The sequence below is a fragment of the Coenobita brevimanus genome, chromosome 48 (assembly GCF_032717465.1).
Source record: "Coenobita brevimanus isolate Jiangsu-jjx chromosome 48, ASM3271746v2, whole genome shotgun sequence".
In the NCBI taxonomy this organism is placed as follows: Eukaryota; Metazoa; Arthropoda; class Malacostraca; order Decapoda; family Coenobitidae; genus Coenobita; species Coenobita brevimanus.
In genome coordinates, this window is record NC_137001.1 from 10,410,403 (window position 1) to 10,698,760 (window position 288,358).

A 288,358-nucleotide genomic window follows, 5' to 3' on the forward strand; every position below is an offset into this window, starting at 1 on the left:
TCTGTCTGAGACTTTCTCCATGAACCAGCACCAGGCCATGGTCTTCTTCGGCCTGGAGAAGGCAAACGACACTGCCTGGTGTCATGGCATTTTACATTCTCTCCCTGAGTTTGATCTTTGAGGGCGCATGCCTACTTTTATGCAGCAGTTTTTATCTAACCTTTTTTTGAGGGTCCGAGCAGGAGCAGTGCATTCTAATGATAGTGTGATTAGTGTACTTCCTGATGGTGTACGTGGCTCACTGTGAGTAGATGACTTTTTAATTTCCATCAGTGCATGTAGAATATCTCTGATAGAGAGAAAGCTGCAGCTGGCTTCCAGAAGTACAGTGTGGGTCGAGTCTCCTGGTTTCCGTTTTTCTTAACCCATCGCGTCCCTCATATATTTTCCACTGACCCTTCTCGCAGCTGAGCATTTCAGAGAAATTCTCCTTTATTTAAATCTTATTATCTCGGCTAATATTTAACAAAAACTAAAAAAACTAAGTGTCATAATAATCAACAAACCTTTGACTTCAGGATAATCGCCCCAGGTTGTTCATGAAGTGCGTGTAGTCATAGAGAGCGAAGGGGGAAAGGGGGCAACTTTTGCTGTTTTTTTTTTTTTTTTTGCCCATGTCTGTATATGTGGTTGAAGTGTGGCAGCACAACTAAGGCTCATACTAGCTTTCTACTACTACTACCACCACTGCTACTACCACTACTACTACTACTGGTCCTGCTACTACTAGTACTACTACTACTATCACTACTATTACCACAACTGCTATTACCCTACCACTACCACTGCTACTACAACTACAGCTACAACTACTCTACTACTGCTACTACTACAACTACTCTACTACTACTACTACTACTGAAATGATAGCAGCAGCATCACTTTCCCCCTCTGACTTCCTCATGGCTGAGATTAAATTTTCTTCAGCTGATGTAGCCTATTTTCTGCTATCACTGGCCTTAATACTAACAAGGCATATGGGCCCGATGGAGTCCCTCCTGTTGTCCTCAAGAACTGAGCTTCTGTGCTTACACCCTGCCTAGGTAAACATTTCCGCCTCTGCCTGTCAACTTGTACCTTCCCTTCTTGCTGGAAGTTTGCTCTCATTCAGCCAGTCCCAAAGAAGGGTGACCATTCCCAACCCTCTAACTATGGTCCAATTGCTTTAACATCCTGTGTCTCAAAAGATTTCGAGTCAGTTCTTAACAGAAAAAATTTAAAACATCTTTCCTATCACAACCCTCTTTCTGATCGTCAGTATGGGTTCCGTCAGGGACGCTCCACTGGCGATCTTCTCACCTACCTTTCAGACTCCTGGTCATCTTCCTTTTGGGACTTTGGCGAAAGCTTTGTCATCGCACTTGACATCTCAAAGGCTTTTGATCGAGTCTGGTATAAACCTTTAATTTCCAAACTGCCCTCTTACGGTTTCTATCCTTCTATCTGTACCTTCATCCCTAGCTTCCTTTCTGGTCGTTCTATAGCCACTGTTGTAGACAGCCATCGTTCTTCTCCTAGATCTATCCACAGTGGTGTTCCTCAGGGCTCTGTCCTATCACCGACTCTCTTCCTTTTATTCATCAATGACCTTCTAAGCTGTACATCTAACCCTATCCACTCGTACGCTGATGATTCCACCCTTCACCTTTCCATTCGGTTCCCGCAATGTCCATCTCAGCAGTTACTTCAACAAACTAGGGATGAGGCTATGGCAAACTTAATGTCTGACTTGGCTCGTATCTCTGACTGGGGTAAAAATAATCTTGTTTTTAATGTATCAAAAACTCAGTTTTTACACCTTTCAACCTAATATAATCTTCCACATGAATACCCACTAATGTTCAATAATTTCCAGCTCAAATCTGCATCATCCTTGAAGATGCTTGGGGTTTCATTCACTCGGGACTTATTGTGGAAAAATCATATTGCATCTATTGTAAAATCTGCTTCCAAGAGATTAGGTGTGCTAAGCCAACTCCGTACCTTCTTTACCCCTGCACAGTTGTTGACTTTATAGGGTTTTATTCACCCTGTGTAGAGTACAACTCTCATGTGTGGGGAGGCTCCCCACATACAGCTATTCTCAATAGGGTGGAGTCTAAGGCTTTTTGTCTCGTCAACTCTCCCTCTCTTATTGGCTCCCTTCAACCTCTGTCTCTTCGCTGCACTGTTTCATTTTTATCTCTTTTCTGTTGCTACTTCAATGGTTGCTGCTCCCTTGAACTGTCTGCTTGCATCCCTTCACCTCTACGACAGGTGTATAGCACCCATCTGGCAACAAACTCTCATCCCTTTTCTGTCCAGCTCTCTAATGCAAGAGTTAACCGTTACTCCCAGTCATTCATTTAAGCAACAGGCCAACTCTGGAACTATCTCACTCTGTCTGTATTTCCTACTTCCTATGATCTCCAGTCTTTGGAACGCAGTGTGTCCAGGCATCTTGAATTTGGCTCTCTTTTGTATTGTTTTTTTTTTTTTTTTCTCGGAAGGAATGGTTTTCGGGCCCCTGGCCTTTTGGTTCCTTCTTTCTTGCATAAAAAAAAGAAGACATGATAACAGTGAAAGACGACACAACACCCCTAGGAGGCGACAACAAAGGGATAGATGAATTGTATGGGGTGTCTGTACCATATGGGCACAAGTCCCGGGTAGCCACACGCCCCATCCCCGGAACCGACCCGACCTGTACACCTCAGCCCGGGCTCACTACATTCTCGCCAGCCCAGCCTGCATCAGGATCAGGGTACCGCTGAATCCTACTCTCCTTACAGCCCCACAGAGACGGCCTCAAGCCACTCCACTACTGAGACGGCCTCAAGCTGCTCCACACTCGAGATTGTCTCAATCTGCTCCACACATGAGATGGCCTCCAGCCCCTCCACATACGAGAAGGCCTCTAGCTGCTCCACATACGAGATGGCCTCAAGACGCTCCTGCACTAACGAGACAGCCTGAAGCCACTCCACAAGGACTCCCTGCAGAGTCGGTAGCAGTGCTGAGGACAAGGCACCAGCGACGGCCTCCTGCCGTGCCTGCAAATGAGAGACGGCCTCCAGCCGCTGTATGCCAGCACATCATCCTCCCGTGTCCACCTGCCATAGTACCGGTCTCCAGCCAGGGAGTCTACCACTGCCACCCTGGTGCCAGGGCCCTGTAGTGTCCCAGAGGACCGCAGCCCCTGGGTCCTCTGGGTGCCCTCGGCTCCCCGGGACGAGAACCTCCCCACTCCCAGCCAAGGTGACGTGAACCCTCCACCCAGCGGCTCAGAAGGCGTCTGGAGGACTTGTTTGGCCCATACCCCACAAGCCAGACCTCTGTCCGCAGCCCCCAGCACCCGGGGCCTTTCATTACGCCCACAGGGGACGACATCAACCTGCTTGGACTGTAAAGTGATCAGATGTGTAACTGTACGAGAATATACAGTGAAAGTACCAACAGTGAAATCATTAAGTGGCCATGATCAGACAGTGACTTAAAGTGCAGCATGATAGAAGTAAGGCTCCTGTACCCAAAGTAGTGATATTACGATTCAACAAATTTCCCCCCACTCCTTGCACTTGTGACATCCTAGATTCTCCCCTCTCCCCCTCCCTGTGTGCTCCTTGCAACAATGTTAAGGTATTGCCCCGGCCCCCAAGTGATCATCACAAGGTTGGACTTACGGACCCTTGCGTAACCCGGAGCCAGTGTACACAGAGACTGAATATAAGTAAATATCCTGAGCCACCTAGAATCACGCTGTGAACTGTACTGTGGATAATACTGTGGACTGCATCACTCTACACTGAACTGTACTGTGAATTGTACCACTCTGAATCATGAAATGTGTCTGCCATGTATCCTGCGAGATACACTCACCCTTATTCACCTGCCCCAGAATTGATGAGTCAATAATATTGTGAGAAATCTTATTGTCCTTTTAGACCTTTAATGAATACACGTGTAAGGTGTTCCCTTGAGCTTTTATGCCCTGTTCCTCCTGTATATGTAGTATCACCCCAGTCTTGAAAAGAACCCAGTACAAGGCCAAGCATTCTAAAGATGGGAAGCCGCTCTAAAAACACCTAGCATAACAACAATTACTATTACTATTACTACTACCACTACCGTACTACTACTTCTACTACTACTACTACATAAAACGTAAATAATAATATTGTGAACAAAACAGTTATCTACATACTAACTATAATCCACCATATTTTCCACTATAACAGATTTTTTTTTCCCCTGTGATTTGTACTTTTTCATCATAAATATGTACACACACAAACACTTTCAGTAAAAAAATAAGACACTGAGTTCATCATGAAACAAACTTTCTGCTTTCATTATTCACATAAATATACAACCCGCTACTGTGAGGCTTGCCCTACCACGCCTGCTCCTCCCTCCCTCCCTCCTCCACCTCCTCCCTTTCTCCACTCCCTACCTCCTCTTCCATCTCCTCATCCATCCTATCCCCCTCTCCAGGATTGTCAATACCCTCTGAACCATTCTCATCATCGTAAATAGCAGATGAACGTACAGGGGGAAACGATGGGCGCACAGTGGAGGACTCAAGCGATCCACCCTCCTCATGCAATGCATAAAGATCGACACTCATCATGGTGGTCGCTTTCCTCAGAGGAAGAGCCACTTTCTTTACTCACAGTTGGCGATAATGTCACCTCGAGTTCTCTCCTTTTCACACTGTCACTAAGGCCTTTTCTGGCCTTTGGACTTCATTGATGTCAAAATCAGCAGCTGCTGGTGCTCAGCCGAGGATCTGGATACGGGGAAAATTTTTTGTGTGGGTATATCCATTGCGGAGGTAAGCAGGTAACTGGCGTAAGTCAGATGCATGCAGGAGGATTACCAGTGGCTGTGTGTGGTGAAAATAACCATGGATTAGTCAAACAATGCTGTAAAACACTAGATCATGTGTACATGCCACCCAGACATCCCTGGGCCATCACGTATATGAGTCACCTGGACGCCATTGCCTAGACCCTCCATGGCTGACCACATGCAATTTGTCGTGCCTCACAGGCCGACTCCACAACCATTTTTCGAAGATTCGAAAATCGTTTTTTTTTTCCATATTGAAAAGGAAGTTCCAATGAACCTGGCAGTGCAAATTTCAATTTTCTAGACTCATCCTGTGGCGTACAATCGAATGCAGAAGTTGCATAAATTTAGGCAGCTGATACTAGTTACACATAGGTATTGCAGTCATGCAACATCGCACTTTTTTTTTTTTTTTTACCAAAAAACATTGTCATGGTGCTGAAAATTTGTGAAATAACTGGATATGTGTATTTTGAAGTTTTTCAGTACATAATAATAGTGAATGAAAAACATATCATGAATTTATTTTGCATTTTTCGCTGTTTATTGTGTTTATGGTAGTATCGACTTATTTTTGTAGTGTGGATGGTGGAGTTTGTTGGAAAATGGAGGCGAGAGTTTCTGTTTTCAGACCTGAATGAGATGAACGTCATCCCTTGAGTGTACAAGCTGGACTGTGAGGGTTGAAATGCGAGACTATCTGATATTCCCACCTCACATGAGCTGATTAGCAAGAAGGGAAGGGAGGCCTTTCCACCCATGAAAGTATCACGTGAACAAGGAAAACTTTCCTGTTATGCTTGTTAAAGGCAAACAATATATAAAATGATTCAAAACTGTACAAAAAACCTGAGCAAATAGGTAAAGTTACCAAGACAAAAATGTATTTTTCTCTTACCATGTCTTTTTTTGTTTATGCCTGTATCTAATCGTAAACAGGGTGGTTGTGTGTGTTTTGCAAGGGAGGGCAAAGATGATGGGTCGAGATAATGGGTGTAACTGTGTGGGTTTAGCATGGCAACGAGTGAAAAAAAAATCGCACATCCACTCGTCACGGCAGCAGGTGGTGAACTGACAAATGCGGTGTGACATGTGAGAGCACGAAGTGACGGTTAGTCTCTTGTCCCAGATGTTCGTTCACAACCTAAAAGTTTTCACAGTTTTCTACACGTTGCACTAGTACAACTAGTACAACAAACCTGTATTTGCTGTTTACGCCTGTATTTATTCACAATCGTAAACAGGGTGGTTGTGTGTATTTTGCAAGGGAAGACAAAGGTGATATTTTCTGTCTGGGTCGAGATAATGGGTGTAGTTTTGCTTCTTTTGACATGGCCACGACTGAAAAAATCGAAAATCCACTCATCACAGCAGCTGGCTCTGAACTGCTTGATAGGGTGTATGGGAGTGTAGGGTAGGTCAGTCTCAAAACGTTCAGGACGTTCGTTCACCTCCCATTTTTTTTTTTTTTTTTGCCGTTTTTTATAGGCTGCACTCAGATGATGTCTGTGGCCATTTATTGGCTAAACGTCGTCCCACGCCGGCGGCTACGGAGAGGTTACAGGCAGTGGCCATGCATTTTTGTCATCTCTTGGGGGTTCACTGAGACCCTGACTTGTATCTCTATGGTCATAGAATATCCTGCATGGAAGACTGTTGGTTTCTATGTCTTCTATGGGTATTTGACAGACGATTAACTTAGGTTCCTCCTACTCGTTTGACATTCGTTCTGTTAAGGCAGTTTTGAGTCTTCTGAGGGTTTTGGCTCATACTTCTTAAGGTTCTCACTGTCAGACACTCCTCTTCTCACTGTCAGACCCTCCTCCTTCTCTTCCCATTGTCAGAACCTCCTTCTCTTGCATGGGAACTTTATCCTTCCTAAACTTGAATATGGCTGTGAGATCTAGTTCTTTTAAATAGATACCCGTCACTGGTTGTTAGATTCAGTGGATCATGGTGGTGTACGTCCGACAATTAGGGCATTCAGGCCATCCCCGATTTCGAGTTTGTTGGTGCATGTTGATGCCTTCCCTTTGGATTTACATCACCCGTCACTGAAAATGAGATGTTGGTACCGTCTTCACTGCCCACTGGACTCTGTTCCTTGTGCCATGGTATCCAAGCATTCCCAATCTTCTGTTTATGGCACTTGTCCTAGTTTCCCGAAGTCCTTTGGTTACATGGTGCGGTTTGTTATGTTAGCCCTCTCTGTTCCAAGACTGGCAGTTTGTCCACATTGCATCTTAAGGGTGGATTTTTGGCTACTTCCTTATGTGACAGTTCGTAGGTCTATTCTTGGTAAAAAAAAAAAAAAAAAAAAAGGCTCATTTTCCCCTCACGTGTCTCTCTCTCTCTCTCTCTCTCTCTCTCTCTCTCTCTCTTTTGAGCATGCCTCAGCTCAGGATGGCTCCATCCCTTTCTATACTGACGGATCTAAGACTGATATCGGAGTAGGCTTTGGTGTCGTCTGCCCTTCCTTCACGCAGGGTGGTAGCCTTCCTAGTATTGCTTCAGTATAAACGGCAGAACTTACTGTGATTTTATATGCTTTCCAAATCATTTTTATCCTCCTACAATCTGTTGTTGTGATTTTGACTGACTCCCACCATGCTCTTTCTACAGTGGAGTCTTCTAATTCATCCCACCCACTGGTTTTATCAATTTTAGAGTGGCTTTTTCTCCTTGGCCATAGTGGCTGTCACGTAGATTTCTGTTGGGTTCAAACACACGTTGGAGTGGAGGACTGTGAGAGAGTGGATACATTAGCTAAAGCTACATCATCTCGATGGCCCCCTACAAATTACCCACTTCACGTTTCCTATATGACACCTTCCTTAACGTATGCAATTCATACTTGTTGGCAGACACAGTGGGATACGGTTGCTCATAATAAATTAACCCTCTCATGCACAATAAGTTTCAGTAAGTTTTCTGACGCACGATTATATCCGCCTGGCTGCCCATGTGTGGCAAATAACATGTATTCTCGTCTTATTTTCGCAACCCAAACATCAATATACTGCCATGAAACGTATCTCATCTTATTCGTCGATGTTTGTTCTACTTGATAAGCACCACAAAAAAACAAGAAAAACACAAAAACATTAGGCGGCCGTGAATAAACATTTTGCCATTTGATTGCTTTCCATCATACAGGAAAATGTTATTGGGAGTTTTGATAGACAATTTCATCAGCTTTCTAATGACACAAATCCGGTTGTAGTACGGTTTGTAGTTTTCGAGAAAATAGCCAAAAATGAAAGCCATTTTTGTAAAAAAAAATTCAGGGAGCTTTTCTGAAGAACTTTTCTTGCACACCTTATATTTTTATTGCACATTATGCAGAATTTCATAAGCTTTCTCATGAACACCGCTGGTTTCGATACGCCGCATAGTTTTCGAGTAAATCGCCAAAAACGACTGGGTACTCATGGCTGTGTGTCACTTTCGTGATGCGTGCATAGCATACGCTATATTCCCACCTATGTAACAACGAATTCTTGTCATAGATATTACATTGTTATGTCCTGTACATACGTAGAATTTACTGCTCTTTATCATGGTTCTAACAGGAAATCGTTACGTCCAATAGTTTTCAAGTAATTGGCCGACAAAATGAGATTATTCCTCCGAGGGCTTTCGACTTTTACCGCAAGCGGGGAAAAAAAAAAGTCTGTTCCCCCGCCATTTTTCTACAAAATATGCTCCCAAAGGCTTATATTCTGGCAATGAACATACATAGGATTTACTGCCCTTTATCAGGTTTCTTACAGGAAGTCGATACGTCCAATGGTTTTCAAGTAATAGGACGACAAAGCTAGATTACTCTTCCGATTGCTACCTACTTTTACCGCAAGCGAAAAAAAATAAAAACTGTCTTCCCCCCCCCCTTGCCTGAAGACTATGCTCCCAAAGCTTTTTTTTTTTTTTTTTTTATGTGCAGACTAATATCTTCCAGTTTTTTTTTTTTTTTTTTGTTATACCCTACTACACATGAACACTACTTTTTTCTAGTTACTGCTAATGAAGCTGTACTTTGTCATATGTGTAATACGTAGAGGAAAATGGTTATTTGTGTGAAAGTTATAGGGGTACTGATAATAGGTCAATATACATATCAACAAAATTCGGAGAACTCACTTTCTCCAGGAATGTTGATGGGCCTGAAGGATCTTCTTGGATTTGAAGTTGAGGAGTTATGTAGAGTGTGTGTGTGTGTGTGTGTGTGTGTGTGTGTGTGTGTGTACACTCCACTAGGGAATACTTCTCTTGAAATGAAACTGTTCGAAGCAATCACCAACGCAAAGTGCCACACCACAAACAGGACACCTCATCTTTGCAGGGAACACATGGCACACAGCAGCCTACTTCGGTTTGGGATCCTCTCCTCTCGATGGCCCAGTGTGTTACCCATTCGCACTCTGTCGTTGATGAATTGACGACACTTTGTTGGATGCCCTCCTGGTGTTCCCCGGTCCTCTTGTCCTGGAGGTGCAGCTGCAGGCCCGGGCATGGCAGTGGCAGCAGGTTCTCCCAATGGACCAGGAACTGGTGATAGTTCTTTCAGCACCTGTGCTGGTCCTGCAGGTGATGGTGGTGCTGACTCCTGTGCTGGCCCTCCTCCTGGAGATGGTGGTGACAGGAAAATGAGAGTAAAAGTAGATTATGTATATTCCAATTTCCACTTAATTAATGCTGGCGTGCCGCAGGGAACAGTTCTGGCGCCAACCCTGTTCCTAGTTCATATACACGATCTCTTATCTGTCACCCACAATCCCATCCACTCATATGCAGATGACTCAACACTACATGGTTCATTCACACTCAGACACCCATTTACAAAGTCTAATATCTCTACCTCTCAACTCAGTACATCCATCTCCATAAATCAAGACCTATCTGCGATCAATGAACAGGGACAAAACAACCTTGTCTCATTTAATGCTAGTAAAACAAATTATATACAATTTACTAATAGACAGATATTGCCAGATTCGTATATTACCTTCAGTACTACTAATAATTCCATCTCCAAAAGTATTGAAATTCTCGGCGTCTCACCAATGCCCTTAGCTGAACCTCTCATGTTGTGGGGGAAAAATTAGAAAAATTTAGAATATGCCCCCGGTAGTGTCGTAAATATTTAACAGGCTAATCACTTGCACTAAACAAGACAAAAATAGGCCTACAACACTACATAATTTGTCCGGATATATATGTCTTACTCCCAGGACTCACCTGGATCGTAATGACGTTTAGGTTGTGTTCCCTACTAAGCAACTAAACGATCTATTTAAGGATCCTCCAATAAAATCTGGAAACCCTGGTGAAATATTATTCGCCCAGTCTTTCGCCACTAATGGTCATTTAGTTACTTAGCTTAAGAGTAGCAATGGAGAGGCTTGTAGGTTGTTGCCAAATGGTCGGAGTTGTTGAAGATGTTGCTTGTTGCTAGTGCTTGGCGGATTACTGGAGGTTACGGCCTGGACCAAATACGTACTTTTTACGTAAGCATTACTATTTACACTATTTATAAATTAAAGTGAATTGATAATGTTCATTCCCATCTAGGAGGAAGCACTGTCGTAAATTAATTAATCAGTCCAGTCTGTCCCAACCGAATTCTCTATCAATACCACGAGAGTGGTTAGACTGCTTCCAAGCGTGACTAAGGCATGACTAGGACTGCCTCTGACTCGACTCGAGATCATCTGAGACTAAGACTCAATGAATTAGGACTGAGAGCGTGGGCGAGAGCCCGAGCAACTAAGGTCTCGAGACTCGTAATTGACCGAGGCCTAGCCGAGACTAAAACTTAGACCTCTGGAGAGAAGAACAGAGGCGATCCACCAATCAAATAACTAAAAATGCATATGAGCATATTCCATCCATGGCTGGGAAAAAGACTAAATTATGAACCATAGTATAAATATACGTAATCCTATATACCCATCACCCTGGGTTACGTATAATACATTATACTTCCAAAATACGACTGCCCATCACCAACTAAAATAGAAAATGGGAGGAATTATTCCTAAATTTCCGACATCCTGGGGGCCAAGAAATCTAAACATCACCCCGTTTAATTAACTCCCCCAGGTGAGCTCGGAACCGTTGTGTGGCTCCCCGCTGTGGTCTATCTGAGCTTCCCGCATCTGTATCCCTACGGCCATGAGTAACGTCCCCAAGTGCTGTATTAAGCGCCTCCGGACGGGAACTCACGGCTGTTTCTAATGGATATAATTTATTGATAGTCCTGAGTACAAGGCCTTGGTCCGTCTTTAACTTCACTGTACGAACTATCCCTTGCTTATCCGGATAGCATTCAATAACTTTCCCCAATGGCCAACTATTCCTTGACTTATCAGTGTGAATTAACACTACATCCCCGTCCTTAATATCAACATCCGTTTTATTAGCCTACTTTTGGCGTACATGTCTATCGAGAAGGGATGACAAATATTGAGTTATCCATGAATCCTGCCATTTGTTAATCAATTTATCAGCTTCAACGTAAGAGGGATCCAAATCATACGGTGCCATAGTTATTGCAGGCCAGGAGTCCAATCGATATCCACAAATAAGATGAGAAGGAGTGAGGGCTTCTGGCTCATTGAGGCTGTGAAGGACATACGTTAAGGGGCGGTTGTTAACACGTCATTCCACTTCCGTAATTATAGTGTGTAAATCATCCATGTTTACTGGTTTTCTGAATAATACCTTTTTAAGACACCCTTTTGCTATGCCTATTAGTCTCTCATAGAAACCACCGAACCATTGAGCTCTCGGCGGTATGAATTTCCACTCACATTCTCTGCTGGTGAATTCATCTTGGACTTCCGCACTCTGCAGGACCTGATGTAGAAGTTCGGATCCTAATTTAAAATTAGAAGCGTTGTCACTGATAATTAATTTCGGGCAAGATCTTCTCGACACAAATCTCCTAAAAGCATTCCAAAAAGTTTCGGCAGTTAAATCTGTGACCAACTCCAAGTGAACTACCCTGGTGACAGTGCAAGTAAACAGTACCACATACACCTTTTGCTCTTGTAGGGTGTCTGGTTTCAAGACTTCCATATAGCCTGTATAATCTAAACCGATTATTTCAAAGGGTCTAGCTTCTTTCACCCGCTCTTTAGGTAAGGGTGGTGGTGAAGGATAATGATACGGTCGTCCTTCTAACCTCTTACATGTATAGCAGGATTTAATTGTAGATTTCACAACTTGTCGGCCTTCAGGGATCCAGAAGTTTTCTCGCAATTTGCACAATGTATCAGAAACACCACCATGCAAAGTGGTTTCATGAGCATATAGGACCAATAATTTCGTCAAATGTTGCTGTCTATGCAACAACAGTGGAAATTTAGTGTGAAAGGGGAGACCAGCTTGGTCCAGCCTACCACTACATCTGATCAAATCATTGTGCTCAAATAAGTTTAAACTCATAACCAAATCTGGCATCCTTGTTACAAGTGGTTTCTGAAAATATTGGTCAACTTCGGGGAAGCTACTCTTCTGTAAGTATAGCAACCAATATTGTTGGGGTTTCATTAGGTTTAGAGTTTTGTTCCCCCTAATCTTTTGCAAAAATTGGAAAACCAAACTGGTGATCTTTATTAACTTCTTCCAACTACCAACTCTTTCCGGATCAAACATGGGTTCAAGTTCTTTTTCCTGAACTTCTAGGACAGTCAGCGCATTAGGCTCCATCTTCGTCTTAAATTTCTGTTCTGGCCAAAGATCTTTATTATTCAACCATTCCGGACCATGAAACCAGGAGTGACTATTTATAAATTTATCATAAGTTAGGCCTCTAGTTAACAAATCAGCTGGGTTATCTTTAGTTGTGAGATGGAGATAATAACAGTCAGGATCAGCATCTCTCATATCTTGTACTCGATTTTTGACATACAAGATGTTACTTTTATTGTTCACTACCCATTGAAGGGCTACTTCACTGTCTGACCATATATAGGTGGTATTAATCTTTATATTACTTAAGGTCTTCCTGATATACACCCCAAAATGGACTGCTACATACATGGCTGTTAGTTCTAACTGAGGTAAAGTTTTACCTTTTAGAGGAGCTACTCTTGCCTTAGAAGATAAAATTATAGGAACATCCTCATAATTACTGATGTAAGCAACTACTCCATAAGCCTTGGGTGAAGCATCACAAAACAGATGTAAATCATAGGAAGAACCTTCTTTTCCCACCATTCTCGGAAATTTAACACTTGCTAGGTTGTTGCATTCTTTTGAGAGGGTTTCCCAACTCTCCAGCAAGTCTGTAGGTAAAGGGTCATCCCAGCCTAATTTTCTGGTCCATGTTTGTTGAATTAGAATTTTTAAAGGAATAGTTAGGGGAGAAATTAGTCCTAGGGGATCCAAAATTTTACTAATGTTACTTAAAAGATCTTTTGATATCAACTGTATCCCACTCTACATTTTTTACATTAAGGACATCAATGTCTGGATCCCACCACAATCCTAATATTTTATTACAGACCTCAGAATCAGAATTTATTTCAGTGGAGTTAGATGTCCACTCCTGCAATGTCATGTTAGCCTCTTGCATAATCTTGTTGGCTATCAGATGAAATTTCTTTAGATCCTCCTCAGTATTTACAGTCCCCTGAAGATTGTCCATATATAGCGAATCTTTAATTTGGTTAGCCACTTCTATATTTTCTTTTTGCTGCTCTAAGTGATAATTTAACGTCATTTGCAACAAGAAGGGTGAGCTAGTGGCTCCAAAAAGGACTGATTTAAATCTGTAAGTTACCAGAGAACTGTTATCATCATGAGGATTACTTGGCCACAAAAATCTGGTGAAATCCCTGTCTTCTTCTTGAAGTCCTATCCGTAAAAAAGCTTTGCTGATGTCTGCTGTAAAGGCATATTCATTAGTTCTGAATTTTAGCAGCACATCTAATAGATTTTTGGTTAGAGTTGGACCAATGTACAAACAATCGTTCAAGCTGTTAGTGTGGGAGCCTAATTTGGCACTACAATCAAATACTATTCGCACAGGTGTAGTCTTACTGTCTCTCATTACTGCCAAATGAGGAATATAATGAGTATTTTGTCCAACCTGTGCCTGCTTAACTTCCTCGATAAACCCCTTTTCTAAATGACTCTTGATTAACTGATCATATTTATCTAGTAAATCTCCTTCACCTTTAAGTCTCTTTAAATTTGAATTTAGGCGATTAAGAGCTAATTTATAATTTGTGGGCAAACTAGGTCGATTGACTTTCCAAGGAAGTTTTACCCAATATTGGTCATCATAGTACTGAACAGTCTTTTTATAATTTTCAAGCAGAAAAGCTTCTTCGTGAGTTACCTGTTCAGGTTTAATGCCAATGCTATCCATTTTCCACAAATTGGAAATGTCAGGCTCTTCTGAATTTAGTGAGGGCTGCAAGCATATATTCGTTACCATAGCAACCTGAATTGCTTTCCTTGTACTTACAAACTTGTCAGGAATATTGCCATATACAACTAATCCTCCTTGTACTTTTAGGAAATTTATGCCCTTGAATTTAATGAGACCATAAACTAATTTAGGATAGAAATCAGCACCAATAAGGAGATCTATTTTATCTATGTGATCAGTCAAACCAGGATCAGATACTTTAATTTGTTGATCTTTCAAATAGGTCAAACACTTCTCTAGACCATCTGTTCTTATGTTGTTAGGTAAGGCGTCTCTAACCACAGCCTCTAGTCTAGTGTACTTCCTGCCAGCTTTAACAGTAATCTTAACTAACTGATATTCTCTTCTCTGATCTTCACTAATGAAGCCGGACAGCTGTAAATTAATCGTACCACTAGGCTTTAATTTAAGCTTGTTTACTAGGTCCTGAGAAATGAATGTCCTCTGTGATCCTTGGTCATAAAGAACTTTTGCTTTAATTTGAGATTTATTCTTAATAATATGAACAGCTCCAACCGGTAAAGCAGTTGAGATGGTATGTTGATTTGTTGGAGTGACTGAGCAAATTTGTGAATTAAGTGTATTCAGCTTATCACACAAGACATTGTGATGAAACCCCTTTTTACAAAGGTCACATCTTTTCAAACTGAAGTTACATTGATCAGTCTTGTGCCTACGAGTACATCTACCACACCGTCCTATCTGTTCGAGTCTTTCTACACGAGTAGAACGACCTGAATACGCCTCACATCTCTTAGACAGATGTGCTCCATCACACAAAATACACTTCAGCTGCTGAGCTGGCTGCTGACTAGCCGATGCAGAGGTTTGTGACTGAGCATTCTTGGGAGATGTGGGTGAAGATACTTGTTCTGAAGTGTGGTAAATCTTAGGAATTGATTTAGGAGATAATTTGACTTTATCAGGCTTCTCTTTAGTTAAAGCACCTTTAGTACTGGAATCTGATTTAGCTTCAGGCTCTTTGGACTCTAAATGATTAATAACTTTTAATAATGAGTCCCTAATTTCCTGTAGCTGGGGATAATCTTCATTTATTACATGCTGGATTCTCTCAATAGTTTTATTGGGTAACTTTTTCATTACTAGTGGAGAGATAAGCCAACTGGAACTACTTAAATCACACCCCATTTTTTCCAGTTTCCTAAAGGTGCATTTTAGATTAGCCCTAAATTCGGCCAAGGAATTACAAGTACGAATAGGAGTTTTAAGGTGTAGCAGTCGCATTGCAAGTTCGTGCTGATTTCTCTTAGGATTATCAAAAGTTGCCTTAAGTAGCTGCACTGCACTGCTATATCCATCACTTTCTAAACTGAAACCATCGATGAGTTTCTTCACGTCACCTTTTAACACTCCTCTTAAATAATTTAATTTGTCTACTGGACTAAGATCTTTTCTGGAATCAATACTGGCAACAAATTGATCCCAGAAGGAATTCCAATTAGCCGAAGTGCCATCAAACTCGGGTAGTTTAAGTGTGGGCAGCTTCGACTCAGCCCTTGGACAAGTTAAATGGGTAGACTCACTTTTCAGAGAGGAATTAATTTGAGCTATTAGTAGGCAAATTCTCTCTTCTTCGTTAGTCTCAGCTATAAAAATTTCATTAAATTCATCATCGTCCTTTGTGGCTTCCAATAAAGAATCATAAAGTGTTCCCATGACAGTCAGCTGGTTCTGTAATTGCTGGCTCCAGGCCTTAAGTTTAGTGTAGTCTTTGTCAGAGGATTGGAATTCATCATTTACTTTACCACTGAGAGTGGTGACATAGGCCTTATGGCCTGCAATCCTCCTTGACAAGGACATATTGAACCAAGTCTGAAAATCAAAATTAATAGAATCACTAAATGTAGCCTACAGCAATGAAACCACTAGAATTAAATTAACTAAATGTGCATAGAAGAATTCAGCATCAAACAGCAATACTAAGAATGATACATAAATCTGAACAAGTAAATTAATAGTACAATTAAATTTAGATTACAAATTAAAGCCTTCTAGGGGTTACTACAAAATTAATCCATATTTAGTTTGTGTTAGCAACCCACTGATCATAATGAAATTTAATAGCTCCTCGCACCTTGGCTCAAATTCTACGTCTTCCTTCCCAAGTAGGGTGAATTTGGTCCATGACTCGTACCTCCAGAGGATAGGTCTTACCACCAAGCAAAATAATTTTCCCTTTTAGTTCCTTGGTTAGTTTCTTATTAACCGCGTTCATGATCTTATTGTAAACAATGGGATCCACATATTGAGGATGATTATGTGGATATTCCCTCTTTTCTACAGTGCACATCACACATTTAGCCCCTGCATCTTCTATAGCCTCATTAATTTGTAGTAGTGTAGCCACTAAGTCCTGCACGTCAGTTGACTCATTAATATCGTTTCCCCCCAACATGACTATAACCAAATTATAGCCAGGTCTTCTGCAAATTCCTCGTACTCAAAAAACTTGTCTGCTCTGGCACCCCCTACTCTGATCATCTCCATGGTCACCAAGGGCCATGGTGAAGGCACAGACATCAAGGTGTCACAGGTGACCAGAGAGTGGCTTATATAAGCCACCCGATAATAATTTAATTCCAGAGCAGTCGCCATGTTGGAGTGTTAACAATCCGGTTCGAAGGACCACTTTGTGGGGGAAAATTTAGAAAAATTTAGATTATGCCCCTGGTAGTGTCGTAAATATTTAACTGGCTAATCACTTGCACTAAACAAGACAAAAATAGGCCTACAACACTACATAATTTGTCCGGATAACTATGTCTTACTCCCAGGACTCACCTGGATCGTAATGACGTGTAGGTTGTGTTCCCTACTAAGCAACTAAACGATCTATTTAAGGATCCTCAAATAAAAGCTGGAAACCCTGGTGAAATATTATTCGCCCAATCTTTCGCCACTAAGGTCATTTAGTTACTTAGCTTAAGAGTAGCAATGGAGAGGCTTGTAGGTTGTTGCCATATGGTCGGAGTTGTTGAAGATGCTTGTTGCTAGTGCTTGGCGGATTACTGGAGGTTACGGCCTGGACCAAATACGTACTTTTTACGTAAGCATTACTATTTACACTATTTATAAATTAAAGTGAATTGATAATGTTCATTCCCATCTAGGAGGAAGCACTGTCGTAAATTAATTAATCAGTCCAGTCTGTCCCAAACGAATTCTCTATCAATACCACGAGAGTGGTTAGACTGCTTCCAAGCGTGACTAAGGCATGACTAGGACTGCCTCTGTCTCGACTCGAGATCATCTGAGACTAAGACTCAATGAATTAGGACTGAGAGCGTGGGCGAGAGCCCGAGCAACTGAGGTCTCGAGACTCGTAATTGACCGAGGCCTAGCCGAGACTAAAACTTAGACCTCTGGAGAGAACAGAGGCGATCCACCAATCAAATAACTAAAAATGCATATGTGCATATTCCATCCATGGCTGGGAAAAAGACTAAATTATGAACCATAGTATAAGTATACGTAATCCTATATACCCATCACCCTGGGTTACGTATAATACATTATACTTCCAAAATACGACTGCCCATCACCAACTAAAATAGAAAATGGGAGGAATTATTCCTAAATTTCCGACACATGTTAGATGACTTGCTAAGACCATCTCAAAGAAACTTGGACTTCTGTACAGAGTCCATAACTTCTTCACTGACGAGCAGTTAGCTGTAATTTATAAGAGTCGTGCGCTTTCAGCTTGAATATTGCTTACCCTTGTGGAATGGATGTGGAAAGGTTGCATTAAAACAATTAGACAAAATTCAGAACAAGGCTATTAGAATTATTAAAACCCTGACATTTCAAATAAACTACCTTCCCTGCAAGTATGAGGGAATGTTGCCTCCCTTGCATTATTTTACAGTTATTTTTATGGCAAATGCTCAGACGAAGTTGCGTCCATGGAGCCACCTCTCCATGGCTTACCTCTTGCTACACGGGCATCTGGTAGTGCTCATGACTGGAATGTCACTCAGCCATATTGCAGAACTTCTGCCTATCAGAATTCCTTCATTCCCCATACTGCATCTCTTTGGAACTCACATCCTCAGAGTTGTTTCCCTCCAACCTTCAACCTACAGCTGTTCAAGTCTAACTGTTACAGATTTTTTAAGAACAGAGGACACCAGTAATCTGGTGTATGGATTATTGTTTTTTATAATTTTTATTTCTTTCCTCTGTTCTTTTATTTAAAAAAAAAGTCAGACCAAGGTACAGTACCTGTTCAGTGACGTCTGTTGTTCGTAGGCATCCCTATCTCCAGAGCACACCTGCTGCTAAAGTATCGCTAACCAACACTATGCACCCAAACAAATACTTGCGGCACAGGTCACGTACATTCTATATAAAGTATAAGTTATCACTAAATGTCAAACCAAGATACAGTACCTGTTCAATGATGTAAGAAAAGTTAAGGGCCCTCAGGAATGCATTTCAGGAATTAGTACAGTATATATATATATATATATATATATATATATATATATATATATATATATACAGATAGATATATATATATATAGATATAGATATATATATTTTTATATATATATATATACAGATATATATATATATATATATATATATATATATATATATATATATATATATATATATATATATATATACAGATAGATAGATCTAGATATTGATATAGAATAATACCTTTAATATCCAGACACTCAATAACCAGACTCCCCAGTCTCCGGATATTTTGGGCCCAGGCCTTTGGAACCCAAAAATGGCCAAATGTGTAAAAAAGAAAAAAAAATCTGACATTGTTTTCAACCATACATTGAATTTGGTGCGTGGCACTGAACAGTTGTGTTTACGCATGGCCTCTTGCTTCGTCCCCTCCCCAGTTACTGCCTAACTACCATCCTGACTAGATGCTCATCGCAATGGATTTGTTTTTGTGAATATACAGTGAATGAACTGCCATACCTTGCCACTAGACCACATGGGAATTTACAGTGTTGTGCGGTGTTAAGAAATTAAAATTAAGAGTGCAAAGGATTAAGTGCAGAGTGCAAATTGGCGGTTCCAACTGGCGTGGCGCAAGTAAGAACAGAATGTGTAGTGTTAAACAATTAAAATTCACAGTGCAAAGGTTTAAGCGCAGCACAACACTGGATTACTGAACATGCTTCAACAGCATTGTCACCACTTCCAAAGTCTTAGAGGACGTGGGTTAATCTTCGTAATGGCCATGGACGTGTTGTAAGTACCCTGTACAATGTTAAATATTTTCCATAATCACTTCCAATTCCTCATTCACTGGATCCTTTTCATCTGTTTAATGCTTTCAGTTCATTATTTGTGTTAATAGGATCTTAAATAGGTGCTATGCATGGCCGGTAGGGAGTTATGTAGGTTGTTTTCTGAGTTAGGCTAGTTTAGGGTCCATAAGTACCAATCCAGGAGGCATTTTCCCAGTATCCAGACAAACCCACTTTCCGGACATGCCTTTGGCTCCATTACATCAGATATTGGAGGGATTACTTGTATATATATATATATATATATATATATATATATATATATATATATATATATATATATATATATAAGCGATGTATCGATGTATTGGTATAGATGGTATCAGCCCATTTTAAGAGTATAGGTATCGGAATCGGTATCAGCTGATTTTCTGCTGATACTACCGATACTAAAAGAAATTTAGTGTGTAGCATATCACTCACTGGAAGTTATTTTGTTAAACTGAATTTGGATGTTTTATAGGGATAAAAAATAAATTATTGGTAATATCCAATTTTTTAGTATCATATTATTTTGAACACATGGTGCATAGTAATATAGTAAATTCTTTGGTAATGTGCCACATCTGCCACCATGGACATGTACAAGACAGGTTGGTAGCCTCGCATCAGTGGCTCAAGGCCCTGCCACAGCCCTCACATGGCAAACACCACCCTCCCTCACTGTTTCGTTATTGGTAGTAGTATCGGTATTGGTCCAATTTTGTGGTATCGGTAAAAATTTGGTATCGGTACATCTTTAATATATATATATATATATATATATATATATATATATATATATATATATATATATATATATATATTATGCTAAGTGTTTTTAGGGCAGCTTCCTGTCCTAGCAACACCTGGAGTATAGCTGGGTTCCTTTTCTAGACTGAGGCTAAGACTCAAGATGAGAGGGACAGGGCACAAAACACAGGGCAACAACCTTACACGTATATTGCCAAATTATTAACCCATGGAGAGCGACGTTCGTTAAGTAAGTACACACACATCATCGTCTTGGAAATGTTCGTTTGCATCCGGCAATATATATATATATATATATATATATATATATATATATATATATATATATATATATATATATATATATATATATATATATATATATATCTCACGTGGTGGTGAGATAAAATGGCCAAAAGATGAACAATGGGTGGCACGAGCAACCCACAGTCTGCAGTGAGTGAGGTAAGGAGCTGGACATTATCTGGGAAAAAGAGCCTATATTTACCTTGGCCTTGGGCAATAATTACTGATTACTGTATCATCAACCCTCTCTCTCTCTCTCTCTCTCTCTCTCTCAAACTACCATAAATTACCTTACGCACTGACAGAAGAGCATACATTATTATACAGTTTACCCTAACTCTCTCTCTCTCTATCTACATAGCTATCTATCTGTCTATCTCTGTCTCCGAGAGAGGATGGGAGTGGAGAATGAAAGACAAGAGGGACGTCATTCATTCGTTCCAAGGGACAAAGGGAAGCTGTGCCATTCCTCTATTATATTCTCTCTCTCTCTCTCTCTCTCTCTCTCTCAAACTACGATAAATTACCTTACACACTGACAACAAAGCATACATTATTTTACAATTTACCCATAACTCTCTCCCTCTCTCTTTTTCTGTCTGTCTGTCTGTCTCTCTGTCTCTCTCTCTCTCTCTCTCTCGTGTGTGTGTGTGTGTGTGTGTGTGTGTGTGTTCCTGCGCAGATCCCTTAGCGCCTGGTGTGGGGTTGCCGGTGTCACGTGAGGAAAATGAGGAAAATTTACGAGTGTACTCCATGGTGTGTGCGCACATATTCTGAGCGTATATGGGGTAGTGCATGGATGGTATCAAGAGTTGCCACCTGCCCCTATTTCCATACAAATTTCAGCAACCTACTCGTGGCGTGGTTTTGGTACGCCTGTCAAAATTGCTTTCATTTGAGGCCTATCGCTTTCGACTCATAAGTCCCAAATGAGGCCTATCTCTCTCAGCGGGTTAATACAGGGCAGCTAGATATCTCACAAGACTCTATACAAAGGCAGAGCTCAAGTTGGTATGGATATTATAGGTACTGTGCAGGATACCAGCCGTCTTGGAGTTAAGTGGACAGACACTGCACTTAAGTGAAACTGAAAGTACACTTAATTATTACGATGCATATCTCAATTATAATTAATACATGTCCCGTATGTCTTTGGTGGAGCGGGATAATAAGGTATTGTCACTGTCTGTACTTGCACTTAAAACTGTTCACTTTATTCACTTAGCTCCATCTGTCACTTTTACTCTCTCTTTACGGGCATGGAAGTCACAGTCACAATCAGGATACAGAGCAAGGAAGCGGCCTCTGGTGGCAGCTCACAGGCGTCAGCTTAGGTGGGTCGAGTCCTCTCAGGCTCGTTTAGGGGGCACGGAACTACCTGTGGGGGCAGAGGGCGTCGTTCAGTGGCTGGGGCTTTATTCGGGTATGGCAAAGGGCCCCACACTTGTGGGGCTAGGTACCTTTTTTTTTTTTTAATGTAAGGAACAAGGAACCAAAGGCCGCGAGCCTGCAAAACAGTTCCTTCTAAGAAAAAAAAAATACAAAAGAGAGACAAATTCAAGATCTGTTCATTATGAGATGCCTGAAAACACTGCCTTTGAAAGACTGGAGATCATAGGAAGTAGGAAAGACAGACAGGGAGACAGTTCCAGAGCTGACCTGTTGCAGAAACGAAGGACTAGGAGTAAGAGTTAACTCTTGCATTGGAGAGTTAGACAGAAAAGGGATGAGAGTTTATTGCTAGATGGATGCTAGCACCCATCGTAGAGGTGGAGGGATGCAAGCAGACAGTTTAGAGAAACAATTACCATGGAAGTAGTGAGAGAAAAGAGATAAAGGGGCAACCTGCAGCGAAAAGACAAAGGTTGAAGGGAGCCAGTAAGAGAAGCAGAGTTAATGAGACGAAATGCCTTAGACTCCACCCTATTAAGAAGAGCTGTATGTGGGGAGCCTCCCTACACATGGGAGTTGTACTCCATACCGGGGCGAATAAATCCCGTGTATAAAGTCAACAACTGTGCAGGGGTAACGAAGGTACGAAGTCGGCTTAGCACACCTAATCTCTTGCAAGCAGATTTTACCAGAGATATAATATGATCATTCCAAGGTAAATCCCGAGTGAATGAAACCCCAAGCATGTTCATGGATGATGCTGGATTGAGCTGGATATTATCAAATTTTAGTGGGTACTCCTGTGGAAGATTTTGTTGGGTTGGTAGGTGTCAAAACTGAGTCTTAGACACATTAAAAACAACAAGATCATTTTTACCCCAGTCAGAGATATGAGCCAGGTCAGACATTAGGAGTGCCATGGCCTCATCCCTTGTTTATTAAAAGTAACTCCTGGGATGGACATTGTGGGAACCGAATGGAAAGGTAAAGAGTGGAATCATCAGCATACGAGTGGTTAGGGTTAGATGTACAGTTTGACATTGATGAATAAAAGGAAGAGAGTTAGTGACAGGACAGAGCCCTAATGAACACCACTGTTAATAGAGCTAGGGGAAGAACGATGGCCATCTACAACACCGGCTATAGAACGACCAGAAAGGAAGCTGTAGATGAAGGCACAGATAGAAAGATAGAAACCGTAAGAGGGCAGTTTCGAAATTAAAGATTTGTGACAGACTCGATTGAAAGCCTTTGAGATGTCAAGTGCAATGCCAAAGCTTTCGCCAAAGTCCCGAAAGGAGGATGGCCAGGAGTCTGAAAGGTAGGTGAGAAGATAGCCAGTCGAGCGTCCCTGACGGAACCCATACTGACAATCAGAAAGAAGGTTGTGATAGGAAGGATGCTTTAAAATTTTTCTGTTAAGAATTAACTAAAAAACTTTAGAGACACAGGATGTCAGAGCAATTGGAGGACAGTTAGAAGGTTGGGGATGGTCATTCTTCTTTGGGACTTGCTGAATGAGAGCAAACTTCCAGCAAGAAGGAAAGGTACAAGTTGAAAGATTAAGGCAAAAGAGGTTACCTAGGCAGGGTGTAAGCACAGAAGCACAGTTCTTGTGGACAACAGGAGGGACTCCATCTGACACATATGCCTTGTTAGTACTGAGGCCAGTGATGGCAGAAAATACATCAGCTGAAGGAATTTTAAAAGAAATTTTTCAGGGAGTCATTTAGCCAAAGGTTCTCTCTTCTATGCCTCAGTGATTAGAGGTGGCTCTTGCCTGGCTTCACACGGGCACTTGCAGCTTATGTGTAGGTTCCTGATGTGTGGCGGGACTCAGCCGTATTGTGATGAATGCCTTTTCCTCCTTATTGTCCGTCACTTGCTGGTCGAGTGTCTAAGTCTGGGGGACCTACATCAGAGATTCCTCCATAGGCATAAGAGAGCGGACGGTCTCTGCTGTCTGTTCTTTTGCTTCGAGGAGACTATGGCGATTTTACGAATGTTTTTAGTTTTCTTCTGGATGAGGGCTTCCTCCCACTTTTATTGTTCATTGATATTTAACCCTCTCACTCACCATAATTATTCAGTAAGTTTCAGTGCTCCACACAGAACCAAACCCCAACTCAGGCTGCCTCCGCATGCGCAGAAAGGAAAAAAATTCTATGGCCAAATTTATCCTCAGAAAATGAATATATTGTTATATATCGCATCCCATCATCTTTGTTGATGTTTATACTATCAGATAAGCCAAAAAAACAAAAACAAAAGAGATAAGTAAATGTACAGAAATGAGGCGAGAATAAACCTTAGTCAGGTGAAAACTAACTTCCAACAACTTTCCAACATCACCGTGAAAATTTTTTCCCGGGATGCGTAGTAGCAGAGTACATGTCTATGTGCAGAATTTCACGAGCTTTCCAATGAGCCCCGTAACGCTTTGATTAGCCCAATAGTTTTCAAATAAATTAGAAAAACTAAAAAAATTGCCCCAAAAGGCTTGATTTATTATTTCGTATGTTATTAGTAACACTGTAACAAACATATATATATAAATTATTTCCAGTTTTGTATCCCAAAGGTTAAGGAAGCCCATGATATATTTCACAGTATTATTGAGAAAATGAATTTTGAAAAGTGACGATGGGTTGCATGCGGTGACAGCACATACGCTCCAGCCCATAGGCTAAGTATGCTTGTCTTTTGGAACTTTTCCCAAAATAATTATTTGGACAATTACGTTACTTTGCTTTACAAAAGTATGCATAAGAAATCATCAGCTTGATCATGCTTTCTTTGGATTATTTATGCGACCTATAGTTTAGGAGTAAAATGACTGAGAGAATAGCATTGAAATGCACCACATTTTCCCTATGAAAAATATATAGTAAACACACAATTTATACCTTACAATACAATAGTATAAAAACTTGACAAATGAACTGGTTACTCACGTCCTCTAGCAGTGTTGTAGTGTTTCTTGAGAGTAGATGGAGTTGCAGAGAGGAGGAAAGGTATGATCACAGCCTGTGTGTGTGTGTGTGTGTGTGTGTGTGTGTGTGTGTGTGTGTGTATGCTTACGATGTGATTTACTGCTGTCTGATGGTTGTGGTATAGATGGTTGTGGTGGAAATGGTTGTGGAGGAGATGGTTGCGGTGCTGCTGCTGCTGCTGCTGATGATGATGATGATGGCTGAACTTCAGCGGAAATGAAGTCTGAAGGGGACAGCGACTTTGATGATTTTGTAGAGGAAGATGATATAGAAATATCTTGGATGGGTGGTGAGATGTTGGCAGGTTGGAGTGTTGTGAGAGTGTAGGGTGACTGCGGGGGTAGCGAGGCCAGTGTTTACGGTGAGGGGATGGATGGGGGTGGCGAAAATACGGCTCAATCTCCGTGGTCATGATGGTTCCAGTGGTGGTAGGAGTGATACCAGTGGTGGTAGGAGTGGTGGCAATGATAACAGTGGTGGCAGTTGTCACAGAAGTGATGGCAGTGGTGACGGGAGTAGTGGCAGTGGTGACAGCAGTGGTAAGACCAGTGGTGAAAGAGGTGGTGATAGTGATGGTGCTACTGCCTGTAATGTTAATTGCCGCGGCCTTGACCGCAGCTTTCATTTATCTCTTCCACTGGGGGCAGTTTTTGCTCTCCTTTTCCTCTTCCTCACTCTCTCCTCCTCACCACTATCAGATTCACTCTCACTGCTTTCTTCACTTTCACTTGCTCTAAACAAGTATTTTATGTACTCTTTCTCTGATAAGCCCTTGCGTGACATTGTAGTTTTATTATAACAGGAGGGGAATGATAAAAATCGGTTACGATTTTTCAAATTTGGCTTTCTTTAAATATATATAAGAAACACTTATAAACCTTCGTTACAAGCACACTGCACTATATATATATATATATATATATATATAACACTATCACTATAATACATGTAAGGTATGGACGGTGTGGTAACAGAAAACGAGGAATAAGATGGCTGGCTGCATGCTCAAACACCCTCCAAGACTGACTGCCAAGAGGACACTGAGCTGAAAATAGGCCGCTTGTCCTTGCAACAAGCTGGCGGATGTTGCCATATTTTTCCCGTAGACCTGGTTACCCTCACCTTTGACTCACCAAAATTTGACGCAATTTCATCTGCAGGAAAAGTTTCTATTATCATTTATAGGGAAGTTGCATCATATTGTGTCATTGGTTGCTCTTCAGATTGCAAAGACTATGACTCGCATTGCATCATCATGTGTGAAAGGGTTAACTAACTATTGTTGTTATTTTTAATTTTCTTTGTATAAAAAAATATTCAATTTGTTTTGAGGATACAGAAAAAGAATTGTGGCACATTTTTTTTTTATTGTTGTCCTGTGGCCCATGACCTTGGAAGTTGTGCTGCCAGGTTTTTTTTACTATATTTAAATAAGCAGTCAATCAAGCTGCCAACATATTAACCCTTAAACCCGGGGTTGTTTTTGCTTGACTTGCGTGTCTCGTGGGCATATTTGCACTCCAACAGACTCTCTAAAAATATTTGCCAAAAATCAGCTATTAGTCCTAGATTATTAAAATTAAATATGCTTATGGCACATGCATTCAGCTTTCTCCTGGGATGTTTCTTGAGCCTTCGTCGAGTGCCGTAGGACTTGTGGAGACCTCTGAAGTTGGGTAACGAAGTCTCCATTTTACACTTCCCGACAACCAGCAATGTGATTACCACAGCCTGACATTATCACAAGAAACACTATTCTATGATTCTCAAATAGTTTGGAATCCATACTCCAAAAAAAAAACACTGTGAAAGCAATGATAATTATGAGCGCATATGACCTTCCCACTTGCGCTCATTCGCCGCTGGTGTTCTTCATTTATTATTCATAAAAACACTCGCAGTTTATATTTCTATTACTAAATAACACTTATATATATCTTCAGTCTTTATCCATAAGTTTCCTTCAGTAATAGTAGTTTATTGTCACTGCAGGCACTCAATTTCTTTTTCAGTAAAATACATAGCATTCACTTTCTCATCCTGTATACTAGCGTTGAGAGTGAATCTGCCACTTTCACTTCCTCTTTCATAACTCATAGTATTCATACATGCTAGAGTGAAACTTTCACTTTCATTACTGGTATATATACTCGTATTCTTATATTACTACCATACTCATTTACATTTCTATTTACATTCTCTATTTTATTTACACAATTTCCATTTCTGTTTTATTTACACTGTGTTATACACTGTTACTTGCAGTAGCTTATAAAACTATTTTCCACTGTTCACTTATATTTACATTCATTGCTTTCACTTGCCGTTTACACATTATTTACATTTCCACTTGCACTGTTTTACTCACCAGAAAGATCGTAGTCACACTCTATCATTTTCATTGACATATTAGGCAGTTAACGTTCCACAGCAGTCACTTAGCCCTTTACCCCTTTCCACACGAGGTTTAGTAGGGGGTAGAGGTCATAGGGCCCATTGCATGGGGCTAAAAAGTGGCGGAATTGGAGAGGCGCTAATCCGACGTGGTTTCACCTTGAATGATGACAATAAACTGAATATAGTGTGGTGGCCTAGGGAGAGTGCAATGCTGTCAATGTCAGCATGGTGACAGCTTCTATTATATATGCTATGAAATGATTGGCAGGAAATCTAGACAATACTTAATAAATTAGATAGTTCCAGGTGAATGTAAATATCACTTAAGGCTTCTCCCTTCCTTTCTTATATATATTTTTATTACGAGAATAGATTATACAGCATATTTCAAGGGGAAATAAACAGCGAAAATTAGCGAACGAGTGCACGTGAGGTGTTGTCAGGTGTTAATTAGTCAATCCCAGGTGTATGGCACTAACCTTATGTCTTTTTTGTATATATTATTTGGTATAAGAATAGGGCATAGGGCTTATTTGAATGGATGAAATCAGTGGAAAATTCAAGGGAAGATTTACTTGGTGTAGCACGGCCGGTCAGGCAAGAGGAGAGGGTAATGGAGGGGAGGTAGGGAGGGGAGTCAAGAATGGGGAGAAATGGCTAAATTGTCAACAATGGATGGGAGTACAGATGAGATTAGGAGTGCTGACCATTGTTGGACATTGGCAGCACTGATAGATGATACAAGCCACCACTTGAAAGCCTGGGCGAATTCAAAATAACAAAGAATCACAAAAGTGATGCCCCGCAGTATGATCCCTTGCTCCCAAGCGTCACGAAAGTGACGCCCCGCGGTTAAGGGGTTAAAAAAAACATCAGCACCAATACACCAGTCCTGAATGAGGCAGCCCTAGCGTATATTCAACATCAACGTTGGATTTTGCCGCTGAAATGGTGAATTGGATGTGCATGATTCGTGGGGAGCCATTAGTGCAGTGCCACAAATTTAATATTCATGTATGTGTTTAGAGGTACTGTAATTTTTAAGTTAGATAGGGTGTAACCTGAATACTAGTCTATAAATTCCTGTTCTAAATAGTAATTCATATGTTAATGATTAATGTAGGTTAACTTTATTTTTTATATGTCTGTATCTCTGTATCTATGCATTGAGTGATGTAGTTGTGGATGTTGAGCTATGGGAATTCCTCCATCTGGTCGAGTAATGAATAACAGATGCGCGCAGCTTTTCTTCTTGTTGTTGTTGGGCACTGAGTTTAAACCTTAAACAGAGTAATGATGAGTATACAATTCCTTCCATATCCTAGTTGTGAAATGCTTACTAATGAAGCTGCTAGAACCCAAATATGTAAGATTAACAGTCAAAAAGCCCTAAATAATGTCATTTGTGAGGATTTAATAGTCTCGCTTACCTTAGCCGTCACTAGATGGCATAAGCTGCCCCAAAATTCAAGGCGGGATAGTGGTAAAATCAGTATCTAAATTAAGTAAGGATTGAATCCCAAATTTTCCCCAATTTAATCAAAAGTCCTGGCATCATGGGTATACCGCTAAATAAATTGTGAAGAGAATTGAAACCCACCATATTTCAAAAACACCACCTCATTTGACCTAGCAGTGGCGTTGCGGACGTACCAAGGAAGCCCCACTTGAGGCCCAGACGTCGTGTATAATGGACGTTGGTTCAGGTGAGCTGTCCACATTTCTCCTTTCCCCCCCCTTTTTTCTTTGTTTAATCCTTACTTGGCATGGACCATATGAAGTAATATTGTTGAAAGCTTAACGTAGACTTGAGGCCCAGATGTCGTGTATAATGGACGTTGGTTCAGTCCCCAGACACCGGCGATGCCAGTGTGAGCACGAGGCCTCACCGTGGTATTGTCCATGGACGTGAACATACACACTTACACTACCCATGAATTATTTTATGAACCAAATGTAACTGAAATAGTATCATTGATCTATCATGTGAACTTTTTTTGTAAATAAGGAATAGAAATTTAAAAGTGATGTAATCTGGTAACGGAAAGGCGAAATTCAAAACCATTAACCGTTTTCTTTCTGAAAATAATGTTAGAAAATTAGGAACATGGAAGGGAACTTAGTGGTTGTGAGCAATAATGTAATTTTGAATTGTACCTCGAGGCTAAACAAGCCCGAGTGATTATGTATTCTTGGTGATTATACATTTTTGAATTGTACCTCGAGGCTAAACAAGCCCGAGTGATTACGTATTCTTGGTGATTATGCAATTTTTGAATTGTACCTCGAGGCTAAACAAGCCCGAGTGATTATGCATTTTTGGTGATTATGTAGTAATGATGATTATGAACTATTAATAATTATGAATGGAAAGTGTTTGTGGATTATCGAGAATTACATGATGAGAGTATACTATTCGGACGAGATAGAACACGAGTAATTATTTTTATTGGTTCGAGGCTAGGCCAGCCCTAAAAGACAATCCAAGCTCGTAAACAGGTCCCTGTCTTGAGGCTATTGTCGAGCCCAAGAGTAACTGACAGAAAGGAAGCAAGGTACAATGACCTTATAAATCGCTTGTATGTATCAAATTGTTTTCGCGTGGTGACAATATTGGAGGAATGATCATCCAAACCATGGTATTAATGTACAATCTTCTTTCATATTACAAAGGATTATGTAATTAAAATGTCTTTTGAAAACCAGCATAAAAATTATTAAAGTAGAGTAAAGTATATGTCATTTTCTTTTTTGGTGTACCTAATCAAGGAAATTATGTCCTCATGCCTAATTCACTCCCCTTCCAATTCAAGATTCCTTCGCTGAGGGAACGACGACCACCTGTGGTACTGACTAAATCTAGGTTCGGCCAAAAACTACAAATGCTGCCAAAATTCTCTTAAACAATTATCATCTACCATACCAAGTCAAAATACCATCCCCTCCCCCCTTTTGTTTTATTGAAGTGATTTTTTTTTTCCTATTAACCAAGGAGGGGAGACTAAGTCGAGTACCACCTGAATTATCAATGGGTATGTTGACCAGTACCAACAACCGGTAAGATTATAAATCCGTCATTACACTGGATGAACAATAAAGGTGGGATTGAAAAATCCTACCGTTACATTAGGCCTCAGGAAACGGGCTGTTGTGCCTACGCCATAACTCATACACATAGAATAAATACATATATACATACATACATACTTATTTACTTATTGATGGGATAGATTAGTTGAAAGAGTGGTACAGTATATGAGAGAAGGGTATGTGAGTGGAGGAGGACTGGATGACATGGAGACACTTAATTTCTTACCACTCCTTTCCGGTGTTTTGACACAGATGGACAGACTGATAGAATTCATGGTCAATAATTTATTCATTTTACAATCTCCACCTTTTGGGTGGTTTTCTCTTTTTCACCAACTTGTTTTTAACCTGTATGTGATTAATTTGTTGTTGAAGGTTTTCAGAAAGGTGTATCTTTTTTTCTTCTAATATAAAGCTAGCCTTATCTAACCAAACCAAATGGGAATATAAGGTATTCATATGACACTACTTCGCCTTGCACAACAACTTTAACCTTTTCCTCACCAAGAACACTTCATCCCTTTTACCTTCACCAGGGACTGACTAGGTTAGTTTAATGTTTAAAAATGCATTTTGGACAACCTGCTGCAACAAATTATCGCACGTATGATAAAAACAAGATGGTGAGAACGAGGAAACGCACTGAAAAAGAAGAGCCTGTAAAGTAAATACTGACTGAATAAATTTTCTCTGGCTTAAAACTGCCATCTCTCCATCTCCAGTGCCTAGTTGTAACAAAAAATTAAAGATGAAATCTCATGCTAGTCATGAACAAATGCTACGGAAAGAATGTACTAGATCTATTTCTCTCCGCAACTAAGCTATATGATATCAGTTGAAGAAAGAGGGAATATTTGAACCAAGTTAAAGTAAAAGAAGTATAGCAATGCCAATAACTATGGTTTAACAATTGACTGTAAATTATCATGGTGTGGTACTTACCTTAAAAAATTTCATTTGTAGGACCAAATCAGTGAGAAGTATTTTTATATTAGGATCGTCAATGACATCACTGAGGGTCTGGTAAGGATGACTAATGTGTCTGACAGCCAGGTGGGACATGAGGTTACCAACGTAGCTTTGTGTTAACACCATCATCATCAGCATCCACACCCCTTGCACCACACGTTCCCACCACCACCACCCAGACGGCTTAGACATGTCTGTTTAGAACAAAAGTGATTAATGTTTTAACATCTATTGCTGGCACATTTAAAAAATGGCAAGTTATAATTAGGACATTCACGTTACCTTCTTGGAGGAGGATGCGAATGCAGTTGAATATGTTGGTCTCTTGTCTGGGTGGGTGGTTAGTGTGTGGGGGAAGACAGGAAGGAAGAAGCAGCATGACAGTGATCACAGCCAGCAATGCCACCCCTACAGCCACCCACACTAATGGTGACAGAGGCAACAGGAAGCCCCATGGGTCCACCTCAGGGCGACCACGGGCACCGAAAATTTTATTCTGCATCATAAACACAACAGGACTGCAGTGCAAATACTTTTTCCTGTCATATGTGATGGCATATGGCCCACCACTGATATCAGCCTCCTGAAACAGATTAATGTTATTGAAGAAAAGTGCAGTTAGCTGAAATACGAGTAAAGGGCCGTCCATATACTGTATAACGCTCCACTTCCTCTTAGTGGGGTGATACCTCTGTGTGTTGTGTGGATGGCGTAGTGAGGGTTATTAGTATCTACCCTGCATCATTTACTAATTTCCTTCTCCTACTACCACAACCGCATGCACACTAGCTGACTGAGTCGTTCCCGCAAGACATAAGTACTGCCAAGTGAGTTTAGTGATGTGCAATTCATGGGTCACCTGGTATTTTATTTAAATATTCAGATTATTAATAAAATGTCTGGGTGTGAACAAACATAAAGTTCAAAATATGATTATTAGTAAATACATTCTCTGTCAGGAACTGAAACTAAAACATAGTTTTATTTTCTGTACAGTTACTGTGTAAGCCTTGATGTTTTTGCGTGTTGTACTGGCAGATATAGAAAACTCTTATTAATTCAGTAAGTGTACATTTGAATTAAAGAAAACTGAATATTTGGTTAACCCGCCGCGTCCCATCGATGTATGGGTACATTGTAACATTTTGCATTTGCCATTCCCGACGACGTACTGGTACATTGTGCAATTGCAAGGTCCCTAATTTGCACAATTTTCAATTTTCTCGCGTGATTTTTCGTACATATACACGGGACACCTTCCTCTATTCCTCTACAAGATGCCAAGCAGGGACAATGCCTTACACCACATAACCTCCCCCTCCCCCACTGTACGCCATTGTCTCAGCAATTCACCTGTTACCAGTGACCTGGCCAATAAAGACATTCAGGGCCAGAATGATTCCCCAATCGATGACAATGTGGAGGACAAAGTTTACATAGCATTAGAGGAAGACACAGTCAGAAATGATGATCAGGTAATGTGGCAAAAGAAGGTCAGGTATGGTGATGAGTTAGTGAGTAAAACAATGCTTGTAATGCCTATATTACTGTTTGAAAACCAATATACTCTCGTACTACATATAAATTCGTACCAAGTAAATAAATAAATACTGTTTATGAGTGGTGTGAAATAGTTACCCTCCCATAGAACTTGTTTTCTTTGGTGCCAGCCTGTTAGAAAACCCAGTAAGGTAAGAAGGTACTGCTACCTGGATTGAGTATTGTAAACCTCAGGTGAGCAATTTCTCTATGAAATTTCGATGTTTCTCACCAAAAGCGGAGGTTTTAGCCAATAAATTTTTTTTCGAAAATACCTCGGGATTGGGGGGTTTCGGAGGTGCGAAATACCTCGGGACGTAACGGGTTAAAGTCATAGTGAAAACAGTGTCCATTTCATATGTGTACACTCAGCAACAAAAGTCCTGTCACCTCTTCTGTTTCTTTCTCCATGGGCTTTAAAAATCATTCTGGAGCTTGTACTGCAACTGACACTGATTATTTGGCCATAGTTCAGTGTCATCTGTGTCATTTGCAGCAGATTCAAGAGACTAATTCTCAAAGACCATAAGTAGAAAAGCAGGAAAGATGATGGCTTTTGATTGCGATGGTACTCTATTGTAAGTGCATCAAGGAAACAGTTAGCTCATTGTGACCTGAGGAAACCCACTGTCCATGTGTAGCTATTGGGAGACTTTCATTGACTCCCATAGGTACATGTCTGTCTTTGAACAACGTGGCAGACACACCAATCAAACAAGAAAGAACACAAAGGGAATGCAATACCCACGACCACGAGCTGGTCTATGGGCTGATTATATCAATTTGCCCTTGATCATAACCTTCCAAAAATTACTCAAGGAAACAGTTAGCTCATTGTGACCTGAGGAAACCCACTGTCCATGTGTAGCTATTGGGAGACTTTCATTGACTCCCATAGGTACATGTCTGTCTTTGAACAACGTGGCAGACACACCAATCAAACAAGAAAGAACACAAAGGGAATGCAATACCCACGACCACGAGCTGGTCTATGAGCTGATTATATCAATTTGCCCTTGATCATAACCTTCCAAAAATTACTCCCAGAATCTATTAACTTCATTTTTGCCTAATCTTTATCACTTCCAATAACTTTGGTTCAAATCAGAGCAAGACTGGTTGAGCTGGCTTTGCCCAGTGACCTTCAGTTTGACCATTACCTTTGATTGTTTTCAAAACAGATATCTTGGTCTTTGTGTTATCACAGACTTTAGCATACATCATATTAAAACTGTAAGTTGACTACCATGTGCTCCTGACCATAGACCTATTGATCTAAAAGAAAAAAATAGGATTAGCCTCTTAGGTGATCCTCAACTCATCCATCAGGTTTATTCCAATCAGATCAAAATGTTTGGGTTATTTTGTTCACACACACACACACACACACACACACACACACACATACACACATGCTGGTGCAGTGGTAACGTTCCCGCTTGCCAACTGGTGGACGGGAGTTCGTGCCTCGCTCAGGTTGCGAAAAGTTTCACTGACGAAGTGGGTGGTTACTGTCCCCCTTGAGCAAGGGAACGGATGTGTGCGTGTGTGAAGGTCACAGCCTTGCCCTTAGATCAGACTAGATGAGCTCTCAGCTCCCTTCCGGGAGGGTAAAAGCTGAAAATCACGACCATCAAGTGATCCTGACCGACCCGGCGAATTACACACACAATGAAATTTCACACTGCCCTGTGGCATTGACCCTTGACCAATTATATTCATTACTGAATCCCTTCGTTAACCGTTAACCATTCTACCAAATTTGGTTCATATGAGATCAGTAACGTTTGACTTGACCTTGCCCTGTTACCTTGACCTTGAACTTTAATATTCTCAAAATTGAATACTCTAGTTTTATCCATATCATATATTGTGTCATTTATTATCTCCCCATTGTAGTGTTCTCACCTGCCATACGACGACGTATGACCATGGCAGTAACTCCTCCACTTATATTTTGGTCAGTCAAGCAATCAGTCAGGTAAATTTGGAGGTGGTTTTCATCCAAGATTCGATGGAGGAGTATAGATCAAAGTGCAGTAGTGTTATTTGTCTTAACAGCAATATTGTCCTGGTGGCATGAAGCCCCTCAAGATGCGTGACCACCAAGTTTAATCAGTCCCTGAACAATAAAAATACTGTAGGAGCAATAGTGAGAAAATCTCAGGGGATGAAAAGATGTATTGAAAAATAACATATTGTAATGAAGATGCATTGGCCTGTTCATAATCCATATATCTATAAACCTAGGCTGCTTCCCCAAAAGAAAGGGGGTTAGCCGAGACATGTCGACACACTTCCAATTTACTCATCCACATACACACACATTTATATGTATCTTAGTCCCAAAAGGAGAAAGAGACAGATCCTCACCACACCACACCGCACAAGGGTCGACTACGCAGTGTAATCCGCGACATCCGTAGCAGGGCTGGACAGCAGAGTTGTGCGGCCACATCATAATGGATCCATCCGCTTACCCGCACCTGACCTGATAGCTGATCAGACCAATTGCAGGAGAATATTTCCTGGAAGCCACGTCATTTATTCATTCACAATTTCTCTCCAGTCATCTCAATCACCCACATCCACTCTTCCATGCTCTACAGACATCCCTCTCGCATCTAGCGCTCGCTTCACACTTTTCATCCATCCAGTTCATGGTCTTCCTTTCAGCCATGCACCATTCACATCAGATCCAATTATCTTTTTCACCAATCAACTCTTCATCCATTTTCTCCATATGCCCACACCATCACAACACCCTCTGCTCAACTCAGTCAGCCATCTCCCGCATAACTCCAGTTTTCCTTCCCACTTCATCATTTCTTACTTGATCCATACACATCACTCCACACATGGTCCTCAGACACTTCATCTCCATCACATTCAAACTCATCCTCTCTACTACACCTATATTCCATGTTTCAGCCCCATATAATGCAGTCGGTACCACTACACCCTCATACAGCATTCTCTTTACATCCATTCTAAGTGAACATCTAAACACCTTTTTCATTCCTTCCAGCACCTCTCCTAGTTATTTCATTCTAAACTTCACCTCTACATCTATTCATCCATCCACAGTAACATGTGACCATAGATACTTAAAACACTCTACCTCCTCAAGCAAATCACCATTCAAAACTACAGTCATCCTCCTACCATCTACCAACCTCATACACTTCATTACTTTGCTCTTATTCTCATTTACTCTCAATTTCCTCCTTTCACACACCCTTCCAAACTCCTCTATCAACTGTCTCAAACTCTCCTCTGGATGAGCCGCCAGTGCAGTATCATCTGCAAACAGCAGCTGATTCAGATTCCACTCTCCGCCATCAGCATTCACCAGGCTCAAATCTCCACTTAACACTCTCACAGTCACCTCCCTTACAACACCATCTATATAAATAGTAAACAACCATGGCGACATCACACATCCCTGCTGCAGCCCCACTCTCACGGGAAACTAATCACTTATAGTATTTTCCATTCTTATACACGCTTTGCTATTTGCATAAAAACTTTTCACTCCTTTCGACAACCCACCATCAAGTCCATACAATCTCAGAACAGTTCATAAGGCCTCCGTATCAGTTCTATCATAAGCATTCTCTAAATCCATGAATGCCCAGAACACATCCTTACCTTTTGCCATATACTTTTCACACACCTGTCTCACAGCAAACTCTTGATCCACCCATCCCCTCCCTCTCCTAAAGCCACACTGCTCATCATCAATCACTCCCTCTGTACCCTCTTTAACTCTCTTAATCAACACTCTACCATACACCTTACCTACAACACTCAATAGACTTATACTCCTAAAACTAGTACTTTCATGCTTATCACCCTTACCTTTATACAGCGGAATGACACGTGCACTTCCCCGATCAGTCGGCACATTACCTCTCACTAAACACACATTCAGCAATCTTACTAACCACTCAACAACAGTCGCTCCACCACCTTTCTTATACCTCTAAAACTAGTACTTTGATAATTATCACCTTTACTTTTATACAACGGAATGACACACGCACTTGCCTGATCAATCGCCACCTTAGCGCTCACTAAACACACATTCAGCAATCTTAGTAACCACTCAACAATAGTCGCTCCACCACCTTTCAGACATTGCACAGCACACCCATCCACACCTGCAGCTTTCCCTGCTTTAATCACCTTTACTACCTCCATCGTGATAAAAAAATAATTGAATTCTCCCAACACATTTATTCTTTGCACCCTTCCATCTGTCACAATCTCAGCCTCCCTTTCCTCCTCTACATTTAACAATCTTTCAAAATACTCTGCTCAGTCTGAATTAACACCCTTCCATCGTCTGCTTTCATCCGTTCTTCCTTCCCAGACTTTTCCTTTCGCACTCTGTTCACTTCCTTTCAAATCATTTTCCAATACTGTTTCAAATTATCAGTTAACCGCCTACCCTATCTCTCATCTGCTGCCACTTTAGCATCATGCACAGCCCTTTTCGTCTTATTCCTCTTTTCTTTATACCTCTTATATGACACTTCGTCCTTCCTTGGCAGCCACACTTCATATGCACGTCTCTTCTCAGCTACAGCCATACTTCCTTCCTTGCACCACCAGTCACCTTCCTTTCTTACACCACCACTCACTCGTCTCACACCACACACCTCCTCTGCATACCCCACCACAGCACTCCTAAACAACTGCCATTCCTCCTGCACACTGTCATTTTCCTGATCTTTTACTGTGTTCCACTCATCTTTAAATTTCTCCTGATAATTTATCATTGTCTCTCTTTTATCCAACTCACTCACTTTCAAAACGCTCCTGCCACACATAACTCTCCAAGCTCTCATCCACCTCAAAGGTACTCTGAACTTTCCCTCCACTAGGTAGTGGTCAGACATGCCTCCACTTTCCCCTCTCAAAACTCACATCCAACAATCTTGCTCTCACATACCAAGATACAACCACGTAATCCATCAATGCTCTATCAGCAACTGCATATGTATACTTCTAAATATATTTCTTCACAAACAAGGTATTTCCAATCACTGTCTCTTGCTCAACACACATCCCTATCTTTCTTTCCCCATTATCATTTCTTCCAGGCACACCATGCATACCAACTACATCTTCAACTACTACATTTCCCACTCTAGCAATCAGCTCTCCTATCATTGCCACATTCACATTTGTTCCAAAACTCTGGAGACATTCATCGACATCAATCCAGAAAGACTCCCTCTCTTATGCCTCACTTTCACTACCAGGCCCTTATGCACTCACAAATACCCACAACTCAGGTCCAAATTTCGCTTTCATCCACAGCAGTCTTGATGACACTTCCTTGAATTCAATCATACACTTCTGCACTTCCGGGCCCATTAACAAGGCCATTCCTTCTCTCACTCTTTCTGTATCAACACTTGACATCCTTTCAGTCACAGTTCCAAACTTAGATTAACCTTTCCCTTTTATCTTTGTTTCATTCAAACCTAACACATCCAACTTTTTTCTCACATTCTCCCAATCTCCTCAGTTTTTAGTTTCAATCGTACTACATCCACGCACATTCATAGACATAATCTTGAAGGTATAGGGATAATTCAATCCCCCTTCCCTTTCAATGCCCTCTCTCACTGTAGGAACAAAAAAAACATAGTAGGTGGTCCCAAGTCCCCTCACCCTGTTCCTTTTAGTCGCCTTTTACGACACAGAGGGAGTACGATGGCAGAATTATTCCTAACACAACCTAGCCGCAGAGTGATAGTATCACTCTATAATGCGGCCAGATTGTGTCCCCCCGGCCACAGGGAGGGGGGGAGGGGAAGTAAGAAAGAAAAGAAAAGAAAAAGGAAAAAATATATGCCAGGTGACCCAGGTATAGAGACTTGTTGCTGGGGAAGGGAAAACAGGCCGCGACCATTACCTAACATAAGAGCTATACTGTTGGAAAAGTGTGAATATCCCATTGTAAAGTAAGTCTCGTGACTGGTGTTGGCAATGTATTTGGGTTAATAGGGGATGCAAGAGTTAGTCAGGATGGCTGCAAAAGTTACAGTAGTCAAGATATCACTTATCATAATTGTAAATAAGGAACTAATGGGTCAATGAATAACCTATGTATGGTATTGATAGGTCTAGAAAAATGACAAGGTAAATAGGCAATAACTCTAGAGTGTAACAGCTCTAACTGAATTGATGAAAACTAATAAATACGGGGAAGTTTTGATGGTAACTTCGATTGTCTATACGGGGTGTGGAACAGCAATAATCAGTTCCATACATCACGTACTTTGTGACATGAAGGGTCCTGAGGCACGGTCACTGTACTCAAGAATTATTATATGTGGGTTACTGACCTCCATCTCTCGTGACACTAGGTGTACTGCGCTTCATCTCATGGGGATTCATGTTGCATGTGAACAACAACATATTTTCACCCAAACATGCCCCTCACAACTACTGTGCTATTGCCTCCAAAAGCTCCACTTCTTCTCCAGCCTTGTTTTAACTGATAACATTGTACTAGTTAGGATAATTAAAATTAACGACTGCTTAAAACTAACTGTTTAACAAACTAGACAGACAGTGGTGACTTTATACAACTTCACCAACACTACTTAAGAGTTATGAGTTACTGAACACCAAGGGGAGGAATGGAACTCTAGTGGGGAAATTGTGCCAACAGATTTTTCCCCACATATATTGGGCTATAATTATATGTTGAAACACTCACCCCCCGATATACTTGGCCTAACGCTCCAGACCAGGAGCCATCCTTCAAGCGCATGCCCCACTCCCCGTCGTCTGGCCTCACATACGAGTACCTGAAGTTATTTAGATGGCAGATTGTCATGGCAGATCTTTCTCAACTGAATGGATATAATAAGTGTAGTGACGATGTTTTGTATGAACTGAGTTAGAGAAAATTAATACATGTCATTAAGTTTCTGTGAAAGATGCAAGTTTTAAAAGAGTACTTGTAAATGGGTGTTTATGTGACTGGTTCCATATCGGTATTGGAGTGAGACAACAATTTGTGATATCGCCATGGTTGTTCAGTATGAGATAATGAAGGTTATTAGTCTAAGGAGGTATGCCATCAAAGTGTTAAAAGCTAAACAAATTCAACCTTATTTTTTCGTTAGAAGATATCGATCACAGATGGTGGTGAGATTGATGTGGTCACGTGTTACATCGAGACCAGGGGACCACCAATTCACCAAGCCCCATGCAGGAGAGAGAGAGAGAGAGAGAGAGAGAGAGAGAGAGAGAGAGAGAGAGAGAGAGAGAGAGAGAGAGAATGGCAAGGTTCAGGAACTGCTTCACACTAGTTACCAGGAGCTTTAATGTTTTCCTTTGTCATCCATCTGCTGTTTGCTATTGCAAACAAGAAGGATGGTCGGCACTATCAAGGAAGCACTAAACTTGTACCTAATGACTTGGCTACTTAGAGACGGTGCCTGAGGTGCACTGGATTTTAATCCTTGACTTTCAGTCAGGAGGATGACAACTGTAAGTGAAAAACCCTTTCAGCTGAATGTATTTCTTTCGTGAAAAACTCCTGACCCTGTGGCCGTGTTGCATTTCATGACTTCTTTTCTCTCTGATCTCAAAGGGAAGGTGTGGCTGGCTCGTATATCTAGTTAAAGTGACACTCGTCATATTGTCAAAAAATTCGAGATACTCGAAGTGACACTAACAGCAGAAGTATTTTTTATGACAGACCTATCTTGCGGATGACCCATTAACTCGAATCCTCATATTGTTCCCTCTCCCAGCCGGGGTTGTATCTCACGTTTTATTTATTTCTTTTCCTATTTATTTTGTCAGCCTGCCACTACCCTACCATACTGTATGATCAAAAGGGGCCAAAAGGACATACTAAAGATAACTGTTCTAAAAATTCTGAGAAGTTCATTCATTTTATATATGTATCATTTCCAGATACAGCAGTGTTATATTTGTGGTGCATATGGTACAAACTACAAAAAATATTAAAATATGATTGGCACGATTTACGACAGAACTGTAAATGCTGTTTACAGTAATTGAAATGTAGTTGTATCTGTAAATTTATTTTTCTCACTTTCTTGAGAAAAAAGATGTGAAACACAGACGAATCCATTACTAAAGTCTTGAATTCCTTGAATCCGGGTGATGTCCTTATTTAGTTTCTTCCTGCTGCTTCCACATGATTTTAGGCAACTTAGGAAAGGCCTCTGATACGGACAACGTTTCCTAAGGCTACTTCTAACCAATCTTTTTTCAAAATGCCTGTCCTAAGATGAATAAAATAATCAGGAGAGGGCAAGGATACTTAATGATAAGGATAATTTTCAGACTCAGTGGGTTAAATTAGACTGGCGGTGTGACCTACGTGAAATTAATCCTTTTTGCCAGGAAGTCCACAACATTATGTGTGGGTCCCGTAAAGGTGAGCCGCTTACCCCCCGGCGCTGTGGGATCGTCAACCATCGCTGCTACTTGTGTGGGAAACTCTTCTTGTGATACCACCAGATGTGGCCGGTGAGGGAACCTAGGATGGAATGGTACCTTTAGCTTTCCCTGTTGGATTTCAGTGCTTCACATTACATGGAGTTATGAAACAGACAAAATATTCCTATGGGTCTTTTACACTGAATTGGCCCAAATTTTCAACCGATTTCAGCTTTCACGTAGTTTACTGGCAATCTAAGACCACACTATTGCTCAACTTCCTTTCCATAGCACTTCTTCGTGACTAACACCATACTTGGTTGCTAACCTATTGGTACAACTCGGCAGTCAAGACGGAGAGATGGCAATTTTGGGCCAAGTTGAGGGCAAAATGAGTTAAGTCATAGTATCTGTATTAATCCGATCTTGGCTGTGCCTTCAGAAATTGACGGGATCCCCACTGGCTGACTCCCAGATCATCTTTTCAGGTTTCAAATACTGTCTTTCTTCACCAACGTGAAAAGAATCGTCTGGCACACCTGGCTATGTAATTTTAGCTTCCTAAACCCATCATGTGATTCGTAATGAATTGCGAAAAAAAATCGCTAAATGACCGCGTACACTCTGTTGAAAACTATGCAAAGGCGTGACAAAACATCGCACTAAGAAATATCCATCTATTTACGAAAAAAAAAAGTGTTGTTGGAATGGTTTGACATAACTAGATACATGTAATATGAACAAACTCCATACATAATATGCGAGGATTTATAAAGAGAATTTTTTTTTTTTTTTTTTTACATTTTTTGATATTGTTCCGTATTTATGCAAGTATTGACTTAGTTTTGTTGTTTGAATGATGTTGTGTGTTTCTAAAGAGAGGTGAGAGATGCTTTTTTTTTTTTTTTTTTTTTTTTTGTCTCTAACCAGGTAAGGTGTGTATACGCTGAGCTGTAGTGGCCAAAATTCGATGCGACCCGTGATTAGCACCTCGCAAGAAGGGACTTGTGTGAACTGAAGGGAAAGTTTAACATCATTTATTCACCGCGAGATCCTCTCATATGTTGCCGAAAAAATGTGTAAAATTATCAAGTTCAGTAAATAATAATACGTGAACTTCTATCTATCTATCTATTGCCAGAAGCCTTAATCCCGTACGCGGGGGCCACAAACAAATCGCCTCCACGTCGCCCTGTCCCCCGCCATTTCACTGCCCTGCTCCCAGCTCACATCCCCCTCCCTCATATACATCTCCACTCATCCCTCCATCTCATCCTTGGCCTCCCCCTCCCTTTCTCCCTCTCCACATCACTCACATACACTCTCCTCGTCAACCTCTCACTCTCCATCCTCTCCACATGGCCAAACCACGTCAGTGTGTTTCTCCTAACGCTTTCTATTACATCCACATCCACACCACAACGCTCCTTCACATCCTTGTTTGTCAGTCTGTCTCTCCATGTGAATCCACATGCTCCTCTCAAATAACTCATTTCCACTGCTCTCACTCTTAACTTGTGAACTTATAAGTAAAATATAACTATGATTTTTTTTTCTCTTTTTGATGTTGATAATGTTTATTCCTGAATGGATTTTTTTTTTTTTTCATACTCTGGGTGGTATAGTGCATGTCGAAGGAGAAAAGAAGAATGATATTTTTAGTCTGTTTCGAGATAATGGGTGCAGCTGTGTGTGATTAGGGACAACCTTCTTGGTTAGAAGATGAAAAGGCCAGTAATTAGCAAAGTGGGCAGGGGAAGGAGGGGTAGGGAATGGTGAGGTTGTGAGTTATAGTTGTTATTAAAACAAACAAGGAATAAGACTATTTTTCCTGCAAATACAAGAAACACATAAGTGGGAAACAATAGAAGGAAAGAAATAATGACACAAAGATGTTTGAACGATATAGAAAAACAACTTACCTTTTATGCTTGTAAGGTTGTAGGCTGTGACTTGTAAAGTTGGCAGCGAGGGCGAGGGATGTTAATATCTCTTTCTTCTCGTCCCAGGACAAAAGTAAACTTGATAAGTAGTCACTGTCTGGAAAACACACCCCCTCTATTGTCTTGACTTACATTCTTATTCTTACACTAACACTTATTTCCCTCGTCAAACTTACGCTGTCGCACTTCCTTAGTTATACTTACATCACCAAAAACATATACTAGGTTCTACAATATAAATGCTTCCTTACACAGTATTTTGTCAATGTTTACAAGTTTTCCTTTTCATGCCTGGTATTTTACAGTGGTATGGTACCCAGGGAAGGATGGACGGCAGAGAGGTACCTGACGTCCTTAATACTGTGAGGTGGTGAGTTTTTGCATTCGTGGCTCAGGTGGTGAAACTGAGCAGGATGGTGAAAGGCCACTTGAGGTGATGGGAAGTGGTGGTGACATTGGAATACGGGAAGAACTCATACTATACTCCTGCTGCAATAGTTCATGTGACGTGCTCGCCTTCTCCTCAGCTTCTTTTGCAGCAAATAATTGCTTTTCCACCTTCTTGGCTGGTGGCACAGCAATCTTGCAGCCAGGAGGAGGTGGAGCATCATCTGTGTCGTCAGAGTCATCATCATCATCGTCTTCCTCAGTTGGCGCCTGGTTCCACTCATCAGCATCAGCATCTGTGGGGTCGTCAGTGCTGAATCTTTGCTCGGCTTCAAAACCCAGTGTGATCATTACTTTCCCCATCCTTTGGGAAGAGTTCAGCTTTGATTTCAGGGCTTGTAAGGCCCTGACACTAGCGCAGAGGGCAGCAGTGTGAGGGGGTGCTGGCCTTGATGGGAGTGAAAGATGGACGTCCACATATGACTGATTTTTGAACTGTACTGACACCCTGAGTGGCTTGGAGGTAGAGTAGGTTAGTGTCAACATCTCCCAGATCTTCTGTCCTTTCTCAAATTTGTCTGTAGTTTTTTCGAGATCGTGCTGCACAACGCCAACACCTACACTACAGTTAAGCATAATTCGAAATTCAGAGGTTACGAAAGAACGTGAATTACTACTTCGATGTGGACAGAGTCTGTGAGCTTGAGTATAGTCACCTTTAACAGTCTTGGGATGGGATTTTTGTCACGAATAAAAGAAAGTGAATCCCAGTCACTAAGTACACATAACTTGTCTACCATACAGTAATTTATTACAGATTCCATTGACCATGAAGGACAGGAGGAGGAAATGTCTAAATTACATAGATTGAAATTTAAGAGGAATGAGAGATGTTGTGACATTTTTCTAGACACAGTGAACATCGGATGTCTCCGAGCAATGTGCACATCTTACGCTGATAATTCCAAGTACAAATCTGCAAAACAGAAATTATCATGACTTGATAAGTGCTTAACTTTTACCTCAAACACACTGTATCTTAACAGATGTCATCATACAGGGTGCCCATAGAAATGTCTGTGAAACTTAAGGTTTTTGGGAGGGATAGTTGTGAGTTAAAAAAACTATATCAACATGGGTCCAATTCTAATCCATAATGGAGCTACACTTTTTTTTTTTTCCATGAAGGGGGAAGTCAATGGCTAGAAGCCCACAAAAAGTTGTTGGTTCGTTGTTACCGCTAGCCACCAACGTAAGTGAACGTAGTTTATTATAGTTTACCGTTGTTCACTGTTCGCCACCAATGTAAGTGAACGTAGTTTATCATTGTTTACCGTTGTTCACTGCTCGCCACCAATGTACAGTAAGTGGACGTAGTTGGTTCGTTGTTACCGCTAGCCACCAATGTAAGTGGACATAGTTGGTTCGTTGTTACCTCTGGCCACCAGTGTAAGTGGACATTACTGGTTCGTTGTTACCGCTAGCCACCAGTGTAAGTGGACGTAGTTGGTTCGTTGTTACCACTAGCCACCAGTGTAAGTGGACGTAGTTGGTTCGTTGTTACCACTAACCACCAGTGTAAGTAGACATAGTTGGTTCGTTGTTACCACTAGCCACCAGTGTAAGTGGACGTTACTGGTTCGTTGTTACCGCTAGCCACCAGTGTAAGTAGATGTAGTTGGTTCATTGTTACAGCTGGCCACCAATGTAAGTGGACGTACTTTGTCGTAGTTTACCGTTGTTCACCGATGTCACCAATGTAAGTAGACGTAGCCGAGGAGTGTAATTATACAGAGAAGGTTATCTGGTTGAATCGTCGATGGGAGAGGCACTAGGAGAGAGAATAATGGTGAGGTGTTGTGGGAGATGTCAGTGTAGGCCTTCTCTGTTCTGTTACCCTCTTCGTATTTTAAGTGGGAGGATGAAATAGGCAGGTTTAGGTCAATGGGGTTTATTGTGAGACAGTTATATGAATAAAAGTTAGGAACTTGGCGTAACCCGTGTAGCCTATGGTTAGTAGCAGTTTGTGCTAGCTGCAGTCCTCCTACTTAACTCTCGCTCTCCTACTCCCTATCTCTCTCTGGGAGTCTCTCCCGCTCTCTCCTTGTCTACCACTATCTCTCCTGTTCTACTCTGTCTGATTAACTTTCCTACATGTGATATCGGATTTATATACCCCTCTAGCTTCCGGCTAAAGTGTGTGGGCATACGTGTGCATACGTTTGTGCGTGTGTGTTTGTGTCGGTCATACTTCCGGCACATGATCAGGAGTGTTTGGCATTCTTGATTCGTCTAGGTAAGGGGGATGTGTGGTTGTCTCTTCCTGAAGAACTCAGACATAACTACCTGTTTTACATATTGTTACCTATGTCTATATAGCTGCATACTGCTGTTACATATAGTATTGTGTTATAACATATTATGCCTACATATTGCTCGGTCACGCTCACTGTCATACCAACAACAGTAAATATTGTCAATGCATATTAACACATACATATACACATTACCATTAATTTGCAAGCTAATTAAGTGAAACACATAAAGTTGTAAAAGTTACTTAATTGTATGAATATTGTGTAATTGCAGTTACATATGTTAACGCTATTGTAATTACATTGTGTAAATGCAACTGTTTCGCAAGTGTGACTAACGTAACACTGTGTTAATCCAACTGTTACATAATTGTGGTTCCCAAAAACTGTTGTTACATCTCGTCGATGCAACTGTTACATAATGTGGTTTTAACAAATTGTAGTTACATAAATGTGGCAATTGTTAAATAATTGCAGTAATCCTAGCGTTTATAGTTACATAATTGTAGCAACTATAACAATTGTAGAAATGCTATCGTTTGTAGTTACATAACTGTAGCAGCTGTAACATAATTGCAGCAATGTTATCATTTGTAGTTACATAATTGTAGCAACTGTAACATAATTGGAGTAACTCTATCGTTTGTAGTTATATAGTTGTAGCAACTGTAATATAATTGCAGCAATGCTATCGTTTGTAGTTACATAGTTGTAGCAACTGTAACATAATTGCAGTAATGCTATTATTTGTAGTTACATAATTGTAGCAACTGTAACATAACTGCAGTAATGCTATCGTTTGTAGTTACATAATTGTAGCATTTGTAATATAACTGCAGTAATGCTATCGTTTGTAGTTACATAATTGTAGCATTTGTAATATAACTGCAGTAATGCAAGTGTCTGTAGTTACATAATTGTAGCAACTATAACATAATTGCAGTAATGTAGGCATTTGTACTTATATAATTGTAGCAACTGTAACATAATTGCAGTAATGCAGGCGTTTGTAGTTACATAATTGTAACAACCGTAACATAATTGCAATAATGCTATCATTTGAAGTTAATAATTTTAGCAGCTGTAATATAATTGCAGTAATGCTAATGTTTGCAGTTACATAATTGTAGCAATTGTAACATAATTGCTTTAATGCTATCGTTTGTAGTTACTTAATTGTAGCAACTGTAACATACTTGCACTAATGCTTGTGTTTGTAGTTACATAATTGTTGCAGATGGAACATAAATGCAGCCATTTTAGTGTTTGTAGTTACATAATTGTAGCAGTTGTAACGTATTTGTAGTAATGCTATCGTTTGTAGGTACACGAGTGTAGCAATTGTAACATAACTGCTGTAATGCTATCTTTTGTTGTTACATAATTGAGGCAATTGTAACATAATTGTAGGAATGACAAGTGTGGTCATTGTAGCTATACAACTGATACATATGTTTATAACTAATACAATAACAGCAATGCAATCATATCATGAATCAGCCATATTTGATGTGCTTATTTGTTTGAGACACCATAGGTATATTGGCTTAGTTATGTTGAACAGTTTAAATTTAAATATCATATGTAACCCATATTATGTTATTTTGTGTAAAATTATGTATACAATAATCACAATATGTGCGGTATTCACTTAGTTTCACACATCATTTGACACTATAGTCCTCCAAAGGTTGTGAAATCAACTTGATATGTTTCATTTTTAGGTATTGATTGTAAGTATTTAAGTATGTGATTAAGTATAGCATATTGTTGCAAGCTCCATTTGTGTTATACATTTTCACTTGATTTTCCTTGTCACTGTAATATGAAGGATATGTGTGTACTTATATTTTAATTTTCTGGTCTTACTAGATCTTCATATGTATATATGTTGATGTAAGGATCTATATTGTCTATCACTTGTATATAAGTAAGGCTATGTATAAATGAAGTAGTACTATTAAACTGATAGAGTAAATGTTCAACTCACTGATTTTAATTGCAGTAGTGATGATAATGATGTTGGTTGAAGGGTGTTTGTAGGTTTTGGTTGAGGTATATCAGGGTCCTGGTATGACTGCATCAGCACTCGGTGTCATCACTGCGGGGTATGTAGACAGGCAGGCAGGTGTAGGATGGCAGGCTATTGTTGTCAGGTACTTGGACTGATTGACGTGTCATGATGCTCTTAGCAAACGATGACACTGCTGAGCCGTTGCCTCACTCTGGTCGTTGTGGTGGAGAAGATGGTGGTGGTGGTAGTGTTGGAGAAGGTGGAGATCATGGTGGAGGGTGGTGGAGGTTCAAGGAGGAGGGAGGAATGGAGGTCAGATGTGCTGATACATCACCATGCTGGGTCAACACTATTAGCACAGTACGGATGCACTTCCTCCTTTCTCACTTTTGCCTGTTATTGTTTTTCGTTTCTTACTTCTTAACTTGTAGTGCCTGTAAAGTTGTTGATAGACGTAATGTACCACTGCTGTTGTTTCTCGTAAATCGTGGAGTTGTGGTTGAGGTGGTTAGGCACGATTAGGGACGAAGTTAAGGTGCTTAGATACTCCGCCAACTCTTGCTCTTTGCTTCGCTTTTATTTATTTGTGTGTTTCTTGTTACCTGTAATTGCGTGAAGTTGCAAAATTCAGCTTAGTCTTAGATTATTTTGATTGCAGTTTGCTCATTGATTGTTGCTTGAAACACTTATCAGCTTTGTTTACTGCTCACCATTAATCTCAGTGTAAATAGTTTATCATAGTTTACCATTGTAGCGATTCAGGAGAGTAGTCTGCTGCGTATATTGATGAACGTATGAACTAATACTGATGAGCGCTGTAAAAACTTGTAAGGTGTAGTTTATCATAGTTTACCATTTTCACACCTGCGCTATCATTTGACGGATGTATCGCCCCCTCCACACACAATAGTAATCTCTCCAATATCCGATACAGTACAGCCAAAGGCATGTCCGGGAAGTGGGATCGTCCGGCTACTGGGATCCTGCCTCCTGGACTGGTACTTATGGACCCTTACCCAGCCTAACTCAGAAAACTGTCTACATAACTCCCTACTGGACATGCATAGCACCTATTTAAGACCCCATTCACACAAATAAGGGACAGAAAGCATGAAATGAATGAAGAGGAACCAGAGAATGAGGAATTAGAAGTGAGTATGGAAAATATTTAGCAGTGTACAGGGTACTTACAAGAAACCCTTAGCTGTTACGAAGATTAACCCGCCTCCTCTAAGGCTCTGGCAGTGGTGAAAATGCTATTGAAACACATACAGTAATCTAGTGTTGTGCTGCACTTAATCCTTTCCACTGTGACTTATAATTGTTTAACACTGAACATTCCATTCTTACTTGTGCCATGCCAGTTGCAAACAGCAGTTTCCACTGTGCACTTAATCCTTTGCACTCTGAATTCTAATTTCCTAACATTGCACAACACTGTAAATTCCCATGTGGTCCAGTGGCAAGGTATTGTAGTTTATTCACTGTTTACTCACAAAAACGAGCACGTTTGGCATCCATTGCGATGAGTGTCTAGTCAGGATAGTAGTTAGGGGGTAACTGGGGAGGGAAGGAAGCAAGAGACAGCTGTTTGGTGCTGTGCGCCAAGTTCAAAGTACAGTTGAAAAAATGTCATATTTTTTTAATTTACATTTTTTGGCCATTTTTGGGTTCTGAAGGCCCAGGCCCAAATTGTCCGCAACATTGGGGAGCCCGGTTATTGGGCGTCTGGATATTAAAGGGATTAATATATATATGTAACTAAGGTATGTAACTATACGAGTATAGCTATAGGTAACAATATGTAAAACAGATAGTTATGTCTGAGTTCTCCAGGAAGAGACAACTACACATCCCCTTTGCTAAGATTAATCAAGAATGCCAAACACCCCTGATCACGTGCCAGAAACATGACTGACACACACACATGCACATATGTATGCACACATACACCCACACACTTTAGCCGGAAGCCAGAGGGGGACATAAGTCCGATATCACATATAGGAAGGTTAGACAGAGTTAGACAAGGAGAGAGCGATAGGGAGTAGGAGGGTGATAGTAAAGTACGAGGACTGCAGCTAGCACAAACTGCTACTAACCATAGGCTGCACGGGTCACACCAAGTTCTTAACACTCATTTATATAACTGTCTCACAGAAAACTCCATCCACCCAAATCTGCCTATTTCATCATCTCACTTAAAATATGAAGAAGATAATGGAAAAGAGACGGCCTTCACTGACACCTCCTACAACGCCTCACCATTACCCTCTCCTACTGTCCCTCTCATTGACAATACAACCAGATAATCTTCTCAATATCATTACTCCCCTCAGCCACGTCTACTTACACTGGTGGCTAGCGGTAACAATGAACCAACTACATCCACTTACATTGGCAGCAACAGTGAACCATGGTAAACTACGACAAACTATGTTTGCTAAGATTAGTGGCGAGCGATAAAAACGAACCACCTATGAGCAAACTACATCTTAGGCGATTGTATAACGATAAAATACGCACATCGACAGTCAGTGTACAAATTACAATAAAAATAGTCCACAACTGCAATGAAGCTACGCCTTACGAGTTTATTTTCAGAAGACTACTCTACTGAACCGCTACAATGGTAAATAACACCGGTAAACGAACCTACTACTCCCAATTTGGTGACCACGTAATCACAAGTAACAAGAAACCAACCAACAAACAAACAAACAAAAGCGAAGCAGAGAGCACGAGCTGTCGTAGTATCTACGCACCTTAACTTCATCCCTAATCTCTCCTAACCACCTCAACCACAACTCCATGATTCACGATAAACAGTAGCAATGAAAAACTACGTCTATCAACAACTCTACAAGCCTAAAAGTTTATCTCAACAAGTAAGGAAAATCAAACACTACAAGTTAAGAAGGACAAGTGAAGAAGGAAAGTGAGAATGGGGAAAGTGTATCTGTACTGTGCCAGTAGTGTTGACCCAGCATAGGGGATGTAGCAACAGCACATTTCTGCCACCTTAAACCTCCACCACCCTTCACCGTAACCTCCACCACTTTTCCCAGCTACCATCATCTTCTCCACCACAACTACCAGAGTGAGGCAGCAGTTCAGCAGTGTCATCATTTGCTAAGAGCATCATAACACATCAATCAGCACAAGTGCCGGACAACACCATCCTACAATCATGCCTGCCTGCCTGCCAGCCTTTCTGCCTACCCCACAGTGACGACACCGAGTGCTGACGCTGTCATACCAGGACCCTAACCTACCAAAATTAAACCCTACTAACACCCTTCAACGAACATCACTAGCATCATCATCATAAGAAATAATATCAGAGAGTTGAACATTTACCCTCTTAGTATAATAGTACTACTTCATATATATACAACCTTACGTATATACACAGTGATAGACAATATATATCTATACACCAACATATAATACATACATATGAAGATCAAGTAAAACCAGAGAATGAAAATATACACACGTATCCTTCATATTACAGTTGCAAGGAAAATCAAGTGATAATGCCAAACACAATTGGAGCTAGCAACAGGATGCTAAACTCAACCACACACTTATATACTTACAACCAATACCTAATGATGAAACATATCAAGTTGACTTCACAACCTTTGGAGGACAATAGTGTCAAGTGATGTGTGCTACTAACGAAATTAAGTGAATACTGTGCATATTGTAAATATTATTCAATTTTATATATAATAGCAAAACATGGGGGTAAAATATGCTATCATTTAAAATATAAACTGTGCAACATAACTAAGCCAATACACCTATGGTGTCTCAAATAAGCACATCAAATATGACTGATTCATGATATGATTGAATTGCTATTACTGTATAAATTATACGTATATGAATCGGTTATATAGCTACAATGACCAAACTTGTGACTCCTGCAACTATGTTAGTTGCTACAATTATGTAACTATAAATGCTTGTATTACTGCAATTATATTAGAGCTGTGAAAATTATGTAACTAGAAATGCTTGCATTACTGTAATTATATTACATTTGCTACAAATATGTAACAACAAACGCTTCCATTACTGGAATTATATTACAGTTGCTACAATTATGTAACTACAAACACTTGCATTACTGCAATTATATCACAGTTGCAACAATTAGGTAACTACAAACACTTGCATTACTGCAATTATATTACAATTGCTACAATTATGTAACTACAAACGCTTGAATTACTGCAATTATATTACAGTTGCTACAATTATGTAACTACAAACACTTGCAGTACTGCAGTTATATTACAGTTGCTACAATTATGTAACTACAAACAATAGCATTGCTGCAGTTGTTACTGTTGCTACAAATATGTAACTACAAACGCCAGCATTACTGCAGTTATGTTACAACTGCCACATTCATGTAACTACAAATTGTTACAACCACATTTTGTAACAGTTGCATTAACGAGATGTAACAACATCTTTTTTTGCAACCACAATTTTGTAACAGTTGGATTAACACAGTGTTACGTTAGTCACACTTGCATAATAGTTTCATTTACACAGTGTAACTACAATGTAACTGCAAATATGATACAATATTCGCTCAGTTATGTAACTTTTACAATATTTTGTATTTCACTTAATCAGCTTACAAGTTAATTGTAATGTGTATATGTATGCATTAATATATTACGACAATATTCACTGTCGTTGGTACGACAGTGGGCGTGACAGAATATGTAAGCATAATATGTTATAACACAATACTATATGTAACTACGGTATGTAACTATATAGCTATAGGTAACAATATGTAAAACAGTTAGATATGTCTGAGTTCTCCAGGAAGAGACAACTACACATCCCCCTTGCCTAGACTAATCAAGAATGCCAAACACCCCTGATCATGTGCCGGGAACATGACCGACACAAACACACAGGCACATACATATGCACACATGTGCCCACACACTTTAGCCGGAAGCCAGAGGGGGATATAAGTCCGATATCACATATAAGAAGGTTGGACAGAGTTAGACAAGGAGAGATCGATAGGGAGTAGGAGAGTGAGAGTAAAGTAGGAGGACTGCAGCTAGCATAAACTGCTACTAGCCATAGCCTACACGGGCACGCCAAGTTCTTAACTTTTATTCGTGTAACTGCCTGAAAATAAACTGCATTGACCCAAACTGCCTATTTCATCATCCCACTTAAAATACGAAGAGGATAACGGAACCATTACCTTCTCCTAGTGCCTCTCCCATCGACGATACAATCAGCAAAGCTGGAAATAGCTCTGCTATTAGTAGCGGCGTTACATAGCGCCGCTACTATTTTAATAGTGATGGTGGTATCGCCATTACTTTTTTAGCCAGTAGAAGATCTGAGACCACCGCTACTTTTTGGCTGTACTCACGCGTTACCACGCTCCTCGCTACTCACACGATGAAGACAGGTCCAGAGTTGGTGAGTACATACAGATATGCCGACGGTTTGGTTGTATTTATTAATGACGAGAAAACAGGCACAAGATACACAGATTTTCATAGCGAGAAAACTGGAAGAAGTGTCTGAGCGTGAGGGAAGTATGGGTAGTGGACATGTTAGAAACGAAGCTGATGATTACGATGATAATGAGAATTTCTTTGGGTGTTTATAATTAAATGAGAATACTCAACAACCTCAACAGAGTTCAATTGAAGTGACCCTATTTCTCAGCAGTTCCCCTACTGGATCAAAAAATATTGATTGTGATAGCTTTCCATCAAAGAATTTTATATCAGTGATCAATGCACTTAACATTGCAATTCCTTCTACTGCCGCTGTAGAGAGAGTCTTTCCTGTAGGAAAAGATATACTGCGACCGAAACGAGCTAGCATGTCTAATTCAAATTTTGAAAAGATTGCTTTCCCCAAGATAAACCCTCTCATCGTCGATGACGTGCAGCGAGTCTTTTGGGCCTTTCCGCGACTATCCGCGAAGATGCGTTTTACGTCCTCAAATCACAAAAACTTACGCCAAAGTAAAAGTTTTCGGCCGTTCTGCGTCATTTTTGGAAGCGCCCTAGTTCCCGCACCTCTCGCCAAAAGTAATGACTAGGCAACCTCGGGGCACGAGACATGCGGCAGCACGGGCGAGATGATTAGTACATGTCAGCTGTCAGGCAGGAAGATAGCGCACGGGTGGGGATTTAAATTTTACTCTCTGTACTCCATCCCGGGACTCGCGTCATATTTCACTGTACCAATAGTGCTTGTGTGTCGTTTTTGGGTACTATTGTGATTAGATTTTGTGTTTGTAATAGGGAATTAGGTTTTGGTGAATCAATCGTGCCCGTTATTCTACCGTTGGCCCAATGAAGATACTGGTAAGGCTACCCTGTTTATTGGCGTTTCCCAGCAACTACGCTGCCACTTCTCTGCACCCAATGTGAGTATTCAACATTTGAATAACAGTGATAGTGATGCAGGTGAATGTAGTGTGCAACAGCGAGTGAGGAAAGACATGGTGAAATGTTTAGCTTAGCTGAGGGAGGCGGGAAACCGCTTGACGACACCGAGTTGTCAAGAATGGAATATTTTCCAAAGTGTGGATGAAGTCCTTGTTTTATGCTGATATATGGTGGATAGTGTTATTGTGCAATAGATAGGAATATAGTGCAATGAGTGTACGTGATGAAATAATGGCTAGGGCAGGAGTCAGTTTCGCATTACAGCCAGGGCAAGCCGTTGTGAGTAGAGGAAATACAGCAGGTTTTTATAGGAATATTTGCTTTTATCATATTGTTATATATATTCCGTATGCTTTCTGTGTGAAATAAAGCATGAGTGTTATTGGTAGGTTTATCGTATGCTTGTGTGGATGTAAACACTTCACCACATGATCGTCAAAAAATATCGTCTGCGAAACCTTAGGTATCACAGATGTGACATACAGAGCACGATCAGGAACTGTTGTGGTGAAAATATAATGTATGTTTCATAAAATGATGGATTTCATTATGTGTATTGTGAAAATATAAACACTGAAGCGTCTTCTCTGCTACACCTTATGGGACAGGTAAGTGTCACGTATATCTCTTTTGGTAAAATGTACTGTGTTTCCTATGTATTAATAAATTGGGCTATGTTTTATGTGAAAAGAAAGTGAAAAAGTGACGCACGTCCTCGTAAGGAACAATTGCATATATATATATATATATATATATATATATATATATATATATATATATATATATATATATATATATATGTGTGTGTGTTTTGGTGAAATGTACTGTTTCCTATGTATTGATAAACTGGGCTATGTTTTATGTGAAAAGAAAGTGAAAAAGTGACGCACGTCCTCGTAAGGTATAGCAGGTTTTGTTCACTTGAGTCAGCACAAAGGTAGCAAAATGCAGCGCGAGGTTAGGTACACATACACACACACATGCACACACACATACACATACACATACCCACACATGCACACACACATACACATACACATACCCACACACATGCACACACACATACACATACACATACCCACACACATGCACACACACATACACACACATGCACACATACACACACATGCACAAACAGGATGGAATAAAAAGGAGGAAGGTAGTAGAACCATGTCATGACAAGTATATAAACAAGATGATAAAGTTGATGTACTCAAATGTGGATGGAATGGTATCTAAATTAGTAGAGATGAATGATTATGTCAGAGATAAAAAACCACAAATAATATCCCTAACTGAAACAAAATTAATACCAAGGATATCCAATGACATACTAAACTTAGAGGAATACAATATATGGAGAAGAGACAGAAATTTAAAAAAAGGAGGAGGAATTATAATATTAACTAAGAAAAATCTAAAAGTCAATGAAATAAAACAAGATATACCATCACAAGTAGAACTGATTGCAGTAGAGATCAACACATCTGAAGGTAAAATAATTGTAGCCAATTTGTACATGACACCCAGATCACACACATGGGAAAGAGACGAATATGAGGACCTGGCAGAGAGTACAATTCAGAGTATAAGATCATTACTACATAAAATGGAAGAGAAATCGGAAAGAATTATACTAACTGGGGACTTCAATACAAATATAAATTGGAATACTCTAGATATAATTAGCCAAGAAAGCTGTTGGGACCAAAAGCTCCTGGATCTCGTACAAGAGTTTTTCCTAACGCAGCATGTGAGGGAAACCACCAGAAAAAGAGGACTTGATGTACCTTCAGTGCTAGATCTAATATTTACAAGGCAAGAAAATGATATTGACAGTTTAATATATCACCCTCCACTCGGCAAAAGCGATCATGCAGTACTAAATTATAACTTCAGGATACCATATGACATAGTAAACAGCAATGATAGTTACAAAAAGAGCCTAAACTATAAAAAGGGAAATTATCAAGACCTAAAGAAGTATTTCTTAGAAGTTGATTGGGAAAATGAGCTTAGAGGACAAGATTTAAATGCTGTATATAATAATTTTTGTGAATTTTATGAAATAGGAGTCCAGAAGTACATCCCACTGCACAAAGAAGCAGATAAGAAAATACAGAAATGGTTCAATACAGAATGTAAAAAATCAAAAGAAAGAAGAGATTTGTTGTGGAATAGATACAGAAGACATAATAGTGAAAGGGCGTATAATAATTACAAACAGGCAAGAAACGACTATACAAGAATAAGGAGGGAAGCCCAAAAACAGTTTGAGGAGGATATAATAAATCAAAGTAGTGATCAACCAAAGCTATTTTACAGCTATATCAGAAACAAAACCAAAGTAAAAGATATAATACAATCCATTACGGACGAGGGAATCACTTATACACAAGAGAAAGATATTTGTGAAGCACTGAATAAGAATTTCCGATTAGTTTTAACAGAAGAAAAAAATTTGAGAGGGACTATGTGGAACACGCATGTCCACACATACTACCAGATATACAAATAGCAGAAAAAGTAATACAGGAGGAGTTAAGTAGATTAGGAAGAGGAAAAGCAAGTGGTCCTGATGAAATTTCATGTTGGGTATTACGAGAATGTGCAAAGGAGTTATGTAAACCATTATTTTTAATTTTCAAGAAATCCTTGAGTCAAGGTAAACTACCTGATATTTGGAAAAAAGCAAATATTGTCCCCTTATTCAAGAAAGGAAATAGACAAAATCCACTCAGCTACCGACCAGTATCACTGACCAGTGTTGTAAGCAAGGTATTAGAAAAGCTTATAAGAAAAGCTTGGTTAAATCATCTAGAAGAACACAGTATGATAACAGAAAGACAGTTTGGTTTCAGAAAAGGAAAATCATGTGTTACTAATCTATTGAGCTACTATGACAGAGTAACAAACACAATACAGGAAAGGAAAGGATGGGTGGACAGTATCTATTTAGATTTCAAGAAAGCTTTTGGCACAGTACCACACCAAAGACTTTTATGGAAACTGTACCATCAAGGAGGAATTCGAGGCAAACTGTTTTGTTGGATGCAAGACTTTCTCATAAAAAGAGAAATGAGGACAGTACTAAGAGGAAACTACTCATCATGGAAAGAAGTGACTAGTGGAGTACCACAGGGTTCAGTGCTGGCACCAATCATGTTTTTAGTGTATATCAATGATATAAACAGTAATACTGGAAATGAGAGCTATCTGAATATGTTTGCAGATGATGCAAAAATACAAAGGAGAATTACTAACACAGACTCTTGTAAAGAGCTACAAGAAGAATTAAATAAACTTCATGAATGGAGTAGTACATGGCAAATGGAATTCAATGTGGACAAGTGTCATGTAATCAAGTTTGGTAAAAGTGGAAAAAGACCTGATTGGGATTATAAGTAAGGAAATAAAACCCTATACACATCAGAAAGAGAGAAAGACCTAGGTGTGATTATCAATAACAGACTATCTCCAGCTGACCACATCAGGGAGAAGGTACGGAACATGTATACACTGCTTGCAAATATGAGAATACCATTCACATACATAAATGAAGACATGCTAAGAAGGATAATAACATCATTCATTAGACCAACCCTGGAATATGCATCAGTAGTCTGGAGTCCTCACCTCAAAAAGCACATAGACAAGATTGAAAAAGTTCAAAGGGCTGCTACAAGATGGATACCAAGCTTAAGGGACCTAAGCTACGAAGAAAGACTAAATAAACTGAATCTACAACACTACAGGAGAGAAGGAAACGAGGTGACATGATAATGCTATATAAGTGCATATCAGGAAAGGAGAAAATAGACATAAATGATTACTTAACATATGGAGAAGCATCAGCAAGAGGACACTGCAAAAAAAAAACTGCATAAGACGAGAGGTGATAAAGACGTAAGGAAATTCAGTTTCCCAAACAGAGCAATTGATCAATGGAATGTCCTACCGAATGAAATAGTGTGTGCCAAAACAATTCACAGATTTAAGGATATGTACGATAAATGTGGTTTAAGACACGGGACAGTACAAGCTTGACTCATTCCTGTAAAGATACAATTAGTTAAGAACACATACACATACACACACACACATACACATGCACACACACACATGCACACACACATGCTCACACATATACACACACACATACACATGCACACACACACACACACACACACACACACACACACACACACACACACACACACACACATGCACATGCACATACACATACACACACATACACATGCACACACATACACAGACACACACACACATGCACACACGGCCAGTGGCATTACCTAAATAGTATCTTTGTATGAGTCAAGCTCAGTACCAGGTTAGACTAAATGATTGTTCATTAGTAAAAGAAAAAAAAAAAAGTTTAAACAAGACTTGTAAAAACAGGAAATAGAACCAAAACAAAAGAATACGCTGAGACATCGCTGAGGTTTGTTTAGACTACAACAACAAGGAGATTGTAAGTACATGCTTTTCACTTAAAGTATTGCAAAATGGATACATACTTCAGTAAAACAAATTTGGAAAAGAAAAGAGATAAAGGTAAAAAGCAAAATGATGATTTCTACCAAGAATTGGTTGAAGTAGAGACCCACAATAGACTGGTTGAACGTGTAAACAAACTAGAAATGGCTTTCAAAAATGAAATTGATGAAATAAAGAAGCAGATGCACTTGCAAAAGCAAGAAATAGAAAAACTAGGAAGGGAGGCCAATAAGAAAGACACAACCATCAGTGAACTAACAGTGGAATTGAGTACACTTAGGAAGAAAATGAGTGAAATGGCAAGTACAGTAGTCAATCACGAGAGTGTTATGGAAGAGTTTAAAAATGACACAGAGACAATTAGGCAAGTTAGCAGTCTTATTGACCAGAGCAGTGATATTGAGGAGAAGATAACACAAGTGAATGAAGCTGTGCAAAGCTACAAAAATGATGTAGAAACCACATATGCTGAAATGGTGTAAGTAAAGAAAGACTTAGAAACAAGGGTGGAGGAAAAAAGCATTAAAAAGGAGGTGAAAAGAATAATCCAAAACAATCCAAAGTTAGTGAGAGATTCAGTAGAGATAAACAAATCAATAGTAATCGCTGGTATAGAAGAGGAAGAAGTTAAAAACAAGATCACAAGAGACAAAAAGGAGATGGCAAATGTAATGAGCTTACTGAAAGAAGTATCAGAGGAAATCTGTAGTAAAGACATAGAGGAACACAAAAGGTTAGGGAAATACGAGAAAAGCAAGACAAGACCTCTAAAGATGACTTTCCAGAGTGTAAACACTGTGGAAGGGATACTAAAAAATACAAAGAATCTTATGGAAAAAGAGGAGTTCAAAAATGTATGGATAAAAAGATGCCTAACACAAGAGGAACTGGAATTACTGAAAGAGAAAAGGGAGCAAGCAAAAACAAAAAATGAGGGAAGATCAGAAGAGGAGAAGAAGAATTTTTTTTAACAAAGTAATAGGATTGCAGGTACGAAAGTGGTACACAAACAGGATGGAAGAAACAGGAGGAAGGTAGCAGAACCATGTCATGGCAAGTATATAAACAAGATGATAAAGTTGATGTACTCAAATGTGGATGGAATGGTATCTAAATTACTAGAGATGAATGATTATGTCAGAGAAAATTAACCACAAATAATATGCCTAACTGAAACAAAATTAATACCAAGGATATCAAATGACATACTAAACTTAGAGGAATACAATATATGGAGAAGAGACAGATATTTAAAAAAAGGAGGAGGAATTATAATATTAACTAAGAAAAACCTAAAAGTCAAGGAAATAAAACTAGATATACCATCACAAGTAGAACTGATTGTAGTAGAAATCGACACATCTGAAGGTAAAGTAACTGTAGCCAATTTGTACATGCCACCCAGATCAAACACATGGGAAAGAGACGAATATGAGGACCTGGCAGAGAGTACAATTCAGAGTGTAAGATCATTGCTACGTAAAATGGAAGAGAAATCGGAAAGAATTATACTAACTGGGGACTTCAATACAAAAATAAATTGGAATACTCTAGATATAAATACTCAGGAAAGCTGTTGGGACCAAAAGCTCCTGGATCTCGTACAAGAGTTTTCTTAACGCAACATGTGAGGGAAACCACCAGGAAAAGAGGACTTGATGTACCTTCAGTGCTAGATCTAATATTTACAAGGCAAGAAAATGATATTGACAGTTTAATATATCACCCTTCACTCGGCAAAAGCGATCATGCAGTACTAAATTATAACTTCAGGATACCATATGACATAGTAAACAGCAATGATAGTTACAAAAAGAGCCTAAACTATAAAAAGGGAAATTATCAAGACCTAAAGAAGTATTTCTTAGAAGTTGATTGGGAAAATGAGCTTAGAGGACAAGATTTAAATGCTGTATATAAAAAATTTTGTGAATTTTATGAAATAGGAGTCCAGAAGTACATCCCACAGCACAAAGAAGCAGATAAGAAAATACAGAAATGGTTCAATACAGAATGTAAAAAATCAAAAGAAAGAAGAGATTTGTTGTGGAATAGATACAGAAGACACAATAGTGAAAGGGCGTATAATAATTACAAACAGGCAAGAAACGACTATACAAGAATAAGGAGGGAAGCCCAAAAACAGTTTGAGGAGGATATAATAAATAAAAGTAGTGATCAACCAAAGCTGTTTTACAGCTATATCAGAAGCAAAACCAAAGTAAAAGATATAATACAATCCATTACGGACGAGGGAATCACTTATACACAAGAGAAAGATATTTGTGAAGCACTAAATAAGAATTTCCAATTAGTTTTTACAGAAGAAAAAAAATTTGAGAGGGACTATGTGGAACACGCATGTCCACACATACTACCAGATATACAAATAGCAGAAAAAGTAATACAGGAGGAGTTAAGTAGATTAGACAGAGGAAAAGCAAGTGGTCCTGATGAAATTTCATGTTGGGTATTACGAGAATGTGCAAAGGAGTTATGTAAACCATTATTTTTAATTTTCAAGAAATCCTTGAGTCAAGGTAAACTACTTGATATTTGGAAAAAAGCAAATATTGTCCTCTTATTCAAAAAAGGAAATAGACAAAATCCACTCAGCTACCGACCAGTATCACTGACCAGTGTTGTAAGCAAGGTATTAGAAAAGCTTATAAGAAAAGCTTGGTTAAATCATCTAGAAGAAAACAGTATGATTACAGAAAGACAGTTTGGTTTCAGAAAAGGAAAATCATGTGTTACTAATCTGTTGAGCTACTATGACAGAGTAACAAACACAATACAGGAAAGGGAAGGATGGGTGGACAATATCTATTTAGATTTCAAGAAAGCTTTTGACACAGTACCACACCAAAGACTTTTATGGAAACTGTACCATCAAGGAGGAATTCGAGGCAAACTGTTTTGTTGGATGCAAGACTTTCTCATAAAAAGAGAAATGAGGACAGTACTAAGAGGAAACTACTCATCATGGAAAAAAGTGACTAGTGGAGTACCAAAGGGTTCAGTGCTGGCACCAATCATGTTTTTAGTGTATATCAATGATATAAATAGTAACACTGGAAATGAGAGCTATCTGAATATGTTTGCAGATGATGCAAAAATACAAAGGAGAATTACTAAAACAGACTCTTGTAAAGAGCTACAAGAAGAATTAAATAAACTTCATGAATGGAGTAGTACATGGCAAATGGAATTCAATGTGGACAAGTGTCATGTAATCAAGTTTAGTAAAAGTGGAAAAAGACCTGATTGGGATTATAAGTTAGGAAATAAAACCCTACACACATCAGAAAGAGAGAAAGACCTAGGTGTGATTATCAATAACAGGCTATCTCCGGCTGGCCACATCAGGGAGAAGGTACGGAACATGTATACACTGCTTGCAAATATGAGAATAGGATTCACATACATAAATGAAGACATGCTAAGAAGGATAATAACATCATTCATTAGACCAACCCTGGAATATGCATCAGTAGTCTGGAGTTCTCATCTCAAAAAGCACATAGACAAGATTGAAAAAGTTCAAAGGGCCGCTACAAGATGGATACCAAGCTTAAAGGACCTAAGCTATGAAGAAAGACTAAATAAACTGAATCTACAACACTACAGGAGAGAAGGAAACGAGGTGACATGATAATGCTATATAAATGCATATCAGGAAAGGAGAAAATAGACATAAATGATTACTTAACATATGGAGAAGCATCAGCAAGAGGACACTGCAAAAAATTGCATAAGAAGAGAGGTGATAAAGACGTAAGGAAATTCAGTTTCCCAAACAGAGCAATTGATCAATGGAATGCACTACCGAATGAAATAGTGTGTGCTAAAACAATTCACAAATTTAAGTATATGTACGATAAATATGGTTTAAGACACGGGACAGTACGAGCTTGACTCATTCCTGTAAAGATACAATTAGGTAAGAACAATAAGGTAAGGTAGGTAAGAACACATGCACATACACATACACACATATGCACACACACACACACACACACACACACACACACAGATACATACACACACATCCACATACACACACACATACACACATACACATACACACACACACACACACACACACACACACACACACATTACAAAACTCCTCTCCCAACCGATGTGGTCCTGCAGGAAGATCATCGCCACTGGAGAAGTACGATATATATATATATATATATATATATATATATATATATATATATATATATATATATATATATATATATATCTTTTTACCTCTTTCTGTCAGTATATTTACATATATATGTTGTTATTTACCTCAGCACAAATGACAGGGAAATAAGTTCTGTTTCTGTTGCTAGCAACAGGTTTTGTGTTCATGTGTGGTTTCCGAGAGGACTAAAAACTAAAAAAAAGTAATTATATAAGATAGTTGTTGGTATAAAATCGAAGAAACCGTAGCTAGCAAGCATAAAACATGTTCGCGCGCTAAGGGAAAATACTGTAAGTCAGCACGGCTGCCGGCGGTTCAGCGCGTGGCAAAATACACCATAGTTTATTGCAATTTTCTCGAGAACTATAAGGTCTAGGATTACCGTACTTGTCTTAAATGAAAGCCAATGAAATTATCCATCGGATAATGAAATAAAAACCTATTGCTCTCACTGAAAATTCGCCACAAAATCTCTTCGAATATATAAGTTGATCTCTATTGAACCAGAGTTTTTACTTTATCGCTTATTAATCGAAGACCATACCTCTTATCAAACTGGGACACCCGGCATTCGAAAGCTAATAAAATTCTCTTTCGATTGATGGTATAACATGTAGAGACTGATTCGTAAACATTCGACTTATGATGTTGGGAAGTGAAATCGGCGTCACGAATGTTTATTCTCAGCTTCCTTACTTCTGTATAGTGTTTTTTTTTTTTTTGCTTATTGTGTAGAACAAACATCGGCGAGTACCATATGTGGCTATGATGGGAAAATAAATATTTTTGGGTCGTGAAAATAAGCTGAGAATACACATTATCGGAGCGCGCGGCCACGGGGGGGGGGGGAGATTGTCACACCCGAGAAAACTTAAAAACCTATGTGAGAGCGAGGGGGTAAATAAGGATGTCAACTAGATGTAGGCAATGCTAACACACACACACACACACACACACACACACACACACACACACACACACACATCTAACTATCCCCGTCTCTAACTTCCGCTCTCTCCCCCACTCTCTACTTCAGACTAATTCTTACTCACTACGTTATTATTTCGTAACAGTATCTTACTTTCAATTTAAAATAATGGAAAAAACATTGCCATTGTATAAATAGCCTTTAAAAGAAAGCCCCAGTTCATTTTTACTTTCGTATTTGTATTTATCTTTAATAGGTATCATTGGGGGAGGTGGTGGCTCAGTCGGTAGAGAGTTGGCCTCCAGTACTACCGGACCCAGGTTCAAATCCCCGCTTGGGCAGGGAACAGTTTAAGGATTTGAATTTCATTAAATCAGACTTTACTCATCTACCAGAAGATCCGCCGACATGTCGTAAAAATACCCTCGTTAATACCAATACACCAGTCCTGTATGAGACAGCCCTAGCATGTATTCAGTATGGAGAGTGGGTGTTAGTGCCGAAGTGGTGACATGTGGAGGTGTATGGAATGTAGGAGGACTACTGGGCCTTGTTAGCAGGCTGTGAAGCCTATACCCAGAATTGGACACACACACACACACACACACACACACACACTATATATATATATATATATATATATATATATATATATATATATATATACCTAGGCTGCTTCCCCCAAGGAAAGGGAGGTAGCCGAGACAGGACGACACACTCCCCATTTACTCATCCATTCAAACACATTCATTCGCATCTTAGCCCCAAAGGGGAGAACGGACAGATCCTCACCGCACCACGCCGTACAAGGGTCAACTGCGGAATGCAATCAGTGACATCTGCAGCAGGGCCCGACAGCAGAGCTGGTTTACCCCTGCCACATAATAACAGACTCATCCCCTTACCCGTACCTGACTTGAAATAGCTGATCAGACCAAATGCGGGAGAATATCCCCTCAGGGCTGTGTCATCACTTATTCATTCACAATTTCTCTTCATTTATTTCTGTCACGCACAGCCACTCTTCCTTGCTCAACAGACATCCCCCTCGCATCCAGCGCTTTCTTCACACAGTCCATCCATCCTATTCGTGGTCTTCCTCTCAGCCTTACACCTCTCACATCAGATCTAGTTATCTTTTTCACCAATCACTCATTATCCATTCTCTCCATATGCCCAAACCATCTCAACACCCTCTGCTCAAGTCTACCAGCCACCTCCCGAACAACTCCAGTTCTCCTTCACACTTCATCATTCCGCACTCGATCCATACGCGTCACTCCACACATACTCCTCAGACACCTCGTCTTCATCATATTCAGTCTTTTCCTCTCTGCTACACCCATATTCCATGTTTCAGCCCCATATAATGCAGTCGGTACCACAACACCCTCATACAGCCTTCTCTTTACATCCATTCTAAGCGAACGACATCTAAACACTTTTTTCATTCCTCCCAGCACCTTTCCTACTTCATTTATTCTAAACTTCACTTCTGCATCTATTCTTCCATCTACAGCAACATGTGACCCTATATATTTAAAACACTCTACCTCCTCAAGCATCTCACCATTCAAAATTATATTCATCCCCCTGCCATCTACCAACCTCGTACCCTTCATCACTTTACTCTTATTCTCATTTACTTTCAATTTCCTCCTTTCACACACCCTTCCAAACTCCTCTACCAACTGTCTCAATCTCTCCTCTGAATCAGCCACCAGTGCAGTATCATCTGCAAACAGCAGCTGCTTCAGATTCCACTCACCACCATCAATATTCACCAGACTCAGACCTCCACCTAAAACTGTTGCATTCACCTCCCTTACAACACCATACATGAAAATGTTAAACAACCAAGGCGACATCACACATCCCTGTCGCAGCCCCACTCACACAGGAAACCAATCACTCACAGCATTTCCCACTCTTACACACGCTCTACTATTTACATAAAAACTTTTCACCCCTTTTAGTAACCTACCATCAAGTCCATACAATCTTAAAACAGTCCACAAAGCCTCCCTATCAATTCTATCATACGCTTTCTCTAAATCTATAAATGCCCAAAACACATCCTTGCCTTTCGCTAAATACTTTTCACACACTTGTCTCACCGCAAACACCTGATCCACGCATCCCCTCCCTCTCCTAAAGCCACACTGCTCGTCACCAATCACTCCCTCTGTACCCTCTCTAACTCTTATAATTAACACTCTACCATACACCTTACCTACAACACTCAACAGACTTATACCCCTAAAGCTACTACATTCATAGTTTCTCATCCTTGCGTTTATACATCAGTGTCATAAAAAGACTTTGTAGTTACTTGTAGAGAAGTTATATATATATTAGACTTGTGGACGAGCGGTTGTTATACTTGAGTAGCTTTGTAAGTAGATAATAAAAGTTCCCATTTTTCGTGTAATGACAGGAGAGATAAAGAATAGTATGGGACTATTTTTATTTGTCTTGGAAATATTAACAGATTCTCTCACTCACGAGTGAGTATGAGTAGAGTCCCTGTCTCCCTGTCTTGCTCTCTCTGTCTCTCTCTCAAGTTGCTAAGCCCTTCTCCCTACGACCTGTCTGTTCTATGGCTAGCTTCCTTCTGAGCTCTCTTTCCTAAATTCTGGTGAAACATGAGACGTATCACGTGTGTTCCCTGTGATTGGAAAGTTCTAGAAGCCTGTGTGTGAGTATGTGTGTATGTGTGTGTATGGTCACGAGGCGCTGTCGTGTGCCTATAAAGCATTCCTTCAGTTAAGAGTGTGTAAGCATGTTTAGCATTGCTCGATTCTCGCAGACACAGTACCTTCTCATCATCTGACTTCCTGCTTCTATCTGTCTCTTTATCTACCTATTTATCTATCTATCTATTATGATTTGTAATTATAATATGGAGTCCTAACATATGCTTGGTCACGCGAAAATGGCGTACCATCGACAGTTAATAGTCATAACATATTAATACATATTATATACACATTGTAATGAACTTATAAGCTAATTAAGTGAAATACATAATATTGTAAAAGTAACATAATTGTATGAATAGTGCATACATATAATATTCATAGTAAATAGCAATTATCCAGTAATATTACATTTTAAACAAGTTGTATACATTTTGTGAGATGTGTATGTATAACAGACATATGCATATAATTGTGCAATGGTAATACTGCTAGGTTATACATTGCATATTGAGTTATCACTTTAGTAATGTCTAATATTTCACCTAACTTGTATGATGATACTGGTAATACAGAATTGTGCTATAGTTGTATGACTTATAATATTGTACTAGCATTGTGGTAATCCATAATTGTAACATTTTATGAATTGTTACAAAATATTGTGGTAATGCATAATTGCGTTGGCCTTATAATTGTAGTTACATTTTGTTAATGCAACTGTTACATCTTGGCCTTATAATTGTAGTTAAAGTTACATAAAAGTTACATCTTGTTAATGCAACTGTTACATAATTGGCAAAGTGTAACATAATGCAATCGTTTGTCGTTACATAATTGTTACATATCGTTTGTAGTTACATAATTGTAGTTAAAGTTACATAAAAGTTACATCTTGTTAATGCAACTGTTACATAATTGGCAAAGTGTAACATAATGCAATCGATTGTCGTTACATAATTGTTACATATCGTTTGTAGTTACATAATTGTAGTTAAAGTTACATAACAGTTACATCTTATTAATCCAACTGTTACATAATTGGCAAAGTGTAACATAATGCAATCGATTGTCGTTACATAATTGTTACATATCGTTTGTAGTTACATAATTGTAGTTAAAGTTACATAAAAGTTACATCTTGTTAATGCAACTGTTACATAAATGGTACATATTGTTTGTAGTTACATAACTGTAGCAAGTGTAACATAATGCAATCGTTTGTCGTTACATAATTGTTACATATCGTTTGTAGTTACATAATTGTAATAATTGCAGTCCTAACATATGCTGCGGTCGATGATATGATGTGCCATGCCACTAGCTTGTGGAGACAACCGTTTGCTTTTTTTGTTTGTAGTTAATGTGGTATTTTGGCATTTGTAGTAACACTTACACTTATTTTCATTTGTTTGTTATGTGATCTTACTCCATTTCTCTCTTTTTTCTTTCTTACTTTTTCTTTCTTTTTTATTTTTTTTGTATGTATTGATTTTCCATAGTTTGTTTTTCTTCGCTTGTGTACTCTTTTTCTATGTTGTTCATGGTTGCATAATTACTGGCTAATTTCCTTGGGATACTTTTTTTAAAATTTAGTTTATATTGCAAAGGTATTACTGAAAATGATATTATATAGTCCCATATTTTGTTATTTTATAATATATATATATATATATATATATATATATATATATAAACAATATAAACAGTATTAACTATATACACTGACTTGTTCTTCACTTGTACCTATCGTGGGTAATATGTGTGTCAGCACTGTGTGGAAATCATTGTCTTCACGATTGTGTTGAAGATGTTCACTCTTGCTAACGTCATTTGTGTTGGCCATTTTTTTTTTTCTTGTAACTTAATTTATCTGTTTCCACTAGGTAGCTTTAATTAATAAATGGTTAATACAGATCTTTTAATCGCTCACTGAGTAACTGTGATGGTATATTTTCTTTATCACTTTGTAGATATAATAATGTATAGCTGTATGTATGAAACACGTATTTTATGTAGGTATAAATGGTAACACTCGTTGGTAGTAAATAAATGTTATAATAAATGAATGAATATATACAGTGTAGAATATTTATTGTTGGTGATTATTTAGTGTTTGAGTTATGCAGATAACTGAAGTAAGTATGTGTATTTAAGCTGTAACTATACAGCATGTTTTATATGTTTGTGCAGAAGCTTATTGTTTATCACTGTGTATTGTATAAATGAAGTAACTATGTAGCTCACTAATTTTTACCGTGGTGGGAATGGTGTGAGTGGTGGTGCAGGTGGTGTGTTGACTGACGTGGCGTCTTTTCAGCAAGCACGCATGATGACGTCGACTCCCCACACTGGTAGCTGTTGTGAGTAAATGAGTAGCGATGAGTAACTTGAGTGAAGACGAGTGAGTAGGATGAGTTATGAGTCGTGTCTCACTCTTCGTTTGTTTGTTCCGTTTTTCTTCCTCGAGGTGTTCGTGGTCCTTTTTTCTTGTGATTTACTCGTTGTAGGATGAAGACTGCTGCTACTTGTAGGTGTGTGTAGAATATTATACAGACGACTCGTAGAGTTGTTACTTGTAGTTGATTGTAGATGGTTGTAGTTCGCTGGTTCGTTGTAGAAGTTGCAAGATTGTTTGTATCAATATATTGTTTAACTACTTGCAAGGCGTCCTGTGACCTCTTCACCTCTACATCAGCGTGATGATCGGGGAGACGGAGGGGGCTGGTTGGAGAGAACTGTCAGGAGCTGGTTGTAAGTTGTTGGTTGTGAGAGGTATTCTTGTTTTCAATCTTGATATTTTGTAGGAATTCACTGTTGATTCGTAGACGAGGTTCGTATCCCATCGCTGCCACCAAATGTCATAAAAAGACTTTGTAGTTACTTGTAGAGAAGTTATATATATATATTAGACTTGTGGACGAGTGGTTGTTATACTTGAGTAGCTTTGTAAGTAGATAATAAAAGTTCCCATTTGTCATGTAATGACAGGAGAGATAAAGAATAGTATGGGACTATTTTTATTTGTCTTGGAAATATTAACAGAGTCTCTCACTCACGAGTGAGTATGAGTAGAGTCCCTGTCTCCCTGTCTCGCTCTCTCTGTCTCTCTCTCAAGTTGCTAAGCCCTTCTCCCTACGACCTGTCTGTTCTATGGCTAGCTTCCTTCTGAGCTCTCTTTCCTAAATTCTGGTGAAACAGGAGACGTATCACGTGTGTTCCCTGTGATTGGAAAGTTCTAGAAGCCTGTGTGTGAGTATGTGTGTATGTGTGTGTATGGTCACGAGGCGCTGTCGTGTGCCTATAAAGCATTCCTTGAGTTAAGAGTGTGTAAGCATGTTTAGCATTGCTCGATTCTCGCAGACACAGTACCTTCTCATCATCTGACTTCCTGCTTCTATCTGTCTCTATCTATCTATTTATCTATCTATCTATTATGATTTGTAATTATAATATGGAGTCCTGACATCAGGACTACACAAGCACTTGCCCAGTCAACTGGCACCATACCTTTCACAAAGCACACATTCAACAATCTTACTAACCAGTCAAAAATAGTCACTCCACCACCCTTCAGGCATTCCACAGCACACCCATCCATACCTGCAGCTTTCCCTGTTTTCATCTCCTTTACTGCCTTCTCCATTTCCTCCTTCGTGATCAAAGAATCATTCAACTCTCCCAGCACATTTATTCCTTGCACCCTTCCATCCACCACAATCTCAGCCACCCTTTCCTCCTCTACATTTAACAATCTTTCAAAATACTCTGCCCATCTCTTCCTTACTGCATCCATCTCAATGAACATCCTTCCATCTTCTGCTTTTACTCGTTCTTCCTTCCCAGACTCTCCCTTTTGCACACTTTTCACCTCCTTCCAAAACATTTTCTTATTCTGTTGAAAATTTTCTGTCAGCCGCCTACCCCACCTCTCATCTGCGCCACTTTAGCATCATGCACAGCCCTTCTTGCCCTATTCCTCTTTTCCTTATACCTATGACATCTCATCCTTCCTCTGCATCCACACTTCATATCCACATCTCTTCTCAGCCACAGCCATACTTACTTCCTCTCACCACCATTCACTTATTTTTCTTACACCACCACCCACACGTCTCACACCACACACCTCTTCTGCATGCCCCACCACAGCACTCTTAAATAACTGCCATTCCTCCTCCACACTGCCATTTTCCCGATCTTTCACTGCGTTCCACTCATCTTTCAATTTCTCCTGATACTCTATCTTTTTCTCTCTTTTATCCAACTCACTCACTTTCAAAACCTCCCTGCCACACCTAACCCTCCTAGCTCTCACCCATCTCTTACCTACTCTTAACTTTCCCTCCACCAGGTAGTGGTCAGACATACCTCCACCCTCCCCTCTCAGAACTCTCACATCCAACAATCTTCCTATTACATTCCTAGACACAACCACATAGTCCATCAAAGCTCTATCAACAACCCTTCCACCTTCCTGTCTCACCCTGTATACTTATAAATATCTTTCTTCTCAAACAGCGTAGGCCTATTTCCAATCACCATCTCTCGCTCAACACACATCGCTATCATTCGCTCCCCATTTTCATTTCTTCCAGGCATATATATATATATATATATATATATATATATATATATATATATATATATGTATATATATATATATATAATGTATCAATGGTAGGCCAAGTTTTTTTTGCCTTTTATTTACGTTTGTGCCTTTCAGTAGGTATACTAGGTAACAGTGTAAAAGAACATTTGTTACATTATACAGTAAATAGCTTTTTCCTGTACCTTCTGCTCTAAGCTTCATTAAAGTGACACCGACATGTATAAATATGATGTTCTTTTATTTTCAGTATAAGTATATACTGACATTACTGGTACACAACAGAACCACTCAGACCGACTAATATTATCGAAAACAGTATATAGTGTATTGCTATATCACAGATTTTTGTTAACCTTTCCTTCGTGTACCTTTTTCTTATCCAAAGGAGCGGGAGCGGGAGTGCCACTACATTTCATATGAAGTAGCAAAACCAGTAAAGCCACTACTTTTTTGAGCTAGTAACGGGAATGGGAGCGCCGCTACTTTTTATTAGTGGCGTTCCCAGTATTGACAACCAGATAACCTTCTCTGTATAATTACACCCTTCGGCTATGTCTACTTACATTGGTGGCTAGTGGTAACAATGAACCAACTTTTCCAATTACATTAGCAGCAGCGGTGAAAATGGCAAACTACGACAAACTACATTCACCTACATTGGTGGCTAGCGGTAACAGCGAACCAACTACATTCACTTACACTGGAGGCTAGCTGTAAAAACGAACCATCTACGTCTAATTACAACCTGTCTACCATACACTAATTTATTACAGATTCCAGTGACCACTTAGGACAGGAAGAAGAAATGTCTAAATTACATGGACTGAAATATAAGAGGAATGAGTGATGTTGTGACATTTTTCCAGACAGTGAACATAGTATGTCTGAGCAATAAGCACACCTTACGTTGATAATTCCAAGGACAAATCTGAAAAACAGAAATCATCATGACTTGATAAGTGCTTAACTTTTACCTCAAACACACTGTATCTTACCAGATGCCATCACACAGGGTACCCATAGAAATGTCTGTGAAAATGAAGGAGGTTTTTTGGAGGGCTAATTGTGAGTTAAAAAAGCTATATCAACATGGGTCCAATTCTCAACCATAATGGAGCTACATTTTTTTTTTTTTTTCCACGACAGGGGAAGTCAATGGCTGGAAGCCAACAAAATTCTTTCCTGTAGGAAAAAATGAAAGAGAGACAAATTTGACATCCATTCATTTCATGATGCCTGGACACATTCTATTTAAAAAGACTGGAGGTCATAGGCAGGCAGTTCCAGAGTTTCTTTGGACAGAAAAGAGGTCAGTTTGCTGCTAGACGGATGCTAAACGACCGACGTTCGTAATGGTGAAGGGATGCAAGCAGACAGTTCAGAGAAGCAATGACCATTGAAGTAATGATAAAAAGGAGATAAAGACGCAACAGTGCGGCAAAGAGACAGAAATTGAAAGGATTCAGTAAGAGGACTAGAGTTTTTTTTATGAAAGTCCTTTAACTGATAATGTTATGGGCTAATAACCAGAGAGGCAGTTTTACCATTACTGTCATCAGCAACTGTAGCCCCATATCGGTTGTGAAATGAATCTGCATTGGTTCAGCATTTTCATCTCAAAATTATCCCTAGAAAAGCCAGAAATTTGACAGCCATTTCCTAAGACACCATGTATATACGGTAGAAAGGCATGATAGTATTTTTTTTCCTAATGTGACTTACCCTTCCCTAATGTAACAAATTAACCTAAATGACTAACAAGCTAACCTAACCTTGTTGTAAGAAAACAAACCTAGCTTAACCTAGACTTTCGTGGATAAGAAAAGATGCAAAAATGGTACACAAAATGAAAATCAGCTGCGCCATAGATGAAAGTGGCCAAGTATTATCCTCTCTATTTCTTAATTAAATATTGCCCTGTGTCAGAAGTAATGTTGGTATGAATGAGAAGTTTCCAGTAAAAGTTGGGCTACATCAGGGATCCTCGTTGACTCCAATGTCTTTGATTTTTAAATGGATGTTTTGGGGAGAAGCATCACTGAAGAGGCTCCATGGGTTATGTTGTCTGCAGACGACATTGTGCTGATAGATACCACCAGGGAGGGAGTAGAACGGAAGTTGTTGAGAGAGAAAACGGAAGATAGAGGACTTAAAATTAGCAAGAGAAAGACGGAATACCTATGCTTTAATAAAGAAGAAAAATCAGTGCATGAGTGAAAGGAAAAGTATATAAAATGGTGGTAAAGCCTGCAATGATAAACGTTTTGAAAACTGGGCCCATAAAACAGTCTCAGGAGAGAAAGCTGAAGGTGGTGGAGATGCGGATGCAGAGATGAATGAGCTGGGTCACAAGAATGGATAAGAGAAGGAATGAGAGAATTAGGGGAACGATTAACCCCTTAAGACCGCAATTGTTTCAGGCAGGGTACATCCCACAACCGCAATTTGGGGGTGTTTTGGCGACTTTCACCAAGGGCAAATTGACTGTGTTCTGGCTAAAGAGGAAAAATTTACACACCTGACAACGCAATCCGCACCCCCGTAGGCCTAATGGTTACCGCACAATCGCTTGTCAAAGTTCAAAAAAAGTTTATGATAGTTACCCCTCGGAAACATGAAAATTTTGATTACCTATTTTTCTTATTGAAACAGGTCATTTCAAAGTGTTTTGTCACATCAACCATGAAAACAGGTGTATGTAGGTGTGGGGAAATTACTAGGCTGTAGGGAGATAAAGTAGGCTGTGGAGAGTAGGCCTACTGTATAGGTACGGGGGTTGGAAATAACCAGCTTTTCGCATGAAAAGAAAGCACTTCATTGTGTTTTGTAACATCTACCATGAAAACAGGCGTGTATGTAGGTGTGGGGAGATAACTAGTGTGGGGAGTAGCCCTACAAGGCCTCATAGTCACTCCAAAACTAACACAGACGTATATAAATGTTTATAACCACCAAGGACATCACAATAAAGTTGAATAATGCTATAAATGCATCCATAAGAAAGGAAAAAAAGCAATAATTTGTTTCCGATTTCTCTTTTTACTGTCTTAACTCCTCGTTACACATTAATCACACCATTACAATTATCACATTATTATTACACTTCATCACACTTATCATTACAGTTTCGGCAACAACCAAATTCTCTTGTGGAAACTCTCCATTTCATTGGAGTTAATCACACCAGCCATGAAACAGGTGTGTTTGTATGTGTGGGGAGATGAAACAGGTGTGGGGAGTAGCCCTATAAGGCCTCATAGTCTTTCGAAAACTAACACAGATGGACACTACTCAGAGGTGCTAATCTGTGCAGGTAGAGAGAATGAAAAAAATATATATATAAGATGCGTCGTATGTAGTACAACATACAGCATTTTCCAACTACGTACGTACAGAAACTGGTAGGTACAAAGTGAGAAATGAACAGAGTGAGGTGTAAAAATTTGGGAAGTAGAAATAATATGAAACAGGTACATACATCAGGCCTGACACTCGGAGGCCTGGAAGGGAGGGTAGTGAGGGACAAGGAGGGAGAGATGGGGTGGGGTTTGGGGGGGGGGACAAGGCTAGCTGGGAGGGAGGAGGAGCAAGAGAGGGTGAGAAGGGACGCAGGTTGTTGTGGGAGGAGAGATGCAGTTACGTGGAAGGGCGGGAGAGTGATGGGGGACAAGGAGGGCGTGAGGGAGCGGAGTAGAGGGTCGCATTGAGGCGGCCGAGAGGGGGGGGTGCCCCCACACCGCCCAGGTTGGTCTGATCCTACCTCACGCCACATCAGCGGCGAGTTCTCATTGGCCTGAAGCCATGTACGTCATAATGGGGCGGAGCAAACGCTCCGCAGTTTTTTACAGGCTGCGTTCAATTGATGCAATTAGGCATTTTGGCATAAATCTCAAATCGCATCAATTGATGCGATTAGGACTTAAGGGGTGGTTGGGGGATTCTCAAAGAAGATGCAGGAGAGGCAACTACAATGGTACGGACATGTAATGAGAAGGAATGAGGACAGTGTGGGTAGAAGAGTGATGGACATGGAAGTGGAGGGTAGACAGAGAATGTGTCGGCCAAGGAGAAGGTGGATGGACTGTATTCAATGAGATATGAGGCAGAAGAATACAGCAGGGGATGCTTTAGGACATAAGGAGAATGGTGACGACTAGTCAGAAACAGCAACTCTACATAAACATGGGCAAGATTTTACCCTGTGTTCCAGAATTCCAGGAGGGTACACGGTCTTATTTATTATATTATCGTGGATATCACCTGACCACTTATTCTCAGAAGGGAAGGTCCTGCTGTATAACTGGCTGAAGCCTAGTTGTATATCAACTGAATCCTAATTGTACAGTATATCAGTTGAATCTTAAAAGTATATCAGTTTAAGATGAGTCGTATTTCATTCAGTCTCAATCGCAGAGCAGCTGAAGTTTCATTATGTATATCAGTTAATCTTAATCATATAAGTTGAACCTTAATCGTGTATCAATTTCAGGCCTAATCATTATGTCAACTGAAATCTACCTGCATATCAGTTGATGCATGTTTGTATAACAGTTGAAGCCTACTTGCGTATCAGTTGATGAATCATTGTAATACAGTTGAAGCAAAATCAGACACGACTTAACGCCTCTTTGTATATTAGTTGAACCCTAATAGTTCATTAGTTGAAGCCTAATTGTCCATCAGTTGAAAGCTAATCATAATCATATCAGTATCCTTTAAGCATTTTGGAGCCGCGGATTGGGAAGCCCTCAGGCAGTACATCTTTGATTTTCCCTGGAATGATTATTGCTTCCATGGCTGCGAGCCATCTGAGTGTGCCTTGCCATTATGGAGGTTATTCTCTCGGGCATGGAAGCATAAATTCTTCTCACGTCCTTTGACTAACGCAAGAAAGCCTGTTCTAATGCTGTCCGCAACAAGGAGAGGGCCTACAAAAGGTACTGGAGCCAACTCACCCCTGAATCACATCATCTTTACGTTTCTGCCTGGAATCGTGCTAAGTCTGTTCTTCGCTCTTCTAAAAATAATTTCATCCGTACTAAATGCTCTCAACTCTCCAACTCGAATTCTTCCCGCTCCTTCCGGCATCTTGCCAAAAACCTTTCTAACAACTTTACATCATCATCCTTCCCTCCTCTTTTCCACTCTGATGGTTCTGTAGCTATTTCTTCTACTGATAAAGCAGATCTCTTCCCACAGACTTTCTCCTCCAATTCAACCTTAGATGATTCCGGTGCTGTTCCTCCATTACTTCCCGCCTCTGACTTCCTCATGGTTGGCATTAAAATTTCTTGAGCTGATGTATTTTCTGCCATCACTGGCCTCAATACTAACAAGGCATATGGGCCTGATGGAGTCCTTCCTGTTGTTCTCAAGAACTGGGCTTCTGTGATTACACCCTGCCTAGGCAAACTCTTTCGCCTTTGTCTGTCAACTTGTACCTTTCCTTCTTGTTGGAAGTATGCTCTCATTCAGCTGGTCCCAAAGATAGGTGACCACTCCCAACCCTCCAACTATCGTCCAATTGCTTTTATCGTCCTGTATTTCAAAAGTTTTCAAGTCAATTCTCAATAAAAAATTTTAAGGCATCTTTCCTATCACAACCTTCTTTCTGATCGTCAGTACGGGTTCCGTCAGGGACGCCACACTGGCGATCTTCTCACCTACCTTTCAGACTCCTGGTCATCCTCCTTTCGGGACTTTGGCGAAAGCTTTGTCATTGCACTTGACATCTCAATGGCTTTCGATCGAGTCTGGCATAAATCTTTAATTTCCAAACTGCCCTCCTACGGTTTCTATCCTTCTATCTGTGCCTTCATCGCTAGTTTCCTTTCTGGTCTTTCTATAGCTGCTGTTGTAGACGGCCATCATTCTTCTCCTAGATCTATCAGCAGTGGTATTCCTCAGGGCTGTATCCTATCACCAATCCTCTTCCTTTTATTCATCAATGACCTTCTAAGCTGCACATCTAACCCTGTCCACTCATACACTGATGACTCCACCCTTCACCTTTCGATTCGGTTCCTGCAATGTCCATCTCAGCAGTTACTTCAACAAACAAGGGATAAGGCTATGGCACACCTAATGTCTGACTTGGCTCGTATCTCAGACTGGGGTAAAAATAATCTTGTTGTTTTTAATGCATCTAAGACTCAGTTCTTACACCTATCAACCCATCAAAATCTTCCACAGGTATACCCACTAATGTGTAATAATATTCAGCTTAATCCTGCATCATCCTTGAACATGCTTGGGGTTTCATTTACTCGGGACTTATCTTGGAAAGATCATATTACATCTCTTATAAAATCTGCTTCCAAGAGATTGGGTGTGCCAAACCGACTCCATTCTTTCTTTACCCCTGCATACTTGTTGACTCTGTACAGGGGTTTTATCCGCCCCTGTGTGGAGTACAACTCACGTGTGGGGAGGCTCCCCACATACAGCTCTTCTCAATAGGGTGGAGTCAAAGGCTTTTTGTCTCATTAACTCTTCTCCTCTTACTGACTCCCTTCAACCTCTGTCTCTTCGCTGCACTGTTGTATCTTTATGTCTTTTCTATCTCTACTTTAATGGTCACTGCTCCTCTGAACTGTCTGCATGCATTCCTTCACCTCTATGATGGGAGCGTAGCACCCGTCTAGCAGCAGACTCTCATCCCTTTTCTGTCCAACTCTCTAATGCAAGAGTTAACCGTTACTCCCAGTCCTTCATTTATGCAACAGATCAACTCTGGAACTGTCTCCCTCTGTCTGTATTTCCTGCTGCCTATGATCTCCAGTCTTTCAAACGCACTGTGTCCAGGCATCTTGGATCTAGAATTTGGCTTTCTCTTGTATTTTGTTTTTCCCTTGGAGGGATCTGCTATTGTGCGCTCATGGCCTTTGGTTCCTTCTTCCTCACATAAAAAAAAAAAAAGCGGTAAGGAGCCAAATCATAGCTGTGTTCACGATCTGGTGCTGAATCACTGGTGCCATGTCCATCTGTTTCTAATGTCCTCAAAAATATATTTATTTGGTCATGTGGAGAGGATGGAGAATGAGAGACTTATCACAGAACAGGTGACCAAGGATTAGATGGATGGATGGAATGGAGACATATGAGAAAGGGAGTGAGCTGGACGGAGGGCACATAAGTGACAATAAACAGGGCGACCTGAAAGCGATTTGTTTTTGGCCACCCTTTGGGAATTAAGGCGTTTTGCATTTTTTTTTTTAAATAATAGAACAGAGGAAGGAAAAACAAATGAATAAAAAAAATAATGTATATACCAGATTACTGGCATCCTCCATTCATAAAAAATATGTACCAGTAACAGTTGGAGATTAAAATCTGTAGGTTGAAGTTTGTGGAGAAACAACTCCTGGGAAGCGAGTTGCAGAGAGATGTCGTTCAGGGAACGAAAGAATTCTCAGAGGCAGAAGTTCTTCAATATGGCTGTGTGACATTCCAGTCATGAGCACTACCAGATGTCCGTGTAGCATGAGGGAAGACATGGAGAGGTGGCACAATGGACGCAACTTCGTCTGAGCATTTGCCGTAAAAGTATCTATAAATTAATGCAAGGGAGGCAACATTCCTTCTTTCTTCTAGGGGAGGTAGTTTATTTGTAAGAGCGGGGTTATTAATAAATCCAACAGCTTTGTTCTGAATTTTGTCTAGGTGTTTTAGTGCAACCTCTCCACATCCATTCCACAAGGATGAGCAATATTCTAGCCGAGAGGGCACGTGACTCAAATAAATTATAGCTAACTGCTCGTTAATGAAGATGCTACGGACTCTGTACAATAATCTAAGCTTCTTTGAGGAGGTTTTAGCAAGTGATCTGACATGAGAGGTCCAGCTGAGGGCATTGTTAAGTGAAACATCAAGAATTTCAGTACTTTTGGAGATGGGAATATTAGTAGCACTGAAGGGAATATACGAATCTTGCAATACCTATCTATTCGTAAACTGTATATATTTCGTTTTACTAACATTAAATGTGACTTGGTTATTTTGTCCCCATTCACTGATCTTAGATAAGTCTTCATTTATGGAGATGGCTGCACTCAGTTGACAGTTAGAGATATTAAAATATGTAAATGCGTGTTTGAGTGTGAATGAACTGTGAAGTGTTAAGTCGTCTGCATGTGAATGGATGGGATTGTGAGTGACATATAGGGGATCATTAATATGAACTAGGAATTGGGTTGGCACCAGAACTAATCCTTGTGGCAACCCAGCGTTAATTGAGTGGAAATTGGAATATATATCATAAATAAGGAGTTTAACCCATAAACCGCAGGCTTGTTTTGCTTTGACTTGCATGTCCCGCGGGCATATTCGCGCTCCGACAGACTCTCTAAAAATATTTGCCAAAAATCAGTTATTAGTCCTAGAATATTAAAACTATATATGCCTATGGCACATACCTTTAGCTTTCTCCTGGGATGTTTGTTGGGCCTTCGTCGAGTACCGTAGGACTTGTTGAGACCTCTGAAGTTGGGTAACGAAGTCTCCACTTTACACTTCCCGACAACCCGTAATATCATTACCACAGCCTGATATTATCACTAGAAACACTATTCTATGATTCTCAAATAGTTTGGAATCCATACTCCAAAAAGAAAAAACACTGTGAAAGCAATGAAAATTACAAGCGCATATGACCTTCTTACATCTGATTGTTCGACGCTGGTGTTCTGTCATTTATTATTCATAAGAACACTCACAGTTGATGTTTCTGTTACTATATAACACTTATATATATCTAACATAAGTTTCCTTCAGTAATAGTAGTTTATTATCACTGTAGGCATTCAATTTCTCTTTCAGTAAAATACGTAGCATTCACTTTCTCGTCCTATATACTAGCGTTGAGAGTGAATATGTCACTTTCACCTTCACTTTCTTAACTCATAGTATTCATACATGCTAGAGTGAAACTTTCACTTTCATTACTCCTAGTATATATACTTGTATTCTTATATTGCTACTCATTTACATTTCTATTTACATTCTCTATTTTATTTACATTATTTACATTTCTATTTTATTTACACTGTTAGGAACTGACACTTGCAGTAACTATTTTCCACTGTTCACTTATACATTCATTGCTTTCACTTGCTGTTTACACATTATTTACATTTCCACTTGCACTGTTTTACTCATCAGAAAGATTGTAGTCACTCTCTATCATTTTCATTGACAAATTACCCAGTTCACGTTCCAAAGCACTCACTTATCCCTTTATCTCTTTCCACACGAGGTTTAGTAGGAGGTAGAGGTCACACAGCCCTTTGCATGGGGCTAAAAAGGGGTGGAATTTGACAGGCACGAATCCGATGTGGTTTCACCTTGAAAGATGACAGTAAACGGAATACAGTGTGGTGGCCTAGGGGGAGTGCAATGCTGTCAATGTCAGCATGGTGACAGCTGCTATTATGTACGCTATGAAATGATTGGCAGGAAATCTAGACAATACATAATACATTAGATAGTTCCAGGTGAATGCAAATATCACTTAAGGCTTCTCCCTTCCTTTCTTATATATATATTTTTATTACGAGAATAGATTATACGGCATATTTCAAGGGGAAATAAACAGCGAAAATTAGCGAACGAGTGCATGTGAGGTGTTGTCAGGTAATAATTAGCCAATTCCATGTGAATGGCATTATCACTTACCTTATTTCTTTTTTGTATGTATTATTTGGTATAAGAATAGGGCATAGGGCATATTTCAATGGATGAAATCAGTGGAAAATTCCAGGGAAGATTTACTTAGCATAGCACGGCCAGGCAGGCGAGAGGAGAGGGTAATGGAGGGGAGGTAGGGAGGGGAGTCAAGAACGGGGAGAAATGGCTAAATTGTCAACAATGGATGGGAGTACAGATGAGATTAGGAGTGCTGACTAGTGTTGGACATTGGCAGTACTGATAGATGTTACAAGCCACCACTTGAAAGCCCAGGCGAATTCAAAATAACACAGAATCACAAAAGTGACGTCCCATGGTATGATCCCTTCCTCCCAAGCGTCACAAAAGTGATGCCCCGCGGTTAAGGGGTTAATGTTATGTAAAGGTATATTTTTGCTTCGTGTAACAAGATGAAGGCTTTGTATACTTAAATTGTTACAGTAATAGTGTATTTATTTGTGTATGCCAAATTTTAACTGACAAATGTACGATTTGTATAAGCAGAGCATTTCTTCATATCAGTATAATATTGCAGTGAATAGGTAAATTTTCTCTTTTTACAGATATGCATCACATTCCTGACAAACCTGGGGATAGATTACGTACTTCATAAACTTTGAAGGGAAGAGGTGGCTGGTGTGGACAAGAACCAGGCCTCTGTCAGCAGTCCAGGTGGCCACTCGTTCGGGCAGGGTAGATGGATTACTGTACGGCAACAACGAGTACAGCCTCACTCTGAAAATATCAACAAATGCAATGCCTTAAGAAATAGAAAGAGAACAATTTATTATTAATAACACCAACAACAGCATCAAAATTAGCAGCAAATGCGATAATGATGATGATGGCAGTGATAATGATGCACATTGGATTCTTACTCAGCTTCTTTACTCTTAGTTATTCCCCTACTGATGTGGAGGGGGGGAGGGGTCACCTTGACATAGTGACGGGGCTTAAAGACATTGTTATATATAAACATAGATGCCTTATCGCGCTTTGCCACATAGGGCTGATGTGCGTCAATAGCGCCGCCTACTGGCAAGGTCGTCGGACTGATAATAAACAATGGGAATCAGTGGGCAGAGGGTGCTGATACTGACGTTTTCTGGCCATAACTTTCCTAATACTGTATGGATTACCTTATGTGACTGCTTGTTTTAAAGCTCATAAAATATTCTAAAGTAATATTAAATGCATCTTTTCTTACTTGGTCTGTGTTTATCACAAGCACATATCCAAAGTCCACATTAACAACAACATGCAACTTGTGCTTCTGAGTCAAAGCAGTGAATTTATTGCTGAAATCTGGCTGCAGTATAATGTGACTCATGACAAGCTTAACATATGCATGAAGCTGGATTATTTTTAGCATCGTTTAAAATATATGAATGATATGATAATTGAAATGGAGTTTGATATGTAATGGAATTATGGGAATGTTACAGTTTACAACTTCAAGTACATGATGAAGCAGGGAAACACCCAGTGACCATTGTTGAATTCAAGAAAGCCCTCGCCACTTAACTAGTGTGGTAACATGAATAAATTATATATCACATTTTAGGGAAAAAAAGGGGTGGAAGAAGTATCAGAACCTGGGAACATAATTCCCAGATTACTTTGAGGGTGGAAAGGGGTGAAGATATTTACAGAAAGTTTCACAGAAATTTTAAAGGCTTGATAGTTAATGACTAGAATCATATGCACTGAAATAAACATAGAACCATAAGACCCCAAATTACCTTGGAAATGTTGAACCTCTGAGATTGTTAGGCTCATAGATGGTTAGGTTGTGTTAGGGTAGTCATTTTACCAGAAAATACACCACTGTCGCCCAACATTACTTTTCTGGAGTAAATTCATTTTTAACATATTCATCATACCACAATTTTGCTTGCATAATGTGTACACAGTGCCATCCCCACCCCCCCCCAAAAAAAAAGCAAGAACAAACAAAAGTGAGGTGGCGAGGGCTTTCTTGATCTTTACCTTATGTGGCTCAGTACATAAGAATCAGAGTACTGTACACTGATTTTTAATGCATTGTGATACTGTCAAACATTATAAGGTTAGCTGTTATTCACAATGACTAAGTTTGTTTATATTACAACTAAACTTAATGTGGAAGTACTGCACATCTGCATGTTTTAGTCTGAGCAGTGCATGGTTATGACGTTTGCATTGATGTTATAGTACAAATTGTATATACTTACCCATGAAAAGTTATTCCCTGTTGTCTGGTGCCAATTGTTTGCTTATTAGTGAAACACTGTGGCATTTCAGAGAAGTTAACCCGAGGTGTCCCGTCGACGAATGGGTACGTCACAACGTTTAGTCACAGCTAGACCCGTCGATGTACCGGTATGTCGTGCAATTGCAAGGTTCATAATTTGGACAATTTTCAATTTTTGTGCGTGATTTTTGGTACTTATACACTGGATACCTTCCTCTACAAGATGCCAGGCAGGGATAATGCCTCCCCGCATGACCTCCCCACCCTGCACGGCATTGTCTCGGCAATTCACCTGTTACTAGTGACCTGGCCGATATTGACATTCAGTGCCAGAGTGATTCCCCAATCGATGACAATGTGGAGGAAAAAATTTACGTAGCATTAGAGGAAGAAACAATCAGAAATGATCATCAGGTAATGTCGCCAAAAAAGGTAAAGTATGTTGATGTGTTAGTGAGCGAAACAATGCCCATATTGCCTATATTACTGTTTGAAAACCAATATACTCTTGTACTACATATAAATTCGTACCAAATAAATAAATAAATACCGTTCATGAGTGGTGTGGAATAGTTACCCTCCTATAGAACTCGTTTTCTTTGGAGCCAGCCTGACAGAAAACCCAGTAAGGTAAGGAGTACTTCTAACTGTATCAAGTATTTTAAACCTCAGGTGAGCAATTTCTCTATGAATTTTCGATGTTTCTCACCAAAAGCGGAGGTTTGAACCAAAAAATTTTTTTCCCAAAATTGGTCAGGACTGGGGGGAGTCAGTTGTGGAAAATCGGTTGGGACGGGGCAGGTTAAAGTGGTTCATTAGTAAAGCAGACCATAGCAGACGATGTGCACTCGACCTTTCTAACATGGCGGTCAAGCTGATGCAAGTTTTACCTCCCCGTGCAGCATGTATGTTTATATATCTATGCTTAAAGAGTGGTTATCAGTGCACCTACACTGGAGGCGCGCCTACAGTATCTTTGTACGGCTCAGCATCTGTCGGTCTCGTTAGCCAAGCAGTCTCCCTGCATCACTTGTAGAGTAGGCCTACTAGTGATGCTGCTAATCCCTGCCCATCTTCCATCATGGGCAGGGTTTTTGCTTCTCCACGTGTTAGCCATGCATGGAGTCCCGTAAGGTTGGGAAATGGGAGTCCTGGCAGATGAATGATGCTTCATGATGTGCCCTGGAGCTAGAGAGACACCTTTGGTCCCTCATTCTGGCTAGACTGGTGGCGTGGTTGGGCTCGACCAGATCAATCGGCTGGTCACTTGTTGGCTAGGGTCAAGTGGACAATGGGGGGCCTGGTGTGCTCCTATCATCCTGGAGTCACCCTTGTATAGGTCTCCCCTTGGTTACTTGGTTACACTCCCCCACTGCCTCGGGTTGCCAGCGGTGTTGTCCCTGGCATACGAACTGCCCTTGTTGGGCTCCGTGGTAGGAGAAGGGATAAGGGAAAGAAGTATTTTGTAGATCTCTGTGGCTTCTAAAATAAACAATACAGTTGATGATTGGGATGTTTTTCTCTGATCGCCACTCACCACCTTTCCAGGCCCCTGGGGACAATCCTCCTTGGCCCCAGCATCCAGTTCGGATCAGGAAGCGTCCATGTTGGGTTAGTGCAGTCCTGGGGTTGAGCCCAGATGAGAAGGGGCCTGCATTATATGCAAAATATCTAGTGATGAAGTCCACTATGTCTGGATCAATGCTAGATATTGACATACTTGATATGCACCGTGCCATTGTGTCAGCATGTGAAAAGAACCAAAATTCTCTTCACAGGGAGATGGAAGCATCCTTGTTCAACTGTCCTTCCCTGAAGAGAGCTCCTGTTCAATGCTCTGACCTCTGTTTCTAATGCCGATGATGCCTGTGTTCTTCATGCAACCTTTCAGCAATGTAAGGATGTCATTTTTTCCCATGACCTTCTCTGATACTGAGGCATGGCTGTTGGAGGAACTGCAATCTTCTGTTATGGTGACTGTTGAGCACATATAGAAGAAAATAGAGAGTATCTAGACCTCGAGACCGACCTTGTTCCAAATGATTTTCAAGTTAAGAGGCTTACATCTATGAAACTGCCTTTGCTATCACTTCCTGTAAAGCCATACGTGCTAACCCATAAGTGGTGTTTCCACTGGTAGGGGTATCGACATGTTAGCCGATTTTGCCAACGTGCATAGGCTGACCTTCCTGGTGTATGTATCTCCTGTAGCCGACTAAGTCGTACCAGTTACTGCCCAGGACCTCTTAAACGTTATCATTGTGGAGGTCCTCATGCTGTATCACGTACACGAGAGAGGGTTTCGTTTCCTGAAGCAAAGAAGAGATCCCAGACTCGCTTCTTCCAGCCCAGAATTACTTATGCGCTGTCTTTTCTGGACTGCCTTTACATCGCCCTGTTTCTCAGAAGCAGCTTCAACTCATTGCATTGCCCAATTTTCCATCTGGTGATTTGCCAGATGCTCTCCCTGTGGGTAGTACTGCATGTAAGACTGTTGTTCGCCAACCCTCTACTCCAACTGTTTCTGCCCTCACTTCAGTGGCTGAGGGTTTGCTTACTTATGCAGTGATGGCAGATGTCCATGTTGATGTGTCTCCTTGTCCTGCCTTGTTCAGAGTGCCCGACTTTCCATCTGCACCTGGCAAACGTCACCGTGGTTCTGCTGAGTCCTCTGAGCCTGAGGACCATCCATCTAAGGCCTCTGTTGAGGAACCTTGTGTCGACCTTTCTCCTGTTCCATCTGCAGTGGAGGGACTGGGGTCTAGCCAGGTGAAGGCTGAAGTTCATGGGTCGCCTGTAGTCCTGTCCTCACTTGGGGATGGTGTTGTGAAGACCATTGGTACTTCAGTTCTGCCACCTAGCATATCATTTTCACAGGGTTCTAGTCCTGTGGACTCTACATATGGACTATTCTTATACTTATCAGGCTTCTGGTGGTGGCACTGGCCATTCTACATCACCCAGGGCGGCCTCCAAGCCACCTTCCAAGCAAACTGTTATTCCAGCTCAAAGGAGGAGTGTTGTGAAACTTTCTTCCCCGTCCTCACGTTTGCCTTTGGTTATACGGCATAGGGTGTGGGTTCCTGGTGCTGGCCTCCCTTAGCCTCAGCCCAAAGCTGCTCGCTTGTTGGGAACTGTACAGTCCCACAGCTAATCCTGGTTCTTCTACTATGGCTTTTATCATTCAGTGGAATTGTCGGGGTTTTATGTTCCACCTGGGAGGAGCTGTCTTCTGTCACAGTTTTCTCCTGCATGCATGTGCATCCAGGAGACCATATTGGTGATGTTGTTCCTTCCGGTCCTTCTGGTTACAATGCCTTTATTTCTGATGCTGTGCTAGGCCAATGTCGTCTTGGAGGTGCTGCTATCTTCCTTGACTAGGATGTTCCATTTACTCGTCTGGACATTCCCACTCCCCTATAGGCTATTGCTATCCAGGAGTTTTCATGCCGTCAGTACACAATTTGTTGTCTTTATCCTCCTCCTAGTGTTACTGTTGAAATGGCGGATCTGATAAACCTTATCTCCCTTTCTGTTACTGTGTAGTGACACTGAGGCCAACCCTCGGGGTGTCATGCTGGCTTCCACAGTGGAAGAAGAGGGTCTGGTTGTTTTAAACTCCAATGAGATAACTTATTTCCATAGCCACACAGGTACTTTTACTGCTATTGATTTGCCCTTGTGCTCAGCCGATACCATTTTAGATTTTAATTAGGATGTGTTGCCAGACCTGCATGGCTATGACCACTTCCCAGTACTTTTAACAACTGCTTAGGGTGGACCTCAGCCTCGTCTTCTTACCTCGTGTCTGGATAAGGGTAAGAGGACAGTGTTCATGGAATGAAGTTCCATTGCCCTTTCTGTCAATGAGTTTGCCTGTCTTATTGAGGCAGTGCCTTTTTTCACTGACGTGTTGCACTCAGTGGCCTTGTTATCTGTTCCAAGAACGATGGGTCAGTTTCATAAACGCCTGGTTCCTTGGTGGAATCCTGAGTGCAGTTCTGCAGTGAGAGCCAAACCAGTCTTTTTTTCTCAACCTCGCCACCTCCGTGATCCTCAGTATTTGGTGGCCTGTCAGAGGCTGTGAGCACATATGAGGTGGGTTTTAAAGAAGGCCAGGCGTTCATTCTGGAAGGGTTATGCTTCTTCCTTCATTTTGAGGACGTCCCTCACTTAGATGTGAAACCAGGTAAGGAAAATTTCGGGAAAATATGCTATTCCCTCCCCTCCTCTTTTAGCTGCTGGAAGTGAAACTCTATCTGATCCTTTAGCTGTTGCAGAGTTACTTGTAGATCATTCTGCCAGTGTTGCACAGAAGGATACAGATTCGCCTTCGGCTATCCACCGCCGGTGCCTAGAGTCTCGTGGTCTCAGTTTTGCTTCTTCTGGGCGAGTCTTATAATGTCCCCTTTTGTATTTCTGAACTCCAGGCAGGTATTTCACAGTGCCATGATTCCTCTCGTGGCTGTGATGTTATTCCTTATGCCTTTTTGAGTCACCTGTCTGATGTGTCCCTTTTAATTTTTCTCTCATTGTTTAATATGATCTTGTGTACTGGTGAGTTCTGGCTTTTTATTTTTTAATGTGTTTGACTCTAAGCATAGGATTCACAGCCTGCTCTCAAGGTCCAGTAGTCCTCCTACATACCATACACCTCTACATATCACCACCTCGGCGCTAACACCCACTGTTCAAATGGAATACATGCCAGGGCTGCCTCATACAGGACTGGTGTATTAGTATTAGCGGGGGTATTTCTACATGTCGGCGGGTCTTCTGGTAGATCAGTAATGTCTGCATTTATGAAGTTCAAATCCTTAAACTCTTCCCTGCCCCAGCGGGGATATGAACTTGGGTCCAGTAGGACTGCAGGCCACCTCTCTACCGATCGAGCCACTGCCTGCTGTAGTTATCCCCATCCCCAAACGAGGTAAGGACCACCTACATTGACAAACTGCCTTGACTTCTTGTATGTGTAAGTTCTTGGAAAAGATGGTCAGTGTTAGGCTTGTGTGTTTTTTGGAGAGAGGTGACTATTTGTACACTGTCCAGTATGGTTTTCGTAAATTGCGATCTAACTCTGATGCCCTACTGTCCTTGCAATCTTCTGTCTGTGAGGTTTTCTCCACTAACAAACACCAGGCCAAGGGCTTCTTCGATCTGAAGAATGCAGACAACACTGCCTGGCGTCAAGACATTTTACTTTTATGAGTTTGGTCTTCGTGGGCACTTGCCTAGTTTTATACAGCAGTTTTTACCTAACCGTTTTTTAAGGGTCCTAGTGGAAGGAATACTTTCTAGTGCCTGTGCATTTGAAGACTGTGTACCACGAGGTAGTATCGTTAGTGCTGCTCTCTTTGCTATGGCCATCAATAGCGTTATCAGTGTACATCCTGATGGTGTACTAGGCTCACTTTATGTAGATGACCTCTCAATTTCCATCACTATATGCAGAATGTCTCTGGTAGAGAGGGAGCTGCAGCCAGCCCGTAATAGAATCTCTGTATGGGCTGAGTCTCGTGGCTTCCATTTTTCTTTAACAAAGACAATGGCTATACATAATTCGTGTTCGGTATGTTCACCCAGAGCCTGACTTGTATCTCTAATGTATGGTCAGAGAATATCCTACGTGGAAGATACTCTGTTTCTGGGTCTTCTGTTTTATAGGTGACTAACTTTGGCTCCTTAGGTTAGTTCTATAAAGGCAACTGTATTGAAGTTTTGTGTATTCTGAGGGTTTTTGTTCATTCCTCTTGGGATGCTGACCGTCATACCCTCTTTGTCTTGCATACGTCCTTTATTCTTCGTAAACTTGAATACGGATGTGATATCTTCTTCTCTGCAACTGATGCCCATCTCCGGGTGTTAGATTCAAAGAATCATGCTGGTGTACGTCTGGAAACTAGGTTATTCAGGTCATCACTGACTTCGAGTTGTTTGTTGGTGGATGCTGATGTCCTCCCTTTCCGAGTGGGTACAGCTCGTGAATTCCACATCTTTTAGTCATGGCTATTTGGTGAAATCTCGTGTACACCAGTATTCACCAGATTTCTACATCCTTTCCACGTGGAAACTTAGCTGAGAAGATCTCGTGTAAAACAGGATGAACAATTCATGTGAATTCTCTCAAAATAGTATGAGATGTACATGTGGTGGTAGAATTCACATGAAATACATTAGTTCCGATTGTGATTCTGTATAAAGCAATGACGTGAGTTTATGCCTTTTTTGGTATATATTAAAGCAATTATGTAGCCTGCCTATTCGCACTTTATAATATTTATTGATTGGAAATTAAGATACATATATATATATATATATATATATATATATATATATATATATATATATATACTGTTTATATCTAAGGATATTCCCAACATTATCGTTTCTATTGCTCTTTGGGAATATCTTTGAGGGACAGAAAAACATCATCTTTGGTGATTTGATCATCATCCCCGAGCTAGGCAACTATTGCCATATAGCCCCACTAAGTTATAGGAGCGCGCTACCACTCCCGCCAACGGTTACCCATGAGAGGCTCAAACTCGCAACCTCGCGATTGCGAGTCGGACGCTCTACCTCTGAGCCACCGCGCCCTCTTCATCTTCGGTGAGAGAGTAGACTAAATTAGTAAAAGATATTATAGAAGTTATAAAAGAACAGAATTGGAGGTGGGCAGGTCATGCTGCTGCTGCTGCTGCTGCTGATGATGATGATGATGATATATATATATCATCATCAGCCATTTAGTGTCCTGAACAAAGGCCTCCCCAAACCTTCTCCATGAATTCCGTATTTGAGACAGACAGACAGAGAGACTGAAGTGGTTGTGGATAATTCGTTACCTAAAATGATCATCTCTCTTAATTAATCGATATAAATGATGGTACAGTAGATAATAATGATATTCAAATAAAACTTTTTACGTGGTTATTAAACATTTTCTTTATTATTATTATTATTATTATTTTTAACCCCCTGAGGGTAGGGGGGTTTGTCAAGAATACTCCCCCAGTATCCCTGCTTGTCGTAAAAGGCGACTAAAAGGGTTGGTGGAGGGTTAGTGCCCCTCCCCGGAAAACAACTAACTAAAAAAACAAACAATAAGCCTCGGACAAGGACTGACCAAACGTTGACGACCAAGGACCGGACAAAGGACATTGTAATTGGAACGTGGAATGTAAGGGGAGCAAATGATGAGGTGAAAGAGAGAGAGATTGTCCAGGTGCTTGAGGATGTGAAAGTGGATGTATGTGGAATAACTGAAACAAAATGGAGAGGAGAAAGTGTGAGAGAATGGGAGTATGGATGGGGTATATGTGCAGGAGTAGGTGAGAATGAGAGGGCAAAGGAAGGAGTATGTTTAGTTGTGAGTAAAAGATGGAAGAGGAGCATAAGACAGTATGGGTCAGTTGGATCAAGGATTGTGTGGGTAAAGTTGAAAGTTGGAATACAAATGTGGGCGATTGTGTGTGTGTATGCGCCAATGCAAGATCGTGCTAGAAGAGTGAGAGAAGAGTTCTGGACAAATGTAGAAGTGTGCATGGAAAAGTTTGGAAGGAATGATAGAGTGTTTTTGATTGGTGATATGAATGGTAAAGTTGGGAATGTGAAGGTGGATGGAATAGTTGGTGAGTGGGGTGTGCCTGCTGAGATAGATGAGAATGGGAGTGCATTAGTGGACATTTGTGCTGGGAGGGGGTTGGTGATAGCTAATACCCTCTTCAGGCATAAAATGATCCACAGGTATACATGGCGAGTGATGAGAAGGGTGGGTGGTGAATTGAGTGAAAGGAAGGCAATGATTGATTATGTGTGTGTGGATGAAAGGATGCGAAGATGTATATTGGATGCAAGAGTTTATAGAGGTTGGGGGAGTGGACTTTCTGACCACTACTTGGTGGTGGTCAGAGTTAAAGTTCAAGTAAGATGGAGGAATAAAAGAAGGGAAAGACGAGAGGAAGGAGTAGTTGCAAGGAGAGTGGAAAGGTTACAAGAGGATGAGAAAAAGGCAGAGTATAAGAGAGAAGTGGAGGAACGATTGGGCAAATATGAGTTGGAGCAGATGGGGGACGTGGAAGGTGTGTGTAGAATATTTACAGAAGAAATATGTGCAGCATGTGATGTGGTGTGTGGAAGGAAGAGAAGACGGAGGGGGGTGCAAGGAACAGCGTGGTGGACTGAAGAGGTGAAACGGGCTGTGGCACAAAAGAAGAAAGCATACAATGAATGGATGAGAAATAGGGGCGTGGAAGAAGTTGAGAGGCGGAAGAGAGAGTTATATGTAGAAAGAAAGAGAGAGGTGAAAAGATTAGTAAGAGAGAGTAAGAAGAAAGTGGATGAGGAATTTGGAAGGAATTTGAGTGTAAAGTGGAGGGACTGTAAGAAAATGTTCTGGAAAGAGGTGAAAAGAGTAAGACAGGGTGGAAGTGAAGTTAGCAGGGGAGTGAAAGATAAAAATGGTAGATTACTAGTGGAGAAGGGAGAAAAAGTGAGCAGATGGAGAGAACACTTTAAGGAATTGTTGAACGTGGAGGATGGAAGTAATCCGAGTATAAGTGGCTGGGGAATGGCTGGAAGAAGGAGGGAGGTGAGAAGACAGGAAGAACTCAGTAGGATAGAAGTTGTGGAAGCAATGAAGAAAGATAAATCAGGGAAAGCCCCAGGAATTGATGGAGTGTGTGGTGAAATGCTGAAGCATGGGGGAGAGATAGTAGTAGAATGGATGTGGAAGATGTGCAGATTGGCCTGGGAGGAAGGTAGAGTCCCGGAGGATTGGAAGTCAGGTATAATTATTCCCTTGTACAAAGGAAAAGGGGAAAAAGAAGTGTGTGGTAATCATAGGGGCATTTGTCTTCTTAGTATAATAGGAAAAGTATATGCTAGGATACTTATTGACAGAGTTAGAGAAAGAACAGAGAAATTAGTTGGAGAAGAACAGGGAGGCTTTAGGAAGGGAAGAGGTTGTGTAGATCAGATATTCATTCTCAGATCTTTAGTGGAAAAGTTTCTAAAGAAGGGAAAGAAGTTGTATGCGGCTTTCATGGATTTGGAGAAAGCATATGACAGGGTGGATAGACTAGGATTGTGGAAAGTGTTAAGAATATATGGAAAGTTGTTGAATGCTGTGAAGAGTATGTACGATGGTGCGAAGGCTGCAGTGCGTGTGGATGGTGAACTAAGTGAATTTTTCTCTTTGAAAGGTGGTTTGAAACAGGGATGTGTCATGTCTCCATGGTTGTTCAATCTGTACATGGATGGGGTAATAAAAGAGGTACAAGGTAGGGTAGTGGATGTTGGAGTGGCCCTGGTGAGAGAGGATAGTGTTTGGAAACTCCCTGTACTGTTGTTTGCAGATGATACCGTGTTGTTGAGTGAAGACGAAGGGGAGCTGCAAGGCTTGTTGGATGAGTTTGGGAGAGTGTGTAAGAAACGGAATCTAAAGGTGAATGTAGGGAAGAGTAAAGTGATGGTCTTTGAGAGAGGTGAAATCAGTGAATGTACAGCAAGGTTGGATGGTGAGGAATTGGAAAATGTGAGTACGTTTAAGTACTTGGGTAGTGTGATGAGTAAGGATGGAGGTTTGGAGGGTGAAGTGCTTGAAAGGGTACAGCAGGGAAGAAAGGTTGCTGGTTCTTTGAAAGCAGTGATAAGAAACAGGGAAGTGAGCATGGAAGTGAAAAAGTTACTACATGACAGTATTGTGATACCAACTCTAACGTACGGAAGTGAAGCTTGGACGTTGTTGGAAGGACACAAGTCAAGAGTGAGAGCCGTGGAAATGAGTTATTTAAGAGGAGCCTGTAGAGTCACATGGAGAGACAGGCTGACGAATGAGGATATAAAGGAGCGTTGTGGTGTTGATGTGGATGTGATAGGAAGCGTTATGAGGAACACACTGAGGTGGTTTGGCCATGTGGAGAGGATGGAGGGTGAGAGACTGACGAAGAGAGTGTATGTGAGTGAGGTGGAGGGGGAAAGAGGGAGGGGGAGGCCGAGGATGAGATGGAGAGATGGGGTGGAGAGGTATATGAGAGAGGGGGGTGTGAGTTGGGAGCAGGGGAGTGAAATGGCGGGGGACAGGGCGACTTGGAGGCGATTTGTTTGTGGCCACCCCAAACGGGACTGAGGGGTCTGGCAATATATAGATAGATAGATTATTTTTAACGAATGCGAAATAATACTAGATCACCAGTATCAATGTAAACAACACTCCTCAAACACAGTGTTGCCATGTTCGTTCAATCTAGCCAAACTTTCTCGCTAGATATAGAGGAATTGACTTTGATCATGTATAAATATTTACTTTTTACATCTAATGACATTCTATAAATGTTATAGTTATTTGAGCCATTTTATATGATATCTTAATATCTGTGGCATTATTCTAGCTATTTTGCCATTCCATCTTGCTACCTATAGCGAAGTTTGAGTATTTTCAATGGTAACCTTGCACAAACATTCAAATCCCGCATTTACCATACGTACAAAGGCACAAGCTTTGAGGAAAGGTAAAATTTTGAAGTACTCTATCAATTTTTAATACCAAAAGTTAATCATATATAAGCTTTAGGTATAAAGACTAGTGTGTTGAAGAAATTTGCCTTAAAAAAAACTATTCAACCACACAGGCTCGGTCTAAATAGCCTAACCTATCTGCATGGTGTATAGGGCCTAGGCTAGCCTATAGGCTGGGCATTAATTCTGTCAGGTGCCTGTATAGTGCTAATTTAGGTAGTATTACATTTCGTTTAGTCACACCCTAAGGGAATTTACTCCTCAACTTAGGGGGGGTTTCATATATGAAATTTTTCTCGCAAATATGTCCTTTAGGTGTTTTTGTTGGTGCAGTATCAACTCACTGTATAGTCATGGCTTGGGGAGGGCGACATTAGCCCCTCCCTGCCCTCAGATTTATGAGCTTTCACAGTTAATGTAGGTTAGGTTGAGGATTAAATTTGGCTGGATTAGGTGTGATTTGGTAGGTTAGATTAGATTAAAAAATCCTTTGTTCGATTTTAATTCTTTTTTTTATTTTGTATATGTCTTCAACCACATACAGGGATTAGGCCAGGTTAAGTTAGGTAAGATGCTTTTGCAATGTAGGTTAGGTTGGGGGTTAAATTTTGTTGGATTAGTTCTGATTTGGTAGGTTAGGTTAGTTTAATTAACCCGATAGCTACAACGTACATCATATGAAGAATAGCATGCGACTGCTACGTACATCATATGCTCAAGCTCTTTTTTTTTTTTTTTAATGCACGCTACATTTTTCACCCAGATGTCTGCTAATAGGTACCACAGCCAAACTAAGGTAAATAATGAACTCATATTTGGTTTCCTATTCTTTTCCACGCACTCTTTCATTTATAAAAGCAAAAATTATTTTCGAGGAAAAAAAAAATCCCATTTTTTTGTGCATGAGGGGATTGACCATGAAACCTGATGCCACAGTTAATGGGTTAAAAAGCACTTCATTCAGTTTTATTTCCTTTTTTTTTTTTTTCATATATGACTTCAACCACGCACAGGGATTAGGTTTGGTTAGGTTAGATTAGGTTAGGTTAATACTAAAAGGTTAATAATTTGTTCGATTTTACAGTTTTCAACTCGTATTTGACTTCAGCCCCTTAATGGGAGTTAGGACAGGTTTGGGTAAGTATGTGATCATATGTGGTTGAAAGTATTGTCAATTAAAATAAAAATATGGGTAAATCCTCCCTCCAGAGAAAAAATTAAATTTGTATAAATATATATATATATATATATATATATATATATATATATATATATATATATATAAGGATATTATTTCGAATTTGACTTCACCCAATTACAGGCCTTAGGATTTGTTTGCGGTGGAAATTGTTCCCTAAATCATGCAAAAAAAGGTTACTTCTTACCAATACTAAAAAAATAAATAAACAAAATACAGTGGCCTTGCACAGTACAAGAGTGGATGGGCAGTCCTTGTCCTCGCGCACTTTAAAATTGCGCACTGTGAATACATAATCTTATGAGAAAAATTACATATGGGTGGTACCCCCTCATACCATGGCATTTTTTAATCCTTAAAGACATAATAAAGGGAAAATTTTTCAGACATATACTGCAGATATACTGTAGCTACAATAACAAAAATTTGGTCAGTCACCTTGAAAAAGGCAACATGCCTGATGGACGTAAATAACAGGGGTTCTGAGGCACGGCAGCACATTTAGAGTGCCCCTGCTGCACCACCCCGCACACTGCATGTGTTTAACAGTTGCCAGTGCTGTATTACTCCAAGCTTTCATGAAGAAATTTTTGGCTTTTTGAATGTTATATTTCTTTCACAATGTAGCAAGTCACTATGGTGGGGGTTGCAGGTATGCCAGGTGAAGCAGGTGGGACTGTGGAGGTGGAGGCGGCTGGTGAGTCAGGGGGGGGCAGTGGCGATGGAGGGGACGGTGGCGGGCGAGTCAGGGAAGGTGGTGAGGGGAGGATCCTCCATCTCCTCGCTACTGCTCATATTTTTGGCAATTTCCTTCATCTCTTCTTGTTTGTTTGCGTCATTCCTTATCTTGTTATGGACGTATTTGCTGTATAACAACTTGGCATTCGCGAAATAACTATCATTCATCGAGTCCAAACATTATTAAAGACTAAGTCTACTAATACCAAGTCGGTTCACTTTCCATCAGGGCGCAGGGAGGTGTGGCTTCTGTGTGACATCAATTGGCTTAAGTAACAGAAAATGTATAAAACCGCAGATTCAAATTAAACATTTACAACAGGGAAAACGAAGCAGGGGAAAAAGTGCTTACTTCACACCCCTACACCATCCATCACACATTTCAGTCCCTTCCCTCACTTCACCAAACCGAAAAATATGTTATGGTCTGAATAGTGGAGCAAACATCCATCCTCCATCATGGTCAGGAGTCAACTGAGCTGGTGTTTCATGCCAGAGCCAGTTGACGCCACTCCAATGCTCCGCCCCCTGCCGAGCTTGAAGCCGTTTTAGAAGGAAGTGAACCGACTTGGTATTAGTAGACTTAGATTAAAGAAACTGGGTTTCTGTTCTAACTTATCGTTATTGCCGAAAACATTATTGTCGAAGTCGTTATTGGCGAGATCTTACTGTAGACTCCTCTTGAGCACCTTCCCTAAGAGCCTCTGAAGTCGCAATGGGCCCATTCTGTGGGGAGGGGGGTCGCTTAGTCAGGGAAAATAGTGGTTTTGGGCCACTCCTTGCCTCTACCTCGCGGATTGTGGGCTAAACTCTCGCAGTGAAGGTTTTTTGGTTATCGTTTTGGTCACTCGCATACTATGTGATTCGCGTACTGTGAACGCGCGTACTGTGTGAGGCCACGGTACTATGAACTAAACAAAAAAAATTCCCTAATTTACTGTACTTATTGTTGTCTTGAAACTAATATCTATGTTTTATTCTTTCAGATAATCTAACACTGTAATTCTCCAACATGTATAGAACCGTATAGAACCGCACATACCACGCAGCCAGTACTGTCCTTAAGAGGATGCTGGACAGGTTCTCCATTTGTCACACAGAACTTACACTGTACGTTATTATTCTTGGTGATAGCACCTAAGTAGGGTTTTGTTTTTCATAGTGCTCTCAGGGTTTCTGCTTAATTGTTTGTAGTCTTTATATTTTCTTTTGTAATCTAAGAGGAGCATTGGATCTGGCTACTGAAACGAACACGCTGCTGAATGTGCTGATGGTTGTTGATTGTCTACTATCCTTACCGTCCTATCTGATCCCCTGTTAACCTTTAGTATACCGTTAAGTTCCCTTATGGCATTTTATTTTTTCCCTAATGGGTTGCCTCAATTAATTTCTCTGATTAATTACTTTTTTTTTTATCACATTGAGCTCCTCTGGAGAAGGTGGAATCCAAAGTTTTTCACCTCATCAACTCTTTAAGATAGCAATGTGAATGATTTTTCTGTAATACACAATATATAAATTAAACAATTACTCTGTGTATTAATTTAAAACATACCTATATTCATTAGTGTCCAATCTTGAGCAGACTATAGATGTATTGCACCTTATAGTCACAAGTTTCATGTGTTCCATTCACCATTAACTATACCTTAACTATACTGATGTAGTTACAGTACTGTATGCAGTATATGAATCTTGCAGGACATTTATATAGTTTTGCACATTATTGAAAATTAACCGTTGATGATTATGATGCATCTTGACTGTTTATTTTATCTATCATTAGACAAGTTTATAGGACTTAAATTAGGAAGGCTCTCTAGAAATCAAATGGATAAAAATAATTTACATTCAATCCGTAGATCCCACAAGTTCTTCCCAAGCTAAACTGATTATAGTCTGTATGAGTTAATCGACTTATAAGCTAACAATGCTTTGATGATTGATGAATTTGACAATTTATACTGGTTAAATTATTACTTTTATTCAGCATAGGAAGAACTTGTTGGAGTTAGGGAGTGAATGTATATTTCATTTAATCCATTTGGCTTCTAGAGAGCCTTTCTAATTTGCAGGCATGTGATTTATTCCACCAGATATTACTGTTTATTACTCGTTAATTTTAACACGTCTATTACACGTGTTTAAATTCTCGTGAAACGAACTATCAAAAAGATCAGATATCCACATCTTTTAGACATCTCCAGTCCACATATTTCCACGTGAAAAATGTGACATTTGCCCACTGGGTTGGATTTACATCACCAATCATGATCAGGTGTTGGTATCGTCTTTACCATCTTCCGGACTCAGTTCTTTGTGAAATAGTCTCCAAGAATTCCAAATCTTCTGTGTGTGACATTGGTCCTAGTTTCCCGAAGCTCGTTGGTTACAGGGTCCGATCTGTTATATTAGTCCTTTCTGTTTCAAGCATGGCATTTTGTCCACAATGGATCCTGAGGGTTGGTTTTTGGCTACTCTCTTGTGTGACATTTTGTAGGTACGTTGTTGGTAAAAAGAGCTCACTTCACTCTCAGGTGTCCCTCTCTCTCTTTTTAGAACGTATCTTAACTCATACTGGCGTCTGTTTATACTGACGGATCTAAGACTGATACTGGAGTAGTCTTTGGTGTCGTCTTCCTTCCTTCAGTCGGGGCAATAACGTTCCTGGTATTGCTTAAGCATATATATTAGAACTGACTGCGATTTTTTATGCTCTTCAAATCATTTTTGCAGTGCCCCAATATCTTTTTGCTATTTTTTGTGACTCTCGCTGTGCCCTGTCTGCACCAGAGTCTTTAAATTCATTGCATTCACTGCTTCTGTCAATTTTACAGTGGCTTTTTCCCCTTGGCCTTCATGGCCATTGTGTGGACTTCCTTTGAGCTCCTGCACACGTCACTGTGGAGGGAAATATGAGGAGGATACATTAGCTAAAGCTGCATCTTCTCGACGGCACCGTACCAACCACCTGCTTCCTGCTTGTGATACACCTTCCTTGAAGTACACGGTTTGCACATGCTGGAAGAGTTAGTGGGATGGTGTTCCGCATAATAATTTAAGAGAAATTTTTCAGTGAGTGGTTATTCCAAGGGTTCTTCCCTCCATGCCTCGGTGACTGGAGGTGGCTCTTGCTCTGCTTCGCATTGGGCACTCACAGCTTATGCATGGGTTCCTCATGTGTGGTGGGACTCAGCTGTATTGTGATGATTGCCTTGTTCCCCTCACTGTCCATCACATTCTAGTCAAGTGTCCAAGTTTCGGGACCTACTTCACAGATTCCTCCATAGACGTAAAGGGGTGTACGGTGCCTACTGTCTGTCCTCAGTGCTTGATGGAGCCTAAGGCGATTTTACTGATGTTTTTAGTTTTCTTCAGGAGGCCGGATTACTAACACCATTATAGGTAATCAATATTTATTTAATTATTATGTTATTTTCAGTATTTTATCACTAAGAATATGAACTTTGTTTTGAGTATGCAATAAAAACTAAATTTAGGCGTCTTTTATCTTGTTGTCCAGCAGCATATGGCCCTGCCAATTTCACCGCCAGCTTTTAATATATTTAGTAATGATAATCACTCTAAGTTATTCGTTCATAATTCTCCTTTTCTCTTTATGTGCTACGCATTTTCATTTTTACCAAGCACTGAAAAATCTCATGAACAGGAAAACCTTAGCAATGCTCTTTTCCCACTGTCATGTCAACAGTACTTCCAATCATTATATCTGCATACTCAGTTAGGCTTTTTTGATCGTGCTTACCAGTCTCACTGTGTCACGTATATTTGGTATATTTGTGTAATTCTTTATACTTAAAATATGACCTCTATAAATCTTAATATACATCCTTCAGTTGCTTCCCTTTCTCCGTCTCCCTTTCCACTCCAGAACAACATAGTACATTATTATCATTTTGCACTCCCTCAATAAGTCCCTTGTCACAAACACACCATATCTTTTGGGCGATCTTTCCACTTGTCCTTCTCATCGTCTGCTATATATCAGAACAGGATGTATCAGCAGTGATCGGTACTACTTTCACTGAATTAAGGCTGAATATGACACAATATGTACCTTCAATTGCTGTATTAGCAGCATTCTCTTAATCTTTGCTATTCATCTCTCGTTAATAAAGTGTTTCCTTTTTTCATTCCAAGCACATGCAGTTAACTTAAACACTTCACACCCTTCCACTATACATATAATGAAATTGTGAAGGTGAAACTTTTCGTACGTTCCTTTGATTATGACAAAAATATTGAGAGTTTATGGTAGTTATATAATCATTTCCTGTGGCCCCCCACGGGATACATAGAACCTCCATAAACTCTCCCCACCAATATCTGTCTCTTGCCATTTCCTTCAGGTCCCACCAACACTCTTCCCCAGATTCTATTTTCGTTGTCCTGAACCAGGTTTCTCTCGGAATACCTCTCCCTCTTCTTCCTCTAGCAGTCCACTCTGGCACATCCTGCATTAAAATGCCTTATTTTCTATATATGTGCCCTAGCCATTTCCTGCAAAACAGCCTGACATATTCATCAACTGATCCCACACTCGTACTATCCCTCACTCTTTCATTAGTAACTCGGTCCTGCCACTTTACCCCATGAATCCTTCTCAGTAGCATTATAAAAAAAAATAATAAAATTTGCTTGAATTAGCAGCTTCAGCTGATTTACCAGGAAATGCAAAAGATGCCGCAGATACCAGGGAAATTCCTGTGCGAGGTAGGACTACATTTTCTAAATCAGTTCGACGTACTCAAACCGCCTAAAGGCTAAAGGTGGTTTCTGAAAGACTTAAAAAAATTAATCTGTTGTAACATGGCACTCAGGTGTCAAAAACCCTGTAGTGAAGGCGTTATTCTCGGACTAAAACGCTTACATGAATGTTGTCAAATCATCGTTGATAATGGCGACCAGTGAGTCAGTGTGAGAGAATGTCTTGTGAAGGTGATGGAGGGTGTGAAGGCGGTAGAGAGGGAGGCGAGTGAAGGCGAGCAGCCTCGTTGTCTGAGTCATCAGCAGGTGAGTTTTGAAGGAGAACTCGGCGAAAGTGGACAGGAAGACTGGGTCGTCGCTTACCACCACCCCAGTCACGCACCAGACCACCTCTCTCAGCTGTAAATGGCACCAGTTTAACAAGGTAGTTGTTCATAGTTTCTGATATCACGCTGTTTTATTGGTTCATAATTTCCTGTACTATATTTACCACGTTTCACTCTGTACATGAATAGCATTTCAAAGCATATTTCAAAACATTAAGAGGTTTGCACTTTGACTTCTTAACTAATTGAGCTTGGAAACCATTTCAATTAAAATGCCTTGATGCCACTTGCTGGAAGAGCTTCTAAGTATTATAGAGTCACAGTCTGTAACGTTGACCTGTCAATAGTATAGATAGGGAGGTATGAGGGTGGCCAGGTAGACAGGAGAAAACCAGTGTCGACAATGTGGATTTTATTTTTTTTTATGTGTCCGACTCTGGGCATAGGTTTCACAGCCTGCTATCAAGGCCCAGTAGTCCTCCTACATACCATACACCTATCTACATGTCACCACTTCGGCACTAACACCCACCATCCATATTGAATACATGCTAGGGCTCTCATTCAGGACAGGTGAATTGGTATTAGCGGGGGTATTTTTACTACTTGCCGGCGGGTCTTCTGGTAGATCAGTAAAGTCTGATTTCATGAAATTCAAATTCTAAAACTGTTCCCTGCCCCAGCGAGGATTTGAACCTGGGTCCAGTAGGGCTGCAGGCCACCTCTCTACCGATTGAGGCACCGCCTCCAATATAAAGTGAGACGTTGGATAGCTCATTGTGGGTTTATCTTGAAGAAGGTCTTTTCTCTGTCTCAGTTACCCCTCTGTTTATCTTGTATCACAAGTGAAGGTGAGTTGTAGACACTCCTGGGTTACAGGGTTTATTATGACACAGTTTTATCATGGTGTGATGGACAGAGTGATGGACCCACGTATTGTCAGCGTGACGGTGAACCTCCTGCAGTATCCTACCTCTTCAATCCCCTTCTGCCTTCTCTGGTCTCTTCTGGGTCTCTGACTGCTATACCTGATTTCTAACAATATATACTGACCGTTGGGTGGGTGTGTAATGTCTAGTACAGTATTTTTCTGTCTCTGAGAGTTAACCGGCTTTCATCAGTTACCCCATATGTTTGCTACACAACAAGATTCATGATCGTCTGGTTAATGTGTGTTAGCATTCAGCCTGAACACTAGACAGTTATGCCAGAATTTCCTTCCTACGACCTATCTCGATATTACAATCTACACCGTATACGAGTATAGAAATATGTTACATTGCTGCTTATCTACTTGCCAAACAATTATGTTAATGTTTTACATGGTATGTTAAAACATTGTAAAATTAAATAGAGTGACATAATTGTAGGGAATAGTAACATTTGTAACATTATATATATATATATATATATATATATATATATATATATATATATATATATATATATATATATATATATATATATATATAAAGAGAGAGAGAGATGCATACAGTATACTGAATATAGATAGATATATAGATAGATAGACGGATGGATTGGGGTGACCCTAATTTATTATTCTCCACAAGGCTACTTCTGTTCCATGTAACTTAAGGAGCTTTCATGCAAAAAAAAATCAAGAAAATTGGCTCATATTTAGAAGTCACTCCCTGTAGGGAAAATATGTGATCCTGATAATGCCTAATTGTCTGATGAATATATGGTTTGTAACCATCCTAAAACAGCGACAACTATCGAACTAAACATTTAATAAAACTTGAGCAGTAGTTGGTAGACATAATGTAACATGCGTCTACCACTGCTGCGTGCTGCAGCCATCTGTTGGAAACTTGCACTCAGCTCGAAAAGCACCACGTGCACACCGCAGCACACGCCGGGTGGCTCGTCGATGACTCAGCGGGCACTCAGTCACTCAGTGGATAACGATTTCTCCACACAATAGGACGTACACTAGCTCCCAAAAGTATCTTTAAAGTGTGGTGCTCGGGTGTTCGTTGACCAGTTTTTCTGTCGCTTTGGGATACCACAAGAGCTACATTCAGAAACTTCGAGTTTGCTGTGCTCCGTGAGTGCTGCAAGTTCCTGGGGATCAAGAAGAACAAGATGGCCCAACTAAGGCTGCACTCAGGTGGGATGGTGGAGAAATTCAACTGGACCCTGGGACAGGAACTGGCCAAGTACTGCATAGAGGGACAAATGGAATGGGACCAGAAATTACCTGCATTGTTGACAGCACATCAGTCTACATCTATGAGGCTACCGGCTACACCCCTGCAAAACTGATGTTGGGCCACGAGTTATGCTAAGCTGTTGACTTGTTAGTGGGAAGACCACCTGGTGAAGAGCTGCCTACAGACATTTCAGCTGTGCAAAGAAACTTCAGGAAAGGCTGGCTGATGTACATCATCATGTGCAAGGAGCCCTTACGTTTTCAGAAGTGAAGTGAAAGTATGATGCCAAGGCAAATGAGGTTAGCTTTAAGGATGGTGACAGAGTCTGGCTATACAATCCTGTGCGAAAGAAGGAACAGTCACCGAAGTTGCGAGCCTGTGGGACGGTCCTTACACTGTGTTGAACCGCCTATCAAACATAAACGTATCAGATTCGGGGAAGCAGGAAGTCTCACCCAAAGGTGGTACACGTGCATCGTCTGTGGCAGTACCATGGGCCAGGACAGTACAGCTGGGACATCTCCGTGGAATCGTGCTCACCCGCAACAGAGGATGTTGAGAAGGACCAAGGAGCTGAAGTACAAGGGGATAGTGACAGTTTCTCAAGTAAGTGCTTCAGGAAGAGGACCAAGACATTCAGGAGGAATGGATGTGTGGAAGAGCAGGAATATTGTCGGAAGCGGCATAGAAGAAGACCTGATAAGTTGAAGGATTATTTTGTGCATAATTAGATATTTAGCTTGGATTAAGGATTATGACAGTAGTCGTTGCCGAGCTTTTCCAAAAGAATGTTAGATTGTTGGGATTTTAAGAAGGAATGTTCACTGTACGTGTCGTGAATAACAAGAAAAAGATAAGGATGAGTCTGGGTTTTGATTGCAGTTTATTTCTTCAGCGGGAGTGTCTCAAAAGAGCAGTACTGAGGCGAGATTGATTTTATGCTTGCTAACTCCATGCGCTTTGTTCCTGCCTCTCCTCACCTTCTCTCCCTCCTAACCCATTCTGCTTTGTCTCTCCCATTTCCCTATATGACTGGTTGTGTCACGCATAAGGGCACGTGTGTGTGTGTGTGTGTGTGTGTGTGTGTGTGTGTGTGTGTGTGTAACTTTCCAAGCCTATGGAAATTTCCCATCAGGCATCATTTATTTTGTGTGTAATTCCTTACTAGGAAAGTGCATTGCTGTTTCATCTAGCCCTGTCACTTAGTCACAACTTTCTTCTAAACTCTGTATTACTTATATATGTTACTAGCTATTATGTAGTAGGTTATGATATTTGAGTGTCCTGACATCGCTCGGTCACACCAAGTTGCCGTACCTACGACAGCATGTAGTAACAAATTACATATTCTCTTATAATCAACTAATACATGGAATTCATCACAATACTGTAGAGACACAATAATATTGCAGAAACATAGCAATTGTAGTAATATATTGTATGTATAATATATGTGATGGGGTAAAAACATGGTAGTAAAACTGAATATACAGTAGAATACAGTATTGTATTACATACTGTAGTAATATAATGGCACACATTTGTATGTACAACAGACATATGCATATATTTATACAATGGTAATATAATGGCAGTACCATGCAAAGACCATAGTAAGAGTCAGTTATATGTAATGTACTGTAGACTCATGATTACTAATCTCCGACCAGAGAGTTGGCCAAAGTCATGGCCAGGCATAGGTTACACAATCAGGGAACTCAACCATCGTTTCAGAAAGATTTAGTGCTTCGGTGAATAATTTTCTAAGCATCACTGAAACACGTTTGCTTTACATATCACATTGTCAAGTAATATATATGCTTTTTAAGAAATACACATGAAAGTTGATCATAGCTGTTATTTTTAGGGTGTCATGAGTGTGTGATGCTATTTGACATTCATAATGTTTTTCATTAACGGATAAGTTAATAAGTTTTGTGGGACATGATGTTCCTGCTTTTCTCCCCTCCCCCCACCCACCGCGTGCTCCAAAAATGTGTATTCTCGGCTTATTTTCACCACCCAAACACATTTATTTTACCACAAAACCCACATATTCCTATTCGTCGATGCTTGTTTTACACGATAAGCAAAAAACACACACACACACACACACACACACACACACACGCTATACGTATGTTGGGGCCGAGTGAATAAACATTCAAGAGCATACAATTCACTTCCCAACATAAGTCGAATGTTTACTAATCAATCTCTACATGTTTTTCCATCACTGGAAAGAGAATTTTATTAGCTTTCGAATGCCCGAGGTCCCAGTTTGATACAAGGTATGGTGTTTGAGGAATAAGCGAAAAAGTAAAACCCATTTCCGACAGTCAACAGATTTTTTTATTCAGGGAGCTCTAATGAAAAACTTTTCATACCATTGTCATGATTTTACTTTATCATCCTATGCAGAATTTAATTGGGTTTCATTTGAGCCCACAGCGGTGATCCTAGGCCTCATAGTTTTCGAGAAAAATGCAAAGAAACTACAGTGCACCCATGCCATGTCGTGACCTTAGGGCAGAGTCCTGCCTTCCTAAGCTACTGCAAGTATTTCACTAATTCTTTGTACACTAGATATGCACACTATATTCACATGATTCACTGTCACTATTATTATGGCTGAATACTCACATTTGGTGCAGGGTAGAGGCAGTGTAGTTGATTAGAAACAGTAGCATAATCTTCGATGGGCCAACGGCTGATAACAACGAGGATTGTTTCACAAACACCAAATTTCGTATTGCAAACACCAAATCTAACCACAACAGTGCCCAAACACTATACACAAGCACTACTGGTATAGTGATATGTGTTGCACAGCCAGGATGGAAGTAAGAGTGGAAATTTAAAGGGACAGATCCACGCAGTACCTTCCCCACTCACAGCTCATTTGGTACTGAATAACCTGTCCGCTCTCTTGCTGGAATCGGGACCCACAGTTGCCAACTCAATACTTTTCACAAGGAGCAGGGAAGCTATGACACCTTCAAAAATGACGCCGATCTGCCAAAAACTTTCTCTTTGATGAAAGTTTTTATGCTTTAATGGCACCAAAAGCATCAGTAAGTATAGTAGCAGCCACACCCTTATGACGACAAATGCGTCATCGTGCGCGAAGAGGTTCTGGTTATTGTTTCACTGACCTATTTCTTGAAGTGAGTCTTTAACTGAGCTGTTGATAGGTCACAGCAGAGAAATATCCACGACTACAAAGCAGCCAGTATCCACACAGCATATTCTAAGTATGTTTTATAATACTTATATCGCTGACAAAAATTTACCATTACTTGCTACTTTGGACAGATTGATTACCGTCTGCCTTTTAGCAAGGCGGAGTGATAATGTTTTTGCTGCCTCTTTGTGTGTGTGTGTGTGTGTGTGTGTGTTCCCATTATATCTCATGAATGGCTTGAGCTGCCAACATGAAACTTATAGGGTATGAAGATATGGCCAAAATCTTGGATGAGTTAAAAAATGGGCACCTGCGGTCAAGGTCAAGGTCACCAAAATTGCTGCCAAACGTCACTTTGTTTTTTACCTGCCTTTAGCACCATTACATCTCATGAACAGCTTGAGCTATCGACATGAAACCTTCAGGGTATCAAGGATTGACCAAAATCTTGGAATTGGTCAACAGTATATTCTGGCAGGCGATTAGCATTCGGCTCTCGAATGCTTTTCTATAAATTTTCCTAGTGATAACAAGCCCCATTAACATCTAGTGGGAGTGGTTGCGCTACTCCTACTAGATGTCTTAGCTGCATGCCCCCTCTCTTCATAATGTGTGCCAGTTAATGCTGTTAAATCATAAATGATTATTATATATGATGCCATTACACAGTGGCAAATGCCCATTTACATGATGGAATTTGCCCAATTGTAGATTGATTGAAGGAACTTCGGCCCCCGTCAATAAATGCAGATTACTATATAATGGAAGAGAAACCATAAAATTATGGTAATATCAGAGATATGAGAAGTAGAACATTTCAAATCACCTGATTACAGTTCTTTGTCCCACCCAGTAGTGTAGGGGCTGTGTTTGAATGTGTGGCTTGTGCGTGGTCATAACACTGCCCACCACATGTCTCTGGTCGGAGATTAGTAATCATGAGTGTACCTATCATCTCTCTCTCTCTCTCTCTCTCTATATATATATATATATATATATATATATATATATATATATATATATATGTGTGTGTGTGTGTGTGTGTGTGTGTGTGTGTGTTTGTATTTTGAGATTAATATTGTTATATGAAATGGATACATGTATTTCAGCTTATCATTTATGCATGAGAATATTATTATATAATATGCAACCCCATATTATTTTCCTTCATATTTCCATTTTTTTCTTTGTAAATATAGTTTACACTATTTACATATTATGAACATTTCACTCAGGGGGTCTCACTTGAACGTTTACCTTTCCTCCCTTAAATATTGACTCCAAGTTTGCAATCCTTGCTTGCATTCTGTGCATAGTCAATAATAATATACTAAATACAATTGAGAAGATTATAAAGACTACTGGAGCTGGGCTATACACATAATATGAATTGAACTTACTTATACTCAGTTCTTCCAAGGGCTTCATTGTTTGATTGATTAATTGCATGGATTCAAATTTAGGTGAAGTCAACTCAGTATTTGAGCTCATGTTAAAATCCATATCAGGCAGTGGTTGGAAGTATTTGTCTGTGTGATTAAGGATGGCATAGTGATTGTAGCTAAGGTGGACAAAGATGGTGTAAGTAGAGCACAATAGTCAGGTGCTATGAACAGTCCTGATGCTGAAGTATGAGATGCTGGTGTATGTGCACAAATTACGAAGACTGATGTGTTATGAGTGAAGTTGAAAAACTGTGAAAGCCAAATGCGTTGATGATGTGTGAGTTTATCTGGAGCAAATGTGAAGTTGCACTGTTGATGAATGTCATGATTTCTTATGATTGAGATTTCTTACTAAACTAACTGAACAAGTGATTAAAGCGCCTCAGACCAGGACGGACCATATGTTGACGACCAAGGAACAGATAAAAGACATTCTAAGGGTGGGGACGTGGAATGTGAGAGGAGTGAATGATGAAGTGAAAGAGAGTGAGATTGTTCAGGTGCCTGAGGATGCAAGAGTGGATATATGTGGATTGACTGAAACTAAATGGAAAGATGAAAGGGTGAAAGAATGGGAATATGGTTTAGGTATATGTGTGGGAGTTAATGAGAATAAGAGGGCAAGAGAGGGAGTATGTCTGATGATAAGCAAGAAGTGGAAGAATATAAGAGAGGATGGGACAATGGGTGCAAGGATTGTATGGGTGAGGATGAAAGTAGGTATACAAGCATGGGCGATTGTATGTGTGTATGCTCCAACAGAGGACTGAGCGGCAAGAGTGAAAGATGAGTTTTGGGCGAGAGTAGAAGCATGGATGGACAAATATGAGAGGAGCGAAAGAGTGCTTCTGATTGGAAACATGAATGGCAAAGTTGGGAATGTACGAGTGGATGCAGTGGTTGGTCAGTGGTGTGTGCCAGCTGAAGTAGATGGGAATGGTAGTGATTTGGAGGACATCTGTGCTGGTAAGGGGTTGGCAATAGCAAACACCTACTTTCGGCATAAGATGATCCACCGGTATACATGGAGCAGTGGTTCTTAACCTACGGGTCGCGACCCAAATTTGAGTCGCCAAGCCATTTGGAGTGGGTCGCCAAGAGACAAATATATTACTATTATTATTAATGTTGTATACTATTATTTTTAACATATTACCGTACTTGTCGATACTTTACACTTTACATTCTCTCTCTCTCTCTCTCTCTCTCTTTCTCCTACAGTAGACGGTTGCATTTGGTTTAAAAAAAGATTATTACCATCCACACAACTGGAAGTAGCGTACTGGTACTGTACATTTTATATTTTAAAACTTAACCGTTTTCATTTCGGAGTAATGATGCCCTGCTCATGGCTTTCGTACAGTACCGAGGTCCAGAAGACGTGGAAGAGGAATTTCTGTTCTGTCGGCCATTACACACAACCACAGCCAGAGAAGATATTTTCAGTACTGTGGACTCATTCTTCAAGGAAGAAGGGCTTCAGTGGAATCAGTGTTTTATGTCTGTTGTGATTGTGCACCAGCAATGCTAAGAGTACGTCAAGGCTTCAATGCTAGAGTTAAAGAAGACAATCCATGCGTGCTGATTGTTCACTGTCTCCTTCACCGTGAGAATCTTGCTTCTGAAGGGTTGTCACCTGAGTTACAGAAAGTGATGCAGGAAGTCATCCAGGTAGTCAGTTTCATTAATCTAGGGCTGTGCCCACCAGGATCATCAGTCGGATGTGTTCTGATTTTGGTTCAGAACATGTACACGTGTACCACTCTGAGGTTAGGTGGCTGTCATGAGGAAGGGTGCTCCAACGGTTGCCTGAAATGCGGAATGAGACTGAGATATTTCTAGCAAAAAAGAATCATTCACTGGCCCCAAAGATTCTCTGATTCAAAGTAGGTCATGGAAGTGGCTTATCTTGCAGATATCTTTGCTGAGATTAATGCCTTGAACATTTCAGTGCAAGGTCACGATCAGACATTAGTTGGGCTGTCAGAGAAGGTAACTGCATTCAAGGGGAAACTGAAGCTGTGGAAGAGTAAAACTGAAACTGGGAAGACTGCGTCGTTTCCATCTTTGAGTGAATTTCTGAAAGACGAAAAATTTTATCTCATCCAGGTCCAAAGCATCTCTCTGGAAAACATCTCCAGACTAATCGAAGAGTTTTCTTACTACGTTCCTGAGAATGTGATGAAATATGCCTGGGTAAGAAATCCTTTCAGCATTGAAGCTGAAGACTTACCTGACGAGATTTCGAACATCAGCTACCACCAGGAGCAGCTCATCTAGGTTCAGAATGATGAAACACTTCGTTATGATTTCAGGAAACAAAACGAATCACTGAGCTTATTCTGGATCACAGTTTACAAAGAAAAGAAAATTCTTGGAGATGAAGCCCTGAAAGCGCTCCTTCCCTTTGCTACAACTCATCTGTGTGAGGCAGGATTTTCTGCACTCACAAAGTACAGAAAGTCTACAACCAGAGCATGACCTAAGATGCAGTCTGTCATCTAAATCACCCCGGTTTGAGAAGCTGATTGAAATATTTCAGTGCCAGGGATCTCACTGGTTATAGTACTTTATGTCTCAGACAACATCCAAAATAGTGACTCTTTCCTTAATGGTCAGAGTAAATAGGTGTGTCATGAACATGAATGAATTATTTTGATTTTCTGATCTTCGATTTATTTTTTTCCTGCCAAAATGTGTTGATATTTTAGTTCTTACGAAGTACATGTAATAAAAATGAAATTTTTTAAATATGACATCAATAAAATATTGAAATTTTACTTTGGTTTTAGTCACATGATATGACACATGTTTGTTTCAGTTCTGGTGCAGAGTAAGTTTACGAGGGTTTGGGTCGCCATATAGACCATCTTATGGATTTTGGGTCGCCAAGAAAAAAGGTTAAGAACCACTGACATGGAGAATGACTGAGGAGGATGGATGGTGAACTTGTTGAACGAAAGGTAATGATAGACTACGTGTGTGTGGATGAGCGAATGAGAAGACAATGTTGGATGCAAGAGCGTGGAGAGGATGGGGGAATGGAGTCTCGGACCATCACTTAGTGATGGCCAAGGTAAAGCTGCAAAGAAAATGGTTGAGGAGACGAAGGGGAAGACAGGAGGAAACAGATCCTGTGAGAAGAGTGGAGAATATGCAAGATAGTGAAAAAATGGCAGAGTATAAGAGCATAGTGGAAGAAAGATTGGGAAGGTATGAGCTAGAGCAGATGGAAGGGGTGGAAGACGTATGTAAGATATTCACGAAAGAGATAGGTGCAGTATGTGAGGTGGTTTGTGGAGTGAGGAGGAGATGCAAGGGTGTGCAAAGGACAGCATGGTGAAATGATGAAGTGAAATGAGCTGTGGAACAAAAGAAGAAGGCATATGGTGAATAGTTAGCGAGTAGAGGAAGGGGAGGAGATGAGAGAGAGAGAGAAGAGAGAGGTATATGTGAGCAGAAGGGAGGTGAAGAGACTGGTGAAGGAGAGTAAGAAGAAAGTGGATGAAGAGTTTGGGAGGAATCTGAGTGTGAAATGGAGGGAGAGTAAGAAATTGTTTTGGAAGGAGGTAAAGAAAGTAAGGCAGTGTGAAAGGGTAAATAGCAGGGGAGTGAAAGATAGGAATAACAGATTGTTGGTGGAGAAGAGAGAGAAATTGAGGAGATGGAAGGAGCACTATGAGGATTTGTTGAATGTAGAGAGTGAGAGCAGTGTGAGTATAAGTGGTTGAGGAATGGCTGGGAGAAAAAGAGATGAGAGGAGGTAGGAAGAGATCAGTAGGGCGGAAGTAGTGGAAGCAATGAAGAAGATCAAGTTGGGAAAGGCCCCAGCAATTGATGAAGTGCGTGGTGAAATGCTGAGGTATGGAGGTGAGATTGTTGTGGAGTGGATATGGAAGTTGTGTAGATTGGCTTGGGAAGAGGGAAGGGTTCCAGAGGACTGGAAATCAGGTATAATTCTTCCTTTATACAAAGGAAAAGGGGAGAGAGAAGTATGTGGTAACCAAAGGGGTATTTGCCTTCTTAGTGTGACTGGCAAAATATATGGTAGGATACTCATTGATAGGGTTACGCATATGACAGAGGAGCTAATTGGAGAAGAACAATGGGGACTTAGGAAGGGAAAAGTGTGTAGATCAGATATTTGTTCTAAGATGTTTAGTGGAGAAGTATCTAGAGAAGGGAAAAAAAGTGTATGCTGCCTTCATGGACTTGGAGAAAGCTAATGACAGAATAGATAGGCAAGGTATGTGGAAGGTATTAAGAATATATGGAGTGGAGGGGAAATTGTTGAGTGCTGTGAAGAGTATGTACGAAGGAGCTAGGGCTACGGTGCGAGTGGATGGTGAGCTGAGTGAGTTCTTTGATCTCCGTGTGGGACTGAAACAGGGTTGTCTCCATGGCTGTTTATTATATATATGAATGGGGTGGTAAAGGAGGTGCAAGGTAGGACAGTGGACGTGGGGGTGGCTGTAATGAATGAGGGTGAGATTTGGAAGATTCTGGTGTTGCTGTTTGCTGATGATACAGTATTGTTGAGTGAAGATGAATGGGAGTTGCAAGGTTTGGTGAATGAATTTGGGACCGTGTGTAGGAGCGGGAAGCTGAAAGTTAATTTAAACAAAAGTAAAGTTATGGTGTTTGAGAGGAATGAAGTCACAGAATGTACAGTGAGGTTGGTTGGTGAGGATATGGATAATGTGAGTGTATTCAAGTACTTGGGTAGTGTGATGAGTAAGGATGGAACTTTGGGGGATGAAGTGCGTGAAAGGATACAGCAGGGAAGGAAGGTTGTTGGTTCACTGAAAGCAGTGATGAGAAATAGGGAGGTGAGTATGGAAGTTAAGAAGTCACTGCATGATAGTATTGTGATCCCTACCTTGACGTATAGAAGCGAGGCGTGGACCTTGCAAGAGGTTAACAAGTCAAGAGTGAGAGCAGTGGAAATGAGTTACTTGAAAGGAGCATGTGGAATGACATGGAGGGATTGGCTGACGAATGAAAAAGTGAAGGAACGTTGTGGGGTGGATGTGGATGTGGTTGAGAAGATTAGGAGAAATACACTGAGGTGGTTTGGACATGTGGAGAGAATGGAGAATGAAAGACTGACTAAGAGGGTGTATGTAGGTGAGGTCGAGGGAGGGCGAGGGAGGGGTCGACCGAGGATGAGGTGGAGGGATGAAGTTGAGAGGTATATGAGGGAGGGGGGGTGAGCTGGGGGGAGGGTAGTCAAATGGTGGGTGACAGAGCGACTTGGAGGCGTTTTGTCTGCGGCCATCCTTTGCTGGATTAGGGTGTCGGGCTATAAATAGATAGATAGAGATTTCACAAAGGCCTGTTCCAGTTGGCTGAAACGCGAAAAGGTACGCAAGACAAAGGTGAACAGCATGTAAGGATGTTCGACACTTTATTTCAATCGTTGATTCACTAGCTAAAGTGATAGTGTCCTGTCTCTTGGAGACCATGATGAGTTCGGTGTTGGTGTTGATGATGGCCAAGGTGTCATTATTCTTAGAAGGAAAAGGGTGTATTGGATAGACTGTGAAAAGATTATATGTTATGAATGGTTCATGAACTATTACTTATGTTGGCGTTAGAGTCGCTTCTAAGTATGGATAATAATTATATCATGAGATTTCTGTCCTGAAACAATGCCTTCAAACCATGTTTATGTATGCCCTTACTGATTATTTGACGTAGACCGTGAACTGGAACTAAGTTAATGGTGATCTTGCCATTTTCAGCATTTGCAATACCTTTCATCAAAGCTTGATAACGAGCTCTAGTGTTGTCTAACTGAAGTATTATTATGTCAATATGTTCCATGACTATTGAGAAGTGTTGAAAAAGTGTCATGTTTCCTTCCATTCCTTTTATTTTATCCACACCTTGGTGAGTTATCCTTTCTGCCTTTCTGAGATTTTTCAGTCATCATCATTGCCGTGTTTTGATTGTCAATCAGCTTTTGTTGACATGTTAATACCTGAGCTATCTCATTAAATTCGTTGTTTATTTCTTGAAGATCTTCTTTAGCCAATCCAAAAATATTCCCTAGAATTGTCCACCACCTAAGTCGAACAAACCGGGCCTGTCACGTGTATGTATGATGTTCATGTCCCTAAGAGTATCTCCTCCACGAGATGGGATAATCTTGGATTATGATGATCATGGTAGCTTTTGTTTGATCTATTTTCCATTTTCTTTTCTTCATGAATTCACTCCCTTCCTTTGCGTTATGAGCTTCTGGAGCAGAACTTCTTATCGTAGCTTCCAGTGTCCTCAGTGGCTTGGCAGTGTTCTACAACAATACCGGTAATTCATATAAGATATCCAAACTAATTTTAGTACTCATGATATCTTTCACGACTGCTGTTGAGGCCGTTGGGGCTATGACGCATCCTTGCCTTGTTATATGTTGAGGGTCTAAGTGAGCTAATCCTCTCGCTATATAGATGTGAATCCATGGTATAAATCCCCTCATCGTTACCTACCGAAATAAAAATCTATTAATTAGCTAATCCAGTCATGATGAGGTCGATGATAGTGATGATGCGCATTACAAACTGGCTCTTGGATAACAATAACTTGGCTCGTTATTTCACTTATAGGAGTTTAAATCGATACTTAGATCATGTGAATGTTGTATTGGGGCATTTGTAGCAACAGTTGCACCTACATTTGTTTATTTGTTATGCAATCTTAATTTAATTTGTATGTATTGATTTCGTCTAGTTTTTTTTCATTGTTTGTGTTCAGTTTTTCAGTGGTGTCCGAGGCTGCATAATTACTGGCTAAATTCCTTGGGACCCTATTTAAATGATCAACATGAATTTGCTTTTCTTCACCACTCGACAGTGACTTCATTACGGTACTACCATGTTGGTTGTCTTCTTAATCACACTGTAATTGCCTTCAAATTTCGATGATAGTTTATTGTCTCTAGTGTGAAAGATACCACTGACAATGTCTCCTAAGCTGAAAGGCGATCCTTTTCCCTTTTTATTGAATGACTGTCATTTCTTCCTTGGACATCGCTAATTGTTTCTTTTCCATTTTGCGTATTTCCTGGAATTCACGCAAACGGGTTTGAGGATAATTGTCAGAATTGCATAGAAACAAATTTTCACCTTCTAGAATTTGATATGGTAATTTTTTGTCTGTCCCATAGATAATGAAATGTGGTTTGTCTCCTATAGATTTGTATATTGTACAATGAATTGATGCTTTAACTCTGGGACTTCAATCATCCCAGCTTGCATAATTTTCACTGACATTGTATCATAGCACATCCAAAACTTTTTTTTGTCTCTCTACCAACCCATTGGATGCTGGGTGATAGGCTAAGACATTGACCTTGTTTATGTTGTATTGTTTACATATTTCTTGTAAGATTTCAGAACTAAATTCAACTCCATTATCACTTATTAATACCTTCAGTGTGGTGAACCTACATAATATGTTGTCTGTGATTACCCTTGCCACTGTTTCTGCTGTCTTATCCTTAATTGGGACTAAAATCACATATCTTGAGAAATGATCTGTAGAAACAAAAAGATATTGATTATTATTGTAAGATAAGGGTATCTTAAGTAAGTCAACCGCGACAGTGTCCCACGGTTTGTTAGGTACGGGATATTTCCCTACCACTGCATCGTGGTAAGTTTTTCACCAGTGACCCCTCCCCCCCAATCCGGGCAGATTTTCGATATATTTTTTTTTCTAAAACCTCCGCCTTGTGTGAGAAACACCGAAAATTCTGAGAGAAAATGCTCCGTTGAGTTTAGAAATACCAAATACAGGTAACAGTACCCTCACCTTGGTACCGAGTTCTCTGAGGCCAGGCTCCAGAGAAGATGTTTTCTTTGGTGGGGTAACTATTCCAGACAACTTATTATATGTAAATATTTATTTTTTTGGTACGAATTTATATGTAGTACAGGAGTATATTGGTTTTCACACAATAATATAGGTGTTATAAGCATTGTTCACTCACCAAAAACATCAACATTTGGCACCTTCCTATAAAACATTACTGCCTCATCACTTCTTGTTTCTTCTTCTGGCTTGTTTCTTCCTTTGTCCTCCACCTCAGGAATCACTTTCGCCTTGAATTTTGTCATTGGAGCGACCGTGGTGTGACATGTCTTTACTGGCCAGGTCACTGCTAACAGGTGAGTTGCCGAGACAATGGCGTGCCAGCGTGTGGGGGGGAGGGGGGTCAGGTGGGGCCAGGCATTATCCCCACCTGGCGTTGGGTAGAGGAAGGTCTCCCACATATGCATGCCAAAAATCACCCGTGAAACTTGAAAAATGTGCAAATGATGAACCTCACAATTGCAAAACGTATGGATATGCTGTCGGGTGTCACCGTGACAAAATGTGGCAATGTATCCATACATCGTCAGGACGTCTCAGGTTAACGTGTAGCCTTTGTGTCTCGCACATGACTTGCATCTCTTTCTGTGATATTGTATGTTTTTACATAACGATGGCCAGTAGTATAACATCTGGGCTTGTCTGACTGTCCTATCCTTGCCAGGATGTCCTGCATGTGGATTATTGTGTATCATTCTTAATATGTGAGGTATCATTTCGTTAGGTACCACTAATTGTCCATTACCTCTTCTATGATTTGGTTGTCCTGGGTTGATCCTATATAAGGCATTGTCGACTATTGTGAATTGTTTGAGTGGTATATGTCCTTGCCACTTTCCAACTTGTACATAACTTTAGACCACGTTGGATCACATCTCTGTGCTTTCGAAATTTCATCATGGTTTGGGATATTTACCTTCAGACCTAATGTCGCGACATGAATTGTCGTTGGGATCCTAGATAGTGCATCACCAGCTAAATTTAATTTGCCTTAGATGTAGTGAATATGTACAGTCGTGGCCATAAATAATCACCTATCATCCTGTACCCCGTACCTCAGATTGGCTCCTTTATGTGCGACAAGTCACACTGGAGTATGAGGGGCTGAGAAGGAGGGGCCAGAGAGAGAAGGGAAGGTGGCCGGGGGAACGAGCGATGGTGCTTGGGTGGAGTGAGGGAGGAGAGGTAGGGTAGGTAGGGGAGGGGAATCAAATGCGAAGTTGTGACCACATAATTTGTTTATTTTCTTTCATTCAGGGCATCATAAAAAGTTATTATTCGGTAGATAAAGCTGCATTACACCTTGCATAGCGACGTCAGATAACAAGCTTTAGATAGGTGGTCATATTAAGGACTGATTCGTGAGAGAAATATACTGATGTGACATAAAACATTTGAGCAGAGCCAGATATTTATGTTTGTCCGTGTATTTTGACTTCGGATACAGAATGGAATCTGGATGGCTTTGACTTCCGTAATGTTTGCGTAAGAAACGTCCTCTACCCTTCCATGTAATTAATTTTTGGAACTAAATATCATATGCAACCTTTGACATTGCTGTGTTCACAGTAAATATGATCACTGTCGTGGTATACACTCCATCTATACAGTCACCATCATGTCTATTCAATAATTATTTAATGACATCTCTATATGAAAAGGCTATTTAAATTAATTGTGCAGAAGGAGTAAATAAATTTAATGTCTGTGCTCATGGGTGGATATGGTAAAGGTATCTCTCATAATTTGTTAGAGGGAAAATTAAATAAAATCCTACCCAAACTCCCAGAATATATCTATGTCAATGTTTACCGACACTTATCAAGCCAAAGCAACCAGGAAGGCCTCAGTAAGTAGTCCAGTCGCCCCACTCCTTAAAAACCTCATGCAGGCGTCGCAGCACTGGGGAAACAATGTTGTTGATGGTGTGCTGGTTTCGTCTGAACAGCTCTCACTAGTCTTTGGTGTGCTGGAGGAGGCTGGCTCGTGTCCTCTCGTTCTCTGGCTTCCACGCATAAGGCGACCAGATTTATTGGAGCTAAAACAGGACATTGTCACGTGGGTGTGTGGGTGTGGGTGTATGGGTGTGTGTGTAGAGAAAGAGAGAGAGAGAGAGAAACTTAGGCAAGTGACAGTGAACGCTGCTACGCAACACCTCACTCTGAGGCTGCTAATCAAACACTAATCACTAACGTCTCAAACGGACTCCAATGACCAATGTACAAAATGGTACGGTGAATGGGCTGACCAAAGTTACCAGTTAGTATTACAGATTTTATATTAATATTTCGGTATTTCATTTGGTTTGGATTATGCATAATTTTAGTAATTCATCATGATTTCATAAAAGAAGTTCATATTATTTCTAATGTAACAGTAAGTTTCTAAAAGCAGGACATTTTACATAATTTGCACAAAAAGCAGGACATTTTAGTCACAATTTAAAAAATGAGAGATGAAAAAAACAAACAAAACAAATGTCCCGCCAAAAGGCAGGACTCTGGTCGCCTTGTCCACGCGTTGACAATCTGGGCCCACACAATCTCGATGGCTGTGCACTATTATTTGATCTGTCACGTCAGTATACTTCTCTCACGAGCAAGTCCTTGATATCACCACCTATCTAAAGCTTGTTTTCTGACGCCGCTATACAAGGTGTAATACAGCTTTATCTACCGAGTAGTAACTCCTTTATATGATGCCCCGAATAAAAGAAAGTAGATAAATTATGTGGCCACAACTTTACATGGCATTCTCCCTCCCCTACCAACCTCCCCTCCCCTCCCTCACTCTACCCAAGCACCATTGCCCGTCCCCCCACCCACCTTCTCTTCTCTCTCTGGCCCCTCCCTCTCAGCCCCTCTTACTCCAGTGTGACTTGCTGCGCGCAAGGGAGCCAGCCTGAGGCATGTAGTACAGGATGATAGGTGATTATTTATGGCCACGACTGTACAATCGCACTCATGATTCCCTAGACACCTGTGGTGGAGGGTGTTCGGCACACTCTACTCTTACTAAACGACAGGGAGTTGAGTCAGACTGCCCTACCAACACAGTGATGCTGAAAATGGAACCGCTTCTTATAACAAGAGATCATGAAAAAAGAGATGGGTGGGATATAAACAATGATGATGGACAGTATCACTGGACATATGGTAATAAATCACGGAATAATTTTACTGAAATAATTCCACCTACTATTGATTGCATATAGCTTGAAAGACGAAGAGATATGTTATGTGGTTTGTCGTCCGCCATTCAACTCCCCAGCAATTTGCTACGGGCTTGTGATTCATTCATTAGAAAATTCCTCCACATACTACAGGTTTGCCTGTTGGTTAAATTAAACGTATTATAGAAAAGTATGGATATTTCATAATATCATGGTTGTATGACCGAGTCTCTTTAAGTCGTCACACTGTGTGGATCATGTAATAACATTTCAGTTCAATATTTGTTACACGTATCAGGTGTTTTACCCTTGTTATCAGTGATAATTGCACGACAAATAATGGTATTCGGGGATATTGATAGAAGCAAAGCAAAGATAATTACTGCAGGAAGAGGAAACCATTTCTCATTTCATGTATTAACTCGAAAGAAACACTTAATGAAACGGTAACATGATTGTGATAACCTCCACAAATTTTCTACAAGAGGATCAATAGAAAACACAAATATTCTCCACACCATGTATATATAAATAAATAAATAAATAAATATATATTGTTACATAGCCTATGATTTCATCATCCTTTGTGTAATTTTAACGCACAGTATGCTGCATGTTTGATCACGAGCGTGTTCTGCCTCAGTCCCCCCCTTCTACCGTTATAGTAGAGTAAGTCGTCCTTTCTGTTGTTCAGAGCGGGATTGTCAACTCTTTGTCCCCAGGGCTTCATTTGCGCGTCCTTCTTACAAGTTGTATCAAGCTCTGCTGGCCCCTATATAATGAGCTCAGTCTCTGCATTATTGCCACTTAGATCTGCCCTCAGTTTGTTCACATCTCTGTCCTCCCCTGTACAGTTATTGTTGTGAGTGCTCCGAAAGTCTCCAACCATCTAGCAGCTGTGTAATTTGAATATAACTGTTGTAGCATTTTTTCTTGTGCTGTGTAGCATAGGGTTAATTCTTAGGCCTAGTGTGTTTTTTTTTGTGATTTATGTAAAGGTTCTTTTTGTCAGTCATTTTTGATAATATTTTGTATCTGTAATAATTTATCTTGCATTAACTGAGCATTACCCAGTGTATTTTCATTTTATCAGGGCTGACTTAGATAAATTTACTCTTGCTAATTTCGTGTTAATAGAGGCTATTGCAGTTAACCATATATTTAACCTGTTTTTTGCCATTACATTATCGTTATGAGTCCTGAATGTTTTGTTGTTAGATTGAGCATTAAACTTTAACTTGTAATTTTACCTAACTCTTTTGTTTTGAACCTGGAACTTTACGGGACAGTAGTGACTTTTAGTATTCTCACTTAAAGTGTACATTATCTTTCTCTGTTCCGTAACATAAATTTGGCGACCTCTTATCAGGATATTCAGGATATTATCATAAGGATATTGTTTGATATTTTGTGACTGAGATTTATTCATGATGTCTACTATTTCTACACTTGATGAAGAGGAAGATTTTTTGTCAAATGTGCAAACAGTGTGTGATGTAGAAAACAGAACAAAGAATGAACTTAAGCTTGTTGCTCAACAATTGGGAATTGCTGTTCGATCTCATCATTCTAAAGATCAAATTGTTGACATGATTAATGAAAGCTTGTTTAATGTAACTCCTCCAAATGAGCAAACGCAGATTGAATTAGCTAAGTTACAGCTAGCCCTGCAGGAGGCTAGTGCTAAGGAGGCGGAGGCTCGAATTCAGGAGGCACAGATACACGCACAAGTTGAACTTGCCAGGATTCAGGCAGACCATGAGTATCGCATGAAACAAGGTGGAACTGGATCATCTAGCTCTGATGATTTTGATGTGGCTAAAAATGTTAAACTTGTCCCTCCTTTTAATGAATCTGATTTAACAAATTATTTTCAGTTGTTTGAGAGGGTAGCTACAGGTTTTAATTGGCCCAAAAGGTATTGGCCAGTACTCCTTCAAACTGTTCTCACCGGTAAAGCTCAAGTAACTTATGCATCTTTGCCTCAGGATCAATCTGATAATTATGATGTAGTTAAGAGCTTGATTCTTAAGGCCTATGAGCTTCTTCCTGAAGCCTATAGAGTAAAATTTAGGACAACTTACAAGCAAGATAAGCAATCCCATGTTGAGTATGCAAAAATCAAAGAAGATCTATTAGAGCAGTGGTTAAATTCTAAGAATGTGGATTCTCATTTTGGTAAATTTAAGCAGATGATTTTGCTGGAGGACTTCAAAAGGTGTATTTATAAAGATGTAAGCCTATATCTTGATGAGAGAAGAATAGATAATTTGTCTGATGCTGCAGTTTTAGCTGATGAATATGTTCTCACTCACAAGATATATTATAAAGAAAAAAGGAAAGCTGAGAGTAAGTACGTTCCCTCTACTCAGAGTACAGGTAACAGGAAAGAGAATAAAGATGATGTTTCTCAGGAAGTAAATACCAGCTTCACCTCTAGATTTCAGAAAAGTAAATGTACTTATTGTAGTAAGCTTGGTCATACTACGGAGAAATGTTTCAGAAGACAGCGTGATGTGAACAAAAAGGAGTCTTTAAATATTCAGTCAATTGGTCTAGTGTCCACTCTTGAGAGTTCCCAGAATTCTTTAACTGAGTTAACTGAACCTGCTTTGAGGGGTAACTTAAATTCTCATGATGGAGCTCCTCTTTTGAGCAGTAACGTGGGTGACACTCTCAAGAGTTCATGTGCTAATTTCCTGTCTGATGGTTTTGTCAGTCCTCTGGACAGTAATGACAGGAAATCAGTTCAAATATATCGTGATACAGGTGCTTGCCAATCCCTTATGCTGACCAGTGTTCTAGGCTCTAATGTTAATTCCTCTGATGAAACTATAATCTTACAAGGTGTAGGGAATAATTACTTCTCTGTCCCTCTGTGCAGAGTGAATTTAGAGTCTGGTTTTGTTAATGGTTCCGTTATGGTTGGGTTGGTTGAGACACTCCCAATGTCAGGTATAACTTTCTTACTTGGAAATGATATTGGTGGAAGTCAAGTGTGTCCAGCTCCTCAGTTGTCTAGTGAGCCAGTGGCTGTGACCCGGGATTGCGATGTCCCTGATGTGTTCCCTGCATGTGCTGTCACTAGGGCTAAGTCTAAAGTTACTGGTGATTTAGAGGATAATGATGATGATGATGTTATCCTAGCTGACACTTTTCTTGCTAATTTGGACCACTCACCAGATGAGACAGTACCCCGTAGTGTTGATAATTTGTCTCGTCAAGAGTTGGTTGAGTTGCAGGTTGCTGACCCTGAGTTGAAAGGTCTAGCTAACTCTGCTTACAGTGAAGAAGAGTCAGCCGGTGCTTCTACTTGTTATTATGGAAAGTCAGGAGTACTTATGAGGAAGTGGAGACCCCCAACAGCATCAGCCGACTGTGAATGGGAGGTTGTACATCAAGTTGTCATCCCTCGTGTTTGTAGGCAGGATATCATTAGAGTGGCTCATGATTCCAGTTTGGCAGGACACCTTGGAGTGAGGAAGACTGTGGCACGCATTTTGAAACACTTCTACTGGCCAGGTATCTTCAGGGATGTTTCCTGGTATTGTAAGTCTTGTCACACCTGTCAAGTGTGGGGAAGTGTAATCAGACCGAAAAGGTTGCATCTCTAGTTCCCATTCCTCCTTTTGAGGCGCCATTCACCCGTGTGTTGGTGGATATTGTGGGCCCTCTTCCTAAGACTTCTTCAGGATTTTCTTATGTGTTGAGCCTGATTGATATGGCTACTCGTTATCCTGAAGCCATTCCACTTAGAAATATCTCAGCAAAGAACGTGGTTAAGGAAATGCTAGGGTTCTTCACAAAGTTTGGTCTGCCCAAGGAGGTACAGTCAGACCGGGGAAGTAATTTCATGTCAAACGTTTTCAAGCAGTCTCTGAAAGAGTTGGGCATCACCCAGATCACGTCTTCAGCTTACCATCCCCAGACCCAAGGAGCGTTGGAGAGATATCATCAAACACTCAAATCAATGCTCAAGAAATACTGTTTGGAACATCAGAAAGACTGGGATAAAGGTCTTCCATTCATTGTGTTTGCCACAAGAGAATCTCCAAATGAATCACTGGGCTTCTCACCTTTTGAACTACTGTTTGGCCATGAAGTAAGAGGACCCCTTAAGCTACTCAAGGAATGCTGGCTGTCGGAGGAAGATGACGTCAACCTGCTGGAGTATGTGATGAAGTTCAAAGAACGGCTGTCCACTGCTTTACAGCTGGCGAGAGAGAATTTAGGAGCTGCTCAGGAGAAGATGAAGACTTGGTATGATAAGAAGTCCAGGTTACGCCACTTTCAGCCAGGAGATCAGGTTTTGATTCTGCCACCAGTGCATGGGCAACCTCTTCAAGCCAAGTTTAGTGGTCCTTATTTCGTGGAGAAGAAACTCAGTGATGTCAACTATGTCATCACCACACCAGATCGTAGAAAGAACAAGCAACTTTGTCACATCGATATGCTAAAGTTATATCACAGGCGGGACGAAAATAATCCAGTCTGCACTGTAGCTGTTCCACCCGAGTCTGCAAGTGAAGCTCTCCCATGCAGTATGAGCCTGAGTGATAGTTTGGGGAAGAATCCTGATATCATGAATGATCTCCAGACTAAGCTTTCTCATCTACCTCCCGAGGAAAGGCAGGAGTTTTCGGCATTACTGCAAGAGTACCCGCAAGTGTTCCGTGCCACTCCAGGAAGAACTACTGTGTTGATGCATGATGTCGATGTTGGAGACGCAAAGCCAATTAAACTGCCTCCTTACCGTGTGAACCCAGTGAAAGTTCCTCTCATCCAGAAGGAGCTTGGCTACCTGTTGGACCACAAGATGATTGAGACCTGTCAGAGCGAGTGGAGTTCTCCTGTCACTCTGGTCCCTAAGCCGGGTGGGTCACAGTGGCTTTGCATCGACTACAGACGTGTTAATGAGATAACCAAAACAGACACTAATCCTCTCCCTCGTGTGGAAGATTGCATAGACAAGATCGGAAAGGCTACGTACATAAGTAAGTTTGATTTGTTAAAGGGATACTGGCAAGTACCTATGACTGAACGTGCTAGGGAGATCTCATGTTTTGTAACATTAGGAAAGAAAATGTTATTACAGATTGTTTATCTAGACTTTAGAGATTGTTTTAGAGTAATAAGAAATTTCCTTTGTAAATTTCTTTTTCTTTGTGGGGAGGTGTTACATAGCCTATGATTTCATCATCCTTTGTGTAATTTTAACGCACAGTATGCTGCATGTTTGATCACGAGCGTGTTCTGCCTCAGTCCCCCCCTTCTACCGTTATAGTAGAGTAAGTCGTCCTTTCTGTTGTTCAGAGCGGAATTGTCAACTCTTTGTCCCCAGGGCTTCATTTGCGCGTCCTTCTTACAAGTTGTACCAAGCTTTGCTGGCCCCTATATAATGAGCTCAGTCTCTACATTATTGCCACTTAGATCTGCTCCTCATTTTGTTCACATGTCTGTCCTCCCCTGTACAGTTATTGTTGTGAGTGCTCCGGAAGTCTCCAACCATCTAGCAGCTGCGTAATTTGAGTATAACTTGTTGCATTTTTTCTTGTGCTGTGTAGCATAGGGTTAATTCTTAGGCCTAGTGAGTTTTTTTTTGTGATTTATGTAATGGTTCTTTTTGTCAGTCATTTTTGATAATATTTTGTATCTATAATAATTTATCTTGCATTAACTGAGCATTACCCAGTGTATTTTCATTTTATCAGGGCTGACTTAGATAAATTTACTCTTGCTAATTTCGTGTTAATAGAGGCTATTGCAGTTAACCACATATTTAACTTGTTTTTTGCCATTACATTATCCTTATTAGTCCTGAATGTTTTGTTGTTAGTTTGAGCATTAAACTTTAACTTGTAATTTTACCTAACTCTTTTGTTTTGAACCTGGAACTTTACGGGACAGTAGTGACTTTTAGTATTCTCACTTAAAGTGTACATTATCTTTCTCTGTTCCGTAAAAATATATATATATATATATATATATATTCATACAGTATATATAAAAATATATATATATATATATATATATATGCAGTATATACATACATATATATATATATATATATATATATATATATGTATATATATATATATATATAGATATATATATATATATATATATATATATATATATATATATATCCAATCCTACGTTGCCCCATGAGGAGCGTAGGAGCCCGGGGCTAGGCATTGGTCCTGACATTTAAGATGAGAGTGACCAGACTCACTCATCCCCGAGTGGCATTACGTGAGCAGTAAACCCCAACCATCCCTTGGATATAAACCTTCACCGGCTCAATCCGATTGGAGCACAATAATTACCCACTAAACCACCAGGTGCCAAACTTTGGTTATATGGTTACCACCCAGCATAGTAAATGGTTTCCTGGTGCACAGGAAACCATTTGGCTTGTCACTCAATGTAGAGTCACCCACGGGCAGAAGGAAGAGGAAAGAATGAAGGAATGAAAGAGTGTAAAGTCAAGGAAAGAAAGACAGAAGAAGATGGAAGGAAAGAAGGATGGAGGAGAGGACAGGGCAGACACCCGAGAGTAGCACTACATTGAGTGAGTGGATGGTGAGCGCCCCCACCTACTGTACCACAAATATACATATATATATATATATATATATATATATATATATATATATATATATATATATATATATATATATATATATATATAATCATCATGATCAGCCGTTTGATTATCCACTGTCTGCACTGGAGGACAGGCCTATCCCGACAGAAGTCGGGACGATACAGCCAACGTATCTCTACCAAGTGGCTTAGGTTGTCTGGTAGAGATTGTATGAGAAGTGCTCGAAAGTGTAATTATAGTGTTGGAGTGGCTTTGGATGTGTGTCTAGTCTGTGAACCAAGTGTAATCGGCCTGCACAAGCTGACTGGGTGCAAGCATATTTTATAGTTCAACCACAGCACCCTTATGTCCGCTAATGCAGTACGTGGCCGGGTGAACACTCCCAAAGTTTATTACCCTGGCGGGACGCGAACCCCGGTTCACCCATGTACAAACGCACTCTCTACCACTGTACCAGAGACTCCATATAATTGTACATATGTATATATATATATATATATATATATATATATATATATATATATATATATATATATATATATATATATGGTGTGGGGAATATTTGTTTTTTCTATTCATCCTCTTGTAGGAAATTTGTGGGGGTTATCACAATCATGTTACCGTTTCATTGTGTTTCGAGTTAATACATGAAATGAGAGATGGTTTCCTCTTCCTGCAGTAAATATTATTTGTTTGCTTTGCTTCTCTCAATTCCCCGGAATACCATTATTTGTCGTGCAAATATCATTGATAACAAAGGTAAAACACCTGATACGTGTAACAAACTTAGCACTGAAGTGTTATTACGTGATCCACTCTGTGTGACGACTTAAAGGGACTTGGTCATACTACCATGATATTCTGAAATACCCATACTTTTCTATAATAAGTTTATATATATATATATATATATATATATATATATATATATATATATATATATATATATATATATATATATATATATATATATATATATATATATATATATATATATATATATATATATATATATATATATATATATATATATATATATATATGCAGAGACTTCACTTCACCGTGAAGATATGTAAGCAAACTAACCATAGGAGAAATGAAAGGAGCGACAGTGAGTACATTCGTATATTACATCTTCAGACAGAATGAGACAGAAACGTAAAGAGTAGAGGTCTTTTATGCACACCCGCAGCAGGTAATGGCACACAGAACAATGGATGACCTGAATTTTTACCTGCGGCTAACTTATGGTCACCTGCAGCAGGGAGTGGAACACAGCAAAGGATGACCTGAATCTAAAAATGCACGTGACAAAGGAGGAGGGATTAGGAGGGGAGGAAAGGGGAGTGGGAGGGACGGGGAAGGGGGAGGGGAGGAGGGGAAGAGGGAAGGGGAGAGGGGGGAGGGAGGAGGGGATAAATACTGCTGCTTAACTTAAGACCTAGAGGATTAATGCTTGGTGTGTCCCACACAGGTGTGACTACACCACCAGGAAATGACAGGGAACAATCACGTGTTAGTCTGGGGGATACTGCTTTAAAATTAATTCAGTTAATAATTTATCACATTTAAAATGACCATAGCTCATGTTTACATTCTTTTCATATGTGCCAGAAATTAGACAAGATTCTATAACATTTCTTTCATCTAAGCTTTTTGATCTTGCTAGAATCTTGGAGCCTGGCAAGTCAGTACGGTGATCACTGGATGCTTTGTGTGAAACATAAACATGAACAGAAATTAAAAGGACTAATTGAAAACAGCTATTGGAACATACACATGAATCCAGTTTGCGTCATAAACCTGTCATCTAAAGAATTAGATCGAGATACCTTATGTGCCCCAGGTTATGGTTTATCGTTTTCTTATGGCAAGAAGATAAACCCAGTGCAGGTTGGAAAGTCCTTGTTTCAAATGGAAAAACAATCAAGTGAAAATAGTGAGATTATTCGTGGCATTTTATATGGGGCAATGTTTAAGAAAAATAACAACTCTGCTCCTAAAAGATTTGTGAATGCCTTGGACAAGTTGAAAAAAGATGACTCCATGCATATAACTACAGCTGATAAAAGTAGCGCTGTAGTAGTCATGAACAAATGTGACTACAAGGAGAAAGTGAGTGAACTGTTGCGTGACACCAACACCTACAGTGAACTAAAAAGTGATCCAACTGAAAAACAAAGTAGAAAATTCCATAAAGAAATCAAGACTTTGCTAAGATGAAGAGATGACTTGATCAAACAGTTCTCTGTGCAAAATCCATCTGCACCATATATGTATGGCTTGATTAAAACTCACAAACCAAACAACCCCATCAGGCCAATTGTAAGTTCTGTAGCCTCTACAACATACAAGCTCTCCAAGTGGCTTGTAACTCTGTTGTCCCATGCTGTAGGCACTATCTCTGATTCATTGTACAAAACAATGAGGATTTGGTAAGAAAGTTAAATTCTCTAAATGTCATGTACCCCTACAAATTAGTCAGCTTTGATGTTAAATCATTATTCACAAATGTCCCTGTTGATGATGTTTTAACTTTCCTGCCAAGCATTCTGGGTAGTAACACTGATGCTATGCCCTCTGAAAACATTATCAAGCTAATTAAATTGTGCATTGTGAACTCTTCTTTTACCTTTGAAGGTAAATTTTACACACAAAAATTTGGTATGGCCATGGGTAATGCCCTCTCCCAAGTTCTGGCAAATATTTACATGGAATACTTTGAGAAACATATACTGACCTCCATAAAGGAGCAAAACATAGTTTGGCTCTGATACGTTGATGATATCCTGTGTTTCTGGCCTAACAGTCTTCCCATTGATGAATTTCTCCTGCAATTAGATTCGTTAGTTCCATCGATTAAGTTTGCTCATGAGATGGAAATGGATAATGAACTGCCATTTTTGGTTGTAAAAGTTATCAAGGACCAAAATGTTTTAAAGACTAAGATATACAGAAAACCTACAAATATTATGTCATATGTTCATTACTCTTCAAACCATCATATTAATGTAAAAAGATCTGTGTTCATATCCATGTACCTAAGAGCATATAGAATTTCAGACCCAGAATTATTAGATGATGAACTAAAAATGATTCAGAGTATTGGAAAGAAGCTGAAAATATCCACAAAGCATACTAACTTAGTGCCACAATACAGCCAAGAAACGATTCCTTGATGGGAAAACTAACAAGCCAGATCGCCAGAACATTCAAAGAACCCTTATTCTCCCCTTCCATGAAATTTTTCATGATGCTGTTCACATACTGAGGAAACTCAATGTACAAGTAGTATTCAAATATGAGAACACCATCAAATAAACCCTCATCAAGAACAGCCCTTTCAGTAATTTAGGCGTTGTTTACAAAATCTCATGTAAAAGCTGTAACAAATATTACAGAGGACAATCTGGAAAAGATTTGGAAACTAGAATCTCACAACATAAATACAGTGTAAGGACAGCCCAACAGAGTAGTGGTTTATTTCAGCACAAAGCATCCAGTGATCACCATATTGACTGGACAGGCTCCAAGATTCTAGTAAGATCAAAAAGCTTCGATGAAAGAAATGTAATAGAAGCTTGTCTAATTTTTGGCACATATGAAAAGAATGTAAACATGAGCTATGGTCATTTTAAATGTGATGAATTGTTAACTGAATTAATTTTAAAGCAGTATCCCCCAGCCTAACACGTGATTGTTCCCTGTCATCCCCTGGTGGTGTAGTCACACCTGTGTGGGACACACCAAACATTAATCCTCTAGGTCTTAAGTTAAGCAGCAGTATTTATCCCCTCCTCCCTCCCCTCTCTCCCCTTCCCCCTTCCCCTCCCCTCTCCCTTCTCCCTCCCTCCCACTCCCATTTCCTCCCCTCCTACTCCCTCCTCCTTTGTCACGTGCATTTTTAGATTCAGGTCATCCTTTGCTGTGTTCCACTTCCTGCTGCAGGTGACCATAAGTTAAGCCGCAGGTGAAAATTCAGGTCATCCATTGTTCTGTGTGCCACTACCTGCTGCGGGTGTGCATAAAAGTCTACCCTTTACGTTTCAGTCTCACTCTGTCTGAAGATGTAATATACGAAAGTACTCACTGTCGCTCTTTTCATTTCTCCTGTGGTTGTTTGCATACATATCTTCACGGTGAAGTGAAGTCTCTGCATATATATATATATATATATATATATATATATATATATATATATATATATAAATATATATGGTGTGTTTTTTCTATTGATCCTCTTGTATAGTATTTGTGGGGGTTATCACAATCATGGTACCATTTCATCATGTGCATCTTTTGAGTTAATACATGAAATGAGAAATGGTTTCCTATTCCTGAAGTAAATATCTTTTCTTTGCTCTGCTTGTCTCAATACCCCTGAATACCATTATTTGTCGTGCAAATATCACTGATAACAAGGGTAGAAGTTGTAATGTTATGTGATTCACTCAGTGTGACAACTTAACCACCCAAGCGCCAGCTATTTTTAGGCCTATGGGTCACCTCTGTGTCGGCCATTTTTCGACCTTTTTTTTTTTATTGGCTAAAATGATAGATATTGATGTGAAAACAATGAATTTCACCATTAAAATGCTCACCAATGCTCGGAAATGGGTTTTCTTGAGTCCTGCACACTCGTATACAGGTATATCCACTCTCTCATGCTCACCACTTAGCCGAGAGAAAGCCGTTTTCCATGTAAGGGATACTCAGGTGTCTATGCTGGGAAAGTACATCAATGTTCAGTACACTTTTCTAATTACTTATTACTTCAATATCTATCACAATTTGCATGTCTTTCTGACTGTGGGTGCATTATCTTACACTTACTTAACCCGCCCCGTCCCGTCGACGTATGGGTACATTATGTACAGTCCTGGCACTTTCATGAAGGTATTTACAAGTTGTCTTCAATATATAGTCCTTACACTTACAAAAAAATATTTACAACTTACATTTACGTGAAAATATTTACAAAATTCCTTCACTATGTACAGCACTGGATGACGCACACAGGCAGAGTGAGGCAGAGCAAGCGTGAGGGGGGGAGCGAGTGAGTGTATGGCTGTGACAGCCTGGGGGATGGTAGAGGAACAGTTACCATATCTGCCTGCCAATTTTTACCCACGAATCTTGAAAAAACCGGTCACAGTGAAATTAACCCACCGTGTGCCGGCTATTTTTAGCCCTATGGGTCACCCCAGTGTCGGCCATTTTTTGACCTTTTTTTTTTTTTGCTAAAATGATAGCTTTTGATGTGGAAACATCGAATTTCGCCATTAAAATGCTCACCGAGGCTCGGAAATAGGTTTTATTCAGTCCGGTTTACTCATATACAGGTATAGTCGCTCTCTCACGCTCACTACATACGTGAGAGAAAGCCGTTTTCTATGTAAGGTATACTCAGTTATTTATGCTGGGAAGGTATAGTAATGTTCAGTACACTTTTCTGATTACTTATTACTTCAGCACCTATCACAATTTGCATTTCTTTCTCACTGTGAATGCATTATCTTACACTTACTTGAAGATAGGTACAGCCTAACTTCATTATGTACAGTCCTGGCACTTACCAGAAGGTATTTACAACTTGACTTCACTATATAGTCCTAACACTTACAAGAAAATATTTACAACTTACACGTACATGAAAATATTTAAAAAATACTTTCACTATGAACAGCACTGGATGAGGCATACAGGCAGAGTGAGGCAGAGCGAGTGTGAGGGGGGGAGCGAGTGAGTGTATGGCCTTGACAGCCTGGGGGATGGTAGAGGAGTAGTTACCTTACATGCCTGCCAATTTTTACCCACAAATCTTGAAAAATGCGGTCACAGTGAAGTTTTTTATTTTAGACCATTTTAAAACGGCACTGGCACTGAGTGTGCAGTTATGTCAGACCATTTTAAAACAGCACTGGCACGCGGCGGGTTAAATGGGCACTGGCACTGGCTGTAGAATTATGTCAGACCATTTTAAAACAACACTGGCATGCAGCGGGTTAAAAGGACTCGGTCATACAACCATGATATTGTGAAATATCCATACTTTTTTATATGTTTATTATTGCTAAATAACAAATAGGCAAGACCCGCAGTATGTAGAGGAATTTACTAATGCATTAATTACATGTCCATAGCAAATTGTTGGGGAGTTGAATGGTGGACAACAAACCATGTAACATATCTCTTCATCTTTTAAGCTATGTGTATTCAAAAGTAGGTGGAATTCTTTCAGTAAAATTATTCCATGTTTTATTACCATATGTCCAGCGATACTGTCCATCATTATTGTTCAAATCCCACCCATCTCATTTTTCATGATCTCTTGTTTATAAGAAGTGGTTCCATTTTCAGCATCACTGTGTTGGTTGGGCAGTCTGACTCAACTCCCTGTTGTTCAGTAAGAGTAGAGCGGGCCAAACATCCTCCACCACAGTTGTCTCGGGAAATCATGAGTGTGATTGTACATTATAGTTTTCAACTGTACATTTCCATCTTGCTCTCCTCTCAGAGAGGAGTTTTTCTTCGAACATGCCCATGAGTGGTTTATGGTCAGTGAATTGGTGAATTTCGTAACCATGTACCAAATCTTGAAATTTTAGTAATGCAAAGACCACTGCAAGTGCCTCTAGGTCTGTAGTGCAATAATTTTTCTTTGAACCTTTTATTTGTCTGCTTGCAAATGCAATTGGTTGATTTTTTCCATGCTTATCTTCTTGCATCACTACAGCCCCTAATCCTTTACGAGATGCATCTGTGCCAAATATAAACGGTTTTGAGAAATAAGAACATAAGAAGAGAGGATAACTGCAGTAGGCCGGTTGGCCCATGCTAGGCAGCTCCTAGAGGAGTAACTGAACTACTAGAATGAGATAAGGATAGCAAAGAAGAAGGCTCTCCCCTGCCCTCCAAACCCTCCAGCCGAAGCCGGCAGGAAAAAGTCAGAAAGAACACCACGCAGTATAGAAAAACTGACGTGGACATTTTACAGGAAAGTGTGAAAGGAGAATAGAGACTATCATAGTGTAACCTGAAAAGGAAAAATTATGAACTAGTATTGGTTATAAGAATTTATTTTTTCTATATCCACCCCTTATTAGTCATATGCTTATCTAGCCTATGCTTGAAACTCTCAATGGAAGAGGCAGCAACTACTTTACCAGGTAGCTTATTCCATTCGTCTACTACTCTATTACTAAACCAATTTCTACCTATTTCCTTATTGAAACGGAATTTTTCTAGTTTGGAACCATTATTTCTAGTTCTATCCTATATGCTTACTTTAAGTACCTTGCTAATATCTCCCTTATTTATACCCTTCATCCACTTAAACACCTCAATTAAGTCTCCCCTTACCCTACGCCTCTCTAGCGAATGCAGACTTAGTCTTTTCAGTCTGTCTTCCTATGACAGGTTCTGGACGTCATGTATCATTTTTGTCATTCTTCTCTGTACATTTTCTAACGAATTAATATCCATTCTATAGTAAGGACACCAAAATTGTACTGCGTAGTCTAAATGTGGCCTTACTAATGCTAGATAAAGTTTCAGTATTACTTTAGATAATCTATTGCTCACGCTTCTCGAAATAAATCCTAGGACCCTATTTGCTTTATTTCTCGCATTAATACACTGTTGCCTTGGTTTAAGGTCGTTACTAATCGTAACTCCTAGATCTTTCTCGCATTTCGATTTGCTAATTTCTTTGTTATCTAAGCTGTATTTAGTGTCTCCAATGGTTTTGCCTACATTAAGTACTTTGCATATTTCAACGTTAAATTCCATTTGCCAAGTTTTAGACCATTTGGACAATGTATCGAGGTCTTTTTGTACGTTATGGCAATCGTCAGTCGAATTAATGGTACGCCCCATTTTTGTATCGTCGGCAAATTTGCTGATGCTGCTATTGACTCCTAAGTCTAGATCATTTATATATATAATAAATAATAAGGGAGCGAGTACTGAACCCTGTGGTACACCGCTAGTTACTAATCCCCAGTCCGACTTAGTTCTATTTATTAATACTCTCTGCTTTCGTCCTTTCAGCCAGGATTCTATCCATTTTAAGTTATCGCTGTCTATACCGTGTGCTCGAACCTTTCTAACTAACCTTTCGTGTGGGACCCTATCAAAAGCTTTACTAAAGTCCAGATGAATAACATCGTAAGCTTTATTGCTATCTACTGCCTCATAGACCTCTGAGTAGAATGACAACAAGTTTGTGAGGCAGGATCGTCCTTGTCTGAATCCGTGCTGACTTTCGTTTATAAGATTAAATCTTTCTAAGTGTTCTCTAATCTTATTTGCCAAAATTTACTCTAACATTTTTCCTACTATTGACGTTAGACTTATCGGACGATAATTCGACGCAGCTGATTTATCACCCTTTTTAAAGATAGGCACTACGTTTGCGGTCTTCCACGCCTCGGGAACTTCTCCTGAACTTAAAGAGTCATTAAATAATGTTAAAAGTGGCTAACATAATTCTTCTTTGGTTTCTTTTATAATTTTTGCATATATATCGTCCGGACCTGGCAATTTTTGAGGTTTTAACTTATTAATTTCTTTTAATACGTCCTCCTTCCTAATGGTTATTTTACTAAGAATATTTTCCGTATTCTCATCGTAAATATTTGCTGCTTGAGGGACCAGGTCTAGATTTTCCTTGGTGAATACTGATATGAAATAATTATTTAGAATGGAGCACATTTCTTTATCTTCACTGGTAATGTCACCTGACTCTGTTCTCAGTGGTCCTATCCTATCTTTATTTTTCGTACAGTACATTTGATAAAAACCCTCGGGGGTTTTCTTTTGATTCACTTGCAACCTTATTTCATAACTTCTCTTTGCTTTTCTTATCTCCCTCTTTACTTCTCTATTTAAAATCGTGTATCGGTTACGTAAGAGTTCCTCTCCACATATCATTTTTCTATATATTCCTTTCCTCTGGCCTATGAGAAATTTTAATCTGTTGTTTAACCATCTTGGTTCTGAATTATTCGTTCTAAACGGTTTTGAAGGGATATATCTATCTTGGCCTCCGTGTATTATATTTATTAACTCGTTATACTTCTCACTGGTCGAACGTCTGTTTGGTACTGGAGCTGAGTTAATTCCCGTCACCTGGACTACATTCCTATCTACCACCTCCCCCCTCACAGACACCTGACGGACATCCCCACGTGTTTCCTGCCCCACACCTATGACCTGTAGTTCCTCACTGACCTGGCATTCCCTCAAATAGCTAATCTCCCTTTGGAATACCGTTCGAAAATAAGCTCTTAAGCCATCGAAATCTCCTAGACGAAAATTAGGAACGGTGGAGGTATTTTCAGTGGAACAGACATCCCAAATAAATTTGAACTTAATTTCTTTATGATCACTATTACCAAGTCGTCCACCAACCTCTGTATCACTAATGATATTTTCTTTATTAGATAAAACCAAATCTAGTATATTATTACCTCTGGTGGGCTCCCTGATATACTGATAAAGAAAATTATCTTGTACTACCTCTAGAAATTCCTCTGACTCTGCATCCCCTGTCTGATTTCTCCAATCTATCCTTGGTAGATTAAGGTCCCCTACAATTATTACTAAGCTGGACTCTGATGCTTTCCTAATTTCCTCCCAGAGGTATTTACTATCAGCTCTACTTAATTTAGGGGATCTGGAAATTGCTCCTAAGACTAATTTCTCCCTATTGTTACTAATTACGACCCAGACACTTTCTGTGTCCCTATTTACTTTAATGTCTGCTTTATTGTAACAGTTTAATGAATCCTTGACATAAATAGCTACCCCTTCCCCCTTTCTTCCCTGACGGTTTGACAAAAATATTATAGCCTTTTATCTGATATTCGGCTAGAAATTCTCGTGTGTCCGTATTCATCCAAGTTTCACTAATAACGGCAATGTCTGTTTTCTCTGTACAAATTAAAACCCTCAGTTTTCATCCATTTTATTACGTAAACTCCGGCTGTTTGTGTAGTACACTTTCAGATTATTACTAGTGGTTATGCCTTTACCTTGGCATTTACTGTTATTTATTTTGTTACTAACTGGGAAACTCTTTACTTTACTGTTATAACATTTTTTTGTACTATCGCTTATCGCCCTTCTATCATGGCTTGTTCTATTGTCTATCATCGCCTGCTCAATTTTAGGTGCCTGAGTGGATGTATCTACACTAATGGTTGAACTTTTGTTCTTAATTTTGCAAGTCTTGATGCATCTATCCAAACATGGTCATAATGATTTCTGAGTGTAGTTGCTGCAACTTCCTGTACACCTACTTCTCAACCTCGAAAAAATCCCTCCAACTCCCTATCTATCATTCCAGGTAAAACAGTAACTCCCTGCCTGCTAAGATGAGTCCCATCCCAACTATACAAGGCACTCCGTCCATAAAACCGGTCCCAGCTGTCTATGAAAGGTATTGCATTATCTTTGCAATACCTCTCAAGGCGGCAATTAAACCCTATTGCCCTGCTCAACCATTCTCTTCTAACCCGCCACCTGGGTAAAATACCAAGCACTACAGGGGTTCCTCTCCTCTCCCTAACCTTTTCTAACATCACCTTGTACCTTTGCCACAGTACCTCACTCTTACGGCTACTAATATCATTGCCTCCTACACTGAGGCACACAGTGGGTTTGTCACCACTATCCTTTACGATATTTGAAATTTTTTCTATCACATTAGCCACCCTGGCCCCTGGAAGACACACATGTTTTGCGAGTGGAGTATACATGGCCAAGCAAGGTGCTCATGTAAGTTTATCTTTTAATTCATTAAATGCTAATTTTTATTCCTCTTCCCACTGAAATACGGCTGATTTTTCAATAGGTGGAATAATGGTTCTGTTATGTGAAAGAATTGTTGTATGAAATGTCTGTAGTAGCCTGCCAGACCTAAAAACTGTCTTACTTCTTCCACATTTGTCGGTTTGAGGAAATCTCTTATTGCTTGTATTTATTCGTCAGATATGTGGATCCCCTCTGCATCTAGTCTGTGGCCTAAGAATTTAATTTCCTTAAAGCAAAGTTTGCATTTAGACAACTAAATTTTCAAACCAGTATTGGCTAACTTTTGTAGGAGCTTGTCTAATTTCTATAGATGTTCATCTATTGTGTGTTGGAATTATGATGTCGTCCAGTTATACAAATATACCATTTCCTAACATTCCAGATAGTACACAATTCATTAATAGTTGGAATGTGCCTGGCGCTGTCCTTAGCCCCATCGGCATTCTTTTACATTGGTAATGCCTTGTATTTGTGGAGAAAGCAGTGTATTTGCGTGACTCCTGATCGAGTGATATTTGATAGCATCCATTAAGCAAATCGATTGTGGAAAATGTTTTTTTCTGATCCAATATTATGCAAGACATCACTTAACAATGGCATAGGAAGCCGGCCTAGGATTGTGTATTGGTTTAATTTATGGTAATCAACTACTGCACGCATTTCTCCATTTCGTTTGGGTGCAAAAAATAATGGGGCATTCCATGGGGAGACTGATGGCTCAGAAATACCCAGTTTTAGCATTTCATCAACATATCGATATGTAGGGGTATGTTGCAAGTGTGCTACCCTATATGTTGGTCCATATATTGGCTGTGTGTCTTGGTGTATGTTAATCTTGTGTTTAATCAGGTTAGTACAACCTAGTTGTTTTCCAGGTAATACAACAGTCTGTCGGTGTTTTTGTAATAAATCCAGTAGATCATTTTCCACATCAAAATTTCCTGAGTGAATCAAATTCTCCTTCATGCACTCTCTGTCCCTCGATTTGATCTTACTTGCAGTTCCAGCTATAGTTACTTCCTGTATAGGAGCATGACAAGTCTCAACCCAAGGCGTCCCGTCGATGTATGACTACGTTGCAACATTATGTAACTGCCAGTCCCATCGATGCACTGGTATGTTGTGCAATTGCAAGGATCATAATTTGCAAAATTTTTAAATCTCGCGCTTGATTTTGGGTACGTAGGGTCGCGCGACCTTCCCCTACCTGCCACCAGGCGGGGACACTTGGCGACCCCACATGACCCATGCTCATCTTTGGCTCAGTCACTCACCTGTTAGCAGTGACCCAGGTCAGACATGACGCACAGAGGTCTCTCAGAGGAGGAAATTCAAGCCGCCCTGGGCGCCTTCACAGGCGACAGTGATTCGCCCCTCGATGACAAGGTGGTGGATAAGGATTATGTCCAACCAGAGGAGAAGGAAACTAGCAGCAGTGATGAGGAGGTCCCGTACCCCAGGAAGCGGCGCTATGTGACCTATCGTGCCGCTATCGAGGGCCAGCCTGCACAAAAACAACGTGCAACAACCTCTCGGCAGCCCCTACGTGATGTGGAGCCCGAATTCGAGGACGAGGACGAGGACGAGGACGAGGACGAGGACGAGGACGGAGCCGTGGGACGTGCTGCCACGTGGTACGGCCACGAGATTATCACGTATCGTGGCCCCGAGTGCACAGGACGTCGTACAAGCAGGTATGGGCCTAGTGTTTTGTTTGGGGAGGGCGGAAGTGGCGTGGAGGGAGTGGGGAGTGAAATCAAAAGTTCAGGGGGCATCATTGAAAGTGAGAGTGGTGGGAGTGAGTCATTGCTCTCCCATGGTGGTGTGAGGCGGCGGGGCGTAACACGTGGGGCAGTGAGGGAGCGTGATGAATCATGTGGTGTGGTGATGGTGTGGGGAGGTGATGAGGAGCCACTCCCCAGCACGTCTTATGCTCCCCAATATTCCCGGACTTCCTCCCCACAGCCCCCTGATGTTCCCCAAGGCCGTAAGGGTAAGGGAAAGGGGAAGGGTAAAGGCCGAGGGAAGAGGAGTGCGAGTAGGGAAGCCCCTCGCACTGGTCCTCCCCAATCTCCCCCACTAGCGTCTCCTCCCCACCCCGACGAAGGTGACGATGGGGACGATGGGGGAGAGTGTTATGTGACTTGGAATTGGGAAGATGGCAGTGATTTTTCTCCTATCATTCACCCCTTCACTTAGGAGGGGCGCGCCGGCTGCACGGCTCCAGGAATGCACTGTGGCTCCACCAGGCTGGATATTTTCCACCTGTTTTTCAGTGAGCGTTTTGTGGAGCAGATAGTGGAACAAACCAACCGTTTTGCTAGCAGCCAGCGCCATTAGAGTGAAAGACTGGGCACAAGGAGCAGGCATTTCATCATTTATGATTACCCTGTCTCCCTTGCAGAAATGTTTTTATTTTTTGCCCTGGTACTTTTGATGGGTATTGTACATAAAAACAGATTTCCGGCATACTGGACAAGGGACCCTATCATTCAGACACCAATATTTGGTAAAATCATGATCTGTAATCGGTTTCATCAAATTCTAAGCCACCTCCACTTTTACAATGCTGATGATCCTGCCAATGCAAATGACACTGATAAGATGAGGCGAATTAGGTTGGTTTTTGATCACCTACGGCAAACTTTCCGTTCCTCATTTTATCCCTATAGTGACCTTGTCATAGACGAGAGTCTCGTGTTGTGGAGAGGCAATATTTCCTTTTGGCAGTACATACCCAAAAAAAGGCACCGTTTTGGGTTCAAGATCTTTGTTATGTGTGACTGTAGGACTGGTTATGTGCAAGACATAGTCTTGTACACCGGTGCACAGACAGACATAATAGAAGATCGAAGTATTGGACTGTCTGGAGCAGTGGTAAAGACAATGATTGAAGACTACCTTCATCGTGGTCACGTCCTTTACCTGGATAACTGGTACACTAGTCCTCTTCTCGCTCGTTATCTACATCAGCATGACGCGGGACTCTGTGGTACCGTCAAGGTGAACCGGCGTCACATGGTCAAGGTGGGATGGAAACTAAAGAAAAATGAGGTGGTCGTCTTCCAGGCTAACAATATCCTAGCTACTGTGTGGAACCACAACAGAGAAGTCAGCCTCTTGTCCACGGTTCACCGCCCATTGATGCACCATACGGAGTCCGTGGATTACCACAGCGAGAGGAGGCGCCACATCTGGAAACCTGAGTGTGTGCTTGATTATAACATCAACATGCTCCTGGTGGACCAGTCAGACTCAATGATATCCACTGTCGAGTGTGCCAGGACCAAGATGAAGTGGTACAAGAAGCTCCTCTTTCACCTGCTAGATATAACTGCCATCAATTGCCACCACCTGCACGCCATGACAACAGGAGTGCAGGAAACCTTTGAAGGGTTTGTGAGGGAGCTTACACGTGAGATTTTTGCAAGGTATGCGGTCGTATAAATAATATCTAAGTTGAAACATCCCTAGTGAGGGTATTTTGATGCGATACTCCGACGCTCAGTGGAATAAATAAGGCCCGTAAATATGTAAATAGTAGTATAAGGTGGAAGCAGGTGTAATGTAAGTGGGGAAGTATATTGGGAGTGAAGAAATAAAGTATAAGTTGAAACATCAGTGGTAGCGAGTGTGCTTGGTACGTGAATATGCGCTAGCATTTCGCTAAATACCCTCGTAAGGAATGTAAATAAGTGAAAACGTTTACATTTGTTGAAAAATGGTACAATGTCATAAAAACAATACTATGAAAGTGAAAAAATAATAATGTATGTTGAGAGAAGTCATAGCAAGTACACTGAGTAAGCAGATGTGCGCAATGGTTATGCTAAATGTCATCGTAATGAATGAAAACAGCTGAAAACATTTACATACAGTCAAAAATAGTAAAAATGTCATTGAAACAGTATTATGGAAGTAGAAAAAATTATATGTTTACTGAAACAAGAAACTTGGCAACTAGCGTGTGACCAATATGACCAAACTCGCTATGCTCGCGCAATGGAACAATGCTTGTTTTTCTTATATATATCATTGAAAACCATTATATAGTTGTTGTGATTGTTTATTAGTTCCAAATCAATAAATCTAGATGTGTTCTTTGTTGTTTCTCCCAAAATTACCTACCATAGAAAACGTGAGAGCCTCACGTGTCAGTGACAGAATACGATACCTGGCGCGGGGTACCTCACCTGTTCCGACCACTTATGGACCCCGGTAAGCCCTTTCTTGGTGATTTTTCTTTGTTTCTCAACAAAAGCAGAGGTTTTAGCCCCCCAATTTTTTTTCCAAAATAGCTCGGGATTGGGGGGTATCGGAGGTGAGAAATCGGTCGGGACGTGATGGGTTAAATGCATATACAAGTTCCCTTTTTTATCTGCACTTCTCCTTTCATCTGATTAACTAGGAACACTTGAGTTTCCCCATCGTTATTCATCATAAGGCGTTTTGCACCGAGTCCTTTCATTTTAAACGATTCTTCTAAGACAAGAACAGTACCATTCTTCAATTTACTCATTATGGTGACTTTCATATATTAATTAGGTGGAATAAATACATCACTGGTGAGATGTGCGGAATATGATGTTGGGAGTTTACTGTCATCTCGGTCCCTGGGCGAAGGGAAGGGATGGTGTGAGTGAATGAGTACCCTCGTCAGACTGAATCGCTCTGCTAAGATGTTTGATCGTTTCAGCTTCTTTCGATTTTCTACCATTGTTGGGTGACATTTCTGGTGAAATTTCCTTTATGAATTCGTTATCGTATTGTATCCCATTCATGTGTGAGAGTAATACTATATTCTCTTTCCTCATGATTCTCAAACTCAATAACATGTTAACTATTATTGCTATGTTTTCTACCATATATAAATTAGTGAGAATTGGTCTCGTAGTCTTTGTAAAATTGATGTCTAACTGTATCATGCCCTTTATGGTTATTTGTTTGCCACCTACAGCATATTTGTCTAAATCAGATTCCTCCACGAAGGTTACTTTCATCTTATTTCTAAAAGTCCTCTCTAATTCCTCTTGTGTTATTTAATTCACTGGGGAGCATGAATCCAAGAATAATGAGATCTTTTGATATTCACAGGAAGCGGACACCAAGATACACTCGTTTCCAAGTACAGTATGTTTCATATATATATATATATATATATATATATATATATATATATATTTTTTAAATAACAGAACGGAGGAAGGAAAAACAAATGATTAAAAAAAAATAAAAACCATACACCAGATTACTGGTGTCCTCTGTTCATAAAATATCTGTAACAGTTAGACTTGAACAGTTGTGGGTTGAAATTTGGAGGAAAACAACTCTGGGGAAGCGAGTTCCAGAGAGATGCAGTTCGGGGAATGAAAGAATTCTGATAGGCAGAAGTTCTGCAATATGGCTGAGTGACATTCCAGTCATAAGCGCTACCAGATGCCCATGTAGCACAAGGGAAGGCATGGAGAGGTGGCACCATGGACGCAACTTCGTCTGAGCATTTGCCAAAAAAATATCTGTAAAATAATGCAAGGGAGGCAGCATTCCTTCTTACTTGCAGGGGAGGTAGTTTATATGTAATGGCAGGTTGTTAATGATTCTAACAGCTTTATTCTGAATTTTGTCTAGTTGTCTTAATGCAACCTCTCCACAACCATTCCACAACGGTGAGCAATATTCAAGCTGAGAGCGCACTTGACTCTTATAAATTATAGCTAACTGCTCATCGGGAAGAAGTTACAGACTCGTACAATAATCCAAGTTTCTTTGAGGCGGTTTTAGCAAGTGATCTGACATGAGAGGTCCTGCTGAGGGCACTGTTAAATGAGACGCCAAGAATTTCAATACTTTTGGAGAACTGAAGGTGATGTACAAATCTGGCAATATCTGTCTATTAGTAAACTGCATATATTTAGTTTTACTAGCATTAACCCGCACCGTCCCGTCGACGTATGGGTACGTTGCAACGATTTGCATTTGCCAGTCCCGGCAACGTACCAGTACGTCGTGCAATTGCAAGGTCCCTAATTTGCACAATTTTCAATTTTCGCGCATGATTTTTCGTATGTATACACGGAACACCTTCCTCTATTCGTCTACAAGATGCCAAGCAGGGACAATGCCTTACACCGCATAACCTCCCCCCTCCCCCCCTCACGCCATTGTCTTGGCAAAGGACCTGTTACCAGTGACCTGGCTAGTAAAAATATTCAGGGCCAGAGTGATTCCCCAATCGATGACAATGTGGAGGACAATGTTTACATAGCATTAGAAGAAGAAACAGCCAGAAATAATGATCAGGTAATGTGAGAAAAAAAGGTCAGGTATGGTGATTAGTTAGTGAGTGAAACAATGCTTATAATGCCTTTATTACTGCTTGAAAACCAATATACTCTCATACTACATATACATTCGTACCAAGTAAATAAATAAATATCGTTTATGAGTGGATAAAATAGTTACCCTCCCATAGAACTCATTTTCTTTGGTGCCAGCATGTTAGAAAACCCAGTCAGGTAAGGAGGAACTCCTACCTGGATTGGGTATTTTAAACCTCAGGTGAGCGATTTCTCTATGAATTTTCGATGTTTCTCACCAAAAGCGAAGGTTTTAGCCAAAAATTTTTTTTCGAAAATACCTCGGGACTGGGGGATGTCGGAGGTGCAGAAAACCTCGGGATGTGACGGGTTAAAAGAGACAAGGTTGTTTTGTCCCCATTCACTGATTGTAGATAGATCTTGATTTATTGAGATGGCTGTACTGAGTCGAGAGGTAGAGATATTACACTTTGTAAATGGATGTCTGAGTGTGAATGAACTATGTAGTGTTAAGTCATCTGCATATGAGTGAATGGGATTGTGGGTGACAGATAAGAGATCATTAATATGAACCAGAAATAGGGTTGGCACCAGAACTGATCCCTGTAGCACACCGGCGTTAATTAAGTGGAAATTGGAATATACATCATCTACTTTTACTCTTATTTTCTTGTCACTAAGATATGAAGAAATGAAAGGAACAAAAGACGTTAGTCCATAGCAAGGGAGTTTGGACAGCAGGGAATGGTGCCATACTCTGTCGAAAGCTTTAGAGATATCAAGAACTTCTGCATGAGTTTCTCCAAAATGATCAATTGATTGATGGATGGTATGAGTTCAGAGATTGAGTATGTCAATGGTGGATCTTTCGTGGCGAAAACCATATTGTCTATCACTAATTAAGTTGTTGGATTCAAGATGTTTAACAATGTGCTTATTAAAGTTTCAAATACCTTACCAAGAGAAGATGTAACAGCTATTTTTCTGTAATTGGAGGGGTCAGACGAACTCCTTTCTTCGGAACTGGGTGGATATTGGCTTCTTTCCATGAATTTGGGAATAAAGAAGTACGTATGCATAGTCTGAATAATTTAGCTAGGACAGAGGCAAGTTCAGGGGAACACTTTTTCAAAACAATTGGCGGAATTCCATCTGGCCCCGGAGCTTTGTTGGTAGGTAAATTGTCTAGGATGGATTTTACGTATCTTGTCTGTATTTTAAGTGGGGCAATTTCGGGAGAATCAAGTTCCAGTACTGGGACATTCTGGCTGGTATCGTCTGTGGTAGAGGTTCTGGCAAAGGTATTGGCAAAGATATCTGCTTTCCCACGTGGGTCATTTGTAATGTTGCCATCTGAAGATTTTAGCGGGGGAATGGAAAATGACTTGTTAAAGTTATTATTGAAAGTTAAGAGTTGACCAGAATATTCTATTGTCATTAGGGTTGTTTAGTAATTTTGATGCTTGCTTTTGAAGAAAGTTTGTTTAGCTAGATTTATTACAGCTTTTGCGTGATTTCTAGCAATTTTAAATTGGGAGAGTGATTCAGATGTTTTTTATTTTAAGTAAGAGTTATATGCTAATGACTTTTGGCCTGTTGCTCTGGCACAGTTGCCATTAAACCATTTTGGAGAGTTCGATCTTTTAGTGAACTGTTGACATGGTATGAATAAATCCATACCAGCTAGTAATAAGTTGCAAATGTGGGACTGGGTAGAATTGGGATCACTAGAGAAGAAAGACTGCCATGGAACATCAGCAAGATAATTTCTAAGTCCATCCCAGTCTGCCCTATCAAAGTGCCATTGGGTCACCCTGCCAGGTTCAGAACGGGGAGGTGTGGGAGGGTTAACTAATTAGGCTTTGATGAGATTGTGGTAAGAGGATCCAAGTGGTGACAGTACCTCTATCCTGTATTGATCTGGATTATTTGTCAAGAATAAATCCAAGAGATGGCCATTATGGTCAGGACTATCAGGTATTCTGGTTGCTTGCTTTACCAATTGAGTGAGATTAAACGATTCCGCAAACAGCTCGCACTCTAGACCAGCGTCATCAGTTCGGGCAGAATGCAATAACCATTCAACATTGCGTATGTTAAAATCACCCCAAATGGTAATTTTGGTGCCAAGGGCAAGGTCAAGGTTACTCAGTTGAGTGGATATGGAATCATATGTGCACTCTAGGCTTATTTTTCTCTATGTATGGTCTTTTTGTCGTGGCATGATCTTCTTCTTTTGACTTAAAAAAAAAATACTGACCTTTCAACTGTTTTGCAATGTGACGTCCAGTGTCCTGTTTTTTTTTTTTTTTTTTTTTTATCCTTTCACCAATATGGTTGCATCCCCCCCCTTTTTTTTTTTTATCTCTATCTTCCCTAAGTTTAATGTAACATTCAGATTTCGTGTAACCAGGATTCGCACAATAATAACATAGAGTAGACCTATCTCCCAAATGTGACCCACGAGATGACTTTCCCTATTTTCGTTTTCCTGTGGCACAGTTTCTGCTTGGACTACATGCAAACTTTTGAGGCTGCCCGTGGCCTTGTGTTTGTGACCACTGCCTCGATGTCAGCTGTTGTTTGGTTTGTCTGTTCTCAGGTTGCAATCGTTTTTGTTCTGTGTTTATGCTAGATGTATTCATGGCTGCCACTGTGTCTGTAATTCTCATTCTGGTTATATTGAGTTGTGTTATTTCACTCACCCCTGCTCTGCTGCAATTTAACTCTACCTCATTCATAAAATCTAACAAACACATTCCTGAGGTATAAGCAACTGTTTTTGCTCTTTTTAATACCCTTTCAGGTAATTTACACAGTGCAGGTACATAACCAAGGATGTCTACAACGTGCATTGGGGACATCTTCCCATCCACTTTTACCCAGTTTGAGTTCTCTATACTGGCTACCAGTGTTCTCTTAATTGTGGACACATCTGCTATTATTTCACCTAAGACAGGGTTTGTGGTATGTTGTCTCATAAGATCCACGATCTGATGTTATTGTGGAATTATACCTGGCAAAATATTTATACCTCCTGAAAATTTCTTTAGGAATTGTCTCTTAAACTCATCATATGTGTGAGCTCGTAAGAGCTTATCACATCTAAGCAGATCACCAGCTGGTCACCTTTCTTGGTTAATCCATGATGAAGAAACACCTATCTTTACACTCTCATCTGTTATATGTCCTTTAACAAATAGTTGCCCACACTGATTTATAAGGGAAATCACATTGATGCCGTCCTTGTCCGTGCCTGAGAATTTTGTGAGATTTTTATCCTCATGGTGCACGAATACCTGACGTGGGGAAGATGGAGCGGTTGTGTTAGATCTGCTAGCCATTGTGTTTGTTTGGTCAAATTCACTTGAAGTCCCTTGTCGTTATTGGAGGGAATTGTTGAGTATATATTTCCGGACCTATGTATCCTATTGAGTAAGTTTTCATAGGTGTGTATGCCAGATCTGTAATTGTCACTTTCTGCATCAGAGAAAACTGTCCAAGGGGCACCATTATCCTCAATTCCTCTCACAGAAATGTTTGTTTCTTAATCTTTTGTTCATGGAGAACTCTGTGTGTTTGTTACATTTTCCTATCATTCTAGTAACTATGAATCGTCACTGGGTAATTCAAATGCTGTCTCCTCTGGCAATAAAATTGGTGGTGTTGAAAACATCCTGTAATGGTACTAATCACTAATTAAGAGGCACATTTTGCTAAGGAATGTTGTCATGAAACATTTTATGTATGTGTTAACTGTGTAGATAACGACAACGATTAGGAATAATGGTTGCTCTCTCGCTCTGTGTGTGTGTGTGTGTGTGTGTGTGTGTGTGTGTGTATAATTATTACTGTTGGTACTACTAATTGCTATTGGACTTAATATAGGTCATTGAAGAAGGTGTATGTACATAAGTCTGTATATAGATGAAGTAGTGCTTGTTACTAGAACTAGTAAAATCTGGTGGAAAAAAAAAATAAATGGCGTGTGAAAGGCTATCTCAGGTCGTAACCTCACTCACTGCCTGTTATGTGAAAGGCTATCTCAGGTCGTAACCTCACTCATTACCTGTTAGTTTTTTTTTTTCCTAACCATGTTATCCTCAATAACTCTATCTTAATAGTTACTTAGTTTGATTGTTGTAAACACGATAATTGTATTGTATATCTTGTGCAAAATGTTTGTTTATCACACTTGTAATAGCAATACATCCCAATAGGATAGTGGCGATATTCATCTGTGAAATTATAAATAAAAAAAGGGATCGAATTAGCAAGAGCTGCGTACTGGAGTTTGAATTCAGAAGTAAGAAGGTTAGCTAGGAGAGATAAAAGAAGATGTGTGGATGAAAAGGTTGCAGAGACTGAAATCTTAATAAACAAAAATGATGGACAGAGTCAAAGAATAGCATATGAATCGATTAGAGAACTGAGTGGTAATGCAGGTAAACGCAAGGAAATACCAGTTAGAGACAGGGAAGGAAATTTATTGACCAAAGATGGAGATATTAAAAACAGATGGAAAGAGCATTTTGAGACAGTTCTTAATAGACCAATACCACCAGAAGAGGATATACCGTCTGCTCAGGAAGATTTAAATATAGAAACAGAAGAGTTGAGGCTTGCAGAAGTGGAGAAAGCAGTAAAACAGTTAAAGAATAATAAGGCACCAGGGGAGGATGGTTTATTTCCGGAAATGTTTAAAGTGGAGGGGGATAGATTAATAATGATCTTGACCAAGCTATTCAATAAGATATGGGTGACGGGGTTACTACCATCAGTTTGGAAGAATGGTGTAATTGTTAAAGTTCCGAAGAAGGGAGACCTGAGTGAATGTGGTAATTGGAGGGGAATCTCTTTGTCACCGATAGCTTTGAAAGTTTTCAGTAGAGTGTTGTTAAATAGGTTGGAGCCGGTGGTTGAGGGTATTCTGAGGGATGAACAGGCTGGTTTTAGAAAGGGACGTGGTTGCAATGATCAGATCTTTATAGTTAGGCATTTGATGCAGCAAGTTAATGAAATGAGAGTACCGTTAAGTCTTTGTTTTGTTGATTTTGAAAAAGGCTTTTGATAGTGTTTCGAGAGAGACTATCGGGAAGATCATGAGACATTATGGAATACCAGAGGAGTTTGTGAGGGTCATTATGAACATGCATGAGGACACATTTTGTAAAGTGATGGTTGATGGTTGTCTGAGTGATTCGTTTGAAGTCAAGTCCGGAGTAATTCAAGGTGGTGTTCTATCGCCTTTACTATTTATATTGGTCATTGATTACATTATGAAACGCGTTGGAACAGAAACCGGTGCAGGTATACTTTGGGGAGAGAACAGGAAACTTTTGGATTTAGATTATGCAGATGATATAGTTTTGATTTGTGATGGGCCAGAAGAGATGCAGAGAGTGTTGGACTGTTTGGTGAGTGAAGGTCGCAAGGTGGGTTTGGTTATTAATTGTGGAAAAACTGAAATAATCAATATGAATATGGAAAATGCGCAGGAATGTGTAATTGGAGGTATGGTTGTAAAGCAAGTTGATAGGTTTAAATATTTAGGTACTTATTTAGCCAAGGATGGTTCTTTGAACTTTGAATTCGAGGAAAGGTTAAAGAAGGCTAATCAGGCAATGGGAATGCTTAAAAATATTTGGAATAATAACAATTTCTCTGTGCATACAAAAATCAAACTTTATAAGGTAATGGTTAGGAGTATCTTAATTTATGGACACGAGTCTTGGTACAGCACAGTGACTATGGAAAATAAATTCTTGGTGTTTGAAAATAAAGCACTTAGAAGAATATTAGGAGTTAAGTGGTGGGAAAGGATATCAAATAGTAGAATTAGGGAAATAACGGGAGTGCAGCATTTGAATTACCCAGCCGATCGATGAATATGTTAGATTCTCACGATGGAAGTGGCTAGGACATGTGTATAGGAGACAGGGAATAGTACGAGGTACACCAGTGGGTGGCACTTGGTAGGAGAGGTAGAGGAAGGCCAAAAGAGACGTGGGTGAGGACAATGAGACGGGAAGCTGGAGATGAGTGTTGGGGAGATTTTGAGGAGTTAGCACAAGATAGGATGTGGTGGTGTGAGTTCATCGAGGCCCTATGCATCCCCGAGGGTGCCACAGGAAATGATTGATTGATTGATTGATTGATTATATGTTTAAGCTCTCTGGGAAGATGTGGAGGTGTAGGAGGACTACTGGGCCTTGGGATAGGTCACTACCCCCGAGAAATAGGCTCTGAAGTCTTTGCCCGGAGTTGGACATGCAAAAAAAAAAAAAAAAAAAAAATAGCAAGTGTAGAATGATGTCACCCTCAGAGACTCAGCACCGTGGTGATGGATCAGCATACAAATTTCAGCCACCTACTCCTCGTGGCGCGGTTTTGGTACGCCTTTGAAAATCACTCTCATTTGAGGCCTATCGCTTTGGACTCTGGTAAGTCCCAAATGAAGCCTATCGCTCTCAACGGGTTAAGAAGGAGAGAATGTTCGTTGTACTTGTTGTGGACGGCAGGAGAAAGATAAACATGAGCCGGGTTTGACTGCAGTTTATTTCTTCAGAGGGGGTGTCTCACAAGAGCAGTACTGAGGCGAGAGAGTTTTTGTGCTTGCTAACTCCACGTGCTCTGTTCCTGCCTCTCCTCACCGTCTCTCTTTCCTAACCCCTTCTGCTCTGTCTCTCCCATATCCCCCGTATATGATTGCATGTGTAACGTGTGTTCTTACCTAATTGTTCTTACCTAATTGTATCTTTACAGGAATGAGTCAAGCTCGTACCGTCCCGTGTCTTAAACCATATTTATCGTACATATCCTTAAGTTTGTGAATTGTTTTGGCACACACTATTTCATTCGGTAATGCATTCCAATGATCAACTGCTCTGTTTGGGAAACTGAATTTCCTTACGTCTTTATCACCTCTCTTCTTATGCAGTTTTTTGCAGTGTCCTCTTTCTGATCTTCCCCATATGTTAAGTAATCATTTATGTCTATTTTCTCCTTCCCTGATATGCATTTATATAGCATTATCATGTCACCTCTTTTCCTTCTCTCCTGTAGTGTTGGTAGATTCAGTTTATTTAGTCTTTCTTCGTAGCTTAGATCCCTGAAGCTTGGTATCCATCTTGTAGCAACCCTTTGAACTTTTTAAATTTTGTGTATGTCTATTTTGAGATGAGGACTCCAGACTACTGATGCATACTCCAGGGTTGATCTGATGAATGATGTTATTATCCTTCTTAGCATGTCTTCATTTATGTATGTGAGTGCTATTCTCATATTTGCAAGCAGTGTATACATGTTCCGTACCTTCTCGCTGATGTGGTCAGCCGGAGATAGTCTGTTATTGACAATCACACCTAGGTCCTTCTCTCTTTCTGATGTGTGTAGGGTTTTATTTCCTAACGTATAATCCCGATCAGGTCTTTTTCCACTTTTACCAAACTTGATTACATGACACTTGTCCACACTGAATTCCATTTGCCATGTATTACACCCATTCATGAAGTTTATTTAATTCTTCTTGTAGCTCATTACAAGAGTCTGTGTTAGTAAGTCTCCTTTGTATTTCTGCATCATCTGCAAACATATTTAGATAGCTTTCATTCCCAGTGTTACTGTCTATATGATTTATATACACTAAAAACATGATTCGTGCCAGCACTGAGCCCTGTGGTACTCCACTAGTCACTTCTTTCCATGATGAGTAGTTTCCCCTTAGTACTGTTCTCATTTCTCTTTTTATGAGAAAATCTTGCATCCAACAAAACAGCTTGCCTCGAATTCCTCCTTGGTGGTACAGTTTCCATAAAAGTCTTTGGTGTGGTACTGTATCAAATGCTTTCTTGAAATCTAAATAGATACTGTCCACCCATCCTTCTCTTTCCTGTATTGTGTCTGTTACTCTGTCATAGTAGCTCAACAGATTAGTAACACATGATTTTCCTTCTCTGAAACCAAAACTGTCTTTCTGTTATCATATTGTGTTCTTCTAGATGATTTACCCAAGCTTTTCTTATAAGCTTTTCTAATACCTTGCTTACAACACTGGTCAGTGATACTGGTCGGTAGTTGAGTGGATTTTGTCTGTTCCCTTTCTTGAATAAGGGGACAATATTTGCTTTCTTCCAAATATCAGGTAGTTTACATTGACTCAAGGATTTCTTGAAAATTAAAAATAATGGCTTACTTAACTCCTTTGCACATTCTCGTAGCACCCAACATGAAATTTCATCAGGACCACTTGCTTTTCCTCTGTCTAATTTACTTAACTCCTCCTGTATTACTTTTTCTGATATTTGTATATCTGGTAGTATGTGTGGGCATGCATGTTCCACACAGTCCCTCTCAAAAAAAAAATTTCTTCTATAAAAACTGATTGGAAATTCTTATTTAGGGCTTCACAAATATCTTTCTCTTGTGTATAGGTGATTCCCTCGTCCGTAATGGATTGTATTATATCTTTTACTTTGGTTTTGCTTCTGATGTAGCTGTAAAATAGCTTCGGTTGATCACTACTTTTATTTATGATATCCTCCTCAAACTGTTTTTGGGCTTCCCTCCCTATTCTTGTATAATCGTTTCTTGCCTGTTTGTAATTATTATATGCCCTTTCACTATTGTGTCTTCTGTATCTATTCCACAACAAATCTCTTCTTTCTTTTGATTTTTTACATTCTGTATTGAACCATTTCTGTATTTTCTTATCTGCTTCTTTGTGCTGTGGGATGTACTTCTGGACTCCTATTTCATAAAATTCACAGAATTTTTTATATACAGCATTTAAATCTTGTCCTCTAAGCTCATTTTCCCAATCATCTTCTAAGAAATAATTCTTTAGGTCATGATAATTTCCCTTTTTATAATTTAGACTCTTTTTGTAACTTTCATTGCTGTTAACTAAGTCATAAGCTATCCTGAAGTTGCAATTGAGTACTGCATGATCGCTTTTGCCGAATGGAGGGTGATATATTACACTGTCAATATCAATTTCTTGCCTAGTAAATATGAGATCTAGCATTGAAGGTACATCGAGTCCTCTTTTTCTGGTGGTTTCCCTCACATGTTGCGTTAGGAAAAACTCTTGCACGAGATCCAGGAGATTTTGGTCCCAACAGCTTTCTTGGCTAATTATATCTAGAGTATTGTAATTTATATTTGTATTAAAATCTCCAGTTAGTATAATTCTTTCCGATTTCTCTTCCATTTTATGTAGTAATGCTCTTAGACTCTGAATTGTACTCTCTGCCAGGTCCTCATATTCGTCTCTTTCCCATGTGTTTGATCTGGGTGGCATGTACATATTGGCTACAATTACTTTCCCTTCAGATGTGTTGATCTCTACTGCAATCAGGTCTACTTGTGAGGGTATATCTAGTTTTATTTCATTGACTTGTAGATTTTTCTTAGTATTATAATTCCTCCTTTTTTTAAGTTTCTATCTCTTCTCCATATATTATATTCCTCTAAGTTTAGTATGTCATTTGATATCCTTGGTGTTAATTTTGTTTCAGTTAGGCATATTATATGTGGTTCATTTTCTCTGACATAATCATTCATCTCTATTAATTTAGATACCATTCCATCCACATTTGAGTACATCAACTTTATCATCTTGTTTATATACTTGTCATGACATGGTTCTACTACCTTCCTCCTTTTTATTCCATCCTGTTTGTGTACCACTTTCGTACCTGCAATCCTATTACTTTGTAAAAAAAATGTGTTCTTCTCCTCCTCTGATCTTCCCTCATTTTTTGTTTTTGCTTCCTCCCTCTTCTCTTTCAGTAATCCCAGTTCCTCTTGTGTTAGGCATCTTTTTATCCATACATTTTTGACCTCCTCTTTTTCCATAAGATTCTTTGCATTTTTTAGTATCTCCCCTACAGTGTTTACACTCTGGAAAGTCACCTTTAGAGGTGTGTGTGTGTGTGTGTGTGTGTGTGTGTGTGTGTGTGTGTGTGTGTGTGTGTGTGTGTGTGTGTGTTGAACTTTCCAAGCGTGTTAAAGTTTCCCAACAGGGGTCATTGTGCTGTGTGTGAAATTCCTAAGAATGTGCATTGCTGCTTCCTCAGGCCCTCTTGCTTAGGCATGACTTTCTTCTAACCTCTTTATTACATATATACGTTACTAGCTATTATGTAGTGTGTTATGATATTTTAGTGTCCTGACATATATAAGTTGTGTAGTTTTTTGGAGATGACATAGAACTAGGGTGGGGGTAGTGTTGAGAAGCGAGATTCCCAATGTTTCTCGTACTGTAGCTCCGTTTTGAGTAAGAGTTGCCAGTTAGCTGGCTGTTTTTGGGCGAGTTATTTTGTAAGTTGTACATTAATTTTTGAGTTATTTTTCTCCATAATATTTTATTGATGGGATTGTTTGTGAAATTATGTAATTTAATTTAAGTTTGTATGTTAAATAATTTAGAGTGTTATGCAATGTAAGAAAACTTTGGCAAGTTTTGGATGTCTCCGAGTTGGTAACTGTTGTAACCATTGCTCTCTCGGGAATACACGAGAACTGTGCAGAAGTGTAGACCAGTCTAGAATATGAGAAGCTTACTGTATATAAGAATGGGAAAGAGACTAGAGTGAGTTCAGTAACTTTTCAGTTCAGTTTGAGTGTAGTGCAGTGTCAGTGAAGTTTGTGTATCATAGTGAAGTTTTGTTGGCAAGCATTTAGTGTAAATGCAGTCAGTGAAGATTATCTCCGGTACTTGTGAAAGAAAGTGAAGTCGGTAAGCATTAAGCGTATTATTTGGAAAAATAGTCAGTGAACTTTAGTAGCCAATGTTTACAACCCTGAGCTGATCTTGTGTACTGCACACCTTAAGGCTGCCTCTAGGAAGAACATCTCACTTGGCAACATCCTTCCTGTACTTGTCAACTACTGTTAGAGCCTGTTGCAGTGTGGGACGGGGACGTAACTATATATATATATATATATATATATATATATATATATGTGTGTGTGTGTGTGTGTGTGTGTGTGTGTGTGTGTGTGTGTGTTTAACCCGCCCCGTACCAACTAATTTATTACAAAACCGACCCCCAAAACCCATCATGTGATCGACTTTTTGTTTTTGGCTCAAACCTCCACTTTTTATGAGAAACTTCGAAAATTCATAGAGAAATCACTCACCTCAAGTTTTAAATGCCGCTACAGGTAACAGTATCCTCACCTGGCTATGTTTTCAGGGGGGTCCGGCTCCAGAGAATACGAGTTCTATGTCAGGAGTAACTATTCCAAACTACTCATAAACGGTATTTATTTTTTTTATTTGGTATGAATTTCTGTGTACTACAGTATATTGGTTTTCACACAGAAATGTAGGCGATATAAGTGTTGTTTCATTCACCAAACCCCACCGTTTATTGCGACATGACCTGCTCTTCACTTTTCATCGTTTGTTCCTCTAACACCACGTAAACTTTGTCCTCCACATTGTCATTGATTGGGAAATCACTTTCGCTTTGAATTTGGTACCGTGGCGCGACATGTCATTACTGGCCAGGTCACTGGTAACAGGTGAGTTGCTGAGACAATGACGTGCGGGGGGGGGGGAGGTAACGAGGAGTAAGGCATCGGGTAGAGGAAGGTGTCCCGTGTATACGTACCAAAAATCACGCGTGAAGTTTGAAAAATGTGCAAACAACAGACCTTGCAATAGCAAAACGTTCATCGTATGCTGTGGGGACTGGGCGTGAAAAAAGCTGCTACGTCGTACGTTGTGGATATAGGGCGGGATACAGCCCGTGTATATACATATATATATATATATATATATATATATATATATATATATATATAGTTACGTCCCCATCCCCACCCTGCCACAAGCTCCAACAGCAGTAGTACAGTATAGGAAGGACGTTGCCCAGTGAGTTGTTCTTCTTATGGTCAGGGGGGGGGACCATTAATGCCCCCACCATCTGCCCCTCTCCCGGTGACGACTCGAGGTGCCTGGAACCACTGTCTGACTCTCTTCTTCTTCATTTCTGCAACATTCGCGGCCTTTCCTCTAACTTTCGCTATGTTGAGCACCACCTCTCCTCCTCTAAACCTCACCTTTTTGTAACAGAGACTCAGCTGTCTGAGGCAACTGACAGCAAACCCTTTTCTGTATCCTCCTACTTTCTCTATACTCATTTCAAAGCCAAAGGTGGCTGTTGTGTATATATATATACGCAACGACTTATCTTGCTCTCGTGTTCCTGAACTCGATTCTTCTGAATTCTCTACACTCTGGCTTCGGCTTTCCTGTCATTCTCTGACTAAATATATCTGTGCTGTTTACTTATCCCCTAATTCTACTGACTATCAAAAATTCTTCGACTATCTTACTTCTACGATGGAACACATTCTATCCATTTCTCCTTTCTCTGAAATCTCCATTCTAGGAGATTTCAATGTTTACCACCACCTTTGGCTCTCCTCTCCTTTCACGGATCCACCTGGTGAACAAGCCTACATCTTTTCTATCCTTAATGACCTAGAGTAGCTTGTACAGCATCCTACCAGTATCCCTGACCGCCTTGGAGAGAACTCCAACATACATGACCTCTTCCTCACAACTAATCCTTCTGCTTACTCTGTTAATCTTTTCTCTCCGTTGGGCTCCTCAGATCACAACCTTATTACTTTAACCTGTCCTATCATTCCGGTACGGTCTGTGGACCCTCCAGGGAAGCGTCGTCTGTGGCATTTTGGAGCTGCGGACTGGGAGGCCCTCAGGCAGTACTTCTTTGATTTTCCCTGGAATGATTATTGCTTCCATGGCCGGGAGCCATCTGAGTGTGCCTTGCGCATTACGGAGGTTATTCTCTTGGGCATGGAAGCATACATTCCTTTCTCATATCCTTTGACTAACACAAGAAAGCCTTGGTTTAATCACGCTTCTTCTAATGCTGTCCGCAACAAGGAGAGGGCCTACAAAAGGTACCGGAGCCAACCCACCCCTGAATCACATCATCTTTACGTTTCTGCCCGGAATCGTGCTAAGTCTGTTTTTCGCTCTACTAAAAATAATTTCATCCATACTAAATGCTCTCACCTCTCCAACTCGAATTCTTCCCGCTCCTTCTGGCACCTTGCCAAAAATCTTTTTAATAACTTTACCTCATCATCCTTCCCTCCTCTTTTCTACTCTGATGGTTCTGTAGCTATTTCTTCTACTGATAAAGCAGTTCTCTTCGCACAGACTTTCTCCTCCAATTCCACCTTAGACAATTCCGGTGCTGTTCCTCCATCACTTCCCCCCTCTGACTTCCTCTTGGCTGACATTAAAATTTCTTCAGTTGATGTTTTTTCTGCCATCACTGGCCTCAGTACTAACAAGGCATATGGGCCTGATGGAGTCCCTCCTGTTGTTCTCAAGAACTGTGCTTCTGTGCTTACACCCTGCCTTGGCAAACTTTTTCGCCCTTGTCTGTCAACTTGTACCTTTCCTTCTTGCTGGAAGTTTGCTCTCATTCAGCCAGTCCCAAAGAAAGGTGACCACTCCTAACCCTACAACTATCATCCAATTGCTTTAACATCCTGTATTTCAAAAGTTTTCGAGTCAATTCTCAATAGAAAAATTTTAAAGCATCTTTCCCATCACAACCTTCTTTCCGATCGTCAGTACGGGTTCCGTCAGGGACGCTCCACTGGCGATCTTCTCACCTACCTTTCAGACTCCTGGTCATCCTCCTTTCGGGACTTTGGCGAAAGTTTTGCCATTGCACTTGACATCTCAAAGGCTTTCGATCGAGTTTGGCATAAATCTTTAATTTCCAAACTGCCTTCCTACGGTTTCTATCCTTCTATGTGTGCCTTCATCGCTAGCTTCCCTTCTGGTCGTTCTGTAGCCGCTGTTGTAGACGGCCATCGTTCTTCTCCTAGATCTATCAACAGTGGTGTTCCTCAGGGCTCTGTGCTATCACCAACTCTCTTCCTTTTATTCATCAATGATCTTCTAAGCTGTACATCTAACCCTATCCATTCATACGCTGATGACTCCACCCTTCACCTTTCCATTCGGTTCCCGCAACGCCCATCTCAACAGTTACTTCAACAAACAAGGGATGAGGCTATGGCACACCTAATGTCTGACTTGGCTCGTATCTCAGACTGGGGTAAAAATAATATGGTTGTTTTTAATGCATCTAAGACTCAGTTCTTACACCTATCAACCCAACAAAATCTTCCACAGGTATACCCACTAATGTTTAATAATATTCAGCTTAATCCTGCATCATCCTTGAACACGCTTGGGGTTTCATTTACTCGAGACTTATCTTGGAAAGATCATATTACATCTCTTGTAAATTCTGCTTCCAAGAGATTGGGTGTGCTAAGCCGACTCCCCTCTTTCTTTACCCCTACACAATTGTTGACTCTATATAGGGGTTTCATCCGCCCCTGTGTGGAGTACAACTCTCATGTGTGGGGAGGCTCCCCACATACAGCTCTTCTCAATAGGGTGGAGTCAAAGGCTTTTCGTCTCATTAACTCTCCTCCTCTTACTGACTCCCTTCAACCTCTGTCTCTTCGCCACACTGTTGCATCTTTATCTCTTTTCTATTGCTACTTTAATGGTCACTGCTCCTCTGAACTGTCTGCTTGCATTCCTCCACCTCTACGACGGGCGCGTAGCACCCGTCTGGCAGCAAACTCTCATCCCTTTTCTGTCCAACTGTCTAATGCAAGAATTAACCGTTACTCCCAGCCTTTCATTTATGCAACAGGTCAGCTTTGGAACTGTCTCCCTCTGTCTGTATTTCCTGCTGCCTATGATCTCCACTTTCAAACGCAGTGTGTCCAGGCATCTCAAAATGATCGGATCTTGAATTTGGCTCTCTATTGTATTTTGTTTTTCTCTTGGAGGGAACTGTATTACTGCGGGCTCATGGCCATTGGTTCCTTCTTCCTCGCATTTAAAAAAAAAAAAAAAAAACACTGGTTCCTTAAAGTTCACTGTCTTTATTTTCCAAGTAATTCCACTTAATTCTTTCCAACTTCACTGTTCTCACAAGCACTGGAGCTTTACACACTTTACGAACTGTTATTACACTTAATGCTCAACACTTCACTGTTTTCTCAACGTCCAATAATAAACAAACTTCAATAACCCGCCACTGTTTGCCACTGTTTTCACAAGTACCAAAAATATACAATCTTCACAGACAGTAATGACACTTACTGCTTGCAAAGGAACTCTCGACAAACTGCACCAAAATTGACTGTACTTCACTCACACTGAACTGAAACCCGACTAAAAACTCAAAACAGTCTCTACCCTATCCTTATATAAGCTTGCATTACTCTCGAAACTTCTACTTCTCCAACATTCTAGGACATACTGTCTTGCATCAGCCCCTAGCAACAACAGTTACCAACTACGAGACATCAAAACATGCTAGAGTTTTCCTACATTACATAACACTCCAAATCATTTACCATACGAACTTGAATTACATAATTTAACAAGCAATCACTTAAATAAAACATTATATAGAAAAAGAGTACAAACACTGGTGCATAACTTACAAAATTACTAAGCTCACAAACAGCAGGCTAACTGGCAACTCTGACTCGTACAGGAACTTACGGTACCAGAAATGTCTCGAAGGTATAAGACTTTTCAAAGGCTCCAACATGGTTGCATGCGTCTGCCTTGGTCACCTAATAGCGGCTCTCCATGCTGCACGATCTATTGCAGCCTCCCTGATCAGTCCCTTAACCCTGAGATCACACTTAATATATTTGTACATATATATATATATATATATATATATATATATATATATATATATATATATGTACATATATATATATATATATATATATATATATATATATATATATGCCAATCTATCTACCTTTTTATATATATATACATTCTGTTTCGCCGTCCATAATGAAAGTATTACTATACTGTATGTATCTCCATACTTTGTTATTTTATTTAAATTATATTGACAATATTAACAGTATTTGCTTTTGTTACTCAGTTTGTCACACTTGTAAGACATGGCCTTTGAAAACTGATTCCACGTTTGCAATCCTAGCTTGCTTCCTTGGCATAGCAAATAGTAATATAGCAAATATGAATGAGAAAATTATAAGGATAATTGGGGCTGAGCTATTAACATAACGTGGACTGAACCTAATTCTACTGCAGTATATTCCTCCTGGGGTTTCATTGTTTGATTGACGAGTTGCGTGGTTTTATACTGGGTGACGTCAACCTAATGTGTACTCATGTTTCAATTTATCTCAGGTAATGGCTGGAAGTACTTTTGTGTGAGGTTGAGAATAGCATAGTGGTTTTTAGTAGGTAAGGTGAACAATGAAGGTACTGAATAGTAATCTGGTGATATGTATAAACCAGATGCTGATGTATGAGTGGGAGATGTGTCTAGGCAAGTTACGAAAACTGATGTTTTTTGAGTGAAGTAGAAAAACTGTGAATGACTAATGTGTTGATGATGGATGAATTTATCTGGAGCAAATGTGAAGTGGCAATGATGATGGATGTAGTGATTCTCTATGATAGCCATTTCACAAGGGACTGTCTCAGCTGGCTGAAACGTGAAGATGTATGCAAGACAAAGGTGAAATGCAGGCAATCATGTGCGACATTTTTGTTCAATTATTGTTCCACTAATGAAGTTGACAGTGTCCTGTTTCTTGGAGACCATGATGACTTCTCTTTTGATGCTGATGGTGACAATGAGTCATCTTTTTCTCAAGGAAAAGGGTATATCTGACAGATCACGAAAAAAATATATACATTTATGAATGGTGCATGAACTACTATTGATGTTGTGTGAGTGTTCCTTCTAACTATGGATAATATATCAGATTCCTTCCGCAACAAAGGATTCAAATCATGCTTAATCACGCCTTGACTGATAATTTGACGTAGACTGTGAATTGGAAGTAAATTAATGATCATCTTACTGTTACCAGCATTAGCAATACCTTTCATGAATGCTTGATAATGAGCTCTAGTAATGTCTAACTGAAGTATTATTTTGTCTATATGTTCCATGACCACTGAGAAGTCTTGGAAAAGTGTGTCATTTCCTTCTAGGTTATTAACTTTCTCCACAATTTCTTGAGTTGATTTCTCTGTCTTTCGTAGTTTTTTTACAATCGTCATCATTACACTGTTCTGGGTATCAGCTAGCTTATGTTAATATAAGAGAATTTGTGCAATCTTGTTAAATTTGTTACTTATTTCTTCAAGATCATTTTCTGTAGCCATACAAAAATGTTACCTAGAATTACTTCATCTAGATCGAGCAAACCACGTTTGTTACGTGTATTGGTGTTGTTGTTTGTTTCCCTAATTGTGCTGCTCACACGTGATGGAATGTCCTGGATCATGATTAGCATAATGTACTTAGTCTGTTCTAGCTTCTGGTCTGCTAACTTAGTTATGTTTTCCAGCATGACTGGTAGGTTGTTCAGCATGTCCAAACTAATTTCACTACTCAATACATCTTGCACAATAGCTGTAGAGGCTGTTGGTGCGATAAGGCAGCCTTGTCTAAGTACATGTTGAGGGTGTAAATGAGGAGTTGCTCTTGCTATCGGCAAATAAAGGAGAATCCATAGAATGATTCCCCTCCTCTTTACCTACCGAGAGAATAACTTTGTTAGATGGCTAATCCACTGATGTTAGCAAGTCATGTTAAGGATGATACTGATGATGAACATATCAGTTATCTCGACCTGTTCAATGTATTACCTATAAAATGAATCTAAATCGATTCCTAGGTCATGTAAATGCCTCGTGATGGTAAATGCTTTATTAGTTGCACCTATGATTGTCTGTTTGGTATGTGATCATAATATATTACGTTATGTATTTTTCTATTTGAAGGTTGGACTGAAACAGGGATGTGTCATGTCTCCATGGTTGTTCAATCTGTATATGGATGGGGTTATAAAAGAGATACAAGCTAGGCAGTGGATGTTGGAGTGGCCCTAATGAGAGAGAGCAGGTATGAAAATTCTCTGTACTGTTGTTTGCAGATGATACTGTATTGTTAAGTGAAGACTAAGGGGAGCTGCAAGGCTTGGTGGATGGGTTTGGGGGAGTGTGTAAGAAATGGAATCTAAAGATGAATATAGGGATGAGAAAAGTTACGGTCTTCGAGAGAAATTTAGTTAATGAATGTACAGTGAGGTTGGATGAGGAGGAAATGGAAAATGTGAGTGCATTTTTATACTTGGGTAGTGATATGACTAGGGATGGAAGTTTAGAGGGTGAAGTGCTTGGAAGGGCACAGCAAGGAAGAAAGGTTGCTGGTTCCTTGAAAGCAGTGATAAGAAACAGGGAAGAGAGCATGGAAGTTAAAAAGTTACTGCATGGCAGTATTGTGGTACCAACTCTAACGTATGGAAGTGAAGCTTGGATCTTGTTGGAGGGACACAAGTCAAGAGTGAGAGCAGTGGAAATGAGTTATTTGGGAGAAGCATGTGGAATCACATGGAGAGACAGACTGAAAAATGAGGAAGTGAAGGAGCATTGTGGTGTGGACGTGAATGTTATAGGAAGCGATAGGAGAAACACACTGAGGTGGTTTGGCCATGTGGAGAGGATGGAGAGAGACTGGCAAGAAGAGTGTATGTGAGTAAGGTGGAGGGGGAGGCCAAGGTTGAGATGGAAGGATGGAGTGGAGAGGTATATGAGAGAGGGGTGTGTGAGCTGGGAGGAGGGCAGTGAAATGGTGGGGAACAGGGCAACATGGAAGCGATATGTTTGTGGCTACCCCTTGTGGCAAGAGCAGGGAATCTCCTGCCCGCGGGCCAGATCCGGCCCGCTAAGGTCTAGCGTCCGGCCCACCAACCTACTCAGCATGAGTGTAGCAATCCGGCCCGCAAAACCCCAGCCAAAACAAATCAAATGCTGACAAATAGCTTCTGCCAGCCACATGCGCCTGGCAGATGCTATTTGGCAACTCGGAGCTCCCCTCACCCCATGCGATACAATCTTTCCGCCATCCTGCCAGACGCCAGTGTCCGTAGGACTTCTGCATTGGAAGAAGGTATGTATTACTCTTAAGGCGGGTACACACTTGTTGTGTATCCATGTATATTATAGTCACGTTTGTGTTCTCATTTGTCACTCCGGCCTGCGAACTGCTCCCGGAAGTCTCATCTGGCCTTCGCTCTGAAAAGGTTGTCTGTCCCTCCCTTATGAGATTAAGGCGTCTGGCAATAGGTAGATAGAATGTATTAACTTCTTCGTGGTTATTGCCATCGTATGTACTAGGTTTTTCAGTTGTATCTGATGTATTATAATTGCAAGCTAAATATCTGAAGACCTCTTTTAATCGATCAATATGAATTTTTTTCTTCGTCACTTGATAGTGACCTAAATATTACTTGAGTGGCTGTTCTCTTAATTACTCTATGGAACTTCAATTTTCGGTGACAGTTTTTTTTCTCTAGGGTGAATGATGCCATAGGCAATATCACATATGTTATTTGATTTTTTTTGCCTTCTAATTTAATGATTCCGCAATTTCTTCCCTGGACATCAATAATTGTTTCTTTAATTTTGTGTGGATCTCTTGGAATTCACGTAAACGAAGTTTAGGATAATCTTCATAATTGTACATAGGCATTTGCTCACCTTCCAATATCTCGTATGGGAGACGTTTGGCTGTCCTGTAACTAATAAAATGAGGTGTGTCTCCTATAGACTTGTTAATTGCACAATGGACTGATGCATCCACTCTAGGGATCCAATCATCCCACTTTCAATAATTCTCATTGAGAATGTGACATACCACATCTAGTACTTTTTAACTCTGTCTCTCCACCAATCCACTGGAAGCTGGATGGTAGGCTAAGACATCAACCCTCTCTATATTTTATTGTTTATATATTACTTGTAACACTTCAGAGGCAAATTCTCAACCATTGTCACTTATTAGCACCTGTGGTGTGGTGAACCTACAGATAACAATATCTATAATTATCAGTGCTACTGTTTCTTTTGTCTTATACTTAATTGGAAGCAAAATCACATATCGTGAGAAATGATCAGCAGCAACAAAAAGATTGAATGATTTAAGGTAAGGGTAGCTTAAGTAAGACAACTACGACAACCGAGGCGAAACCCAGGGCGCCACCGTCTGTCATTCATTCATCCGTGCCACTGGTTCAGTCTACTTCATGATCTACCCCGTAGCTTAAGTCCCTAAAAAATGAAAGTGCTAATTATAACTCTGTTGCTACTATTCTAAAAGCAAATGACCGAAAAGTTCCTATTTTTTACTGTGATAAATTGATAACGTACAAAAATGCACCTTTCTTTCGAGAATATTGTGATTTTTCATAGAAAAATTTGAAAATAATCAATTTCTTCTATTGTCTAATTTTCCTATGATGAGTTATTTGCTTCAAGCAAGGATTTTCACTTGTGTATATACACTAGACCAAAGAGTTGATGCAGTATACCTTCACTAGACCAAGGAGTTGATGTAGTATACCTTTATATTATTATTTTTAATCATATTAATGTGGTGGAAATACATGTCTTTTTATGCTTTTTTTGTAATTTTATTAGGCCTCTTTGCCTGCACATTTCAGTTTTTTAGTGCCTAAACATCCCGGCTTTACTAAAAACACTATATTCATTAATTGTTGGAAGGTGTCTAGAGCCGTGCAAAGCCTCAATGGCATCCTTCGCTACTGAAAATGACAACTATTTGTAGAAAATGCTGTGTATTTGCATGATTCTTCACCCAACTCTATCTGGTAATAGCCACTGCGCAAACCAATTGTAGAAAATAATGTATGATATTTTCCAGTCCAATATTTTGTAAGACATCATTTAACAATGGCATGGGAAAATGGTCTGGAATTGTTTCCTGATTAAGTTTGCGATAATCAGCGACAGCCCACAGTTCCCCATTCTGTTTAAGTAAAAAGTAAAGTGGTGCATTCCATGGGGACACTGAAGGTTCAGTGATACACAAACTTAACATTTCATCCATATATTGTTTACCTGATGCACGCTGTAAATGTGCAGCTTAGTATGTTGGCACTTAGATAAGTTGGTGTTTTGTTTTACATTAATCTGGTGTTGTATTAAATTGATACAGCCTAATGTTTCACTGGGTAACTCGACTGTATGTCGATGTTTCTGTAGTAAATCCAGGAGATTATTTTCTACATAAAAATTTTCTGAGTGAATCAAATGCTCTTTTATCCACTCTCTGTCTGACGATTTTACTTTGCTTGATGCTCCAGCTATTGTCTCTTCACATATAGGAGCCGGACAAGTCTGTAAATTACATATACCAATTCCTTCCTTGATCTTCCTATCTCCATTCATCAGGGGTATTAGAAAGACATTTGTTTCCTCTTTGTTATTTATTTCTTCTAACACACTGCAGTTCTTCAAATTACTGTTTATTTTGATATTTAAAAATGATCTTGTTGGTAAGTTTGTCACTGCTAATACTAACTGGGTGAGTGAGTGAGTTGTTGAATTGTGGGTGACCTTGCCTGTGAGAGTCTTGGTGTAGTGAGAGAGAGCCGGTCTGAGTGCCTGTTTTCTATGGGAAATTGTACGTTAGACTCTTTGTTTGTTTTTTTCTTTCGTGTTTTATCACTCGTGTTACTTTGGATTTTCAACCATCGTTGAGTTTAGTATTTGGAGATGAAATTTCCTTTTCGAATTCATTATCGAATTCTATTCCATTGAAATGTGGCATCAATAGAATATTTTCTACTCTAATCATACTTAGGCCAAGACGCATTTTCTTTTTAAGTGAGGAAGAAGGAACCAAAGGCAACAAGCCCGCAGAAACTGTTCCTTACAGGAGAAAAACAAAATACAAGAGAGAGCCAAATTCAAGATCCGATCATTTCGGGATGCCTGGACACATTGCGTTTGAAAGACTGGAGGTCATAGGAAGCAGGAAACACAGACAGAGGGAGACAGTTCCAGAATTGACCTGTTGCATAATATGAAGGACTGGGAGTAACGGTTAACTCTTGCTTTAGAGAGTTGGACAGAAAAGGAATGAGAGTTTGCTGCTAGATGGGTGCTATGCGCCCGTCGTAGAGATGGAGGAATGCAAGCAGACAGTTCAGAGGAGCAGTGACCATTGAAGTAGCGATAGAAAAGAGATAAAGATGCAACAGTGCGGCGAAGAGACAGAGGTTGAAGGGAGTCAGTAAGAGGAGAGTTAATGAGACGAAAAGCCTTAGACTCCACCCTATTGAGAAGAGCTGTATATGGTGAGCCTCCCCATACATGAGAGTTGTACTCCACGCAGGGGCGGATAAACTCCTGTATAGAGTCAACAGTTGTGCAGGGGTAAAGAAGGAACGGATTCGGTTTAGCACACCCAATCTCTTGGAAGCAGATTTTACAAGAGATGTGATAGGATCTATCCAAGATAAGTCCCGAGTAAATGAAACCCCAAGCATGTTCAAGGAAGACGCAGGATTAAGCTGAATATTATTAAACATTAGTGGGGATACCTGTGGAAGATTTTGATGAGTTGATAGGTGCAAAAACTGAGTCTTTGATGCATTAAAAACAACCAGATTATTTTTACTCCAATCAGGGATACAAGCCAAGTCAGATATAAGGTATGCCATAGCCTCATCCCTTGTTTGTTGAAGTAACTGCTGAGATGGACTTTGCGGGAATCAAATGGAAAGGTGAAGGGTGGAGTCATCAGCGTATGAGTGGATAGGGTTACATGTACAGCTTAGAAGGTCATTGACGAATAAAGGGAAAAGAGTTGGTGATAGGACAGAACCTTGAGGAACACCACTGTTAATAGATCTAGGAGAGGAACAATGGCCGTCTACAACAGCTGCTATAGAACGACCAGAAAGGAAGCTAGAGATGAAGGCACAGATAGAAAGATAGAAACAGTAAGAGGGAAGTTTGGAAAATAAAGATTTATGCCAGACTCGATCGAAAGCCTTTGAGATGTCAAGTGCAATGGCAAAGCTTTCGCCAAAGTCCCGAAAGGAGGATGACCAGGAGTCTGTTATAGCAATTGGACGATAGTTAGAGGGTTGGGAATGGTCACCATTCTTTGGGACCGGCTGAATAAGAGCAAACTTCCCGCAAGAAGGAAATGTACAAGTTGATAGACAAAGGCGAAAAAGTTTGCCTAGGCAGGGTATAAGCACAGAAGCACAGTTCTTGAGAACAACAGGAGGGACTCCATCAGGCCCATATGCCTTATTAGTATTGAGGCCTGTGATGGCAGAAAATACATCAGCTGAAGAAATTTTAATGTCACCATGAGGAAGTCAGAGGGGGGAAGTGATGGAGGAACAGCACCGGAATCATCTAAAGTGGAATTGGAGGAGAAAGTCTGAGCTAAGAGTTCTGCTTTACCAGTAGAAAGAATAGCTACAGAGCAATCAGAGTAGAAAAGGGGAGGGAAGGATGATGAGGTAAAGTTGATAGAAAGGTTTTTGGCAAGGTGCCAGAAGGAGTGGGAAGAATTCGAGTTAGGGAGTTGAGAGCATTTGATACTGATAAAATTATTTTTAGCAGAGCGAAGGACAGACTTAGCACGAATCCGGGCAGAAACGTATAAAAGATGTGATTCAGGGGTGGGTTGGCTCCGGTACCTTTTATAGGCCCTCTCCTTGTTGTGGACAGCATTAGAACAAGCGTGATTAAACCAAGGATTTCGTGCATTAGTCAAAGGATATGAGAAAGGAATGTATGCTTCCATGCCCGAGAGAATAATCTCCGTAATGCAGAAGGCACACCCAGATAGCTCCCAGCCATGGAAGCAATAATCATTCCAGGGAAAATCAAAGAAGTGCTGCCTGAGGGCCTCCCAATCCACTGCTCCAAAGTGCCACAGGCAACGTGTCCTTGGAGGGTCGCAGGCCGTACGGGAACAATAGTACAGTTTAAGGTGATAAGGTTGTGATCGGGGGAACACAACGGAGAGAAAAGATTAACAGTGTAAGCAGAAGGATTAGTTGTGAGGAAGTGGTCAAGTATGTTGTAACTTTCTCCAAGGCAGTCAGGGATATGGGTAGGGTGCTGTACAAGCTGCTGTACGTCATTAAGGATAGAAAAGGTATAGGCTTGTTCACCAGGTGGATCAGTGAAAGGAGAGGAGAGCCAAAGATGATGGTGAACATTGAAATCTCCTAGAATAGAGATTTCAGACAAAGGAGAAATGGATAGAATGTGTTCCATCGTAGAAGTAAGATAGTCAAAGAATTTTTTATAGTCAGTAGAATTAGGAGATAAGTAAACAGCACAGATATATTTAGTCAGAGAATGACAGGAAAGCCGAAGCCAGAGTGTAGAGAATTCAGAAGAATCAAGTTCAGGAACACGAGAGCAAGCTAAGTTGTTGCGTATGTATACACAACAGCCACCTTTGGTTTTGAAATGAGTGTAGAGAAAGTAGGAGGATACAAAAATGGGTCTGCTGTCAGTTGCCTCGGATAGCTGAGTCTCAGTTAGAAAAAGAAGGTGAGGTTTAGAGAAGAAGAGGTGGTGCTCAACAGAGCGAAAGTTAGAGGAAAGGCCACGAATGTTGTAGAAATGAAGAAGAAGAAGAGAGCCAGACAGTGGTTCCATGCATCTTGAGTCGTCACCGGGAGAGGGGCAGAAGGTGGGGGCATTTATGGTACCACCCCCCTGGGGACTCCGAGGCTACGTTATTCGACGCCATTTTTTTTTTTTTTAAGGTTATGTGGTGTGTACTGTGCATGTAGTTTGGTGTTGATAGTTAGAGAAGCTTGTATTGGAGAGCATGCTGGCCTACTCTCTGTGTTACTGAGACTCTGAAAAAGTTCAGCAAAGGGGGATGGTCGATGACCTAGTCCCGAGGGCTGATGAAACGGGAGCTCCAGCTCTCCCTGTCATCAGCTTTCCATCCACCTTCGGAGTACTGCCCTGCTTGACTGGTGCTACAGTCTACTCCTCATATTTGCTTTCACCGATAATTTTTTAATGATGTACAGTATAGTAGTGATTGTTTTGGTGGTCTCTTTGAATTTGATGTCCAACTCAATCATTCTATTTACTGATACTTCTTTACCGTTCTCAGTGTACAAATCTAAGTTTGGTTCCTCTATGAATATTACCTTTCTTCTTGTTCTAAAAATTCTTTCTGATTTGTCTAGTGTTGTTAGACTGACTGGTAAGCCTGAATAAAAAAATAATGAAACTTTTCATCGTCACAGAAAGCGGAAACCATAATGCTTTAATTTACGTAAATATTTCCTATCTTTACTTTAGGTTTGTTGGATTGTCGTATGGATGGTCATCTTTTGTGCTGGTATAATTTTTCCTCGACATGTAGGTGGATATCAAGTTCTCAATTTTTTACAGTCTGAGGTCCACTGACCGACAGTTTTTTGTTCCCTGCAGTAGGGTTTCAACCTTTTCGCTTTGTCTCTGTCCTCTTTATTTTTGATGTAATATTCAGATCTTGTGTGCCCTGGATTTGCACAGTTGTAACATAACCTCTCTCTCGAGTTTGACCTACGAGGTGATTTAGCACATTTTGGTCGTTCTGGAGAATAATGTCTCCATGGGTTACGCCTGAATTTCTGAGCCTGCCTGTTACTTGGTGTGCGTGAGTTCTAGAGTTCTGCTGACAGTTTGTTTGTCTGTATTCTGGAGACAGATTCATTGTTTTGTACTTGTACTAGATATATCTATCCCTGCAACAGTCTCTGTTCATTTAATCTCTGGTTAATTGCATTGTGATATCTCAGTCACGCCTGATTTATTACACTGCAACTCTACATCATATATATAATTTAATAAGTACATTCCTGGATTAGAATGTATTGTCTTAGCTGTTTTCATCACTTTTTCAGGCAATTTACATAAAGCACCTATACATCCAATGATGTCAACGACATGCATTGGTGGCATACTACCTTCAGCTTCAGCTCAGTCTGAGTTTTCCATGCTGGCTAACAAAGTACTCTTAACAGTAGACACATCTTCAGATATCTCACCCAAATCTGAGTTGGAGTGTGTTTTTTTTATTATGCAAAGAAGAGGGAACCAAAGGCCAGGAGGCCTGCAATTTGTTGTCTCAAAAAAAAAAAAAAAAAAAAAGCCAAATTCAAGATTCGTTCAAATCGAGATGCCTGGACACACTGCGTTTGAAAGACTGGAGATCATAAGCAGTAGGAAATACAGACAGAGGGAGACAGTTCCAGTACTGACCTGTTGCATACATGAAGGACTGGTTTACTCGTGCATTAGAGAGTTGGACAGAAAAGGAATGAGAGTTTGTTGCTAGACGGGTGTTACACGCCTGCCATAGTGGCAGAGGGATGCAAGCAGACAGTTCAGAGGGGCAGTGACCATTGCAGCAGCAATAGGAAAGAGATAAAGATGCAATAGTGCGACGAAGAGACAGATGTTGGAGGGAGCCAGTAAGAGGAAGAGAGTAAATGAGACAAAAAAAAAAAATTTTACTCCATTCTTGTTGTGAAGAGCTGTATGTGGGGAGCTTCCCCACACATGTGAGTTGTACTCTACACACGGACGAATAAAACCCATGTGTAGAGTCTACTGTGCAGGGGTAAAGAAAGCATGGAGTTTGCAATGCACACCTAATCTCTTGGAAGCAGACTTTACAACATGGGTAATATGTTCTTCCCAAGATAAATCCCGAGAGAATGAAACCACAAATATGTTTAAAGACGATGCAGGATTGAGCTGGATATTGTTAAAAAAGAAGGTACTCCCCTAGAAGATTTTGTCGGGTTGATAAATGAAAGAGCTGAGTTTCTGACGTATTAACCCACGCCACGCTAATTCATATCAACCCGATTACTTTCCCTGGGTCATGTTTTCGGACTTTTTAGTATAATATTAAGTTGATTTTCTTGTCATCAGATCAAGTGTTTTTGAGCTCGCGCTCTTCATCACCCTCGTCTTCTTGTAATTTACGCCTCTCAGGTGGGTGCGAGGGCAGCGATAATTCACCAGCATGGCTGGAGGTAGACTGGAATGAATCCGCCATTGCTGGGCTATGAACGAGAACTGAATTACTAAATATGCGGTAACTGGCAACTGCGGTGTGGCAGGGATTGCCAACAGCTCTGATAGTGTAGAGGGAGATGCAACAATCCCATTGAACCAATGACACTTCCTCGTGCTTGAAATTATTGCACGGAGATGCATCGCCTTATATGAAGTGATCAGCACAGTAATGGGGGCCTGCATATTGCCTATGAGGCGATGAATGCGGCGTGAGTTAAAAACAAGATTATTTTTGCCACAATCAGAGATATTAGCCAAGTCAGACATTAGGTGTGCCATAGCCTCATCCCTTGAATGTTGGAGTAACTGCTGAGATGGATGCTGTGGGAAGCAAATGGAAAGGGGAAGGGTGGAAACATCAGCTGTGAGTGGATTGGGTTAGATGTACAGCTTAGGTCATTAATGCATATAAGGAAGAGAGTTAGCAATAGGACAGAGCCCTGAGGAACACTGCTACTGATAGCTCTAGGAGAAGAATGGTGGCCGTCAACAACAGCAGCTATAGAACGATCAGGAAGGAAGCTGCAGCTGAAAACACAGACAGAAGGACAGAAAGTGAAAGAGGGCAGTTTGGAAATTAAAGATTTATGCCAGACTCGATCGAAAGCCTTTGAAATGTCAAGTGCAATGGCAAAGCTTTCGCCAAAGTCCCGAAAGGAAGATGACCAGGAGTCTGAAAGATAGGTGAGAAGATCGCCAGTGAAGCCTCTTTGGCGGAACCCGTACTGATGAACAGAAAGAAGGTTGTGATACGAAACGTGATTTTTTTATTTATTTATTTAATTTTTTTTAAATAGGCTGGAAAACTTTTGAAACACAGGCCATGAAAGCAATTCAGCGATAGTTAGAGGGCTGGGAATGGTCACTCATTTTTGGGTCCGGCTGAATGAGGGCAAACTTCCAGCAAAAAGGAAAGGTGCAAGTTGATAGACATAGGCAAAAGAGTTTATCTAGGCAGGGTGTAAGCACAGAAGCACAGTTCTTGAGGACAACAAGGGGGATCCCATCAGGCCCATATGCCTTGTTAGTTTTGAGGCCAGTGATGTTACAGAATACATCAACTGAAGATAATTTGATGTCAACCACGAGGACGTCAGAAGGGGGAAATGATGGAGGAACAGCACTGGAATCATCAAAGGTGAACTTGGAGGAGAAAGTCTAAACGAAAAGTTCTGCTTTATAAGTAGAAGAAATAGCTACAGAGCCACCAGAGTGAAAAATAAGAGGGAAGGATGATGAGGTAAAGTTGTTAGAAAGGTTTTTGGCAAGGTGCTAGAAGTAGTGGGAAGAATTCTAGTTCAAGAGTTCAGAGCATTTAGTGCGAATGAAATTTTTAGCAGAGCACAATTCCGGGCAGAAATATTATATAGTTGAGATTCAGGAGAGCACCTTTTGTAGACCTTCTTGTTGTGGATAGCAGTAGAACAAGTGTGATTAAATCATGGATTTTTTTGCATTAGTCAAAGGATATGAGAAAAGCATGTATGCTCTCATGCCCCAGAGAATAACCTCCACAATGCGCAAGGCACACTCAAATTGCTCTCGGCCATGGAATCATTAATCATTCCAGGGAAAATTAAAGATGTACTGCCTGAGGGTCTCTCAATCAGTAGCTCCACAGTACCAAAACTGATGCTTCTTTGGAGGGTCTACGGACCTTACTGGAGTGATACGACAGGTTAGGGTGATAGGTTGTGATCAGAGGACCCCAAGAGAGAGGAAAGATTAACAGCAAGGGCAAAAGGATTAGTTGTAAGGAAAATGTCAAGTATGTTGGCACTTTCTCCAAGGCGGTCAGGGATATGGATAGGCTGCTGTACAAGCTGCTCTGGGTCATTAAGGATAGAAAAGATGTAGGCTTGTTCACCAAGTGTATCAGTGGAAGGAGAGGAGCCAAAAGTGGTGGTGAACATTGAAATCTCCTAGAATGGACATTTCGGAGAAAGAAGAAATGGATAGGATGTTTTTCATCTTAGAATTAAGATAGTCACAGAATTTTTCGTAGTCAGCAGAAATCTGGGGCAAGTAAACAGCACAGAAATATTTAGTCAGAGAATGACAGGAAAGCCGAGGCCAGAGAGTAGAGAATTCAGTTGATTCAAGTTCAGGAACATGAGAGCAAGAAATGTTGTTGCATATATATACACAACAACCACCTTTGGCTTTGAAATGAGTATAGAGAAAGTAGGAGGATACAGAAAAGGGTTTGCTATAAGTTGCCTGAGACAGCTGAGTCTCAGTTAGGAAGAGAAGGTGAGGTTTAGAGGAGAAGAGGTTCTGATCAACAGAAAGTTAGATGAAAGGCCGTGAATGTTGCAGAAATGGAGAAGAAACGAGTCAGACAGTGGTTTCAGGCATCTCGCTAGGTTGTCACCTGTAGAGGGGCGGATGGTGGGGGCATGTATTGTCCCTCCCCCTTGGGGACTCTGAGGCAAGATTAGTTGATATTATGGTTTGGGGGGATAATTTTGAATAGGAAGTGAGGCGTGTAATGTGCATGTACTTTGGTGTACATAGTTGGAGGACTTTGTATTTGAGAGCATGCTGGAACTCTCTGTGTAAATGAAACACTGAAAATGTTCAGCAAACGGGGATGGTCAGAAGCTAGTCCTGAAGGCAGATGAAATGGGAACTCCAGGTCTCCGTGTCATCAGCTATCCATCCACCTTGGGAGTACTGCCTTGCTCGACTGGTGCTACGGTAGGTCTACAGTTTTACGTAATTCTGGGGCTATATCAACTAAATTCCTGCCTCCAGAGAATTTTCTGCAGAACTCTGTCTTAAACTCATCATGTGTTTGAGCTTTCAAAAACTTGCCTGATTTAAGCAATTTGCCAGCTGGGTAACATTCCAGATTTATTCTGGCTGAAAAACAGCTATTTTTTTTTTCCCTTCTCATATGTAATGTTTCTTTTAATGAAATGCTGTTGACATTCATCTAGCACTGTCTGGATATCTAATCTATTATTATCAGTGCTTGAAAATTTTGTGAGGTTTTTGTCATCGTTATAAACATAAACTGGTGCCCAATTAGCGCAGAAATTTTGTGGAGGAGGTAATGCATTGGTACTTGCTTCATTTCTTTTGCTCTTTGGTGGTCCATTTATTTTTACCTGAATTCCCTTGTCATTGTAATATGAAGCTAAATCATATATGTTTCCTGATCAGTGCACTCTTTTAATTGTCTGGTGCTATTCCATTGTCTTAAGTATGTAAGATAGTTCTAAAATCCTCACTGTTTATGTCTGACCACTCTGACCAATCATCATCATTATTTACTTCACAGTAAATTTCATCTGTTTGTTGTTGTTTATTTTGTTTTTCTGGTGGGTTTTGGTTCTCTGCTTGTTCTTGTGTCTCTAATTGTGTTGGGTTATTTGTGTCTTTCTTCTCGTATTCTGCTACCTGTGTAGGGTTATTAATCAGTGCTAATGGCGTGTTTTCTAGCACTAAGTTTGGTGTTTTTTAACATAGTATTACTCACTAAACTGCATTATACATTACTCTATATTGTCCATTAATTTAAAATTATAAAACACGTACTATATATCAGTGTACAGTAAAGTGAATATTGTGTGTCACTGAGTTATGAAATTTATATATGTATGTTAGAGATGTTTATAAATGATGAACTGCTAATAATTAAATGCAACGTTGAAAGAACAAATATTCAACTCACTAATAGTAACTGTGGTAGACATGTTGCTAGGCATTGCTGGTAGAGGATGATGGTAGTGGTAGTGGATGGTGGTGGTCAGGAATGTCAACACAGCTCAGACATCATGCGCTGGGTCATCACTGCATTCCTGCTGGGTCCTGCTGGGTCTGGTTAAGGTGGTTGTGGTTGTGGAGTCAGAGATCAGGTGGTTGTGCCACCGCATCAAAACATTCACTGCTGGGTCAACAGCTGTCACATCCTACTCATTCCTCTGTCTTGCATCCTTACTTCACTCTTTCACTTCACTTCTTTTTTCTCTCTCGATTTTTTCTTACTTCATTTTCTTGTGGTTTACTTTCTTGTGGTTAACTTGTAAAGCTTGTCACTTGTTGTAGTCGATTGTAGAGACGTAAATTCTTGAGTCGTTTTGTAGTTAAGTAGTTAGTTGATCATTGATAGCTGATCGTTGATAGTTGACAGTTGGTCATTGATATTTGTTGTAGATAATTGTAGTTGATCACAGAATTGTAGTCTTCTAAAGTGTACAGTTGTGTCATAGAAACTTGTAATAATTGTCTTCTTCACTGCTGCCTCTTTCTTTTTTACCACTTCGCTACAGCTTCTCTCCTATCTTCTTTTACCACTGCCATCAGTGTTAATAGGAGAGATATTGAGGTATGTAGGTAGCCAGGTAGACAGGTGAAAACCAGTGTCGATATTGTGGATGATGTGGACAATCGTTGCTACCAATGTCATGAGTTCTGAGTTTTAGCTTGTTCTGAGTTTTATCTTGAAGTAGGTCTTTTCTCTGTCTCACTTGTCCCTCTGTCTATCTTGTATCGTAGGTGAAGGTGAGTTATAGACACTCTCAGGTAACGGGGTTTATTGAGACATAGTTATATCATGGTGTGATGGACAGAGTGACGGACCCACGTATTGTCAGCGTGGCGGTAAACCTCCCACACTATCCTATCTCTTCAATTCCCTTCTTCCTTCTCTGGTCCTTCTGGCTCTTTGACTGCTATATCTGATTTCTAGGAATATATAATGCCCGGTGGGTCGGTGTGTTAGGTCTAGTACTTTTCCATCCACGTGAGTTAACCGGCTGTCGTCGGTTTCGTGTTTCCTACACAATGGGATTTTCGATCGTCTGTTAAATATTATGTATTTGCGATCTGGCCAGAGGACTTTTACCTTTCTACCTAAACACTAGACAGTACATATTGTGCTATGTTATATGCTAATGCATATAATTATTACGTGCCTATAACTATTATATATTGTGTTATGGCATATTAATGCCTATAACCTGAATACCACTGCTCTTGCCCTTTCATCCAGCACGCCATAGAGAGATGGTATGGGTTCAAAACATTGGGTTATAGAGGGAAAGACAGCCGTAAGTTGTTTGTGAAGGACGAGGAAGGAATTAAAAAGTGCTGGCAAAAGATCAGTCTATATATTTAACTATAGCCAGACACCTTCATCCCGTAAAAGGTGGTCGCAAACAAATCGCCTCCATTTCGCCCTGTCACCTCCCATTTCGGTGCCCTCCCCTCAAATTACTCCCCCTCTCTCATATACCTCTCTACTCCATCCCTCCATCTCATCCTCGGTCTCCCCTTCCCTCGCCATCCCCCTCCCTTTCATCCCACTCACATACACTCTTCTAATTTATCTTTTGCCCTCCATCCTATCCACTTGGCAAACCCACCTCAGTGTATTTCTCATAACACTTTTTAACACATCCACATCCACACCACAATGTTCCTTCAAATCTTCATTTGTCAGACTGTCACTCCATGTAACTCCACATGCCCCTCTCAGATACCTCATTTCCACTGCTTTCGCTCTTGACTTTAATCCTTCCAACAAGCTCCAAGCTTCACTTCCATATGTTAGAGTGAGGGGCACAATTCTGTCATGCACCGACTCTTTGACTTCCATGTTCACTGCCCGATTTCTTATCACTGGTTTCAGTGAACCAGCAATCTTTCTTCCCTTCAGTACTCTTTCAAGCACTTCATCCTCCAGACTCCCATCCTGACTCATCACAATACTCAAGTATTTAAATGCCCTCACATTTTCCATTTTTCACTATCTAGACGCACTGTGGATTTAGTGACTTTCATTTCTCTCGAACACCATAACGTTACTCTTCCATACATTCATCTTTAGGTTCCGTTTCTTACATACTCTCCCAAACTTTGTCATTAAGCCTTGCAATTCCTTTTCGTCTTCACTTAACAACACAGTATCATCTGCAAATAACAGAACAAGAAGTTTCCAAACGCTGCCCTCGCTCATTAGGGCCGCACCAACATCCACTGCCCTACCTTTTATTACTTTCATAATTCCATCCATGTACAAATTGAACTGTCATGGAGACACGACACATCCCTGTTTCAATCCAACATTCACATTGAAATATCAACTCAGTTCACCATCCTCACGTATTGCAGCCCTAGTGCCTTAATACATACGCTTCACGGCATTCTCCAGCGTCCCATTAACTCCAAATATTCTTAAGATTTTCCATATTCCTTGCCTATCCACTCTGTCATATGCTTTCTCCATATCCATGAAGGCAACATGTAACTTCTTTTCCTTGCTCTATAAACTTTTCCACCAAACACCATAGGATGAATATCTGAACTATACAACCTCTTCCCTTTCTAAAAACCTCCCTGTTCTTCTGCAACTAATTCCTCTGTTGTTTCCCTAACTCTCTCAGTACGTATTCTACCATATACTTCTCGTAATTCTCCGATAGCAAATTTTATTTCCTCTTCTTCCATAGGAAGTATCAGTTCTGACTGATTCTTCATTCAGTGACGGTGCACTTTCTTCAACTGTGACTGCATGTAATGTAGAATAACAATTAAATTAGTTTTCCTTAAAGAAATATACCTAACATGTCAAAAGAGACATGACAGAAAATTCTTCTTCAGTGATGATGTCTGAGGGATATATGAAAGAAATCTGAAGTCCTTGGTTAGGGATTTTTATGTTTCTGTATTAAGTGGATAAGCATTATGAAGTACTGTATATACCATATATATATATATATATATATATATATATATATATATATATATATATATATATACACACTGATACCCAGGGATGTAAACACATAAGATACACTGAGAGGTAATAGTAAGAGTTTTATGCCAGTTCATAATGGAGATAATACTTATTCAGATCTTATGTTATGCGCTAATGGTACAAATAATATATCACCGGATTATATGAGGCTGCAACTGTACATTCTATGCAGAAGAATGATTTACGAAATACCTTGTCATATATAAATATATATATATATATATATATATATATAAATATATATATATATATATATATATATATATATGTGTGTGTGTGTGTGTGTGTATACAGTAATCTTTCCAACATCCAATGTGATACGGCTAAAGGCATGTTCGGAAAGTGGGATCATCCGAATACTAGGACCCTGCCTCCTGGACTTGTACTTACGGACCTTAACCCAGCCTAACTCAAAGAACCACCTACATAACTCCCTACCGGACATGCATAGCACCTATTTAAGACCCTATTCACACAAATAAGGAACAGAAAGCATGAAATAAATGAAAAGGAACCAGAGAATGATGAATTAGAAGTGAGTATGGAAAATATTTAGCAGTGTACAGGGTACTTACAACAAGTACGTGGCCGTTACAAATATTAACTTGCCTCTTCTAAGGTTCTGGCAGTGGTGAAAATGCTCTTGAAGCACGTACAGTAATCCACGTTTGTGCTGCACGTAATCCTTAGCACTGTGAATTATAATTCTTCAGTGTTGCACGTTCTGTTCTTACTTGCGTCATGCCAGTTGCATCCGCCAGTATGCAATTTGCATTTAGTCTTTTGCACTCTGAATTCTAATTTCTTAACACTGCACAATACTGTAAATTGTGGTCTAGTGGCAAGGTATTGCAGTTTATTCACTGCTTATTCACAAAAACGAGCACGTTCAGCATCCATTGCGATGAGCGTCTAGTCAGGATGGTAGTTAGGCGGTAACTGGGGAGTGAAGGAAGCAGGGGCTGCGCATAAACAGCTGCTCGACGGTATGCGCAAGTTCAAAGTCCGGTTGGACAAAAAGATGGATTTTTTGTAAAAAAGTTGGATTTTTTTAAGTAAAAAGACTCGTTAGACATGATAAGAGGAGGCAATATGATGAAAAGGCAACAGAGACAGAAATTAAATTAATTAAAAATGACGGTCAGAGCACAAGAACAGCATATCAGGTCATAAAGGAGTTAACTGGGACTGAAAAGAAAAGGAAGGAAATACCTGTACGAGATGGAAATGGTAATTTGATGACTAAAGATTTGGATATAAAAGGAAGGTGGCAAGAGCACTTTGAATCTGTTCTAAATAGACCAATCCCAGCTGAAGAGGACATTTTGCCAGCCGAGAGAGATTTGCAGATAGAAACGGGGGATATAACCTTGGAAGAGGTAGCAAAATCTATAAAGAAATAAAGAACTTTTTAGGCCCCAGGAGAGGATGTTATATTTTCTGAAATGCTTAAGGTGGAAAATGACGAATTGATGAATGCGCTTTTGAAACTTTTTAATGTGGCTTGGGATAATGGTGGAATTCCAGAAGAGTGGAAAAATTGTGTGATTATAAAAATACCAAAAAAGGGAGATTTAAGTGAGTTTGGCAATTGGAGGGGGATAGCTTTGATACCTGTAGTTGCAAAAGTCTTTTCCAAAATCTTGTTGAACAGAATAGAGCCAGTAATTGACAAATTTTTAAGAGAAGAACAAGCGGGATTTAGAAAGGGTCGAGGTTGTAATGATCAGATTTTTATTGTAAGGCATCTAATGCAACAAGCTAATGAGATGAAAATGCCACTTAGTATGTGTTTTGTGGATTTTGAAAAGGCGTTTGATAGTATTTCACGTGGAGCTATGTTGAAAATTATGAGATTCTATGGTATACCAGAAAAGTTTGTAAATATTATTAGAAGCCTGCATGAAGATACTTTTTGTAAGGTAATGGTGAGTCGTTCTTTGAGTGATCCATTTGAAGTTAGGTCAGGAGTGATTCAAGGAGGAGTTCTTTGGCCATTGCTGTTTGTTTTGGTTATGGATTATGTTATGCGAAAGGTTGTAAGGAGAACATGTGCAGGAATTAACTGGAAAGAAAGTAAGAAGCTGATGGATTTGGACTATGCTGATGATATTGTACTGATTTGTGGAAGTATTTACGAGATGCAAAGGGTGCTTGATTGTCTGGTGGAGGAAGGAGAAAAAGTGTGATTGGTAATTAATTGTGGAAAGACTGAAATTATTAATATGGACGTGGAGAACAAAATCGATTGTGTAATTGGGAATAATGTGGTGAAGAATGTAGAAAACTTTAAATATCTGGGAACGATTGTATCATCTAATGGATCATTAAACAATGAAGTTGAGGAGAGGATTAGACAGGCTTGGCGAGCTGTTGGAATGTTGAAATCTGTTTGGAATAATAATATGCTTTCGGTACTTACTAAAGGGAAAATTTACAAGTCCATGGTTAGACCAATTTTAATTTACGGGCATGAGTCATGGTACAGTACAATTGCAACAGATCAGAAAGTATTAGGATTTGAGAATAAAATACTGAGAAGGATTCTTCGGGTAAAGTGGCAAGACAGAGTTACAAATGAAAGAGTAAGGGATATTATGAGAATGGAACCAGTTAATGAATATGTGAGACTGTCTCGCTGGAAGTGGCTGGGGCACATATACAGAAAAGAAGGTAGTTTAATACAGGATGTGCCAGAGTGGATTGCTAGAGGAAGAAGAGGAAGAGGTAGGCCGAAGGAAACCTGGTTGAGGACAATGAAAAAAGAAGCAGGAGAGGAGTGTTGGTTGAACCTGAAGGAGATGGCAAGAGACAAATATTGGCGGAGAGAGTTCATCGAGGCCCTATGCATCCCGTGGGGTGCCACAGGAAATGATTGATTGATTTTTTGTTTTTGTTTTTTTATGTTTTTGTTTTTTGGCCATTTTTGGGCTCCGAAGGCCCGAGCCCAAAATGACCAGACATCGGGGGCTCTGGTTATTGGGCGTCAGGATAATGAAGAGATTATATATATATATATATATATATATATATATATATATATATATATATTTACGGAGATAGATATGGATAGATAAACAGATAGATAGACAGATTGAGAGATAGATATACAGACAGACAGATACAAACATATCTCTACATACATATATACATGCTGTATATATATACTCACATATATACAAACACACACACACACACACACACACACACACACACACACACACACACACACATAGACACACGCCAACCCTGGAATATGCATCAGTAGTCTGGAGTCCTCATCTCAAAAAACACAGACAAAATTGAAAAAGTTCAAAGGGCCGCTACAAGATGGATACCAAGCTTAAGGGACCTAAGCTACGAAGAAAGACTAAATAAACTGAATCAACCAACACTAGAGGAGAGAAGGAAACAAGGTGACATGATAATGCTATATAAATGCATATCAGGGAAGGAGAAAATAGACATAATTGATTACTTAACATATGGGGAAGCATCAACAAGAGGACACTGCAAAAAACTGCATAAGAAGAGAGGTGATAAAGAAGTGAGGAAATTCAGTTTCCCAAACAGAGCATTGATCAGTGGAATGCACTACCGAATGAAATAGTGTGTGCCAAAACAATTCACAAATTTAAGGATATGTACGATAAATATGGTTTAAGACACGGGACAGTACGAACTTGACTCATTCCTGTAAACATACATTTAGGTAAGAACAATTAGGTAAGGTAAGAACACACACACACACACACACACACACACACACACACACACATATATATATATATATATATAAATATATATAAATATATATATATATATATATATATATATATATATATATATATCTAGCCCGGAGCCAGACAATTTGGTCCTGACATTTAAGATGAGAGTGACTAGCCTCACTCATCCCTGAGTGGCATTACATGAGCAATAACCCCAACCACCCCTTGGATATAAACCTTCACCGTCTCAATCCGATTGGAGTGCTGTAATTACCCACTAAACCACCAGGTACCATAATTTGATTATATGGTTACCACCCAGCGTAGTAAATGGTTTTTATATATATATATATATATATATATATATATATATATATATATATATATATATATATATATATATATATATATATATATATGTGTGTGTGTAAAATCGGCGAAAAAATATTCTGTCAAAAAAAGATGAAGAAAGAAAGCCAAAAATTGGCGATCCATCTATTACAGAAAGAAAATTACCTTTTTTTATGTAATAAGTGTGAAGATTTCTTGCAGTTGTAGTAACACAACATGTAAGATTATGTGCATAAATCTACTTTTAATATATCACACAACCTACCCTCTGAGCTTCACTAACTATATGGATAAGTTCTTTCCGAGTCATGTTCTCGTCTTGGCCATGAATCTTGCCCTCAAAAACTGCCAGTCCCCAGGGTGCTCGCATCATAGGCAGATCCTGTACCAGAGGAATACATTATTAGCCATGTCCTTCTCTTCTATCTGGCCCGCTACTGGGAGAACCACACCCTGGATACATTGTAATGTGGCTATTTGCTCTACTCTTTTGACTATTTTGAACCAAAATTTTTACCTCGACTGGACGGAGTCCGACGAGGTATTGTTTTTGGTCGTTTGTTTGTTTCTTTGTTTCTTTCTTTGTTAGCAACATTACGGAAAAACGGCTGAATGAAATTACTTGAATCTGTCAGGATATGTGGGGCTGGTCCCCAAAGAAAGTGATTAAATTTGGTAAGGTAGGTAATCGAATGATCTCGAGAGATCATAACCAAGGTAATGGATTTTCAAAGGGCTATAACTTGAATACGGTTGAAGATAGAGATATTTACCATTAGAAACATACAATAACTCGTAATGTGGGCTTTCATTTGGCAAAAAAAATTTTATCTTGAAAGTTCAAACCCAAGGTCATGGATATTCACGGGGCTATAACTCGAAACTGGTTGAAGAGATAGAGAGAGAGAGATTAATATCAACATAGAGGAAATCCTATATGGGTTTTTAATTGGTACCTTGACCTTTGTAAGTGACCTTGAAAGGTCAAACTCAAGGTCACGGATATTCAGAGGGCTACAACCCGAAACTCGTTGAAGATAGATATTTACTATTGCCAAGATATAGGAAGTGTCATATGGGCATTCATTTGGCAGCATGACCTTTCACACTGAGTGACCTTAAAAAGTCAAATGCAAGTTCACGGATTTACAGAGGGTGTAACTTGAAAACATCTGTGCTGTTACCTTAGACTCTAATTGTGCACTGACACTAAATGGCAGAAACGAGTCAGTATTTAACAGTAATAAAATAACTGCTGTTTGGAGAGGTTTGTTGTGCCTAGCACTAGTTGTTCCTTTGGAGCTTATATCATGAAGGTCAGTAGCAGAATAGGCCTATTCTAGATGTCTGTATTCTCTCTATGCTACCTCTTCTTGACTAACATCATATTCGAATGTTAAACTCGTGTTCCTGCTCAGTAATCAAGATGTAAAGATTTCTATTTTTGGCTGTTGAAATGAAACGAGTACCATGGCTCTAGAGAAGGGGTGGAGACATTTAGCCGGTCTGCTCTCACCTAACTGAACTATGCCGCTTTTACAACTTGAATTCTTACGCTGTGATTGTGTGAAAATCGATAAGCCTTAGTTATGAAGCAGGAAAGAGCCTCGTTGGTTATTAGCCAAAACAGCCCTCCAGTATGACTACATCTGGCCACCATGTAGGTTAAAAAGGGCTACAGATCTTTGACAGTTGAATATAAACCAACTAGAACACCCACTGTGCATTCCCATTGTAATATCCATTCATTATGTGTTATGCAAGGTGTAAAATTTATTCTGTGTGATATTTGTATTAAATAAATGGGAAACAGGTCAGTGAATGAATCACACATTATTATATATTTTTCTTACTAATTCTCATCCATACGTAACGTTATGTGATTAGGAAATAAACGTAAATAAGGTGAAGGAAAAGGAGTAGTGAAAATAAGAACATGTGATGACTGATTTTCAAACAATCGAAAGAGAGTATATAAAGACAGAGTAAGAACACCTACAGATGATTATGGAAAAGAGCATTAATGTCAGTACGTTTCAGCAAAGATATGTGACAGCAACCCACTGTCATGTAACTCAGCTCCAAATTACCTCAACTAAATTGCTGTTACCAAAGAGATGTTCCCTCAACATCCCAATCTGGATATAACGAAATCTCACTGTTTAAGGACGTCTCTCAAGTATATACTGTACATTATTTTATGAATGAAATATACAGAACATCTATCTCTATACCTAGGCTGCTTCCCCCAAAGACAGGGAGTTAGCCGAGACAGGACGACACATTCCCAAGTACTCATCCACACACACACATTTATTTGTATCATAGCCCCAAGGGAATAAGAGACAGATCCTCACCAAACCACACCACACGAGGGTCAACTGCACAGTGCAATCAACGACATCCACAGCAGGGCCCGACAGCAGAGCTGGTTTACCCTAGCCTCACCATAATGAACCCATCCCCTTACCCACACCTGATCTGATCAGCTGATCGGACCAAATGCGGGAGAATGTCCCCTCAGGGCCACGTCACCATTTAATCAACCACAATTTCTTTCCAATCACTCCTATCATGCACAGCCACTCTTCCTTGCTCAACAGACATCCCTCTTGCATTTAACGATCTCCTTGCACTGTTCAGCCATCCTATTCGTGGTGTTCCTCTCAGCCTTACACCTCACACATCCGATCCAGTGATCTTTTTCACCAATTGCTCTTCATCAATTCTTTTCATATGCCCAAACCATTGCAACACTCTCCGCTCAACTCGATCAGCCATCTCGTACATAACTTCAATTCTCCTTCGCACATCATCATTTCTCACTCAATCCATACGCATCACTCCACACATATTCCTTAGACACCTCATCTCCATTGCATTCAACGTTTTCGTCTCCCACATCCATATTCCTTGTTTCAGCCCCATATAACGCAGTCGCTACCACAACACCCTCATACAGCCTTCTCTTTACATCCATTCCAAGCGAACGACATCTAAACACTGTTTTCATTCCTCCCGGCACCTTTTCTACTTCATTCATTCTAAACTTCACATCCACATCTATTCTTCCATCCCTAGCAACATGTGACCCTAAATACTTAAAACACTCTACCTCCTCAAGCAACTCACCATTCAAAGCTATGTTCATCTTCCTACCATCTACCAACCTCATACACTTCGCTTTATTCTTATTCTCATTTACTCTCAATTTCCTCCTTCCGCACATCCTTCCAAACTCTTCTGATAACTGTCTCAATCTCTCCTCCGAATCGGCCACCAGTGCAGTATCATCCGCAAGCAGCAGCTGATTCAGATTCAACTCTCTACCATCAGCACTCACCACACTTATACCTCCACCTAACACTCTCGCATTTATCTCCTTTACAACACCATCCATATAAATAGTAAACAACCAAGGCAACATCACACATCCCTGCTGCAGTCCCACTTTCACGGGAAACCAATCACTCACAGTATTTCCCACTCTTACACACGCTCTACTATTCATACAAAAACTTCTCACTCCTTCTAACAACCAACCATCAAGTCCATACAATCTCAAAACAGTCCACAAAACCTCCCTATCAATTCTATCATACGCTTTCTCTAAATTCACAAACGCCCAAACCACATCCTTACCTTTCGCTAAACACTTTTCACACACCTGTCTCACATCAAACACCTGATCCATGGATCCCCTCCCTCTCCTAAAGCCACACTGCTGATCACCAATCACTCCCTCTGTACCCTCTCAAACTCTCTTAATTCACACTCTACCATATACCTTACGACAACACTCAACAGACTTATACACCTAAAGCTAGTACATTCATACTTGTCATCATTACCTACATACAACAGAACCACACAAACACTTGCCCAGTCAATCGGCACCATACCGCTCACAAAACACTTATCAGCAATCTTACTAACCAGTCAACAATAGTTGCCCCACCACCTTTCAGGCATTCCACAGCACACACATCCATACCTGCAGCTTTCCCTTCTTTCATCTCCTTTACTGCCTCCTGCACTTCTTCCATCGTGATCAAAGAATCATTCAACTCTCTCAACACATTTATCCCTTGCACCCTTACATCTTTCACAGTCTCAGTCTCCCTTTCCTCCTCTACATTTAACAATCTTTCAAAATACTCTGCCTATCCCTTCCTTACTGCATCCATCTCATTTAACATCCTTCCATCCTCTGCTTTTACTCGTTTTCTCTTCCCAGACTCTCCCTTTCGCACCCTTTTCACCTCCTTCTGAAACATTTTCTTATTCTTTTGAAAATTCTCAGTCAACCGCCTATTCCACCCCTCATCTGCTGCCACTTTAGCATCACACACAGCCTTTTTCGCCCTATTCCTCTTTTCTTTATACCTCTTATATGACACTTCATCCTTCCTCTGCAGCCACATTTCATGTACACATCTCTTTTCAGCCGCAGCCATACTTACTTCCTCGCACCACCATTCACTTTCCTTTCTTACACAACCACCCACTCGTCTCACGCCACACACCTCTTCCGCATGGCCCACCACAACACTCTTAACCCGCCCCGTCCCGACCACTTTTTCACCACTGGTACCCCCCAATCCCGACCATTTTTCGACCATTTTTTTTTTGGCTAAAACTTTCGTTTTTGGTCAGAAACAATGGTCAGTGACAAAGAAATTGTTCCCCGGGGTCCATAATTACCTTAAACAGGTATGCCTTGGTCCCACCTGGCCCCGTGTTCTCCGTAGGCGGTCTGAGCCTCTAACGTTTTCTATGGTATTATAAGTCTGGGAAACCAATGAAAGTAAGTAGATATGTATTTATTACAAACATAAAAACGTGATAAAAGAGTATATTGCATTTTATACAAAAATAGAGCAGAAATAAGCATTGTACCATCGTGCGAAAAGAGCAAAATCGGGCAACTTGGTCACGATGAATCGCTAACATTCGAAAATCATGATACATATCATTTTTTTTACTTACATAATACTTCTACAATAACATTATACCATTTTACATTTTATTGAACTGTTTTTACGTATTCACAGGCCTTTTGATAACATTTAGCGTAATGTTAGCGCTTATTTACGTAGTGAGTGACCTCGCTGTGACTGTTGTTTCAACTCGTATTGTGTTTTTTCTACTTACATAATACTTTTCTAATAACATTATACACTTTTCAACTTTACAGAACTGTTTTGAGATAATTTCAGGCCTTACGTAAACATATAGCGTAATAATAGCGCATAATAACACACACGGTGAAGTCGCTATGACTACTATTTCAACTTACAACCTATTTTTGTACTTATATAATAATTCTCCACTAACATTGCACATGTTTACACTTGATATAATTGATATCACATAATTTCAGAACTTACGATGCAACTGAGCGTCATATTAGCGCGTACTTACACAGGGAGTGTTATCGCGATATCATTTGTTTCATCTTACAATAGTATTCAACTTAAAAAATACCTTACTACTAACATTACAACAAATTCCACTTTATATAATTCCTATCACATACTTACTGACCAGAATGTGGGTGTACTCGTGACATCAATTATTACAACTTACACTATTGTTCAACGTTTTATTCATGTTAACATTACACCCGTTTCCACTTTATATTCTTGCTATCACATATTTACTGACCAGAGTGTTATACTGAGTGTCATATTTTCGCATATTTACACAGTGGGTGTACTCATGACATCAATTATTACAACTTACACTATTTTTGAACTTATACGTTTTATTCATGCTAACATTACACCCGTTTCCACTTTATATTCTTGCTATCACATATTTACTGACCTGAGTGTTATACTGAGCATCATATTTTCGCAGATTTATACAGTGGGTGTAGTTTTCATATCACTTCGTTCAACTTACACTATTTCTCAACTTATACATTACTTTCCTGCAAACATTACACCCGTTTCAAGTTTATATAAGACTTGGCACATACTGACTGGCCTTACCATTATACTGAGCGTCATATCGCCATCCCACACAGTTTCATTAGTGTAGGAAGTTATGGTACTCTCTGAAACATGGCTGAAGGCACAACGCAACATTGGTGGTGGTGGGGGAGGTGGAGAGCGGCGCCTTTCATCACTCGCACTTCTCTTCCCTCTCCCTTTTCCTTTACCCTTTCCCTTCCCTTTCCTTCCTTTCCCCACATCCTGGGGCTGTGTGGAGGAAGTTTGGGAATATTGTATGGCGAAAGACATGCTGGGGAGTGGCTCCACCTCCTCTCCCCTAGGCCTACGTGCACCACGTGCTCGTGCTGCCTCCCTCACACCACTTCCCTTTCACCCCGCACTCCCACCACACCACTTTCGCCTTCCCCATACAAAACACTAGGCCATACTTTATTTGCCTTCTCGCCTCACCTTCTGATCCTCGGGGTGAGATTTTTTCCTTCCCCAACCACGAGGCAACATCACGTCCTAAGCCGCCGTCATCGTCATCGTCCTCATCCTCGTCCTCATCAGAATCTCTCTCTAAGGGATGGAGAGAGGTCCATGCAGGTGTTTTGGGTGCAGGCTGGCCTTCCCTTGCCTTACGATACGTGACATAACGCTTTTTCTGGGGCGAAGGGACCTCCTCATCACTGCTTGTTATTTCCTCCTCAGGCTGCACATAATCTCGATCCACCACATCATCATCAAGTGGAGAATCACTATCTCATGTGAATGCATCCAGGGCGGATTGTATTTCGTCGTCTGAGAGACCTTTACGCGCCATGTCTGACCTGGGTCACTGCTAACAGGTGAGTGACCGAGACAAGGATGAGCACAGGTCACGCGGGGTCTGGGACGCTGCCCGCCTGGGGGCAGGTAGGGGAGGCTTTGGTACGTGGGCGAATCGAAAATCTCGCGCGAATTTTGAAAATTGTGGAAATTATGAACCTTGCAATTGCAGGACGTTGAAGTACGTCAACGGGATTGGCAGAGACATAATGTGAGGACGTGGAAGTACGTCGACGGGACGCCGTGGGTTAAACAACTGCCATTCTTCCTCCACACTGCCATTTTCCTGATCTTTCACCACTTTCCACTCATCTTTTAACTTCTCTTGATACTCTATTATTGTCTCACTTTTCTGCAACTCACTGGCTTTCAAAACCTTCCTGCCACCCCTAACTCTGCAAGCTCTCACCCACCTCAAACGTACTCTGAACTTTCCCTCCACCAGGTAGTGGTCAGACATAGGCTACCTCCATCCTTCACTCCTAACGCTCTCACATCCAACAATCTTCCTCTTACATTCTAGGACACAACCACATAGTCCATCAATGGTCTACCAACAACCCTTCCACCCTCCTGTTTCACATGTGTATTCTTATATCTTTTTTCTCAAAAAGGGTATTTCCAATCACCACCTCTCGGTCAACACATGTCCCTATCACTCGTTCCCCATCTTCCTTTCTTCCAGGCACACCATGCATCCCAACTACACCTTCAACTGCTACATTTCCCACTCTAGCATTCAGATCTCCCATCATTACCACATTCACATTTGCTACAAAATTCTGCAGACACTCATCAACATTATTCCAGGAAGACTCCCTCTCTTCTGTCCCACTTTCACTACCAGGTTCATATGTACTCACAAATACCCACAGCCCACGTTCAAAATTCACTTTCACCCACAGCAGTCTCGATGTCACCCCTTTCCATTCAGTCATACAGTGATGCACTTCCAGACTCACTAACAAAGCCACACGTTCTCTGGCCCTTCCATTATCAACACCTGACATCCTTCCAGTCATGTTTCCAACTTAGATTCACCTTTCCCTTTCATCTTTGTTTCACTCAAAGCTAACACATCCAACTTTCTTCTCACAAACATTCTCCAAATCTCCTCCTTTTTAGCTTCAACTGTACTACATCCACGCACATTCATAGACCCAATCTTCAGGGTGCGGGGATAACTCAATCCCCCGTCCCTTTTTATGCCCTGTCTTACTGAAAAAAAAAGAAAAAAAAAAAGGAGGGGATCCCAAGTCCCCTCATCCCGCCCGTTTCAGTCGCCTTTTACGACACACAAGGAGCACGGTGACAAGAATTCTTCCTAACACAACCTGGCTGCAGAGTGGTAGTACCACGCCCTAGTGCGGCCAGATTGTGTCGCCAAGGGGGGGGGGGCGACATAGTATCAAGAAATAATTGATTTAGGGTGAGGCTCTAATAATTGCTAGTTTTTCCCTAAAATTCGGAAAGAGTTATTATTAATCACCCATTCCATATATAATGAAAATAAGAACAGTTATTGCTTCTAAAATCTCCCGATCAGTCCTTCATCCTCCAATAAAAATGCAGTTGTTTCCTTCTACTTTATTATTTTCTAATTAGTTAATACCAGTAGTGATCAGCCATTCCATACCTAATTCCTGACTCTGTCTGTGCATCAGAAATCTCTCCATCAGTCCAACATCCTGCAATAAAAATCGGGCGTTTGCTTCTGCTTTGCTATATCTCTTTACACACGGGGTTGACAAGAATATCATACTCTAGTCTTTTTACTCTAACTTGGCCTAGATTTTCGTCCTTTTGCAGCTTATATCACATATCTCCGTGGCAGAAACAGACTATTACGACTCCACTTCTCCACGGCGCTTCTTTGTGGCAGGCAGCATTCTAGTGTTAAGAAATTTCTACAGATCAAGAATTCTTGTATGAGACAGCCCTAGCATGTGTTCAGTATAGACGGAGTTTGTTAGAGCCGAAGTGGTGTCATGAGGAGGTACATGGTACGTCGGAGGACTTCTGGGCCTAAGGGAACGGACAATTAAACCTATGCCCAGAGTCCTGAATATAAAAAGGAGAGAATTGTACATAATATAAAACTAACCATGGCCACAAGAGAGGTCCAGTACGAGCCATCTGTCAGCACAAGCACGGAGGAGCGACTGCATGACTGTGTGGCCAACATGGCGTCCAGTGCAGCATGAAGCTCACCCGCAGACTGGCTCAGGTCTGGAACATGCGTGATAGTAGTAGTAGTAGCAGTAGTAGTGGTGGTGGTAGTAGTAGTAGTTCCAGCTCCAGATTCATGTAAAAAGTGAACCCGGTGGACTGCAGGCTTAAGTTGCCCTGCCCCTGCAATTCACCTCCTCCTCTCAGGAGATATGAAAGCTGAGTAACTTTTATACTACCTGGCAGGCGGGTCGCTCAGGTATATCGGTGCCACCACGTGAAGGCGTCCCTGTCCGGTATCGGAACAAATGAATATTACGAAATTGAACAGTTTACTATCTAGCGTAGGACGGTTCATAAACAGCATTCCACCAGAAACTCAGTTGGATGTGTCTTGTGTATTGTATGGGCAGCTCATTTTGCTGGTGTGGGCATGGGTGTGCCAACGGAAATAAGAGAAAAAAAGTTATGCAGGGTAGATAGTGATAACACTGAATGAGCCGTCCCCGCAACACACGAAACATCGGCCAGTAGAGTGGAAGAAGAGGGTTATATATGGGCCATACTGTGTATCCTACAAAGCTTTATGAAACTAATGTTTTTGTGAATCATTTAGCCTGTAAGGTCTTGCCAAAAATTTTTGAAATTAAAAATAATGGTCGGTGAATAGATGCTAGTTCATTTCAGTGGAACTCTGATAGTTTACCAGTTTTATTATTTGTCTGTTTTTGTTTTCTTTTCCCCTTTCACGTCATCCGTTTTATGAGAAAGTGTATTTAGATGCTTACAAAGCACAATCCTTGTCTATCCACCCTGTCATATGCTTTCTCCAAATCCATGAAAGCCGCATACAACTTCTTTCCCTTCTCTAGAAACTTTTCCACTAAAGATCTAAGAATGAATATCTGATCTACACAATCTCTTCCCTTCCTAAAGCCTCCCTGTTCTTCTCCAACTAATTTCTCTGTTCTTTCTCTAACTCTGTCAATAAGTATCCTACCATACACTTTTCCTATTATACTAAGAAGACAAATGCCCCTATGATTACCACACACTTCTTTTTCCCCTTTCCCCTTGTACAAGGGAAAAATTATACCTGACTTCCAATCCTCCGGGACTCTACCTTCCTTCCAGGCCAATCTGCACATCTTCCACATCCATTCTACTACTATCTCTCCTCCGTGCTTCAGCATTTCACCACACACTCCATCAATTCCTGGGGTTTTCCCCGATTTAACTTTCTTCATTGCTTCCACAACTTCTATTCTACTGATTTCTTCCTGTCTTTTCACCTCCCTCCTTCTCCCAGCCATTCCTCAGCCACTTATGCTCGCATTACTTCCATCCTCTGTGTTCAACAATTCCTTAAAGTGTTCTCTCCATCTGCTCACTTTTTCTCCCTTCTCCACTAGTAATCTACCATTTTTATCTTTCACTCCCCTGCTAACTTCACTTCCACCCTGTCTTACTCTTTTCACCTCTTTCCAGAACATTTTCTTACAGTCCCTCCACTTTACACTCAAATTCCTTTCAAATTCCTCATCCACTCTCTTCTTACTCTCTCTTACTAATCTTTCCACCTCTCTCTTTCTTTCTACATATAACTCTCTCTTCCGGCTCTCAACTTCTTCCACGCCCCTATTTCTCATCCATTCATTGTATGCTTTCTTCTTTTGTGTCACAGCCTGTCTCACCTCTTCAGTCCACCACGCTGTTCCTTGCACCACCACGCTGTTCCATGCATATCAAGTTGCTCTTACAAAATGCAATTTTTGTTTTTATTTATAATTCTGTGCTAAAAGGATGGTAAATGTTCTGCATATTTTGGTAAATTAAGTCATGTAACACTTTGTTTCCTTTTTTCCTGTTGTAATATCTTTAATTTTATCCCCACCGGTTGACACCAGTGTAACGCTAGAGATTTATAATCTTACTGGTTGTTGGTACTAGTCAACTTACCCATTGATAATACAGGTGGTACTCGACTTAGTCTCCCCTCCTTGGTTAATAGAAAAAAAAAATTCACTTCAATAAAAAAAAAGGGGGGAGGGGGTGGTATTTTGACTTGGTATGGTAGATGATAATTGTTTAAGAAAATTTTGGTAGCGTTTGTAGTTTTTGGCCGAACCTAGATTTAGTCAGTACCACAGGTGGTCGTCGTTCCCTCAGCGAAGGAATCTTGAATTGGAAGGGGAGTGAATTAGGTATGAGGACTTAATTCCCTTGATTAGGTACACCAAGAAAGAAAATGACATATACTTTACTCTAATAAATTTTATGCTGGTTTTCGAAAGACATTTTTAATTACATGACCCTTTGTCATATGAAAGAAGATTTTACATTAAAACCATGGTTTGGATGATCATTCCTCCAACATTGTCACCAGGCGAAAACAATTTGGTACATACAAGCGATTTCTGAGGTCATTGTACCTTACTTTCTTTTTGTCAGTTATTCTTGGGCTCGACAATAGCCTCAAGACAGGGACCTTTTTACGAGCTTGGGTTGTCTTTTCGGGCTGGCATAGCCTCGAACCAATAAAAATAATTACTCGTGTTCTATTTCGTCCGTATAGTATACTCTCATCATGTAATTCTCTATAATCCACAAACACTTTCAATTCATAATTATTAATAGTTCATAATCATCATTACTACATAATCACCAAAATGCATAATCACTCAGGCTTGTGTAGCCTTGAGGAACAATTCAAAAATTGCATAATCACCAAGAATACATAATCACTCGGGCTTGTTTAGCCTCGAGGTACAATTCAAAAATTACATTATTGCTCACAACCACTAAGTTCCCTTCCTCGCTCCTAATTTTCTAACATATTAATTTAAGAGAAAGAAAACGGTTAATGGATTTGAATTACGCCTTTCCGTTACCAGATTACATCACTTTTAAATTTCTAATCCTTATCTACAAAAAAAGTTCACTTGATAGATCAATGATACCATTTCAACTACATGTGGTTTATAAAATAATTCATGGGTAGTGTAAGTGTGTATGTAGATGAGTCTATGGGCAATACCACGGGAAAGCCTCGTGCTCACTCTGACGTCGCCAGTGTCTGGGGACTGAACCAACGTCCATTATACTCGACGTCTGGGCAGCAAGTCTACGTTAAGCTTTCAACAATATTACTTCATATGGTCCATGCCAAGTAAGGATTAAACAAAGAAAAAGGGGGGGGAAAGGAGAAATGTGGACAGCTCACCTGAACCAATGTCCATTATACACAGCGTCTGGGCCTCAAGTGGGGCTTCCTTGGTACGTCCGCGACGCCACTGCTAGGTCAAATGAGGTAGTGTTTTTGAAATATGGTGGGTTTCAATTCTCTTCACAATTTATTTAACGGTGTACCCATGACGCCAGGACTTTTCATTGAATTGGGGAAAATTAGGGATTCAATCCTTACTTAATTTAGATACTGAATTTACCACTATCCTGCCTTGAATTTTTGGGCAGCTTATGCCATCTAGTGACGGTTAAGGTAAGCGGGACTATTAAATCCTCACAAATGACATTATTTAGGCCTTTTTGACTGTTAATCTTACATATTTGGGTTCTAGCAGCTTCACTAGTAAGCACCTCACAACTAGGATACGGAAAGAATTGTATACTCATCATTACTCTCCTTAAGGTTTAAACTCGGCGCCCAACAATGACAAGGAGAAAAGCTGCGCGCATCTGTTATTCATTACTCGACCAGACGGAGGAATTCCCATAGCTCAACATCCACAATTACATCACCCAATGCATAGATACAGAGATGTATACATATAAAACTAAAGTTAACCGTACATTAATCATTAACATATGAATTACTACTTAGGATAGGAATTTATAGACTAGTATTCAGGTTACACCCTATCTAACTTAAAAATTACAGTACCTCTAAACACATACATGAATATTAAATTTGTGGCACTACACGGCTCCCACGTTCGGAAAACAAATTTTACCCAAGTCAATCTTCTATGACATGTGCATGGATGGAATGTTGTTACTCTGATAACTGCTATGAACACTTTGAATTGGAATACTTTTCCCCACAATCGGTGGCACCTGTCGGTCCACATTAAACACGTGATGCGTACCTTGGAAGGTCGCTTACTCACTTCATTAGGAGGTATGATCACTCCTTACACTGGATGTTATGAGAGAATTTATGCCCCAGTCAGCCTTAGGTTTTGGAGGATAGCTTGTCGCTCACCTGAGCTCGACAGGGTCTCTCGAGAGTGAGATCACCACAGGAGGCGCTTCCTTCCACTCTTCCATTCGCAATCACATTCACTCTGTCCTTTTGTTTCCAGCTTTCCACCCGCAAGAGGTGAGCGCTCCTTCTGTCCTGGAGACTCCACTACCTCACAAACCGTGCTAACTGTAAGGTGAGGGGATTAATTACTCCCCTCGAAGTAAGGCACTTCCCGGTTCCAACAGGAACTCTTCTCTCTTTTCCTTTTTACACCCTCTCCTCGGGGATGAGTCCACCCAGAACATAACTTTAAGCAGTTATGTTTCACAACATTCGTCTCATGCACTTATCTACTTTTCTAACTAACACTCCTCTATGAGCCTCCAAGGGGCATTCCTCACTCGCAGTGGTAATCGCTCATCTTCGGGCTCCGGGGCGAGCTCCTGTTGCAACGGTTCTAAGAGCCATTCCGCGGTACCATAATATGGTTTTACCTTTTCAGCAGCCCTTTGTATTCTTTTTCCACTAAATATATTTTCAATGATATAAACACTTCCATCTAGCAGCACTTCGATTTGGCATTCAGTTTCCTACAGTTACCCAGCTGTATGGTCTCTTTTTTCGCCCACACCAAGCTATTGACTCCAACCTTCTGCGCTCTCCTCCGTTGTCCAGGACGATACCTCGTGACGTCCCAAAGTCGATGAAGTATTGCCCAAGACAGTGTATGATGTTTTGTGTATGTTTGTCTCTGGGTAACATTTGTCTAGAGAACATATAATTACCTAACCCTTAACATTCTAAGCTGGAAGGAAGGAAAAGTGAAGAAAAAGCACTAAGCTTAGGAAACATGGAAATATCAAGACGAGAGGTAGGACAGAAGAGCAGAAGAGGACAGTAAGGAGACAGACTGGAGATAAAAGGCCCCCTTTAGTCGCCTCTTACGACAAGCAGGGATACTGGGGAAGTATTCTTTTCCCCCTTCCCCAGGGGTAATACCAACTAGTACACTATTGAACTTCATTACTACCAGGATGTTCTGAATATAGCATTGCGGAGGTATCTGGGAATGACCAACCAATGCTATCCTTAACATTCTCACTTCTCTTTGCTACTCACTTCCCTTCACTTTCTCACCAACGCCAATAATTTGGGAATGATGAATATCCCACCGCTATTGCCACCAGTGTAATACCAGGAATTTTATCCCCACCGGTTAACACCAGTGTAAAGCTAGAGATTTATAATCTTACCGGTTGTTGGTACTGGTCAACTTACCCATTGATAATACAGGTGGTACTCGACTTAGTCTCCCCTCCTTCGTTAATAGAAAAAAAAAAATTCACTTCAATAAACAAAAGGGGGGGAGGGGGTGGTATTTTGACTTGGTATGGTAGATGATAATTGTTTAAGAAAATTTTGGTAGCGTTTGTAGTTTTTGGCCGAACCTAGATTTAGTCAGTACCACAGGTGGTCGTCGTTCCCTCAGCGAAGGAATCTTGAATTGGAAGGGGAGTGAATTAGGCATGTGGACTTAATTCCCTTGATTAGGTACACCAAGAAAGAAAATGACATATACTTTACTCTAATAATTTTTATGCTGGTTTTCAAAAGACATTTTTAATTACATGACCCTTTGTCATATGAAAGAAGATTGTACATTAAAACCATGGTTTGGGTGATCATTCCTCCAACATTGTCACCAGGCGAAAACAATTTGGTACATACAAGCGATTTCTGAGGTCATTGTACCTTACTTTCTTTTTGTCAGTTATTCTTGGGCTCGACTATAGCCTCAAGACAGGGACCTTTTTACGAGCTTGGGTTGTCTTTTCGGGCTGGCATAGCCTCGAACCAATAAAAATAATTACTCGTATTCTATTTCGTCCGTATAGTATACTCTCATCATGTAATTCTCTATAATCCACAAACACTTTCAATTCATAATTATTAATAGTTCATAATCATCATTACTACATAATCACAAAATGCATAATCACTCGGGCTTGTGTAGCCTCGAGGAACAATTCAAAAATTGCATAATCACCAAGAATACATAATCACTCGGGCTTGTTTAGCCTCGAGGTACAATTCAAAAATTACATTATTGCTCACAACCACTAAGTTCCCTTCCTCGCTCCTAATTCTCTAACATATTAATTTAAGAGAAAGAAAACGGTTAATGGATTTGAATTACGCCTTTCCGTTACTAGATTACATCACTTTTAAAATTCTAATCCTTATCTACAAAAAAAGTTCACTTGATAGATCAATGATACCATTTCAAGTACATCTGGTTTATAAAATAATTCATGGGTAGTGTAAGTGTGTATGTAGACGAGTCAATGGACAATACCACGGGAAGGCCTCGTGCTCACTCTGACCTCGCTGGTGTCTGGGGACTGAACCAACGTCCATTATACACGACGTCTGGGCAGCAAGTCTACGTTAAGCTTTCAACAATATTACTTCATATGGTCCATGCCAAGTAAGGATTAAATAAAGAAAAAGGGGGGGGGAAAGGAGAAATGTGGACAGCTCACCTGAACCAATGTCCATTATACACGACGTCTGGGCAGCAAGTGCGGCTTCCTGGGTACGCCACAGACGCCACTGCTAGGTTAAATGAGGTGGTGTTTTTGAAATATGGTGGGTTTCAATTCTCTTCACAATTTATTTAGCGGTGTACCTATGACGCCAGGACTTTTGATTGAATTGGGGAAAATTAGGGATTCAATCCTTACTTAATTTAGATACTGAATTTACCACTATCCTGCCTTGAATTTTTGGGCAGCTTATGCCATCTAGTGATGGTTAAGGTAAGCGGGACTATTAAATCCTCACAAAAGACATTATTTAGGCCTTTTTGACTGTTAATCTTACATATTTGGGTTCTAGCAGCTTCACTAGTAAGCACCTCACAACTAGGATATGGAAAGAATTGTATACTCATCATTACTCTCTTTAAGGTTTAAACTCGGCGCCCAACAATGACAAGGAGAAAAGCTGCGCACATCTGTTATTCATTACTCGACCAGACGGAGGAATTCCCATAGCTCAACATCCACAATTACATCACCCAATGCATAGATACAGAGATGTATACATATAAAAATAAAGTTAACCCTACATTAATCATTAAAATATGAATTACTACTTAGGATAGGAATTTATAGACTAGTATTCAGGTTACACCCTATCTAACTTAAAAATTACAGTACCTCTAAACACATACATGAATATTAAATTTGTGGCACTACACTGTAATGGTATTTTGGTGTATTCTAACAATAATGCTATTTCCCCCTTCATAGTGGCCTCGCATAAAGCTTTAAAAGAGTGGAAAAATTATACCTTCATTTGGATAATTACAGTGGTATATTGGAGAAATGCAACCGTTAGATCAGGACTTAGGCTTGGATGATGTGGGTAGAATTATTTCATCTAAATATTCCTCTCTGGAAGCAGTGGAGTTGGTTAGTAAGAACTAGTTTTTATTTCATATATTTCTACTTATTTCATTTTATCTCCTACTTATTGTATGATTTTATTCTTTCTTCACTGTCGTGTTTTAATTTATGTCCAGCGGTAGTTTCGTCGCCAATTTTATTTGGGTCATTCTGTCAATCTGAATACTTCTGACTGAGTACAGTCAGTTACAAATGGACACCCTACCACAGCATCGGGGCAGGCGGGCGTGAACCATGAGGCAGGACACAGCCAGAGAAAGCCACAGTCTTCCTACAGCAGCTGCCATCACCACTACACCACCACCAGCACGACACGATTCTGTAGCAACAAATGTTTGTTTAAAAATACCTGTTCACAATAACATATTTATCCAAGTAAGATATATAGATAGATAGATAGACAGATAGATAGACAGATAGATATAGATAGATATATAGATAGATAGATAGATATAGTTATAGATATATAAACTAAACCATTGAGAGTGTTCCAGCCACGTACTACTTTGGCGGACATAAGGGGTGCTGTGGTTGAACCAGTGTCGCATACTATAAAGTATGCTTGCACCCAGTCGGCTTGCATGGGCCGATTACACTTGGTTCACAGATTACACACACATCCAAAACCACTTCAATACTCCAGTCACACTTACAAGCACCTCTTACTCCACATACAGTACAATCTCTACCACACAGCCTAAGCCGCTTGGTAGAGATACATATGCTGTATCGTCCTCACTTCTGTCGGGATAGGCCGGTCCTGCAGTGGACACTCAAACGTCGGATTTTATATATATATATATATGATGTGGTAGGTCGGGGCTCACCATCCACTCACTCGATGTAGTGCTGCTTTGGGTGTCTCCCCTTTCCTCTCTTCCATCCTCTTCTGGCTTTCTTTCTTTCTTTCCTCTTTCTTCTGTCTATGGGCGACTCTATACTCCCTCAGCTGTCTTTCTCTCCTTCATTCTTTCCTCATCCTTCTGCCAATGGGTGACTACACCGGGTGGCAAACCAAATGGGTTCCTGTACACCAGAAAACCATTTACTACGCTGGGTGGTAACCATATAACCAAATTATGGCATCTGGTGGTTTAGTGGGTAATTATGGCACTTCAATTGGATTGAGCCTGTGAAGGTTCATATCCGAGGGATGGTTGGAGTTTATTCCTCACGTAATGCCACTCAGGTATGAGTGAGGCTGGTCACTCTCATCTTATGTCAGGACCAACTTGCCCAGCCCCGGGCTCCTACGCTTCTCATGGTGAAATGTAGGATTGGTTGATATATATATATATATATATATATATATATATATATATATATATATATATATATATATATTGTTACAGAACAGAGAGAGATAATGAACACTTCAAGTGAGAATACTAAAATCACTACTGTCCCGCAAAGTTCCAGGTTCAAAACAAAAGACTTAGGTAAAATTACAAGTTAAAGTTTAATGCTGAAACTAACAACTAAACATTCAGGACTCATAAGGATAATATAATGGCAAAACAGGTTACAGATATGGTTAACTGCAATAGCCTCTATTAACACGAATTTAGCAAGAACAAATTTGTCTAAGTCAGCCCTGATAAATGAGAGAACCGAATAATGCTCAGTTAAAGCAAGATATAATATTATTAGATACCAAATATTACTAATACTGGCTGACAGTAAAAACCTTACCAGGCTCACGAACCAATGCCCCATGATATACAGTACAAGAAAAATGGCAATAACACTTATACTCAAATTATACAGCAGCTAGATGGCTGGAGACTTCCTGAGCACTCACAAAAATAATAATAACTGCACAGGGGAGGACAGAGATGTGAACAGAATGAGGAGTAGATCTAAGTGGCAACTAATGCAGAGACTGAGCTCATTATATAGGGGGCCGGCAGAGCTTGATTCAACTTGCAAGAAGGACTCGCAAACGAAGGCACAGATGACGAAGAGTTGACACTCCTGCTCTGAACAACAGAAAGAACGACTTACTCTACTATAAGGGGGAGAAGGGGAGAGTGAGGTAGAACACGCAAGCCTGGTCACTATGGAAGCCACGAGGCGAATCGTGATCAAACATGCAGCATACTGTACGTTAGAATTATACAAAGGATGATGAAATCATAGGCTACGTAACACCTCCCCATAAAGAAAAAGAAATTTACAAAGGAAATTTCTTATTACTCTAAAACAATCTGTCTAAAGTCTAGATAAGCAATCTGCAATAACATTTTCTTTCCCCTTAACATGTTGTATGTCTAATGAATACTCCTGAAGAAGTAGACTCCATCTTGTCAATCTCTGATTTTTATCTTTAAACTTACTAAGGAATTTCAGTGGGTTATGATCGCTATAAATGACTATGGGGTCAAACCCAGAACATAAATAAAATGAAAAATGCTGTAAACCCAAAATCAAGGCCAAAATCTCTTTCTCAATAGTTGAGTAGTTCTTTTGAGGTGGAGTGAACTTCTTACTGTAATAAGATACAGGGTGTTCAATACCCGTATCATCCTCTTGCAGCAAAACAGCCCCAGCTCCTGTATCACTTGCATCAACAGCCATCTTAAAAGGCTTAGCAAAATTTGGAGTAGCGAGCACTGGCTGACTTAATAGGATAGCTTTAAGTTTACTAAAAGAGGATTCACAGTTATCGGTCCAGACAAATTTAACTCCCTTTTTCAGTAGGTCTGTAAGTGGTGATACAAGAATTGAAAAGTTAAGAACAAATCTCCTGTAATAACCTACCATTCCCAAAAATCTTTGTAGCTCTTTCCTACTTTTAGGTCTGGGAAGATCACTTATAACCTGAACCTTAGCTCCTGGTGGTGCAACGTGTCCATCACCAATTACGTATCCAAGGTACTTAACTTTAGCTTGACCAAACTCACACTTTGATAAATTAGCTACAAGATTAGCCTGAACCAAACGCCCAAGAAATTTACTGACATGGCATTGGTGATCTTTCCAGTTGTCACTGAAGATTAATACATCATCAATATAAACAACACACCCTGCCAAACCCTCTGTTACAACATTCATGAGCTTCTGAAAAGTGGCTGGTGCATTCTTCATACCATATGGCATTACAGAACATGCAAAAGTCATTCCTAGTGTTACAAAACATGAGATCTCCCTAGCACGTTCAGTCAAAGGTATTTGCCAGTATCCCTTTAACAAATCAAACTTACTTATGAAGAGAGAAACCTGTACTGTACACAGGAAAAATCATCTAATAAAATTACCAATATGCTGGGAATCGAACCAGGGACTCTCAGGTGAGAGCCAGGCAGCATACCACTACACCACGACCAGGTAAAAGTTAACTCACGTTGTCACAATCTTGTAACCAACGTCCCTCCGCCCCCACTGTGGGCATCAAGAGGATGAGTTAACCCCCTGGCACTCGGGCAAGTAGATGCTTTTAATCTATCCCAAGCACTTACGGCAAGTCAGAATGAAGAGAGAAACCTGTACTGTACACAGGAAAAATCATCTGATGCCCACAGTGGGGGCGGAGGGACGTTGGTTACAAGATTGTGACAACGTGAGTTAACTTTTACCTGGTCGTGGTGTAGTGGTATGCTGCCTGGCTCTCACCTGAGAGTCACTGGTTCGATTCCCAGCATATTGGTAATTTATCAGATGATTTTTTCTGTGTACCGTAAAGGTTTCTCTCTTCATTCTGACTTGCTGTAAGTGCTTGGGATAGATTAAAAGCATCTACTTGCCCGAGTGCCAGGAGGTTAACTCATCCTCTTGATGCCCTCAGTGGGGGCGGAGGGACGTTGGTTACAAGATTGTGACAACGTGAGTTAACTTTTACCTGGTCGTGGTGTAGTGGTATGCTGCCTGGCTCTCACCTGAGAGTCCCTGGTTCGATTCCCAGCATATTGGTAATTTATCAGATCAAACTTACTTATGTACCTAGCCTTTCCGATCTTGTCTATGCAATCTTCCACACGAGGGAGAGGGTAAGTGTCTGTTTTCGTTATCTAATTAACACGTCTGCAGTCGATGCAAAGCCGCTGTGACCCACCTGGCTTAGGGACTAGAGTGACAGGAGAACTCCACTCACTCTGACAGGGCTCAATCATCTTGTGGTCCAACAGGTAGCCAAGCTCCTTCTGGATGAGAGGAACTTTCACTGGGGTCACACGGTAAGGAGGCAGTTTAATTGGCTTTGCGTCTCCAACATCGACATCATGCATCAACACAGTGGTTTTTCCTGGAGTGGCACGGAACATTTGCGGGTACTCCTGCAGTAATGCCGAAAACTCCTGCCTTTCCTCGGGAGCTAGATGAGAAAGCTTAGTCTGGAGATCATTCATGATATCAGGATTCTTCCCCAAACTATCACTCAGGCTCATGCTGCATGGGAGAACTTCATTTGCGGACTCGGGGGGAACAGCTACAGTGCAGACTGGATTATTTTTGTCCCGCCTGTGATATAACTTTAGCATGTTGATGTGATAAAGTTGCTTGTTCTTTCTACGATCTGGTGTGGCGATGACATAGTTGACCACTGAGTTTCTTCTCCACGAAATAAGGACCACTAAATTTGGCTTGAAGAGGTTGCTCATGCACCGGTAGCAGAATCAAAACCTGATCTCCTGGCTGAAAGTGGCGTAACCTGGACTTCTGATCATACCAAGTCTTCATCTTCTCCTGAGCAGCTCCTAAATTTTCTCTCGCCAGCTGTAAAGCAATGGACAGCCGTTCTTTGAACTTCATCACATACTCCAGCAGGTTGGAGTCATCTTCCTCCGACAGCCAGCATTCCTTGACTAACTTAAGGGGTCCTCTTACTTCATGGCCAAACAGTAGTTCAAAGGGTGAGAAGCCCAGTGATTCATTTGGAGATTCTTTTGCGGCAAATACAACGAATGGAAGACCTTTTTCCCAGTCTTTCTGATGTTCCAAACAGTATTTCCTGAGCATCGATTTGAGTGTTTGATGATATCTCTCCAACGCTCCTTGGGTCTGGGGATGGTAAGCTGAAGACGTGATCTGGGTGATGCCCAACTCTTTCAGAGACTGCTTGAAAACATTTGACATGAAATTACTTCCCCGGTCTGACTGTACCTCCTTGGGCAGACCAAACTTTGTGAAGAACCCTAGCATTTCCTTAACCACGTTCTTTGCTGAGATATTTCTAAGTGGAATGGCTTCAGGATAACGAGTAGCCATATCAATCAGGGTCAACACATAAGAAAATCCTGAAGAAGTCTTAGGAAGAGGGCCCACAATATCCACCAACACATGGGTGAATGACGCCTCAAAAGAAGGAATGGGAACTAGAGGTGCAACTTTTTCGGTCTGATTACACTTCCCCACAACCTGACAAGTGTGACAAGACTTACAATACCAGGAAACATCTCTGAAGTTACCTGGCCAGTAGAAGTGTTTCAAAATGCGTGCCACAGTCTTCCTCACTCCAAGGTGTCCTGCCAAACTGGAATCATGAGCCACTCTAATGATATCCTGCCTACAAACACGAGGGATGACAACTTGATGTACAACCTCCCATTCATAGTCAGCTGATACTGCTGGGGGTCTCCACTTTCTCATAAGTACTCCTGACTTTATATAATAACAAGTAGAAGCACCAGCTGACTCTTCCTCACTGCAAGCAGAGTTAGCTAGACCTTTCAACTCAGGGTCAGCAACCTGCAACTCAACCAACTTTTGACAAAACAAATTATCAACACTACGGGGTACTGTCTCATCTGGTGAGTGGTCCAAATTAGCAAGAAAAGTGTCAGCTAGGATAACATCATCATCATTATCCTCTAAGTCACCAGTAACTTTAGACTTAGCCCTAGTGACAGCACATGCAAAGAACACATCAGTGATATCACAATCCTGGGTTGCAGTCACTGGTTCACTAGACAACTGAGGAGCTGGACACACTTGACTTCCACCAATATCATTTCCAAGTAAGAAAGTTACCCCTGACATTGGGAGTTCCTCAACCAACCCAACCATAACGGAACCATTAACGAAACCAGACTCTAAATTCACTCTGCACAGAGGGACAGAGAAGTAATTATTCCCTACACCTTGTAAGATTACAGTTTCATCAGAGGAATTAACATTAGAGCCTAGAACACTGGTCAGCATAAGGGATTGGCAAGCACCTGTAGCACGATATATTTTAACTAATTTCCTGTCATTACTGTCCAGAGGACTGACAAAACCATCAGGCAGGAAATTAGCACATGAACTCTTGAGAGTGTCACCCACGTTACTGCTCAAAAGAGGAGCTTCATCATGAGAATTTAATTTACCCCTCAAAGCAGGTTCAGTTAACTCGGTTAAAGAATTCTGGGAACTCTCAAGGGTGGACACTAGACCAATTGACTGAATATTTAAAGACTCTTGTTCACATCTCGCTGTCTCCTGAAACATTTCTTCGTAGTATGACCAAGCTTACTACAATAAGCACATTTATTTTTCTGAAAATAATCTAGAGGTGAAGCTGGTATTTACTTCCTGAGAAACATCATCTTTATTCTCTTTCCTGTTACCTGTACTCTGAGCAGAGGCAATGTACTTACTCTCAGCTTTCCTTTTTCCTTTAGAATATCTCTTGTGAGTGAGAACATATTCATCAGCTAAAACTGCAGCATCAGACAAATTATATATTCTTTTCTCATCAAGATATAGGCTTACATCTTTATTAATACACCTTTTGAAGTCCTCCAGCAAAATCATCTGCTTACATTTATCAAAATCAGAATTTACATTCTTAGATTTTAACCACTGCTCTAACAGATCTTCTTTGATTTTTCCATACTCAACATAGGATTGCTTATCTTGCTTATAAGTTGTCCTAAATTTTACTCTATAGGCTTCAGGAACAAGCTCATAGGCCTTAAGAATCAAGCTCTTAACTACATCATAATTATCAGATTGATCCTGAGGCAAAGATGCATAATTTACTTGAGCTTTACTGGTGAGAACACTCTGAAGGAGTACTGGCCAATACTTTTTGGGCCAATTAAAACCTGTAGCTACCCTCTCAAACAACTGAAAATACTTTGTTAAATCAGATTCATTAAAAGGAGGGACAAGTTTAACATTTTTAGCCACATCAGAATCATCAGAGCTAGATGATCCAGTTCCGCCTTGTTTCATGCGATACTCATGGTCTGCCTGAATCCTAGCAAGTTCAATTTGTGTCTGAGCCTGTGCCTGTGCCTGTGCCTCCTGAATACGAGCATGAGACTCAGTCTCCTTAGCACGTACCTGAAACTCAGCCTCCTTAGCACGAGCCTGAAACTCAGCCTCCTTAGCACGAGCCTCCTGCAGGGCTAGCTGTAACTTAGCTATTTCAATCTGCGTTTGCTCATCTGGAGGAGTTACAGTAAGCAAGCTTTTATTAATCATGTCAACAATTTGATCTTTAGAATGATGAGAGCGAACAGCAATTCCCAATTGTTGAGCAACAAGCTTAAGTTCATTCTTTGTTCTGTTTTCTACATCACACACTGTTTGCACATTTGACAAAAAATCTTTGGCTTCATCAAGAGTAGTAATAGTAGACATCATGAATAAATCACAGTCACAAAATATCAAGCAATATCCTTATGATAATATCCTGAATATCCTGATAAGAGGTCGCCAAATTTGTGTTACGGAACAGAGAGAGATAACGAACACTTCAAGTGAGAATACTAAAATCACTACTGTCCCGCAAAGTTCCAGGTTCAAAACAAAAGATTTAGGTAAAATTACAAGTTAAAGTTAAATGCTGAAACTAAGAACTAAACATTCAGGACTCATAAGGATAATGTAATGGCAAAACAGGTTACAGATATGGTTAACTGCAATAGCCTCTATTAACACGAATTTAGCAAGAACAAATTTGTCTAAGTCAGCCCTGATAAATGAGAGAACCGAATAATGCTCAGTTAAAGCAAGAAATAATATTATTACAGATACAAAATATTACTAATACTGGCTGACAGTAAAAACCTTACCAGGCTCACGAACCAACGCCCCAAGAAAAATAGTAATAACACTTATACTCAAATTTTACAGCAGCTAGATGGCTGGAGACTTCCTGAGCACTCACAAAAATAATAATAACTGCACAGGGGAGGACAGAGATGTGAACAGAATGAGGAGTAGATCTAAGTGGCAACTAATGCACAGACTGAGCTCATTATATAGGGGGCCGGCAGAGCTTGATTCAACTTTCAAGAAGGACTCGCAAATGAAGGCACAGAGGACGAAGAGTTGACACTCCTGCTCTGAACAACAGAAAGAACGACTTACTCTAATATAAGGGGGAGAAGGTGGGAGTGAGGTAGAACACGCAAGCCTGGTCACTATGGAAGCCTCGTGGCGAATTGTGATCAAACATGCAGCATACTGTACATTAGAATTATACAAAGGATGATGAAATCATTGCCTATGTAACAATATATATACTGTATAGATAGATAGATAGATAGATAGACAGATAGATAGATAGATATTTCCACAATCTTTTACATATGCTTTGCTGCCTCATAAATAACTTTTACCCTCACTAGTGGTGTCTTTCATATTTTATCCATACCATACTAGACTATTTAATTGTGTCTCAGAAAGTCTTTTTGTTTAGAATTGTTAGATATAGCCTTCATTTACTTTTTCAGTTAGAGGCCTTTTCTAAGTTGGCTACAATTGTCTAGATGTATTGAGAATAACCTATTAAAATCCGTCATTTGTTTCAGTGATATACTGAGCAGTTTTCATTGCACAGTATTTACATAGCTCCATCTATACTTCCACTCTCTTTAACCCGCTTTCCCTAACTCTCAACCATCCTTGCCATACCCACAGTTCGTACCTCCTTCTATACCCCCACTGTTTAGTCTGCCCTCTTTCATTCTGTGTCATAAATGCCATAGGTATTTTCCAATCCTTATCACATGCTTTATCCACTGTTTCCACCATCGCCAGTACTAATCAGGAAAATCTCTACCACTGCGTACAACCACCTTGTTCATGACTCACCAAATCAATTTAAGTTAGTCTTACCCTTTACTGTGTCAGAATTATATTCATGTATCTTTAGATTATTTGACACATATTTGTATTTAGCTTTATCTTGTTTCACCTTTTTGGAAATGTAAGTTTCGCAAGTCAGCCATTGGTCTTCTTCGGCATAATATTACCACATTACACCAAATGTTCAGTACCATATAACAACACATAACACTCTACAAAACATACCAAGCCACACTGCGGTACATTATATCACACTACGCTACAAATAAATACTCTAGATCATGATATGACTTTTGCTGTGTTTTGTTATAATGACTTGCATACACCACACCACATTACAGCACACTGCACAATTATAGCACGCATTACAACGCATTTCAAGACACCAAAAAACACTGCGCACTGCAGCACACACACACACACACATACACACACACACACACACACACACACACACACACACACACACATTCCAGACAACCATACAACAGGTATCACAGTGCAATACCCTATTCGACACCAAGTCAAAACACCAACTCCAAATCCACACTACACAATCACCAACATTCATACCCACATCACAGTATCATACCACTGTCGACCACACTACACCACACCACACACACACCTTACACACTTCATGGCCAAGTCGATCCAATATCCACATTCCCTATCTCATCGTATACTACTACGATGAGATAGGGAATGTGGATGCCGTAAAAGAAGCAGCAGCAGCAGCAGCAGCGGCGGCGGCGGCGGCGACGGCAGCAGCAGCAGCAGTTGTTGTTGTTGATGATGTTTTTGTTGTTGATGGTTTTGTTGTTTTTGCTGTAGCCCTAGGTTTAGATGAAAAGCGACCCCGCTGGACTTCAGGTTCAAATTAACCATTTTCAGCAATCTTCCATCTATATTGCCTCGGACAGGGAGGAAGCTAAGTGACGTTTGTATGGCCGAGCAGCACACCTACATTCCTATATCGGTGCCACAGCAAGAAGGGGTTCTCCTCCAACACGCATCTCGCCCTTCATTTCCATAGTACTCATATAAAACTTTAAGCACACACACACACACACACACACACACACACACACACACACACACACACACACACACACACACACACATTCATTTCTCTTTCACACAACACAAAACCACATAATACCTCATATCACATTCCCCAAACTAGCTTTATCTTCTGCTTTTACCTTCTCATCAGTTTTCATATTCAGCATCATCTTGAACTTCATGTTCATGTTAAATGTCACAAGCAACTTATTCACTTTAAGGAATTGTCAAATGAGAAGAATGAAAGTAATGAGAGTATAATTGGCTGGGGAATGTTTCGGAGAAGGAGGGAGGTGAGAAGGAAGGAAGAGATCAGTAGGATGGAAGCAAAGGAAACAATAAAGCCCCAGGAACTGTTGGAGTGTGTGGTGAAATGATGAAGCATGGGGGAGAGATAGTAGTAGAATGGACATGAAATATGTGCAGATTGCCCTGAGAGGAAGGCAGAGTTGAGCATTGGAAGTCAGGGATAATTATCCCCCTGTAAAAAGGAAAAGTGGTAAAAGAAATGCGGGGTTTTTGTATTCATAGTGTAATAGGAAATATATATATGGTAGGATACTTATTGACAGAGTTAAGGAAATAACAGAAGAATTAGTTGGACAAGAACAAGGAAGAATTAGGAAGGGAAGGCGTTGTGTACTTCAAATATTTATTCTTAGGTCTTTGGTGGAATAGTTTCTAGAAAAGGAAAAGATGTTGTATGTGGCCTTCATTGATTTTGGGAAAGCATATGACAGAGTGGATAGAAATGGAATGTCGATATTTAGAATATATGGAGTGATTGTCAAGCTCCTGAATGCCGTGAAGCGTATGTATGAGGGTGCTTAGGCTGCAGTGTGTGTGGATGGTGTACTGAGTGAATTTTTCTACTTGAATGCTGGATTGGAACAGGGATGTATCATGTCTCCATGGTTGTTCAGTCTGTATATGGAAGGGGTTATGAAAGAGATACAAAGTAAGGCAGTGGATGTTGGAACAGCCCTAGTAAAAGAGGGCAGCGTTTGGAAACTTCCTGTACTGTTGTTTGCAGATGGCACCCTATTGTCAAATGAAGAAGATGGGGAACTGCAAGGTTTGGTGAATGAGTTTGGGAGACTGAGTAAGAAATGGAATCTAAAGGTTAATGTAGGGAGGAGTAAAGGTATGATCTTCGAGAGAAATGAAGTCATTGAATGCACAGTGAGGTTGAATGTTGAGGAAATGGAAACTATGAGTGCATTTAAGCACTTGGGAAGTGTTATAAGAGAGGATTGATGTTTGGAGAAGGGTACAAAAAGGGATAAAGGTTGATGATTCTTTGACAACAGTGATAAGAAATAGGGAAGTGAACATGGAAGTAAACAAGTCATTGGATGATACTATTAGGACACCAACTCTAATGTATTGAGGTGAAGCTTGGACCTTGTTGGAAGGACACAAGTCAAGAGTGTGAGCAGTTGAAACGAGTTACAGTATTTGAAAGGAGCATGTTGAGGTACATGGAGAAACAGACTGACAAATGACGAAGTGAAGGAGGGTTGTGGTGTGGATGTGGATGTGACATAAAGCGTTAGGTGAAATACAATGAGGTGGTTTGGCCATGTGGAGGGGTTGGAGAGCGAGAGACTAATGAGGAGAGTATATGTGAGTTGGGTGGAGAGGGGGAGAGGGAGGGGGAGGCCCAGGATGAGATGGAGGAATGGAGTGGAAAGATATATGAGAGAGGGGTGTGTGAGCTGGGGGGAGGGCAGCAATATGGTGGGGGACAGGGCAACATGGGGGCAATTTGTCTATGGCCACACCTTACGGAGTTAAGGTATCTGGCAACAGACAGAGAGGTAGAACTTATTCACATTCTACATTATAATCAATAATACGCTCATCGGTGCTGCAGAGGAACGCCTTCACGAGATGGTACAGATATAACCAGGCCGCTCAAATGCCTGGTTACACAGACCTCCTTCAGGTACTTCATTATCCCCCAAAAGGAAAATGACGGACTACATAAGGGCAGCATAGGCCTGAAGTCCATTGGGTTCTCGTTTCAAGTGAGTCTGGGGGTGCAACAACTATTATCAAACCCTCTTCACTGATATTTCATATAAAATCTAATTAACATTCATTCTAACCTAATATCCAATAATAAGAAAGCAGATGTTTGCTGTTTAGTCGTCATGACTCAGAATGTCATGAATTGGCAATGGCTGCTGCCTCTGGCCTAATCTGGTAAGAAAACTGCTTTATGTGTACAGAGCTGGTTGTCCTTTAAGTCAGCGTAGTCATGGCACTGGGTAACACACAAAACAACCTCTGTTACCTTTCCTCAAATGATTTTAGGAGAAACAAAGATCTGCTCGACTCTGGGAGTGTAACACAACCCTCCCTCAACAATGCATCTAATAATAATACGGAGTGTTTATGAATAACCTGAAATTCTGACTGTACGTCTACGGGTGTACATCTCCCATTCTGATGGCAGTGAGGTTAGGAACACGCCTACTCTGAAGTCTGTCTACCGTCAAATCCAATGACCTGTATACTGACTGTCTTCCATCTGTCACCAAGCTTGTTTGAAGCCCATCTGACATGGAACCTGTCTCCTCGAACCCGTCTGTCACGGAACCCATCTGTCATCAAGCCCGTCTGTCACGGAGCCCACCTGTCACCGAGCCCGCCTGTCACCAAACCCACCTGTCACCGAGACTACCTGTCAACAAGCCAGCCTGTCACCAAGTCTGGCTGGCTCCTCATTCGACCACGATTCTGCTTATTGTCAAACCCTAAGCCGGTGACCTGCAACTCACCCTCTTCCCCTCCTACCCACCTATCAACATCAGCTTGTGTCACACCCAACACCTTGCATCTATAATACCATATGCTATATAAGAGGTGGTGAGTTACCACCATTTGGTAAAAAGTTTCTTTTATTATCTCCAGACCAATAATCTTTGTACATTATATTTTCCTTTGGTTACACAATTAAATTTGTCTACTTAAAGCATGTTCCCCAGATAAATTTTCATACTCCCGATATTCTTTTACCATATTTATCCATAAGAACACTTCATTTGTAAATATTTTATATATAAACACCCTCCTTTGTTAACTATTATTGTACATAAGTTTGTTATAGATTTTAAAAAGGTCTCTTCATTTCTATTCATTTAATCCTTAATACTTTTTTTTTTACTGCAATTTATTTCTTAATGGCACTTCCTTATTTTAGCAAGGTAATTTATCTGAAGGAGATACACGTTTCTTCTGGAGATGAAATTAAACCAACCTAGATTGAATGCTCACACGACAATCTTTCTCGATTAAGAAATGGAAAGACTTATTTGCAAGAAATAGTACAATCAGATGAGACCCATTCATATCATACCCCCAATACATCACATATTATTTTCTAGTTACTTTCTCCTGCTTCCTCTATTTTTTTTTTAAATGTGATGTATCAATGTGCAACCCCTCCTGCCTCCTAAATGATCATCTTGCAAGATGCATCGCGTCCTACATTTACGGGTATGAATCCTTCTATTAGCGTGTATGATTTCATTAGTGTTGTCCTGTCTGCAGTTACAAACAAAGGACATACAACAGACAGTGATAAAATCACCAGCCTTGGGAGCAGATTAGATGATGTTTTTTTTCCAGACTGGGATCCCTGATAAGATGTAGGTTTTTAGAGAAGTTTATTTCCTTTCATGAATTCTGTAACAAATTTGTAGATTTGTTTGTAACCAGTTACCACACGAAAGCAGGATGTTTCACGTGCATCTACAAAGTATTGCAAAGTATGAGACAGGATAAGTTCATCCCTTCCGAACAAAATACGCTGTTAGAGGCAGCTGTGGTATCAGCAGCTAGAGGAACGGAAATTTTGAAGGCATTGGGAAACAGTCTGTGGACGGAAACTGATGATATGGGAAAAACTACTTCAGCAGTAAATAATGCAGCAACGATGTTTAGTTGTCAGGTTCCTAAATCGTCTTAGCAAGGATTAATAAGATGTCGCTTTAGAGATTTAGTTTTATTTCCTAGGGATGACATAACCAAGATGATATAACCATGGCAACTGTACAGACAGAAGAGAAACTTGATACCATACCTACTCAGACAGTTCGTTCAGTTCAATGAGTTACTTGCCCAACACCACCGTTTCAGTCGCAAGATCAAGGACACTCACGTCCATTCAACAAACATAACGTCACACCACATTCACCAACTATGTCACTTGCAAGACCTGTGTCACAAAGCAGCTTCTATCATGACTGTCCCAGATCTAAAAGCAAAACTAAGACAGTCTGTTGGTACTGTAGACCATATGGTCGTCACGTAGCTAATTCTTACAAGAGACTAGGGGATGAACGAGGACACAGGCGTTATAGTAAATCACCTTTACGAACATTAAGGAATAAGTACTGTGCTTATCATAAAAGTCATCATCATTCCACTAACCGATGACATGCTCATGCTAAAGCATTGTCAAGGGAAACCCCGTGCCAGAACCAACAGAATCCTCCATAACGACACAAAATTCTCAGCTTCTCATATGCCAGATTGTTCCTCTGACTCTCTTTGGTGTAGGTATCTAAGGTAGTTGTGAAAGAGTCCTTACATCATTTTTTATGGGCACTGAGTCTGAGGTGAAATCTTCCCTAGACAGCAATAAAAGATAGAATAAAAGGGTCTGTATCCTTGAGCCGCCTGATGTTCGCCTCTGTGGTGTTGATGGCTCTGACTTTTATGTGATAGGCAAGATAACTCTTGAAATACAACTCGAGGAATTGAAAAAAAAAAAAAAAAAAAAAAGCTGAGTTTTATGTCACAAACAAACTCCGGTATAGTGCAGATGTTTTTATTGGAACTGACACTATGGCTCAACATTATATTGCACTGATACCTGCTTGTGAAAGTATTATAGTAAAGGTACTTTATGTACCAGACTTGAATTGTCCACACCCTGTCTTTTAACAAGTATATTCGGTGACATAGTCTACCGTAACGCCTACTCCACAGTCACCAGTAGAGAGTATTGTGACAGTATCATGATACCCTCTCTAACAGTGACACATCTGTTGACTCATCTTCGTCTCATTTAACTAACTCAAATCGTCTGAATGTCATTTTGCATCACGCAAAGATGCTACAAGCAGTGACAAAATGGTGCAGTTTTGTTACCGCACGAATTCACGATAATCTCTGCCCGAGTTGTAGGTGCAAAAGAAGAAGTGAATGCATTAACCTTACCTGAGACGTTTTGTGTGAGTGGTGAGTCAGCATTGTTATCCCTGTTCAGGATAATTTGTGTTATCTCTGCTAACTAAATGTCACCAATGCTCCAATAAAGCTTAAAAATGGTATAAAGATTGGCGATTTTCTGGTGTACCCATCGGCTGAAAAGGTGTGCCAGGATATACTATTCACAGTAACTGCTATGGACAATGATGATGATCATTTACCTGGTGTGTGTACCACTGAAACCTTTATGGAGTCTGCTATGACTGATTTTACCATTCAGGTAAAAGTGGACAACTTTCCTGAGTATAAAAAATAATAAATTAATCTCTAGCAGACCTATAGGGATGGTATGGCATTACCAGACGAACACCTGGGAAAGGCCAATTTGATAAAGCACAAAACTGAATTGATTGCCGGTCCTCATCCAATTTATGTCCCAGCATATAGATTATCCCTTGTTTATGAAAAAAAAAAAAAGACGAGATTGTACAGAATATGCTTAATCAGGACATCATTGAACATTAGGTCAGTCCTTGAAATAGTCCGCTTTTCCTACTCCCGAAAAAAGGAGGTGAGTTAGACCTGTAGTTCCCTATGATAAAGTAAACTCTGTACCGAATCGTTTCCCATTACCAGTTTTAACAGATTTACTGAAATCATTTGGAAACAATAACGTTGTTTTCACTTCCCATGACTTAGTGGCTACTGGCAAGTAAAAATGGAAGAGTCATCTCGCCCTGTAAATGCATTCAGTACACATTCTGGCCACTATATAACCCCTAGATGCTGGGGTTATTTTGGCACAGTCTCCCTCGTTATGGGTATATTTTCCAAAATATACCTTTTCAGATCTTCATATCTGAGAAAGTATAGCTGTTAGGGAAACAAATTACTGCTCAACAATTATTCTTGCAAATGAAAGCATCCCCAGGTCTTCAGGTGGTTGCGTTGATGAGTATGGCCGTGAAGGTGATTGTTACAAGTGATCTAATGATCTCTTGCAGCTGAGCTAGTGTCAATATAATTATATTGATATATGTCTAGCAGCATATAAGTATACAGTGTGGGTGTAGCCCTGTCCTACGTGACTGATATCGCTGATGCCAAGTGGAATTTGTGCTGACCTCAGGTTTGGCAATTTAAGTAGAATGGAGTGGCCTGGCTTATTGTCAGTTGAGAGGCAGGGCTTGAACAGAGTGGGTCCTGTGAGCCTCTGGTCAAAAATAAAGTGGAAAGTTCCAATAGACTTTGAGTTTACAATTCGCCCATTATTCCTGTTGCATGATGAGTAACTTTGGCTTTGAAGTGGGGTGTCTCCATGTGTGAGTGTGCGGCCCAGATTTAGCTAGGGAACCGAGAGGACTGGCAGCATTTCTGGCCTACGTGACTTCCATGCTTGCCACAGTCTTCTTTCCATTCCAAGGCACCGGGATTGTCCACCTTTTCTTTTGATGGGTAGGCATCACTGTCATACGCCATTCCCACTGTCTGAAGCAGTGTGAGGGCATGATCAAACGTCTCAGAGTAGGGGGGAGGGGGCACAAGTGACACGTCACTTGCAACGTGATAACTTCCATCATTTTCTGAGGAAGAGCCTCACTACTGGATAAACTAAACACACTGGCATCCAAGGCACGCCCTGTGGCACTGCCACTGAGACCTCTCCTACTATCCCTGGGGAGAGGCTTGGCAGGGGTGGATGAGACAGGGAGTCTGCATGAGGAAGGAACAGAATCAGATGAGGCGGAGTCAGATGACATTACCCTACACCTGGCTGACTAACTCAAAAGACTGATGCATGCTTGCATCGGGTGGTGAGACTCCTTACCCTTCGGTGACAAGAGCAAGTGCTGTCCCATTCAAACTGTGGCAGGATTGCATTTGCAGTTCCTACCAACACTCGGCTGTAACTAACCACCCCTTTTTTAGCTTCGTTCCCGATCAATGCTCGGCGCATATGCGCTAAAAGACTTCCTGTTTCTCTTTGAAATGTTTCATTATTATTCATCATTATCCATTCTGTATTCAGTGGTATGAATCGCCATTCTGTTGTTGGTAATGTAGATGACATCATTGTGGTGAGTAAATAAACCCCTGAACATTTTGCCAAACTACAACAAGTTTTTTAACGCCTCCAAATAGCAGGTCTAAAAGTTAAGCTTAGTAAATGCAACTTCCTGTGTAAGAGAAGTAAATTACATGGAGATGTGGTTGATGCTGAGGGAATTCATACCTCAAATGAGAAAGTTAAGACAGTTTCTAACTTCCTAGAAACATTAGTACTGATGCTATAAAGAGTTTTGTTAGACTAAGTGGCTATTTTTGGTGAATTATTGAAGGTTATGCATAGATCGCTACCACTCTTACTAAATTACTTAAGATAATGAACCCTTTGTTTGGGTAAATGTCCAATTTCATGCCTTTGAAACACTGAAGATTGCACATGTTAATGTCCCAATCCTGGCATTCCCTGATTATCAGAAACTTTTTCTTCTTTCATGGGTAGGCCTAGGCACAGTGTTGGTACAAGTTGATCAAGCAAAGAAGAAACGTGCCCTCAGTGCTAATCGTGCCCTCAGTGCCACTGAACATAACTACAGTGATACTGACTGGGGTGCTTTAGCAGCTGTTTCACCTCTCTGACATTCCAGAGACATAATCTACGGACATCCAGTGCATATCCACACAGATCATCTCCTACTTTGTGATCAGAAGAAGAAATCTTACTGGGCGGCTAGAACAATCGTCTGTTATTATCCAAGACTTCAGCCCAACCTTTGCGTACGTGCCTGGTGAAGGTAATGTAGTTGCAGATGCTCATTTCACGTCATTTACCCGCGGCAGTCTCACTATATCAACCTAGTGAAGTTCCTTACACCATTCTAACCTCAGATGTAGTTTATAGTTGTCAGCACACAGACCCTCTGTGGTCAAGGTTATTTACTTCCCGAAGTCAGGAGATGCTTCGACCTTACTTACTTTGTCAGTGTCAGAACATGATCTCATGTTAGCTAATGAAATCTTGTATTGGACGACATCCCCTACCGGTAGGGACATACCTAACAGAGAGGTAGGTCATCTTGTTGTTCCCGGTACGTCAGCTTGTTCTTCCCGCTGATTTAATACCTACATTGCAACATAATACACCTCATGCATCCCATCCGGGGAAAGATGGATTTTTGAGACTAGCGCGTCTTTCATTTTATTGGCCTAATATGCTTAAGGACATTAAATGTTCACTGTGATTCCTGTGTTCCCTGTAATCGTCATAAAGGGCCAACCGCATTACTGCCTGGTCAACCGCATTACTGCCTACGCCATCCTTACAATATCTAGTTACCTCACGTCCATGTGAAACTATGCCAATTGACCTCCTTTAATTGCCTATTACGGAGTCTGGAGCATAGTATTTGTTTTTGGCAGTTAATCATTTCTCACTTTACTGTGTTCTCCTAGCTCTCCAAGACAAGACTGCTAAGACCGCACGAGCCCTCATTAATAATATTATTTATCCGTTCACTGCATCATCCACTGTTATTACCTATAATAGCTCGGTGTTCAACAGTGCTCTTCTTCTTGAGATTTGTAAGCAGTATAACATCAGTAACTGTAATGTCTTACTCAACCATCTGGCGGCAAAACTGTAGGGAGTTGCAGTGCTTGAGGTACTTAGGTTCTCAAAGCACCTGTTGGGATGAGTGGATACTCCATTTTGTTGTTTCAATCAATAGCTCCTTCAATAAATTCATTGGCGAAATTTCATTCTTTGTATTATATGGATTCTTTAAAAATTTACCCTATTCAAAGTTACTATCAAAACCTAGTTCACTCTGTAACTTGGATGATTATGTGAAAGTGAAACTGACAGACTTCCGGAAAATATACTAGAATATAAAGGCTACTCTGGCCTTATCTAAAGAGGATGTGTTACGTTGCCCAGAGTAACGTTACATCATCTATCAACATTAATGTTGGGTACAGTATTTTCTCCTTCATCTACTCGTAGTTGTACAGTAAATAAGGTGACAAATTTACAGGTTCACAGCGCGTGATATCTCGTAACGGTAACAAATTTGCGTGTAATGATTTATTGCCCTCTGAAAGTACGTGGGTTGACGCAGACGATTTAAAGGGAACTCCCAGGCACTTAGAGTTGGAGGAAAATCAGGAAAATAATGCATATTCTTCTTCACATTCTCCTCCTTCTGCCCTTGCTACACCTTTATCACCTTTTACTTTACTGTTAATGAGTACAGACAAATGCTCGCCACACTGTTGCTTGTGTCCTTTCCTCCACCTGTCAGGACCACATGGCTGATCTGAACATTAATCCGGATTCCTCTCGTAGGTAAGATGTTGGGAGTGTGCACAACCATGCTGGCACTAGTTGTGTTCGGATCATCTCTGGGTGATGAAGACAGAGGTGGGAACCTCCACCCTGAGGCATTGGTAAAACCCTAGGGGCAGGTAGGCTAATGTTAGTGGAGGACGTCATCTCAGTTAGTTATGATCTTCAGAGCTTGATAACAGTCACACATGAAATGAGTATGTCACCTGTCCATCATACGATCCCTACTCGCTTCCTTGGTAAACAAACATGTGAATGGATCTTTTTGGGTTTAACTAAATGAACCTCTTCAGTGGAAACTTGTTTGGACTGAGAAACTATTCATTAGTTTAAATGCCTCCCTGCCTTATAGTGTACCTGTCTGAAGATCACATTGACGTGTAAGCGAGGTCTCTCTGATCTCATTGGTAAAGTCATTGGTGATGTTTTTGGCTAAGCATCTAGTGAATTATCAGCATATCATGAACAATTAGAAACATTTGTTTCAGTTCTGGAAGCACAGGATAGGTTGCTGAATGTTCACTGATAGTTACTAGGTAATGTTGTCACACATATGAATGCAATGGGCACACAACTGAACAATTTTTTTGATGTCTTAGCGAAACTGAATGATAAAATTAGTCACAAATACTGTATATCAACTTTCACCTTGAACCATTGTCTTTGTCCATTCAGTCATTAATGTTACAAGTAGAGGATTTTATTCATTTGTTTGTAGATGCTGTCAGTGGTTATGTTACAGTAGACCTTCTTCCATTGTCAGACCTTCGTTTAGTTTTGTAATGGGCTGGCACTAAATTTAATCTTGATCCTAATTTTTCTTTCTCAAGTCTGGAAGTGTACTATCTCGTACGAGAAGCCACCTTCCTTTCCACGACTATCATGGTCCATACTCTTGTTCATTTTGCAGTCATCCTTCATTTCTTCCAACCAATTTCCTTCTCTTGACCTTTCAGTGACTCTTATATTGCATCTGTGTACTTTTAATTTTCTGCTACCTGGCGACCATATGGCTATTGTCCTCACAGACCTTACACTCATGTTCGTCTAGTGCTCAGTCCTTTCGTCTACATCCTGCGTTCCTCTTTAATATCCTTCTTATCACAGCTGCCCCGTATGAGAATGCCTTAGTAGGTTGCCTTTCAGTCGAAACTACTGCTTCAGCATGTTCTTTCACCCCTGCTCCCAATATATCTGTTTTCCATACTGAGTTCTATCCTGATCAGTAATTTCGTTACCTCCCTGGCTCATGGTAGGTCGAAGCCAGGGTAGAAGACATGCCAGGCGAGCGAACACAAGCCTCTAAATTATAAGAGGCTCACTCACCTGAACCATAACTCACTCTCACGGATGAAACACATGAGCACAGTTATGAAGCAGTTCATGAATCATTATTAGACTGTTAGAGTAACCGCTTCCGCACGCCTGACTCTGTTTCAGCCATGACTTCAACATCCCTCGAACCAAGGAGGTAAAGAAATTAGTGACCGCGGTAGCACATGTACATTACCTATTATACCTTTAATTTCGTACACCGTCATTTGTTAGTGTTACCTGCAAGAACATTCCTGTCAAGTCACTCGAAGCTTCTGGACTTTGCATTGTCCCAGACTACTGCAGTGGTCTATAAAGTTAATTCTCTCTCTACATACCCTACCCATCATCACTATGTTGTTCGTTCATATAATTTTGAAATCTTTTCATCTATAAATATCTCTTCTATTTTCCATGTTCATAATGTAAGTCTTACCTATCCTCAGCTGGACATGACTGATTACATAAAGAATTCTGACTTTGTGAGCGTTTAGATACCTCACTTCTTGCATCACTCTTCTTTTAAGCCCACATTTTGAATATCCTCCAATTGCATTTACTCTAGTTTTTTTTTTCTTTTAATGATCGTTTTTGTCCATCGCTGTGTAAGCGTGTGGAAAAAAGACTTCATGAAATTAGGTTACAACATGGAACAAGGATAACAATGAAACTTGTTACACGTGACTAGAAGAAATTGCAACCTGACACTGACGCTTGAGAAATTTGAGTGTGACTATGACGAAATGGTCAAGCCATAGCCCACTCCACATCTGCTGTACAGTGTTGATTTGTGTGCAGACGTGTGGACACCCAAGTAATGATTCGATCATTATTTAGCTCTTACTAGACCCTATTCTCTCACGATACCGTAGTGAATCCAGTCAAACCAGCTGTTATATTGGTGTACTTTTATTATTCATCAATGTACCAAATACCAGTTTTTCATCATTCTATCATGTATGCACATTAACTTCGTTCAATATTATCCCTATTAACTTTTATGTTGTCATATAATTGTTCAATCATTCATTGAAACTATCAATACTGTATTGTGTTATTTAAATTTTCTTCAGTTCGTATCTATATTTATAACATTTTATTTCCCTGGGGTAAGACAAATTAATGTGAGTGGATGTTTTTAGTTTCGTCATCATGACGCAGGCGCTGCCAGAATATCATGAATTGGCAGTGGCTGCTGCCTCTGGCCAAATATACTGAGAGGGTTGTTTTATGTGTACACAGCTGACAATCCCTGAACTCAGCGTGGTCATAGCACTGGGTAACACACAAAGGAAACTTTCTCACCTTTCCCCAAAAGATTTTAGGGGAGACAGAGATCTGCTAGGCTCTGAGAGTGTAACACAACCCTCTCCCAGTAAAACATCCAGTAGTAATACGGAGTCTTTAAGAATAACCTGAAATCCTAATGTTATATCTACAAGCCTACATCTCACACACTTTCACTTCATTCAGATCTCAACATTAGCATTCCCAGAGACATCCTTACTAGTATCCACCTCAAGATCTTCCTGAACACAGCGGCACATTATCCATTTCATACTAAAGGGACATTAACCCCTACACCGCGGGCTTGTTTACCAATGACTTGCGTGTCCCGCGGGGTTATTTGGGCTCCGACAGACTCTCAAAAAATATTTGCCAAAAATCAGTTATTAGACCTAGAATAATAAAATTATATATGCTTATGGCACATACCTTCAGCTTTCTCCTGGAATGATTGTTGAGCCTTCATCGTTACCGTAGGACTTGTGGAGACCTCTGAAGTAGGGTAACTAAGTCTCCACTTTACACTTCCCGACAACCCGTAATATGATTACCACAGCCAGATACAAACACTATAAACACTATTCTACAATTTTCAAGTAGTTTGGGATCCATACTAAAAAAAAAAAACCACTGTGAAAGCAATGGAAATTACGAGCGCGTCTGATCGTCGCACTGTCACTAGTTCGCTCTTGGTACTCTGTCATTTATTATTCATAAAACCCCTCACACTTTATATTTCTATTACAATATAACACTTATATATATCTACAGTCTTTATCCATAAGTTTCCTTCAGTAGTATTAGTTTATTGTCACTGTAGGGATTCAATTTCTTTCAGTAAAATACGTAGCATTCACTTTCTCGTCCTGTATACTAGCATTGAGAGTGAATGTCACTTTCATGTTCACTCTCATAACTCATAGCATTCAGACATGCTAGAGTGAAACTTTCACTTTCATTACTCCTAGGGTATATACTCGTATTCTTATAATACTACTCATTTACATTTCTATTTACGTTCTCTATTTTATTTACGTTATTTACATTTCTATTTTATTTACACTGTGTTATGCACTGTCACTTGAAGTAACTTATAAAACTATTTTCCATTGTTCACATATATTTACATTCATTACTTTCACTTGCTGTTTACTCATTATTTACACATTATTTACAATTCCACTTGCACTGTTTTACTCAATAGAAAGATCGTAGACACTCTTTTATCAATTGTCAGCCCTTTACCTCTTTCCACACGAGGTTTAGTAGGGGGTAAAGGTCACAGGGCCCTTTGCATGGGGTTGAAAAAGTCCTTGAAGTCAGCAAGAAGAAACATACGTACCCTCACTTCGGAAGATGAGAGTAAACTGATAACGGAGGGCCGGGGTTCAGGCCTACTTAGGGGATATTCAGAGCTACCAATGTTAGCTCTTGAAACAGCTATGTCTAGCACTGAAATGATTGACAGGAAATCTAGACAATACATTATAAATTAGGTAGTTCCAGGTGAATGTAAATATCACTTAGGCTTCTCCCTTCCCTCCTTACATGTATATTTATTACGAAAATAGATTATACGGCATATTTCAAGGGGAAAAAAACAGCGAAAATTAGCGAACGAGTGCACGTGAGGGGTTGTCAGGTGATAATTAGCCAATTCCAGGTGTATGGCACTCTCACTTACCTTATTTCTTTCTTGTATATATTATTTGGTATAAGAATAGGACATAGGGCTTATTTCAATGGATGAAATCAGTGAAAAATTCCAGGGAAGATTTACTTAGCGTAGCACGGCCGGGCAGGCGAGAGGATAGGGTAATGGAGGGGGGGTAGTGAGGGGAGTCAAGAACGGGGAGAAATGGCTAAATTGTCAACAATGGATGGGAGTACAGATGAGATTAGGAGTGCTGACTAGTGTTGGACATTGGCAGTACTGATAGATGATACAAGCCCCCACTTGGAAGCCCGGGTGAATTCAAAATAACACAGAATCACAAAAGCGACGCCCCGCGGTATGATCCCTTGCTCCCAAGCGTCACGAAAGTGACGCCCCGCGGTTAAGGGGTTAACAGCTACACCACACCATAGCTCATAATAACGATGGCTATGGTTTGTTCATGTAGTGTGGTAGTGTACTAGTTTGGTGTGTGTGTGTGTGTGTGTGTGTGTGTGTGTGTGTGTGTGCAATGTTTTTTTTTGTATGTGTCGGTCAGAAACACGTGATCGGGGTGTGATCATAAGCTTTTACCCTACCGGAAGAGAGCTGAGGGCTCAAATAGTCCTATCTAAGGGCAAGGCTTATGACCTTCACACACGCACACACCCATCCCCTTGTTCATGGGGGAGAGTAACCTCCCGTTTCGTCAGTGAAACTTTTTCGCTACCCGAGCAAGGTGCGAACTTCCGTCTACTAGATGGCAGGCGAGAATGTTACCACTGAGCCAGCGAGTGGTGTGTGTGTGTGTGTGTGTGTGTGTGTGTGTGTGTGTGTGTGTGTGTGTTACAGGATTTTGCTCTTCTATTACCATTTTATCAATTATTTCCTTAAATCTGAAACATAGTTCTAAAAATCAGCTGGTCTTATCAGAGAAGAACAGATCCTTTTCATTCTCTGTATTTATGCCACATACAGTTGCGTAATACTGGGTATCCCTCTTACTTTTTGATATTTACTGTGTACAGATAACATTCAAAGACATTTATCTGAATGATGCAGACTGTTTTCTCCAAGACTTAATTTTCCATAAATTGTTATTTTTTTTTTTCCCCCACAGTCTATTACACTTTCCATATTTTGACTCAGTTCAGGTATCTTTGTAACATCAACTTGAAGTTCCTTGAATGACGCATTACGTTCCTGAGGTCTAAAACTTTTTTCATCACCTTCAGCTATATTCAGACAGGTGTCTGTTTTGACATTAGACATAATTATATTACTCGTAACTGCAAAATGTCACATGCCACCTCTCTATTTTGTATAATTTCTGTTATGCTAGGTGTTTTTAGGTCGACTTCTTGTCCTAGAAACGCTACCTGTTGAGCCGGGGTTCTATTTCAAGACCGGAGCTAGAACACACTACGAGAGGAGTAGGGCATAAAAATTCTGGGCGACAACCTTACACGTGTATTACCTTAATTTATACCCACAGTTTACAATATGAATATAAGTATCACATAGTACACTATTCAGTCTCAAATACACTTTGGCAGACTAGATGGCTTCGACTGGACTGTTATACACAGCATACAATATCAATATAGGTATCACACATTATACTATGCAGTCACAAGGGCACTAGACAGACACAGTACACAATATGAACACCAGTATCACACCGTACATTGTTCAGTCACAGATACACTAGGCAGACTAAATGGCTCCGACTGGTCTGCTGGAGTCTGGTGCCCTACAGGTGTCACCCAGGAGTAGGAGGGGTCCATCAGGTGTTCCTTCTCACAAAGGACACAGGACAACCCTCAGGGGTGACCGTCTTCTGTGGGCTGCTGCTGGGCAGCATTGTGAGAAGCCCTCTGCTCGTGGGGCCTTGCGAAATGGTTTGGTCCTCGGGGCTCGGGCCAAAAGAGAGAGTAGGTGTGCTTGTCTGCACCTTGGGGAGGAGGTCGCCATCGTCTGGAGCTGGGGAGGTCGCGTCCTGCAATCACAGAGGCACCTCTGGGGTCCAGCGTCTGTGTTGTCCCTCCCCTCAGGCCACTGCCAGGGTTGAACTGCAGCGTCGCCTCCAGCGGGAGTATATCAGCTGTTTGTTTCACCTGGGAGCAGGCTGTACTTTGCACTCTCCCATGGTCACCACAGGGCCTCACCAAACATCCTACAGACAGGAAAGTTCCTCCTGGGTGCTGCCTCTGTGGGAAGAAATGGATGAGCATCCCACTCGGCTACAGGAGGGGTGAGCCAAGCAAGGGTCATCCTCCACAGGGGAAGTCTCAGGGGAAGAGAGACGTTTGGTGGGGTGTCTTTCCCTGGTGCGGCTGATGGCAGTTGCCGAGGTCCCGTGGGCAACAGGAGGAGGGTGCCTGATGGCTATCCCTTTCCCGTCAGTGCAGCTGAGGGCCATCATTGGGGCCCGACTTCCTGACAGGACCATGGACAAGGTGTGGCTGATGACCATCACCTGTCTACAGGTGCGGCTGAAGGCCGTCACTGGTGTCCTGCGCGGGGGGTGGAAAGCAGTTGAGGTGCAGGTGATGGCCGTCATCTCCCAGTGAGTGTGGCTAAAGGCTGTCACTGAGGTCTGACTCCTGGAGCCAGCTGCAGAAGGAGAGGGGACATTCCTGTCTCTCCTTGAGTGCAGCTGACGGCCGTCACTGGTTTCTGTAGGGGAGGGGGGGGGTTTGCGGTGTTTGAGTGGCTGTTGGCCGTTTCTATGTTTGTGCGGCTGAAGGCTGTCACAAGTTTTGTGCAGCAGATGGCCGTCACTTGGGAGCTGCTTGGGACTGAGTATTCAGCCCCAGCCCAAACCTGGCGAGGGCTGGTCCAGTTGGAGAGTAATGCACCCAGACTACAGTGTTCCCGCTAGGTCCGTTCTGAGGAAAAAGGGCGCAAGATAGTCAGGGACATAGGCCCGTACTGCCTGCGCAACACACGTGACCTCAGAGCCCCTCCGAGGTCTCCTCCTGGGGGGTTGTCGCCATGTCCCGGTGGTGCTCTGTTGCCACAGTGGGTATTTCACCACCGTCTTGGGGGAAAACTCACGTCCCCGTGGCTGGAGGTAGATCTCAGTGGTGATGAAGCTGTGGGTTGGTGTCAGATGCTGGAGGAGGGTGGTCCAGTGTGAGGTGGCTATGTCTGGGTCCTAGTGATGGGCACAGGTGACATAGAGGTGGAGGTCTGATGTGTTGTCTGGAGGAGTCAAAGGAGGTGGTGTGTCCCGCAGATGTGTAGCTTTCTTCCATTGGTTGGGGTCCAGGTGACACGTCGTACATACATGGTTGGTGGTGGTTGGTGTTCTGTGTCCTAGCTGATTGCTGGCAACCGGTGAGGTGGTGGGGGTTTTATGCAGCTGCCGAGGGTAGGTGCAGCTGTTTTCCCTGGGGATAGGGGTGGGTGGAAATTTCCACCGGGCCTGGTGTAGCATGAATATTATGGAGGCCATGTTGGGTGTAAAGAAGGTAGGGGTAGTTTGTTCTGATGGTGTAGGCGAGGTGGGGGGACTGGGTGATGATGTGGTGGAGTATCTGGCCCGTGGGCATGAAAGACGGCCACAACAGGTGGTGGTGTTCTTGTGGGTGGGTGTGGGTGGTGAGGGGGGAGAGCGACCTCGTGGTGTCGGGGTTGGGTGTGCTGTCCAGGTGTTTGGTGGTGGGGTGGTGTGGGTAGTGGTGGGGGGCTGTACCCATGGTGTTGGGTGAGTAGTGGGTGTGGAGTGAGGTATGGGGGGTGGGGAGGATGGTGTGGGGGTTGAGGCAGCAGCTGGTGTTGTGCAGGGCTGGGGGCATGGTGGCGTGGTCAGGGGTGGTCTTGGGGTCCCTGAGTCAGGTGGCTGGATTTGCGATGGTGGTGAGGTGGCAGGAGATGTGTGAGGTGAAGTGGGGGAGTGGGCTGGAGGGGAAAGAGTGGGGGAGGAGGGTAGGGAGGAGGAGGGTGTGACATAGCAACTGTATGAGTCTGACGGGGGGTCTGGAGTGGCAGGTGGTGGTGAGATGGTGTTGGTGACAAGGGGAGGTGGGTCATGGCATGGGGTACTGTTGGTCGGGAATGGGCGTACATGGCAATTCCGATACATGCGTGGAGTGTTGTGGTAATCTGTGGTGACCTGGAAGGGGTTCGGGATGTGAGTGATGGTATATGGTCCCATAAACCGTGGGGAGACTTTGTTGGGTGTGGGTAGCTTTGCCACTACTGAGTCGCCCAGTTTGTAGGGATTGGAGGGAGCGGTGTCCGGCTGTAGGTCTAGGTTTTTCTGCAGGTGCTGTGGTTGCCACTTGAGATGGTGTAGGGGGTCGGACATGGGGGATGCGGCAGGGGGCTGTTGGTGTTGTCATAGAGGTAGAAGGAGAGGGGCCTCCCCGAATACCCTTTCGTGGGGGGAGATGTCGTCATCCCAGAGGCAGGAGTTTATTCCCCACTGGACAATTCTCATTCTTTGTTTCTTTTATTTGGGCCCGCACCTGATTTAGGAGGGTGCAATGGCTTCTCTCGCATATTCCATTCCCTTGGGGCCAGTAGGGGGAGGACAGTGAGATGTGGTAGTCAAAGATGGTAGCGAGTTCTTGTCATATGGCGTTGGTGAACTCGGGGGCATTGTCTGAGTGCAGGGCTTCGGGAATCCCAAAATATGGGAAGACATGGCGGACGAGGGCGTCAGCCACAGCGATCGCATGCTGTTCCCTGGCCGGACAGGCGATGAGGAATTTTGAATATGTGTCTACGAAGATGATGATATACCTGTAGCCAGATTTGGGTGGTAGGGGGCCGGCTACATCCATGGATAACAACTGCCAAGGTTTGTGAGCAGTGATGGTCCCTGATGGTCCAGGTGTGCAGGTGGTATCCTCTCCTAGCACAGGCCCGGCAGGACTGGGTAACTTGTTTGGCCAGGTTGGAGGGCTCAGGGGTCCACTGGTCATTGTTGAATACTTTCAACAGTTTCTTGATGCCAAGGTGCATCCCAATGTCAGAATGGAGGTGTGTCATGGTGTCTAGGGCGGTTTTGGGGTCAAGCACTATATGCCCCGACTAAGTAAATAGGTGATCGCCCTGCTGGTGGAGTTTGGAGAACAAGGGTGGTGGTATCCAGTGGGGGAGATCTTTGTTGTGCCATTGTTGTAGGAGTTCTGTTTTGCTGTGGGTTGAGTTAATTGGTAGGCAAGACAGGGTATCGACGTTGGTGTGTAGTTTGCCTGGGTGATAGGAAATCTCGTAGTTGAACTCCTGGAGAGTTTTTCTCCACCTAATGAGTTGGGCGTTGTGTGTGTTGGATTGCCATAACCATTGGAGTGATTGATGGTCGGTGATGATGGTGACGTTCATATCTGACAGTAGGCTCGGCAGTGTTCTAGTGCCCATATGATGCCCAGGCACTCTCGTTTGGTGGCAGTGTAGTTCCTCTTGGCTTGGTTGAGGGTGTGGCTGGCACAGGCGATGATGTGCTCCCACCCTTCCTGCACCTGGGCAAGGACAGCGTCGTCTGCTATTAACCCTAGAATGCTTACGTTATTATCCTCACAGTACTGCTTTCGCCAGGAGAACTTTTTTTTTCGACATTTTCTTTCAGTTTAGTCTATTTTAGTCTCTGTACACTTTAGTCTCTTTGATATAATCATACACTAATTATACGCCTGGAAAAAAAAAAGAAAAAATAAATAAAAAAAATTTAACACAAATGCTTTTGTCGAGCAAAAAACACTTAATCCACATTATACCTGTGAAACACCTTTTTTTTAAATCAATTTAGACCCTTTTAGAGTGTTTTCACCCTTTAGTCTCTTTGATTTAATCGGAAACTAATTATACACCTGGAAAAGAAGGAAAACAAAAAAATAAAAAAAAATTAACACAAATGCTTTTGTCAGGTAAAAAACACTTTAAACCCAAATATCATGGTGATAAATGCGAGACGAAACCACACCACTACCTATGTAGGTAGGGGGTAGGGTGGATTGAAGGTATAGGGAAGGACAGCTCCAAAGCTCTTATCATAACAAAATAGCAAATAAATAAATCGCCGAACAGGGAAATTAACCCGATGTAAGCATTCTAGGGTTAATGACATGTCAGTATTTAGATGGAAGGGCAGGGTGAAGTCGGGGAATGTGACAATCGGGGTGGTGATGAGTTTGTTCTTTAGTTCGTGGAATGCTGCTCTCCACTCATTGGTCCAGGTAAGAGGCTCGCCCTTCTTGGTCAGGTCATGGAGGGGCTTGGCGATGTCTGCAAACCCTTTTACAAAGCACTGGTAGTACGAAGTAAGTCCTAGGAAGGCGCGGACTTCATGGATGTCTAGGGGTATGGGGAGGTCTGCTATGGTGCACAGCTTGTCGGGGTCAGGTGATACAGTCGGCACAATGAAAGTCTGGATCCTCTAATTCGCACCATATATTTGGTAGGGTCCAAGAAATATTGTAGGAAAATTCCTGTAGTTGGTGGATTTTTTTCTGGTGGTTTCTAGTGACTTTACAGGCTTTCCACCACGTGCTGTGAGTTTATGAGCTCAGTGCCATCCTGACTGTGGATGGGAAAGCACGTCAGATTTTCTTGTCCTGCCTGGCCTTTATTAATTTCAAAGCTCTCGTTTTCACACCCTCCTCTGTCTTAGTGAATCATTGGAGATGGGTCCCAAGCCACTAACTGATGTAGAAAAAGCTCGAATCTTAACTATGAGAGAGAAAAATGTAAAAATTAAGGAGAGGCTTCAGTACAGCAGTACGGCTGGGGATCTTGAAGTCTGAATGAAGTCGATGCTGTGTGGTTCTTTCAGACATCTTTCAGCAATTGTGGGTACATATCTTTCAATTGTCTAGTAGTCAAACGTGGGTCTTTTATCACAGCTTGCTTCAGTAACCTGTCTGTAGTTGGTGATGTCTTCCTTTTAGCTGCTAGCCGGTCTTTATGTTGGGGAATTGTGTTTTTTAGCAGGTGGCGGGCAGCAGCAAGGAGTGACATAACGGTAGATTTTCCTCACCCAGTTCGAATACAAATATCCTTAATTTTTACATTTTCCTCTCTCATAGTTAAAATTCGGGGTTTTTCTACATCAGTTAGTGGCTTGGGACCCATCTCCAATGATTCACTAAGACAGAGGAGAGTGTGAAAACGAGAGCTTTGAAATTAACAAAGGCCAGGCAGGACAAGAAAATCAGACGTGCTTTCCCATCCAAAGTCAGGCAGGCACTGAGCTCATAAACTCACAGCACGTGGTGAAAAGCCTGTAAAGTCGCTAGAAACCACCAGAAAAAAATCCACCAACTACAGGAATTTCCTACAATATTTCTTGGACCCTACCAAATATATGGTGCGAATTAGAGGGTCCAGATTCCATTGCACTGACTGTACTCATTCCTTAGAAATGATGTGCACCAGAAAGGCGATGGTTTATGCAGCCAGAATGCATTTTGAAGGTCTGAGCTTGAGGCTTGCCTGGTGGAGGTGTAGGAAGATTTTCCTGAGGCGTTGGAGGTCATCGGCCCACATCTGGCTGAAAATGGTTACGTGCAGGAATGCCAGACAGATTTCTCAGGTAAGGCCACTCAGGACAGACTCCATTAACCTGGAAAAGGTGGCGGGGGCATTACAGTCTGAATGGTAGGATGTTGAACTCATAGTGTTTCCCATTACTGGTGGAAAATGCAGTTTTCCTCCTGTCCTCGGGGTGTACCAGGACTTGCCAGTATCTCGATTGGAGGTCCAAGGTGGAGAACCAAGAGGCTCCGTGTGGGGAATCAAGGGAGTTGTTTAGCCTGGGAAGGGGGGTGGCATCCTTGGTGGTCATGACGTTCAATTGACGGTAATTCATGCAAAAGCACATGGTGCCATCTTTCTTTTTGACCAGGACGACGGGGGAGGACCAGGGACTGGTGGAGGGTGATACAACACCGGCACCGAGCATTTCCTGGACCTGCCGGTCTTCCTCAACCCATTGTTTGGGGTTCTTCCACCGTGATGGTTGGTGAATGGGTGGTCCTGTGGTGTGTATTTCATGCATCAGGTAGGTGGTGTGGCGGATGTCAGTAGGGCCTGATGCGAAGAGGTCTTGGAAGTCCAGGAGAAGGTGGCGGAGGCTGTCTGCTTGGTGAGGTGAGAGGTGTTCAGGTAGTGGAGGTAGGGCGGCAGGGGGGGAATGGGGGGTTGCACAGGGCTCGGCCTCTTCCATCTCTCCCACTACTTATCCTTTAGGTAGCGTGAGGGTGGTGGTGGAGATGTTTGCTACTAGGACTGCTGCGATGTGGGGGGGGAGGAAGGTGGGGGACAGCAGACAGGCTGAGAGGGTTCCAGGTGGTAGGCTGGGAAAGAACAGGACGGAGGCTCCAGTGGGTCTGTTCAGATGTAGCCAAGCCTCGTGCTCGGGGGGGGGATTGTTAGGGTGGAGGAGATGGTTGCTGGGAAGGTTGGGTGTGGAGTGGGGGAGCATGAGGGAGTGAGTGGGGGAGGGGGGGCTGGGGGAGGGGGGTCTGCATGTGCAGAGGGGCAAGGGTCAAATTTAGGTAATTGCACGTGAGATTTTGTTCCCATTTTTGCTGATGACCCTGTTTTGCTACTCTCTATATTCTGCCTGGGTCAAGACCCATTGCTGGCCACCAGTGTTATGCGAGGTGCTTTTTGGTCAACTTCTCGTCCTAGAAACACTAGCTGTTGAACAGGGTTCTCTTTCAAGAGCGGAGCTAGAACATACTATGAGAAGAGCAGGGCATAAAAGCTCTGGGCAACAACCTTACACGTGTATTACCTTACTTTCTACTCACAGTATACAGTGCTTCTTGACAATCGATGTTCATGCGTAGCTTCTGCAGGAGGTCCAGTCCCAGGTAACCATCATAGGCACAGCATGTTGAGTCAAACACAATGAATTTGTGTTGGGTAGAGACTTGTTGGTGGGTGTCGGTGTGTCAGGTCCGAGTTTCCCCATGTATGGGCAGGGGACCATCCCTCTCATCCATGAGATGTGCTGACATAGGGAAAAGTGGACCAAAAGCCGACTTGTGACAGAAGTAATAATGGTTGTAGTGGCAGGATCTGGCCACTCCTGTGTCGACCAGTAGCCTCACTTTTACCCCGTTCAATCTCATCTTGTCATAGACTGAAAGGCGGTATGTCTGAAAGGTGGCCCCCACCACCATGGGGAGGTGCTGGGGCGGGCCTAAAAATCCAGCTGCCGTGGGATCTTGTCTTCTTCTGCTCCATTTCCCTGAGGTTAGTGCCCTCGGTTGGTAAGGCATCATCCTTGGCGCCCTTGTTATTTAGGGAGGACACTTTCCATCGTCCCTGGGTGGCTGGTCTGTGCTGGGCAGCTTTTAGTTGTTCTCTGATGTTGTGCAGTGGACATTTGTGGCTGCAGGTGAAGAATTCCCACGGGTTGATGTAAATCAAATTTGTGTTTTCCTTGGGGTTGGGGCTCTTATTGGTGGGGTGTGCCCTGGGTAGATTAGATGTTGCTGTGGGGTTGGTGTGGGCTGAAGGCACCCATGGTTTGTAGTGTGGTGCTTGTCTTTGGGTGGGGAATTTGCTTACAACATTGATCTGCTGTAGGGTGGAGCGGGAGGCTAGGAGGCGTCGTATTAGCTGAATGTCTTTATCTTGGTCTCCCTTTGGGTCGTGTATCATAAAATGTTCCTTGATGACATTGGCAAAGACCCTTAGAAGTGTGCTGAATGTATGTTGTTCCTGGGTTGCTGCATCAGTCTCCGGGTATGCGACGGTGACAAGTCGCCTGGCCTGGATGAGTGTGTCATCTAAGTTTCCATTGTAAGTTAGGCTGTCGAGTTATGATAGTGCCACAACTCTTTCCAGTGATGGTGTGATGGCCTGAATCACTATTTGGGTGAAATTTGCCCATGTCAGCTCCGGGACGATCTTGGGTGCAATATTGGCTACTGCTTTGGCCAGGAGAGGAAGGGTGACTGCTACTTTCTGACTGTCATCTTCGAACCAAGTATCTACGAGTGGTTTGATCATGGATACATATGTGTGTATGTCATATTTTTTTGGGTCAAATTTAGGTAATTGCACGTGAGATTTTGTTCCCATTTTTGCTGATGACCCTGTTTTGCTACTCTCTATATTCTGCCTGGGTCAAGACCCATTGCTGGCCACCAGTGTTATGCGAGGTGCTTTTTGGTCAACTTCTCGTCCTAGAAACACTAGCTGTTGAACAGGGTTCTCTTTCAAGAGCGGAGCTAGAATATACTATGAGAGGAGCAGGGCATAAAAGCTCTGGGCAACAACCTTACACGTGTATTACCTTACTTTCTACTCACAGTATACAGTATGAATATAGGTATCAATCAGTACACTACTCAGTCTCACATACACTAGGGAGACTAGATGGCTTCGACTGGACTGTTATATGCAGCATACAATATCAACATAGGTATCACACATTGTACTCTGCTGTCACAAGGGCACTAGACAGACACAGTACACAATATGAACGTAATACACAGTATACTACAAGGGCACTAGGCAGACACAGTATACAGTACAATATGAACACCAGTATCACACTATACATTGTTTAGTCACAGATACACTAGGCAGACTAAAGGGCTCCAACTGGGCTGTTGGAGTCTTGTGCCCTACAGGTGTTGGCCAGGTGTAGGAGGGGTCCTCTCAGGTGTTCTTTCTCACAAAGGACACAGGACAACCCTCAGGGGCAACATCGTCTTCCGTGGGCTGCTGCTGGGCAGCATGGTGAGAGGCACACTGCTCGTGGGGCCTTGCGGAGTGGTTTGGTCCTCATGGCTCGGGCAAGAGAGAGTAGGCGCGCTTGTCTGCACCCACCCTGGGGAGGAGGTCATTGTTGTCTGGAGCTGGGGAGGTCGGGCCCCGCAGTCGCAAGGGCACCTCTGTGAGTCAGCGACTGTGGTCTCCCTCCCTTCAGGCCACTGTCAGGGTTGAACTGCCGCGTCGCCACCGGCAGGAGTCCGTCAGCTGGTCGTCTGGCCCAGGCACTGGCTGTACTGTGCACACTCCCAGGGTCACCACGGGGCCTCACCAAACCTCCTCCAGACAGGAAAGTTCCTCCTGGGGGCTGCCTCTGTAGAGAGAAATGGATGAGCATCCTGCTCAGCTATAGGAGGGGTGAGCCAAGCAAAGGTCGTCCTCCACAGGGGAAGTGTCGGGATGAGAGACGTTTGGTGGGGTGTCTCTCCCTGGAGCGGCTGATAGCCACTGCCAAAGTCTTGTGGACAACAGCAGGAGGGCGGCTGATGGCTGTCCCTTTCCCTTCGGTGCAGCTGAAGGCCGTCACTGGGGCACAACTTCCTGACACGACTGTGGGCATGGTGCAGCTGATGACCATCAACTGTCCACAGGTTCTGCTGAAGACCATCACTGGTGTCCTGTGCAGGGAGTGCAAAGCAGTTGAGGTGCAGCTGAAGGCCATCAATGAGGTCCAACTCCTGGAGGCAGCTGCAGAAGGAGAGAGGATATTACAGTCTCTCCCCGAGTGTGGCTGATGGCCGTCACCGGTTTCTGCAGGGGAGTGGGGGGGGTTGCAGTGGTTGAGTGGCTGATGGCCATCTCTGTGTTTGTGCAGCTGAAGGGTCACTTGCTTTGTGCGGCTGAATGTTGTCACAAATTTTGTGCGGCTGAAGGCCGTCACTTGGGAGCTGATTGAGACTGGGTATTCAGCCCCACCCCGAACCTGGCAAGGGCTGGTCCGGCTGGAGGGTAATGCACCCGGACTGCAGCATTCCCGCTGGGTCCGTTCTGGAGAATAAGGGTGCGAAGTAGTTGGGGACATAGGTCCGTGCTGCCTGGGAAATGTGCGCATCCTCAGAGCCCCTCCATGCTCTCCTTCTGGGAGGAGTGTCACCATGTCCCGGTGCTGCTTGGTTGCCAAGGTGGGTATTTCAATTTCCATTTAGTACAATACAAGGGCATATATTCTAGGTGTGCCAGATGTACTGTCCAAACCCACAACAAACGGAGAAAGCATCACACCTGTACAAAGGATTATAGTAGGAAACTATTTTTCACCCTCATGAAACATGTAGGCAGTTCCTATTACAACATATGTACAAAAAGTTCCATCTAAATATGATACTCTACACAAAATGTAGGTAAGAGGAGACTGTGCAAGAAGCAAAACTGAGCGTTTCTGCACAAACACACGACCAGTGTTTGTGTTCACGGCTGAAGAGTTCACTCTAGAAAGATCATTGTCTAATCATGGCACAGATTTAATATATGGGGAATCTTCATTTCAATGTGAAGATAATTATGTATGCAAATTAACCACAGGAGAAATGAAACCTGAACGAGTAATTACTCTTGTATTTCATTTGCAGAAAGCATGATGCAGTAACATGGGAGTGTAGGTCTTGTATACACACCTTCAGCAAGGAAAGGCAAATAGAACAAAAGGGAACATGACCTGACGTGATCCCACCTCAGCTTACCAAGCCTATTCACCCACTGTTAGTGGTTTTAGTTACATAGCTTCCTTTTAACCTGCCGCGTCCTGTTGACGTGAATGAACATCCACACGTTTTGTTACTGCCAATCCCGTTGATGTACATAAACGCGAATCAATTGCAAGGTCCCTAATTTGCACAATTTTCAATTTTCGCAAGTGATTTTTGGTACATATACACGGAACACCTTCCTCTACAAGATGCCAGGCAGCGACAATGCCTTACCCAGCATGACCTCCCTCCACCCCCGCATGCCATTGTCTCAGCAATTCACCTGTTACCAGTGACCTGGCCAGTAAAGACATGTCGTGCCACGGTACAAAATTCAGGACCAGAGTGATTCCCCAATTGATGACAATGTGGAGGACAAACTTTACATAGCATTAGAGGAAGAAACAGTCAGAAATAAAAAAAGGTCAGTTATGTTGATGTGTTTCGTGAGTGAAACAATGTTTATATTGTCTATATTACTGTGTAAAAACCAAAATACTCTCATACTACATATAAATTCGTACCAAATAAATAAATAAATACCGTTTATGAGTGGTGTGGAATGGTTATCCTCCCATAGAACTTTTCTTTGGAGCCAGGCAGATATAAATAAATAAATACCTTTTATGAGTGGTGTGGAATGGTTATCCTCCCATAGAACTTTTCTTTGGAGCCAGCCTGATAGAAAACACAGTAAGGTGAGGAAGTACTGCTACCTGTATCGAGTATTTTAAACCTCAGGTGAGTGGTTTCTCTATGATTTTTCGATGATTCTCACTAAAAGCGGAGGTTTGAACAAAAAAAAAAAAAAATCCAAAAATGGTCGGGATTGGGGGGAGTCAGTGGTGGAAAAGTGGTCGGGATGGGGCGGGTTAACTCTTTTCTGGCAAATGCGTCATACGGTATTTTCGTAGTAACGTTTTACCTTTTGTTTTCATTTTGTTCAGGATTAGCTATTTCATATATTTTTTATCATTCCTAATACAAATTATCTATTGTATATATATATATATATATATATATATATATATATATATATATATATATATATATATATATATATATATATATATATATATATATATATATATATATATATATATATATATATATATATTACTCTGTTATACATACTAGCTACAAATAATAGTACAGTAGTTTCTGTAGCTAAGTCTGATGATACATGGCAGGATCGAAACGTCTCACCAATAAAGCAAATATCGTTTGTTTTGTCTTTGTTATTACCACCAGCCTTTCATCCCCAAATGAGAGTAACTTGCCCAAATACTTATTCTTGTAATTCCACAGCTTTTCAGTACTGAGAGTTGGAATTTATATCCAAACAAAGAACATTACCGTGCACTAGATACAAGCACACTCCTAATTGTAAGCCTCTATAAAGTGCCCTAAGCACAAAGGTCGTATTCACGTAGGTTAAGGAGGCTCCCTGCCACCTCTTCCTTAGCTATAGGCATATATTTTCAGATATGACTGGTCAGTATCCTTTGGTATGTAAAGTGAAACGAGACAAAAATTTACATAACACAGGAGGCGAGACAAGAAGCATTTACGTAACAGAAGAGGACTGTTAGGTGTAATAAGCAAAGTATATCTCTTCAGAAGAGATTTTATGAAGCTTTCTTAATCAACGAGAATACGGGCCAAAGAATACAGCTTTAAATAATTATTTGTAGCGAACCAGTCACATTTTCACTTATCTGGATTTACTTAACATTACAGCTGTCAGTGCCATGGTCAGTTTACGATGAATTACAATATAAATTTCATCACCATCATCCACTCTTGAGATGGGGTTGATTGGTTCCTATCTCAAAATAAGGCTACTTCTGTCCTCATTTCACCTGTACAATTTTGCTGCAGAGGGACTTCTTCACGTAGTGGCATGCATATAACCAGGTCGTTCAACTGTATGGTTGTACAGAATTCCCTCAGCTACTTTCCCTCCACAGAAAGAAGGCATGGTAAGCTGCAGATCAGCTTCAGCCTGCGGACCACCGGGATCAGGTTTCAGAAGAATCTAGGGCTACAAATCCTACTACTACTACTCACCCTTACACTACAGTAATGTGTGCATTCTATTCTTCCTGCCTCCAGATGAGGAAGATCTTTGGTAATGAAGGGATTAATGACACTGACATCTCATACAACCATTTTGAAGTCTCAAAACTTAATAAAATCGTCTGTAGGTAACAAGTATAACTAGAGCCCCTCTTACCCCAAGGGTAGAGTCACATCAACCGCGAGCCCATACATATCTAGCGTGGCTCGGAATATGACCCTGACTGTGACCTACTTTCACCAATTTCGAATTCGTAGATTTTCATCCCTACTACACAACTCTAACATTTTGTGATAAAATCTGAAGCGGTTGCGAAGATATTGTTGCAACACACACACACACACACACACACACACACACACACACACACACACACACACACACACGTACACACACACACACACACACACACACACACATACACACACACACAAACTGAAAACAATACCAGCTCCGCTATTGCGGCTGGCAAAGAGAATGAGGCACGGCATTAATGTTATGGGTACATGACCGTCCATTGCCGCTGATGGCACTGCATAATAAATAATCCTCCATCATTCTCCTAGGCAAGGATTCTCATCGGGTGAGGAGGATCCCTAACGCCTCTTCCTTAGCGATTTGTTTTTGGATATGGCTGGATAGTATTCTTTTGTAGATTATTTATGCAGATTATGGCAACAGAGGAAGGCTTTATATAACACAGGCGAGGTCGGTAAAGGTTAATAAGCTAAATAAATGGCATGGGAAAACGTGTTAGGGAGTTTCATTAACCGAATTAATTATGTACTTCCCTAGCACTTTTTCCTAAACGACTGATTATGCCTTTTTTTTTTTTATGCAAGGAAGAAGGAACCAAAGGCCATGAGCCCACAGTAACAGTTCCCTCCAAGAGAAAAACAAAATACAATAGAGAGCCAAATTCAAGATCCGATCATTTTGAGATGCCTGGACACACTGCGTTTGAAAGACTGGAGATCATAGGGAGCAGAAAATACAGACAGAGGGAGACAGCTCCAGAGCTGACCTGTTGCATAAATGAAAGACTGGGAGTAACGGTTAACTCCTGCATTAGAGTTGGACAGGAAAGGGATGAGAGTTTGCTGCCAGACGGGTGCTACGTGCCCGTCGTAGAGGTGGAGGAATGCAAGCAGACAGTTCAGAGGAGTAGTGACCATTAAAGTAACGATAGAAAGGAGATAAAGATGCAACAGTGTGGCGAAGAGACAGAGGTTGAAGGGAGTCAGTAAGAGGAGGAGAGTTAATGAGACGAAAAGCCTTTGACTCCACCCTATTGAGGAGAGCTGTATGTGGGGAGCCTCCCCACACATGAGAGTTGTACTCCACACAGGGGCAGATAAAACCCCTGTATAGAGTCAACAATTGTGCAGGGGTAAAGAAAGAGCGGAGTCGGCTTAGCACACCCAATCTCTTGGAAGCAGATTTTACAAGAGATGTAATATGATCTTTCCAAGATAAGTCCCGAGTAAATGAAACCCCAAGCATGTTCAAGGATGATGCAGGATTAAGCTGAATATTATTAAACATTAGTGGGTATACCTGTGGAAGATTTTGTTGGGTTGATAGGTGTAAGAACTGAGTCTTAGATGCATTAAAGACAACCATATTATTTTTACCCCAGTCAAAGATACGAGCCAAGTCAGACATTAGGTGTGCCATAGCCTCATCCCTTGTTTGTTGAAATAACTGTTGAGATGGGCGTTACAGGAACCGAATGGAAAGGTGAAGGGTGGAGTCATCAGCGTATGAGTGGATAGGGTTAGATGTACAGCTTAGATGATCATTGATGAATAAAATGAAGAGAATTGGTGATAGGACTGAGCCCTGAGGAACACCACTGTTGAAAGATCTAGGAGAAGAACGATGGCCGTCTACAACAGCGGCTATACAATGACCAGAAAGGAAGCTAGTGATGAAGGCACAGATACAAGGATAGAAACCGTAGGAGGGCAGTTTGGAAATTAAAGATTTATGCCAGACTCGATCGAAACCCTTTGAGATGTCAAGTGCAATGGCAAAGCTTTCGCCAAAGTCCCGAAAGGAGGATGACCAGGAGTCTGAAAGGTAGGTGAGAAGATCGCCAGTGGAGCGTCCCTGACGGAACCCATACTGACGATCGGAAAGAAGGTTGTAATAGGAAAGATGCCTTAAAATTTTTCTATTAAGAATTGACTCGAAAACTTTTGAAATACAGGACGTTAAAGCAATTGGACGATAGTTGGAGGGTTGGGAGTGGTCACCCTTCTTTGGGACTGGCTGAATGAGAGCAAACTTCCAGCAAGAAGGAAAGGTACAAGTTGACAGACAAAGGCGAAAGAGTTTGCCTAGGCAGGGTGTAAGCACAGAAGCACTGTTTTTGAGAACAACAGGAGGGACCCCATCAGGCCCATATGCCTTGTTAGTACTAAGGCCAGTGATGGCAGAAAATACATCAACTGAAGAAATTTTAATGTCAGCCATGAGGAAGTCAGAGGGGGAAAGTGATGGAGGAACAGCACCGGAATCGTCTAAGGTGGAATTGGAGGAGAAAGTCTGTGTGAAGAGATCTGCTTTATCAGTAGAAGAAATAGCTACAGAACCATCAGAGTAGAAAAGAGGAGGGAAGGATGATGAGGTAAAGTTGTTAGAAAGATTTTTGGCAAGGTGCCAGAAGGAGCGGGAAGAATTCGAGTTGGAGAGTTGAGAGCATTTAGTATGGATGAAATTATTTTTAGTAGAGCGAAGAACAGACTTAGCACGATTCCGGGCAGAAACGTAAAGATGATGTGATTCAGGGGTGGGTTGGCTCCGGTACCTTTTGTAGGCCTTCTCCTTGTTGCGGACAGCATTAGAACAAGCGTGATTATACCAAGGCCTTTTGCGTTAGTCAAAGGATATGAGAAAGGAATGTATGCTTCTATGCCCGAGAGAATAACCTCTGTAATGCGCAAGGCACACTCAGATGGCTCACGGCCATGGAAGCAATAATCATTCCAGGGAAAATCAAACAAGTACTGCCTGAGGGCCTCCCAGTCCACGGCTCCAAAATGCCACAGACGACGTTTCCCTGGAGGGTTCACAGGCCGTACCGGAGTGATAGGACAGGTTAAGGTAATAAGGTTGTGATCGGAGGAGCCCAACGGAGAGAAAAGATTAACAGAGGAAGCAGAAGGATTAGTTGTGAGGAAACGGTCAAGTATGTTGGAGCTCTCTCCTTACTACACCTTACTGTCCTACTGTTATATTAATCCTTCCAGTATCGCCATACTCTGCATAAATAACGTACAAGAGGATATTTGCAAACAATACACAAAAATAAATCGCTAAGGAAGAGGTGCTAGGGAGCCTCTTTACTCGGCGAGAATATGCGCCAAAGACACAATATATCTTCCCAAAGATTAACGAATTCATAGCGGAAAAATCGAACCATCTGAAACACGCACTAGTAGATACAGGGTTTTTCATTGTTTTTCGTCAGTTGTAAATATTTCTTCAGACGGAACAGGAAAGATAGTTCTCTTTGAAAAAAACAAAAATGTCAGTGCACACTTGGTGCCAAACAATCTGACACCATGGACGATGGCTACTGGAAACTGCTCAATAATTTTTTTTTTTTTTTCACACGCTGGTAGGCTTTTTTTTTTTTTTTTTAGAATGCTGAAAATTTCATGCTTTTGAAATTTTCCAGTCGATATTATGGTTATATTAAGATTTAGATGATGATAAATTAACATTCCTGGGACACACAAATTATATGCATCATTTTGGATATCATCGTACCCCTCCTGAGCAATGATTTTATTTATTTATTTATTTTTTTTTTTATCGACTGTGCCTTGCTCATGTTTACTTCATGGGTAGTCACTACAGATAACCGGGTTTTAATGCCATTGCTCTTGAAATGTATTCGTAGGGGGATTCTGTTATGTTATTAATAGTTCTAAACGTGTAATTTAACATCCAGTTCGAGTAACACATCACACAAGGAGCGATTGACACATACATAGGTCTGCCTTCTGTGTGTACCATGTTCCTCCCAGCCTCTTTTGACGTGGTAACTTTACAGTCTGACGGGATGAAACCTTTACATGCACTGCCATATTTAACGTCATATTTCTCCTCGAGTAGTCTTCCTCCGTATGGTTTGTTCTGGACGTGACCCTCCTGCCTCCAGCGTCTGATCCACCTTGAGACAGTGGCAACGCTGGTGCCTGTCTCCCGGGCTATGTTGCGAGCTGACATGCCGCCCACCCACAGCCACACGAAGTTCATGCGCTCACTTAGGTTGGTGGACCGGGGGAACTGCATTCAGGTTCTGTGGATTATTCCGCGGTCAGTACGGGCTGACACATCTCGACATCGCTAGAAACTCATTAAAAACAATGGACATATATATATATATATATATATATATATATATATATATATATATATATATATATATGTATGTATGTATCTTTTCTACAGGGACCCAAAGGATGAATGTGTGCATAAAATCGTCACTCATCCCATTAGAGGTGGCCACAAAGGATCTTCTCCATGTCTCCCAATTCTCTAGAATCTGGTTGTTCTCTCCTTCCAACGCACATCCCCTTCTGTCATATACCTCTTGAGCTCATCCCTCCATCTCATTGTTGAGTCTCCCCTTGCTCAGTCCCCCTCACCACACTCATATACTGATACAATACGCTCTCCTAGCCAGTCTCTTTGTTAATCATTTTACAACATTTACATTTGTTGTTGACAAACTCAGATAATTTCAAAGATTACTAATCCTTTGTGTATTTATCATCCATTTAGCGTTCAACCCTCTGATTATGGGATTACTCGTATTTCCGTTATCAGACAATATCCTTTCCAAAAATGCATTTACTATACTATAGTATTTTTACCTAAACTTGGCCCTGATTCTTGTCTTTTTCCAGTTTACATCACGTAAGTCAATAGAGGAGAAAGACAATACAATGGCTTTACATCATTTCCATTCCACTTACTCGTAACTTGCATCATAATTTTATAGTAAGTTTGTTTTTACAATTCTCCAGGGAGATGGAGCGGTCTTCAGGGGGACCTTACCATAGTTTTTTTTACGTAAGATTATGAAGTTTTGAATAATAGTAAATATTCACTGGGTCCAGGCTTTAGGCACGATGAGACCCCAAAGGGCACCCTTCATAGGAGGGAGGGCCTGCGAGGGGCCTGGACAGTCTTTATGCATGGTCATGGGTTTTAACCTGGGAACACGAAATTTTGCAAACTGGTAGACGTTCACCCCAGCCATGTTTTAAGTGAGGCAGAACCCCCTATGGGTATCCTACAGGGGGAGACTACTCCTTGGAGAAGGGACACCATAGCTTTAACGCAGGCACGTGCATTTTTTCACGGTAGCAGAGGTTCACCCAAACCAGACTATAAACAGGGTTGACCCCCCGTGATTCACACCTGTACCTGCTCCGTGAATGATTTTTTTTTTTTTTTTAAGCCTTACAGTATTCCAGAGTGGGTGCGGCTGTCAGCGGTGCCCTTTGACTTTTCTACATCGATTTCTGGTGTTCTACTTGGCCCCTAGATTTCGATTCATTAATCGGTCAAAAGTCGAATGGAATCCCAGAGTACCGGTACTTCGTCTATATGTCTGTCACGTATGCAGCAAGTCTTCCCGTAACGACTTAAGTAAAACTTTTTTACATAAACAGTGATATATATTTCAATATCATTTTTATTGCTGCTGCTGCTACATTCTGATCTGTTTGGCCGCAGGTAAGTAATTTCACTTATGGGATCTTCTCGCAGCTTCCCTTCACCGTTAATGTTGTGCTGCTTCTTGGTGTGGCATGTGCTGTCCTGTGTTCCATTATGTATGGTATGTTGTGTGAGCCTACTCTTCAAGCTGGGCATGTGTCATCTGTGATTCTGGCCAACCCAGATCTAAGCTCATAACTGAGGAGGGCTGAATGATATCCTGTTCTAAGCCTAGCTAAGTGTTCTCGATCACCCCTATGAAAGGATACCTGTGATCGGTGGATGACGGGAGGGGAGCTTGTATTGGTGTTCATACCGACGTGTCGTACTGCCTTGCATTCGTATTATGTAGATGTTTCTTCTTTGCTTCTGTAGGAATGTCTGGAAGTGAGATATCTTATCCCACTGTTTTATAATTATATTCATGACGTAATAAGGCTGTATCATGTACAATTGAAAGAGCAGCCGCTTCTCACATCTTGACCTCAAGCTAGAAAACCACAGTTTATCCTCACTGTTCTGAACTTCACAGCAAAATATTAACTAGGTTATTTATTCACTGAATTGAGAGAGGCGTATTTCTTCCTTGCACAATCATAAAGTGATAAGCAGACATTTATATTCTCGAACTTTACCACTGTTGTTCTTCATTACACCTACAAGATTAATCTATTTTATTTAACACTAATATATGTTTATGAATTGTCCATATAAATTCGTGGAATGAAGACATGAATTCTTGTACTAGATGGAAAAAAAAAAAAAAAACAGTAGCAGATCACCTGCACCATAAGATGAGACACAATTGTATAATTTGAAAACGGGTTTTTAAATCCCAGTAACGTGTAGAGAAGCCTTGCCACAAAACTAGCAAGAAAATGGTTAGCAACACGGAGCCACATGACAGAGAATAAACTGTGAAGAAACACGGCATCAAATGATTCATAACAAACTATGCAGTGTCACCAAGCCACATAACTGACAGTTAATGTGTAGTGAATCACATCACTGAAAACAAAGTGTACATTGATGTCGTGCCAAATGACTGACAACAGAGTGTGTAGTAACACGGTGCTATATGACTGACAACAAAGTGTGTAGTAAGACGGTGCCACATGACTGACAACAACGTGTGTAGTGACATGGTGCCACATTACTGACAACAAATTGTGTAGGTACAAGGTATCACACCACTGACAACAAAGTGTGTAGTAAGACAGTATCACATGACTGACAGTAAAGTGTGTAGGTATAGGTATCACATCACTGACAACAAAGTGTGTAGGTACATGGTGCCACATGACTGACAACAATGTATGTAGTGACACGGTGCCATATGACTGACAACAGAGTGTGTAGTAAGACAGTATCACATGACTGACAACTGTGTAGGTACACGGTGCCACATAACTGACAACAAAGTGTGTAGGTACACGGTGCCACATGACTGACAACAAAGTGTGTAGGTACACGGTGCCACATGACTGACAACAAAGTGTGTAGTGACACGGTGCCACATGACTGACAACAAACTGTGCAGGTACACGGTGCCACATGACTGACAACAGAGTGTCTAGCAACACGATCCCACATGACTGACAACAAGGTGTGTAGCAACATGATATCACATGACTGACAAAGTGTGTAGTGACACGGTAATACTTGACTGACAACAAAGTGTGTAGTAACATGGTATCACATGACAACAAAGTGTGTAATAGCACGGTGCCACGTGACTCACGGTGAAGGTGCAGGGGTAGATGAGGCCGGAGCGTGACTCACACAGTTTGGAGTGCAGCTGTGCACTGAATGCTGACCCGCCTCCCGCCGCCCTTATGTACACACGCCCAGCCAGTGAACACTTCCCCTCTCATCACACCATTCAGTGAACACCCCCCCTCTCACAACACCAGCCAATGAACACCTCCCCTTTCTCTACAACATCCAGTCACCACCAGTTCCAGGTTGAGTTACACTGACGTGATGGCAAGGCTTGAAGCATGGCTGGCAGTGCCACCTACTCTGGAGTCGTGCCTTACTTTGTAGGGTTCGGTATCTGTCAGCCTCGTGAACCAAGCATCCCCCCTGCATCACTGGTATAGGATGGCTGCGTGTGATGTTGCTCGTTCCTGCCCATCCACTGCCGTCTCAATGTGACGGCCTGGGTGTACTGGTGGCAGCTGATGATGACTTCACAGGAGGATTCGGTTAGTCAAAGTCAGATGCAGGGCTCTCACTTTTAAGATAATTACCCTAGATTGGGTAAGTTTGATTAATTTAAGGAAATTTCTAAGATAATGGAACTTTTAAGGTAATTCTGAGGTCATTCAGGGCAGTATGGTGGTAAAAGCTAAGGTAATTTTGATAATTTGACAGTACATTTTGCATTCATCATTATATAAAATTTTACAAAAAAAAATCTGGTATAATGGCCACGAATAGTGGCAATATACATGCTTTTATCACATGGTGCCCAGGCCTGGCAGGCCATACTCCGTACGGTACGCGACTACGTCGAACGTGACCTGTTACTTATCTCCGTTGTCTCGTCCACTCACACTACACTGTCCACGCAGCCAGCCAGTGTGGTGAGTACGTTGAGTTAAAATCTCAGATTTGCAGGCTTTACAGTAGCAGTGTTTTGATGTACTAATCACTGGTGTACTCTCTTTCCTCCTACATTTTATGATGTTTTTAAGAAACTTTTCAGTGAGTAGCCTAATGGCAGTGTACAGATGATGGTGAGGATAATTCTGAATTTAACAACGGAATGATTTTGGGTAAATATATACTTTCAGCCCAGACTGCCATACAAATTTTTTTCTGAATATTTCATAATATTCTAAGACACTCTTTTACGGCCGAGAACACTTCCGTTTTTTGCCACAGTAGTTAAGGTAAAAATCGTCAAAACATATCAACAGCCAACGGAGAAACATAAGCCGTGATTTCGCATGAAAGAAGTCAAATATTCTGGTTGACTGACCGACTCGGCTAGGTTGATCTTCGGCACGTGATCGCCTGTACAACAAACTATCAGCTGATCACGCTCCCCCCTCCCGCTCGCTCACCAACAACAACAAATATGGCGACATAAATAATTAATAAACAATATCTACTTGTACATGCAAAGCATAGAGGCAATTACATAACCTAATATTTACTACTCAGAATATGAAATGACATTACATTTTTCTCATCATAACACCAGCCACTCTGAACATAAACGTGATATGTCAGTTCAGCATATCAAGGGAGACTTTTCACTACACTCACAAGCTGACACTATCATAGCAATTTTTAGCTTGTAAATCTTCGAACTTGTTAGCCTTCACCACGTTTCTTTAGAGTTTCTTTAGCCGTTTAACTAATCAATAATCACCATATAATATTTATTTACTTAGCCATGGCCAAATATGTGGAAAAGTGGGAAGAATAAGAGGGCAACACTGCTCCCAACCACTGTTGAGGCGAACTCAACCTGAAGGGTTCCGGTTGGAATTTGATGACGTCACAATGTTGGAGTTTGTCCTCGCCTCGACAAGAGAATGGTGCCCAAGTCAACATTATGATGAAAGCGTCAACAGAAGTCAACTTCGGTTGACTTTTAATTCTCGCAAAATCACAGCTCTAGTCTACGAATATCAGTAAATAACCGAACCTAACCTAACCAACCTAACCTAACCTAACCTAACCAAGACAATTGGAAATACCTAACCCTGACATAGTATCTAAAACACACCCATCTCAGCCGTAACCAAGATGCTCAATGTTCAGCTTCTGTTGACTGATGTTAATGGAAAACAAAGACTCCACAATCTTTCTAAAGTAGTAGGATGTGCATTAACGTTGCCACGCTCATTTGCTTCTGCGGAGTCATTTAAGACGTATGTGTTATGAGTCCATATTACAATTACAAATCATAATAGATAGATAGATAGATAGATAGACAGCTCCATGCAAGCCTGGGAAAGGGAAATGATCTTGCAAGTTAACTGAGGAAATGTTGACCATACACAGGAAGTAGCAAGTCAGGGGATGATATAGGTAGTGTGTCAGCGAGATAGCATGCGAACAAAGCCTAGTGACATACACACATACTCACACACATGTTTCTAGAACTTTCCAACCACAGTGTAACACACGTGACATGACCCCTGCTACACCAGAATTTAGGAAGTAGAGGCAGAAGGAGACAGGCCATAGAATCGACAGGTAGTAGGCAGAAGGGCTTAGCAACATGGAAGAGAGAGAGAGAGAGAGAGAGAGAGAGAGGGAGGTAGCTCGCGGGACTCAACTAAACTTCACTCGTGTGTGAGAGACTTTGTTAATATTTCCAAGACAAATAAAAATAGTCCCATACTATTCTTTACCTCTCTTGCATTGCATGACAAATGGGAAAGAAGATTATCTACTTACAAATCTACTCACTTATAACAACAGCTCGTCCACAAGTCTAATATATATAAAACATTACTACAAAGAAGTTACAAAGTCCATTATGACATTTGGTTGGTAGCGAAAGTACGGACCTCGTCTTCGAATCAACAGTGAATTTCTACAAAAGCAGGTGACACTCTACAAGATTAGCTTCAGTTCTACAATGAATTCCTACAAAATACAAGCCCACGAGTGTACAATTGATTCTTCATTATGAAGAATGAAAAAAAAAAAAATCTCACAACCAACAACTCACAACCAGCTCCTGACAGTATTCTCTCCAACCCCCCCCTCCGTCTCCCTGATCATCACGCTGATGTAGAGGTGAAGAGATCACACGACGTCTTGCAAGTAGTTTAACAAAATACTGATACAATCTTGCAATTTCTACGACGAACCAACGAACTACAACCATCTACAATCAACTACAAGTAACAACTCTACGATGCGTTTGTATAATCTTCTACACGCTCCTACAAGTAGTGGCAGTCTTCATCCCACAACAAGTAAATCACAAGAGAAAAGGACCGAGAAAACATCGAGAAAGAAAAACAAAACAAACTAACGAAGAATGAGACACGACTCACAACTCACAACCACCAGACCTCACCCTCCTCTCTCTGCTACATCCACCCAACCTCCACCGCTGACACAGGAGTCGAGAGGTCAAGACGACGAAGCAAATACCAAGTCCATAGTCACAACTCATCTTACTCACTCATCTTCACTCAAGTTACTCATCGTTAATCATTTACTCACCACAGCCACCAGTGTGGGAAGTCAACATCACCATACGTGTGCTGAGACGACGACAAGCCGTGTGTCTGACACCACACAACACGTCAATCAACCCGTGAAGAACAATGCTATCACCACGTACAGCACCACTCATACCATTTCCACCACGGTAAAAATTGGTGAGTTACTTCATTTATACAATACACAGTGAAAGACAAAAAAAAACTTCTCCACAAACATATAAGACATGCTATATAGTTACAACTTAAATACATATACCTACTTCAATTATCTTCATAATTCAATCATTAAATACTTGCACCAACAATAAATATTCTACACTGTATATATTCATTCATTTATTATAGCATTTACTTACTAGCAACGAGTGTTACCATTTATACCTACATAACATACGTGTTGCATACATACAGCTATACATTATTATATCTACAAAGGAATAAAGAAAATATACCATCACAGTTATTCAGTGAGCGATTAAGACAACTGTATTAAACATTTATTAATTAAAGCTACCTAGTGGAAACAGATAAATTAAGTTACAAGGAAAACAAGAAAAAAAAATGGCCAACATAAATGACGTTAGCAAGAATGAACATCTTCAACACAATCGTGAAGACAAAGATTTCCACACAGCGCTGACACATATATTGCCCACGATAGGTACAAGTATGTATATAGGTACAAGTCAGTGTATATAGTTAATACTGTATATAGTGTATATATATTTTTTTATATAAAATAACAAAATATGGGGCTATATAATATCATTTTCAGTAATATCTGTGCAATATAAACTAACCCTTAAAAAAGGGTCCCTAGCAAATTAGCCAGCAATTATGCAACCATGAACAACACGGAAAAAGCGTAAACAAACGAAGAAAAACAAACTATAGAAAATCAATAAATACAAAAAAAAAAGAAAAAAAGAAAAAGAAATAGAGTAAGATCACATAACAAACAAATGAAAATAAGTGTAAGTGTTACTACAAATGCCAAAATACCACATAAACTACAAACAAAAAAGCAAATTGTTGTCTCCACAAGCTAGTGGCATGGCACATCATATCATCGACCGCAGCATGACCGGATTCAATGTCAGGACTGCAATTATTACAATTATGTTAAACATATGTAACAATTATGTAACGACAAACAATTGTATTATGTTACACTTGCTACAATTATGTAACTACAAACATTATGTAACAATTATGTAACAGTTGCATTAACAAGATGTAACTTTTATGTAACTTTAACTACAATTATGTAACTACAAACAATATGTAACAATTATGTAACAGTTGCATTAACAAGATGTAACTTTTATGTAACTTTAACTACAATTATAAGGCCAACACAATTATGTAACAGTTGCATTAACAAAATGTAACTACAATTATAAGGCCAACACAATTATGCATTACCACAATATTATGTAACAATTCATAAAATGTTACAATTATGTATTACCACAATATTACTACAATATTATGTAAAGTCACACAATTATACCACAATTCTGTATTACCAGAATCATATTCCAAGTTAGGTGAAATATTAGATATTACTAATGGGATAACTCAGTATGTAATGTAATAACCTAGCAGTATTACCATTGCACAATTATATGCGTAAGTCTGTTATACATACACATCTTACAAAATGTCATACAACAACCATTGCATTTATTCAAATATGTATACAACTTGTTTAAAATGTAATATTACTGGATCATTGCAATATACTATGAATATTATATGTATACAATATTATAATCAATATTATGTACTAATTGATTAGCATATGCCAATCATGATTGCTGTCGGAGGACCTTCAGCGGCGTGGGCCGAGCAATGTTATGAGTCCATATTATAGTTACAAATCATAATAGATAGATAGATAAATAGATAGATAGACAGCTCCATGTAAGCCTGGGAAAGGGAAATGATCTTGCAAGTTAACTGAGGAAATGTTGACCATACACAAAATCAGGGGATGATGTAGGTAGTGTGTCAGCGAGATAGCATGCGAACAAAGCCTAGTGACAGACACATATACTCACACACAGGTTTCTAGAACTTTCCAACCACAGTGTAACACACATGACACGACCCCTGCTACACCAGAATTTAGGAAGCAGAGGCAGAAGGAGACAGGCCATAGAATCGACAGGTAGTAAGGGAGAAGGGCTTAGCAACATGGAAGAGAGAGAGAGAGAGAGAGAGAGAGACAGGGAGGTAGCTCGTGGGACTCTACTTTTCACTCGTGTGTGAGAGACTTTGTTGATATTTCCAAGACAAATAAAAATAGTCCCATACTCATCTTTACCTCTCCTGTCATTGCATGACAAATGGGAACGAAGATTATCTACTTACAAAGCTACTCACGTATAACAACCGCTCGTCCACAAGTCTAATATATATAAAACATCACTACAAAGGAGTTACAAAGTCCTTTGTGAGATATGTAGACTTACCTGAGAAATTTACGTAAAGGTACAAGCCTGGTTAGATTACTGAACACTAAATATGGCCTAAAAAATGGGTACATCCAGTGGTCAGTTGCAACTGGGTAACAACCTTCATCCGGCCTTGAAGTATGTAGTAAGTAATGCTAGATATGACGAATATAGGAAAATTGTTGGAAAAATTTGAGCTATTTTTTTCTCGGAGAAATATGTTTTTTGGTTGTTGTTTAAAATAATTATATGTTTTACTGAACTGAGATCTTGAGTGTATTATGAACTAGAAGGTGCTCAAAAAGCGCATACCTCCCCGAATGTCATTGCCTGGACTTCTTATCATACCAAGTCTTCATCTTCTCCTGAGCAGCTCCTAAATTCTCTCTCGCCAGCTGTAAAGCAGTGGACAGCCGTTCTTTGAACTTCATCACATACTCCAGCAGGTTGACGTCATCTTCCTCCGACAGCCAGCATTCCTTGAGTAGCTTAAGGGGTCCTCTTACTTCATGGCCAAACAGTAGTTCAAAGGGTGAGAAGCCCAGTGATTCATTTGGAGATTCTCTTGCAGCAAACACAACGAATGGAAGACCTTTATCCCAGTCTTTCTGATGTCCCAAAAAGTATTTCTGGAGCATCGATTTGAGTGTTTGATGATATCTCTCCACCGCTCCTTGGGTCTGGGGATGGTAAGCTGAAGACGTGATCTGGGAGATGCCCAACTCTTTCAGAGACTGCTTGAAAACATTTGACATGAAATTACTTCCTCGGTCTGACTGTACCTCCTTGGACAGACCAAACTTTGTGAAGAACCCTGGCATTTCCTTAACTACGTTCTTTGCTGAGATATTTCTAAGTGGAATGGCTTCAGGATAACGAGTAGCCATATCAATCATGGTCAACACATAAGAAAATCCTGAAGAAGTCTTAGGAAGAAGGCCCACAATATCCACCAACACACGGGTGAAAGGCGCCTCAAAAGGAGGAATGGGAACTAGAGGTGCAACCTTTTCGGACTGATTATACTTCCCCACAACTTGACAGGTGTGACAAGACTTACAACACCAGGAAACATCCCTGAAGATACCTGGCCAGTAGAAGTGTTTCAAAATGCGTGCCACAGTCTTCCTCACTCCAAGGTGTCCTGCCAAACTGGAATCATGAGCCACTCTAATGATATCCTGCCTACAAACACGAGGGATGACAACTTGATGTACAACCTCCCATTCACAGTCGGCTGATGCTGTTGGGGGTCTCCACTTCCTCATAAGTACTCCTGACTTTACATAATAACAAGTAGAAGCACCGGCTGACTCTTCTTGACTGTAAGCAGAGTTAGCTAGACCTTTCAACTCAGGGTCAGCAACCTGCAACTCAACCAACTCTTGACGAGACAAATTATCAACACTACGGGGTACTGCCTCATCTGGTGAGTGGTCCAAATTAGCAAGAAAAGTGTCAGCTAGGATAACATCATCATCATCATTATCCTCTAAATCACCAGTAACTTTAGACTTAGCCCTAGTGATAGCACATGCAGGGAACACATCAGGGACACCACAATCCTGGGACGCAGCCACTGGCTCACTAGACAACTGAGGAGCTGGACACACTTGGCTTCCACCAATATCATTTCCAAGTAAGAAAGTTACACCTGACATTGGGAGTGTCTCAACCAACCCAACCATAACGGAACCATTAACAAAACCAGACACTAAATTCACTCTGCACAGAGGGACAGAGAAGTAATTATTCCCTTCACCTTTTAAGATTACACTTTCATCAGAGGAATTAACATTAGAGCCTAGAACACTGGTCAGCATAAGGGATTGGCAAGCACCTGTATCACGATATATTTGAACTGATTTCCTGTCATTACTGTCCAGAGGACTGACAAAACCATCAGGCAGGAAATTAGCACATGAACTCTTGAGAGTGTCACCCACGTTACTGCTCAAAAGAGGAGCTCCATCATGAAAATTTAAGTTCCCCCTCAAAGCAGGTTCAGTTAACTCAGTTAAAGAATTCTGGGAACTCTCAAGAGTGGACACTAGACCAATTGACTGAATATTTAAAGACTCCTTTTTGTTCACATCACGCTGTCTCCTGAAACATCTCTCCGTAGTATGACCAAGCTTACTACAATAAGTACATTTACTTTTCTGAAATCTAGAGGTGAAGCTGGTATTTACTTCTTGAGAAACATCATCCTTATTCTCTTTCCTGTTACCTGTACTCTGAGTAGAGGCAACGTACTTACTCTCAGCTTTCCCTTTTTCTCTAGAATATCTCTTGTGAGTGAGAACATATTCATCAGCTAAAACTGCAGCATCAGACAAATTATCTATTCTTTTCTCATCAAGATATAGGCTCACATCCTTATTAACACACCTCTTGAAGTCCTCCAGCAAAATCATCTGCTTAAATTTACCAAAATGAGAATCCACATTCTTAGAATTTAACCACTGCTCTAACAGATCTTCTTTGATTTTTGCATACTCAACATGGGATTGCTTATCTTGCTTGTAAGTTGTCCTAAATTTTACTCTATAGGCTTCAGGAACAAGCTCATAGGCCTTAAGAATCAAGCTCTTTACTACATCATAATTATCAGATTGATCCTGAGGCAAAGATGCATAAGTTACTTGAGCTTTACCGGTGAGAACAGTTTGAAGGAGTACTGTCCAATACTTTTTAGGCCAATTAAAACCTATAGCTACCCTCTCAAACAACTGAAAATACTTTGTTAAATCAGATTCATTAAAAGGAGGGAGAAGTTTAACATTTTTAGCCACATCAAAATCATCAGGGCTAGATGATCCAGTTCCACATTGTTTCATGCGATACTCATGGTCTGCCTGAATCCTAGCAAGTTCAACTTGTGCGTGAAACTCAGCCTCCTTAGAACGGGCCTCCTGCAGGGCTAGCTGTAACTTAGCTAATTCAATCTGCGTTTGCTCATTTTGAGGAGTTACATTAAACAAGCTTTCATTAATCATGTCAACAATTTGATCTTTAGAATGATGAGAGCGAACAACAATTCCCAATTGTTGAGCAACAAGCTTAAGTTCATTCTTTGTTCTGTTTTCTACATCACACACTGTTTGCACATTTGACAAAAAATCTTTGGCTTCATCAAGTGTAGTAATAGTAGACATCATGAATAAATCACAGTCACAAAATATCAGGCAATATCCTTATGATAATATCCTGAATATCCTGATAAGAGGTCGCCAAATTTATGTTACGGAACAGAGAAAGATAATGTACACTTTAAGTGAGAATGCTAAAAATCACTACTGTCCCGTAAAGTTCCAGGTTCAAAACAAAAGAGTTAGGTAAAATTACAAGTTAAAGTTTAATGCTCAAACTAACAACAATACATTCAGGACTCATAAGGATAATGTATGGTAAATAAACAGGTTAAATATATGGTTAACTGCAATAGCCTCTATTAACACGAAATTAGCAAGAGTAAATTTATCTAAGTCAGCCCTGATAAAATGAAAATACACCTGGTAATGCTCAGTTAATGCAAGATAAAGTATTACAGATCCAAACTATTATAAAAAATGACTGACGTAAAACCCAACATTAATCACAAAGACCTCACTACGCCTAAGAACTAACCCTATGCTACACAGCACAAGAAAAAATACAACAGCTATACTCAAATTACACACAGCTGCTAGATGTTTGGAGATTTCTTGAGCACTCACAATAATAATATCTGTACAGGGGAGGACAGAGATGTGAACAAAATGAGGAGCAGATCTAAGTGGCAATGATGCAGAGACTGAGCTCATTATATAGGGGCCAGCAGAGCTTGATACAACTTGTAAGAAGGACGCGCAAATGAAGCCATGGGGACAAAGAGATGAAAATCCCGCACTGACAACAGAAAGGACGACTTACCTACTATAACGGTAGAAGGGGGGGACTGAGGCAGAACACGCTCGTGATCAAACATGCAGCATACTGAGCGTTAAAATTACACAAAGGATGATGAAATCATAGGCTATGTAACAACAGTAAGACTGGAAATGAGAGCTATCTGAATATGTTTGCAGATGATGCAAAAATACAAAGTAGAATTACTAACACAGACTCTTGTAAAGAGATACAAGAAGAATTAAATAAACTTCATGAATGGAGTAGTACATGGCAAATGGAATTCAATGTGGACGAGTGTCATGTAATCAAGTTTGGTAAAAGTGGAAAAAGACCAGATTGGGATTATAAGTTAGGAAATAAAACCCTACACACATCAGAAAGAGAGAAAGACCTAGGAGTGATTATCAATAACAGACTATCTCCGGCTGACCACATCAGCGAGAAGGTGCGGAACATGTATATACTGCTTGCAAATATGAGAATAGCATTCACATACATAAATGAAGACATGCTAAGAAGAATAATAACATCATTCATTAGACCAACCCTGGAATATGCATCAGTAGTCTGGAGTCCTCATCTCAAAAAGCATATACAGTAGACAAGATTGAAAAAGTTCAAAGGGCCGCTACAAAATGGATACCAAGCTTAAGGGACCTAAGCTATGAAGAAAGACTAAATAAATTGAATCTACCAACACTACAGGAGAGAAGGAAAAGAAGTGACATGATAATGCTATATAAATGCATAGCAGGGAAGGAGAAAATAAACATAAATGATTACTTAACATATGGAGAAACATCAGCAAGAGGACACTGCAAAAAACTGCATAAGAAGAGAGGTGATAAAGACGTAAGGAAATTCAGTTTCCCAAACAGAGCAATTGATCAATGGAATGCACTACCGAATGAAATAGTGTGTGCGAAAACAATTCACAAATTTAAGGATATGTACGATAAATATGGTTTAAGACACGGGACACTACGAGCTTGACTCATTCCTGTAAAGATACAATTAGGTAAGAACAATTAGGTAAGAACACACACAAACTGAAAACAATACCAGCTCCGCTATTGCGGCTGGCAAAGAGAATGAGGCACGGCATTAATGTTATGGGTACATGACCGTCCATTGCCGCTGATGGCACTGCATAATAAATAATCCTCCATCATTCTCCTAGGCAAGGATTCTCATCGGGTGAGGAGATCCCTAACGCCTCTTCCTTAGCGATTTGTTTTTGGATATGGCTGGATAGTATTCTTTTGTAGATTATTTATGCAGATTATGGCAACAGAGGAAGGCTTTATATAACACAGGCGAGGTCGGTAAATATTAATAAGCTAAATAAATGGCATGGGAAAACGTGTTAGGGAGTTTCATTAACCGAAGTAATTATGTACTTCCCTAGCACTTTTTCCTAAACGACTGATTATGCCTTTTTTTTTTTTTTTATGCAAGGAAGAAGGAACCAAAGGCCATGAGCCCACAGTAACAGTTCCCTCCAAGAGAAAAACAAAATACAATAGAGAGCCAAATTCAAGATCCGATCATTTTGAGATGCCTGGACACACTGCGTTTGAAAGACTGGAGATCATAGGGAGCAGAAAATACAGACAGAGGGAGACAGCTCCAGAGCTGACCTGTTGCATAAATGAAAGACTGGGAGTAACGGTTAACTCCTGCATTAGAGAGTTGGACAGGAAAGGGATGAGAGTTTGCTGCCAGACGGGTGCTACGTCCCCGTCGTAGAGGTGGAGGAATGCAAGCAGACAGTTCAGAGGAGCAGTGACCATTAAAGTAACGATAGAAAGGAGATAAAGATGCAACAGTGTGGCGAAGAGACAGAGGTTGAAGGGAGTCAGTAAGAGGAGGAGAGTTAATGAGACGAAAAGCCTTTGACTCCACCCTATTGAGGAGAGCTGTATGTGGGGAGCCTCCCCACACATGAGAGTTGTACTCCACACAGGGGCGGATAAAACCCCTGTATAGAGTCAACAATTGTGCAGGGGTAAAGAAAGAGCGGAGTCGGCTTAGCACACCCAATCTCTTGGAAGCAGATTTTACAAGAGATGTAATATGATCTTTCCAAGATAAGTCCCGAGTAAATGAAACCCCAAGCATGTTCAAGGATGATGCAGGATTAAGCTCAATATTATTAAACATTAGTGGGTATACCTGTGGAAGATTTTGTTGGGTTGATAGGTGTAAGAACTGAGTCTTAGATGCATTAAAGACAACCATATTATTTTTACCCCAGTCAAAGATACGAGCCAAGTCAGACATTAGGTGTGCCATAGCCTCATCCCTTGTTTGTTGAAATAACTGTTGAGATGGGCGTTACAGGAACCGAATGGAAAGGTGAAGGGTGGAGTCATCAGCGTATGAGTGGATAGGGTTAGATGTACAGCTTAGAAGATCATTGATGAATAAAATGAAGAGAATTGGTGATAGGACTGAGCCCTGAGGAACACCACTGTTGAAAGATCTAGGAGAAGAACGATGGCCGTCTACAACAGCGGCTATACAATGACCAGAAAGGAAGCTAGCGATGAAGGCACAGATAGAAGGATAGAAACCGTAGGAGGGCAGTTTGGAAATTAAAGATTTATGCCAGACTCGATCGAAACCCTTTGAGATGTCAATTGCAATGGCAAAGCTTTCGCCAAAGTCCCGAAAGGAGGATGACCAGGAGTCTGAAAGGTAGGTGAGAAGATCGCCAGTGGAGCGTCCCTGACGGAACCCATACTGACGATCGGAAAGAAGGTTGTAATAGAAAAGATGCCTTAAAATTTTTCTATTAAGAATTGACTCGAAAACTTTTGAAATACAGGACGTTAAAGCAATTGGACGATAGTTGGAGGGTTGGGAGTGGTCACCCTTCATTGGGACTGGCTGAATGAGAGCAAACTTCCAGCAAGAAGGAAAGGTACAAGTTGACAGAGAAAGGCGAAAGAGTTTGCCTAGGCAGGGTGTAAGCACAGAAGCACAGTTTTTGAGAACAACAGGAGGGACCCCATCAGGCCCATATGCCTTGTTAGTACTAAGGCCAGTGATGGCAGAAAATACATCAACTGAAGAAATTTTAATGTCAGCCATGAGGAAGTCAGAGGGGGAAAGTGATGGAGGAACAGCACCGGAATCGTCTAAGGTGGAATTGGAGGAGAAAGTCTGTGTGAAGAGATCTGCTTTATCAGTAGAAGAAATAGCTACAGAACCATCAGAGTAGAAAAGAGGAGGGAAGGATGATGAGGTAAAGTTGTTAGAAAGATTTTTGGCAAGGTGCCAGAAGGAGCGGGAAGAATTCGAGTTGGAGAGTTGAGAGCATTTAGTATGGATGAAATTATTTTTAGTAGAGCGAAGAACAGACTTAGCACGATTCCGGGCAGAAACGTAAAGATGATGTGATTCAGGGGTGGGTTGGCTCCGGTACCTTTTGTAGGCCTTCTCCTTGTTGCGGACAGCATTAGAACAAGCGTGATTATACCAAGGCCTTTGCGTTAGTCAAAGGATATGAGAAAGGAATGTATGCTTCTATGCCCGAGAGAATAACCTCTGTAATGCGCAAGGCACACTCAGATGGCTCACGGCCATGGAAGCAATAATCATTCCAGGGAAAATCAAACAAGTACTGCCTGAGGGCCTCCCAGTCCACGGCTCCAAAATGCCACAGACGACGTTTCCCTGGAGGGTTCACAGGCCGTACCGGAGTGATAGGACAGGTTAAGGTAATAAGGTTGTGATCGGAGGAGCCCAACGGAGAGAAAAGATTAACAGAGGAAGCAGAAGGATTAGTTGTGAGGAAACGGTCAAGTATGTTGGAGCTCTCTCCTTACTACACCTTACTGTCCTACTGTTATATTAATCCTTCCAGTATCGCCATACTCTGCATAAATAACGTACAAGAGGATATTTGCAAACAATACACAAAAATAAATCGCTAAGGAAGAGGTGCTAGGGAGCCTCTTTACTCGGCGAGAATATGCGCCAAAGACACAATACATCTTCCCAAAGATTAACGAATTCATAGCGGAAAAATCGAACCATCTGAAACACGCACTAGTAGATACAGGGTTTTTCATTGTTTTTCGTCAGTTGTAAATATTTCTTCAGACGGAACAGGAAAGATAGTTCTCTTTGAAAAAAACAAAAATGTCAGTGCACACTTGGTGCCAAACAATCTGACACCATGGACGATGGCTACTGGAAACTGACCAATATTTTTTTTTTTTTTCCACACGCTGGTAGGCTTTTTTTTTTTTTTTTTTAGAATGCTGAAAATTTCATGCTTTTGAAATTTTCCAGTCGATATTATGGTTATATTAAGATTTAGATGATGATAAATTAACATTCCTGGGACACACAAATTATATGCATCATTTTGGATATCATCGTACCCCTCCTGAGCAATGATTTTATTTATTTATTTATTTTTTATCGACTGTGCCTTGCTCATGTTTACTTCATGGTTAGTCACTACAGATAACCGGGTTTTAATGCCATTGCTCTTGAAATGTATTCGTAGGGGGATTCTGTTGTGTTATTAATAGTTCTAAACGTGTAATTTAACATCCAGTTCGAGTAACACATCACACAAGGAGCGATTGACACATACATAGGTCTGCCTTCTGTCTGTACCATGTTCCTCCCCGCCTCTTTTGACGTGGTAACTTTACAGTCTGACGGGATGAAACCTTTACATGCACTGCCATATTTAACGTCATATTTCTCCTCGAGTAGTCTTCCTCCGTATGGTTTGTTCTGGACGTGACCCTCCTGCCTCCAGCGTCTGATCCACCTTGAGACAGTGGCAACGCTGGTGCCTGTCTCCCGGGCTATGTCGCGAGCTGACATGCCGCCCACCCACAGCCACACGAAGTTCATGCGCTCACTTAGGTTGGTGGACCGGGGGAACTGCATTCAGGTTCTGTGGATTATTCCGCGGTCAGTACGGGCTGACACATCTCGACATCGCTAGAAACTCATTAAAAACAATGGACATATATATATATATATATATATATATATATATATATATATGTATGTATGTATCTTTTCTACAGGGACCCAAAGGATGAATGTGTGCATAAAATCGTCACTCATCCCATTAGAGGTGGCCACAAAGGATCTTCTCCATGTCTCCCAATTCTCTAGAATCTGGTTGTTCTCTCCTTCCAACGCACATCCCCTTCTGTCATATACCTCTTGAGCTCATCCCTCCATCTCATTGTTGAGTCTCCCCTTGCTCAGTCCCCCTCACCACACTCATATACTGATACAATACGCTCTCCTAGCCAGTCTCTTTGTTAATCATTTTACAACATTTACATTTGTTGTTGACAAACTCAGATAATTTCAAAGATTACTAATCCTTTGTGTATTTATCATCCATTTAGCGTTCAACCCTCTGATTATGGGATTACTCGTATTTCCGTTATCAGACAATATCCTTTCCAAAAATGCATTTACTATACTATAGTATTTTTACCTAAACTTGGCCCTGATTCTTGTCTTTTTCCAGTTTACATCACGTAAGTCAATAGAGGAGAAAGACAATACAATGGCTTTACATCATTTCCATTCCACTTACTCGTAACTTGCATCATAATTTTATAGTAAGTTTGTTTTTACAATTCTCCAGGGAGATGGAGCGGTCTTCAGGGGGACCTCACCATAGTTTTTTTTACGTAAGATTATGAAGTTTTGAATAATAGTAAATATTCACTGGGTCCAGGCTTTAGGCACGATGAGACCCCAAAGGGCACCCTTCATAGGAGGGAGGGCCTGCGAGGGGCCTGGACAGTCTTTATGCATGGTCATGGGTTTTAACCTGGGAACACGAAATTTTGCAAACTGGTAGACGTTCACCCCAGCCATGTTTTAAGTGAGGCAGAACCCCCTATGGGTATCCTACAGGGGGAGACTACTCCTTGGAGAAGGGACACCATAGCTTTAACGCAGGCACGTGCATTTTTTCACGGTAGCAGACGTTCACCCAAACCAGACTATAAACAGGGTTGACCCCCCGTGATTCACACCTGTACCTGCTCCGTGAATGATTTTTTTTTTTTTTTTAAGCCTTACAGTATTCCAGAGTGGGTGCGGCTGTCAGCGGTGCCCTTTGACTTTTCTACATCGATTTCTGGTGTTCTACTTGGCCCCTAGATTTCGATTCATTAATCGGTCAAAAGTCGAATGGAATCCCAGAGTACCGGTACTTCGTCTACATGTCTGTCACGTATGCAGCAAGTCTTCCCGTAACGACTTAAGTAAAACTTTTTTACATAAACAGTGATATATATTTCAATATCATTTTTATTGCTGCTGCTGCTCCATTCTGATCTGTTTGGCCGCAGGTAAGTAATTTCACTTATGGGATCTTCTCGCAGCTTCCCTTCACCGTTAGTGTTGTGCTGCTTCTTGGTGTGGCATGTGCTGTCCAGTGTTCCATTATGTATGGTATGTTGTGTGAGCCTACTCTTCAAGCTGGGCATGTGTCATCTGTGATTCTGGCCAACCCAGATCTAAGCTCATAACTGAGGAGGGCTGAATGATATCCTGTTCTAAGCCTAGCTAAGTGTTCTCGATCACCCCTATGAAAGGATACCTGTGATCGGTGGATGACGGGAGGGGAGCTTGTATTGGTGTTCATACCGACGTGTCGTACTGCCTTGCATTTGTATTATGTAGATGTTTCTTCTTTGCTTCTGTAGGAATGTCTGGAAGTGAGATATCTTATCCCACTGTTTTATAATTATATTCATGACGTAATAAGGCTGTATCATGTACAATTGAAAGAGCAGCCGCTTCTCACATCTTGACCTCAAGCTAGAAAACCACAGTTTATCCTCACTGTTCTGAACTTCACAGCAAAATATTAACTAGGTTATTTATTCACTGAATTGAGAGAGGCGTATTTCTTCCTTGCACAATCATAAAGTGATAAGCAGACATTTATATTCTCGAACTTTACCACTGTTGTTCTTCATTACACCTACAAGATTAATCTATTTTATTTAACACTAATATATGTTTATGAATTGTCCATATAAATTCGTGGAATGAAGACATGAATTCTTGTACTAGATGGGAAAAAAAAAAAAAAAAAACAGTAGCAGATCACCTGCACCATAAGATGAGACACAATTGTATAATTTGAAAACGGGTTTTTAAATCCCAGTAACGTGTAGAGAAGCCTTGCCACAAAACTAGCAAGAAAATGGTTAGCAACACGGAGCCACATGACAGAGAATAAACTGTGAAGAAACACGGCATCAAATGATTCATAACAAACTATGCAGTGTCACCAAGCCACATAACTGACAGTTAATGTGTAGTGAATCACATCACTGAAAACAAAGTGTACATTGATGTCGTGCCAAATGACTGACAACAGAGTGTGTAGTAACACGGTGCTATATGACTGACAACAAAGTGTGTAGTAAGACGGTGCCACATGACTGACAACAACGTGTGTAGTGACATGGTGCCACATTACTGACAACAAATTGTGTAGGTACAAGGTATCACACCACTGACAACAAAGTGTGTAGTAAGACAGTATCACATGACTGACAGTAAAGTGTGTTGGTATAGGTATCACATCACTGACAACAAAGTGTGTAGGTACATGGTGCCACATGACTGACAACAATGTATGTAGTGACACGGTGCCATATGACTGACAACAGAGTGTGTAGTAAGACAGTATCACATGACTGACAACTGTGTAGGTACACGGTGCCACATAACTGACAACAAAGTGTGTAGGTACACGGTGCCACATGACTGACAACAAAGTGTGTAGGTACACGGTGCCACATGACTGACAACAAAGTGTGTAGTGACACGGTGCCACATGACTGACAACAAACTGTGCAGGTACACGGTGCCACATGACTGACAACAGAGTGTCTAGCAACACGATCCCACATGACTGACAACAAGGTGTGTAGCAACATGATATCACATGACTGACAAAGTGTGTAGTGACACGGTAATACTTGACTGACAACAAAGTGTGTAGTAACATGGTATCACATGACAACAAAGTGTGTAATAGCACGGTGCCACGTGACTCACGGTGAAGGTGCAGGGGTAGATGAGGCCGGAGCGTGACTCACACAGTTTGGAGTGCAGCTGTGCACTGAATGCTGACCCGCCTCCCGCCGCCCTTATGTACACACGCCCAGCCAGTGAACACTTCCCCTCTCATCACACCATTCAGTGAACACCCCCCCTCTCACAACACCAGCCAATGAACACCTCCCCTTTCTCTACAACATCCAGTCACCACCAGTTCCAGGTTGAGTTACATTGACGTGATGGCAAGGCTTGAAGCATGGCTGGCAGTGCCACCTACTCTGGAGTCGTGCCTTACTTTGTAGGGTTCGGTATCTGTCAGCCTCGTGAACCAAGCATCCCCTCTGCATCACTGGTATAGGATGGCTGCGTGTGATGTTGCTCGTTCCTGCCCATCCACTGCCGTCTCAATGTGACGGCCTGGGTGTACTGGTGGCAGCTGATGATGACTTCACAGGAGGATTCGGTTAGTCAAAGTCAGAGGCAGGGCTCTCACTTTTAAGATAATTACCCTAGATTGGGTAATTTTGATTAATTTAAGGAAATTTCTGAGATAATGGAATTTTTAAGGTAATTCTGAGGTCATTCAGGGCAGTATGGTGGTAAAAGCTAAGGTAATTTTGATAATTTGACAGTACATTTTGCATTCATCATTATATAAAATTTTACAAAAAAAAATCTGGTATAATGGCCACGAATAGTGGCAATATACATGCTTTTATCACATGGTGCCCAGGCCTGGCAGGCCATACTCCGTACGGTACGCGACTACGTCGAACGTGACCTGTTACTTATCTCTGTTGTCTCGTCCACTCACACTACACTGTCCACGCAGCCAGCCAGTGTGGTGAGTACGTTGAGTTAAAATCTCAGATTTGCAGGCTTTACAGTAGCAGTGTTTTGATGTACTAATCACTGGTGTACTCTCTTTCCTCCTACATTTTATGATGTTTTTAAGAAACTTTTCAGTGAGTAGCCTAATGGCAGTGTACAGATGATGGTGAGGATAATTCTGAATTTAACAACGGAATGATTTTGGGTAAATATATACTTTCAGCCCAGACTGCCATACAAATTTTTTTCTGAATATTTCATAATATTCTAAGACACTCTTTTACGGCCGAGAACACTTCCGTTTTTTGCCACAGTAGTTAAGGTAAAAATCGTCAAAACATATCAACAGCCAACGGAGAAACATAAGCCGTGATTTCGCATGAAAGAAGTCAAATATTCTGGTTGACTGACCGACTCGGCTAGGTTGATCTTCGGCACGTGATCGCCTGTACAACAAACTATCAGCTGATCAGGCTCCCCCCTCCCACTCGCTCACCACCAACAACAAATATGGCGACATAAATAATTAATAAACAATATCTACTTGTACATGCAAAGCATAGAGGCAATTACATAACAATTTACTACTCAGAATATGAAATGACATTACATTTTTCTCATCATAACACCAGCCACTCTGAACATAAACGTGATATGTCAGTTCAGCATATCAAGGGAGACTTTTCACTACACTCACAAGCTGACACTGTCATAGCAATTTTTAGCTTGTAAATCTTCGAACTTGTTAGCCTTCACCACGTTTCTTTAGAGTTTCTTTAGAGTAATATTTTGTGAAAATATTTGCACGTTTAATTAATCAATAATCACCATATAATATTTATTTACTTAGCCATGGCCAAATATGTGGAAAAGTGGGAAGAATAAGAGGGCAACACTGCTCCCAACCACTGTTGAGGCGAACTCAACCTGAAGGGTTCCGGTTGGAATTTGATGACGTCACAATGTTGGAGTTTGTCCTCGCCTCGACAAGAGAATGGTGCCCAAGTCAACATTATGATGAAAGCGTCAACAGAAGTCAACTTCGGTTGACTTTTAATTCTCGCAAAATCACAGCTCTAGTCTACGAATATCAGTAAATAACCGAACCTAACCTAACCAACCTAACCTAACCTAACCTAACCAAGACAATTGGAAATACCTAACCCTGACATAGTATCTAAAACACATCCATCTCAGCCGTAACCAAGATGCTCAATGTTCAGCTTCTGTAGACTGATGTTAATGGAAAACAAAGACTCCACAATCTTTCTAAAGTAGTAGGATGTGCATTAACGTTGCCACGCTCATTTGCTTCTGCGGAGTCATTTAAGACGTATGTGTTATGAGTCCATATTATAATTACAAATCATAATAGATAGATAGATAAATAGATAGATAGACAGCTCCATGCAAGCCTGGGAAAGGGAAATGATCTTGCAAGTTAACTGAGGAAATGTTGACCATACACAGGAAGTAGCAAGTCAGGGGATGATATAGGTAGTGTGTCAGCGAGATAGCATGCGAACAAAGCCTAGTGACATACACACATACTCACACACAGGTTTCTAGAACTTTCCAACCACAGTGTAACACACGTGACATGACCCCTGCTACACCAGAATTTAGGAAGCAGAGGCAGAAGGAGACAGGCCATAGAATCGACAGGTAGTAGGCAGAAGGGCTTAGCAACATGGAAGAGAGAGAGAGAGAGAGAGAGAGAGAGAGAGAGGGAGGTAGCTCGCGGGACACTACTAAACTTCACTCGTGTGTGAGAGACTTTGTTAATATTTCCAAGACAAATAAAAATAGTCCCATACTATTCTTTACCTCTCCTGCATTGCATGACAAATGGGAAAGATTATCTACTTACAAATCTACTCACTTATAACAACAGCTCGTCCAGACGTCTAATATATATAAAACATTACTACAAAGAAGTTACAAAGTCCATTATGACATTTGGTTGGTAGCGAAAGTACGGACCTCGTCTTCGAATCAACAGTGAATTTCTACAAAAGATGGCGACACTCTACAAGATTAGCTTCAGTTCTACAATGAATTCCTACAAAATACAAGCCCACGAGTGTACAATTGATTCTTCATTATGAAGAATGAAAAAAAAAAAAAAATCTCACAACCAACAACTCACAACCAGCTCCTGACAGTATTCTCTCCAACCCCCCCCTCCGTCTCCCTGATCATCACGCTGATGTAGAGGTGAAGAGATCACACGACGTCTTGCAAGTAGTTTAACAAAATACTGATACAATCTTGCAATTTCTACGACGAACCAACGAACTACAACCATCTACAATCAACTACAAGTAACAACTCTACGATGCGTTTGTATAATCTTCTACACGCTCCTACAAGTAGCGGCAGTCTTCATCCCACAACAAGTAAATCACAAGAGAAAAGGACCGAGAAAACATCGAGAAAGAAAAACAAAACAAACTAACGAAGAATGAGACACGACTCACAACTCACAACCACCAGACCTCACCCTCCTCTCTCTGCTACATCCACCCAACCTCCACCGCTGACACAGGAGTCGAGAGGTCAAGACGACGAAGCAAATACCAAGTCCATAGTCACAACTCATCTTACTCACTCATCTTCACTCAAGTTACTCATCGTTAATCATTTACTCACCACAGCCACCAGTATGGGAAGTCAACATCACCATACGTGTGCTGAGACGACGACAAGCCGTGTGTCTGACACCACACAACACGTCAATCAACCCGTGAAGAACAATGCTATCACCACGTACAGCACCACTCACACCATTTCCACCACGGTAAAAATTGGTGAGTTACTTCATTTATACAATACACAGTGAAAGACAAAAAAAAACTTCTCCACAAACATATAAGACATGCTATATAGTTACAACTTAAATACATATACCTACTTCAATTATCTTCATAATTCAATCATTAAATACTTGCACCAACAATAAATATTCTACACTGTATATATTCATTCATTTATTATAGCATTTACTTACTAGCAACGAGTGTTACCATTTATACCTACATAACATACGTGTTGCATACATACAGCTATACATTATTACATCTACAAAGGATTAAAGAAAATATACCATCACAGTTATTCAGTGAGCGATTAAGACAACTGTATTAAACATTTATTAATTAAAGCTACCTAGTGGAAACAGATAAATTAAGTTACAAGGAAAACAAGAAAAAAAAAATGGCCAACATAAATGACGTTAGCAAGAATGAACATCTTCAACACAATCGTGAAGACAAAGATTTCCACACAGCGCTGACACATATATTGCCCACGATAGGTACAAGTATGTATATAGGTACAAGTCAGTGTATATAGTTAATACTGTATATAGTGTATATATATTTTTTATATAAAATAACAAAATATGGGGCTATATAATATCATTTTCAGTAATATCTGTGCAATATAAACTAACCCTTAAAAAAGGGTCCCTAGGAAATTAGCCAGCAATTATGCAACCATGAACAACACGGAAAAAGCGTAAACAAACGAAGAAAAACAAACTATAGAAAATCAATAAATACAAAAAAAAGAAAAAAAGAAAAAGAAATAGAGTAAGATCACATAACAAACAAATGAAAATAAGTGTAAGTGTTACTACAAATGCCAAAATACCACATAAACTACAAACAAAAAAGCAAATTGTTGTCTCCACAAGCTAGTGGCATGGCACATCATATCATCGACCGCAGCATGACCGGATTCAATGTCAGGACTGCAATTATTACAATTATGTTAAACATATGTAACAATTATGTAACGACAAACAATTGTATTATGTTACACTTGCTACAATTATGTAACTACAAACAATATGTAACAATTATGTAACAGTTGCATTAACAAGATGTAACTTTTATGTAACTTTAACTACAGTTATAAGGCCAACACAATTATGTAACAGTTGCATTAACAAAATGTAACTACAATTATAAGGCCAACACAATTATGCATTACCACAATATTATGTAACAATTCATAAAATGTTACAATTATGTATTACCACAATATTACTACAATATTATGTAAAGTCACACAATTATACCACAATTCTGTATTACCAGAATCATATTCCAAGTTAGGTGAAATATTAGATATTACTAATGGGATAACTCAGTATGTAATGTAATAACCTAGCAGTATTACCATTGCACAATTATATGCGTACGTCTGTTATACATACACATCTTACAAAATGTCATACAACAACCATTGCATTTATTCAAATATGTATACAACTTGTTTAAAATGTAATATTACTGGATCATTGCAATATACTATGAATATTATATGTATACAATATTATAATCAATATTATGTACTAATTGATTACCATATGCCAATGATGATTGCTGTCGGAGGACCTTCAGCGGCGTGGGCCGAGCAATGTTATGAGTCCATATTATAATTACAAATCATAATAGATAGATAGATAAATAGATAGATAGACAGCTCCATGTAAGCCTGGGAAAGGGAAATGATCTTGCAAGTTAACTGAGGAAATGTTGACCATACACAAAGTCAGGGGATGATGTAGGTAGTGTGTCAGCGAGATAGCATGCGAACAAAGCCTAGTGACAGACACATATACTCACACACAGGTTTCTAGAACTTTCCAACCACAGTGTAACACACATGACACGACCCCTGCTACACCAGAATTTAGGAAGCAGAGGCAGAAGGAGACAGGCCATAGAATCGACAGGTAGTAAGGGAGAAGGGCTTAGCAACATGGAAGAGAGAGAGAGAGAGAGAGAGAGAGAGAGAGAGAGAGAGAGAGACAGGGAGGTAGCTCGTGGGACTCTACTTTTCACTCGTGTGTGAGAGACTTTGTTGATATTTCCAAGACAAATAAAAATAGTCCCATACTCATCTTTACCTCTCCTGTCATTGCATGACAAATGGGAACGAAGATTATCTACTTACAAAGCTACTCACGTATAACAACCGCTCGTCCACAAGTCTAATATATATAAAACATCACTACAAAGGAGTTACAAAGTCCTTTGTGAGATATGTAGACTTACCTGAGAAATTTACGTAAAGGTACAAGCTTGGTTAGATTACTGAACACTAAATATGGCCTAAAAAATGGGTATATCCAGTGGTCAGTTGCAACTGGGTAACAACCTTCATCCGGCCTTGAAGTATGTAGTAAGTAATGCTAGATATGACGAATATAGGAAAATTGTTGGAAAAATTTGAGCTATTTTTTTTCTCGGAGAAATATGTTTTTTGGTTGTTGTTTAAAATAATTATATGTTTTACTGAACTGAGATCTTGAGTGTATTATGAACTAAAAGGTGCTCAAAAAGCGCATACCTCCCCAATGTCATTGCCATGAAAATTTATGCGGATCCTTGAAGGTACTGTGTGGAATACATACGATCCAAATCCGCCTGAAAATTTAAGAAATTGTTCCTTGACCCATGGCCCACACTCCTACAAAATTTTATTGAAATTCATTTGAGAACTTTTGGAGATATTGTGCGGGATATCCCGGATTCAGATCCGGATGCGCCCCTAAATTTAATCAGTTCTTTCTTGGCCTATGACCCGCCCTTCCACAAAATTTCATTGATATTCATTGAGAACATTTAGAGATATCGTGTGGACAAACAAACAAACATTGATGAATACATAACTTCCTCCAACTTCATTAGTGGAGATAATAATCAAATACAAATTTCCTGTGTTTATAAAGGTATATTCTCCTGTTCTTCTTTTCACTTGTTTGCACACACACACACACACACACACACACACACATATATATATATATATATATATATATATATATATATATATATATATATATATATTTAACCCATTGGAACCCAGTGTCCGCAGTACTGGACAGAACTGGGAATTTTTAAATCTCAATAAAGTAGCAAACCCCCGGGTAGGGACCTATGAGCTTTGCGGCCATGAGCCGGTAGGCGGAGGGTGGTACACTTCATACCCTCCCAGTGCAGTGCCTCGCCCAGCAGCCCTGGGATCGAATGGTATATATATATATATATATATATATATATATATATATATATATACTGTATATATATATATATATATATATATATATATATATATATATATATCTGGAGATTCTGTCGTACAGTGGCAGAGTGTGCATTTCGTACACGAGTAAACCAGGGTTTGCGCTCAGCCAGGGTGATAAACCTTGGGAGTGTTCACCCAGCCACGTACTGCATTGGCGGACACAAGGGGTGCTGTGGTTGAACCAGTGTCGCTTACCATAAAGTATGGTTGCACCCAGTTGGCTTGAGTGAGCCGATTACACTTGGTTCATAGCCACTCCAACACTATAATTACACTTACAAGCACTTCTCACCCTACATACAATGTCTACCAGATAGCCTAAGCCACTTGGTAGAGATACATTGGCCGTATCGTCCCGACTTCGGTGGGGATAGGCCGGTACTGCAGTGGATACTCAAACGGCTGATGATCATATATATATATATATATATATATATATATATATATATATATATATATATATATAGGATTTCTAAGGTAATTCTGTTGCATCTAGGGTAATTTCACTGGGGATTCAAGGTAACCCTTGCTGGCTGTGACTACAGCCCTGGTCATAGGGGTGCCACACGGAGGGCGACCTTTGTGTCTTCCAGCTCCCTTATTCTTACGAATTTAAAAATAGTTTTTCACGGCTTGTGGTGTCTCCATATAGAGCAGGCAATATACAGTATAAGTGACTAGTCACCATGCTGAGCAAAATTTTTTGTCACATTTCATTGTCTGTTTGTGCTGCGAGGTATTATTTTTAGTGTGGAGAACTTTTCTATCTATCTACCTATTGCCAGACACCTTAATCCCATACAGGGTGGCCACAAACAAATCGTCTCCATGTCTCATTGTCCCCCGCCATTTCACTGCCCTGCTCCCACCTCTGACCCTCCTCTCTCATATACCTCTCTATTCCATCCCTCCATTTCATCCTTGGCCCCCTCTCTCCCCCCCCTCCACCTCACTCACGTACACTTTCCTCGTCAGTTTCTCGCTCTTCATCCTCTCCACATGACCAAGCCATCTCAGTGTGTTTCTCCTAACGCTTCCTATCACATCCACATCCACACCACAATACTCCTTCACTTCCTCATTTGTCAGTATGTCTCTCCGTGTGTCTCGACATGCTCCTTTCAAATAACTCATTTCCACTGCCCTCACTCTTGACTTGAGTTCCTTCAACAAAGTCCAAGCTTCACTTCCATACGTTAGAGTTGGTATCACAATAGACGAATTGTCGGTTCTGGGTAAACATGGCCAGTGCACTCTGCCATGTACTTAAAAACTTATGGTATATGTATCTTTTAATTTAATTTATCATTTGCACTGAACAAGACGTGATAACTTTAATTCTTTGCGGCTGGAGGGAAGGAGCTGCCATGTTGGCGATGACATCAGCATTCACACTGCAGACGACATTCCAATTTATCACACAATACTTTACCAGTAACAGAGATGATAGTTGTACCTACATGGCCACCGTAAATCCAAACTACCACCTTCAGGTATGTTGTGAAGGAATATTTTTCATGGTGTAAATGGGTGGTACCTGCTGGGTAAGTAAATTGTGGTGAAATCGACCAGAAGTAGCTTACAGCTACACCATTCCCGAGCGGTGCTCGTACCTCATGAGGTGGGAAGTGTTAAATGTATGCTGTGCAGTATCACTTGTATGAGTTTATGATGGTATTATGCTCATATCTAATATCTGACCTCTTCATTATTAGTTTTCTGAAGAAAAAAAACAGTTTCATGACTCAACTACAGTACTTCAGGGGAGTGTGACGAAATACCGAATCGGCGGTCATTTACCGAATCAACACCGAATTGGCACTTTTTAATTTGTAAGTGTTATAGATGTTATCACCGTAGAGGTTCATACTCACCTAATTCTTCGAAATCTGGTCAAATTTTTAAACTTAACTTTACCTTTTAAAAAATCCGGATTCACAGCGAAAACTGGCTAAAATTAGCGAAAGTGTTTCTCCTTTAGCTGAACAGCTTGCCTTGGCAGACTTCTGTTTTGTATAAGTATTTATTTAACATACAAATGCACTTATTTGCACTTTAAATCAGTATCTGTGCAAAACAGAAGTCTGTCAAGGAATGTTAGCGATCTAAAGAAGAAATATCCGCTAACCTTAGCACGTTTTCGCTCTGACTCCTAATATTCTATTAATAATTAAATAAAGCATAATTTTTTGACTGAATTTCAGATAATTAGGTATGTATGAACATATATGGTGAAAAATATAATATTTTCACAACAATAAAGACTGCATTCCAGCATTGGGAACTTCCGACGAGCAGCCAGCCACCACTGTTTTCGTTTATTGTTATTGGCTGGTACACAGAGGAATAATTTCCCTACTGTGCTTTTGTCAGTGCACTTACACATTGGAACGAAACATTAGCAATTATTCCTCTTGTCACTGGACATTCTTAGAGGTCAGAAATAAGCACAGTTTAAGCTGGCTAAACGTTAACGAAGCAGACTATGCTCCCTCAGTGTGAGTAGTGACGTCACGACCAATCACAGGCAGTTTCAGTGTCACGTGATTATTCGGCTATTTTACCTATTATTTTTTCATGTTTCTGCACGTTATTATTGGAAATAATGGTTGGCATAGTTATTTTCTGAGTATCTTTTACCCATACAAGTATCTAACTTCAAAAAAATTTTGACCGGAAACTCGTCTATTCCGTCATGCAGTAACCTGTTCACTCCCATGCTTGCTTCTCTGTTTCTTAACCCTGCTTTCAAAAGACTAGAAACCTTTCTTCCTTGTACCCTTTCAAGCACCTCACCCTCCAATCTTCCATCCTTACTCATCACACTACGCAAAGATTTAAACACACTAACATTTTCCATATCCTCATCATCCAACCTCACTGCACATTCAGTGAAGTAATTTCTCTCGAAGACAATAACTTTAGTCTTCCCTACATCTACCTTTAGACTCCGTTTCTTACACACTCACCCAGACTCATTCACCAAGCCTTGTGGCTCCCCTTTGTCTTCACTTAACAACACAGTATTATCAGCAAACACCAGTACAGGGAGTTTGCAAACACTGCCCTCTCTCATTAGGGCCGCTCCAACATCCACTGCCCTACCTTGTACTTCTTTTATAATCCCATCCATATATAGACAAAACAACCATGAGACATGACATCCCTGTTTCACCCCAACCTTCAAATAGAAAAATTCACTCAGTTCACTGTCAACACGCACTGAAGTCTTAGCACCCTCATACATACTCTTCACGGGATTCAGGAACTTCCCATCCACCCCACATATTCTTAATACTTTCCACAATCCTTGTCTGTCCACCCTGTCATATGCTTTCTCCAAATCCATGAAGGCCACATACAACTTCTTTCCCTTCTCTAGAAACTTTCCCACTAAAGACCTAAGAATGAATATCTGATCTACACACCCTCTTCCCTTCCTAAATCCTCCCTGTTCTCCAACCAATTCCTCTCTTAATTCCATAACTCCGCCAATAAGTATCCTAACATATAATTTTCCTATTACACTGTGAAGACAAATGCCCCTATGATTACCACACTCCTCTTTTTCCCCTTTTCATTTGTACAAGGGAATAATTATACCTGACTTCCAATCCTCTGGGACTTTACCCTCCTCCCAGGCCAATCTGCACATCTTCCTCATCCGTTCTACTACTATCTCTCCCCTATGCTTCATCAATTCACAACACACTCCATCAATTCCTGGGGCTTAGCCCATTTTGACTTTCTTCAGTGCATCCACAACTTCCATCCTATTGATTTCTTTCTCTCTTCTCACATCCCTCCTTCTCCCAGCCATTCCCCAACCACTGATACTCGCATTACTTTATGTTCTTTATGTCCAACAATTCCTTACTGTTCTTCCATCTGCTCACTTTTACTCCCTTGTCCACTAGTAATCAATCATTTTTATCTTTCACTCCCCGACGAACTTCTTTAAAACACTGACTAACTCTCTTTACCTACAGTATTTCCAGAACATTTTCTCACATTCCCTCCACACTTCACTCAAATTTCTTCTTAATGCCTCATCCACTCTCTTCTTACTCACTCTTAGTAATCTTTTCACCCCTGTCTTCCTCTCTGCATATAACTCTCTCTAATGTCTCTCAACTTCCTCCACATCTTGTTTCTCATCGACTCACAGTATGCTTTCTTCTTTTGTGTCACAGCCTGTCTCACCTCTTCGTTCCACCATGCTTTCGTCTTCTCCTAAGCCCACGCACCATTTCACATGCTGCACAGATTTCTTCTGTGAATATCTTTCACACACCTGCTACGTCCCTCATCAGCTCCAAATCATATTTGCTCAATCGCTCCTCAGCTTTCTCTCATATATTCTGCCTTTTTCCATCCTCTTGTAACCTTTCCATCCCCCTTGTAAGAACTACTTCATCCTGTCCTTCCCTCCTACTTCATTTCAACCTTGATTCTGACCACTACTTGGTGGTGGTCAGAAAGTCCACTCCCCCAGCCTCTATACTATGCTCTTGCATCCACTACACACTTCTCGTTCTGTCATCCACACACACACAATCAATCATTGCCTTCCGTTCATTCAGTTCACTACCAATCCTTCTCATCACTCGCCACGTATACCTGTGGATCATTTTGTGTCTGAAGAGGGTATTGGCTATCACCACCTCCTTCCCGGCACAAATGTCCACTAGAGCACTGCCTTTCTCATCCACTTCTGCAGGCACACCCCACTCACCAACTACACCATCCACCTTCACATTCCCTACTTTCTATTTACATCTCCAACGAAAAACACTCCCTCATTCCTTTCAAACCTATTCATGCACGCTTCCACATTTGTCCAGAACTCTTCTTTCACTCTGCTTGCACGACCTTGCATTGGCACATACACACAGACATAGTTGCTCACATTTGTAGTCTAGCTTTCAGTCTTACCCTCACACTTCTTGAGCCAAATGATCCGTACTCTGTTTTATTCTCCTTCCATTTCTTGCAGACAACAATAGACACTCCTTCTTTTGCTCTCTCATTCTCACCCACTCCTTCTCATATACCCCATCCATACTCCCATTCTGTCACACTTTCACCTCTTCATTTAGTTTCAGTTAATCCACATTCATTCACTTTTGCATCCTCAAGTACCTGGACGATCTCTCTCTCTCTCTTTCACCTCATCTGCACCCCTTACATTCCACGTCGCAATCCGTACCATGTCTTTTGTTCGGTCCTTAGCCGTCAACTGTTGGTCAGCCCTGATCCGAGTCTCCTTGTTCATATTTTTAGTTAGTTATTTTCCAGGGAAAGGCACTAACCCTCCGCCAACCCACTTTTTGTCACGTAGGGAACACGTGTTGGTTAGTTGTAAGGTTACCATCCAGCATTGTAAATGATTTCCTGGTATTTTTCAGCTGGCTGAAATGGTAGGTAGAATGTAATCAACGACGGGCGGCTCGTTTACAGCCGTGACGAACTTCTGTCTCTGGCTTCCCTCGGCACGACAGACCTAAATGGAATGCCTCAAATGGTCAGACGTTCTGGATATGGAAAAAAGCGAGGACGGCGTGGCGGGGTATGAGTACGATGCAGAAGGAGGAGCCCAAAACTTCCACTACCAATGTGTCAGGCAATGTCCGCTTTTTAAAGAATAAAGTGGATGAACTGGTGACCCAATGCAAATGGAATTTGGGGTATCAAGAATCATCAGCTAGCTGGTTAACAGAGACTTGGCTTGACATAGAGTATGACCAAGACTCTGATTATCAAGTAGTTGGCTTCATTTTAAATAGAAGTGACAGATCAGCAGAATCAGAGAAAAACGGTGGTGGTAGTGTTTGTGCCTATATCAACAATCGATGGTGCAAGGATATAACTTGTGAACAATAACTGTAATGACAATATTTAATTCATGTATTTGTCTTTGAGGCCATTCTATCTTCCAAGGGAATTTAATATCCTCTAAATAGTTGTATGCCTTCCACCTGGTGTTAATGTGAAAATTGTTGATAAACACTTGGTATGATGAAGTGTGCAAGATTGAATCTAGTTCTCCAGATGCAGTTAAAAAAATAATTGGAGATTTTGATGCCTCATATTTTTTTAGAATTGTATTCCTCATTACAAACAATATAGTGCTTTTGCTATAAGAGGTGAGAATATCTTGGATCAATTTTACTGCGACATAAAATGAGGGTATGTGTAAAAAAAAAAAAAAAAAAAAAAAAAATCAGACCATTAGGATTATCAGACCATATGTCTCTAATAACACCCATTTATAGGCAAAAGCTAAAAACCTCCAAATCTGTAGTGAAATCAGCCCAGACAATGGAGTGCGGACGCATGTAAAACTCTTAGGGGCTGTTTAGATCAGACTGATTGGACTGTGCTGTATGAAGTAAATGCTAGTATTGATCACAGTGTTGATTTCTAAATTCATACGTTTCTTTCTGTGTTGGTATTGTGGTACCAACTAAAACAGTGAAATGCCACCCAAGTAACAAACCCTGTTTCACAAATAAGCTTAAACAATTGTTGAATGAGAAGAAACGTTGTGTTGTGGCCAATGATAGGGCGAATTTAAATATCTTACAGAAAAAAAAATAATGATATGATTGTCTCAAGAAAAAAAAAAGGTACACAAGAGAAAATTAAAAACTTATTTGCCTATGACACAAAGGAACCTTGGAGTGGTCTTGGGAAAATCACAAGTTTTACAAAAAACGCAGGGTGCCAGATGTACAGAATCATGAAAATTATTCTAATGAACCAAATAATTTCTACTGTGGGTTTGACATCCATGACTTTTCCATATACCGACACACCATCTCTGAATTCTTGAAAACTAAAAATGATGAGTAAATAGTTTCAGTTCTAAAAGACATCATGGACTGCTTGATAAAATAAGTGCAAAGATGGTTTCTCTCCGTAATGAATTACGAGCTCCGGTTCTGTGTGAAATATTCCAACGTTTTGTAAACAAGGCACACACATCCCAAGACAGTGGAAAACTGAGATAGTCCCCATTCCAAAAACCAGGGCACCAAAATGTCATAATGATTATGGACCAGTGGCTTTGACGTGTATTTTTATGAAATGTCCTGAACATGTTATAAAAAAAATGTTGCATGAGCAGATTAACCCGTCACGTCCCGAGGTTTTTTGCACCTCCGACACCCCCCAGTCCCGAGCTATTTTGGAAAAAAAAATTTTGGCTAAAACTTCCGCTTTTGTTGAGAAACAAAGGAAAATCATCAAGAAAGGGCTTACCGTGATCCATAAGTGGTTGGAACAGGTGAGGTCCCCCGCCCCACGTATCGTATTCCATCATTGATGTGTGAGTCGCTCATATTTTCTATGGTAGGAAATTTTGGGAGAAACAACCAACAACACCTCTATATTTATTGAATTTGAACTAATAAACAATAAGAATAAACAATATAATGAATTTCAATGACACGTATATGAAAAATAAGCACTGTACCTTCGAGCGAGCATAGCGAGTTGGGTCCGAGTCGTAACATGCTATGTGCTAAGTTTCTTGTTTCAGTCAACATATCATTTTTTCTACTTGTATACTTCTGTTTCGGTGACATTTTATTATTTTGTACTGTGTGTAAATGTTTTCAGTTGTTTTCATTCATTACGATAACGTAGCATAAGTATAACGCACATATGCTTACTAAGTGCACTCGCTATGACTCATATTTCAACATACACAATTGTTTTATGTTCCTGTTATTGTTTTCTTTACATAGAACGTTTCCTCTACCACTGTAAATGTTTTCAGTTATTTACATTCATTATGAGGGCATTTAGCGAAATGCTAGCGCATATTCATGTAGCAAGCACAATCTCAAACACTCGTGTTTCATCGTCTACTTTATTTTTTCACTCCAAATACACTTTCCCACTTACATTACACACGTTTACATCCCTATACTGCACTATACATAGTTACAGGCATTATTTATTCTAGTGAGTGTCAGAATATCGCACCAAAATACCCTTGCAATGAATGTCTCGACCAAGATAATACTCAAACACTTACATATTACACCCGTTTCCACTTGTAGACTCCTATTTACATATTTAAGGACCTTATTCATTCCACTGAGCATCAGGAAATCGCATCTATATACACTTGCTAGGAATATTTTGACTTAGACTATATTTCAGCACTTACAAAACTTTGAACTTATATTACACCCGTTTGCATTTTCCATAATAATATTTACATATTTACGGGCCTTATTTTTTCCACTGAGCGTCAGAATATTGCATCAAAATACCCTCGCTAGGTATGTTTCCACTTAGATCATGTTTATACACTTACATACTATTTTTGCACTTATGTTATACCCGTATCCACTTCATACAACTATTTACAGATCAACAGGCCTTATAATTACACTAGGCGTCTATTTGTCGCATTTACTTCAGAGTAACAGCATCCTATCGCATTCACACCATATTAGAACTGCATCAAGGTGTGATACTCGCTGAAACATGGATGAATACAGAGACCGACGTCACACTCGACGCACTCATAGCAGTTGTCTTTCCTCTGAGTGGTGAGTCTCACCCGAGAATTACTACACACTTGACACCTGCGTTGGGGCCTAGGTCTATTGGGCTGGGGAGGGATAGGATTGGGGAAATGGCGGCCGGATATTCTCAGGGGAGTTTGGGCAATAGGGGCAGTGCGGGTGCGATGTTGGAGCCCTTCAACAGCATACCGTGCAAACATCTCTCTTGTGAGCTCCCTCACAAACCCTTCATAGGACTCCTGAACTCCTGTTGTCATGGCGTGAAGGTGGTGGCAATTCAGAGCAGTGATATCTAGCAAGTGAAAGAACAGTTTCTTATACCACTTCATCGTGGTCCTGGCACACTCGACCATCGATATCATGGAGTCTGACTGGTCCACCAGGCGCATGTTTATGTTATAATCTTGGACACACTCAGGTTTCCATATGTGCCGCCTGTTCTCGCTGCGGTAATTAACGGAATCTGTACAGTGCATCAAGGGGCGGTGAACCGTGGACAAGAGGCTTACTTCTCTATTATGGTTCCCCACAGTTGCAAGTATGTTGTTGGCCTTGAAGAAGACAATATCATTCCTGTCAAGTTTCCACCCTACCTTGACCATGTGATGCCAGTTCACCTTGACGGTACCACAGATTCCCGTTTCATGGATGTGTAGATAACGAGCGAGAAGAGGGCTAGTGTACCAATTGTCAAGGTAGAGGACGTGACCACAATGAAAGTAGTCTTCTATCATTGTCTTTACCATTGCTCCCGACAGTCCAATACTCCGATCTTCTATTATGTCTGTCTGTGCACCGGTGTACAAGACTATGTTTTGCACATAACCAGTCCTACAGTCACACATAACAAAGATCTTGAACCCAGAACGGTGCCTTTTGCTGGGTATATACTGCCTAAATGAAATACTGCCTCTCCACAACACGAGACTCTCGTCTATGACGAGGTCTCTATAGGGATAAAATGACGAACGAAATGTCTGCCTCAGGTGATCAAAGACCAACCTAATTCGCCTCATCTTATCTGTGTCGTTTGCATTTGCAGGATCATCAGCATCGTAGAAGTGGAGGCGACTTAGAATTTGTTGGAAGCAATTACGGCTCATGACTTGGCCAAATATTGGTGTGAACATAACAGGGTCCCTTGTCCAGTAGGCCGGAATTCTGTTCTTTCGTGTAATACCCATCAAAATGACCAGGGCAAAAAATAAGACAGGGTAATCATATATGATAGAATGCCTGCTCCTTGTTCCCAATCTTTCACTCTCACAGCGCTGGGTGCTTGCAAACGGTTGGTTTGCTCAACTATCTACTCCTCGAAAGCCTCACTGAAAAACAGGTGGAAAAAATCCAGCCTGATGGAATTAGGGTGAATTCCGGGAGCAATGCAGCCAGCGCACCCCTGCTCAGTGAAGGGGTGAATCAAGGGAGAAAAACCACTCCCATCCTCCCAATTCCATCCCACAAATCCCTCGTCCCCATCATCCCCATCAGCGCCTTCGTCTGGGTGGGGAGGAGATGCTGGTGGGGGAGGTTGGGGAGGAGTGCGGAGGGCTTCCCCACTGTCATTCTTCCCTCTGCCTTTACCCTTTCCCTTTCTCTTACCCTTACGACCTTGAGGAACATTAGGGGGCTGTGGGGATGAAGCTCGGGAATATTGGGAAGCATAAGACGTGCTGGGGAATGGTTCCTCCCCACCTTCCCCCTCCATCACAACACCACGTGATTTTTCACGCACCCTCACTCGCCCACGTGTTTGGGAATATTGGGGACCATAAGACGTGCTGGGGAGTGGTTCCTTCTCACCTTCCCCCTCCATCACAACCCTACGTGATTCAGGACGCACCCTCACTCGCCCATGTGATACACCCCGCCGCCTCAAACCACCATGCGAGAGCGATAACTCACTCCCGCCACTCTCACTTTCCCTACTCCTCGCTGCACTTTCCCTTTCACTCCCCACTCCCTCCAAGGCACTTCCTACCTCCCCAAACAAAAGACTAGGCCCATACCTGCTCGTCCGACGTGGTGTGCATTCGGGGCCACGATGAGTTATTACCTCACGTCTGTACCACGTGGCAGCACGTCCCACGGCTCTGTCCTCGTCCTCGCCATCAAATTCGGACTCCACATCACGTTGGGGCTAGGCAGAGGATGTTCCACGTTGTTTTTTGGCCGGCTGCCCCTCTCTAGCAGCACGGTAAGTCACGTAATGCTGCTTCCTGGTGAACGGGACTTCATCAATGCTGGTGGTTTCTTCCTACTCTGGCTGCACATAATCTTTGTCTACAACCTCGTCATCCAGTGGGGAATCACTGTCACCTGTAAAGGTGTCCAGGGCGGCTTGAATTTCGTCCTTTGAGAGACCTCTCTTCGCCATGTCTGAGCAGGACCGTTGCTAACAGGTTAATGACCGAGCTGCAGCTGAGTCGGGTCGCACGGGGTCACCGAGTGTCCCTGCCTGGTGGCAGGTAGGGGAAGGTTGAGCGACCCTATGTACCGAAAATCAAGCGCGAAATTTGAAAATTGTGGAAATTATGCACGTTGCAATTGCGCAATGTACTGGTACATCGCTGGGACTGGCAAATGAAAAATGTTGCAACGTACCCATACGTCGACGGGACACGGTGGGTTAAATATAATAGGATACTTTACAGTTTGCATACAAAGAGAAAAGGTGCACTGAAGATGCTACATTATTAACCCTTTAACCGCGGGCATTGTTTTGCCCCGACTGGCCTCTCCCACGGGGGTTTCGACCAAAATGTAAACAAACTTTAAACCTTTATAACTCTGCACAGAATAAATCTAGAGCGAAAAATAAGGTACCATTAGAAAGTACTAACCTTTGGCTTTGCAATGATGTAGGTTTCATGATTTCGTTGACTATCACTGGATGGGCAGTGCCATTAGAAGTGAGCGATCTAAAATCACTATTTTTCGCTCACACACCATTACCTTCGCTCATACACCATTACCAAATGCCAACCTCATTCTGATAATAATACTATAAACATATATGAACACTGCACATACGATAAACACCCACTCTGTGTTCACTGAGGCAGGTAAAAGGCACTGTAATTACCCGCACTTCACTGCCATATCAGCGGTGTTGTAATCACTATTTTTCGCTCACACACCATTACCAAATGCCAACCTCATTCTGATAATAATACTATAAACATATATGAACACTGCACATACGATAAACACCCACTCTGTGTTCACTGAGGCAGGTAAAATGCACTGTAATTGCCCGCACTTCACTGCCATATCAGCGGTGTTGTAATCACTATTTTTCGCTCACACACCATTACCAAATGCCAACCTCATTCTGATAATAATACTATAAACATGTATGAACACTGCACATACGATAAACACCCACTCTATGTTCACTGAGGCAGGTAAAAGGCACTGTAATTGCCTGCACTTCACTGCCACATCAGCAGTGTTCTCATTCACACAGCTGGACAGATACTGATGCGTGTTTGGTCCGGGGTGGGGTGGTGGGCCCAGGGGGTGGGAGGTGGGGCCCCAGGGGGGGGGAGGAGGGAGGTGGGGGTCAGCTGGAGTGAAAGAACTTAATAGCTACTCTCCCTTGAAACAATTGGCGCACGGAAAAAACGCGGGGTATTCAAAATATTCACAAACAATCGAGAATGACACCCGCGGTTTGGTCCAGTTTTTGCAATGTCATTCTGGAATGACACCCGCGGTTAAAGGGTTAATAAAAGACTTTGTTCTTAATTTTATGGAAAATATCAACACCAATTCAGTTAAGTACTTTGCAAAAATATTTTTTGTTGATTTTTCAAGTGCATTCGACACCATACAGCCCCATCTTTTGATGCAAATAATTTCAATGAATATCAGCTCTGATCTTGTCTTTTGCATTGATAATTTCCTGTCTCACAGACAACTGATGGGTAACAATTCAAAATTGTCAGTTATAAACACAAGGGGCCCCCCAAGGTTGTGTGCTGTCACCACTTGTTTACTCTTAATACAAGTGATTGTAAATGTGCATTGTACATGACTCCTGTAGGCTTTTTAAGAATGATGATGATGATACCGCATTAATTTCGCTTTAAGAACAATGACTTTATTTCCATACAGGAAATAGACATCATCATCATCATCATCCAGACCTCCTTTCCCACCCAAGGACAGGATGAGGAGTTGCATTGTCCAGACAGCCCAGATTTGCCCAATCTAATGGGCCACGCTTCCATTCACTCATCATTCAAGCCCCCGGAATCGTGGCTCTATCGGATACGCCAAAAACATTCACCACGTTCTGTAGCTTCACATAAATGTATCCGATTGAGTCAATCCAGACGCTGCCATGTTATAAAGGGGTACAAAAATCCCTGATCATGAACTTCTCACAACATCCAGCCAGCCAGCTCAATCTCTTGTCAGTTCCCTAGCTGTACCGCCTTCCAAATCTCTCTTTCTGACACACTCCCCCACCATATCTCTCCACCTTCTCCTTGGCTTACCTCGCCTCCTCCCTCCTTCAGATACGCTCAGATATACTTCTTTCACCATTCTATTATTATCCATTCTCTCCACGTGACCATACCATCTTGGTACACTCTCTTCAATTCTGGTGTCCACAGACTTCCTCACTCCACATCTTTTACGAATCACATTACCTCGTAACCTATCCACCCTCTATCCTCCACATACATTCCTCAACAGCCACATCTCCACTGCTCTTACTCTTGACTTCTCATTTTCATGCCACACGATAGTCTCACATCAATAGGTTAAAGTTGGCACTAACACTCCTTCATGTAAGCCTCGTGCAGCTGGTTGTCATTACCTGTGAAGCCATACGTGCCAACCCCAAAGCAGTGTTTCCACTGCCAAAGGTATGGACACGTTAGCCTATTTTGTTGCCATGCACAGGCTGGCCTTCCTGGTGTTTATCTTTCCTGTGGCGAACCAAGCCATGCTCCTGACTGTCTAGGACCTTTTTAATGCTATCACTGTGGGGATCCCCATGCTGTATCTTCTCAAATCTGTCCTAGCTACTACCAGGAGAAGAATATTTTATACATTCATACATATGAAAAGGTTTCACTTCCTGATGCAAAGAAGGCCTAGACTTACTTCTTTCAGCCTAGGGATACTTATGCTTCTGTCCTTTCTTGAACACCTGTGCATCGTCCTGTGTCTCAGAACTTGCCTCAAACCGTTTCACTGCCCACATCTCCATCTGTTTTTTTGTCGAATGCTGTGCTTGTGTCTAGTACTGCATGTGAGATTGGTGTTTGCCCACCCTCTTCTCAGACTGTTTCTGCCCCCACATCCGTGGCTGAGGGTTTGCCCACGTCCGTGGTTGAGGAGGATGTCCACGTTGACACGTCTCCTTTTCCTGCCTTATCCAATGTACCCGAAGTTCCGTCTGAAAATGGCAAGAGTTACTATGGTTCTTCAGAGTCCTCTCAGCCTGAAAATCATTCGCCTAAAGTCTCTGTTGTGCAATCTTGTGAGGACCTCTGCTGTTCACCCTGCCATGGAGTCTCTGGAGTCTAGCCAGGTGCAGGGTGAAATTGATGTTTCGCCAGTGGTCCGGCTCCCACCTTGGGGTGGAGTTGCACGAATCGCTGGTGCTTCATTTCCGCCACATAGGATATCAGCCTCACAGGGTTCTGATCCTGTGGACTCTACTTTTGAAGTTTCTGGTGATGACAATGGCCTCCCTGTTTCACGTAAGCCGGCCTGTAAGCCGCCTTCCAAGCAACCTGTTCTTTCTGCTGAGAAGAGGAGGGTTGTAGAACTTTCCTCTTCCTTCTCACATTTGCTTTCAGGTGGTCAGCACAATTTACAGGTTCTGGGTGCTGGGCAGTCAGTTTCTAGGGGTCATCCTAAGCATCAGTCCAAACCTGCTCGCTTGTCAGAGATAGTGCAGCCCTTACCTCGAAGGGGTTAAAGTATTCAACTATGCCTAAACCAGTAAACGTTGCTCTGCTGTGGAACAGCAGAGATGTCACAGCCAACTGGGAGGACCTTCAACTGCTTCTGTCTGAGTTTCACTCCTTCTGTGTTTGCCATCAGGAAACTGTTGTTGGAGACTCGCTTCTTCCTGCTCCTAGAGGATATACAGCTCTGTATTCACCACCTTTTGTAGACTGTGGTTCTCGAGGTGGCTGTGCTGTTCAATAACTTAGATTTTTTATTTACTTCTTCCTCAGAAGTCCCCCATCACAGGTTGTGGCCGTTCAGTTACACCCGGAGAGGACTTACATAATCTGTAGCCTTTACTTACCACCTTCTGTACCTGTCTTACATTCCAGTACTGATCACCTTATTCGTCAACTTGCTAGGCCATTTGTTTTCCTATGTGACCTAAATTTGCTTCATCCTTTGTGGGATGACACTCTGTGTAACCCCTGTGGTGATCGGCACCTGTGATTGAGGATTTAAACCTGGTTCCTCTAACTGCTTGTGACCCAATGCTTTTTCATTTACAAAATGTTGCTCTGTCTGTTATTTGGCTCTCCCCTGAATATCCATTGGACTTTTATGTCAGACTTTGCCTCTGCCAGATTGCACAGCAGTGATCATTACCCTACTGCGATTAAGGCATGCAACTCCGTGCCAGTGGAGCGTGTCCCTCGCCAGTGTTTGGATAAGGCAGATTGGGCAGAATTAACTGAACTCTGTAGTTCTAACTAATAGTATTCCAATCTTTCAGTGTTGATGATGCAGAAAAGTATTTTACATCTATTGTATATCAGGCTGATTTATCCTCTATTCTTTGATCGTCTGGAAAGTTTTCAAAGAGATTAGTGCCTTGGTGATATGAGGAGTGTACCTTGGCCAGAAGAGTCTACAAAACTGTTAGCAGGACATACAGGGGAAACAAAGATGTCTTTTTAAACGTTCCTTTTAAGGAAACTCATGCCTATTATCGGTGGGTTCTGAAAAACTCGCCTGTCACCTCGTCCACTCCTTTACCACTGCTCTGGAAGGAAGGAAGGAAAATAAGGGATAAGTATTCACCTTCTCCTCCTCTGATACTTAAAATCCATGCGTCTTCTGTATCCAACGAATCTCAGGTAGTTCCAGCCCTGGCAGAGAACGTTTATAATGTTTTTCAACCATATCCCGCCAAGCCATTTAGCTGTTTTCACCATCAACAGGAGAGGTTAGGTATTTCCTATTTTGTCTAGTAGAGAGGAATCATATAATGATTTTTTCATTGTCCATGAACTGAGTGCTGCTCTCCAGCAGCATGGTGACTCTGCTCCTGGACCTGATGACATTCTTTATGCTATGATTCGCCATTTGCCAATATGATTCTCTATTGTTCTTATTAGATCTTTGTACATGGATATGGGACGAAGGTATAGTTCACACTAATTGGAAGATGAATATTCCTCCCACTTCATAAGCCATTTAAGGATAATTTTAATGTCACTAATTACTTTCAGTTTGTTTGTTGTCTTGTGTGTGCAAACTTTCTGAGAATATGGCTAGCATGAGGCTCGTTTGTTATCTAGAGAAAAATTGTTTCTTTTGCCTTCACAAAGTGGGTTTCATAAAATGTGACGTACGATCGTGGACAAAAGTATCGCTACACTCACCTGACAGAGATTCGAGAACTGTGTTGGTAACATTGTTGCCCCCCCCCTTCCTCCCTCTCTCAAGTCACGCCCACTCCTCCTTCTCCCTTCCTCTTTCTTTTTCGTCTCGCGTCTGTAAGCTCCTCCCATAGTTTAGCCCCACCACAACCGCGAGGCCACATAATCACCCCCGCCCGTCTCTCTTTCTTTCTGTCTCTCTGTCATCGAATGTATTATATATTTTGCGCGTTTTTGCCAAAGGTTCTACGTAAAATGAAATATCAGATCGTTAATTGGCATTATGTTACATTTTTCGCGTTCACATTTATCTTTCATTAAAACCTGGAAGAATATAAAGTTTCATGATCCGTTCAAAGATGAATGTTTATTTATCAAATATTATTTTACCTAAGTCAGATTCAGTTGAGACTTAACTATACTTAGGTATTCTCATAACTCAATGCAGTAATAATGATCTGAGCCAGTATATTCTAACACCCGCAGTAACCTGCATTTCACTGTTAAAGCTTAATAAAGTCCAAAAACCTAATTAGTTACACACACACACACAACACACACACATATATATATATATATATATATAGATATATATATATATATATATATATATATATATATATATATAGATATATATATATATATATATATATATATCTGTGCTGGTAAGGGGGTTGGCAATAGCCAACACCTACTTTCGTCATAAGATGATCCACCGGTATACATGGAGAGTAATGAGGAGGATGGATGGTGAACTTGTTGAACGAAAGGCAATGATAGACTACGTGTGTGTGGATGAGCGAATGAGAAGACAAGTGTTGGATGCAAGGGTGTGGAGAGGGTGGGGGAATGGAGTCTCGGACCATCACTTAGTGATGGCCAAGGTAGAGCTGCAAAGAAAGTGGTTGAGGAGGCGAAGGGGAAGACAGGAGGAAACAGCTCCTGTGAGAAGAGTGGAGAAATTGCAAGATAGTGAGAAGAGGACAGAGTATAAGAGCATAGTGGAAGAAAGATTGGGAAGGTATGAGCTAGAGCAGATGGAAGGGGTGGAAGACGTATGTAAGATATTCACGGAAGAGATAAGCGCAGCGTGTGAGGTGGTTTGTGGAGTGAGGAGGAGATGCAAGGGTGTGCAAGGGACAGCATGGTGGAATGATGAGGTGAAACGAGCTGTGGAACAAAAGAAGAAGGCATATGGTGAATGGTTGGCGAGTAGAGGTAGGGGAGAAGATGAGAGAGAGAAGAGAGAGGTATATGTGAGCAGGAGAAGGGAGGTTAAGAGACTGGTGAAGGAGAGTAAGAAGAAAGTGGATGAAGAGTTTGGGAGGAATCTGAGTGTGAAATGGAGGGAGAGTAAGAAATTGTTTTGGAAGGAGGTAAAGAAAGTAAGGCAGTGTGAAAGGGGAAATAGTAGGGGAGTGAAAGATAGGAATAATAGATTGTTGGTGGAGAAGAGAGAGAAATTGAGGAGATGGAAGGAGCACTTTGAGGATTTGTTGAATGTAGAGAGTGAGAGCAGTGTGAGTATAAGTGGTTGGGGAATGGCTGGGAGAAGAAGAGATGACAGGAGGGAGGAAGAGATCAGTAGGTCGGAAGTAGTGGAAGCGATGAAGAAGATTAAGCTGGGAAAGGCCCCAGGAATTGATGAAGTGTGTGGTGAAATGCTTAGGTATGGGGGTGAGATTGTTGTGGAGTGGATATGGAAGTTGTGTAGATTGGCTTGGGAAGAGGGAAGGGTTTCAGAGGACTGGAAATCAGGTATAATTGTTCCTCTGTACAAAGGAAAAGGGGAGAGAGAAGTATGTGGTAACCATAGGGGTATTTGCCTTCTTAGTGTGACTGGTAAAATATATGGTAGAATACTCATTGATAGGGTTAGGCATATGACAGAGGAGCTAGTTGGAGAAGAACAAGGGGGATTTAGGAAGGGAAAAGGGTGTGTAGATCAGATATTTGTTCTAAGATGTTTAGTGGAGAAGTATCTAGAGAAGGGAAGGAAAGTGTACGCTGCCTTCATGGACTTGGAGAAAGCTTATGACAGAATAGATAGGAAAGGTATGTGGAAGGTATTAAGAATATATGGAGTGGAGGGGAAATTGTTGAATGCTGTGAAGAGTATGTACGAGGGAGCTAGGGCTACGGTGCGAGTGGATGGTGAGCTGAGTGAGTTCTTTGATCTCAATGTGGGACTGAAACAGGGGTGTGTAATGTCTCCATGGCTGTTTAATATATATATGGATGGGGTCGTAAAGGAGGTACAAGGTAGGGCAGTGGATGTGGGGGTGGCCCTAATGAATGAGGGTGAGATTTGGAAGCTTCCGGTGTTGCTGTTTGCTGATGATACAGTATTCTTGAGTGAAGATGAATTGGAGTTGCAAGGTTTGATGAATGAATTTGGGACAGTGTGTAGGAGGAGGAAGCTGAAAGTTAATGTAAACAAAAGTAAAGTTATGGTGTTTGAGAGGAATGAAGTCACAGAGTGTGCAGTGAGGTTGGATGGTGAGGATATGGAGAATGTGAGTGCATTCAAGTACTTGGGTAGTGTGATGAGTAAGGATGGAACTTTGGGGGATGAAGTATGTGAAAGGGTACAGCAGGGAAGGAAGGTTGTTGGCACACTGAAAGCAGTGATGAGAAATAGGGATGTGAGTATGGAAGTTAAGAAGTCTCTGCATGATGGTATTGTGATCCCTACCCTGACGTATGGAAGCGAGGCATGGACCTTGCAAGAGGGGAACAAGTCAAGAGTGAGAGCAGTGGAAATGAGTTACTTGAGAGGAGCATGTGGAGTGACATTGAGGGACAGGTTGACGAATGAAGAAGTGAAGGAACGTTGTGGGGTAGATGTGGATGTGGTTGAAAAGATTAGGAGAAATACACTGAGGTGGTTTGGACATGTGGAGAGGATGGAGAGTGAAAGACTGACTAAGAGGGTGTATGTGGGTGAGGTGGAGGGAGGGAGAGGGAGGGGTAGACCGAGGATGAGGTGGAGGGATGGAGTTATGAGGTATATGAGGGAGGGGGGGTGAGTTGGGGGGAGGGGAGTCAAATGGTGGGTGACAGAGTGACTTGGAGGCGTTTTGTCTGCGGCCACCCTTTGCGGGATTAGGGCGTCGGGCTATATATATATATATATATATATATATATATATATATATATATATATATATTAGCGTCGATGAACTTTTGCTTAAAAAATGAAGAAAAAAGCCCTTAATCCTCTCAGTTAAAAAAAAATATGTCACCCCGAAATAAGTAATTCGATTTTTGCAAGTGTATATTTACATGTATAATTAATAATAATAATAATAATATTAATAATAATAATAAAAGAGTTAATACAAATGTTTTAATGCTTAAAATCACTTTCTTACCTAGAATAAAACTAAGTTGCAGTTTGGCTTTGTTTCTGCAGGCAGCATAAAGTTCCTGCATCATTTTGATTGCACGTTCTGCACACTGATTACTTCTTGGTATCTTGAGTAAGGATGGCTCCTGCTTCCAGTGATTCTGCAGTGAGTTTGGTTTTTTTTTTTTTGTAAGGTTTCAATATTTCTGACAAGCTCTTGAAGTCATTTTCATTGTACATCTGATTAGTAAAACAGTGCTCTGCCCATTCGTTCGAAATAAATCTGCATATCTTCTCCAAAGTCTTCCTTGTTGAAGGTATAAGAATGAATGCAAGGATAGCGAGAATTGCTCTTGAACTCCACCTCGCATTACTGATATTTGGAATTTCGTGAAAGTTAGTCAAAGGAAAATGCCCTTTTCCTTCAAAGAATCTAAATACTCGTGTTAAATGGTACAAAAACTTCATGTCATCTCTCCATCCTGACTTATCAAGGATCTCTTTTGTTCCATTAACAAACTGTGATTTTAGTTTTTCATAATACTTTATTAGTTGAGACACAAATGGATACTCGATGTTTGGAGAATTGGTGTTAGCGCCAAGTTCTTCCATCACCAAACGGAGAATCCTGTCCAGAATGTGATGCTGACAACCGATAAATTGTGGTTTGTTGAAACTCTTATCCGAGAACATTTCTTGTAGCCTAATCTGACAACAACTCCACTCTTTTTCCCAGTGTTAACGCTAGTTGTATCAGCAATGATCATATTTATTGCATGCCATAAGTTGTATTCATCAATAAGTTTTGCAATTCCTTCAGCAATGGTTTCAGCCTTGCCATTTTCTAAACGCAATGCATCCAATTTTATTTCGGTTCTTTCATTTTTAAGTAGTACTACCTGTTACTCATTTTCATTAATCCACTTTCCATCGAAATGTAAAGACCATGGTTCCAATTGTAACTTTTCAATTATTTCCTCCTTCAGTGTAGCAGCCTCTTTGTATATTGACTTGTAAATTGCTGCTTTTCCTGGAGCTGGAATGTCAGTACCATCATGTGACAATTGTTTGCATATTTTAGCAACTTTATTTGTCGATACTCCAGAGTATGTCACGAAGTTAGCTACAAC